General features: G+C 40.6%; 1 protein-coding gene across 12 annotated transcripts; it reads left to right on the top strand.

The window, feature by feature from the left end:
- The first annotated feature begins 53,594 nt into the window (after positions 1 to 53,594).
- ARID5B (AT-rich interaction domain 5B) lies at positions 53,595 to 202,438 on the top strand. 12 transcript variants are annotated; one of them, XM_039481429.1, is made up of 10 exons: positions 53,595 to 53,914; positions 54,276 to 54,530; positions 75,739 to 75,964; positions 119,895 to 120,125; positions 159,177 to 159,289; positions 166,559 to 166,763; positions 169,312 to 169,364; positions 178,922 to 179,019; positions 191,571 to 191,769; positions 196,486 to 202,438. In XM_039481429.1, the coding sequence occupies exons 1-10, from the start codon at positions 53,894 to 53,896 to the stop codon at positions 198,628 to 198,630; spliced, it is 3,546 nt and encodes a 1,181-aa protein (XP_039337363.1). In that variant the 5' UTR covers positions 53,595 to 53,893; the 3' UTR covers positions 198,631 to 202,438. The 12 variants fall into 12 exon arrangements, with proteins under 12 accessions (XP_039337363.1, XP_039337372.1, XP_039337370.1 ...); XM_039481436.1 differs by lacking the exons at positions 53,595 to 53,914; positions 54,276 to 54,530 and adding an exon at positions 55,017 to 55,038; XM_039481434.1 differs by lacking the exons at positions 53,595 to 53,914; positions 54,276 to 54,530 and adding an exon at positions 56,280 to 56,338.
- The last annotated feature ends 36,512 nt before the right edge of the window (positions 202,439 to 238,950 follow it).

Here is a 238,950-nt window from a genome sequence, read left to right as displayed (position 1 = left end):
CAAATACTTTTACTTCAAATAAAATTTTTAACATTAAAATATGTATCTGAATTCTTCTCTCTTGCTGTGAAAAATAGGAAATATTTTTGGAATAGAAAAATAAAATCCAGGTAGTAAGCATAGCTGATCCAATGAGAACCTCTTGACACTCCAGAAATAACCATATGATAACATGGTTGTGGCCAGCCCATTTTATAACAGTTTATTTTTGCTTGTGTTAACAGGGGTGGAAATACATTACACCATGGTTATGGCCATACCATGTTTGTTTAACATGGTTCTTTTTGTTGTGTAGATGGGGCATCAGTGTTACAAATTGACACTGATTGTGATTTTTTTTTAATAGAGTGGTGTAATGTTAGTCAACAAAGGCCTGTTGGCTGAATTCTGCTCTCATTTAAACAGGAGTAAATCCAGAGAATCTCCACTGAGAGTAAATTTGGCCATATATGTTAAAGGGTAAGAAAGTGTTACAGTATGTGTTTCTGAATCCCATCACTCCTGACAGGCAATTCCTTTCCACCCCGTTCCCCTGCTTATTGCTGAAAACACTCAAGTATTGTTACTCTCAGACTCAATTTGTAGAGTGGTCCGTATTCTTGCCTCCCAGATCTCAGTAAGATAGCTGAATACATGTTTCTCCTGTATGTTGTTTGCCAGAGGCACCGTACCGAATGGCCATGAACGAGTGCAGAGAAAATTCCACATGCACTTCGATCTTCCTGGAGGAGCTCAAGACAGCAGCCCCCACAGTGAGGTTCAAGGGATAGAATTAGTTGGAATCAGTTTCAGAACTGCTAAATTTTCATTTCAATGTATATATTCTTTTAAAAAAGAAACAGTAAGAGAAATGATGAAATTAAGCTTGAAGAGAGAGATGCATGGAAACCTCTGGCAAGTATTGCTGGGGGAAGGGAGAAAGTGGGGCGCTGGTTAATTTGAGGTTCAATCCTGTGAGCTGCTGTCTGACAATAACTCAGCAGAAATGGAAATCACTCAGCATCTTACACGAGGTGCTCAGCAGTTTGCCTGATTGGGCCGCTGAAAACTATATATAGTGCAAGTCGTCAACTGCTGTAAATTATCATAGCTCCACCAATGGAACATGACAGTTTTTACACCACCTCATGTTCTGCCCCCATACCAATGCTTCTCCCCTATGTTTGTCACTCCCTAAAAGTGAGTATGGGGGAGATTCTCATTTACCCACACATTCTCCCAGTTAGAATTAAATTAAAATCCTGCTCATCTGAGAGCATGCATGTCAGGTTCTCTTCTAGGAATAAGCTATTCTTTCTTTTTCATACTCTTCTGCTTGAATCCCAAGCTATCAATGCCCTTAAAAGAAAAAGGAGTTTTGCTTTGGGGAAAAAAAGGCTATTCAAATTATTCATGATTTATATCAAGAAGGGACCTTTCTATCTTTCAACAAGCAAAAAAGGGAAGTTTGATCTTCCTCAAAATCATTTATTTGAGAACCTTCTAAATTTCTTTCTAGTAGGTTAACTTTCTTACAAAGCATCAGTATTCGGCAGAATAATGACTATTATATAACTGAAGCACAGTACAATAACCATCGGGCTAATAAATGGTCTCCTGGTTCTATAGAAAATGTAACAAATCGTAAAAGCATTTATTGGAGCTAGGCCAGGCACAAATGACAAAGCAAGTTCAATGCTGCTTTTAGAAATGCATCATGGTCAGAAATACTCTCTGGGGCCAAAACCATTTCTTTGAATGTCAGAGGTAAATTTACTCACCTTAATTTTCAGCCTAGATTTTATGTTGATTCTGAAGCACTGAATAAAGTCAACTCCAGTAGAGCTGCCTGCTACTGCAGCTGTTCCAGATGTAAATGCAAAGAGGGGCATTTAAAAGGATCTGTTCACTTGAATATGTTGTTTTGAAATTATGCAGATTATATTCAAATATGACTTGATACTTCCCTATTATGTGTTTTTAAGGGAATAGAAAGATGCTACGCTATTAAGTGGTTTATTAACATTTCTAATCACAGCTCTTTGACTTAGAAAATAATTGTTCTATTGTGTGCTGAGAAGCTGCCTGTAAACAACTGGCAAAGGGATATACTGCCTTGCGTTCCCCATAGAGAAAATATCAAATTCAATTGATTAATCAAAGGAGACATTCTTTGATGGAAGGGAACCTTTTCAAACTTTATTAAAGATACTGAATAAACCATAAGCAATCAAAGTTCAAAATCTGAAATTCTGCTATGCTCGCAAATACAGTAGCTGCGGTAAACCTTCCACATAACTCACAAGCAAGAGATGAGATGTATGTGATCATTTTTTTTCAGTGCTACACACAATCTTGATTTGACACATGCAATCTTGATTGGGACTTCAAACCAGTGTAACTCTGTTGACTTTATTGGAGTTGCTCTGAATTGCCACTGGAGTGAGTGATGTTAAAATCAAACCCATGGGTTTTTTTATTTTTATATTGTGTTTGGTTATGTTTTTAATCAATAATTCAACAACTGAAGTCCTGTGCTGTCTGGCTCTTGTAGAGTTCTTTTCTATGCTCTTATTGAATCTGGGTAATCTAGCCAGATCCCTGTCCACAAATACATTCAATCCAACCATCCCCTTCTCCAGAATAAAGGAGCGGGAGGCCGGGGAAGGGAACAGTTGAAGATGGAGGGTGATGAGGAAGGAATGTTAGCAGGGAGGAAAGGAGAGATCAAGAGGTGAGTTGAAGTGAGTGGAGAAGAACTTTATTCAGTGAGAAATTCAAAAACCTAATTTCCAGATGCCAGTCTTCACATCCATAGTAAGCGCACATGCAGATGACCAGTTGACATGTAAATGCAGTGGGTGTAACTCATGAATAGATGACTAAATGCAATCACTGTGATTGTGATAGACAGGCTTGGCAGAATTTGATTTTTTTTATAATTTCATTGAATAATATCCAGATTTTAAGAATTTTGAAACTATTACTTTAACTTTTCACAGTTGCAGAAATTCAGGGGGCTGTCAGAAAATAATTATTTAATAAGAGTGAATGGCGAGATTCAAAAAGTTAAAGCTTTATAACCACTAAAACATAAATCATCACCATCACATATCCAGATATACAACATTAATATCCTTGACACAAACTCCAGTTCTCAAGCAGCATTTTTCTTACTTCGCTTATCTGAAAATTTTGATTAGTGTGCATGGAAATATTTTTTTGTTAGTTTGTGCGTGTACTGTGGAATCAACGTTTACCTATTAAAAAGCAAATCCTTCCAAGCCTACAAGTGTAGCAACTGTCTGTAATGCATGTCTGAAAATCTGGGCCTAAATTAACTCTTTTGCAGCTGAGAATGTTCTTATTCGTCATTGGCTGCAGAGGCAGGTCTGGAGGGCGGCAGTGCCTTTCCATCTCTTAGGGATAGAGCAGGGAGGAAGGAGAAACTGTTGCTGCTGCTTGGCTCCCCTGTCTACTCCACAACGGAGAGGGGTAAAGGGCTACTGCAGAGTTTCCTTTTCCCTCTCTCTCCTTCCTTGGAGTATGGAAAGAGCTCCTGTAGATCTCCTCACTCTACCCAAGCAGGGAGAAGAAACAAGCTACTGTTGGCCTCCTTGACCTCTAGTTGCTTTATCACCGTGGTATCTAACCCTGCCCTGGAACATTGGGAGCAGGGGGAGGGCTGGGGTGAAAGAACAAACCCTTTTCTTTGCTGTTTTGCCCTCTGACTGATTCTCATCTATGGTTGGCGGCAGCTCTCTCCACACCGTATCTTCCACTCTTCGTGGTCTCCCTTGGTAGGTGTTTCCTCCTCTGTACTGTGCAGTGGGGAGGGAGAGAAAGGAGGCATGAAGAGTAGCTGACAACAGGAGGAGCAGTGGTGGTGCAGATCAGAGAGGACAATCCCATGCAGCAAACAATCCCCATCCAAGCCTTTGAAGGGGAAGAAGCAGATCTGCTGCTGCAAACCCACCTATCCCTAGGATGGGAAGTGGGGAACAGAGGATATACTGTCTAATATCCTTGGGGACCATTACTTTTTGGGACTAACACTGAGGTAAGTGAGGCTGGGGGAGGGGTTGGGAGTGGGAGAAATCAGGAGTAGCTAAAGATGAGGGTGAAGTAGAAGCTGAAGCCTCTCCTTGAAATGTCAGGTCAGCTCTGCCCTTGGTGATTGGTGCTCTGCTCTCCTCTCTGCCTAGAGCATACGTAGAATAGAGAAAGGAGGACAGATCATAAGACAGGCCCATTGGTGTTACAGGTGCTGTTCCCACCACCTGAACTTGCCTCAGGGAAAAGAGGGTAACCTGGCTACTGGAAACATTCTCTCAATAGCTTGAAATCTTTTGTCGGTATGTGGGACAAAGAGGATAAAATGTAAAAGGGAGAGAGTCAAAAATAAGAGGGCCGGGCTCTGATTCAGCAAAGCCCTTAAGCATTGCTTAACTTTAAACACGTAAAAGCCAAGTTAGCCTTTGCTTAAGTGCTCTGCTGAATCAAGGCCTGAGAGAGCAACAGGGAGCCCCACAGGGATATATGGATGGAGTAAAGATATGAAGGACTCCCTTAATATCCTGAGGGCCTAGAAATCATCTTAGCAGATAAGTGAAAGAGACCCTGACTTTAAGCTCTTGTGTTGTACAAGGTATTACTGTGCTCGAGCAGCACCAACAATATGCTAAGTCTACACACATGAAGCCACAGTCCCTGTCCTGGAGAGCTCATGTGGTGCATATAGGCATTTATGTGTGCCTGATGCACTGGGGTAAATTTCACGCTCTGGAAATATGCACCAGGCCTTCTCTGTCCTCCCAATAGAAAAGCCCCAGTTTTAGTTTCTCTTCATCCCTACAGTGCCCATAGCAAATGAATCACTTAGCACTTTCCAGATTTCTGTTAATGTTTTAAATTTTCTTTTGGTACTTTTAGCTCCTCAGCTTAACTCATGGGGTACCCAGGAGAGACTATTCCATATGTGACTCCTTTGTGTGCTAGCCCCTTGGTGGGTGGGGGTTATATTATCATCTATGGTTGTTTAAATAAAAGATGAGAAAAGCTGCTCAGGCATTTATAGCAGTTAGCATTCCATTAGGATTTTTCAGGCTCCATCCCCTCAGTGTCATCTTTCCCCTCATCTCTCGTTCGTCCTTTTTCTCCATCCTCTTTCTTCTGCTTAATCCCTCCCCTGCTTCTCCATATCCGAGGTCAATGGCCGTTTTTCTCTCTTTCTTTCCCAGGTGTCGTGTTCAGGGGCGGTTCCAGGCCCCAGCACGCCAAGCGCATGCATGGGGCGGCATGCTGCGGGGGGCGCTCTGTCGGTCGCCGGAAGGGCGGCAGGGGGCTCCGGTGGACCTCCCGCAGGCGTCCCTGTGGAGGGTCCGCTGGTCCCGTGGCTACTGTGGAGCATCCGCAGGCACGCCTGTGGGAGGTCCACCGGAGCTGCGGGACTGGCGACCGGCAAAGTGCCCCCCGCGGCATGCCGCCATGCTTGGAGCGGCGAAATGGCTAGAGCCGCCCCTGGTTGTGTTGTTCAGTGTTATATCCTTGGGGGCAACAGTTTTAGGAAGAAATCACTGGAGACACAGAGAGCTGTAAACCTTGAAAGCAGCCAGTTATTGCCACACAATGAACTAACCAAAAACCAGCGGCCAAATACACAACCTTCGGAAGCACAGAGAAGGCCTGGTGGGTATTTCTGGAGCATGGGATTTACCCCAGTGCATTGGGCTCACACGAGGGCCTATGCACCATGCAGATCCCATTTAAAGCACTAAAGGCAAAGGGAGACTGTCCTGCCTCCAGTTAATCCAGAAAGTGAATGTTTCCTCATTAAGGCCAAATTCTGATACACTCGCTCATGGTGGGTGGCACCTTACCCCACACACAGTTTCACGGGAGTACTTCAGGATTAAGGTGCAACCTAACATGCATAAGAATATCAGAATCTGACCATAAGAGAGGTTGTAAAGGCAGTGTATGTATGGCCTTTAGTTTGGTAATTTAACACCACATACTTCCAATCTGTGTTTCAAGCAATTAAGGTTAAACTGCATATAGTCACAACAAACTAAGTGTAAAGCATTGAAAGGACAGGGCATGTAGGCACGGTGGGTGCAATGTTGCATTCCCTTATCTGTGCTCTTGAGATCTTCTGTGAAAAGAAACATACTAAAATATCCTCCCATCTCAAACATCTCTATGTTCCTAGCTTCATCAAGGTCGCAGCTGGAACAAATTAGAAAAGGGAATGATAGCAATAGTAAAAATAATGTTATGTTTTCTTGTCAGATGGGTGTTGTCCTTTTTGTTACAGTCATTCATTTAGAATTTTAATTTCAATAGGGCTTCTGTGATGTGATTTGTTGCCTGCCATACTGTTTACTACTTTCTCATGTTTTCAGTCTCTTTTCAGTTTGTTTGTTTTTTCTTTATAACTTCTCCCCAGTAGTTGAATCGGGACTGGTGCTCATTTTTACATGAAATACACAAACCATGTCTAAAGATTTATTGCTAGTAAATTTTCTATTACTGAAGTTAACAGTATACAAGTGTTGTGGGTGGGGAGGACGACGACAGACTTTATCAGCAGAGACTGAACCAGATGCAATATAAAGAAATAATAAGTGTAACTATAAAGCCTTTGATCTCCGTCGGAATGATAGCTGCATTCAGTGAAGCATAATACGGGTAATAACATTACTTAGCATTTTATAGCAACTTTCATCCCTAGATCAGGTGTGAAAATTCATATGGGAATGTGGCCAGTAAACTATACCTGAGAGAGAGGCCTATCAGTAACCTGTAGGCAGATTCTTAGCTGTGTAAATTGTCCTAGCTCCATAGCAGTAAATGAATCTGTGAAATAGTGTACTGCCTCTTTAAGAGACAGCCTGGCGTGTAATCAAGGTGGCCCTACCCAGCCTTAGGGCTGGGCTGTATAAAGAGGAAGAGGAAAGTGGGGAAACTGAGCAAGGGAGAGGGGGAGTAGAAGTTATGCTGGCTGTAGTAGGTGGTGGTTTTCCTCTCAGGTTCCAGGAGACTAGCCTCATCAGATTCAGAAACTTGGTGTTTTAGCTGTCAGGTATGGGAGCTCTGCACCACGGTCCTGAGCAGAGGACCTCGTGTGACAGATATTGCAATATCTCTGGGGACCATGTTGTATTAAGTGTATGAATGGTTTATGGATCACTGTAGGCCAGGAATTGTATCCAACTCTAGGTGAAGAGGGTTGCCACAGCTCTGCCCAGAACTAAAAATGGGGAGAAGGGGGTCATTAAGGTCAATTGCCCAGGTGGAAAACCCCTCCGGAGAGGTGCTGCCCCCCATGGAGAGACTTGCACATACTGGTTCAAACTGAGTTTTGCAGAGACCAAGGGCTAGTCTACACTTACCAGCCGGGTCGACGCGGTGAGTTCGACTTCTCGGAATTCGAACTATCGCGTCTAATCTGGACGCGATAGTTCGAACTCCGGAAGCACCGCGGTCGACTCTGGTACTCCACCACTGCAAACGGCGGTGGCGGAGTCGACCTTGGAGCCGCGGACTTCGATTCCGCGGCATCTGGACGGGTGAATAGTTCGAACTAGGGTACTTCGAATTCAGCTACGCTATTCATGTAGCTGAACGTGCGTACCCTAGTTCGACCCCCGCCCTTAGTGTAGACCTGCCCCAAGAGACATGGGGCTTTTGGTGTAAAAAGGCTGTGTTTTAGTGGACTTCCTGCTAGTCCAGAAAATGGGCAGGACCCTCTGTCCGGGGGGGCGGCGTACACTTGCAGAAGGGTGGAAAGACTTTAAATTGTAGAGCCCCATAAAACTGAGGAGTGCCCTCTGGTAAGCTTTTAGCACGTGTACACAAACTCTTATTGGTCTTTATATGTCTGTCTATCTTTGTCATGCTTTTGTTCTAAGACCAAAAGCAGTTTGCTTTTGAAGGTTGGTTGATAACTGCTGTACACTGTTCTAGCCCCTGGAGAAGGAGTTAGCTACAGGTGCTGGACCTTGATCAGATGTGCTGGGAAGTCGCAGTGAGATATAAGAGGTCTGCAAGCCTAAGCCCCCTGTTATATAGGGAGAGAGACGTAGGTCTCCAGTCCAAGAGAGGTGGTGGCTGGGAACCATAAAACCTTAAAGGGTGCCTTCAGTGACGACCCAGGACAGGGAGTGTCCACCTGTGAAACTGTGACAGACCTTATGAGCTATTTCTTGTAATTGCTTCTGTCCTGAAGCGTTACTTATTTAAAAAAAAAAAGAGAGAGAGGGGAGTGCTGTTTTGTTAATGTGCATTGGCAGCTGCTTGGCCTGAGCTGTTAAAGTGAATCTATTGATGCCAATCAGGGGAGAGATTAAGGTGGGGTGCTTCTGCAGTACTGCATCAGGCCACAAGGGGGGTGCAAGGACTGCTCAACAGAGTATAGGGCCATTGATATGAACTGGGGATCTGCCCCCTGGTTTGTAGGATTGGTAGGCTAGGCACTTCCTACATTTTTTAAACCTTTTCTGTTTAAAAAATAGTGCTTCCCACTATGATTTCTGTGATTTATTAATCCTGGTTTTTTTTCAGTTTCTGCACATGCACCCCTGTTGTATGCAATGCTGCAAAATGAAAGCACCTTTACCTAAATATTCCATTATAATAAGCTAACACATTAAAACAAAAGAGAGAGCCACTCCATATAACAATTGCTTCACAGGGAGTTACTGACTGATTTATACATGTTAAAACTTGAACATTATCCTCTATGGAGGAAAATGTTCTAAGGACAAATACAAAACAAAAGTGACAGTGAAAAAAAGCTGACAGTAGTGAGAATTTACATCACACTCATTAATTTATTATTGAACTCTTCCCTTTTATCTTCTCTGTGTGTGCAGGTGTTGCATCCCCTCCCTTTTTCTACGCTGGGAAATGTTTTGCAGCTATGACCATCAGTGAGAAATGGGCCAGAACTGTAACCTTAGATCCAAACCCCTGGCTTTATTAGTGTGGAGCATCTCAAAGGGTTTGGGTTTAAATCTCCAGATTCAAAGCCATATCTTTTCTTGATTCTGGATTGGGTCAAAATGGGAAGATGCCTCTTTCTGACCTGGATGTGGCTAAGATCTTGCAAAAATGGCTATTCTTAGGGGATTACAGCCATTTTGGCCAAATCACATGAGAACATCTTACAAGATTTAAGCACAGTCTACCTGCCACTCAAATGCAAGCCCCGATTCAGCCTCAGACAAACAGTGACCTTTAGTCCTAAATCAATTCACATCTGGACCCAGCTCTAAATATGGTCTCCTTGACCTGTTACTAAAATCACTTCATAAAGGGGAGTTTGCACAAAATAGCATTCTCAACCAGCTAGAAAGAAGTTGGCTGATGATGGCGACTATCCAGAGATCATTCTGTCACCTCCTAGAAGATGTGGCTGGGTGGGGAGGGCACCCAGGATAGCTCTTAAGAGCTCAGAAAGTTGTGAGTGTCTTTCCCCAGATGTCTTCATATGGTTTGTGCCCAGCGACCTGCCCCTATGGATTGAACGTCTCAGTGACTGATATGTGCATTTTCTGTCAATCTAAAAGTAGTTTAAAAACTGTCAAGAACAACAGATAAAATGACCTCAAACAAACCCAGATGAAAGTCCTTTGTTTTTATTTTTGGAGCACTTTGCCAGCTTGATTCTTTCATAGCCCAGCATAAATTTCAGAATGTTTTATTTCAATACAAATACATGTATATCAAACCTGGTGCTATATTTTAGTGCTAACACTTTAAGCAAGAACATGAACTGAACAAGTCACAAGTGTCCAGAAAATTACTTTGTTTTTTTCCAAACTTTTAACTCTGTTTTCTCATCTTTATTTAGAATATACTTTTCTCAAATGGATTTACAACACTTATCCCTACTGCACTAGGATTTACAAATAAAGGGCCTGATCCTGGGAAGTGCTGAGTACTCTCAGTTCCCACTGACTACAGCTGGAGTTAAAGATGCTTAGGGCACCTTGCATGAGACGCTTAGTACATAGCAGGATCTGTTTCAAATACTATGTGCTGGGTGGTAATAACATGGAAGTCTCCCTGTTTCTAAGATTAAACTGCCTCTTTGCAACTGCAGCTAGCATTCCAGCCATGTGCACACAGACTGGCTTCCTGGTGCCTCTTGCAACCTGGGACCCTCGGTCCCCATTCCAGACAGGTTGCTCTAGGATTTAATCTTTACATTATAGGTCTATCTGCATCTTTTCTTTGCATTGGTAGATCTTATATCTTAGGTATCAATCCCTGCAACTCTTTGGGGATGGCTCTGTTCAGGTGTCTACCTGAACGCACTGAACTGCATGACCAGAGACTTATTCTGTAAATGAAGCCATCTTCTGAAAAGAATATCTCTGCTGTGGTTATGAAGCCAATTTTTCTCTTTTTACTCTGAACAGTCTCAGAGCTTCCAGGAGAACACCACTCTCTGTGAAACAACTTAGGTAGCTTTTAATAAGTCATAGTACCTTTGTGTTATTGAAATGCAAGTGGATTGTCTAAGTCCTGTAATAACAAGTCTTCAGTTACTCCAGAGGCAGCTGATCCAGAGAAGGCAGGGCAGGCAATGCCTACTCTATTTTTCCAGGGTCTGTGTAAACCTCAAAGAGAAAAGCAAGGAGCCCCATCCCCCAGCATGAAGTGCAATAAATAACATGCCAGTTTATCTATCCATTTGTAGATGTCACCATCCTTCACTAAAAAAGTCTAATAGAGCACGCTCTAGCATTCACCATGAAAGCATTTTCTGAGTCCCTTCACAGTACACTATTGGTCCCCGTAAACTTCCTGTAGTTGTTATTTATACAGCAGTAGTGTCCAGGGGTCCCAAATCAGGTACAAGGTGCCATTTTGCAAGATGCTGTACTGTATTCTGTCCTTACTTGCATTTGAATCAAGACTGTAGGATTCCTGGCTTGAAAACCTTCAAAGATTTTTTTTTTTTTTGCATATTTGCTACATCAGAAATGCAAGTGCAGGGTCAGCTTGCAGCAGGAATGAAAGAGCAGAGATTCCAGGAAGGTAGGAAAGGGGGTGATGGAGTATAGAAATGCAGTAAGCTTCCCCAGGAAAGGTTTGAGCCTTTTCATGATGCAACATAGCAGGTGGACAAAAGAGAAAATGTCAAGGATGAGATAAGGCAAATGGGAAATGGCAAAGCCTCCTGATTCCAGACCATCACTCTCAGAAGTTAAGAAGATAAATGGAAAAGGCTACCACTGATGTTTTAATGATACCAAAAATGAAAGGCCAGATTCTGTCTTTAGTAAATCATAGAACTGGAAGGGACCTTGAGAGGTCATTTAGTCCAGTCCCCTGCATTCGTGGCAGGACTAATTATCTAGACCATTCCTGACAAATGCTTGTCTAACCTGCTCTTAAAAATCCCCAATGATGGAGATTCCACAACCTCCCTAGGCAGTTTATTCCAGTGCTTAACCACCCTGACAGGAAGTTTTTCCTAATGTCCAACCTAAACCTCCCTTGCTGCAATTTAAGCCCATTGCTTCTTGTCCTATCCTCAGCGGTTAAGAAAAACATTTTTTCTTCCTCCTCCTTGTAACAACCTTTTATATACTTGAAAACTGTTATCATGTCCCCTCTGAGTCTTCTCTTTTCCAGACTAAATGAACCCATTTTTTTTAATCTTCCTCCATAGGTCATGTTTTCTAGACCTTTAATCATTTTTTTTTGTTCTTCTCTGGACTCTCTCCAATTTTCCCACGTCCTTCCTGAAATGTTGTGCCCAGAACTGGACACAATGCTCCAGTTGAGGCCTAATCAGGGCGGAGTAGAGCAGAAGAATGACTTCTCATGTCTTGCTTACAACACTCCTGCTAATACATCCCAGAATGATGTTCACTTTTTTTGTAACACTGTTACACTGTTGACTCATATTTAGCTTGTGGTCCACTATGACCCCCAGATCCCTTTCCGCAGTACTCCTCCCTAGGCAGTCATTTCCCATTTTTTATGTGTGCAACTGATCATTCCTTCCTAAATGGAGTGCTTTGCATTTGTCCATATTGAATTTCATCCGATTTACTTCAGTCCATTTCTCCAGTTTTTCCAGATCATTTTGAATTTGAATCCTATCCTCCAAAGCACTTGCAACCCCTCCCAGCTTGGTATCGTCCGCAAACTTTATAAGTGTACTCTGTATGCCATTATCTAAATCATTGATGAAAATATTGAACAGAACTGGACCCAGGACTGATCCCTGGGGGACTCCACTCATTAAACCCTTCCAGCAACACTCTGAACCACTGATTACTCTCTGGGAATGGTTTTCCAACCAGTTTTGCACCCACCTTATAGTAGCTCCATCTAGGTTGCATTTCCCTAGTTTATGTCTGAGACAGTCATGCAGGACAGTATCAAAAGCTTTACTAAAATCAAGATATACCACATCTACCACTTGCCCCCTATCCACAAGGCTTGTTACCTTGTCAAAGAAAGCTATCAGGTTGGTTTGTTGTTTGTTTTTGACAAATCCATGCTGACTGTTACTTATCACCTTATTATCTTCTAGATGTTTGCAAATTGATTGTTTAATTATTTGCTCCATTATTTTTCCGGATATAGAAGTTACGATGACTGGTCTATAATTCCCAGGGTTTGTCCTTATATCCCTTTTTATAGATGGGCACTATATTTGCCCTTTCCCAGTCTTCTGGAATCTCTCCCATCTTCCATGGCTTCCCAAAGATAATCACTAATGGCTCAGATATCTCCTCAGTCAGCTCCTTGAGTATTCTAGGATGCATTTCATCAGGCCCTGGTGACTTGAAGAAATCTAATTTCTCCAAGTAATTTTTAACTTGTTCTTTCCCTATTTTAGCCTCTTCTGATCCTACCCCATTTTCACTGGCATTCACTACGTTAGACGTCCAATCACCACCAACCTTCTTGGTGAAAGAAGTCATTAAGCACCTTTGCCATTTCCACATTTTCTGTTATTATTTTTCCCCCCTGATTGAGTAATGGGCCTACCCTTTTCTTGGTCTTCCTCTTGCTTCTAATATATTTGTAGAATGTTTTCTTGTTACCCTTTATGTCTCTAGCTAGTTTGAACTCGTTTTGTGCCTTGGCCTTTCTAATTTTGTCCCTACATACTTGTGTTATTTGTTTATATTCATCCTTGGTAATTTCACCTAGTTTCTAGTTTTTGTAGGACTCTTTTTTGAGTTTTAGATCATTGAAGATCTCCTGGTTAAGCCATTGTGGTCTCTTGCCATACTTCCTATATTTCCTACGCAATGGGATAGTTTTCTCTTGTGCCCTGAATAATGTCTCTTTGAAAAATTGCCAACTGTCTTCTGTTGTTTTTCCCCTTAGACTTGCTTCTCATGGGATCTTACCTACCAACTCCCTGAGTTTGTTAAAGTCTGCCTTCCTGGAATCCATTCTCTTTATTTTGCTGTTCTCCCTCCTACCATTCCTTAGAATCATGAACTCTGTCATTTCATGATCACTTTCACCCAAGCTGCCTTCCACTTTCAAGTTCTCAACCAGTTCCTCTCTATTTGTCAAAATCAGATCTAGAACAGCCTCTCCCCTGGTAGCTGTCTGCACCTTCTGAAATAAAAAATTGTCTCCAATACATTCCAAGAAGTTATTGGATAATCTGTGCCTTGCTGTATTATTTTCCCAACAGATGTCTGGGTAGTTGAAGTCCCCCATCACCACCAAGTCCTGTGCTTTGGATGATTTTGTTAGCTGTTTTAAAAAAGACTCATCCACCTCTTCTTCCTGGTTAGGTGGTCAGTAGTAGACCCCTAGCATGACATCACCCTTGTTTTTTTACCCCTTTTATCCTTACCCAGAGACTTTCAACAAGTCTGTCTCCTATTTCCATCTCAATCTCAGTCCAAGTATATACATTTTTAATATATAAGGCAACCTTCTCCCTCTTTGCCCTGCCGGTCCTTCCTGAGCAAGCTGTACCCTTCTATACCAATATTCCAGTCATGTGTATTATCCCACCACATCTCTGTGATGCCAACTATGCCATAGTTGTTTATTTACTAGCACTTCGAGTTCTTCCTGCTTATTCCCCATACTTCTTGCATTATATACAGACATCTAAGATACCGATTTGATTCCCCCGCCCCAGTTTGTCTTGTCTCTCCTTTATCCCTGCTATAACAGCCCATGCTCCCCCCAAATTCCAAACTTTCTCCCTGTTCTCCATGTTCTTGACTTACCTGTGAGCTTTGATCACCTGCCCAAATCCAGAGTAACTGCAGTGAGCCCAATTAAATTGAGTAATTTACATCAGTGTACAGAGAGCATATTTTTGTCCTGATGTGTAATGGTGTTAGTCATTTGGATTAGGATTATCCAACCGCAGATAAAAATTCACCAGATTATTTGCCTTGCTATCCGTAATATGTTAATGAAAGTGTTAAGCTGTGACAGAGAGAAGCCAAGCCAGGAACAATAAGTTTGTCTTGGGGAATTCTGGTATTACAAACAAAAGGATACAAAACTGTGTCCAAGGTAAATATTGATATGACTCAAGAGGAACTAGTAAAACTTGTAATGAAGCTGAAAATACCGCATGTGGGAGATGTTTATTATAAAATATGAAACATTGGCGTGCAAATGACTTACAGATTAGAGTTATTTTTATGTTAACCAATTTGGAAGAATGGCATCTTTTGAAAGGAGATGTAAGGCGGGTGCATGTTTTTATGAAACATGGAAAAAGTGTAATGTAATAAAAATGTAAATGAATAAGTAATTATAGGACATTCAGAGTAGCTTTAGACAAATAGATACTCCCAATTCGTCAGTATTCCAGAATCCATCTATTCACTGCTGAACTTACTCTGTACTTGCACTACAGAGTCAAATTTACCCCCTTACTCCATATAGGGTATGACTACACTGGGAGGAGACAGACGTGCTAGCTCTGCTTGAGCTAGCATGCTAAAAATAGAAGTGTGGCTGCCATGACATGGGCGAACTGCCTGAGTACAATCCTGGCCAACCCTCTGGGGTATGTACTGGGACAGCAAGCCCACTGCAGCCACCCTGCTATTTCTAATGCACTAGCTCAAGCAGAACTAGCATGTGTCTGGCTACTCCTGCTGGGGAGCACATTCTCAGCTGCTGTGTAGCCAGATCCATAAAGTCTCATTCGTTGAGAGGCTCAGCAAAAACACAATGACATCCAGAAGGGCATTCCTCAAAGACAAAACTAGGCCAACAGAAGAATGTTGACGCAAATGGAGACTACAAGGAGTAGTTGTCAGTGCTGCCCTGTGAGGTGGCTCTCAGCCAAGATCTACAATGGGCAAGGAAAGAAATAGGAGGAGAGCTATCAAAATAAATCAAGATCAAATAAGACATTAAATAACGTTGTTGTTTTTTCAAATGTGATTGGTTTTATGTTCACTAAACCAATGACTGGTTCTCTTTTAAGAATATATGGGAGAGAGTGTACTAAAAAACAGATACACATAATTCCTGGAAGATTTTTTGTTGTTGTTTATCTTTTTTGCACCGCCTTACTCTTAATGTTGTCTTTACACCAGGTCTGTCACTTTTCTTTTTTTTTTAGGATGTCATTACATGTGTACTGATTTGTAAGTAAGAAATTGCAACAATAAACATTCAGATTGTTACATGGACCATGTTCTTTAAAAATTACATATGAAAATTCCACAACTGTGTAGTTAATTTTCACAGATCAGATCAGATCCTCAGCTGATGTAAATTTGCATAGCTCTATGGGTTCCAATGCATTTGTTTCAATACAGTAGTTCCCCAGTTGAGTGTGTTGCAGGACAAATGACTTGCTGTGTAAGATAATGTTCTTGGAGAACATAATATCTTCTTGGTCCTATAATACTCAGGACGGTCCTAAGCAATAGATAACTAACATGGTAAGCTGGAGTTCTGGAGAAATATAAAACCAAAGAAATTAAAAGAAGGTCCCTTCTTCCCCACCATCTATGAGGGTCTACCAGGAAAATATATTAAAAGCCCTGGATTATTTATTTAAAATCAGATTGTTTCTGCATCCTTTGGCAATGGTTGTGAAGTCACCTTGCAGATGATAGTAGGCATTGAGAAGTCCAGATCCCTTTCAGGAGCTGAAACAAACTGGTCACTGGAATTTTCAGGTTCAGTTCAGTAGCCCCAAGCCAAGATGTTTGAGTACCCTTGGAGTTTATGAACCCTAGCAGGCACAAGAGTCTTCCATTTGAGATTTTTCCTATTCACAAGTTTGTATTTATTTTGAATAGTGGTTTTTGGGTTTTTTTGCCACAAGAATGTGGTGTTAAAAAGACAATACATTGAAGTTGTAAACATTTATGATCCCTTCTTTAAAACATGTCTAAGAATGTTGGCCTTGGTTGGGGATAATTCCCTGAATGTTGTCAAAGTACGAAAACCCACCCCAGGAGGAGAATTCTTGAAGCTGCATGTTTATTTGTGGGGTCTGGCTAATAAACATTGTACAGCATGGTGCTCTGTCTCTGTAGAATGGAGTTTGACTGTACTGTGTACTTTGGAAGTAAACAAGGTTTTTGTTCCCCCAGCCAACTGCCTCTAAGCTTGTATCTCTAGCACCAACTCCTTGCTGTTCACACTTCACTTTTCTTGTGAATCTTTCTCTGTGGGGAAAGTATGTCACCAAAAGGACTGATCTTATGATCCTTAAACCTTTAAAAAATAAAAAGCAGAGTGAATTCTGGATTATCTGTGACACCTTGGAAATTCAGACAATTGTTTCTGATGTGTCACTCTATTTGAAAAGCAATTTATCTTTTCCTTCTGTTCTCTTTTCATTTCTGCTTCAGTTTTTAAAATATGTTTCTAGGCTTGGTGGAGATGGGGGGGATCTGCAGTTCATCCATTCAAAGGCTTAAAAAATGTCCCTTTGTAATGTACAAGAGCCATGTGCTTCTCTTTATTGTGACTGTCTAGCTATAGACTATAAAATGAGGTAGAGATCATATTGATTCATATATTATAAGTGAATTGCTCCACTTTCTCTGTATTACTGAAGTAATGATCAGTCACTTATTTTAAAAGAATTTATAAAAGTAGACCCAACAGAGAAATAACTTGGCAGAAAATAACTCTGCATTTCAGAAGGGTTTGGTTTTACCAAAACCTTCAAGACCTGTGACCCTCTGCCTGCAGGGCATGGTGTAGAGGCCTCTCCTCCTTAGCACCCCCTGCTGACAGCCAGTCCAGCCTTCTGGTGGCCCACTTCCTCTTGCACCTCAGCCCTCCAGCCAGATCACTTTTAATCCTGCCTCTTGTGGGGAAGCCCAAGGTCAATATGCTTGTCTGGCAGCATCACACCAGAGGTTCAGCTCAATATCAGGCTTTTGGAACCTGCCAGCCTTTGGCTCTGAGGTCTTCAAGGCCCCATGCTCTGGGCGCGCGGCAGGGGGGAAGGGGAGGAGAGGGAAACCCAGGCCTGTGCCCTGCTTTGGGTTCCAGCTCAGGGACCTTGTATGAAGCAGATGAGATCTGTTTGTTCAGAACCTCTGCTGTATCCATGGGCTGCTTCCTACAGTGGCCTCAGCTAGGCTTTTCTCACAGTCTCTTTCTAGGCTGACTCTTCTGCAGGATCCAAACTATTTGAGGAACAAAAAAGTTCTGCATCAGGTCTACTTGCCTCAAGGAGACTCTGACGCTTAAGATTCCCTAGTTAGGCTCTAGCTCCAGCTGATCCTTTATTCCAGGCTGCTTCAAGGCAGGCCTTCCTTCATAGGGCTAGCTCGACAGGTTTACTCCCTCTCTCAGTCAGACCTCACTGAGCTGAGCTTCTCATCTTTGATCTCCTCTCTTCATGACTGAGGTGAGGGCCAATTGAACATACAGGCCCTCACTAACCCCTTCATGTCTGGTGGAGGGTTGGAACACCTCACTGGAGCCTGTTCTCTGCTTTCTGTCACACTGAGCCAATCCACTGATTTCAATAGAGTTATAGTTTACAGTAGGGCACACAAAAGGTGACTCAGGCCCTATATATTGTGTTCAGTGATAGATGACTGAAGCATAAAGCACAAGTATTTGAAGGGCAAGTGACATCTGAAAAGCATGAGACATTTAAACAGATTCATACAGAAAAGTAATGAACTTGCAGTTTCAAAGGTTAATTGCTAAAATAGCAGTATTTTAATACCATCTCAACAGCACCTATCACAGATGAATCAGCAATGTGCTATTTTTAGCTCTGCTGTACCAATACCCTTTATAATATTGCTCTGTCCTTCCTATTTATACTTTGTCACATGCCCAACTAGTTGTAGCTTTGCGTTTTTTCCACACAGTTGAATGATGTCATCATGAAGTAGTCATTTGTACTGAACAAAGGCTTGCTTTATAATGGCTGGAGCCAAGCTCGTGGAAGAACACAACAGCAGGCATAGAAGGGGTCAGCCAGGTCCATAGATAAAAATCCCAGTTTTAAGGTAGCTCTGAGAGTGAACATAAGAACTGCCATTCTGGGTCAGACTAATGGTCTATCTTGCCCTGTATCCTTTCTGAGACAGTGGACAGGACCAGAGCTTCAGCAGAGTGTACAAAGCAGGGCAAGTGGAGTTATCCATCCCATCTTCCTCTCCTGGCTTCTGGGAGTCAGAAGGGTCACCCTGAGCATGGGGTTGCATCTCTGCTCATCTTTGCTAATAGCCATTGATGGACCTATTCTCCATGAACTGATCTTGTTCTTTTTCAACCCAATTATAGTTTTGGCCTTCACAACATCCCCTGGCAATGAGTTTCACATGCTAACTGTACATTGTGTAGAAAAAGTACTTCTTTTTATTAGACATAGGTGACCCTTGTTTTTTGTGTTGTGGGGAAGGGTAAATAACACTTCTCTATGCACCATTTCCACACCATTCATGATTTATAGACCTCTGTCCTATCCCCACTTATTTTTCTAAACAGCCCTAATCTTTAATCTGTCCTATTATGGAAGCTATTTCATACCCTTGTTCATCTTTGTTGCCCTTCTGTGAACCTTTTCCAGTTCCACTATATTCTTTTTGAGATGGGGTGACCAGAACTGGACACAGTATTCAAGGTGTGGGTGCACCATGGATTTATATAGTGACATTAGGATATTTTTCTCTCTTATTTTCTATCCCTTTCCTAACTTTTTGTTAGCATTTTTGACTGCTGCTGCACGTTTAGCTGAAGAGGGATAGAATAACCTCAATATCTGGGCAGGCACCGTGATTCCAGTGATGAAGCACCAGCACAGAAGTCATCAAGTGCCACCACTAGAGTGTGATCAGCCCTTTAGCCTTTGTCCCTCCATACTGAGCTTGTTTTGGCCACTACTTTGCTGTGAAGGCCATCATTATGTCTCATTGCTGCCACTGGGCATGGCAGCATGGAATTTTTCTGCAGGGAAGATTTACTGTTGGTGTAAACATGTTGCTTAGATATTGGAAGCCTCCTCAGAAGGAACAGATTCTCCTTCCACACCCCCACCCCACCAGTCTTTCTGCTTACCCTGATTCACCCACACAAATTGCTATTCTATTTTTTCCTGATAATATTCACCCACCCTTCCCACCTTAAATATTTTATTTGAAATAATGGGGTTTTCACAAGTCCACTGCCTGATTCTGGAATGCATAGAAGATTAAGATTTTGCCAGGTGGTAACCTTCTTTACAAAGCCAAAGAGTCTGAGCCCATTAGAGCATGAAGCACTAAAAGATTTACAGATATTTGAAAGAAAGAATTCAGTGCCCTGAACATATAGTTTTTTTGCCTAAGAATTTCAGGCTTGCTGGAATACTACATACTAGGGAGAGAGTTAAATGTATTACTTGATGTTTATCATCATTCAAAAAGGCCACCAACATAGCGACATCAACAGTTGTTTCTTCTGATCAGCTAAATGCATTTTGATCTTTTGGATTTTAATTGCCTGAACCTTCAATCAATATCTAGCCTACTAGTAAAAGTTAATTCTCAAGAAATTCCGTTGGTCCTGCAGCCATGGAGTCCTGCAGTCAAGCCGAGAAGAACATTCACACCTCTGTGTCATAAATGAAAACAAAAGTTTTTACCCCAGTCACACTGTGATTTTATTAGCTAGATAATTCCCTTAGCTGGAGAGTACTCAGTTCTCTGTTTTAACACAACTACTAGCTACCCCATCTTAATGAGCCACACCTCTAAATCTGGAGAAAATTTGCCATGGTGACCCCATAGGGTTGTAGCAGCCACTGTTAGCCTGGGGATTGTCCCTCGCTGTGCTTCAACCTTTTCCCAGAGTTCCAAAGGTTGATTCTGCAAAAGCATACCAGTATTTAATTAAAAACCTGAAACAGAACTAAACTGTGTATATAGCAATTAATAAAATTAGCAACAGATGCTGAAACAACAAAATGCTGACAGCTGTCGCGCGCGCACGCGTGTGTGTGTGCTCGCGTGCGCGATTGGTACAACTTCCAGCCCTAAACTAGATGCCAGGTTAACAGTTGGCATTCTCAGAAACATATGCATCTGATATGTCATTGGCACTGCCTGTTCACCTTTGGACAAACTTTCACATCTTGCAAACACTTCAGAAAGCTTTGGTTAGTGCACAGATTTTATGCCAGGTCTTTGCACGTATTTTGTATGATACCCAACTATAAGCAGCCTCTCTGTGACAGAGTTTTCTCTGCTTGCACCCTCACCCCCAACTTAGTAAACTGTGCACATACCATCTGGTCAGTGTGAAAATCCCCACCCATTTATTTGGATAGTGTACTTACTGTGTGTTGTAAATTCAGCCACAATAACAAGACTTTTTATATGAATGGTATGAAACCTGGACCAGATCCTTAGCTGGTAAAAATCACCGTAGCTCCATTTAAGTTAACGATGCTAGAGCGATTTTATGCCATCTGAGGATTTCACTTAGATTTGTAGCCAGAAAGATACAACTGTGTCATTTATTGCTCATTCATTGTTACTGCTATCTTTCAATAAGACCATAAATTAAGGTTAAACTTGACATTCCTTCCAGAGATAAATGATCGAGAACAATTTTCTTTAAGCAGTGTAATAAAGGAGGAGTCAAAAGTGAGAACCTTTCAGAGACAACCTGAGCTTTTAAAATGATGTGTTTGGCTCTTAGAGTCTTTGGTGATGGTGCATTAGAAATTCCTAGATATACAAATTGAATAAAAACCTTGTGTGTGAATTTGCTACTGTTCTCTTTAACTTTCCCACAAAAGACAGCATGCAGTCAACAAAGGAGCGTTATGTGTCAATAAAAATATACATTGATCATCATCAAAGAAGTTTTGGATGACTGGCCCTAATTTTGCACCTGCAATTCTTTGTGCAAGTTAAGTCACTTAGCAAGCAAAGTGCCTGAGTTGAGTAACCCAGTGACCTATTCTCAGGGCACAAATACTTATCCATTTTTTTTAAATCACATTTGCATTTCTTTGCAACACAAAAATAGGGGCCTGGTTAGGGATGAGTTGAAAATTTGGCCCTATGCAACTATTCAGTATCTGTCTGTCTGCCTGCCTATCTTGGGGTTTTATAAGTCAGTAATGACTTAGCACCTGCCACATAAAATCAGCAGCAAAAACGAAGTCCCTAGTGGACTTCCTAGAGTCTCTGTCCCTTCTCCCTGTGTGGGGGTGAAAACTCTGCTTGGGGTGGAGGGTGGTTTTTTTGGGGGATGAGGGGGTTGGGAATAGAAGGGGTGGTCTTATTGTGAGCATCACTTATGGTGGAAAGCCTTTCTCAAAGAAGAAGTTTGGGCAAAGTTTCCTAATGAGGGCCAGACTCGGGATTTGCCTGCTCTCTTCTGGAAGATTGTTCCATAGTTGCTTGATAGCTGGGGCCAAAGCGTTCTCTGTTACATGCTTTGTCCTGAGCTTAGTGATGCGCATTGTCCCTGAGAAGTACAAGTGTCCTGGGTGGTTCAGAGATCATAATTCAGTCTTTGATGTAGCTGGGATGTGATCCGTTAATAAAAAAGAAGCTACCTGGTCATCCAAGCTGAGTGAGGAGTCAAACAGGACCCCTGGGATTCACACCACTGTGCTGTACACTTTGAAAAGAAAATGGCCACAACCTCAGGGCCAGTTCTTTGAAGAGGTTCTTCATTCTGACCAGTATTGCTTTGATCTTGCTGGGTTCATCTTGAGCCAGCTGCTCTTCATCCAAGAACTGATTTCTTGTAGGCAAGTATGAGTATAAAAGCATCTGCCTTCAACAGCTGGCATGTCATTTCCTGCCAGTACCCTATATCAAACCTACTGCTTGTTTATAAGCAGGGAAATGTTGGTGATAAGTTGGGGCTTCTGAGTCTGGAAGTGCTACAAATTCATAGCCCCTCAGAATGGGAAAAATTCAAATATTCTTCAAGCCCAACCATGCCAGGCAATCAGCTCCCTTCTGCGCCCCGCAGGAGACCAGAAAAGGCAAAGCACACTGTGACAGAGTGTAGAGGAACTGCCTGCTCTGCAGTACACAAAGAGTGAAGTCCATCTTCCCTAGCCTCTATCCCTTTACAGGGAGGCATTCAGGGCAAGGATATAAGCACTTCCACAGCCACTCTGCAGGAGGAGTGTTTGTGGGACAGTGGCTCCCTGCTCAACCATGGGATGAGCCCCAGAATGCAGTGATGCTCCTCCTGTTGATGCTACCTTGTTGTGGGTTGTATTGATAAAGATGCTCTCCTGCTGAACAGATCACGCTGCCCGTTGCTCTGTTTTGTTCTTGCTTCAGCATCCCCCCAGCATGCAGTTGTATATTGCATTTTGGGGGAAGGATTACAGTTGCTGCTCTTAGAAGAAGCAGTACAGAAAGGCCAGGCAAGCATCTTACCACAACTAGAGATCTCATTCGATGCCATTAATGACAATGAAAGTTGCTAATATTTAATTAAAGGAAACATCACTGAATTAATGGGACTGGTGTAAAATAAAACAAAGTTCCTTTCCCTGAGGCACCCATCTGTTAATCTGGTGCTAGGTGGTTAATTGGGATGCCTCAGTTCTAAGCAGCTAAATGTTTTGCCTTGTTTCTTCTAAAATGGAGGAAACAGTAGGAATACCATATCAGGGGATGGACATAGCCTAGTCCAAAGGAATATCCTGGATAATCACCCCTATTTCTCTTGAGCTGCAGTTTTGACACCATGGTGTGTTCTGGGAGGCATTTCTAACTGAAGGAACACCAGCCCTCAGCACATGGCGGAGGAAGCAGGAAAGGGAATGGGGCTGTGGGGTGGTATTGGTGTGGAGGGTTAAAGCACTTCAGCTAGAGCTAGGAGGGCTCCCCCCAAGCTGTGCATGATTTGGTAGCATAGGTTGAACTACAAACTAGATTCAGGAGTCCCAGATTTACAGGTAGCAAGATCCTTAATTTATGTTTTGAGATGTTGCATCTAAAAACGTTCAGTAAAGAAAGACCATGTTCAGTAAGGAAAGACACTATGTATGAGCAAGGAGACAGATAAAATCTTGCCCCCAAAATAAAAGAAAATTAGCAAGCATTTGAGGCCAAATTTCCCCCACCTTGATTCTTCTGCTAGTAAACATCATCCTGGTTATACCTATATTCTTTGTTGTCATAGGTCTGCCTCACAAAACCTTCTTTTAGATGCATTGGTGAATATAACTGTCTTAGGACTTATCTGTATTAGAGATATTTGCACCAGTGTAGCAACATTGGTAGTGTTACTCTGATACAATTTAGAGTCAAAAGAAAGCACCTGGAAATGTCCCTTTAAGAATGGACTGTGCCACCGTACCAGAAATAGCTGAATCTGACGTCCTGATTTAGCATCCAATCAAAATTGTTATTCAACAATTTAAGAAAAGCTGATCTAAGACGGTAGACAACTAAATTGATCGTTCTTAGTCAAGTATTTGAAAAATGTATTCCTGTCGACTGCATTTTCTAGAGCTAGAGGAGCAGAAGGTTTCTGATAGGATTGTGAATACAACATTTAGGTGATGTTAGAGTTTATTGCTTTATCACATAACAGAAAACGGTGTCCAGATTTTCAAAGGGACATTAACCCAGCCTATGTTATAGGCATAATTTTGCCCCTACAAACCTGGAGGCATCTTTTGTTTATTTTGTAAACTAGGCCCAAACAGTGTTTGCCTGAAGTGTAATTTATGACTAAGAAGAATAGCAAGGCTATGATAAGTAACAATCATTGATTACATCATGTCTTTTAGACTGTGAGCTTTTGGAGCAGGAATTGCTGTTTGTTAGATGTTTGTACAGCACCTAGTACAATGGGACCCTGACCTCGCTAACGCCTCTAGATGCTATCACAATATACATGTCAAGAAACGATAAGTGTAGGAAGGTGGAGGCACTAGGGAACTCTTTTATCCTACACTGGACTTACCAGATCAGGGTTAAAAGTTCCAGTTAGTGTCTGAAGTGTGATTTTATTTTCATTTATATAAAAGGATTTTTAAACCCTCAAAAACACTGCATTTTTTAAATAGGTCACAGCACACTGGGTGTTGGCAAGAGCTGCATTTATCACAGGAGAAAGACACGCACCAATAATATAAAACAAATAACAGAAAAATCAAAGTTAGAGAAACCCGTGTTTTTAACTCAGAGTTGATGACTCATATTTTTGTGTCAGGAAAGTGGGCCTTCGTGAAGCTGTAGGTATGATCCAGAGACTCTAGGTAACAAACCCTGCAGTTCAGCAAAACTTCACTATTTCACACCATATAGGCTGGTGCAAAGAGTTTTTGATGTTTTAGTTCATGTAGGTTCAGGGCCCCCTGAATTGTGATTTAATTTTTTTGGGTTCATTTATATTTCAAAAACAAAACAAATTACAGAATTTCATCTAAAACCATAAATCCAGCCCCAGATTCCTCAAAACAAAAGTTAAGCCTTGATCAAACGTTTCTCAAGTCAGCAAACCTTTTGACAAACCCAGAGAACGTTTCCAGTTTAAAAATAAGACCCCAAACCAGGTGAGTTTTGCATGGGTTGGGATTTTGCTACTGAGATTCTCTCTAGTTCTAGCCTAAATCCCTTTACATGCCCTGATTGTGTTTTCACTGGTCATATTTTCTACTGACATTCTAATTCTTCACTGATAACATAGCAAACACATAAAGACAATAAATACAGAACTTTACCTGTATTTATAGAGCACCAAGTAAAAGCAATTTTGTGGTTTATTAAAGTTCTGCTTCTGTCCATTCATATGTATCAATTTGTACAGAGCCCATTATTTTAAAGCATTAAAACAATGTAAACATCCACATTATATACTTTTATAATGCAGAAAGTTAATCCAGAATAAGAAAAAATATTATGACATACATTTTTGTACATTACCAGATAAATAGTGACATGGTTTTTTTGCTGATAGTTAACACCTCACCAACCTAACATGATAGCGGAATTTCACTTGCCCAAGGAAATTGGAAGTATCAGGACACATCCTGATGTTGCCTTAATTTAAAACTGCTGCCAGGACCTGCAAAATGTAGCAGCTGTAAAGCAAATGGTTGAATTAAGATTATACCAAACTCTTAAAGGTCCTGCCGTGTCTGACTGGTGTATATCAAGTAACAAAATAAAATATGATCCTGGTGTAAGAGTATCTGAAAATACCTACATCCTTGTTTATGCCATTCTGCAACAGCAAAGTTAAGGACAGTCTAAGCTTTTTCTTTACGTGCCCTTATTTAAAGCTTTAGCTCAGCTAAGTGGAGACACCTGGTGTTTGTTGTTGCAATTTCACTAATATATCAAAGGTCAGAAAGCAGAAGTGTAATGCTGTCAACTGGGTAACCATGGAAAGAGCACCTCCCAATGTATCTGGGAAAATAATCTACCTATATGGGTCTTCCACAAGCCTAACCTTTGTTCTTGCATTCTTTGTGTAATTAAAAAGGCAATATGACTAGAAAGTGCTTTGACACCCACCAATACAACATGTATTTAATGGGGAAAATGCCTCCTTCTGTCAGGTATTAAGTCAAAGTGTTAACTTTTGTGTAATAACTGTTTTGTAATACTTAATAAGTAGCTTGTGTAACACAGTTCCAAGGTGGGGGGGGGGTGGAAGTTTATACAAAGCCAAAGGAATATTAAAGTTTCACTATAGAAGAAATACTATGGCTGCCAAGGCCTGATTAGTCATAAAATCCATGGCATTATCATCATCCATCACTGCCTGCTTTTAATGACTAAACTAAAAAGAGAGACATCAAAGTTTTAAAGAAGTAAGTTTCTATAAATGCTGGACAAATACTAGATTCCAAAATATTTTGATAAAACCCTAATCCAAAAAATAGAAAAATCATTTGAATGAATCACAAAACATATGTTGTTATGTTTTGCTCTAAAAGCCATGAAGTTTATGCAGAGCTCTATTATGGTAACTGCTTGGCTTTTCATGCATTCCTAAATTACCATGTAATCTAAAACCTTGTTTTCAGCTGCTCTATATTGGAAAGTCCCTTGCAATAATCAGGATGATTACAGGCTAGGGGGAGAACAAAACTTGTTTGTATTATTGCAAAATAAAATTGTAATTTATCAGACATCCTATCTTTTCAAGGGGAAATAATCAAAATCCATTTTTTCCTCCTTCCTGGAAATATTTTAAACAAAGGTTTAATTTTGGCCACTCTACAACTTTAAAACACATGGACACTTGGTGTAAAAAATACATTTCTTTCCTGTAGGGACTTGACTGCAATTGGTGTGCCAAAACTATCTCAAAAAGATTTCATTGTCTTATCTACTTACATCATCTTAATGCAATTTTATTTTACTTTGTCAAAGTCTTATTAATGTAAATGTGTTCTTGATAGCAAACAGAGTTCTTTTTTATGCAAAACAGGATTCAGCTGACTCTAATAAAACAGCTTGCAATCCATTAGACTATAACAGTAATGTACTTATTTTGTTTCCAAATCAAGACTGTGTCAGAAAGCTATATAAGGAGATTTGTCTTGTTTTTCCACAATAATTTCTTGGGTGGGGTTACATTATGATCTTTAAATGAATAGTATCGCTTAGAACAAACACTTCATATATCTTTTATCTTCCCCTGCATACAGTTCTGAGTTTTCTTTGAAAATGCAAAGCTACTTTTCTAGATAAGTCATCAAAATGTTTCCAAAGTATTTTAACTGCCAGATTAACTATATCTTGAACACAAAGATAGATTGCTTACATTCTTTATGCAGAAATCCTGCCAATGTGTGGCAACTAGCAACACATTAATTTATTTTGCAACAATGCAAAAACGTTTTGCTAGGCAAAGCTCAAAAAGGTAAATAGATACTTAAAAAGAAAATAAGGTTACTCATTCTCAAAGGGTAGTCTGTAAACGAAGAACACAGGATTAAATGTACTCTCTCTCTCTTTTTTACATCTCTGTTATAGCTTCTGTTAATGTATTCAGTTAATTAAGGATTGCAGCGACCTTGTGGCAATTTGTGAAATCTAGGAATTTTTTTAATTCTGCCTCCCCCACAGAGTCTAACATAATCTGTTTCACGTCAAAGTCTGTTTATGTCAGCAATGTTCATAGTACGTAACTCTAAAATGTTTTAGTAAATTTATCAGCTGGAAAATATTGCAAACATTTCATTTCCTTTGATACAGACACAAAAACCCCTCTTCCTTCATTGCAAATTCTTGCTCATATGAATCACTCTGAGTAATATTTGCTTTAACTTTTGTGTGGTTCTACAAACAGCCTTTATATGGCCAAACTTCAAAGCTGGTAGAAACAAGGTTTAGAAATGTGATAGGAGTAATCTATTATTAGGCATGAAACATTAAACCACTTTTAGTTATAAACCTTAAAATCTGAATAATCTGGGTTTTTAATTTACTGTTTATTTATTGTTTTCACTTACTTAGGCGTATATCATGGAGGGCTGTTTTGAACAGAAATATTTTCCATAGGAGTATGAACCACAATTGGATTTAATTTCTCCTAATATTTAATTTAGAAAAACTGTACTATTATAACAGGGTTCTCATATGTCAAAGCAGAAATTCTTTGCTTAGTGTTTCTTGCAATGTAAAATTAATCTGTTACCAGCATGCTGACCTGAAAGTCAGGTTTCAGAAAAATAGGCATGGGGTAAAGGAAGGGGATTGGGGAGAGAGAGATAAGATCTTGTTCTTTGAATAGCGGGGGGACACGGGGGAGGAGGGAGGGAAAGAGGAATGTCACAACCCACCACTGACATCAAATAATAGAAAATAAACCAAATGTGAGGAGTTCTGAAAAAAATGTATTAGCTTCATCCATCGCTGCATACATGGCAGGAATGTTAATTGTTAAAATCTGCACTGTAGTATTTCTTATAAGCAAGAGAGTTGTATTTAATGTGAGTTCATGTTTGTCTCTTCTCCACCCCACTTCCCCACCCCCAGTATATTTACAGTGAAAAGAATGTACTAATGTTCAGAAATGAGTCAGATGTCAGAAGCAGATCTTTATAAAATTAGGGAACTTTGAACTGATATGCGCATGTAGGAACAAAACAGCATTGGTAACATTTTGTTCTTGATTAAGTTTGTGCACTAATACAGTAGATTAAAAATAAATCCAACAGTTGAAAACACATTACAGTTCAAACAGAGCAGGTCAGCCAGAAATAAACTATCATTCAAACCCAAAATTTAAAATTCTTGTGAGTCTTGGAAAAACAGGGATACGGCCTGGAAGCAAAGTTGAACAACAGTGGGGCCAGATCTTGCTCCCCCTGGAGCCAATGGGAATTTTGCCATTGATTTCAAAAGGAGCAGGAACAGGCCCATGTCCCCTAATTTTTTGTTTGTTTATTTTGTTGCTTAAAGCCTAGAAATGTCATAATGTTTTCTTAAGTCATATTGTGGTTAGCACAGGTTTCATTTTGTTATGTTTTCTCAGGTTACAGATGCACAGGTTTCATTGAAGTGCCAGCTGAGAGATGTCATGGTTGTATGCTTTTGCATGCGCTGATGCAATATTTAGGGTCCAACTCTCCAAGCCTCCCAACTGGGGCACTCTTGTAGAGGTCAGTTCTGATAGGGATACTATCACAGGGTGGCACTGGCCCTTTAAGAGCAAAGAGGCTAGTTTACCTGTGACTAGTCAGCTGACCCCCAGGTGGGCTTAAAAGAGAGCACCTGGGACCAAAAGGGGGTGAGACCTAGTGAGTTAGGGTTATAGCACTGGCTGAGTTAGTCAGGACAAGAGCAGGTAAGAACTGTTAGAGACCAGGGGAACTGTAGAAGATCCTGAAAGGAAGCTGTAGGTAGCTCCAGGGGGGAAAGGAAGGAAGGAAGGTAGGTAAGCAAGCAAGTGTGGTTTTGTTGGCTGACTTCTGAAAGACAGAGGGCCTGAGCTGAAGAAGGCAGAGAGCAGTGGTGATGTTTAAGTTAGAGAGCTGTAGCCAAGGACCAGAGAGAGTTGCACTGGAGGAGCTTACCTGATGATAACTCCATGCCAGAGAGCTGGCTGTAGGAGAATAGTGAGAGAACTCTGGGTGTGAGGGAGGCTTTCCCAGCAGGAAGGCTATGGGGGTTTTCACTAGGAAGAGTGGGGTTCCACTCTAGTTAGAGGGGCTGCGGGGGCTGTCTTGGCAGAGGGACAAAAGAGGACTGATAAGGCAGAAGACACCAGAGTATGATATGGAAGGGCTTCCAGCAGAGAGGCTGCTGGGAGGTGCCTGCTGGGAAGAGTAGGGTTTTAAGGACTATATCCACTAGGTGTGGGAAATGGACTATGTTTAAGACTTATGTTGAGGTTTATTTAGTCTGCATTTTGATAATAAACTAGCTCCAAGGAGGGGCATTATTAAGGCAAGTAAGCTGTTGTGGAGTTACTGGGAACTTTGAAAGGGGAAACTGAGGCAGGTGCACTGATCCTGCTGCAGGAGAGGTTGCCTTATGTTTGAGATCTTTTGGGAGTGCACCCTCAGCTACACACAAATCCAGTGGTCTCATTTTATATAAGTGAGACTTGGATGATATTCAGCAGCTTTGCTTCCCGTGGTGCTTGGGACTGTTTCTCTTGGGTTTGGTCCCTGAGGGGATTTGTTTCCCCCAGTTTGGCTTTGAATTTTAGGTTTCGAATGCAAAACTCAGTCAAAATGGACAAATTTCCCCTGATGTCACAGTGAAACCTTAGGACAACATCTGTCTCCTAACTGACATCTTGTAAACTTTATGGTGGTTGTAATGGGGTGATTACCTGCACCTGCCCTGCAGGTTTTGAAACAGCCTGGGAGATGGCTGGGGCTGGGGAAGGGACTAAAGCCCTGGTTGATTGGGGGAAGTGGCTGCAGCTGGGGCCACGCCCCAAACAGAGTAACCAGACCTTATAAGAAGGCCAGGGCAGCCAGAAGCTTGGGACTCTCTCTGCTTGTAGAGCAAGAAGGGCCTGGCTGCTCGGGAGCTGAGCAGGGTACTGGGAGTGGAGCAGGGCTGGGGGAAGGCTAGAGGAGCTGGGGAGCTCTGGCCTAGGAAAGCCCCAGGCTGTGGGCCTAGCTGAGGGCCTAAGACCAGTACTGGGGCTGTAGAGGGGCAGCAAGTCCAACCCAACCTTGCCTCTGATAAGTGGCATATACTGCAATCTGCCCCAGGGAGATGGTGACTGGCAGTAGTCTTACACTGAGGTGGGGTTAGTAGGTGGGGGTTCCCCTTGGTGGGGAGATCCAGAGTGTGGGGGTACTGCCAGGGGAGCAGCAACCCAGAGAAAGAGGCACTGGGGTCCTGGGAGGGACACAGTGGCCAGCAGTAAGGCAGATCACCAGCCTGCAGGGGGCACTCCAGGATGCTTGAAGAGATAATTCCCAGAGACAACCAGCAGGAGGCACTACAGGAATGAGTCCACTCCCTTACAGTTGCTTAAGTCCAGGGATGAAACTGGGCCCATATCTGTAGGAAAGATCCATGAAACTTAACAAACTTTCTAACAAACCTAGATGGTGTTAAGTGTGTAACAAAAGCTGAAACCAAGCAACTCTCCTATTATTTCAGATTCTGTTAGGATCATTTCACTCAGCTGTAGTTCACAAACTATCAAAAATCAGTATAGAGGTGAGTGGAAATATCTCTTTGGCTATTTACATTTATGTCTGTGAAACAATTCAAGCCACATCCACATACTTTATTAGCTTTAAAAAGCACCAACTCTTTCCTCCCCCTCCCTACCACCAGACCCAATATTTCTGGTTTGATAGGTTACCCGTTTCAAATGCTGTCACATCACAGAGCTTGTGGTATTGCGTAGGTTTGGACATTCACAGGAAGCATACGTGCACAAAGCTGTGACAGTCACAGCCTAAGAAGTAATAGTTCTAGCAAGCAACTGGAAGGGCTGTTAATATTGTGGGTGGAGGTGAAACATAATTGAAACCGTTTATTTTGGGGCATTGGGGACTGAACAACGTGTCATGGCCTTATAGACTTTTAATTTGAACTACAAATCTGGATAGTTGAAGAAAGGGTAAACATCAAGCACTGCTCACAGTGGTCCATTCCACATTAACATATTGTAGATTTAAAGACCTGTCTTATGGTCTTAAAAACAGAAGAGGCCAAAGATGCCAAACTAGTAGGTGAAGCTAGACTGACTGTGAAGAAGAGTTTAGGGTGTTGCCATCTAGCTATGACATTTTAAAAGGACCTTTTGAAAATCCCAGCCACTGAGTCTATTTGAGTCATTTATAACATTCACTTTAACCAAATTGTTTGTTTGCATTGAATTTTCCCCACCTAGCAGTATTCTCTCAGAGCTGGAATCCCCCATTCAGGGGCCAGATTCTGCCAGCTTCGCAGCTGAGCAGTTAGCTGTGCTATGAATAAGCCTATTGATTTCTATGGATTCTTTGTGAGCATGGTAGTGCTCAGTGCAAGAGTAGCAGAATCTGACCTTTTAATTCTCCCTTTCTTCAAAGGGCCCCAAGTCCCAGTAAATTTCCATTCACTATATACCCCATTTAAACAAATAGCTGAGATGCTCTCAGAGTTGGAACATACGCTGGGATTTTCAAAGGAGTCTAAGGGAGTTAGGTGCCTGGCTCCCATTAAGACTCCCATAGGGACCCTAGCAAATCCCACCATAGTCATCAAAGTACTGAGCCCCTCTGGATTGGAAGGGTGTTTGGAACCTGCTGTGTAGGGCAGATCATGCTCCTTCTATTGTCTGCTTGGTATCTCAGGGGATTGAGGAAGGGCTCTTTTTATTAGCAAAAGATGGGGAAGGGACAGAGAACAAAGGGTAGAGAAAATAAGTTTAAAAAAATAATAAAAAATAGGGCTGGTGGGAGGGAAAGAGGGATTTCTTCTTTTTGGTCTATCACCATTCTTTTCTCCACTCGCTATTCCTTCTGATCCCTCATCTTTGTCCTCCCATTTCCTCCAATCTCCTGTCCTAAGTTCACTGCCATCTTTAAGAGTTAAATAAGCAGTTGTCACTGTTCTCTCTAGCCTACTGGTCAAACACCAGACTATGGTGCTTTGTGTGTGAATCATAGAATATTAGGGTTGGAAGAGACCTCAGGAGGTCATCTAGTCCAACCCCCTGCTCAAAGCAGGACCAACCCCAACTAAATCATCCCAGCCAGGGCTTTGTGTCAAGCCTGACCTTGAAAACCTCTAAGGATAGATATTCCACCACCTCCCTAAGTAACCCATTCCATTGCTTCACCACCCTTCTAGTGAAATAGATTTTCTTAATATCCAACCAAGACTTCCCTCACTGCAACTTGAGACCATTGCTTTTTGTTCTGTCATCTACCACCACTGAGAACAGCTTAGCTCCATCCTCTTTGCCCTGGTTGGCGCTTACAAGCTAGTTAAAGTAGGGGTTGTCTCTTTACTAATGTTGGTACACAGCCAGGGCAGAAAACATTGTTGGTGCGCACACACCCTCAAATGACAGTGCAACAAAAAATAATGGGGCAGCAGTTCAGTGCCCCCTGGAAGAATTGATGTCTAGGGGCCCACCTTGCCTGCCTGCTACCCCTAGAACCAGCCCTGTTTGTATAGCACAATGGGGCACAATCCTAGTAAGCATTACTACAATATAAATTATAATTCAGCTAAAAGGGGGGCAGATGCAATTGTGTTAGGACCTACAGTATAAAATGTCTATCACCCCACTTTTAGAAGAGGCACCCAGAGATTCAGTTCAGTCAGCAGGTATTGCCATGCTGTTGTACATTGCTGCTGATATTCCTAACATTCCTTAAAATGGTGCTTTGGCTATGATGCTTCAACACTGTGCGATAGTATTGCAGTCAAATTGGGGACCCCTTCTAGTTCAGGGTGTCCACAGGCAGGTTGGGTATTGGGCAGCCTGTCTGTGTCTTAGCCCTGGTCTACACTACGAGTTTAGGTCGAATTTAGCAGCGTTAGATTGAGTTAACCCTGCACCCGTCCACACAACAAAGCTATTTTTGTTGACTTAAAGGGCTCTTAAAATCGATTTCTGTACTCCTCCCCAACGAGGGGATTACTGCTGAAATCAACCCTGCTAGGTCAAATTTGGGGTAGTGTGGACGCAAATTGACGATATTGGCCTCTGGGAGCTATCCGGAGTGCTCCATTGTGACTGCTCTGGACAGCACTTTCAACTCAAATGCACTGGCCAGGTAGACAGGAAAAGCCCTGTGAACTTTTGAATTTAATTTCCTGTTTGGCCAGTATAGCGAGCTGATCAGCACAAGTGACCATGGAGTCCCAGAATCGCAAAAGAGCTCCAGCATGGACCGAATGGGAGGTACTGCATCTGATCACTGTATGGGGAGATGAATCCATGCTATCCGAATTCCATCCCAAAAGACAAAAATGACAGAATATTTGAAAAAATCTCCAAGGGCATGAAGGACAGAGGTCATAACAGGGACCCACAGCAGTGCCACGTGAAGCCTATCAAAGAACCAGAGAGGCAAATGTCTGCTCCGGGTCAGAGCCCCAGACATGCCACTCTTATGATGAGCTGCATGCCATTCTAGGGGGTGCTCCTACAACTACTCCACCTCTGTGCTTCCCTCCTCCTCCACCCCTCCTGGGCTACCTTGGCAGTTATCCCCCCCATTTGTGTTCTGTTCATGATCTGTAAGGGGCAGCTGGGGTCATGAGGTGACTGTAGGGTGACCAGACAGCAAGTGTGAAAAATCGGGACAGGGGGTGGGGGGTAATAGGAGCCTATATAAGAAAAAGACCCCAAAATCGGGACTGTCCCTATAAAATCGGGACATCTGGTCACCCTAGGTGACTGTCTTGCTTTAAGGCTGGGTAGATTGTTTTATGGCACATTTGACATAATGTATGGAGCTTTCTAAAAATGTTGTAAACAACAAGGGATTATTAAAAGACACAAATCTTAAATCTTATCTGCACTGGATACCTATTGATTTCTGGGTGGAATTTAAAAGTTGATTTTTAATCTATGATTCTTGAGGTTTTGTCTTGACTAGGGAAAGTGGTTGAGTTTAAACTGGGCTTATAGAACATGTGCTAGCTAAGCATGACCTTTTTCCTTTCCTAGATGCAGGGGAGTACCCTGTCGCTATCATTAGCTGGTCCAAGTTCTAGTCTATCCAAGGCTGCAACTCCACCAGCTAAAATCAAGCTACAAAATGTTTCCCTGTGTTTAGCTGTAGGCTGGCTTTGCTAGCACCTATTAGTTAAATCTGACCTAAACTCAACTGCTTTTTCTAGTCTAGACAAAACCTCAATGTCTTAGGAGCTACATTATTGAGAGATGGCTTTCTCCCTCTGCCCTTCTGCCATAATTCAGCTCAGCTGAGTTCATGCATTCATACTGGACTCTGCTCAGTTTAAAAGAGAGGAGTCTGGCAGGAGAGCAGTCTCCATGAAGGGCTCTCAGCTTTAGAACCTGCTTCCCTGCCTTCATCAGAACCTGCTTGGTATTTTTTCCATTTAATAACCATGTTTATGGCAGGGCCTAAAGGGCCAGCCAAGAATGTGGCCCCATTGTGTTGGACACAGTACAAACAGGAGATGGCCCCTGCCCCTAAAGGCCTTACAATTCCTCAGAAAGATTTGATTTTTTTTAAGTTGAAAAACCAAAACCAACAATGGTTGGTCCAATGCCGGTTTTGACCAAAATGTTTTTTGGTTTTTAATTAAACCTAGACATTTTCTGTGGAAAGCAGACACTCTTTGCAAAATGAAGTGTTTAATCAAAAACAACAGTTTCAACAGAATCTTTTCGACCAGCTTTCTCCTGGAGTAAGGTCTTACACAGTCTGAGTGGGGGGTACCAAAATCTGGGGTTGGGGAAAGATGAGGTTTGTTGGGAGCTAATGTTTGGGGCTCTGTTGCTGTGAGCAAACAATAAGTTTGCTAATGTTTCTGTTTGCCTTATTTTAACTGCTCAGCTGCCCAGGTTAATATGGAGATGTCTTTCTTGTAAACTTTATTAAAAATCTCATAAGTAAACAGTCCTTTGCTTGCAGATAGATTTCAAATCAGTATGAATGTGACAGAGGCATCAGTATCTAGATAACCAGATAATACATTGGCGCCTTTAAAGTTTCTCACCATGTTTGGTTAAAATGACTTTTTTTTTAAAGCTTATTGTTGGATTTTAGCTCTGTGCAGATCTTCCTGTAGCTTTTAGCCACTGTATTTGCACTTTGGCTGTTTAATTATGTGAAACCAACACTACTTAAAGAAATAAATAACATATCAATAAAGTAGTAAATACTTAGATGCAGGCAAATGCCAAAGCCGTTATCTAGCAAGCAACGGCTGTGAGCATTTCCTTTGATTAATCAATAATGTTCTACAATAGGTGAAGGAATGTTGGTCAGGTCTCTGGGGGAATCCCCTATGCTTTTCTAAACAACAAGGTTTGTTATCTTTAAACAGAACTTTTAATCAGAACCTTAATTAAATATAACACTCAAAAGCTCCTCAAGACAAGCCCCACTTCCAAAGTACACTAAACGGTGGTAGTTAAACTATGCCCAACCGAAGGCCCTTATCTACATTTGAAGGTGTTTGCCAGTAGAGAGATACTGGTAGATATATACCAGCAAGCCCTCTCTGCAGAGAGTTATTTTGCCAGTAGCTTAAACCAGTTCTCCAAAGGGAGAAAGCTATACTGCCAAAGGACCTTTTTTGCTGGTCCAACTGCCTCTGCACTAAGGTTTTTGCCTCCTAAGCCATAGAAGAGCTGTAAATGCAACATTTTGCAACCTCTTGGTTTCTAAGTGCTGATGGCAGTTCTGGAGTATATTAGTTTCAAATAAAATAATCCAAAATCTAACTGAATCCAGTCCCACTCGGATAAATGATACAAAGTGAAATCAAATTAAATGTATTATACCGTTCCCATTAGAAAGCAGATTGAAAAAGAGTTGATAGGTGCCAGAAGAACCTTGCTGACTATGAACCTGGCCCAACACACATTAAAATCAGTGGGAATTTTACCATTTACTTCAGTGAGTATGAGAGGCCATCTGTTGGGATAAAGGTCTTACATAATATTTGTGACACCACATCTCAAGATGTATAGTTTGCAAGGACAAATTTGGTCTGGATTAAATTTAACAACAAAGAATTATGAAAATTAATCTTAGACAAATATTTCGCCCTGAAAAGTTGGGTTCATTGATTTATTTTTTTAAAAACAATGAATGCATTGAAATTAATGCAGGTTGTCTATGGAATTTCTTTCCTCCATGAGAAATGGAAGCATATCAGTATTCCAGAAAGTGAGGGCAATTTAAAAAATATTTGGCCAAGCTCAATTCCACTGGCTTTAGAGATTAGGAGAATGTAGTTATACCGGGGATGGTTCTGGTCCACTAGATTGAGTAATGCAGTGTAAAAGGTAAGATACAGATGCCATACTAGAAAGACAACATCATAATAAATTATAATGTATATTTATGTAGTCCAAAACAAGATCATCTTTCTCCGGGACTGGAACATACTCAGAGACAAAACACCTTAACAGAGAACATGCTGATTTGCCATTAAAGTTCATTTTATCTTCACTGGAAGAAAGTTTGTTACCCTTTTTGGCCCAAGAGATTAACCAATATTCAGGGTCTTGCAGGTTGCTCCTGCTAGAAGGAGAAACTGATGATGGAGTCAAGGATTTCTTTAATAAAATCTCTTTTCCTTGTAAATAAATTGCACAATGTCCTGTTTCTCTGAACACAGTAGGGGATGAAGTGACAGGAGGCAGTTTCCTTGCTCATAATTCCAAGCCTGTCTTTCTAGCTAGCACTCTACCCAAAAACCTCTCTGGGCTTTTTTTCAAGGCCACACTACAGATGGTTCTCTTCCTGTCTTTCTTACTGCTTATGAGACAGACACACAGCTCCACCAACTATACCCCTATTTAATTTTTCCTGCATTGAGCCTGAATGGAAGGGGGCTAACAAGCTCATCAGCTTTTGTGAGGTCTATGACTACCCATAGATCAGAGACATGCTTGCAGGGAGCCACCTACCTTCATCCTAACATTTCAAGTATGTCTAGACTAAGATTTTTCCAAAGTGCCTAGTGAGTTGGGTGCCTCAACTGTTAGGTGGTGAACTTGAGATGTTTTAAGAGGGGTTAATTTTCAGACTGAGTACTCAGCACCTTATGAAAATCAGACCCCTTTAAGATATTTCAGGTGAATCACTCAAAAATCACTAGTCATTTTTAAACATTGTGCCCTAAATCTTTCCAATGACTTTTCTTGTGTAGACATTACTGACCCAAAGCTGCCTTTCCACTGCGTTCCCAAAATGAACAACGTTTCTTCTGGTGGGATCTCCTTATTCAACATTGCCCTTTGAGTACCTCCTCTAGCCATTCCTTTTAAATGTATGCACATAGGATTATGCAACTGTATAATTGCAGGATATCCAGGGCAGTTAAAATCAGGTTAGGTATAATCAAGACAAGCCAGAGCAGCCGTCTCTCCAGAAGATTACAAAGAGTCCATCATTCCAAAGGCTTGGCTCCATAGTGGTTAGAGTTCAAAGACCCTTCTGTCCCTAGGAAAGTGCCTAAAGTCTTCTTCAGTAAGAACAGAAATGTGTTACAAAAGAGAAAGCAGAAGATTCTTTCTTCAGTATAAGAGGTTTACATGTCCCATGCAAGCTGTACTTGGAGAGCATAGTATGTTTAGCAGAGCTGGATTTACAAATCAATTTCATTTCACTTCCAGTGGTTTAATTTGACAAGCTTACATGAACCAGTAGAATGGAAAATTATTTCTGCATAGTCTCTGGTATTTATTAGGTAAATGATGTGTTTAAAAATCTATTTAAAATAGCCAGGCATGTCAACCTGGTTCTAACTAAGGTTTAGTGAAAGGCACAGCAATGTCAATCAATCATTCTGCCAACATTTGGGATCATAGTACTCAAGGATAGAAAAGAGCTATTAGATTATCAAGTCTGTTCCCCAGCACATGCAGGATATAACCTGGAGATTTTTTTTGGGGGGGGGAGAGGGGTGAGGCAGGTGCCGAGCTGATATTTTACTTTGTTTTAGTTACCCTTTCATTATTCTGGGCCAGATCCTGAAGTCCTTTTTCAAACAAAACTTCCATAAAGTTCAGTGGTTAGAGCACTATCCTGGGACTGAAGAGGCCTGGGTTCATTTCCATACTCTTAGGGGCTTGGGCAAGACACTTTGCCTCTGTTCCTCATCTGTAAAAGGGGAATAATAGCACTGCCTTACCTCACAGGGGTGTTATTAGGATAAATATGTGAAACACTGAGAGGTACTCGCACGCCAGACAAATGGGGGGTAATGGACGTACCATAGATAGACAGTGACTCTAAAGTTTTTGCTAAGAATAAAAGGAACACATGACCAGATCAGTTGCAACCAACCACAGGGTATTTGTCCAGCAATAACATAGAATTCATTACATCTTTATATTAAACATGATCTCCTGGAGATGGTTTTGAGTACAAGATAAGTATAAATTGAGGGCAGCACAAGAATGTTCTCAGCTGGAAAGTCCTGAACTCTTCCACCTTCCCCATACCTTCTCTTGGGATTTCCCTATGAAAATTGTGATTCCTATTAGGAGTACATGTTTGACTTTTCTTGTTTCGTCTCTCAGCACTGACACTGTATAGTTTAAAAGGGCAGATGGGGGAGGGGGGGTCCCATATGTTCCTATTTTTTATTTAATTAATCTACTAACAGTAAGGTTAGTCATGTGTTTAATATTTAAGTGGTATTTGATTCCAACTGAGTGTCCTTTCTTATGGAAAAAAAATCTTCACCATAACAGCCCATGAGGACTGTAAACAGTAAGACATTTAGGCCTTGTATTTTATTACAAACAGAACGATATTTGACGTATGTCAAACACAGCTCCCCCCCCCACGTCAAACATGGTTGAACACTAGCATCCTGCTGGTATTGACTGGTTCAACCAAGGTCACCTGTTTGTAAGAAAGATGCATCAGACTCTTGATGGACCTACTGTCTACCATACTGTATTACAGTGGGTGTTTGGCTCCACCCATGCCAGGGGGATATCCATTCTCACCATGGCAAAGGGAAAAGCCATGTTTGAAACCCAGTGGCTTTCTAAGTATAGACACAGATTAACTTGGGAAAAACGTGTGTGTTAAATAGAATAATACCTTACATGCATAGCTTATATAGGAGCCTACAGAGATCCAAACCCCTGCATCTACCTTCCTTTGAGAACTGGAACAATCTGTTTGTTAAAGCCCTAATTTTACAACCATTATGCATATTCATGAGAGTAGTCTTACTAAAATCAAATGGACTACTTGAGTGACTAAGTGCTATTTAGTGGGCATAAACTGAGCTGTTCCCTTAGATAGCACTTATGTTGACTATTAAAGCCTCAGACACAGTGTGCCCAAGTACTTGGTTGCGCATATGAACAAATAAAAGCCACAGTAGAGGCTTACAGAAAATATACAGAGTGCACTGGTCAACTCTCAAAGTAGGTGGATATTTGTCATAAATCACAGCTGATTAGTTCTGGTGCTTCCATACAAGGAACTCCTGATAGCTGATACTTGCAATTGGAGTGGTGGTTGTTTGTCCCCCACTGACTGTGGTCCAAAAGAGTTTTCTACAGTGGCCAGCTGGAGAACTCAGTCCTTCAGCTCAAGTAGTAAAGGCTCATGCTTTTAGGACCTGATCCAAAGCCCATTGACATCAATAGGAGGATTTCCATTGATTTCAGTCGACTTTGGACCAGGCTTTAGTACTGCCGGTCAAGTTCAAACCCAACTGGTGGCCAAAGTAGGATCAATTCTACACCCATTGTGCTTGCTGTATAGTATAATCTGTGACACAGAAGCATGTGACTCAAAGTGCCCTGTAAAGCTGTGCAAATGACCACTTTTTCTGTTTATCTACCAAAATGAAAAACCTAAGAAAAAAATGCTTTAGGTCAACATGAAACTCAAATGTTTTGAACTTTGTGGTTAACTAAAAAGGTTGAAAAGTTTCAGCTGACTCAAGAAGAAACAAGGTCGGGGAGGTAATATCTTTTATTGGACCAGCTTCTGGTGGTGAGAGAGATGCTCTGTGTTGCTCAAAAGCTTGTCTCTCTCACCAACAGAAGCTGGTCCAATGAAAGATATTACCTCAGCCACCCTGTCTCTCTAATATCCTGGGACCAACATGGCTCCAGTGACATTCCAAAAAGAAACATTTTGTTCAATTCTGAGTTTATTTTTGTATTAAAATTTAGGGAAATTTAAAAAAAAAGTCTTTCCAAAATGAAAAGTCAAAATATTTCATTTTGTAAATGCTGAAATGAACCACTTTAACACTTCTGATTTTTCTTTCTTTTGCCAACCAAAACAGTTTGTCAAAATCAACACAAACTCACAAATTGTTTCAGTTGACCCAAATCTCAATTTTTTGGCAACAATAATGGTTTTAACACACAAAATGTCACCAGCTCTAGCATCCAACACCATTGCTGAGAACAGGAGATTTGTGAATAGTTTCCATAGGTGAAGCGTTGCACTGTGGAATGATATTGAGGACCAGCTTACATTCTGCAGCTTGCAACATTTGTGTCTCCCTGTTCTCACTGGGAATAAAGCACTGTAGAAGATTGCACCAAATCAGCCAGATCTGAGCTCTTAGGTGTGACAACCATCTATTACAGAGACTGTTTGTAACATCCCTTTTATGTGTAAATGCAAGGTGTTGTACAAGTACTGTATATGAAGACATTGCAAGCAGTGGGTTCTTGCAAGCCTCTGCACAATGGAAATCTTGGTGGAAGCAAGTCTCATTCATACCATCTATACTGGTGCCTGAAAATATGCCTGTTCTCTCTACACGGGTATTTAAATTTCTTTCCAGAACTAGTCCAAGGGGACCCCCCTGCTGAGAACCTTTTTCAGCAACAGGTCCATTTCCTAATGTAATCAGGACTCTACAGGCAGATTCGAAAGCAGGAGTGAATCGCCCGCAATGACCACAATGCCAGATGTGATGAAGTAAGCAAAAATGGAAATTTAAAGGGAGAGTTCTGTCCCAAATGAAGGGGTAAATGAAAATGTCACCAAAGGCACACAAAATGGTGGCAAAACCATTCCAAATTAATAAGGAAATGAGAACTCCCTTCCCAGGGTCTCCATTTGGGGGCCAGTGAGAAAGAGAAAACCCATGCTTGGATCATAACTCCACCAGCAAAGAATCCCATATTTCCCTCCCAGAATTGTTCCAATTTCTAGAACTGTGGCTTTCTACTTAGGGACATCTGATCACCTGTAACTGATGCTTCCCTCTGTGATCAACCTAATTCATAAAAACTGAGTATTCCTTTTGCTCTGAATAAAAACCTCTATGGCTAAAATTAAGTGGAAAGAAGACAATTTGTTTACTTACACTGATTGCAACCTGGCATAGTGAGAATAGCAACTTGTTCTGACCACTGACTTAAGTAAATATGGCATAGGATTCTTATGATATTTACAACTCCAAGCTGTCCCTATGGCAGAGGAATATATATATACACACACTAAAACAGTTTGAGGTAAATTATTTGACAGGAGATGAATGTGAAATGGTTGGTGTGCATATTTCCTGTGCATCATTTAGAAAACGCAATGATATTTAAAGCCATAACAGCCATACTTCCTTTCTGTGAGCTATGAATAAAAAACTTTTTGGTTGCATTTATTATTGTTTCCATTGAAGAGGTTTTAGTCTGGGTTTTGTGAAAGAGCAACTATTTTCAGTAGGGAAATTAGCATGTTTTCTGTAGTTATAGAAACAGAAAAAGCTTTGGATAGCTTATTGGATAAAGTGATGGCTTTGAAATGACAATTCAGCTCATGCAGCTCAAGATAAAATGAACTCAGTGGCCTTCGCTCTGTCTCTTTTTCACAGTCGTCCACACTAATGCCACACATAACAAGGCATAATTTTACATAACTAGCAGTCTGTGCTCTGAGCCGGTATACAAGTCATACCTGATTGAATATCACCGTTTCAGAACTGCTGTCTAATCACATTTTTTCAGGCTGTATGAACAAAATAATGTTAATATAATTACATGAACATAATTATATAACTATTAATGACATTTTAGATAATATTGCTGCTTCTATGAGCTGTTGTGGTATTAATAAGGTATGACAGAAAGTTATTTGATACCATCTGAAACCCCACTTGTATTTTCACGTCTCTCTCGCAAGTAATTTAGGGACTTGATTTTTATGAGTTATGGCTCTGATGTCATTTGTGTTTTTGCCCATAATGGGTCTCTCTGGAGCAACACTCATCAACCCACATTAATAACATCTCAAATGTGTACCTTGGTTAATAGCTGGCCAGGTGGAAACCTCATGAATTTTATTTTAGCTGAGTGATCTTCCTGTGCTATTGTAGGGAACGGGTCTTCATTTAGCATGGGGAGATTACCCCAGCTTAATTTTTGCATAGGGCTAAGTAAACAGTTTGCTAAACTGTTGAGGGTCCAGCCCATATTAAGAATTTCACATATTCAGAATGGTGACATATATCTGTTGTTATGGGCTATGTTAACTTTGAACATTCAACAACTCTGCCAGTCCTAGAAACTTTCATGTACACTGTTATGTTGCCAACTTCTTGTTATTTAAGTTCGAGTGTCACAGTGTTCAGCTCTGGGAGTCATGTAACTATATATGAGACTCTCAGCATTCATGGTTTTTAGAAAAGTAAATTTTTAATCCTCCTGGTTGCAAAGAAAAGCTGGAAAACATGATGCCTAAAGGCTCAAAAACGAGAGGGTAAATAAAAAGAATGCTAAATGTACTTGTCTGTCTTAAAACAATCAATCATATTTGGGGGGAGCCTGACTCATGAATTTTCAGTGCTTGATACTGTGATCTGAAGAATTCCATGACACAGCGCCTGGCCCAAGGCCCAATGAAGTAAATGTGTGGTTTGGATCATGCCCTTCTCTCTGGTCTCATGCGCTCAGGAACTTGATCGTTCCTTGATCTAACAAACTGAGCACTTTCCCCAAAGCTCCTCCACAATTTAAATCCCTGGGAGAGCAATGCTCTAACCAGAAAATAAATAAATGAAATAAAGCAACAAGCCTCCACACATGCAAACATACAAGGCTTAGGATTGTATATCGGCCGGGTTTCATTCTAAGTATAAAAATGGGCTTAGAAGACTTCCATTTAAAATTGTTTCCTGTCTCCTACCATTCCTAACCACAAATATTTTTAATTGTAAGCCATGAAAATGAAGCTATTTAATAAATTTACACTTTAAATGCTTTTTGGTTCAACTTTGACTTTTTAATAAACAGTCTTATTTTGGCTTTTATGTATTCAGTTCCAGCTACTACGCTGTCTGTACCCTATCTTATTTCCTTCATGTAATCTACAGATCTTCCGTTATCATTGCTATGTTTTATGGTTTTGCATTACTTTATTGACTCATTGCACTGTAGTTTCTCTCTCCCTCCCCTCCCCCGACCCTTTGAAAATAGCCTTTTATGAGAAGCTTAAGTAAAAGCCTGGAATGTGCAAAGGAAAATGCAGAAACATTACAACAGTTTGCAAATTTCTTTTGGCCAGAGAAAGTTACAAAATATTCATACAAAGAAATTTAGCCAGTGCCTGCAGGACAAAATCCAACTTCTGATTATACATGGAATTTAAATTCTTGCTATAAACAAACTATTTTAAGTGTATGGAGTTTAGAAAAAAAAGTCTAAATAACTTATGCCAACAGTGCAATGATGAATATATAGTCTCTTGTTACTGGGAATAAATGTTCTATTGCACCATGACAGATGCTATTGATACCACATTTGAAATGTTAAATACATTTTAAACTTAAACAGGATGTCTACAGTCATAAGAACAAATAGAGTTGGTTAAAAAAGACACTGTCACTATCAACTCAGAAAATCGCAACATAAGAATGGCCGTACCGGGTCAGACCAAAGGTCCATCTAGCCCAGTATCCTGTCTACCGACAGTGGCCAATGCCAGGTGCCCAGAGGGAGTGAACCTAACAGGCAATGATCAAGTGATCTCTCTCCTGCCATCTATCTGCATCCTCTGACAAACAGAGGCTAGGGACACCATTCCTTACTCATCCTGGCTAATAGCCATTAATGGACTTCACCACCATGAATTTACCCAGTTCTCTTTTAAATGCTGTTATAGTCCTAGCCTTCACAACCTCCTCAGGTAAGGAGTTCCACAAGTTGACTGTGCGCTGCGTGAAGAGGAACTTCCCTCCCAGTTCCCCTGCTGCTACAGGGTGGGAGTCAACTACCCTGGGTCTCAACTCAACACAGCATCTGTTCCCCAGTATACTGGCACAGCTGTGCTAGTTGCATTTTGGAATGGCAGAGCCAAAACCCTCTCTAGTCCCACTTCAATCCACCCGTTCCTTCCCACCTGTGAAGATCCTCCACCCCGCTCACCTTGCTACTGGTAATGCAGGTACTGATGAGCTGGAAAGGTGTAGCCCCAGTGCCAGCTGAGCCACAATTTGGCCCTAAACAAACTAGAAGAAGATAGACAGACATATATTTTCACCTACTTCTTTCAGTTACAGTTATTTAGGTGTTACTAATAACTATTATTTAAATGAATGGGACTACTTGAGGAGTATCACACATGAGAAGCACTATCTGGCCTGCTAGTAAGTATTGCATTTTCAGAAAAGTGTGCAATTTTTCAAGTTGATGGTATCCCTTTAAGAGGGCCTTCCAAAAACTCAATTTGGCAATGCTCACAACATTTCTGATTTCTAAAAAGACAGCTTTTTAGTCTGCCACAATGAAAAGAAAATGCTAGAGGGATCTATGGGGGAAAATGCTATTGCAAAATAACCTGATACCAGGTATTCACATTTTTCATCCATGAGTGCATGCATTCATGTAAGGTATGACTGTGTATGTTAAATTAGAATACAATGCAGTACATTACACTTTTGGTGTTAAATCTGCCATTAAGGGTCTGCATCCTGAAAGATAAAACTCCTACAACATTTGGGCCAACCCCACATTTGAAAGTGTTTGGAGATGTTATTCTGGATTAACCTTTAATAGAAATGGGATCAGCTGTGAATTTTGGAGCTGAACTTTCCCCAAATCTGGAGATGTTGTAGAGGCTGGTCCTTGGCTTTGATCTTTGGCAGATGCTCCACAGCAAGAGAGGCTTGAAGGAGACTCAATCCAACAGACCGGAATGTAGAACAAGTTTCTAGGCTTACTTAGATAATGCAAAAGAGTCAGAAGAACTCAAACATGGATGGAGAGTTGGGGTTTTCTTGAAGTGCTCACAAATTACTTTGGTTTTTTTTGAAGAAGAAGAAATATTGATGGGAACGAGAAGATCAACCTGCCTGAAGTAAAACAAATAATCAAATAAAAACCTGTTTGTGCCAAATACCTTCTAACAATTGTCCAAGGCTAATTTATCTGTGTGAGACCATAACCCCAATAAATCTTCCAAGGTCAGGGAGACCTAGGGTGAAAATGCAGCAGAAATGCAAGTTTGCTGTGGGCAAAATTAACATACACACCCAGTTTCTCAAAGGTATTTAAAAACAACATCTCTCTCACTTGCATTATCTCCTTCCCCTTTAAAAAATATCCTCACCCCTTTAAGATGGGGACACTCACTAGTAACAAGCACCAGATTCTAGCAGAAAAAGGATCAGCTACATGCAATTCAAATGAAAGTGAGAGGTGTTCTCCCACTTTGTCCACGTAAGGTCCGCATAAGAGATAGCTATATGGAATAGAAATGAAAGCATGAAATGTGCCCATCCAACACTAAAGCTCCCCTCCCACCCTAAATCCCCACTTCTAAGCTTTCCTATCACTTTCCCTATCCACTCAACCCTTCCCCCAAAGAACCTAACAACCTGGGAAAGTGAAAAAGCTCTCCAGTGTGACCTGAAAGTCTTGGTCTCTAGAAAAACAACAGGGGAAGCAAGAACCATGTTCAAGGACCCCTCACTGAAAGTGCCCGGCCTCCAGCCCCCTTCTATTTAAGCCAAAAAGGCTGTTAGCCTGAGCACCAGATGCATGAGATAAGGATAGAGGGGGTCATAGAAATGTGCAGGAACCAAACAATTTAGAGCTTTGTAGGTTAAAACCAACTCTTTGAATTTCCCCAGTGAATGAACTGGAAGCCAGTGCAGCTCAGGGAACAAGTGCAGCATGCTCCCTGGGAGAAGCACCACTGAAGTGACCAGTGTCATTTTGCACCACATGAAGTTTTCAAGTGGTTTCAGGATGCAGCCCCAGGCAGAACTCATTACAACAATCTAGCCTAGCCATGACAATGGCAGGAATCATGTTGGCAAAGTCCATATATAAGAGAAAAGGTTGCAAAGTTCTGGTCAAGTTAATATGGCCACTGCTACTATCTGTGTGGATACTTATTTAGACTCCATTACCTTAGTATCTGAGTTCATCACAATCATTAATTAATGCATCCTCTTAACCCTTCCTGTGAGGAAGGGGAATAGTATCCCCATTTTACCAGTGGCAGAGAGAAATGAAGTGATTTGCCCCAGTCACATTGGAAGTATGTGGCAGGTCTGAGAACTAAACTCCGGTCTCTTGAATCCCATTCCAGTGCATTTGCTCAAAGACCTTCCTTCCTTCCCTGAATCTTTTGGGGGCTGTGGAGAGAGCAAGTTTGGCAAAGGGTCTGCAGTCATCACAGGAGATCCTCCTTACCAGCCGGTAGAGCAAAGGCCAGACTCCTTGCTTTGGAAAGGCCTATTTCAAACAAGGGTTGTGATTATCTTTAAAAGAGAGAATCATTACATTCCAGGGGGCTTCCTTTTGTTTTGTCAAACAGCTGGAGATAAACCTGTGCAGGACAAAGCCTGTCATTTTGGCCCACAGCTCATGTGGCATTTCCTGATGCCTGGGTCAGGGAACGGGAAGGTGATGATTGTGAGTGACAGTCATGCACATGAGTTAGAACGTGGAGTTACAAATCTGTTGAAGTAGTGGGGTAGAGAAACTTTCGGGATGACCATTTGAACACAGAACGGTTTACCAGAGTTCCGGTATGTTAGATCTGTGAGTTTTAAGGTGCGTTTTGCTTTTGTCATCAAATAACTCTGCTTAAAGATGTGCCTACTTGAAATAAATTGATGAGAATATAGTATCTCGTGTCAGTTCATTTCTCTCCCAGACCTATTCCTGGAAACCAAACCTTCCTAACTGATCAGCAGATGGAATGAGGGCATGGCAACACTACGAAAAGCTGGACAGGGAATTAATAATATTGTATCCAACTGAAATTACAGGGGAATTTAGGTACTCATAATACCAACTTGCCCATCTTGGAATCAGTCCAAGACACCTGAGCCAACCAGCTCCTTTTACAAGTACAGCTTTGGGATTTTCAGTGGCTTGATTTAATACCACAAAGGGAATTTACTTAGGCAGTATGCTACATTGGGGGAGTATGAACTGGATGATCTAATAGATGCATAACTGTTGTGATCATATTGGCAACATACCTGGAACACAAAGGCTGCAGCTACCTTTCACATAATATTACACCTTTTAGTTGAAAGTCCAGGCACACACTCCTATTTTTTTTTCTTTTATCTTCTTAGATATGTAGAAATTGCTCCTTATTTTTCATCACCAACAACAACAACCTGCAAATACTCAGCATCATCCATGCCTTACAATTACACATAGAAAGCAGCACTAGAACATCCTCGGTCCTTAGCCCATTTTAGCGTCTTCCTCCATCACTAACTTCTATAGTTTACTGACCACAAGTAGGCAGAACCTCAGTTTTCAAAGAATGGGGCTTCTGACAGAATAGGGCCCTCTAGCACCATGCTAAGGTATTAATTCAGGTCAGAGTTAGATGGATGAGAGCCATGAACAAAAATCACCCCCATCAATTCCTGCAGTATCCTGCAATCCAAAACTGAGATGCTCAGACTTCTAGCTGTTGTCCCAAATAAAACGTTACACTACATTTTATCAAAGCAATGTACTACATGTGGACAACATATGATTTTAAACATGGAACACTTATTTCTAAACCAAATATAATCAAAATCATACATTTGCCCTCACCCAGGCTCTGATCCTGCAAGCACTTAGGCATGTGCTTAACTTGATGCATGTGAATAGTTTCATTGAAGCCAATGGCATCATGACATGGAAGTTTAGCATGTGCATAATTGCTTGCCACATCAGAGCCACTGGGGCAAGTTTTGCCTATGGATGTGCACACGAGGTACTCATGGACTTCATGGGGAGCATCATGTGCACTTTGGAGAGCAGAATTTGCCTCTTAAAAAGCTTTATATTTAAACTTTAAAAAGGCATCCCTGGCCAGGAAACAAAAGCCACACACACAGTATAAAGCAGAAAGACCTCTTCCCCATGCTGGTTAATTCAAAACCAGCCAACTGGAGTTATAGAGAAGTTTATTATTAATACACATCAACAGTGAGCTCAGCTCCCCTACAAAACACAAAGATAAAGACATTCCTGCCCTCCAAAGCTTTCAATTTGAGAAGTGTATTATTTTCTATTATTTGTATGGCAGTGACATGCAAAATCCTCAGTTAGGATCAGAGCCCCATTGTTCTAGGGGCTGTATGAAGATCTAGAAAAAGATATTTTCTGCCCCCCTAAAAGCTTGCAGTGAAAAAGAGTTTAATTAAAAAAATCTTAAGACCCTCTTTTGGCTCGATTAACAGCCGCTAAAAGCTATGTTTCCATGAAGCTGTAAGTGTCTGAAAATAGCAGTTTACTGGATAACCAGGCTGGCTACAACAAATAAGCTTTATAATAAAATGAGATCAAAACCACAAACCAACCAAAACACAGCCCCGCTGCTACACAAACTCTGAGCGCTAGGAGTCGCAAGAAAAGCAATGACCAGAGTACTGTAACCTGTCTGATTTCTTCCCCTGAACCAATAGACTTGTTGCTGCCTCTCATTAGCATAACCCTGGGTTATGTTGGATCATGATGTAAATACTCCTGCCGTAATAATAGTCATTAATAAGGACAGCGGTTTGATTTTTTTTTTGTCTTCCAGGGCTGGAATATAATTGCTGCGGAGAAGGATTGGCTTGTAAAACACATCCTATTATCAGCTGTGATCAAGCTTACAAATTCCCCAGTCCAAGTATCTGCTCAGATTGCCTTTTGGGGGGGGGGGGAGGGGAGAGGGAGAAGCGCTTCAGATCGAAGATCATTACAGAGAAGTATCGCTGGCTGCTGAGGAACAGCTTCTCCGGGTCTGAACAATGGTTTAGCGCCAGCCCCGCACACGCGAAAGGAGCCATGCCAGTAGGATTACAATCACTGCATTACGTCTGCGAAAGGCCCTGGCTACCCCCAATATGTTTTCTCTCTGTATTCCCCCCGATCGGACCCACTGACGTGCCTGCTATATGGATGGAGATTACGGGACAACTTGCTTTCTTTCTGTTCTCATCTCTTGTGTCGCTGGAAAAATAAGCAGCTCCTAGCAGCGAAGAGGGCGGGGGGGGGGGGGCGTAGCCAGCTTGAATCTCCTGGCTTTATCAAGGCATTCACTCACCAATAAAAGAAGGCTGCAATTGCAGATTCAAGCCACATGCGGTAGTGTGTAGCAATTAGTAGATAAACCGCTGACTAAAGTACTAAAACATGAAGTATTATTGAAGTCAAGGTCAAAAATGCTTCAGTTCTCTTGCAAAATAAAAATAAAAAAGTGGGGAGAAAGAAAGGAGGGCGGGACACTTGCACTTTCCAAGGAAGGTGCAATTTCTGCACACTGTACTTTTTATGACAGTGTTTATTACAGATGAAGGTCCCCTAATTGTTTCACTGCTGGTTTTGCAACTAACTTAATCCGCCAGTTCCTTTATGAAGCGGTTCACAGACACACTGAATAACATTCCCCTCTCCCACTATCCTCCCCACTTCTCCAAGAAAGCAGTTAAAAAGCTGACACGGGACTTTTAAATTTTTTTTAGATATATAGGAAAATCAATAATAGAGGCATGATGCTGCAGGTGACTGAATCTCAGACCAGGAAACAGACTAGAAATGGCTGGGAATATAAACACCAAAAACTGCTTATTTCACTGCTCTTTATATTCAGAAAAGCCTGGCTACAGGCTTTGATAGATAAATAAAGCAATTGCTTTCATGATTATAACTGTCCTGAATGGATTGTCTTCCTACACCATTCAATCTGTTTATGAGTATTTACTTTACATTAGTAGAGAGACCCTGCACTGCAGGAGTTTGCTTCTTTTCCCCTGGGTGTCAGTGTCTGAAGCCTTACATCTGCTCTGTGATTGATGGAGCCTTGAATACACGTTATTACTCTTTCACAAGCAGAAATCAAACAGGCTATTAACTACATTACTTCAAAGAACAGTTTCAATACAATCTACTTATCTTAATTGAAACTTTCTTTGTATGGATATTTGCAGAGGAGATAATTTACAGGTGTGTAGCAAGCATCACATTAAGGGAAGGTAAAGTAGAGGTGGATTTATACCATGATTTTTAAGATACACTCTTAAAAGCCATTCACAGAACTGGACGCAAGATTTTATTTGAGGTAGTTTCTTGGGGTGGTGGAGGCTATCATTATGTCTAGGGGTTGGATCTCTGCAGCACGAATCTGGTTACAGGACTGCAGGTTTTCAGAACTATCCAAGGCATTGCACCGCAATTGTTAACATCAGAAAAACCTTATCACGGATTTTTTTTCTCCCTGCAAGGATTACGCAGCATGCAGTACTGTGGAGCTCCTACCTTTAACAGACAGTGATACAGTGTTTCCAATTAGATAAAGTATCTTATAGACACTTGGAGACCACAGCTTCAAACAAAACAGAAGTTGCTCAGCTGTTGTAAAACGTTGTTCATTGGGGGGGGGGGGGAGGTTAATATACAATAGAGGAATGCCCGGAGGCTTTCTATTGAGGTTTCCTGCATAAATGCTGCTGCATTGCTTATACAGGAAACTGACTCAGTCAATCTTAAATATGATCTTGTCAAAATACTGCAACCCAAGTTCTTTAAAACAAGCTTACTTCAACTACACTCGATGCTTACCAGAACAGTGCACAGCCTAATACACGTATCAGTCACCTCTAATGTTAAAGCAATCTTTAAATGTCCTCTAGTCACCTATAGGCATACTATTTAAAGATGGCTAAAGTAGGTTAATTTAATTAAATGTATACTATACTTACAGCACAGTAAAGGAAAGCAACAATGAAGTGTCATTTAATCCAGTAACCCTATATTCTAATTCAGTAACCCCATATTCTCTACACTATAGACTATAACGATCAGATGAAATTTCGAGAAAAGCTCATTAAAGAGTGATGCCCACAGATCATCTAACGTGGCTATGCTGAAGAATGGAAGAGAACAGTGTAAATGGTTATATAGCCTCCTACATCTGGCAGAGTTGTAATATTACTTTAAATTATTAAAATAGTTTTCGACAGCTTTCAGTTCTTTGGCAGGGGCTTTTATTTCTTATTGTAATTTGAGGATCTGCCATTTTCTTTCGTTTCTCTGTGTATAGAAACAAGCTAGATCTTGCTTTTATTACTTCACCATGTTTTTTTAAATGTGGTTTAGATAATGTTAAGTACTCTAATCTCACTGAAATGAGCGCATGCATTATGAAAATGTAAAAAAAAATCTATGCTCTAAGCCTCAAGTCACTGAGAATCCACATTTATCACCCCTAGTTCCCCCCCCCCATACTGTTAACTTCAACCATGTGAATATAATTTTCATTAGAGTAATCCTGTTTCAACTAGACGCTGTGACTAGAGGTGAAATGTTGCGAAAGCGTTAAAAATAGCTTACTAGTAATTTCAACATCCTGTAATTTTATCACAGATCAGGTTTCAACTGTCATACTGTACAGAGCTTATTTCCCATATATTACATGTTTACTTTTTAACATGTCAGACCTACTTTGGTAGGATCGGTGCCAATATAATAACATTAGAAGAGAGAAAGGGAGAATGCACCATTTTACATCAACACTGCGAAAATGCATCTAAAGGCTGCTGGTGAAAACATAGGCTGCTGGATTGGTGCTGGGCTTTGCCATTTGATTTCATTGCTCACTGTGCCTTTTCCTTGTTCTGTCGCTCTTAAGTTTCTCAATGTTTGCATAATAACCCTGCATGCAAACCTCGTAATGCTTCAGGGCTCCAGAACAATAAATATACACGTTTAAAGCCTTTATTGTCTCACGGTTCATGCCCCCGGTTTTAAACAGCTTAATTTCTAGTTGTATTTAACTAGTTTCCAAATGGATTTTTTTTCCCTCTCCTCCCCCTCCTCCCGGTTCCAAACTATTACTGAGGTAGCGCTCTAGCTCTCTCCTGTGTGTGTGTTAAAAGTCAGTATTTCTGCAGCACTTGGTTATATAAACACATTATGATTTGAGATCGCCCTTGGCAGAGATCAGCATTGTAAACACGTACTAATGTATATACATCAAAATTAAAGAATGCACACGCAGATCTGGGAGCAGCCTGAATTCATATTCCGAGAAGACCCACTGCTCCCATTTATTGATTTATCATGCATCGTTTATTGTTCCATTCCCTATATGCAGTAGCTGTCCGTTCAATATTGTTTGCAAAATCCAGTGATTGTGTGTGTGTGTGTGTATGTTCATTAGTCTCGTCTTCTTTTTCCAAAGCGAACAAATGCATTAATATTTATGTGTTTATATAATCGATAACCCACTTTCTTCCCTTTCCCACAGAAAACAGGCATCAAGCAGCTAATGTAACAGATTAAGTTCCTTGAAAATATGGCAGTGAGGGAGCGTAATTTAACTATCAAACAAATCTACATGTCTAATAAAGGCAAATCTGCTAAAGAGAATTAGAAAGACGAGCTGCGCCCCAGAATCTCTGCAGGAAATGTTCTTTATATTAGACATATACAAGTAGGTCCTGTCAGATCCGCAGCTGAACGGGGCAGCTTTTCTGCCTATCAAAAATGAAACGATGACCCTATCCATCATCATTGGGGCTTTGCAGGAATAAATTCAAGTCCTCACACAGGCTCCAGCTTTGCAATATTTTTTTCAGGTTTTAGATCTCAATTTTGCCTTGATCCATCCGCCCTTGTCCTATGCTTTGACTCAGCCCCGTCCCATGTTGCCAATTTGATCAGGCAGCAATCGGGTGAAAAAACTCGTCGTTTCCACACCTCTGGGAAATCGGGGGCTAGGAGAAATATTGGGCTGCTTTTCTGGTCATTTTGGGTGAGCTGGGGAGGCGAGGTTCAGGTTTTATATTGAGGGTTCGGGCTGGCTGCTGGAGGAGAGAGCTTTACCCTGCCAGGACCTGATGCAATCCATTCAAGCCAACAAGTTTGGAGAGAATGTTGAGTTCAATCAATTCAGAACGTCGAGATGGAGCCCAACTCAGTCCAGGTATTCGTCTCTCCTCCGCTTCTCTGCCCTGGCCCCCCAGCCCCCCACCCCCGGCACCCGCCCACAAACTTTCCAGCAAACTTTCCCCCTCTGCACCCCCAAATGGCATTCCCCCCTTTTAAAATTCCTTCAGTGATCATACATAGGCACAGATTATTATTATTATCACAGTGATGATGATTATTTTTCCCGTGGGGGGATTCTTTGCTGGGTACTGTCAGATTCCTTATTTTAGATAATGGTATTCGCACCTTAAGCCTCTGTGTATGTGTACGTGTGTGATCTATATACGATTGTCTCTCTTATTTATTATGATGGTTATATTTATTTTATTGACTTGATTTTTTTTAATTCCCTGCAGTGGGTCGGCTCTCCGTGTGGTTTGCACGGTCCTTACATTTTCTACAAGGCTTTTCAGTTCCACTTTGAAGGCAGACCAAGAATTTTGTCCCTTGGCGACTTTTTCTTTGTAAGATGTAAGCCAGAGGATCCGATTTGCATAGCGGAGCTCCAGCTGTTGTGGGAAGAGAGGACTACCCGGCAACTTTTATCCAGCTCCAAACTTTATTTCCTCCCAGAAGATACTCCCCGGGGCAGAAATAGTGACCATGGCGAGGTGGTAAACATATCTCACTCTGTCTCTCTGTGTGTGCGCGCGTTTGTGTGTATCTGTAGAGACACCCCCCCCCCCCGTAATGTTTATTAAAGGACAGGATTGAAATGTTCCCTTCTGCAGGCAACGTAAGGCTCTTTTAAAGGGGTAGTGCCTTGAGCTGTTTGCCATTGTAAGAGTTTCGATGGCAGCTCTACCGTGAGGGCTGGGGGGGATGCTCTTAAAAGCCACAATCAAATAACGTATGGGGGGGATTTAAGGATTTTTTAAATGATTTTTTCCACTTTTTGCTGCTGCTGTTTGAACGTCACATGCTTTGGTGTTTTGTGTCTCCTTCCCCCGATTTCAGTGGCTGGTTGAGGAGTGGGGGATTTGGTGGATTTAGATATTGTTAACATTTTTTTTTAGCATTTGATATGTTTAAGAGGGCGGAAATTACGAAATGGAGGCTGAGTGAGATCAAAAGCTATTGAGCTGGCAAAGACGTGTTGAATAAAGTGATAAATGACAGGTACTGGAATAATACATTCAAATAACTTGCAGATATGCCTGGGCGTATTTCAAAGCAGTCATGTAACCAGCACAAACACGTTAAGCATTAACAACGATCTCTCTTTTCTGGTGCATTTCACTGGATGTTCTAGTTTAAAATTACTATGAAAAAAGTGGACATTTTCCAGAAAGACCGGCGGGTGCGTGGAAGGGAATGAGTTAAAGGCTAATGCTGAAGTCAAGCTGTTTCGTTTTACAGTCCCCCTGAATTACTTCTAATAGGGAGAACCCATTGTCCATTTCACCCTGGAAAGTTTGATTAGAAGTACCCCAGAAGTGCAAAGCCAAGGTCTGGAGCCCAGATTGCGATTGCGTTTAGAGTGTATTCGTCTAGCTCTGTAATTTCATGTATGACCGCAATTTTGCTGGCTACTCTAGTCAGCTGACTGCACTGTGTTATTGAGGAACTATTTCAGTGTGGTGTACAAACGGCGCTATGTTTATGCGGAGAGATGGCCAGTTCAAAAGCGCTCAGAAATAGCCAGATGTGGCTGCAATAATATTTCAGCTGCCTAAAGTGCAGGCATGGGGGGGGGGGGGAGGAATGACGGGAAGCCTTCCTTATTTCCACTATAAGCCCCTATACAATCTGAGCTGCCAATTCCTTCAACAGTCTATAGTCTGATGGAGTTAATTGTAGTTTTTCTCAAGCTCCCCCCTCCACCCCGAAGTATCGAGTTACCCATTCCTATTACATGCTACTTAATTACTGTAACCTTTCAAACATTCCCTTATAAATTGCTTCTTCTGAGATAAATATGTAGTTCTGCTGTCTTACTTTTTTTTAAATTGCCCATCTTTTCTGATGTCAGTAATTAAGACATTTTGGAGCATGGAGAGGGTATTGAAAAACATTAACAGGTTGACCTCTCTTCTACTGAAAGTGCCTCTGCCCCCTCCCCCTGTCCAACTTTCCTGTGCAGCTGTCTCTCTTCCCCTCCCCCTCACTACTACTTATTATTTGCTTTTCAAATTTATTACTTCAACATGGGCTGTGATCTGGAAAAGGGGAGGATTAAATATCCAGAAAAGACTACAAGTGTAATAGACATTCTGCTAAACCAGACAGGAAATCATTCTGAATTTTATTAGATATTTTGTGGTAACTTCTTTTAAAAATGTATTTGAAACATTTCTTTTAATTCTCAGTTTACCACTTACCTATTTTAATTTCTGTGTTCACAATTTAAATTGAAGACCCTCTTCTTAAGGATAAAAAAAGATGACAGTGAAAGATGGATGCTCTAAAATTGCTGGTGGTGAATATTTAGAAGCCTGTGTGTGTGAGTGTTTTAAATGAAAGAGTTTTGGATGAGAGGGGGTGGGAAATGGGACACAAATCATTTTAATATGCTTTAATGATCAGCTCATGTTACTGTGGTATGAACATCAGAGAAAATTAATCCTACCATTACATGTAAGAATGTTCCTTCTATGCAGTAATTCTCAGCTGCATGTACATTCATAATATTATGCATGATTTGATTTTTAAAAAATGCAAACACTGATAGTAATTAGCTGTATGATTATACTTGTATATTTCATTAGGGCTTTAACTGATGTCATTCTGAATTATTCAACCATATGAAAACAATTTTCAATTGAGATAATGGCATGCCTTTGAATTATGCAAATGATTATTGCATTGTATAGAATAATTATGACAAATGTAAAGCAGGTAGAAAGTTTCCTAATGCAGTACTATTTTACACCCCAGTGATGTCATTTCCCCCCTGGCCTAAGTTAGTCATTCATTAGCAAAGTAGCAGCAGCAGCAAGAAATAGCAACAGCTCACAGAGATACTTCTTTGGCAGAGAGCCTACAGAAACTAGTATTTAGAGCCAGGGCCTAGAGAGGGCAACATAACACTCCCATTAAGAAATGTACTTTGTTTTCACTTACTCCATTAACTTGTTTATATATATTGACATGATTTTTATCATTGATTTTAAATAGTTTTGAATGATAAAAAAAATCTGTTCATAAATGTGCAGCTAAAAGACAAAAGGCTGCATACTGATTGGCAATGTATTACTTAAGGAAACATTTTACATACTGTATTAGTATATAGCACAGTTATTTTAAGTCACTAAACCAGAGTAGTAATTCTTTTTTGTAAATGACAGCAACATCTATTCCTAAAGCACAGGCAGGGCTGTGTTTAGAATAGAGATGTTTTGTAACTCTTTATATGTCTTCTGTGTATGGAAATGCTATTCTTGAAATGCAGGTAATTTATAACTATAGAGAAGACATCCTTCTTGGTTTAAGAAAATGTATGGATTTAAACTCCCTATCTTGCATTAGGAAAACTGGTATAAAGTGAGGTTGCACTTTTATGTGTATTGTAAATCTGCTGTATCAAAGGTTTTCTGTGATGTCAAAGGTCAACAGAGGCACTTGCTGTGAGTAAAATTGTTGATTAGCAGAGCAACTGGTCTGATCTTAAACTGTTGATCAAGCCAGTCAGAGGTATAATTATTGTCAGGAGCAGATGTCCTAACTAGGTTAAGGATTAGTAGCACCAGCCTTTTTGAAATGTGGTGTCTGTACTACTAATGAACAATTTCTTACCATTGTAATATTCAGTCAGTGGCTACTCATAGAGGAAATAGCGAAGTGGGTGTGTAATGATTCTGTTACTCAGAAATTACTGATGGCATATTTTATCTGATTAGCTCAAATATTTGGCAATCAGAGATGGGTGTATACAAAAGGCTTTTTACATCCCATTTATCCATCAGCCATATCTATATTTAACCATCTGTGCTGGTAAAACTGGATTTTGCTAATGCAAGGCTCTATTTTAAGCATGTTTGCAGTTGTCTTGATGCCAATAGAACTACTCATATGCTTATAGTTAAGCATGCTGGATGGGGCAGTAGAGTGCCATCACACAATCAAGCAAACAAAACTCAGCTGACCACAAATTGAATTTTGAATATGTAACAAATGCAGGATCAGTCTCTTCCTTAGGTGCAAGTGTAGGTATTAATGTCACAAAATTAACCTCTGTGGCTACACCCATGAAACCCTATTTAGAGACATGGAAATGAGAACAGAACAGAGCTTGTAGGTCAGGCTTATGCTGATGTTCTCTCTGTGCACTCTTGATGTATGTCAGTGAGAGCAGTAGGAGGGCTGATGTTGGATGAAAGTACCACCCCACCGCTATTTTCTCTCATCACCTGGGCAGGATGGGTGAGGTTTGCCTTCTGTCATAGTATAAGGTGGTGTCCTCCAGCTCTGTCCATGGGGAAAGCTTTCAGGTCTTGGGGGCATTCACAACACTACCTTTTGAGACCCCATAGGGAGTCATGTTGCCAGAAGTTCTGGAAATGCCCCACAGCCAACTTCTCTAGGCCCCATCCAGCAAAGCACTTAAGCACATACTTAACTGAGCACAGGACTAGTCCTTTTGAAGTCAGTTGGACTAATTACATGATGATAGTTCAGCATGTGCTTAAGCGCTTTGCTGGATTGGGGCCTCAAGGACAGTTGAGTGTGTCAAGTGGGAGTTTGTATAAAACAGTGCAGACTGGATCAATGTAGTTTGATGGGGCAGGGGCGGGAAGGTTCCCAATGGATTTGCAGAGAACTGATGCCATGAAAGCATCCTTGACTCTACCCCCTCCAAACCCTTCCTGCCACCAAATCTACAGCCCTGGCTCAAGCTCTCCTAAGCTCAGTCTACACACACACCCCAGCACCATGTAGCTCCAAATAGATGGTGCTCACATGGGTCTGGTGAAACTGGGGATGATGCCACATTGGCTTAATCACACCCCACAAACCCAACAGAATTGTAACTAAAGGTTTCTGCAGATTTTCTGCTCATTTAACCCTCTCCAACAGAAGCCACAGCAGGGACAATTTGGCCCTGTAAAACTATTGACCTTTTTGGAGAGGATATTCTAGAGTAGAATGCTTGTTAACAACTTGTATTTTCATATTTTTAAAGCTGTCAGCATTAATTAACCTATTCTTAAAAAAATATGAAAAGCAGAGCTCATTAAATGTAGGCAGGGTATTTGATAGGGAGTGTACATGCTAAAAATATTAATTTTCTTAGTCTGAAATATCACTCTTTTGAATACATTGTTATTAATTTTACTTCTACTTATATGGTACTGTTCATTATAAACTAATTTAAGTGAATTTATCTAAATCTAGTCTTACTAGAGATCATTGTCTCAGTCTACCTTACCAAATGATGTTCTGATCTTCTACCTTTACGCATGCAAGTAACCCTTACTAACACAAGTAGTCTGTATAAGTAAGAGTTGCTCACATGAGTAAGGGGAGCAATGCCACCACCCCGTTATTACACATCAGACAGTATTTTGCATTTTCAGACTAATTTTTTAAAATTTTATTCTGTTAAAAAAAGGTGTAATTTATAATTAGAAGACTGACTTGTTTTGGAAACCAACAAGTTTCCAAATCTTAATAGGCAGCAGATTTAAAACAAACAAAAGGAAGTATTTTTTCCACACAATGCAAGTCCACCTGTGAAACTCCTTGCCAGAGGATGTTGTGAAGACCAAGACTATAACAGGGTTCAAAAAAGAACTAGATAAGTTCCTGGAGGATAGGTCCATCAATGGCTATTAGCCAAGATGGGCAGGGATGGTGTCCCTAGCATCTGTTTGCTAGATGGTGGGAATGAGTAGATCACTTGAATGGGGATGGATCACTTGATGATTACCTGTTCTGTTCATTCCTCCTAGGGGTCTGGCATTGGCCACTGTGGAAAGACAGGATACTGGGCTAGATGGACCTTTGGTCTGATCCAGTATGGCCATTCTTATGTTCTTACATTCTTAAGTTTATAATTTTTTTATTGAGGGTCAGATTCTTTCACCTTTACAGATGCTGAGCAGTAACATGCTCCTCAAAGAGTCGCCTTGATTTCAATGGGATTACTTAGATGAGTAAGTGCCACTCAAGTGAGTAAGGGTGGCAAAATCTGGGCCTTAAGCAGACGTGATAGCTGATGAATTCCTTCATCAAGTAGTAGCTGAACCGACGAGGGGGGATGCCATTTTAGATTTGGTTTTGGTGAATAGTGAGGACCTTGTTGAGGAAATGGTTGTAGGGGACAACCTTGGCTCGAGTGATCATGAGCTAATTCAGTTCAAAATAAATGGAAGGATAAACAAAATTGCATCTGAGACTAAGGTTTACGATTTCAAAAGGGCTAACTTTACTAAATTAAGGCGACTAGTTAGGGAAATGGATTGGACTAACATATTTAGGGATCTAAAGGCGGAAGAGGCCTGGGATTATTTCAGGTTGAAGTTGCAGGAACTGTCAGAGGCCTGTATCCCTAGAAAGGGAAAACGGTCCTTAGGTAGCAGTTTTAGACCGAGCTGGATGAGCAAGCGTCTCAGAGGGGTGATTAAGAAAAAACAGAAAGCGTACAAGGAGTGGAAGATGGGAGGGATCAGCAAAGAAACCTACCTTATTGAGGTCAGAGGGTGTAGGGATGCAGTGAGAAAGGCCAAAAGCCGGGTAGAGATGGACCTTGCGAAGGGGATTAAAACCAATAGTAAAAGGTTTTTTAGCCATATAAATAGGAAGAAAACCAAGAAAGAAGAAGTGGGACCGCTTAAAACTGTAAACGGAGTGGAGATTAAGGAGAAGCTAAGCATGGCACAATATCTAAGCGAATATTTTGCCTCGGTCTTTAATGAGGCTAATGAAGGGCTTAGGAATAGTGGCAGAGTGACTGATGGGAATGAAGGTGCGGGGTTGGAAATTACAGTATCCGAGGTAGAAGCCAAACTTGAACAGCTTAACGGTAGTAAATCAGGCGGCCTGGATAATCTTCATCCTAGAATATTAAAGGAATTGGCGAGTGAAATTGCAAGCCCGTTAGCGATAATTTTTAACGAATCTCTAAACTCGGGGGTTGTACCATTTGACTGGAGATTAGCTAATATAGTTCCTATTTTCAAGAAGGGGAAAAAAGTGACCCGGGTAACTACAGGCCTGTTAGTTTAACATCTGTAGTATGTAAAGTCATGGAAAAAATATTAAAGGAGAGAGTAGTTACGGACCTTGAGGTCAATGGCAATTGGGACAAATTACAACATGGTTTTATGAAAGGTAGATTGTGCCAAACCAACCTGATCTCCTTCTTTGAGAAAGTAACAGATTTTTTAGACAAGGGAAATGCGGTGGATCTAATATATCTTGATTTCAGTAAGGCGTTTGATACAGTACCGCATGAAGAATTACTGGTTAAATTGGAAAAGATGGGGATTGAAATGAAAATCCAGAGGTGGATAAGGAACTGGTTAAAGGGGAGACTGCAGCGGGTCGTACTGAAAAGTGATCTGTCGGGTTGGAGGGAGGTTACCAGTGGAGTTCCTCAAGGTTCGGTTTTGGGTCCGATCTTATTCAATCTATTTATCACTGACCTTGGAACCAAAAGTAGGAGTGGGCTGATAAAGTTTGCGGATGACACGAAGTTGGGAGGTATTGCCAATTCGGAGAAGGATCGGGATATCCTCCAGGGAGATTTGGATGACCTTGTAAACTGGAGTATTAGTAATAGGATGAAATTCAATAGTGAGAAGTGTAAGGTTATGCGTTTAGGGATGACTAACAGGAATTTTAGTTATCAGCTGGGGACGCACCAGTTGGAAGTAACGGAAGAGGAGAAGGACCTCGGAGTCCTGGTTGATCGCAGGATGGCTATGAGTCGGCAATGTGATGTGGCCGTTAAAAAAGCTAATGCGGTCTTGGGATGCATTAGGCGAGGTATTTCTAGTAGAGATAAGGAGGTGCTAGTCCCGTTATACAAGGCGTTGGTGAGACCTCATTTGGAGTACTGTGTGCAGTTTTGGTCTCCCATGTTTAAGAAGGATGAATTCAAACTGGAACAGGTACAAAGAAGGGTCACTAGAATGATCCGAGGAATGGAAAGCCTGTCGTATGAAAGGAGACTTGAGGAGCTCGGTTTGTTTTCCTTAACCAAAAGAAGGTTGAGAGGAGATATGATTGCTCTCTTTAAATATATCAGAGGGATAAATACCAGGGAGGGAGAGGAATTATTTCAGCTCAGTACTAATGTGGACACGAGAACAAATGGATATAAATTGGCAGTCGGGAAGTTTAGGCTTGAAATTAGATGAAGGTTTCTAACCATCAGGGGAGTGAAATTCTGGAACAGCCTACCGAGGGAAACAGTGGGGGCGAAGGACCTCTCTGGCTTTAAGATTAAGCTTGATAAGTTTATGGAGGGAATGGTTTGATAGGATAACGTGATTTAGTCAATAGGTCAATAACGTGCGACCACTGGTAATTAGTACCGAGGGTCAATGTTGGGATATTGAAAGTCTTTTTCCTGAGTGTCTGGCTGGAGAGTCTTGCCCGCATGCTCGGGGTACAGCTGATCGCCATATTTGGGGTCGGAAAGGAATTTTCCTCCAGGGTAGATTGGCAGTGGCCCTGGAGGTTTTTCGCCTTCTGGGGCAGGGGTCACTTGCTGGAGGATTATCTGCTACTTGAAGTCTTTAAATCAGGATTTGGGGACTTCAACAGCTGAGTCAAGGGAGAGAATTATTTCAGGAGTGGGTGGGTCAGCTTTTGTGGCCTGCATCTTGCGGGAGGTCAGACTAGATGATCATAATGGTCCCTTCTGATCTTAAGTTCTATGATTCTATGATTAAGCAACTGATTGCAGTCTCATACGCATGGTCACGTATTGCCACCTTTCTTGGAAAACCTGCTATGTCGCTTGCATATTTATGGATTTTTTTCAAGATACGTAGGGATCAGTGTTCTCTTAGTTGAAATTAAAACTGAGTCCTTCCTTAGGCTTCAGAGCGGGTATCTTGCACACAGGTCTATCCACATCAATAAAGTCAACAAATATGCAGAGTACAATTATTAAAGGGTGCTTGGCAATTGATGCTATGAGCATGATTTTGAAATGTATTGTTGCTCAAATCAATGCAGTGCTGAAAATCAGGTACACTGTAATAGCAATGTTAGAGATATGACATTCATCATAAAAGATCATGGTTTTGGTAGTTGCATATCCACTCTTTATATTTTTGTTTCTCTCACTACCAGTAACATTGGCAAAGAAAGAAGAGGGAAATGACATTACTCAGTAAAGCCACATGTTGCTAGCCATTAGCCAGCAATCTGGTGTCTATGGTCACTTAAGCAGATTTTTTTCCCCTTACGTTTCATTTCTTAGTGTATTCAGACTGTAAAATGCACCCACTGCGCTCCATAGTTGCTTTTCCCAGCCTGATCAGTGGCACTAAACATTAAACTCTTGTCTTTTGAGAATAATAGGCTTTACATGCTACACCCTCAAGCATGTTGAGATACTGTGCAGGCTGGAAAATAAAAATGTTCTAATTGTGTCTTTTAAATAAGCATAGGAGTGAATTAATTAGACTATATTTTGTCTTTAGTTGCTTAGTTACACAATAGTATTCCTAAGCACAAGTAAGATAAATTGGCTCTTTTTGTGCTGCTTGTCCCTTAATCATAATTACTGTATTGCTCAGGAGAGTAAAGCATACATAGGTTTTGCATTTTTAATAATATTCAAACAATATGCATATGATATAGAAAGTGTTCTGGTTCAAGTTCTTTATGTGCTTTTATTCATGAAAAAGTTCTACTATTATGGGAGCAGTATTTGCAATAGTTGCCCAGAGATGTTGTTCTGGGAAATGCATAATTGAAATATTCTTGAAATGCTTATTCTGGCCCTTTCATTCATATTCAAAATAACAATGCTTCACGTCTTAAAACAATCATACATATTTGATTTAAGAGATTTTTCTTTGTGTTTATGTGTGTGGGTTCACACCCTGTTTTAACCCTGTAGAGACTAGACGTATGTGTGATTGATAGTGTCATATCAAGTTGAGCTTTTTGTTTTGTAGCTAAAATATAGTCAGAAGGTCAGAAGGACATTGGTATTTTACGGCATTTATCCAGTGACATTAATATTTGGCAGTCATTCATGTTTCTATGTGAAGGTGCCAGGGTTATACATAATAGAGTTTGTTTTCATTTTCAAGGTATTTTATTCTGTCTGAACAAACTAGCCTCTTTTGGGGTGTATTGTGATGGGGCTGCCACTGGCGAGCTAAGAACTTTAGTTTCTTTCTCCACTGCACAGTGTTGGTTGTGAATGATGGGCAAATTGATACAGATATTGAACAATGGAAGATTCTGGCAAGAAACCCACTGTACATGCTCAGTAGATGTATGTGAAAATTGGCTCCATTGTTCCGTTGTATGAAAAGCAAGTAAATTATTTACAGATATTTGCTAATTAAAGCACATATTGTTTTACCAGCACAATAGAATACAATACAACAAAAGACAAAAGAATAGGCTTGCATAATTTAAACCTGCTAATGCTATGTACTCTTTGTTTAGAAAAATATAATTATGTAATCTACAAGGAAAGCTTTTCAAACTGTAACAGTCCTAGGCAAAATTAGCAATGAAATGCTTGTCAACTTGCCTAAACTAAAACAGCTACCTGAGATCTATAGGCCATCTGATGAGAAAATATTTTGAGTGAAACCTATTTTCTCGTTGGTCATAACTTATATCTGCACTGGCAGATATAAATTCAATTTGAACCTCTGCTCAGGAAAAAAACAAAAAAACAGGAGTTGCTATAGAAATCAGAAATCTAAGTGTTTGCACTCATCCTTCTGGAAGCCCCCCTTCCCTTCACAGACCAGATTTACTAGGATCCCACAAAGAGCCGGTAACGCTCCATTCCTTACCATTTTATGTGATTTCTTTTACAAATGCTGAATCATGAAGAGGAGATTGTATTAAAAAGATGTATTAATGCCAAGGGAATAGAATCCCACATCGTTTTAATTATGTTACTCTACTCAGATCCCTCATGTTGTGTCTTTGCCTTGTTTATGGACCCCAGTAGGTTAAGAGCTACATGATAGGTCCTAATGCTCCCAGGTTTTGCATTTTTGAATATAATTAAGTTGCAAACAAATATGTAAACTAAACACATGCCAGTATGCAGATTAGAGAAATGGGAGCAACACCAGTCACCTGTATTAAATAAGATCTTTGTTGCCCTTTAAAATAGGCTAAGGATTAAGATTAAAGGTTTTAGTCTAGCTTTTTAAAATTCTCCTGTGTCACTTAATTTCCTGTGCTATATGTATTTACAGTTAGACTTTATATAGTGCTTGAATGAAAAATGGTGGCCATATAAATGTAATTTTGAGATGCATAAGGTGTCGTCACTCCCAGCACACTTGCCTCTTCTGGGAGACTGACAAGTTAGTTGCTTAGTCAAGAAAGCAGTCTGCCCAGATGCCCTTCAAAATGCATGAACATGTGCTGGAATCACTGTGCCAGAGGCAGTGGGAGGGTTGTTTGGGTAGTATGTGCTGAATGAGGAATTTAAGGTGGAAAGTGAAATTGAAAGCATTTTCTGCTTGTTAAAGCACACTACTGGTCAGTCAGTTTATCTCTGGCTCTGCCACTGACTTACCTTGTGACCATGGGCAAATCACATAACTTCTGTGTGCCTCACTAAACACATCTGCAAAATGGGAGGAATGGTACCTACCTCATTTAGTTCCTGTGAGGATTAATTTGTAGCTTGATGCTGTGGAAACGCAAAGTATTTTACTGATTAAATGACAGCCCAAGCCTTCATGTGCTCTAGAGATTTAATGTGGTATCTATTTGGCCACTGTAAGGCAGCTTTGCCCTCTTCTGTGGCCTTCCTAATGCCCAGTGTTCTCTGCTGCTGTTGTCCTTGCATATTTAATGGTAGATGGGATGAGGACACACTTTGGAGCTTCATATTCTGAGATGAGGATTGTTAATTTTGGTCCCTCCAAAAAGCAAAACCTTTCAGTAATAGAACCATAAACTCCACTAGCTGATTTATGGCCTTATTGTCTTAAATAGTATTTGCCTACAATGGCCACAGTAAATAAACTTGAAGGAGGAAAAAGATAGATGCATCCTACATTGGAGAGGTTATTTAAGAATGATTTTCTGGTATAAAAATGTTCCTTGCCCCTTTAATACTAGTGAGGTCATTGAAGGAAGGATGGTTTTATGGTTAAAGTTATTGGCTGGGACTCAGAAGACCTGGGTTTAGCTCTGTCACAGACTTCAGGTGTAACCTTGGGTAAATCATTTAATTTCTCTGTGCCTCAGTTCTCTCTCTGTAAAATGGGGATGATACTTCCCTATCTCACAGGGATGTTGCAAGGATAAGTTCATGATTAATATATGTGAGATGCGCAGACACTATGGTTATTGGGCCCATATGAGTATATATGCAGGGACCTGTAGTAATCTGCTGAGCATTGGTAGCTGAAGTTAAAGCTGCATGCACAAATTTCGAGATTTCCATTTGTTTATAAATTAACTTGATCATTTAAGATAATTTCTCCCCCTCCCCCCTTTTGGACATGCGCTGTGGTCCTAACATCTGCCAAGTGGTCTAAGATGTGCACTCAATTCCAGAGGCAAAAACAACAATTTTGTATAATTTACATGAGGGTCGTGCAATATGAAATTCCCATCTAAATTACAGAAAAATCAAAATTACATGAGGTGTAAATAAAGAGGATAATAGAGCCCTTTATATCAAAATGAAATATACAATTCTATTATCCTTAGTGAATGTAGTCCATAATAGTCTAATTGTGTTTTGTGTTCCTGTGGGTGAATGTGTTTTCAGCAACAATGCACTGGGTTGTAAAATATGCATCCCCAGCTATCTACTGTGGTAAAGGTTTCAATAAAAAGGCTGAAGATGTTTTTCTCATGCAAATTATACTGATCAGATAAATGGCACACAGTGTCTCCTATAATCATCAACAACAGTTTTTACAGTATGTCTCCTGTTTCTCTAGGCCATATATTTGATGTTACTAGATCAGTAATTCAATAGACAGCCGAGCAGGTGTTCAAATCACTCTTGACCTCCAGAATTCTTTAAATGACCCCTGGAAGCACTGGAGTGAAAACATTCTCAGTATGTCAAAGTTTTGAGATATCTTAGTTGCCATAATTTTTTAAAAGCTGCCTTTGCTTCTTTAAAAAAACAACTAGTTATTGGCAGCGAGCGAGAAGTTGTGATGCACTGTGTGCCTGCTTAGAATAAAATTGTACCGTTGCACCAAGCTGCCCTGTGGCGATCTGCCTTCCAAGAGTTAACTTTTCTTTTAAAAAAATAATCTGCTTTAAACTGTTCTAACTACCTGCTCTCTTTCCTTGGATGTAAGCATTCCAACCATCTGCTGAGTCAGGCAATATAGGGTTTTGTGCTTTCAGGAGGCTGTGATGGTTGCTTAGACAATAATGACATATTTAGCATAATGGCTCTCAAAGAGGTACCATCCCTTTTTACTGAACTTTTCCTCTGAAAATGATCATCTGACACCTTCAATTGGGTTAAAAACAGAATACAAGAAGGATAATTTGTATCAGTGTCTTTTCTAACCCTCTCCCCACACCTCAGCTTGATAGTGGCAAATATTACTTCACTCTGGAGTCTTGTAAGATGTATTGCAATTATAGGCTGACTAGATGCCACATTTTATTGGAATAGAAGAAAAAAGTGACTCCTTTTATAGACAGTTATTTCAAGATTTAGATAACTGTGTGGACAAGGGAAACATTCCCATTGGCTGGTCAGTATTCTTAAGGGGGCAGCAGAGATAAATCTAATACCCAAGCAGAGTTGAAATTCACCTCTTTCTATCACAAACCTAATTTCATTGTAGCAGGAAAAATTTGTAAATGTTGCCTTCATTAAAGTCTTACCATGCAATGGAGATCTCATAAATATCTCTCTTCAGAGCATAGTTAATCTCATATGAGTTGAATATTTTTATGCTGTAATCAACTTGGGTGGTTTTTCATGTTTCTATGGAGATATAATTATGGATGACATAAATGGTATACAGCAGATTTCTTTAATCTTCTAAAGGTTTGGTAGTCGTCAGTCACTGCATAGCTGGTTTTTATTTATTTAACATCTCTATTCATTTGTCATCTTGTTTTAAGGGTTTCTTCATAATCAGGGAGTCTTTAGAAAGAGGTATACAACGATGTATGACAAATAGTTAAGAAGGCTTCACTGTGTTAGTGATTCCAGGATTTGTTGGTTTTCTGAGGGAATCCATGCCCTCAGGAGATTAATAATTTGGTTGTGCCTGGTACCTTGAAAAGCCCTGGAGGTGCTGTAATGTCACAAGGGGCACTCTACTATTACTTGCATCATGCTGAAATCAACTCCTTTGAAGAAATAGTCCTGTTTATTTTCATTTTCTTGCGCAAAAGATGTTCCTTCTAGTTTGGATTTTAATGTCACACCAGAGAACAGAAATATGTGTAGTTGGTTTGGGTATTGAAATATTGAAAGGTGCCATGTAAAACCAAAGGCCAAGATTTTAAAAAGTGACTAGTGATTAGGGGAGCCTCCCATTCAGATGCCCAATTTTGGGAAACCTTAAAGCAGCCTGGTTTTTGGTTGGTTGGTTTGGTTTTCTTGTTTTTAGAAAGTAATGAGCACTCATCCTTTGAAAATCAGACCCCTTTAAGCTGTCTCAGACTGAGCACCCAGCATGTGAGGCTCCAAAATCACTAGTCAATTTGTGGAAATGTTCATCAAATCTATTTTGTTTTTTAACGATAAATGTTGATTCTTTAGTATTTAGAACTTGTTATGCTGATTATTATCTGTTTTGCAACTTGAAATCCCCCTAGAGGGTCTGGGTGTTAGATACAGTGAAGTTGTGGCCCACACAGCACTGGGCACACCCAGGGCACAGCATAAGCACTGGCACTTCTCACCAATATGGCTTTTCATTCATAAAACTCAGTGTTTTGCAAAGGTGGAGAAGCATGATTAGTATCCCCAGCTAATAGATGAAGAGACGGAGGCAGTGTGAACTTGGGCAATTGCACTGTCAAAGATAGAGCTGGGACTAGACCCCATGCCTGCTACGCTAGTATCCTATCCAGGGGCCCAAACTGCCTTTTCGGGAAGAAATTCCACATTGGTAATGGACACAAAACAGCTTTCAAAATGTTTACGGGACAAACACATAAGCTGACTTTTGAACCAAATGTGCTTTTTGGAAACTTTAAAGCATATGCGTACCCAAGTCATCGATCTGGGTTGTAAATTTGCTCTTCCCTTAAAATCAGTTTAATCTGCCTGAGAGGAGAGAGACTCTTAATATTTTTCAAATAAATTGACACTGTGTGCATGGAACCATGAGTTGGTTCCCATTGAAGTAACTCCACGTGGGTAAAGGAATCTATCTGCATGGAGTCAATTGCAGGACTCAGGGCTTAAGTTTATTCAGTTAGTTCTATCAGACTGTAACCTGAATTATTTACCACAGTGGAACATATCGATACCACCACTGTGGAGAAACTCAGACTTAAGCACTTTTTCAACCATCTCATCCAGGATAAATATTTCTAAGCACTCTAACTGAAGCTGTGGTTCCAGTCATTCAATTGTGTAGCTCTTACTCACTCTGGTGTGCACTTATTCATTTGATTGAAGTCAGTGAGACTATTTGTATGAGTGAGTAAGTGCTCACCATCATGAGTAAGAGTTACGAAGTCTGGCCCTTAGCTGGCATTGCACGTGTCAGGGCTAACAACATAAGTTTGCAAAGGGACTAATGCAGAGCCTACTGAACTTGATGAAAAAGACTCCTGTGACTTTCAATGACTTTGAATCACAGTGAACAGAGTAAAAGAAAAAAAGAAAGGCCAGCAAGAGGGAGCATGTCTAAATTATGTTTTGATTTAAGAGGCGGTTACACAAAACAGAAAGAGGTACTTGGTGTGTGTTTTAAAGTATGAAATAGCCTGGTATCTTTTGCCATTAACTAGCTGTGCAAATATTACTGTGTTGCTCATTGAACACCCACTGTGTCTCTTGTCAGATTATCCCAAACTGGGAAGGAATCATTCAAATATACAGACGGGGGGTTTTGTATTTTTCAGTTTAAAATTAATTAAAATTTATTTTCCTCATAGAATGTTCTCCTGACAAATGGCCTGGGCTGGCTTTATGGGTGGGTGATGTGGGCAACTGTGCAAGGCACTGTGGTTCAGAGGGCACCATGGTCAAGAGGCAAGGAGCGGGGTAGGCCTTGGTTGCAAGGCCGGAGAAGGGAACTTGGAGCAATGGGGGTGGCAGTGGGCCCTGGGGGCGATCAGGAGATGGCTGGGGAGGCAGCAGGGGCCAAGGTGATGGGGGAAGCAGTGGGGACCAGGGATGATGGGAGAGGGAGCCTGGGGAGGCAGCGGGAGCCAGGGGTGCCAAAATACAAGTTTGCCCAAGGCACTGTTTTTCTAAGGTGGCACTACAAATGATACATCAAGAGAATGCAAAATATTGGTTAAATGCACAACAGAATCCTAGAAGCTATTTTAAATACTTAGAAAAAAATCCAGGAATCTTGTTTTGTTTTTTCCTTACAAGAGTATTGGATTCAAAACCAAAACTGGATCCAGCTGTCTCCTTATCCTTATATTTTAATGGTCAAGATGGGTGTTTGTGTTTTGTTTAATGACCACAAATAGGCTTTGAAGTTAATACCCCCAGTAAGATACACATGGAAAGGTCACACCTCTGGTGATGCTGTTGCGTCAACATGTAGGACTGCAGATACTCGAAAACTCTGCAGTGCTCATGAAGGCCGCCATCACAAAACAGGATTTCTCTACAGTGGTAAAAGTCAGATCTGTAACTCACAGCCAGCACAGCTCTGCCAGTTGAATTGGGATTAGCTGTAGTGTAGACAAGGCTTATTTGTTTTTAACCACCGTGCTTCGTAACCCCATTGCTGTCCCAATGGAGAATTGCATATCTTTTTTGCTTGTTTGTTTCTTGACAAACAGAGAAGGGCTTCAAACACTGAGAGTATCAGAAGACCAAATTTTCCATATATGGATCTGAATTTTCCCTGCTAAAAACTTGTCAGGATATCTTTATTCTAACAGTGCACTGAACAAAATAATTATTCGTCCACAAATGGCCCTTTTCCCTATAAAAATATTTGCAATGAAGTCAGTGAAATGCTGTAGGAAACAATATAGATGTTGTTTCCCTTGGTTTACTTTAAGATTAACTGCTTGGCGAATAAGAATGCACTAAGACAGAGAGTGCCTGAACATAAATTGTTGGTTCATGAGCCCACTTGAAGGGTTGTGTTCCAGTTTAATGTGCTGTTGGATAATGTAGCAACATGGAGGTCTGCATTGGTTTGGATTAGTGCAGGGACAAATTATGCCACCCAGAATAGTTCAAAACTCTCAGATGAGTTCAATGAGAATGTTGCTTGAGTAAAGACTGCAGAATTTAGGTGATTGTGTTATTAATACATAAACACTACGGGACAGATTATAGCTGCTCCAGTGCCTATGCACTGGGTTGCCCCTCCACCTCCAGCACTCCTTCACCAGAGGTACTCAGAATGCTATATCCATAGATCCCCAAGTGTAGTTGTGACGGCATTAGCATTGTAAGGCCTGGTCTACACTAAGAAGGGGGGTCGAACTAGGGTACACAAATTCAGCTACGCGAATAGCGTAGCTGAATTCGAAGTACCCTAGTTCGACCTACTCACCCGTCCAGACGCAGCAGGGTCGAACTCCGTGGCTCCCCCGTTGACTCTGCCACCGCCGTTTGCAGTGGTGGAGTACCGGAGTCTACCGCAGCGCTTCCGGAGTTCGAACTATCACATCTAGATCAGATGCGATAGTTCGAACTCTGAGAAGTTGAACTCACCGCGTCGACCGGGAAGGCAAGTGTAAACCTACCCTCAGAGGAGGTGTGTTTGGGCAGGTTGGGGTCATGGCAAGGCCAGCATCCTATACACAATAGCAAGCGCCAGGAGACCTTTCCTGGAGCAATCACATCACATCTGTTAGGCGGGGTTACCAATGGCTGCTAGTGTTCTGACTCCTCTGGGCACCAGAAACATTCTACCCATTCTGCCTACTTCTGCTATGCTTTCCTCTAGGCCCCCAGCAAATTCTAACTCCAGTATCCTTAACCTGAGACAAAACTCCTATTGAAGTCAGAAGAGGTTTTGAAGGCAATGGGCGTTTCTGCTTCATAGAGATTGTAGAATCAGGGCCTTGAGATGCAATTGGCTGCAATTCTGAACCATTTTCATCTTGTTCCCAACAAATTCAGGAGCATGATGCAATCCCTTTGATACCAATCCCCTAAGGAAGTATTTGGAGGAAACTCAACAAGGAGAACCCGGAGGACTTTTCAAGTCCCTTTGTCCCCTTTCTACTGATTCTATTGTGGGACGGTATGGCCTTGGCTATAGGCCTATGACATTCATAGTGTAGGTCCTGATTCAAGAAGATACTTATGTACATGCTTAACTTTAAGTATGTGAGTAATCTCCTGGAGGCACTTCAGTGGGATTTTTGTGCCTTTCTCCCTTCGGCATTTTTGAAAATCCCATCCTAAGTGTTTAAAATTACATGTGCACTTAGGAACTTTCCTGAATTCATGCCAAAGGCATTCATCATTGGTCTAAATCTGCTCCCACCATAATCAGTTTACTCTTGACTTTGGTGGGAGCAGAGTTAGACCAGCATAGACCATTTTTGAAAATCTCACACTAAATAATTTTATAGTTAATGCTGCAAACAATTATTTTATAGGCAAAAGAAGCTACATGATTTTGGAGCATAAGTCCCCCTGACTTTCAAAGAGATTTTTCTTCCTAAGTCATTTAGGTATGTTTGAAAATTCTACCCAGTGTACTTAGTTGCATTTTGATCTATTTCTCCTCCTCAACCATCTATAAAATGTTTAGAAAATGAGACATCCTTAATTGCATCTGTTACCACAGTAACCAGCTAAATTTTTGTTATGGTTTGTATTCATATACTTAGTTTTATGTGCTAATATGATTCAAAGTGCCTTTCTGTGCATACCTTTTGTATTACATTAGCTGCCACAACAGTATTTATGGTCATAATACTCATTTTGCAAATTGCTAATATGATCACATGACAATTTGTGCAAAGATTCTTTTCCTTGCCATTCACACTGATGTAGGCAAAACTAAGTATAAAATAGTTTGGTCATGGTTGCTGGCAGGGGTGACTCCAGGCACCAGCGCACCAAGCCTTCAATGGCATGCCTGTGGGAGGTCCGCTGGTCCCATGGTTTCGGCGGCAATTGGGTGGCGGGTACGCCGAAGGCGCAGGACCGGTGGACCTCCTGCAGGCATGCCACCGAATCCACATTACCAGCGGACCTCCTGCAGGCGCGTCGCCGAAAGTCGCCTGACTGCCGTGCTTGGGACGGCAAAATACATAGAGCCGCCCCTGGTTGCTGGTGTGTGGTCATTTTGCTGTCACACACAACTTTAAATGTGAAGGCGTAATTTGTGCTCTTTTGTGTTTCCTGATACTTACATATTCCATATTTTTCTGCTTCCTTATCAAATTTCCAGCTAAATCCTGGCACACGACTATATTGCAAAGTGGGTTTGCTGCTGAATTGTTAGTAAAACACACGGGTTGTTTATCAACCAATATTCTTGGATTTATGGTTTCTGAATGTACCGTGTGTGTGAAGGTTGTAGTCTCAAACAGGTTTATTCACCGAAGATGTAACAGTGATTGTACTTTTCTTGTAGTTAATAGATTGTTTGCTTGGCTAACTTTGTATGCCAGCCAAAGTTAGTCATACCAGTTCTTGGAAAGGATATGAAGAAACTGGTAATTGAAATCATAATCATTTGGCCATAAAAGTTATTTTGAAAATAACACTAACCAAAAACATATCTAATCTGGAAGTCAGATTTCTATGAAAGATGCTTCTAAATAGAATGTTTCTAAGTACTCAGTATTAGAAATTGTGATACTTAATTATTCCATTCAACATCCTATACAGAAGACCCCATCCAGAAGCTGTTAAGGCTGTCTTCATGCAGACTCAATTTTTTCACTCTGACATTTAATAATCACCATGTAATAGCTATAAAATGCATAGCAACTACAGATCTTTTATTTCAAGTGAATGGTGTAATGAAATTGGGTGAAACCATCCATTGAAAATGTACTGTGTAGTATGCAGCATTGTTTACAAAGTAATAACATTTGTCATAAGCGGAAAGTTAAAACATTGTCTTGATTGTTTGTTGTTCAATGGAAGTTCATATTCAGCACAGTGATAAAGGAAAAGATTCCATTACTAACATTTACGTAGCATACAAGTATGAGGTTCATTTTTGAGTAAATATTTGTTATTGCACTAAAAGTAATAGAAGATGACTGCTTATAAAACATCTTTGTGTTATACAAGGAAGAGTGAAATATCAGATCTACATTTTACCAAAGCTACTGTGGAGGTTTCATGTTGTGTGTAACTTATCACAAAACTTACCCACACTTCCCACCCACTCCCCCCCCTTCTTTTTTTTTTTTTTTTGATTATTGAGCAGTATTTTATTTCCTGAGGAATGTGTTAAGCAAAAAATACAGAACCAACCATGCATTTCTGTTTATTTAATAACTGCAAGAATTTCTCTCTCTCTCTCTCTTTCTTTCTTTTTTTCTCCATACCTAAATAGTTGTGTTTATTTTGGAGAATAAAAATATTAACCATAATTCTTTCTAAGTGACTATGCTACCCATGTTTTATCTAGAAATGTGTGATGTGAAAGGTGTGGTGTAAGTCAGTTCAAGTTAAAACATCAACTGTTTCAAATATTTAACTTAAAGATCTCAAGTTTATCTTGGTAGGAGTTGGGGTTAGGTTTTTCTTTTTCTGAAGCCTTCCTAAGCCCTGCTTACAGTAGGCAGCTATAAAACATTCTGCTTATTCATCATGACTGAGAAGAGTTGATTGTTTCCTGGAAGGATAAAAATGTAGCAATTAGAGATGTTTAGTTCAAGTATATGTTCAGCAGGCTAAACTAAAGTTAAATTGCGTTTTCATAGAATGTATGTTTAAGAGGAGGGAAAAATAGTTATTTTCTGTTCTTGAAAAAGTTTTAAGAAACATGAGAATATGCGAGTTTCTTTTGGTGGGAAACACATAACATTTATGCAGTATTTCTTTTGGGATTACATCACAGTTTTATTTAATTTTTAGGACAAAAGTTAAATTCAATATTTGTGTATAAGCCAAGGGAAAATGTACCATAAACACAGGAATTTTCTGGTGAGTCAGAGTTCCAAGAATCTAAGATTTACTTAGACCATTTATTTGAGGACTAGCTATAACCATTAGTCATCCAGCCATGAGTTTTTACATTCGCAGCTAATTGCACCTAAAAAGCAAGCTTTCATCCGAGCCTTTGGGATATACAGAATGCACTTTGGCAATCCACATTTAAAATGCATTTTAGGACTACTGCCCTGATGTTCTTGGATATTTTTTATCACATAAATATTTGCTTCAAATAAACAACTAACAGTGACACTAAAATGGCATGCAAATTGCATGAGTTATTGGATATTCTGTATCACAGAAAAAGTAATCTGCCAAGAGCAAGATAAACTTTTCCAATAACATGCCAAAGAGGCAGTGCTACAGACTTATCATTCATCATAAGCCACACATGACACGCTCTGTTCTCGTTTGACTACATCTTGCAGGATGAAGTTATTGCCGTTTCAGAGAAGGTGACTGTGAAGCTCGAAGACTTGGCAAAATGGGCACATTCAGATTTCTCCAAGTGGAAGTGTGGTCTCCGGGCTGACCCAGTCATACCCATGGAACTGGGCAAGAATGGGCAGAAGGAAGCCTTGATGAGATACAGGCAGTCCACACTCAACAGTGGCCTGAACTTCAAAGACATTCTAAAGGAAAAGGCTGATCTTGGTAAATATCGTTTCCTTTTCTAAAATTGCTGTTTGCCTACCTGTGACTGTATTTCTATGGGGAACAAGCCCAATCCTGCAGTGCTTATTCAGACAAAACTGTCATTGACTCTGAGACTGTAAGCACTAAGGCTCAAATCCTGAAGCTGCAAGCAAAGGTAATTTACAAGGGCTTCCCACAGAAACTATGTAGGCATTGGGGTCAAGTATATGCTACACATCATATGGGATTGAATCTGATGCCTTCTCTCTATCTCTCTATGCAATTAGAATCATAGACGAAAGAGAGAGGTCAAAGTCCTGTTAGATCATACTGCCTATGTTCTTGCCAACGTAGGGTTGTTGCCTATCTCTGGTGCTTCTCCAGTCTTTGTCCAATACAGTGTTAATTGTCTTAAGTAATGAGGTTTTCACAACTCCCTTTGGGACACTGTTCCACAGTCTAATACATTTTAGTTTAAAGTTTATCGTAACATTCAGCCTACGTTTTAATTAATCGTACTTACACCCATTTGTACCGTCACTTGGTTTCATGGTGCAGTGGGTCTTTTCTTTCTCACTTTTCCTTCTTTGCAAAAACAGAGAGGCACGGGAACTCATATGGACAGCTTTTCTGCTGCATGGGCTAATGATTTGGATCTTTGCAAGCAGGTTTACAGTTTTTTGGGATGCTTTTTGCTCCCCATATGCACATAAGGTCTCAGTCCCACAAGTTGGTTCATATGGACGGTCTCCTGCACTGCCTGGCTCTCCTTTGACTTCAGTACGTCAATGGGATGTGGATTCAGGATCTGCCCACATGTATCACCTTGCAGAATTGGGGCCTAAGTGGGTACGGAATTTGGGTCTAAAAACACCAACTTTGTAGAAGCTTATATGTGTGAGTGCACATACAACTCCCATTTCCTTTAATGGGACACATTCTTATGCAAGGGCTGTAGGATGACGTCTGAGGCAGCGGGTCTTCTGTTGGTAAACATGTCTACCCCCCATTAGCTTTACTGGGAGATTGGCATACACATTGGCTGACAGGAAAATATATTTCAACGTGTGTTTCAGTGAAATTTATTTCCTGTAGTACTTTTTTTTTTTTTAAAGCTAAGCTTAGATAGCTTCAAGATTAGCACATAAATGGATGAAAGGTAAGAAATCAAAAGTTAAGGCTGATACTCTGCCAACTCCATGTACAGAATTTTTTTCTCATCTTCATGAATTGAAGATCATGGGGATGGGCCAAGTTCTCAGTTGTGTAAGCAGCATAGTTCCCTGGACTACAATGGAGCTATGTCTACCTACACTAGCTGAGGATCTGCCTTATAGAACTTACCTTACAACAGCGTTGAGTCTCTCATTTCCCATATAAGCAAATGGTGAGGTCAGTCTTGTCAGTCTTACTTTAGTTCATCGGCTAGTCAGGATGATGTTTCATAATGATTGAAAGTTGATATTTTTAATCAATATCTACAGTAAAACACTTGCAAAACTTTGTTAGTGGTTTCTTCTTCTTTGTAACTAGATGCGGTAATTAGACAATCTCATATTACATTGGTGTTTTCCTTGTACATTTCCTTGCGTCTGTTTGGTGTATCAAAAGAATCTGAATGCTTCTCATTTGGGTTTTAATGTTCTCTTGTTTTGTTTTTGACAAACAAGCAAACAAATCTTTTGTGCAAAGTTTATAAAACCAGTATTATTGACTCAAGAGCCAAAGAAAATTATTTTGAAACTTAGCACACACAGTTCAGAGCTGCATGTTAAACCTTTGAAAAGAGGGGTTACACTAAAAATGCATATCTGAACTATAACAATGTAATTGTGAAAACTCAACACTGAGAGCATTGCATGTGGCTTTCTTTTAGTTCATGAATCAGGCTGCTTTGCCACTGCCTATACAAAAAAAAAAGTTGACTCAATTTTTTTTTTAAAGTTTCTCTCTGCGACTGGTTATGATTGGTTTGAAACCCACAGGCACAAGAAGACATTTAGCCATTGGGCATGTTGCTTTTGAGGATGGGTCCGACTGCTGAAAGTTAGACAAGAAAACCTGTTACTGCTTGGTTTATTTAAATGTAATATTAACATTAAATGGATTAAATAATGTACAGTAGAACCTCAGAGTTACGAACACTTCGGGAATGAAGGTTGTTCATAACTCTGAACAAAACATGGTGGTTCTTTCTAAAGTTTACAACTGAACATTGGCTTAATACAGCTTTGAAACTTTACTATGCAAAATAAAAATGCTGCTTTTAACTTCTTAATTTGAATGAAACAAGCACAGAAACAGTTTCCTTAGCTTGACCCAAAAAAAATCAACTTTCCCTTTATTTTTCAGTAGTTTAACACAGTATTGTACTGTCTTTCTTCCTTTCCTTTCCTTTCCTTTCCTTTCCTTGTCTCTGCTGCTGCCTGATTGCATATTTCCAGTTCCAAATGAGGTGTATGGTTGACCAGTCAGTTTGTAACTCTAGTGTTCATAACTCTGAGGTTCTACTGTAGTTTTCCTGTTCAGTAAATAATGTGGAGGAACTATGGTTTTCTTGCTAAGGAAACAGCTATGTTTGGCAGTACCAGGGACCTAACCCCGCCATTTGGTTTGACATGGGATCAGGATTTAATCAGTATTAGTTGAAAGGATGCTGGACAAAATTTGCTCTCACCTGCACTGACTGGGCATTCATGGAGAGCATTATGTCATCTAAATATACTCATCGCAATCATAGGTCAGATCAACACAATAAAATTTGTAATGCAGATAAGTCCAGTTAGAGTAGGGAACCTTGAGCTGTTGACCTGCCTGTGCTGTAACTTCTCTTTTGTCAAAATAGCACCTTTAGTAGGCTGTACCTTTTGCTAGTGTACAGTATACGCCCATAGAACTCTTCCAACACTCCGCATCATGCCAACAAAACAGTGAACACTGTGGTGAGGAATTTGCTAGCTGTAATCATGGCTAGTAGGGTTCCAAGCATGGTCTCTCAAATCACTGTGGGCAAGGTTTTTCTTGTCTTAAAACAGTGTTATAAAACTTTTCTATAGATGATGTGGAGCAAATTGTTAGACTGTTTTTTAGGGGACATAGTCTGTAGTCTAGTTCTTAGAAACAAACCCTTGTCTGAACTAGTCAGGACAATGATTCATGAGCTCTGCTAGCAATACCAATGTTTAACGCTGGTTGTAGGCTAGCAAATTTCTGATTCTTTGGTCGGCCTAGATAAACAATGCGATTGCCTGAAACCATTTTCCTTGTGGAAATGCATATTTCCTTTATGAAAAAATCCTATGTAGTTGAATAAAAGTGATTACTTTCCTATAGGATATATTTGACCTTCCTCTAAAATTTAATAGAAAATTATATCCCTGCTAAGGAATTCTAAAGGAAGGCTCAAAAAACCTATATAATTTTCCATTAAATTCAATAGGTTTTAAAGGTAATTTCTTATTGTTTACATCCCTTTTAAATTATGTAGGTCTTTTCCTTAGGAAGTGCATTAAATATATAAAAATCTCATATTTCTGAGGTTAAGTTTTCAGCCTGAAATATGATTCCAAAAATTATATCCCTGCCTTTCAGGGTGTGTATTTTATACATTCTCTCTCATTTTACAAATATGTCAGCATCAAATGTGAGTAATTAATGTCTTAAGTCTATTTATATTTTTTCTGACTATTTATTTCAAATATTGATACAAATAAGGAATAACAACAATGCAGTATATAAAAATAGAATAGTTGAGTAATGTATTATTCATAATAAACATGAGAACCTATTTTTCCAGAAGAATTGGCCTGACAAAATCCTTCATTATGGCTTCTAGTTATTTATTTTTGTCTTTAGAATTATTTAAGAGCTTGGGGTTATTTGTAATAAATGGACTTCAATACCCATATTTGGTAAATCAATTGGAAATAGCCAGATGAGGAGTCATTTCATTTTACTTTTTTTTAAAATTTTTTAATTTTTTTTTAGCAATTAAGCAGTGTAAACACTATCAGTTAAACATGGATAAGTTACAAATTTGTATTCCTTGGGCTATAGTTAAAAAAATTCAAATTATTTTATGTAACACTGCTTCTTACAGAGTTCCTTTAAGTGAAGTATGAAAGCTGCAATGTAAGCTTTATTGGCCTATAAATATGTCATTATAGTTGGACTACATTTATATGCTTTGGATTGTTGTTTAAGCCAAGAAAATATGTCTCTACAGGTTGACTTTTTATTGAAACCCTTTGAGGCATACAACAGAATGTATTTTAGGCTCAGGTTATTAAAACAGCATTTTCATTTTTGCAGCAGACTCATTGTCAATTATGCTGCCACAAACTGTCTGTGGATAGGCAGTTATGAATGGGTTCATCTCTAAGTGTCTTTGGAAAAAGAAATAAAAGATAAAGGAGTCGGAGCTGAAATTGAGAGATGAGACTGAGGGGGAAAATGACTGAATTTTAGTGCTCGGGGGCACCATTGTTTGGGGTTCTACTGTACTGTGGCACTGCCTGTGTTTAGTTGAGAAATGACCTGTTTTCCCACCTCTTCTGCTGTTGCTGATTGGAGCGTGCAGGGTTTTTAGATTTTTGGGGAGTGGGGGTGGAATGGTTTGACTGCTGGCTCAGGGGTGGCTTTATTGACTCTTGTCCTTCTTGGGCTAATAGATCAGTTAGGATAGTTTGATCGATTCTCTTGAGTGTTTCAGGACAAAGCTGTGGGATCTGGGCCCATGCCTGTTATTAAGGTTGTATGCACGGCGTTTGGCTTTTTATCATGCCAAAAATTGTGACTCAGGTTGCCATACTGTGAGCCCCTCAAAGTCTGCATCCAGTGACGTTGTTTGGAGGAGTCGTCAGGTTCTGTTTCTACTGCAACCTGTGCCCATTATTTTGGCTTTTTGGCTTTGAACTCCAAAATAGTGATGTGGAAACTGAACCGAGTTTAGATAATAAACCTCCACTGCCTGTAGATAATACATTCCTGAGGTTAATACATATTTATGTGGAAAATATTAATATCCTTGCTGTTCCTTTAAAAATCCAGGAGCATTGACCACTACTTTAAGTGAGGCTCATCTTTCAGCAGCCCTTCCCTCTGTTGATGGAGGATAAGGGGCAATATCAGATTTCCCCCCACCCCTCTGATTTTCTGTCAATTCTCTGACAATCTTTTCTTGTGAACACTTTGGGTCTGATTACCATGGAGTTATACTGGCTTAAAGCTGGCGTAGCATGGTGGTGAATCACTCGCCTTGCCCTTTACTGACCCATCTTTTAATTTGCATTGGGCCAATGAGTGGCCATGATTCCATGTGAGCTCTCTTACTGCCACATGTGGTAGCTCTGAACATCCTCAGCACCTCACAATGGGTTTGGAAGGAAGAATGGAGCAGCTACCCTGGTGAGGATGCAGACTTCTCAGAATCTGAGTAGTGCCAGGGTGGCATGGAGCACTGCTGTGGTGCCCAGCTCCACCTGGCCTCTGTGTCCTGGTGAGAGCAGGGCCAGGGCATGGTCGTATGCTTTCACTTACCAGTAACTGGAGAACAGCTATGATTTCTCTCAGTGAATATCATGAGTTGATTTTGGATATCGGGACATCTAGACTTCCAGTTCTTGATGATTTTAGAACTGACACCAATTCTTTTGTTTGTCCTTTATCACATTCTTTTGACTTCTGAATCTTCTGGCTTTATTCAATGTGCTAATTTTCTGATCAGCTAAATGTCTCCCATTCAGTATAGTTTTTTTTTTCTCTGTCTTCCCCATGGCTTCCTGTCTCTCTCATTCTTATCAATCACCATCTTGATCTTGGTTAACCTTGTGTGAGCATCCCATCCACAGCACTTCATTTTCCCTGTGATACTCGTTGCCACCTCTGTCCCAGCTCTCCTTATTGTGTCCTCTCTTGGGGATCTAGGTGATCTCTTATTACACTGTTTTAGCTGGCCTTATCAATGCATCTACTCTTCAATGGATAAGGGTGATTACCCTAGCTTGTTTGTGGTCCTCTGAGGAGTTTGATAAAAGAAAGATGTCTCTTTGGGAAGAGGGCTGTCTCCTGATATGCGTTTCTACAGCTTCTAGCACATTTTGAGCACCACTGCATTATAAATAACAATAGCTGCAGGCTAATGTACAGTACCCTAGTGATCGCTATATGGAGCTACTTTAAGGTTAGGCCTTTTTTGGTCATATCTAGGGAATTGACATACAACTTCTAATGTTTAGTATCTTTTACTCCTTTTTAGAATTGGGATTCTAAAGGCACAACATGGAAATTAACTTGACCAAAGTCACACAGCAAGGGCCCAATCCTGCAAGATACTGAGGAAATTCCCACTGAACCCAATGGCTGCTGAGTTCACACAGCATTTAAGACCTATACACAGATTTAACCTTGCAACCTCCTGGGTTCTTATATCTTTTTTGTGTCCACTGGACCAATTTTTTAAACTGCATTTTTGTACTCTTAAGTTAAGATTAACCAGGATCTGTAGACTTGTTGATTTATTTAGAATCCTTGGTGCCCCTGAAATGCCGAGTGGCAGTGCTGTTCTTGGGGTTGGCATATCTTCATAGCTCTGTGGCTATTGCCTTTCTCAGACAATTGCCTCACTCTCCATTAGTGGTCCTTTTCTCCCCCTCACTTTCCCTTTCCCCAGTCTGCTCAGCCACTGGTTTTCCCCTCTGGACTTCCTTCAGCAACAGTCTGAGGACATTGATGGGGTTTTCTGAAGGTTATGTTTGGCCACCTGATCTTTCAATTCCCTGGGTGACTTGGTTGCCCAAGGAATGTTTGGGTGATTTAAGTGCTGTTAATTTCTTCTTTTCTCCCAGGACCACACAATTTGTTACATTTGAAGCTTATGGTGATGCCATGGGCTGGCTACTGAAGCCCTTCTGTTATCATTGGTTTGTCTGGAGCCTCTTTTCTATTTGTGGTCACAAGTTATTGAGAAGAGAGTTTTAACATGACACAACTTACCTTATTAAAGAGGCATTGTCTGGATCTAATCTCCCACTTTGACCTACTTTAACATTGTTATAAACTGGGAGATAAAATCCTCTGAATCCTAACTAGCTTGATTTGGTATTTAATTGCCATTTCTTCACCAAGAAATTTAACCAAACACCAAATAACTACTCTTTTTGTAGACCCTACAGGAATGATGTGTGTTTTTCCTGTGTTGATTCCTCCAGCAACAGTAAACTAACATTATTCTCAGAATGTGCTGATATCAGTTATCATTGTTTCAGCATTTTCAATTTTGTATCAGTATGACAGGGCACTTTGTTAGTGTTGAGTACAGCCATTTTCATTTCAGGTCCATTCCAAACATTAGGGAAAATCAACGTTGCTAAGTGGGAGAAGACAAAGAGACAAATTCTGGTCCCATTGAAGTCAATGAAGTTAAATTCTGGTCCCACTGGGGCCAAACTGCACTCTGTTACACTAGTGTAAACCTGAAACAATGCCAGTTTGCTCCAGTAGTAGGAGTTTTGCCATTGACTTCAATAGGAGCAGGATTAGTCCCAAATCATTACAAGAATTCTCAAACTCTTAAGAAAGTATTACAATAAAACAATAAAAAAAAGCGCCAGCTATTATGTGACCATATCCCTTTAAAAGTGTTAGACAGGCTTTAGTCTGGTTTTTGTTTATTTCTTAGCACCAAGATTGATCTTCCCTGGGCCCGAATATGTTGGCTATCCAGGATTTTTTTTCCCTTATAGTCTTTGCTGGATCTTGCATTTAAATCTTACTAACCAGGAGATTTTGTTCCAGTAACTGAAAACTTGTGTTCTGCCTTCTGATGCAGCACTTGTATGGTTTGAATCTTACCTATTTTAATGTGTGAGTTTCTCTTGGGCTTTTAGGGTGGTTTCTTTCTAGCCAGCCAGTTTCTGGTGATCACTCAGTGCTTAAGGAGCTTGCAAGAGATTTGCTTTGCTCTGTGTCTGATGGGTTCAAATGGTTGTGCATAACAACTAGAGCATCACAGTGCCTCACCCAGACTCTCTGTCTGGGAACCTTTGTCCTTATTCAGGGCCCAGTACCACAGTTGTCACCACTGCTCATATTGTTTCTGGATCCCTCAGGGATGAAATTGGGTCTTCTATTGTTTTGTGTCTCTTTCCTTTGCTTAGTACTATTCAGGGATGTGATCAGCATTCTCTCCTCTAATTCTGGAGTATTGTTTCCAGTTCTGGGCACCACATTTCAGGAAAGATGTGGACAAATTGGAGAAAGTCCAGGGAAGAGCAACAAAAATGATTAAAGGTCTAGAAAACATGACCTATGAGGGAAGATTGAAAAAAATGGGTTTGTTTAGTCTGGGGAAGAGAAGACTCAGAGGAGACATAACAGTTTTCAAGTACATAAAAGGTTGTTACAAGGAGGAGGGAGAAAAATTGTTCTTCTTAACCTCTGAGGATAGGACAAGAAGCAATGGGCTTAAATTGCAGCAATGGGAGGTTTACGTTGGACATTAGGAAAAACTTTCTGTCAGGGTGGTTAAGCACTGGAATAAATTGCCTAGGGAGGTTGTGGAATCTCCATCATTGGAGATTTTTAAGAGCAGGTTAGACAAACATCTGTCAGGGATGGTCTAGATAATACATAGTCCTGCCATGAGTGCAGGGGACTGGACTAGATGACCTCTCGAGGTCTCTTCCAGTCTTATGATTCTATGATTCTCTAGCTGTCATTTGGAACTGCTGGCCCTTATGAATCTAGGGGACACCTTTTCCTGCATTGTATCACTTCCATTCACATAGCCAAGTGTGGCTGACTGCTAACGTCCCTAAAATGAAGACCTATAAAGTAGCATTGTTGTTGATCGGGCCGTGCTAACATCTTTTTCTTTCTGCCTGGCTGTTTTCCTCTGTAGTAATTCTGCTCTGCCAGAGTCCAGAACTTGGAGTCTTGCCGTCATCTTTGACTCCAAACCTCTATTAATCAGGTTATGAAACTGTCTCAGTACAGCTCACAAATCAGTCCAGATTGTGACCTATGCTGCCTTGCTAGGATGCTGAAGCTCTTATGTGCCCTCTGATGACTTTGTTACCAGATCATGTAATTCCTTTTGTGGGGGTAAGGAGAAGAGCCAGACACAGCTTATTCAGAACCTCACCTCCACGTTGCTCTTCAGAATCAAGAGCTATAAATGAATTACTCCTGTGCCCAGAGAACTTCACTGCCCTTTGGTGAGGAAAAGTAGATTGGTTTTAAATGTCTTTTGCTTACATATGTACAATTCTGCCAGGGTGGCCTATCATCTTCAGATCTCCCAAAACGTCTGTGTCTAGCCTCTGTCTGCTCTGCTCTGCTGTTGAAGGACTGTTAATTGTTTCCTAAGATACACTTTGGATTGAAATAATTTACTTGCTTTTCTTCTCACCTGTGGCTCATCACAGATTAGGGACTGAAGGGGTCTGTCATAGGTGGCTTGCCACAGCGTGTGATCGAGACTCATTGAATGTGGAAAACGTAAACAATATCAGGTTGTTAGCCCTTGGCAAGGTGATCTAATTAGATCTTCAAAGTTAAACCCAACATGCTCGCCGTAGCCTCCACACAAGACACTATCATTCCTCCTGAAAAACTGGTGCTCCATGTAGGAGCTTGAACAACCAGTCAACAGAGGTTTACCCCCTCTTTCCCTGCCTCCTCTGGGCACCACCATTTCCTATTTCAGGAAAGGATCAACCAAGCTCCTTGTGTAAAACGAGTTCAGTCTTCAGTCTCTTGTAGAGGGCATAATCTTATTTCATGGATGCTTGGCAACATAAGCCTCCCTTGTTCATGTGCAGTCTGAGGAGGTCACTTGCCAGTACTTGTTTTTTCTTTAGTCTCGTCCTTGCCTCCCCTTTATGGGCCAGTCTGCTCCTAAAGAGAGAGAGAACAGGGATGAAATTTGAGGTACACACCAAGCATGTGATGTTATAAAGCCATCATACATGTGCGAATGTCAGGAGCAAATGCCAGGACAGTGCATAAGGGCTGAACATCATCTTTGCTAAGCACATCTTCACTTAGGCAGGCAGGAAAAGGTGAGTGAGTGGCAGGTGAGAAAAGCAGAAAAAGAACTAAGAATCTCTCTATGGTTGGATAAGCATGTGACAATTGAATCATTTCCCATGACCCCCGACTCGTCCAACTGGAAGGAGGAAAGTCCAGTAGGAACTAGCTAACTGGTGTTAGCCTTTGGGCAGAAATGGGTGGGGGACCCCTCACTCTGCCAATAGCAACTCCTCAATGATAGATTATGTGGTAGCCAGCTGGCAAACCTGCCTCCCCCTTGGATGTGAGGAGCAGAGATCTGCCTTAGTGGGTGCATAGCTCTTATTAATGTTAATGGGAATTATATACACACACCCCTCAAGAGAACAGTGGACTCTGAGCATTTAGCCCTGTTAAATGAAGTCTTAAGACTCCCTTTATTAGTATTGTGACTTCATAATCTCTTTAAATTAATTGGATTATATTTGTCATCGCTTGCTTGATGATGTTTGCAGGAGGTGGAAGTAATTGATAGTTTTGTTTAACCTAGTAGATGGCTAAATCTGAATTGTGTGTGTGTGTTTAAAAATATATAAAATGCCATGGATTCTAATTTCTGGATGGCTTCATTGTTGCATAACCTTTATTTACTTCCTTTAGTGAAAGCTGTACCATGTAAAATGAGTTCCTCCTTAATTTTATTGCTAATGATAATTTGCTAGTAAAAATAAATCCTCAATATTGTGAATGTTCAGCCTGTATCTCTATCTAGCTGACTCTTATTTTGTGAAGGACAAATACTTAATACCATAAAAAAAGCTTCTGTTAGTGATAGATAATGTATATTATTTTAAAAGGAGTGTATTTTAGTAGCTCATGAAAAATAAAGGTGAATTCTCACATCTGTGCAATGTTGCATAATTGATATAAGCCGAAGCTGAAATGGAATATGCTTTTACAAAAGCATACATTTGGCTTTCCTGAACATTTAAATATGTATATCACACCCTCGTTTTAAGATGCTGGTTAATGACTTTATGATCACGTTTGCAGTCAGAGCATTGCATGTGGTTTAAGAAATGTGTCTGGATATGCTTGGTAAGCAGTATTATTCTGACAATGAACTAAAGGCCATCTTCAGTTTGACTGTGCTCTATTTTGTTATGCTGTGAAAGAAAAAGATAATTCAGCAGAGCATTGTGCTGTCGGCTAGAGACACCACATTCCAGAATACAAATATTACTAAGGATAAATGAATCATTAAAAGAACAGTAGTATAAAATATTTGATGAATGAACTCCAGGAATCTGTGTTGGAATATGTTTAGCATTCATGGACAGTACCATAATACATGAACTAATAACATCAGTTCTATGCTCAGATGCTAAAAACATTGATGGGCCCAGAATAATTGTGAATTACGAGTCTATAAATACAGAGAGGGGGATTTGCTGATATCACAATAAACCATGAGAGAGTGGTTAAAGTGGTTTCTAAAAGTTACCAGAACCTTGGGATATATTTATAACCTTATTCACAGTCCTACAGTTTTGGGGGGGGCAGTTCTCTCAACACATGCTCATGAATTCCATTTGTGCCAAGGGACTTTATGCATGTGTATCTAGAGTAGAATAGATCCAGGTGTGTTGTATAACATAAGGATGTTATAACCAATCCAAAATATAATTAAAATAGAAAATGTGACCCTCAGTTCTCCTTTGAGCTCCCTCATGTCCTGTTCTTCTAGTAAAGGGAAATAGGTAGAATGCGACAGTGTGGCTGCTGCTTTCCTTAGCACTCTACCCACCTTTTCACTCTTTGATATTGCAAAACAAAACAGTCAAAACCCAAATGTTCTGGTCCCAGTTTTATCGAAAGTAGAGACTGATGCATTTTATAAGCATGTTTTAAATACTAAGGAATGTAGGAATAACCAGCATTTCTGGTAAAAGGGAGGTTTCATAGCTGTGGTATCAGATTTGTGCATGATAAAAACTATTAATTAATAGATTGAAAATTAGAGCTATTGGGGGCCCAAGTCAGCAAGATACTTAAGCGCACGCCTAACTTTAAGCAGATGAGTAGGTCCAGTGAGGATTCACATATATATATAGAGAGAGAGTTTAGGCACATTCTAAAATACCTTGCTGAACTGAGGCTGCACTAGGTATTGTTTTTGTGCGTAAATATAACAAGTAATCATGTGATTGTAGTATTTTTAATGCAATTGCTTGCTCCTGATGTACGGGTAAAAATCCACCCCAAATTATTTACAGTTGTATGACGTCCCTTCCAAAGTATGTACAAATTCCACCCCAAGCTGATTTGTAGGATTCTTGTTGTCTTGTATGTTTGTATAGCACCCTGTACAAGGCCTCAATCCTGACTGAAATGATAACAACAGTGGGTACAGTGAATCCTATACTGGTATCCTTACTGTCTTTATTAAACAACATACTATCTAAAGAAACCCCCACACCAAAATAGCCCCAAATGTACTGAGTTCAATTTGTGCTCCACCTTCACTAGAAGGCTACCTTTGTTGAATAACCAGTTTTTGCTGGTCCCTGGTGTGTGGGTCCTTGGCTTAAGGCAGATTTCAGAGTATATGCAAACCACTGCAAAAGTTTTCACAATTCAGAAGTTATATGGAAGCACAAATCAGTGCCTCTACCAGATCCATTGTCACTGCAAGACCTCACCTTTCTACACATTCTTTAATGCTACCTGATGCCATGAAGACATGCAGTCCCAGCTTCTTGCTCAAACAGGCATTCCTTCTGCCCACCCCTACTGGCATGTTGATTCACAGTCTCTCTTTTGTTCCCTTGCATACCAGATTGACCCCAAGTTTGGTGTGGGGGTTTCTTTAGATAGTATGTTGTTTAATAAAGATAGTAAGGATACCAGTATAGGATTCACTGTACCCACTGTTGTTATCATTTCAGTCAGGATTGAGGCCTTGTACAGGGTGCTATACAAACATACAAGACAACAAGAATCCTACAAATCAGCTTGGGGTGGAATTTGTACATACTTTGGAAGGGACGTCATACAACTGTAAATAATTTGGGGTGGATTATAGGCTTTATCTCCATTCTGCCTTCGGTTGTGTGTATGATGGGGTGTGCTTCATTCTCCCACACACATGCATGCTCTTTCTTCATGTTTTTTCTGTTTTACTCATTTAAGGCTTGATCCAGCTCCCATTGCCCTCAATGGGAACTGGATCAGTCCCTTAACATGTGTGCTGGGCCTATTGTCTATAACAACTGCTTTAAACAGGGCAGAGGAAGGAAAATATTATTGAATAACCACCCATACATAAATAATGGAGGGAGGCCCATTGCCAGTGACCTTCAGAGAGGCCAGGATACTTATGGAGATGGCTAGTTCTCTGATTTAATCAATTAAATAAAGCTCTATTTGGATTGCTGCAAATTATGCATTATATGCTATAGCTTCCCTTTTTAACGGAGCAAACACAATGGAAAATGTTGGTGCTATTGCGAGGTCATGAGATCATTGGTTCTTTGTTTTTCATTGATTACTAATGACTGTAACTTGATATTTCAAACAAGCTATAGGTGAGCTTCTGCTGGAAACCCACGTGTGCTTATAGTTACAATAGGTATTTTCCATAAAATTATCTTATAACAATGGCCTTCTGTTTTCTTTCATATCCATTATTTTCTAGTAAAAGCTTTCCACAATTAAACTGTTATTCTATAAAGATCAGTTTAAACCCAAAAGAATCTAAAATGTTTTCCCACCACCTTGCTCTCCAACCTTCTGCACATCAGCTTTACAAGCTCCTAGTTATGGATCTGGAATTTCCACATAAGAGATATCCAGAAGTGAACATTGGGGGGGGGGGGGGGGGAAATGCTACCAAAATGATCCCAGATGAGCCTTTTGGAAGTACCAAACAATTACCATGGCCATCCAATTTTTATGCAAATATAGAGGCTTATCCAGTAAAGTGCTAAATGCCTCTTTTGAGGAGGTGGTTTCCCACAACTCTGGTCAATGCAGAATCAGGTCTTCATTTTGAATTTTCTAACTCCTTTAGTGACAGTCAGCTTCCTATATGCAGCAAGCTGCACTTTTCGTAGAATGAAAAAAAGTGGTGCAAAAGTCCCATTGAACTTTGTTCCTGTCCCATAACAATGTAGTTGGGTTAGTATCAAGCATCAACCAAATAATTTTGGTAATTCAAAGCAGAAATTAAAAATAATTAATCTGCCAGTGTGAATATACTTTCATATTTATACTAGTATCTGGCCTCATGAGTTGAATATCTATTCTTTAAATAGCTTCACTGTAGCTCTTGAATATTTTTTCACTAGAAAATTACCAGACAGTCATACACCTTGTTTACATATCCATGTTAAAAGGCAAAAGAATGTAGAGTATTTCAAAACATCAGTACACGCCCCCCCCCCAACTTTTTTTTTTTCAAGAATACTATAATGCAAATGATATTTTGGAAATGCTTTCTTTAATTTATTCCTCTTGTGTAGCTTTTGGGTACATATTTTACTGTCACATGTAGGAAAGGAGGAAATTCTTTCAAAAAAAAGTGTGCAATTCCAGATGCCCAACAATAATGGATACAAGCTTTGGTTTTTTTCTACCACCACATGTTTTTGGCTCTAAAATAATTTTGCCAATGGGCAGAGGATATGTTTCATTATCCATATGGGAGAAATAATGGCTAGTGCATCTGAAGAAAAATTTTGAAATAATGTACTAAACAGGTAGACACTATAAACGGGTGGCTAATGATTAGCTGTTCTCAGTTCTAAGGGACAAAGTATCTTTTTATAGTTTTATGAGCCTTGCCTAGCCTCTCTTTAGGGGGAGTTGTATGTTCAGAATTATATATTTTGAATGTCCAACTATTCAGAATAGCTAAGCTTTACAGATTTAGAAAATCCCTATTTAAAGGCTGTTGGTGAACATAAACCCAGACTCATATTCTTATTGCTATATTTTTTTCATTAAAACGTTGTGAGGTGAACCTAAAGTAGAGGAGAAAATATCCAGTTTTAAAACTGTAATCCAGAATCCATTTGTGTGAGTCACTAAAATAAAATCACTCTGTGGTTTGGCTAAAAAAGGCTTCACTTCCAAAGGGAATGTTCTATTAAAATTTTTAAGCATTTGTCATGTTTCTTCCTGAATTATTTGTATATTGTCCTTGTGCTATTGTAAAGCATCAGGGGTCAGATCCTATAGTTCTTATTCATGCATAAGTCCCATTATTTTAGTGGATTTGTTGACTTGAATTAGGGCTTTAGGATTGGATGCTTACAGATGTTCAGCCAATTGGGTCATACAGTTGGCTAAATACTCTGATCCTTGTAATTTTCAACCCAAAGGAAATCTCTGACTATTCCATGTGACAGAGGAAGGAGACGTACCAACTTTCATTTCAGTAAAACTTGGACATGCTTTTTTTAATAGTGATTCTTAATACAGTTATATGGAGCCCTCAAGCTATGTCATTGGGCCTAGGCCTGCTCCCTTTGAATTCAATAGCAAAACTTTCAGTAACTTTATAACAGGAGCAGGATCAGACCCTGTATATATTAAAGGATGAGTAATCCAAGAAACAAAGGAAAATTGGAGCAATTCTTTCTCCTGCCCTACTACAACACACTTTAACACAAAAGGAAGCACGATTCTAATGTAATCTTATGTACCATTATTTAACTTCCAACCTATTCAGTCCTTCCATTTTTCAAGAGATCAGTGCCCTCTTCCCTATTGTTATTCTTTAACATTTAAAACTAGACTGGAGGAAGCACTTCAAGTGTATTGTGGGATGGCCATTGTCTTTCCATAGCCATGTCGGGACCAAACACGGTGGAACAAATCTATTTTTGCTGTACCAGGGGCTCCTTGTCCCGTCCCCCCGCCATGCCCATGCTACAGAAATAGCCCCTGTGATGCTCCATGCACTGCAGCTCAGAGGCAGGAAAATGGTCATTCAAAGGGCATGGTTGTTGGGATTATGCTCAGTACAAAACTACCAGGGTCAAACCCTACATTGGACCATGTCTGCCATCTCTGCTCTTGCAGTAATTGGACCCAGCTATGTTGATGAGAAGGCTCTGGGGCATGTAATGGGGCTGAGGACTGCTTACTCCACCGTCTCTGCTTCGCTACATTGAAGTAAAGAAAAACTTCTGTTGCTCAATTTTTATTCCATTTTTTTAGGATTTGGCTTTCTGACTCATGTGGAATGGATGTGAATGGTCCACAATTTGGTTCTGTTTGAGATAACATGGAATTCATGTGTACTTGTTATGATGGGTTGCCCCCCCCTTAGGATGCCACCTGATGTACTGAGATACCACTGAGCCCACCTGTTCTGCCAGCCTGGGCACCCTTTCTCCCTGTCTTGCTGAGCCAGACTATTAAGCCTCCTCCAGCACACACACAGGCAGGGCCACACCCAACTGCAGAACGACAGAGACACTGAGATCAGCTCTGAGAAGACTCAGCTTAAGGGACTTTCCCTAGCACTCAGGTGTCCACCTCCCTTGGAGTGCAGACCCAAAGGTATATTATGAAATACTATAGGCTCATCCCAAAGGGGGGCAACCCATCATGCTTGTAATTTATTGGGTTAGGCCTATTTAATATCTCAGGCGTATATTATAGGAGAGCAGAGATGAGCATGACAGGTTTAAAATATAGCCATTGATAGTATGCTCTATGTACATTTAGAGCTATATGAAATATGCAGGAAATGAGGCCAACTTTCTGTGTGTCACAGATATGTCAATAGAAGGGTGTGTGTGAGAGAGAGAGAGTGATGCAGCACGTGTGGACGGGAATACATATGTGTGTTACCAGGTGTCCAACATACTTGCACAAATGCAATGGAGGTATTTTCTCTGGTACAGCAGGCGTTTCATTTGTAGTTCTTTTGCTTTCTTGAGAGATGACACTTATCTGATGAGTCATCCACAAATCTACATATAAATTAATATTATAAATCATTATCTCATTTCTAGCCAGTCAGATCCTTCTTAAGTATCAAAATCATGTGTGTATATGAACAGCACCACTCCTTTGCTTTCTCTTTCAGGATGCAAGAAGAACTTCTCTTTAAAGAGCAGAGACAAAGAACTGCTATTATATATTGCATGTACTTTCCCCTTACATTTTATAACCACACTATGTGGATCAATAATAGATGGTTTTCATATTTTTACCCATAGCATATTTGTTTAGCATTCTCTGTAAAACAAGACACCCTCGCATGCACAATGAAACTGTAGTCTGATTGCCTGAAATGATTTCTAATCCTACCATCACTGTCGTCTTCTGCTGTGTAAATGAAATGTTCCATTCTCACCAAGACTGTCAGACTATTTGATGTATGGTTGTTTTTCTTAAATAAGCATTTTACTTTTCTACTTTCTAGAAAAACAATACAATTAATTCTCTTATTTGAAGAGAGACTGCTATAACAGTGCTTGGAAATTATATTGCCTGAAGTGCCCTGGCCATGTAAATATTTTGAGTGAGCATGTCAAAGGTTGTATAACATACCTGATCAGGCATGTAATAATTCTGAACATGTAAAGTGATGTTTTGGTTCGGCACATACCAAGGTTTTACAAAATGCATGACTAGGCAGGTTACATTTTGAGAAATTTTCTATTCTGTGGTTCTGTTTTCTTCCTTTTCTGAGGTGGTTTTGTCACACAGATTTCTTATGAGATTACTTGCTTACAAACGATGCATGCACACTTATAAGCAATACTTACTCTTGGGTCCGATGCTGCAAGATGCCGAATTCCTCATGTGAGGCGCAGAATGCTACGAAGTTAATGGGAGTTAACTTCACAGGAGGGCCTCAGCCTCATGTAGGATTGGGCCTTTTGTGATTATAAAAAAATGAGGCTGCAATCACATTTTTCTGTGTTGAGTATATGTCAGCAGGGATCCCATTGTAGGTGTGCATGTGCCTCGTGTGTGTGAGATGGAATTCTTTCGAATAGCAGTGTCTGTCAGGGCCAGGCCTTCTGATAGCTCCTGCTCCCATGGGAGAGCGGGGTGGCGGGGAGCAGCCATGACCCTCCCTCAGTTTCCTCTTACCACATGGCAGTGAAATGGAACCCAGCAAGTGTCCAACCTGCTACTCTCTTAAGAGACTTTAAAAACTGTTTTCTTCAACCAAATTTATGACAAAATCTTATCTTCGCACTCCTAAAACATCGAAGAACATTCCAAAAAAATAAAAGAAAAAAGGAAACACTCACGGACCCTTTCCCTATATAGCAGGGTTTGGCACTTTGCACCAACCTTGTGGTGAACTCCAAAACCTGAGCGGGTTCAAATCCTATCCACTGAACCCTCACCAAGGACAGACACAGCTGATGTCCTTTCTGCCCGGGGAGAGCTACAAATGTTCTGTGTGCAAGTCCTTTTCCTCCAGGACTCACAAATCCATCGAGACTCAGTTCAAGCTGCATCTGCTGGAGCAGCCCATGTGGGTAACTTTGGCCCCAGAAGTGATGGCCACTACCAGAGCAAAGCTAGAAAAATCAGTGTTGGCTAGCGCTCCCTCAGACACATATCATACCTTGGGTTTGGGTAGTGGAAAGAAGGCAATGAGGATGCTGACAGAGCTGAAACTGATGACTTCAATGCATACCAGATCAGTCTGTTCCCCAGTGAAACACTAAATGTGTCAGAAGGTCATAGTTCCACCTTACATCATTGAAGAACTGGGATGGTGGGAGGAGCCCACAAATGTGTGTGTAAGGATACCATTTTGTGCCCTTCCACAAGAAGGACTCTTAATTATGGATGTGCCAGGGAAAGATTGGGAAGCTCACCTGGACCACCTATACATGCCAGGGATCTGATCCCCAGAAGACCTAAAGCTCCATGTCAACATTGCAAAGCTCAGAGCCACCCGCTAGCCTGCATGGGCTTCCTATCTGTTCTTCAGAACTCCACAGTGCAGAGCCTGACAGACAACATAGGCATGAGACCCCACTATATGAACAAGCAACAAAATGCATACCCATCTCCCGTCTGTCTGGAAGCCAACCAGTTCTAGTATTGGTACCATTGACACAGGATAACCTCCTCACCTCCCAGCAGTCACCAACAACTTGGCAGACTTCCTGAGCAGGCAATCTGTGGCCCCCCTCACAAGTGGTCATTGTGGAGGTCCTTCATAGAGCTAATATTTCTGCATTGGGGGAGCTCTGGGATAGGTTTTTTTGCCACCAGTGTCAACACCAGGTGACAGAACATCTGTTCTAGAGGGGGCATGAGCCCAGGCTCACTACCAGATATCTTCCTTCTGCAGTGATCCCAAGGCCTCCGCTGAACCTCTTTCCACTAATTCCCCTGATCCCAAGTGTGTTTTACAAATCAGAAGAGACAAAGACTCAGTCATTCTCATAGCTCCGTCCCGGCTGAGGTAGTTCTGGCTGACAGATCTGCTACAGAGGTCCATTCAGCCACCAATCCAACTTCCCAGAGCTGTTCTCATTGCACCATGGTTGATACTCCATCCAGACCCAAAGTCACTGCCACTTATGTGTTGCTATTGGCTTGTTGAGTATCACAGACAAGAATTGCTTCCTGCAGATCCCAGAAATTCTGTCACAGAGCAGGAAAACATCAACCAAATGTATTTATCTAAATGGAAGAGATTTTCAGTACAGGCAGCCTAACATAGCCTGGACCCAGTTCAGGCCTAAGTACTGAAGATCCTCCTCTCTGAAGTAATGAAGATCCTCATTCAGTTCTAGTAAGGTCCACCTTGCAGCAATTTCTCCTTGCCATGCTCTGGTACAATTATGCTGAGTCTTCTTTCATTCGGTGTATCAAAGTTCCTCAAATGCTTATTACCTACTTTCCCAGAGGACCTCAAATCAGAAAACTTTCTCTTGTGTGGGACCTCAACCTAGTCCTGCTAAGACTCATGGAGTCTCCCTTTGAACCTCTCACAGAGCTCTCCTTACACCACCTCACTCTGAAAAAGGTCTTCCTTGTGGCTATCACTTCAACCAGAAGAGTGAGTGACCTTCAGACACTTATGTCTGAGCCCTGCTATACAACATTACATAGAGACAAGGTGGTACTAAGACCTCACCTGAAATTCATCCCCAAGGTGGTCTCAGAACTTCATTTAAATCAATCAACCTACCTACATATCTTCTTCCCAAATCATGCAGCATTAGGATAAAGGAAATTATGTACATTAGATATCTCCAGAACTTTGGCTTGATCCTGTCAATGTAATGAAGCAGTCAGACTGGCAGGGACGTGGAGCAACCCGCTGACCTTTGTAAAACATTGTGCCTTGAACTTAGCTTCTAGGTCAGATGCCAAGTTCAGGGGAAAAGTACTACAATCACTGTATGACTGGTGCAGTGGATACTCCTCATTCCCACCATTCTGAGGGGATGCTGCTTGCCAGTCATCTAAAGTGAGATCCACCCTGACCAATATTCAAAGACAGAATGGTTACTTACCCTACAGCAGCAGTGGTTATTCCAGATGTTGCTGTCAGTTTGGATCCCATGACCTGCCCCCCATCCCTGTAGCTCAGTCTCCTGAGCTTCAGGTTGTAAGGGAGCCGGGGGAAAGCTCAGCCCCTTATACCTCTGCACAAGAGCCTGAGGAGGCACAGGGGGCATGCGCGGCTCCAGTGGACACTGCTGTTAATCTGGACTTGCACACACAAAGTGCAGGCTCACCTCCAGTGAGATCCATGCAGACATCATCTCGAAGAACCACCATTACTGTAGGGTAAGTAATCGTTCTTTTGCATGTGCTAGCCTTTCTGGGCACTGGGGGGTTGCATATTGCATTACTAGTGACCAGAGTCACTAGACTGTCACAAATGCTATTATTTCATAGGATCATTTAAAAACATTTTCTTGTAGAAGACAAGCAGACATCTGATCCAAGGTCTTCCTTTAAAACTATATGAACTAAGGGTCTGTGCCAATGGTGCTTTCGCTTCCTGAAGGCAGCGTCTTAGGAAGGATAGATTGCCACAAGCAACAGTAAGCTTTATCTATCAGTGTATTCCATTTCTTGGCAATGAAAGTTTGAATTAGGTCCTGAATCTGGATTCTGACATACTGGATCATTGTGCACTGCTACTCTGGACCCACAAGCCAACAATGAATGAATAAGTTATGGGCAAAAAGAAAAATCTAAATTGACTGTAAAGTGCATTCAGGTTGAATAATTCCCTGACCTTCAAGATCATTGAATTCTAAAACAGATTTCAATATAGACAAAGGAAATGTTATTTTAGTGTAGATTAAACTTGCATCTAAGATATAGAAGGATTATTGTGTCTGTTTCAGATGTAATTTCATGCCTGAGAATTTACATTGAAGGAAAACTGGTCTGGATCACATTAGTGAGGGCCCTGTTTTGCTGTCAGTTTAATTAAATGGAAACTGCTGGCAAGGAGACCGGAGGAGGTTTATAGAAGCAATACTATTTTGATGTTGAAACAGGAAACTGTCTTCCAGTTTGAAAGGGACACAAAAATGAAACCTGATATTCATTCTTGTTTACAAACTCCCAGCTAGTTTACAATGGCCTTTGGTGATAAATTAACTTAAATTGCAAGTTATAGATAGAGAGCTTTACAATAGCTGAAGACTTCATAGTTATGAAAACTTTGACCTTTGACAGAGAGATTAGAACTTCAGAAGTTTTTTCCAGACAGTACATTGATCTTCAAAAATAGACATTTTCCCCTTTCTATTTTATGTGACTAGATTGACAAGATGTGTAGTGGGTGTTCTGTTTGCTTGTTGCAAGTTTGTTGTCAGGCAAAAAAACAAAAAAACAAAAAACCTTCAAGAACAGTGATTTATCTGTTAACTGTGTTTGGCATGCTGCCTTTTGGCTTTGGTTTTTGAGAGAAACATATTTGGTTACTTTAATAGGCAAAAGCACCGAACTTCACTTGTAGAAAAAAATTGTTTTCTTTTCCCCTTTTCAGTTCTGTTTATTGTATTATGACATTCTGTGTCGTAATTGTACAGTAATTCTAAATTGGAGTGAAGAATAGTGGAGCAGGGCTTTGGACTCCTTCTTCCAGATGAATTATTTGAGAGCTCTTTGTTCCATATGAGTCAGAAAAGTTCCTGAAAATGAATCTTTATGCCTTTTAATAGCCATACTTTGACATAGACTGAGATTACACCAATGCTTTTTCCCCCCTCTAAAATTGTTTTATAAAACTGACTTGAATCTACATCTTTTGGAAATTCTAAGCAGAACTTTTGAACAGAAAAGGTGATCCACAACGGGGGAAAAGATGGGCTGGTGACCTTGATTGCTTCTTTAAGATGTATAAAAAAGGCCTACAAGGTTTTTGAACAAAAAAAAGAAAGGTGTTCCTTATCCCCTCCAATTCTCTGCCCCTTTTTGTTCTTTATTTTGGAAGTTATGGGCTTCTCTACCTTCTCTATGCCAGCTGGAGAGATAATGAAATTATAAGATATTAAAAATTGAGCATTTGAGAAGGGGTTTTTAGTGAGATCATTAAAGATGTTTTTTGTTAATGCCCATTGAATTCTGATGCCTAATGGGCACTCAGGCAAAATAATGTATTTGTTAAAGATTCAACACCCTTCAGTTAAGGTGTCAGAACTACCAGTATGCGTTATCTGAGACCTGCAGGGGTAAAAAAAAGCAAGTAGAAAAATAATTTTTTAAAAAACACAGCAACAACAACAAACTTTCAGCCCTTCTTCATACAACACAGAGAAGCAAAATAAAAGGGCACAAGCACATTTTTAAAAATCCCTTGCGGGTTATCTTTTCAGTGTTGGGGAAAAGTAAAATAAAAAGATTTAAGATGAGATTTGCCAAAGTGCTCAGTGATGGCCTAATTCTGTTCCTATAAAATTCAATAGAAGCTTTACCATTGCCATAAGGGGAATAGATGTCTTACCACTGACTTCCGTGGGAGCAGACGTCAGCCAATGCAAAGTATTTTTGAAAATCCTACTCTGAAAAATCTCCTGGTTAAAGGGCTAGGCTTATTTTCTGTCCTTAACTCTTTAGAGACTATGAACGTGTTTGTGCAAATATGTTTCAGTCATTTCATCAAATGAATTGTTGGATCAAATGACCCTTCCATTCTGGCATTTGACTAAATGACTAGACCCTGGTCAAATGACTTAAAACAATCACCAGTCATTGAGCATAAAGTTGTTGAAGAATATAGAAAATTGCCACATACTAGGTCAGTGGTTCATCAAGTGCTATATCCTGTCTCTGACTGTGGTGCTGAACTGAATAACCCAAGGAACAAGAGTATTACATTTTGTTGCATACTGTCTATTGCAAGATAACATCAGTCATTCAGTAACTGTGAATGCTGTATAGTTTTGAATCACCATGTGCCAATTGTCTGTTCCAGCTTCTTCTGGAAGTAGTTATATCTATTGGTTTTACACTTCTAGCATCCTGAACAGTTCCGTTTTAACAAATCTCAGCAACCAAAGGAAGATTCTTCTTGAACAGCTTCTTCCACTTTCCTGGTCAGTATCAAGCTGGCTACAAAATATTTTCTTTTCCATATCCCTAATGTCATATTCATTTTTATTTATGTTCCTAAGAACCCGAGGAATGTTTCTTAGATTTCCCTGGTCTCTGCCCACTCAAGAAATGAGTTCAGCTAAGTTGCCTCCCTCTTTACTGGCAACCATTATGATTTGATTGATTTCACCATTTTGCTGCAAATCATGTTTTTGATACTGTCTTCCTTTTTTGAGACTAGTATCTCCCCAACTGCTACTTGAAGATCCCAATTACTTCATGTTAAACTGCTGCTGGAAACTAAGCCTAATATAAATGAATATTCTGTGGAAAAAACTACATGAACCCTTTAACCCAGACACAAAAAATTGGTAGCTATACAAAGAAAGGCATTGTAGCAAATAGAGAGCCTGATTCTGTTCCCTTGAAGTCAACTGCAAAACTTTCATTGTTTTTAAGATTGAGCGCAGCCAGTGAAAATAAGTGACTGTAAAAAAAGTGTTTCAGAGATCCCATTCTTCCTGAGTTGCCTTCATTGAGTCATCACCCCACCCTTTTCCATCACTCCAATTTCACTTAATCTCCTCTTCTGCTCCTGGCACTCCACCTCTGTCCGCCTGTGCTGCTGCCGCTGCTACTTTTCACCCTCCATTGCCTTTGTTTTCCGTGTTTGAATGTCTTCCTTAATGCCTCCCCTGCTAGTCTCCACGCAACATCTTTTATCCCTGTCCCAAATTTTTAAAAAAAATCAGAGGTGAAGGGGTTAATGATGAAAGGTTAAATTGATTCTGTCAACCTGAGAATCAATCACTTTTCCGTCTGAGCTGTATTTTGCCCATTATTGGTACAAGTAACACCTACGGTAATTATAAATGACAGACGTCAGCAGAAGGGGAATCTTTTTCCAGTTAGTTTATATGGTGCATTTCACGGCACTTTGTGTATGGCAGTCTCACTGCTTCTGTGATGGTCTGTTACATAACTTCCATGCCCTGCCACTGTGGGGAGCTCACATATGCGCTCTTCCCTGGGCTCTGCAGGAAGGTGTTTTATGAGTAACGCAGCAGTGGAGGTTAGGGTAGTGGTTGGTGCTGTCTTTACTCAGGGCGTCTGCAAGAGCTATGGAAGAATAGGATGCCGGAATTGGCTGAGGAAACCGCCTTCAGTTTGCAAGGGCCAGGGAGCCCCCCTTCACTAACTGAACCCCTGCAGAGAGCCATAGAATAGCTGAAACCTGGGGTCAAGAAGGGCCTTGTTCTTCTCTTCTAGGCCATTTCTCCGGACTAAGGAGCATTGGAGGCCTGGGAAGGGAGCCGGGGAGCCACCTTCATCCCTCCTTCGACCCCCGCATGGTGCTGGGGATCAAGGAGAGCAGGAGGAGGTTCTATATCACCTAACATCACCATATGAGATTGATACTACACAGCATAAATAGTCTGTCTGTGATAAATTGGTAATCTTTTGTGTCACCTTTAAAAAAAGGGGATTTTGTTCTTTAAAAAAAGTCAGCGCATGCTGATTAAAGGGTCCTCTCCCAGAAACTTTTCAAACACTTTTAAAAATCATTAGTGGCTTTCAAAAAAAATAATTTCAAGTTGACTCTGTCCCTTCACGTTTGAGACATTAAACACACATGGTTCAAGCAAGGCCGAGCTGCAGCTGATGGTCAGCATTCGAATGCTGGGTGTTACGTGTCTCAAACTGAGCTTTGCGTTAATGTTGTTTCAAGCACTTTCCTACTTTTGGTTTTGCTTTTTTAGTTTTATTTAAGGGGGGGGGAAGTTGGGGCAAAGAAAAGAGGAAACATAAATAACTGTTGCTCTTTTCCATCATAAGTGTAGTGTCTGATATGAGAGTTGGCCACAAATAAAATAAACTTACCATGATGGTGGTAGGTGCTGCACATGAAGAGACTTAGTACTTGTCTATGCTGCAGCGGTGGGTGTGACCACAGCTCATGTAGACATACCTGAGCTATCTTTAATCTAGCTATCTTGGGGACCACCGAAGCCACAGGAGCATGGATTGCAGCATGAACTAGCTGCCTGAGCATGTTTCCAGGCGGGACTATACTCGAGTGGCTGGCCCATGCTGCAACCCATGCTGCTGTGGCTTTAGTACTATTAGTATCTGAGCTAGCTGAGGTACATATGTGCTCAACCATGTCAGTTTCACCCAGCTCAGCTGGCCAGTGGCACCCTGAGCTAGCCAATCTGCTGGCGTTGACAAAAATGAGGAGCCAGTAGAGTCTTCTGTAAAACCAGCAAGGACAGTCCATGAAAAGAGGGACATTCCCAGTTCTCTTACCTATTTGGTGATAAGACTGTGTTGCTCCTTTGCATTAATGCATAGTGGGGCATAAGTTTAGTGGACGAGAGTCAGAGAAAGGTTGGCCAGGAGGTGCTATATTATTTTTTATTTATTTTTATTTTTTTTGTGGGGTAAGGGGCAGTTTGGTCGCAAAATATTTCACAAGTCTGGGGAAAAAATGCTCAGATTGGCCCTACTTCTGAGGCCAGGAGGGTCTTGACACATATCCCTCCAACACCACAAACTTTACTTTGAATGTCAATAGTGGTGCTAGATATTCTGAGTCTGATCCAAAGACCGCGGAAGGAGTCTTCCCATTGACTTCAATGGGCTTGGATCAGGCACTCTCTAATTCCAAGCCCACCTTCCAAAACTGAGTTACCCTAGTCATGTTGAAAATTCCTGAGCAATTGTAATGCAAACGTATCCATTATAATCTAGAGTTGTATGATTCCTTTATATAGCACAGACCATTGTATTGAAAGTCTACAAGTGAACTGTTAATGGAGAAATTGCCTTTTAATCTTTGGCACTGAAATAGTTTATATTTGTGCTTGATATTTTACCTAGAAAGGAGAAAGCCTTTGCCAACCATAATGTTGCTGAGAATCAATGCCAGTAAAAAGCTTTAGTCCCCAGAAAGCAAAATGAGATTCTCATGTAGCTAGTTTATTTTATTTTTTCTTGTATTTTTTTAGTTCATGACGGTATGTCAAATAAATGTGTTGATTTATGATTACAGGTATCTTTAAGCTATTGGATGCTATAACAAAGCAAATGCCAGCTTATTGTTTCTGGCTCCATACAATTATACAGTCGAGGTTAGGCATGTAATAAAGCTATAACAGAAATATCCATCGTAGTGGATTGAATTTCATGAAGTACGATGTCAGAATATTTCTAGCTTCACTCTTAAAGCCACTGTTTGGTTAGAATATGCCTGCTTGGTTTGGCTTTTGAAGAAAGGACCTTTGCTAAATCCAGCTCTAAGCCTAATATGGAGCCACAGCCCAGTGACAACAAAGGAGGACATTTTGACGGCAAGCAGAATATGATAGAATAGAGTAATTATTTCCACTAGAAAATGAGGATCCTGCATTATTTGTACAATAACACAAAGTCATTATTTGGCTACACCGCTGTAATGAAACAATAAAGATCATATTTAATTTAGGTATCATCGCCCGAGGGACTTCATGTTTTCTTTCAAGTGTTTTGGCTACTAAAACACATTTAAATTGCTAGTAGAGTTTCCCACTATTTTTAGAGCAAGGAATAAATGGATCCTCCCCTCCTCCCCAGCCCACTTACGTGTAGACCTCTGGCATTCCAGAAATCTGACCTTGTTTGTAGGGAATGGCTCATTTTTGTAAAATGTAATATGAAGCACTCTTGTGTTTTGATTCCATGAACTAGAGAATTTAATGTTCCAGCTTGCCATGATAAGGATATGATCTGTTTAAGATAGACCCACTAAAGGAAATTAGCTATTGTACTATTCTTTAACATATTGTTTGTATAACAGTTTACTTAGAATAATTTTGAGTAATCTTGAAGTTCCTTTTAAAAGATTTTTTTTTTTTGGCCAAGATAAAAAGTGAAGCTTTAAGATATTTCTCCTAAAATAAATTTCAGACTGCCTCATTTATAGTCAGCATGCCTTGATTACTTGCAGACATACTGGAAATTTACATGCGCTTTTCTCCATTATAAAACACTGATCTGTTCATATCATTAGTTCCCTCATGACTAGAGTTTGGCAGCAAGCCAAGGCAGTCTAAATCTGTAGCTGTAAATCGTGAGTTGAAATAGCAGAAAGTGGATTTGTAACTTTAAAAGTGTAAACAGTTTGGAAAATGAAGTAATTTTAGAGTATGATTGATTGCCTTGAAATTGTACTTTAAATTAGCCCAGGGTCTCCAACGCAAATATACGCACTAACTGCTTATTATACATTTTCACTATTCTGTGGAATAATAGCATTGTTGGTACGCTTCTAAACAATGTATGCTTCTCCTAGAGTGACCTTTTAGGAAATGAATAGTTTTATTGTATGTCCATTACTTTGCCTGAAACAACATTTCTGAGTTATTAATTTGACTTGTTCTATAAATAAAGGATTCAAAATGCAAAGCAGCTGCATTACACAGTGTACAGTTTATCAAACCTATACTTAAACATCACCATTTGAGATTGATAATGCACAGCATAAATAGTTTTTCTGTGATAAATTAGTAATGTTTTGTGTAGGCTACAGTTACTGAAAATTAGTCCTTGAATATTATAGTAGCAAAAATTATGATTACTTTAGCACAAGTGATTAGTTAACATTATGGGGACTGGCACATCACACCCGCTTCTTTCAAGGGCTCTGGTTCACTTAACTGCATAGTAAGAGTCAGAAATACACTGTCTGGAGAGTTTCTGGATAAAGAAACACAGGGCCATTGCTGTTACTGCTCTTGTATATCCATCTTTTCAGTTCTACCTGGATCTTTTAGGTGTCAATATTCATGTAACTCCTTTCATAAGAAAAGGAACATAACAGAGATTGTGTGTTTGTATACACCTAGCACAATGTGGTCCTAATCCTGATTTGTCACTATCATAAAATAAATATTTGCTACTACTACTTACAATAATAATAATGGACCCAGTTTTGCTGAAGCCAGATTACCAGTTTTCCATGATGTAAATGAGTCGCATAACTCAGCTCTCCAGTCTGAATTACATTAAAGCCTGAAACGTGTAGGTGGGGTGGGCATTGGAACCACCTTGCATTCATGATCTAAACCAGGAGAAGAATTAGCATTGCAACATTCTGGAGGTGGTGTAACCTGTGGTAATGTTCATGAACAAATTGATGATTGTAGGGTGAGCTGAACCTGCACCAGAGGACAAATTGGAAGGAATAGGAAAAGCATGATGGTGAAAAAGGCACATTAAAAAAGAACTTTCAAAGAAAATGTTTAACTCAGGTTCCAAAGATTATTGGGAACATTCTCTGTGCCCATGCATTGGTGTGCTGGGTAGGAAGGGAAGAGGATGATAGAAGAGTCTCCTCATTTCCCTCACTGCTGAGCAGGAACCAGACACCATGCAGACCCACTGATGCCTTGTCTACTAAGCTAGATGACCAGCTGGTGCATCTGCACTCCGTGGTTTCAAGGGCAAGTTCAGGGTGTAGTCAGGGCCCTGGCCCCCAAGTCAATGTGCTAATGTCTGTTAGCAGTTGCTGTCTGAAGCACTTGATTTTGCTTTCCAAAGAGCATTGTACAGCATGCTCCCACCTACCTCTCAGGCCACCACCGCTCACCTAGCTCAGCTCAGCATCCTGCACCTCAAGGTCTTCCGGAGTGGAGAAAGGCCTCAATTTAACCTTTACAGAGCATGTGTGTGTAATTTAAATGCACTTGCAATGTGTGGGCCTGACGGTGGAACCCTCACTCACAATGGTCAGGCAGTGTGTTTCTTATTCACACACGCGCTCCCCAAGGTAGTAAACTAATATGGCAACATAGATGAGTCCCAGAATAGCAACAGTGTCAGCAAGTTTGGAGTCAGTTCCCTGGAGCCTAGACTAAGAGGCATGAGGTCCTGCAGAGCTGAGGCTTCTTCAGGCTGGTCCTGGTTGTTCCCAGTAGGATGATGAGGGTACATTGTCACCCTGAGGAAGCTTTCAATGGACGTTGGGAACCGGACTTCTGTGCAGCCCTCTGAGATCCCAGCTACAGTGAGCATCTCTAGTGTGAGTTATGTCCACACACACTGCATGTTTCTGGGTATATAGTTGTTCCAGGATTAAGTACCGTTGTTTGCAATTGTGGGACCCTTGGACAGCAATGTGTGCTGTAGTGCCTGAGGGACAGTGATGCATTGCTGTCATCCCCCCCATTCAAATACCATGAGTCAGCCTCCCAAAATCATGAGAGTGGCTTAAAACCCAGGAGATTTAGAAATAATAAGAAATGTTGGGGTGTTTTGTGGGGAGGGGAGGCTCTTCAGGTTTTGGCTCCATGAGGTCACATTTTCAATCAGTTCTCCACAACCACCAGGACTAGAAACTTACTTTAAAAAAAAAAAAAGAAAAGAGTGAGAGAGGGAGCGCTGAGACTGTCATGTAATCGCATGATGCCAGTAGGCTGGGGCTTCAAACCCCCTCCCACTGACTACCTAGAGATTCGTCGTAAAATCACAAGAGCTGGCAACATTGAATGTTGAAATAAAGATAGCAGGGCAGCTTTGTCTCAAAATGTCCTTGCTATTTGTCTTACCCGGAATATAATTTTGGTGCAACATTTCCAATAGTCTAAGTGGCAGCTGGGAAGCAGGCAGAGTTGATGTGGATTCTTGTCTATTTGTTTCTTCTAAAACAATGTTTCATGTTATATCTGCTGCAAATGAAATAGATTGCAGTATAACTGTGGAAAATAGCTGCTTATCTTATAAATTCATTAACGTTCATGGTTACATAAAACAGACAAAGAATTTTGTAATGCTCCATTTAAAGCAATAACGAATACGTATCACAATAAGTGCCTACCACTTCTTAAAGCAAACACGTAAAGGAGAAGTTATAGTCGCGGAATCTGAATATGCTTATCTTGTATCACTTTAGTTGTGTGAGGCTTGATTTTTGGGATCCAGTAGAGTGCAAGGTTCAGTTCTTCGGCTCTGTCACACAAATGATAGCCAATCCCTTGAGAGCTACCTATTTGTTCTCATCAGTTGTTTCCTGGCCTCTAATTGGTCCTAGCACATTGGTGGCAGCTTCCCTCACAAAATGTATTTTTCCGTGGTCCCCCCCCCCCCCGTTTTATCTCAAGCATTTGGAGTTACATGTTAAAAGAGGTATAATTTAGAGGTCCGAGTGGGAGTGGGAGCCAGGAACTGTTGAGAGCTAATCTCATCTCTGTCACTGACTCCTTTTGTGGCCTAGGGCAAATTACTCTGACTGAATTATCTTGTGTAAAATTAAGAAAATATTTATCTATGTACCTACTTCACAGGGATGCTCTGAGGATTAGTTAGTGTGTGTTAAGTGGTTTGAAAATAGACAGCACTATGTATTATTATAACGCACTTCAGGTTAATAGATAGTATTTTGGAAGGATTGTCTATTCCTTGGCCTTCCTCTCTGCCAGAGACCAGACCTCACTGTTGGATGAGTTCAACACACATATGGTATGACTTCATGCTCACTTTGCCAATAGACTTGCCCACCAGGCCCTCCTGGGCATATTTCACTAGAGTCTTCCTCCCTGTCTGAAGACTTGGAGGGACTACTTGACTAGAGAAAAAAGTAGGAGGAATCTCACCCTAATGTGCATTCTGACTAACAATTGCTGCCTGCATCCTCCAGGCATAACCAGTCCTGAAATCCTTTTCTCTCTGTGCCTGAGAATATAAAATACATGGAAACCTGTATGTGGGGCCATTCCAGATTGTTTAGATACCACAACCTCTCCTCCAATCCAGGAAATTGTTTCAGGGTGCTCTGCAGAAGAGAGGTAAAACCATAGGCATGGGAAGTAGTGGTGCGGGGGGTGCTGTAGCACCCCCAGGTTTTGCGCCCGGGGTCCAGGCTGCCGGCCTCACTACTGCCTAGAGGCTCTGCTGCTGGCCCAGGTTCCTGCTCAGCAGCATCATCCCAGCCACTGGTCCCACATCCCCCCTCCCAGAGCCATGGCCCTGCTCCTGGCCCCAGCTCTAGGGGGCAGTGAGGGGCACAGACGGGTAAGACGGGTGCAGCTCAGCACCCCCACTCCAAGAAGTGTTCCAGCGCCACTAGGTAACACAGTAACAGTCCTCAGTTAGGATATGAGGCCTGAAAGATCTCTGAAAGGCTTTCCATCTCTTCTGAAGTGAATGGCTAATACCTGTCACCTTGAATCCGTTCTCATTTGAAAGGGGACACCTCTCCTTTCTTAAAGAGCAGGAGAAGAAGTCTGTTCCAGCTCTCCCTGTTCATCCTCCAGTCTATCACTTTCTGATAAGACCCCCACCCCCAAAAAACTGATTTTGGATAGAACAGCAAATTGTATAGTATGTGCCTGATTCAAAGTCTACTGAAGTCCATGGGAGTCTCTGCATTGACTTCAATGGGCTTTCAGTAAGGACATATATCCTTTAACCAGCAGTCTTTACCTCTAGGGCTGACCTAACAGTTTCTTTCTTCACTTGCACATCTTCTCTCACCATGGATTCTTGCATTTCTCTTAAAGATGCCATTAACAATCAGATCAGAAGGGGGCAAGTCCTGGTCTCGTTGAAGTGTGAGAGGTTTGCTAATTTTTTCAATGAGACCAGGACTTGATCCAAGCGGTCTTGTCAGGTGTTTATTTCTCTCCATTTGTGCATCAAAACTTCTCTCAGGGGAATGACTAATGTTCAATAATGTGGGAAAACCTGCACAATGTTTTCCAAGGAAATTTAGAAGGAAGTTTTTTCTAACTTTTAATAAAATTAATAATTTTTTTTACACTTTATCAGATTTCCAGCCAAGTTGTTGATATTTCATTGCCTGCTCATCAGACACTCTGGTTGTGCTTATTCAGCAGAAACATTCCTTAAAAAATGTGGTTGAGGCTCTTCTTTTACCAAAGATGAGCTTTAATGGTCGAGAATAGGCATAGCACAAATCTGCTCGACCTCATCCCCACCTCACTCCCAGCATGCCCCCTGATCCTCCCAATACACCCCCTTTCTTGACAGAGAAAGGAATCCAGATGCAGGAGCTGCCCCTTCCTAACTCTGTGGGTGGATGCCTGGAGAGTTCCTTTCCCCAAAGAAATGAGAATGTGTCCCAGAGTGACTTACCACAAATCACACAGGGAGTCTTCAGCCCAGCTGAGAATCAAACCCAGGTCTCCTGAATCCCAGTCCAGTACCTTCCCCCTTCCCTCATCTCTTTCCTGGAGATCCCTTAGTTTTCAGTATTCAGTGTTATCTAAGAGAGAGCAGATGTTAGTTATCTTTTTCCTCTGTTCCTCCTTTTTATTGTTTTCCTTCAAGATAAGGCATTCCTTGGGACATGAGGTCAGACTAGATGATCACAATGGTTCCTTCTGGCCCTATGATCTATGAATTTATGTTCCGCTTCCATCTCATCTTCATTTTCACTCAGTCATGGAGAAGGAGGAGAGATGCTCCCAGGTGGTAGTGGGTAACAGACACTTGCTACATAGAGATTGGTTGATGGACAGAACAGATTAAAGAAAATAATTAACAAGTGGAAATGTGTGATTATTCTTATTTTAAAAACAATCACATTTTCCCAGCATTAAATGCATTTTTCACTATGGGCTCTAAGAACAGAAATGTGTAATTACGCTGCAAAGGATAACATGAGTTTATCTGTAAAATATTTTTAACAGAGTTTTTGCTTCCTGGCTTGCTTTTTTTTTCTTTTCTTTGATTGGCTTCCAAAAAAAGTTATTAAAATGTTGCAAAACAAATATAAAAGAATACTGGAGCTTCTTAAGGCTGGTTCTTTTGTTCTTATCTGGCAGTTGACAAATTGTCTTGTGCTCTATCTTACCTGTTCTAGTGTGAAAGGTTAACAGAGAAAATGGCTGCAAATAAATTGCTACTGAATGTTGTTGAAGATTAAGCATACTGCGTCTCTATTAAGGATCTCTTTTAAAGCTCTCTATTCATACTCCTCCCTGCATGTCTCTCTAACACTTGTCTGTTACATTATGTTTGGCGCACAAGGAAACATTAAATAGAAAAGAAACGCCTGACTGTGGTGTTACTAGACCCTATTATCCCTCTGTCACAAGTCCACATGAGAAGGGTACAATATTGGTCCATATTGATGAAGATTGCTGAAGGTTTTACTAACCACCTTCATAGAAAATTGCTAGAAACAAATGAAATTGAAAATAATATTTTTGCAGCTTTGAAAATCTTACGTAAATCAATGTAATGAGACACACTCAGTAAAATGTAATTATTCTCACTTCTCCATGTGTCAGAGAAATCACTCTAGTGAGCTCGTTATTTTTATACAGAGCCAGATATTGCCTGTGTGTTGTAAATTGTAAATGGTGTAAAAGGCAGTTTTTATGTATATAAATAAATTATAGAATTAACAGGGTTGTAATTTCATTAAGGGTTTCAAAGAGGGCATAAATGTCAAGAGCAAAGCTTAACTGTTTAAATCACTGGACTGTTTCCACCCTCCACCCTTCATTACGTGTTTCTGAGAGTGGCAGCTACTGTACTTGCTGTTTCAAGGGGGCCAAAGTTCCTCTGACTTTTCAGAATGATAGCGAAAGGGCTCTTGCATGAAAAACAAAGACAAGGCTTTTGACTCATACTTTTGGGGGTATTGGAAAATGAAGGCACTTCATTATGCCTTATAGGAAAAGGTGGTGATAACAGTCCCTTTTAACTAATGGTGCATAAATGTCTCTCTCTTTGTGTGTGTGCGCGCAATGGGGAGAAAGACAGACTGTTTCAGGCTGGCAGAATAAGGGCAACATAACCTATTTAATGGAGGGTTGGGACCTCTAAATGGAATTTGGTGGGACTGGTAGTAGGTCTTCATCTTCTCAGTTTCCTCAGGTCAGACATCAAAGGCAGGGTACATGAGGACACCCAGAAGTGGCAGAAATTTGTTGTTACTGATCAAATAACTGGCTTAGGAGGTTCTGTAGAAACATTTTGATTTTGGCTTTAGGGAAAGGTATACATGTGCCCTTTCCTCAGCTTGAGGTAGGTAGCTAAAACCGTAGCAACTAGTGAAACAGTGTGAAGTGCATGCCACAGCACTGGGCATGCTCAGAATGCCTCGACACTGAAGGACAAATGGTTTGAAAACATTAGGTTTTCCATTTTCCTCCCAAAGCCCTGCTACTAAGCCACCTGACACTGAGTTAGAGCCTCAAAATTAAAGTTGCTTTGTCAGGACAGGACAACGAAGATGCTATGTTGCATCCTGGATGGAAGGAGACCAAAACATACTTTTTTTTTTTTTTTAAAGTATAATGTCTGGCCCCGGTCTTGAAAACCGTTAAGCATCAGCACAACTTTAAGCACATGAGTAGTCCCATCAAGTCAATGGAACTATTAACATGAGTAAAGTTACTCACCTGCTAAAGTGTTTGCAGAATCAGGGCCTGCATTTAACTGCGCTTCACTGGTGCGTTGGATGGTGTTCAGTGACTGTTGAAAATGGTGCAGTTAAACTGCACTTTGTGAATTGCATTTAACTACAAAGTGCTGGTTCAGTTATGTCTGTGTGAATGATAACACTTATTATCTGGCTGTTCACTGTGCAGATCCCATGGCGGGAAAAAAATGAAATGGTGTTTGAATTCAGTTAAAGCAAAATATATTATTTTTCCTTCATTATTAAAAGAGATTTTTACTATTTGTTTGCTAAAACTGAAGCAGCTGCCATATTTGGGCATTAGATTGTTTAAAAGCAAATACAGAAAAATAGATATTTAGATTACAGGCCATTTAGATTACTGTCAGACTGTTTGATGTCACTTGATTCCTCTTCTTAGCCTCGTCATATTCCCAAATTATATTTTACCCCCTTTTTTATTCATTCTTTTCATTATCAGTGTAATTGAAGTGTCTTATCAGTAACCAAGACAACCAGGATAAACATTTATTTCAAAGCTGATGTACATACAACTCGAATGTTCCATATTACAGAACATTCAATGTGCTAAAGAGAACAGCGAGCCTTTGCTTGGGTCTGTTTTCACTCTCCCTTTCCACCATCTACATTCTCTTTAGAGGTCTAATTAAGGCAGATGACAAAACCTTTTGTATCACAGTGTGTGATTCCCTGAAATGATCCATCATCTTGAGGATTTGGGTTGACCCATTCCCAACACTAGTCCTATAGCTTTAAAAATAGAGAGCGAACAAATCTTTAGTTTCACTTTTGTTTGGGTTGGGTCGTACCACTCTAATCTCTTGGGGGGTGATAGGAGAGCACATCAGAGCCCATTTCTGAATTTGGCTGTACCCTTTGCAAGAGCTAAATTTTCTGAAAAATATCAGACGAGAGAAGGAAGATAGTGTGGAGGAGAACACCAAGAAGACACAAAATATAATTCTGTAAAGTGAAGGTGAGATAGGACACAGAAAATAATTTTCAAACAGACTTTTTTTTTCCTTAAGAAAGAAAACTGTGGTTCTCAGTGTGTGATTTGTGAGCTTCGAGGGAGTCGCTAGCAATTGTCTGATATAGAAAGTGTGGAGAGTCTTGAGCCAGCTCTTATTTTCTCAACCTAATTTGCCTGTGGAATAGGCAAGAACAACCTCATAGAGTTGTTTGGTTATGTCCAAGGGGAATTTTGCCAATTTCTTTGGTCTTTCTTGGAAGCATGTTAGCGAATGGTGGATAGTGCATTGGACTAGGAATTGGGAAAAACTGGGGTGAAAATCTTGGCCCCATTCAAGTCAATGGCAAAACATCCATTAACTAGTTTTTTTTCCTTGAATTCTCTTACTGGCTCTGTCATTTACTAGAATTTGTGACCTTGGATACATTTTATTTAAGCCCTCTCTCAGTTTCTCTATCTATATAATGGGGATAATGGGATTTACTCATCTTTGTAAAGCACTTTGAGGGCTATGAATGAAAAGTTTATATAAGAGCTGAATATTATGCTTGTCAGCAACTCCTCTTCAAATGCTAGAAGCACCTCATAACCTGCTTCCCAAGATATACAAAAGATTTGTGGGGGAAGGACAGGGCAGGAGCTCAGGAGCTGAGGTTTTGATTAGCTTAATATTAGTTCATGGTATAAAAAATGATGAGACTGCATGGTTGGAAACTTGTATAGATAATTCTCTTTTTCAGTATTAAATCTCTTTCATCTTCTACAAAAATTGAATTTATTATTTGAATTCAAAATGATTTAACAAGATAAATATTATGGAAGGTTTGATTATGTGGTCCCCTGTCAGTCGTTGATCAACATACTCAGTTTTGACTCTGTTAAGTAGGACTAGAACAGATCAGATCCAAATCACTAGCTGTAAGATAATGTTCTTCAGCCCTAGGCTTTAAGTACATATTAAATAGTTCTGGGGGTTTTATATGACTGCATTGCCGTGGGATTGAACAGTAGTTTCAGTCTCCAGTAGATTTGTAAGTGTTTTCTTTCTTTCAGATGTTAAACTAATTTTAGGAACTCTCTGAACTGGTGATGTTCTTACAGAAAACAGAAGGGTTATGGAAATGACATAAGACTCTGTGAATTAGTCCCCTGTTCTCCTTATGGGGGGAAAAACATCTGACACATCCAGAAAGATTTTTGTCTGCATTTCATTCTGTATATTGGCCATGTATCTTTTCTATTTGAAGTTATCGATTTAAAAATAAAATAGGACAGCTAAATATCCATGGAAAATGATTGTAAGGGATAACTTGTTAATGTTGCCATTATCTAGTAAACACATTAATAATCACGTTATTCCATATACTATAATACATTGCCTTTGTTCTTGATTGTATTAGCATTCAAACAGAGGGGAGTTGCATAAAACAGGGACATGTAAACATGGGTGGCTTTTCTTCCTAAAAGTCCTGTCAACAAAGCAGTATCCCTGTTGTGTGGGTAATTTACCCAAATTTATTTAATTCTGAAAACAAAGATTTGCAGGTTCATCTAGCAGGGTTAACTAATTATTTTATTTGCATTTCTTCATGAATTAAATACAATAATTCAAACATTAATATTTAAAAAGTGTTGTAATTAATTACCTAACCAAGGCATACTAAGTAGTTTTACAAGAACAAATGAAGACAGCAGAAATGAAATGTTAGGCTGGAAATTAAGAGTTCTCTTCAACGTGCTCCCTCTTCTCTGGGAGTGGGTGGGAGGGGGAGATCACCGGTATGCTATAGAATGCAGAAGATGCTCCGCCCTCATAGCATAGCTGATTGAAGCCCGTGGTGATGAAGTTGAAGTCACAGCTATTTCTTGGGACAAAGGGAAATGGTCCCTATTGCACCCATTCACTTCATGACTACCAGAAAGGACAGCAGTGTGTGCTGATTAATTCTCCCAACCCAGCCAACAATAACTCGCCTGCAAGGGCTCTTTGGTGAAGAGAAATGTCCTATGCCCCACTGGACTACTCAGAGATTTAGCATGTTATTGATATTGAAACTGCATCAGTTGCACACACCTGACAATGGACAAGGAAGTTGTGACTGGATGGTGGTAGAAGGGGCTGGTGAGGAATGGTGGTCCTTATTCACCTGGTGAGTCTGTTTAAAACTCTGCACACCAGGTACCGACTTTCTTCTCCCTCCCTTCTCACAGTTCTACTGTTTTTAATAATTATGTGTATAGTTGTTTATCCCAGTTGGACAGCTGTGTTACGGCTCTTGGATTTTATTGTTTTATTGTTCACGGTGTATGTTTGTTTTTACTTCCTTTATGGTCTACAGTCATTGATTTTTGTTGAAACAGCCACACGTGTCTCCATTTCTCGTACACGTGTGATTTTACAGAGGGGTAAAGATAGGAGGATAGAGTCCTTCTTTCAAGGGTGGCAGTTCTATGGTTCATTAGCACTTCTGGGATAAAGCTTTATCATCTTCTCAGATGGTAGGTGCAGGTAAGATAGCCACTTCCTGCACAAATATGGGCCTTCGCCTTTGCATAAGGGGTCAGGCTGGCTACTGTGTCACCTACTGACAGTGCCAGAAAGGAGAATCAGGTGGATGGATGCATCCACTTTGCAGGTCCAGGTGCCCCAGGTGGGGACCTGTCATTTTAACTGGCCTTGGTGATAGCTAATGACTTTGAGCTAAGACTCCAGTCTCACTGTAGGGATGCAGGCTGGGATTTTGAAAGGCGCCTAACTAGGGTGACCAGAGGTCCCGATTTTATAAAAAGTCACAATTTTTGGGTCTTTCTTGTATAGGCTCCTATCACCCCCCACTCCCTGTCCCAATTTGTCACACTTGCTGTCTGGTCACCCTACACTCAACTCCCATTGAAAGCCCTAGTCCCAGTCATTGACATGGCTAGCACTGTCCATTCTTTATCATTAAAAGTCTCTGACTTTTTCATCCATTACTGATTCTCTGCTTCTTGTTGGCAACGTAGCCAAAACAATGTATGCAGAAAATGGTAAATAAATTAAGATAGGCATGTCATCCATGAGGCCTTCTTCGTAACAATCTGCAGCGAAAGAAAGCAGCTGTGTTAGTGCTCTTCATAGTTTCCTTTGCAGATTATTCAGGAAAAAAAGTTTGATGGTCAAAGCCTGGCATCTTTCTTTATTTTTGCTGTGCTTTCAAAATAACTGCCTTGTTCTCTTTGCAACCCATACACCAATGCATCGTCCCACTTTATTTAGTTCCTCTTATACTTTCATTGCTTATCTTATGAAGATCTGTGTTAACATTTATCAAAACAAATGGCAAGCCTGGGACCTTTTAGTAGTTTTTTAGTTAATAAAACCAATCTTCTAGTTCTGTTATGTTAAAAGTACATTATCTTTTTATTACAGACTCTACAGCTCTGTCTGTTTTCCTTCTTGGCAATTTCATGACTGCTTCAGTTGATTGCTGTGTAGAGAATTACAAAATCATTAAGGGTGGGGCTTTACCAGCTGACTTACAGTACAAACCATTTCTCAAAATAACCACAACAGTACAATACTGATGTGTAATTTACGTCACAGTATGTTTTTATGAAATAGTTTGTGGCATATTCATTTAGATTTAGGACTGAATCTCTCTGTCTCTTTTTAATCAAGCTTTTTACTTTTTAATATTTTCCACTCCTTGCCTTGGCTTGCCTCCAATTTAACAGCTTCAGTGAGAAAAAAATAACTGATCTTTTTTTCAGCAGTTTAACTGTGAGTGTATTTTCCTCTTTGATGTATACATTTGTGCTAACTTAACTGCCTTGGGGGAGATATTTAGATTTGTGGTAGGATACATTGCACAAAGCTGGAACAGAGAATTGATAAAGTTGATGCACAAGTTTGGAATTTTAAATACTACCAGCCAATTCAAGCTATTGAGTCTTATGCACTAGCATATTTCCCTTTTACAAACGTCTTTCTGTATAATGTCTTGTAATTAGAACAGGAAATCATTGAGTAACTGTAAGATGACTAAGAGCACTTAGACTGAAAGGAAAATTACCTTCCGAGAAATTATATTCACAATTTTTTTTTGCTTCACATTACAGTGTTGGTAATGATAGTAACAGATGTATGTACTCTTATCTGTATCATTGTTCTGCTTATGTTTTCTGGAATAAAAATCCATTTTCAGTAATATCAGAAATGAATGGACAGAAAATGAGAAATGTCTTATGAAAAATATTCTGTGTCACAACAGAGTAGCAATTAAATTGAAACTTCAATAGAATTATCAATAACAGTGAAATCTGGAGTTGTGCCATGTACATAAAGTTGGTGCTCAGCCTTTGCTTGGTTGCTAGGAGCACAATGAAAGTATAAAGCTTAGAGAAAGGAATGTCTAATATAATAAAGTAACAGAAGATAGCATAAATCATTGTGAGAGCAGTGAATATTGACATTATTTTGCTTAAATTGGGTTGAAACTAGACATTTAGTCCTATGAGAAGAGCAAATTCATTTTCTTTTGAAAAATAACTACATCTACTCGGGGAGGAAATGGAGAATTTGTGTTTCTAACATAGGCCTAATACATATTTGGAATCTTTTAAGCAAAAATCTTTAAATGTTTGTTTCTATTGGCATCAAAATGCATTCACACTAATACGATTAAAAGAACTAAAGGGCAAAATACTTGGCAGATTTTGCAGTTGAGGCAATTAGGTGCAGGAAGGAACATGCATACTTTTTCCATCAAGCTCTATAAAATCCTGGTGTGAAGGTCTTTCTAAAGAAAGAAAAAAGCTTACTGATGTTAGAAGTAGATTATGGTGGTTAGCAATAACCATTATAGTCTGATGTTTCCGAAACAAGCAAACAAAAAGCAAGTTTCTGTATATCTCTTTTCTTTCTGTAAGTAATTTTTGATCTGAAAGATCAAAAATGGCTGTACTCATTTGGAAAGTCAATGCTGCATAGATTCATTGTGTTTGGTGTTCCCTGAAGTTCTTACAAAGACAACTTGAACAACATGCAATTCAACATGAATGCCAGACCATGCCAAAGCTGCCCCACCACTTCAAAGAAACTATATGGATTAAATCTATACATATATAGTTAGTATTAGTATTTGCAAAGCATGGGTGGAACTGCACATTGTAATTACCATTTCTCTTCAGAAATCTGTTTTTAACTTGAAATATATAAATAAATGAAAATTTGACATTGAAAGAGGTTATTAAATATGTAATTATGATGTAAGCATAGGATTAGAGTAATTTCAGTTAAGCCTTACAAGCAATGTACTGTAGGTATAATCTTTTACTATGTACAGTTCTCGTTATTGAAACTAAAATTAGCTTCAGTAATTTAACGTCTTCTGTTCAATAAGATCTTAATGAAATATTTTTTAAATAAAATTATTTTTCCATATTTTAAGGGTAAGTGATTATCACAGTTTAAATATCAGTTTATAGGAGCAAACTCATTCTGATTATTTTATACAGACAAGTACAGCCAAATACACTAATGCAATCAGATGACACCTACAAGATTTTGTTAGAAGAAAACTCCTTTTTTTTTTCCTCAGGGGCCTATTTTGTTAGGGTTAGAGCTACTTTGATTTTCTTTTCTCCTGTGGGTGTGGTTGAAAGAAAATCTTTGTTCTAGGAACACTGTTTGTCTTTCGCTAAACAAATGTGCAGTTTATCCATTCTTTATTCATTCTTAGATTTATCTGTTGAACCTGTTGTGAATAGGGAAGGAAAAAATGCATTACAAAGCATTCTTGGCGACAGTTATTGCATGGTTTGCTTTCCATACAAGTTTGTTTATGCGCTTACGAATTGCATAAGAAGCAAAAAAAATAGCTAAAGCGACAAATATGTACTATAACAGCTCTGTAAATGGTGATTTGGCTTTAATTGATGGTATCAGCTTGAGTTAAAATGTCATTCATCAAGCCCAGAATAGCATACAGAATTCTGTGTAGTGACTTATCATACATTTTAGTGGAAACAAATGGTTTGCTACAAAGACTTATGGGAGGCATATTTATATACACCTTGTTACAAAGGCTGACCACATCCTGGCATAAGAAAAGTGCAGTCTGATCAACAGGTTCAATTCACCAATATTTCTATGAAGAGATAGAGCAGCAGTAGCAGGCCTACATTAAACTTTCATTATACCTCAAGGATAGATCATGTGTTTGCTGTCCCTTGAAGACTCTGGCCCCTGATACTGATTTAGGGGCTCTTAGGAATGAAGAGAAAAGACACATACAGCAAGGTGCTATTTTCAGTCATGTTGTTGCATAGGCTCACGGGATAAATAAAAAGATAATGACCACATCCTGACTGACCAAAAGGTGTAAGTCTACCTTTCTTAGAACAGTCATTCAGATGGTGTGTACCAAAAGGTATTACCCATGCATGTAGAAAAAGGAATGGCTTTGGTTTCCTCTGTTGACTCGGGGAGAGGAAAAGGCTCAGTGCTTAGAAAAGTGATTGTTTTCAAGAACTGTTGTAAAACTACTACTTTCAGCTTAACATTTAATGTTGATTTTTCAAATAATGCTTTCATCTATAACAGTAGAGTTTTGGAGAAAGTCTAAAGTATGTTAGTATATATTTTTCCATATAACCACTCAAAACACTCATTTCATACTTTTAAAGAAGTTCTGTATTCTGCTTTACAATCTTAATCAAAATTAGCATTACCTGTAGACATGAAGAATAAAATCCTCTCACTGGGAGTTTTACCTTTTGATTTCAGTGGGACCAGGATTTCACCTACTGTTCTTTCCAACATTTGAAGTATACTCTTAACCTTTTTTCTTCTTAAGTGATGTGGGTACTGGTAGCGTGATTAAATATTTAATTATCTGGTCAGTAACAGAAATAGCGGCTAGGTTACTCAGTAACGAAGCGGTAGACTAGAAAGTGTAAACTACAAACTATAGCTCATCTCAGTAGATATGCATAGAAAGATAGATCCCGCTAATTAACGTGAGGACCTTCGTGAACATGAACAGAAGTACAGCTGGGTAGCGGCCTTCTTTCTGTTGCTTCACATGTTCTATCATTTGCTGTTACATTTCGCACTGGTTACCAGATGATCAAATGTTATTGTGATATTTCTGAATCAGCTACCTTGATGCTTAATGTTGTTTAAAACATAACAGAATAGAAAACGCTCTATTTTGGATGTTTTCCATTTTGGATCTGCAATTAAGAAGCTATGGAGAAGTTCATTTGACTGCATTGTACTATACATGTGTTTTGTTGAGCTACTACCTTTACAGTTCATGTGAGGAAAGTTATTTCCATCTGGTGGGATTGCTTAGGATCATAGGCATTGCCAGACTGGATCAGACCAATGGCCTGTCTAGTCCAGTATCTTGTCACTGACGGTGGCCAATACTAGATATTTCAAAGGAGGGTGCAAGAAGATCCATAGTGATCAATTAATTGCCTTTAAAAAGACTTTAAATGGTGTAAGGACTAGTTTAATAAGACTATATTAGGAATTTAGTACAAATGGTTATGAAATATCTCTATTAAAGCATTTACAACAAACTACATGAAATGTGAGATCACTTTCAGAATAGCTAAGGGCAGATTTTGCCACCCTCACTTAAGCCGAGTAGTATCTTACTCCAGTGGTGTAAGGTCAGACTAATTGTGAATAACAGTATTAGAGTCCGGACCTAAATCTGTAAGAAAAAAAGGTGTCTGAATGTATCATTGTCTGTATTATTTTTGGCCCTCTCTGTTTTTGAAAAATACTTTCCTACAGAAGATAGAACTTTGAAGAGCAGAGACCTAATCTTGCTCCCATTTAAATCAATGAGACTTTTGCCATTGACTTCAATGCGAGCTGGATTGTGCCCCAGAAGTGACTGGTACATTCCCTTATTTGTTTTGGGGGGGGTTGCATTACCCCTCGTGTAATATTAAATGTAATTTATATATTTTTCTTCCAGGTGAGGATGACGAAGATTCAAATCTGCTAATCCTCAGTTATCCACAGTACTGTCGATATCGTTCCATGCTAAAGCGTGTTCAAGATAAGCCATCTTCAATACTAACAGACCAGTTCGTTTTAGCCCTTGGTGGCATTGCAGTAATCAGCAAGAACCCCCAAATCCTTTACTGTCGGGATACGTTTGATCACCCGACTCTTATAGAAAATGAAAGCGTATGTGATGAGTTTGGTAAGTCATTTTGCAGCTACCTACTTTGTATGACAAGAAAAAGCATTTCCCCCCATTTAAGAGTTTACGTTTCCAAGTGAAAAATGATAATAGAGCGAATTCTTTAAAGAAGAGCAATGCTGTTTACATTTGAAGTGCTAAGTACCGAATGTGCTGCTCACTATTTCTGAGATGGAAGGCTCTGGTAATGGGCTTTTATCTACTTGCAGTCTCCATATTACAACTTCTATTTATCACACCCAAGGTTGATGTTATTAGGGTGGAGTACATAGCACAATTATTCAGTGTAAATTAAAGGGACACTTGTTAGGATTTGAAATTACCTACCTTGACAGTTAACCTATACTTTAGCTTTCCCTTCAGGACTCTAGTTTTATGGAATTTTTTTTTTTAAAGGAATCATTGCTGCAACATGCTAAGTAATGCAAAATAGAGAAGACTTTCTGGGTGTCCCATTGTAAACCAGCTGTTGCATATCTCTTATCACAGTGCTCATAATAATAATAATGCCTACCCATGCTACAGCTCTTTAAGTTTACAGAATGCTTTACAGACATTAATTAATCCTCACACCAGCCCCGGAGGTAGTCAACTGTATTATTATCATCAGGGGCGGCTCTAGACATTTCGCCGCCCCAAGCAGGGTGGCATGCCGGTCACCGGTCCCGCGGCTCCGGTGGACCTCCCGCAGACGTGCCTGCGGATGCTCCACCGAAGCCGCGCGGGACCAGCGGACCCTCTGCAGGCACGCCTGTGGGAGGTCCACCGGAGCCGCCTGCTGCCCTCCCGGCGACCGGCAGAGCGCCCCCCGCGGCATGCCACCCCAAGCACGCGCTTGGCGTGCTGGGGCCTGGAGATGCCTCTGATTATCATCTCTGTTTTACAGGGGGAGACCAAGTAACTTGCCCGAGGTTTGTAGTCACATTGTTGCTTTCACTGTTCTATATGAAAGAAAAAGGTTAGGATTAGAACTCAGGAGCACCTGACTTCTAACTAGGTGCTCAAACCCATGGCCCACACTATTTGTTTCTAACAGAGCATAGAAGAAATAGCAATCATACACTATGTATTGGTGCAAATCTAGACTGACGGTCATGGTAACTTCAATGGGCGTGTTGCCAAAGCTAAGAGTTTGATTCTAAAAATGCTAAATCCTTCCTGTGCGTTGTTCCCTTGATTCAGTTGGAGCAGAAGATACTCAGCAGTTCCTAGGAGGCACTCAGAACTTTGCAAGTTCAAGCCATAAGGAAGGTCTGTAAGATCTGGCCCATTCAGCCTGCCAGATGACTAACACTTTTGTCAGATTAACCAAAGTGCCAGAGGATGCACAGCTGAATTTGTGGCAGAGTACATGCTCTATGTACATGCTGGGTAACTTCAGTAACTGGTCCAGGCTTATTTCCAGAACAGCTTACCTGTGGTGTGAGAATCAAATTTTATTAGCCATATCACCAGATGGATGAATACTGCAGCGGATGGCAAAAAGTATTATTTATAGCATTAAGCATCTATACCTTTGACACATGAAATTCATAAATCTCTGCAAGATAGCATCTGTTTCTTTTAGAAAGACAATTTATGTTTATCCATTTAGGTCATAATCATGTTTTTCAGGAAATCTCAATAGGGAGAAAATTTCCCTGTTTGGTTTCCCAGCACTTACCAGCTAGAGCCTTCTTCCTTTTAAAGTTGACATTGTTACTCTGAAGCTGCAAACCCACCTCAGTGACTGGAATTGGGTGTTTCATATATGCTGTGCAGAACTGCTTTATTATAAGACAAAGGATGCCCACTTGTAGGGCCTGATCCTGCAGTCATTAACTCATGGGAGAAATTCTTTCTTCCGTGAATGGCAGCACTGAAGTTTGTGATTACATGAGTAAGGGATTGGGTCCTACATGTCATTCACTTGCAATAAAATGTCATAGAGTTTTATTAAACTATTGAACTGAGATATTGGTTGGTATTGGGGAAAAATATAATGAATTAAATATCTTAAAAATCTTGTCCAATGGCACAATAGTGTCATCTTCATTTTTATTTATATTGAGATATCTAGAAAGGAATATAAAGTTTGGGTTTAACTGACGATCCTTCTTACATTAGGAAGGTTATTTTAGGCTTTATGGAGTTTGATGCATGCCATCTTTTTTCTGCACTGTATTTTAATCAGGGTCATTCCTTGATTACAGCTTTGTTGAAATACTTGGACCTATAATGTAAGTATATCATGGAATATTAGTAATAGGTGAGTCAAAGAGAACTGGAGGGAAACAGGAACCACATTCGGTGTACTACAGCTAGTGCCTTTGTTCAGCCTCTGAAAGTTATGCCATTCTCTTGACCTTTGCAAGACAATTATCTGATTATCAAACCAGAGCCAAAGAAATCTTTCTCCCCCCAATTCATTATGTATATTTGAAATTCAGTTTAATTTAACCAGCAGGTTTTTTTAAATAACTAAAAGAAAAAGTGGCAGTCTCTGTAAATATATTTACAAAACTAATGATGTGGTAAAATTTGCAAGACCTGCTGTGTTCGGATGTTGCAAAGTGGGCTACATAGAATTCTGTGTCTGTGTTGTAAAACGTATAGTCTCAGTTAGATTATCTTGATTGCATGCAGTACACAAAGTGCCTTTTTTTTTCCTGGCAGGACAATAAAATGTGCAACACTTTGTTATACAAACTGTTTACACTGATATCATGTAGATTGATGTCACATGTGTAAAGTAATGACTGCTAAATCTAAACAGAGGCTGTGTGGTACTGTAGATAAATGGATTACTCTAAGCTAAGGCACTGGTATTTATCAGTCAAATCTGAGGAGGAGACTAGATTATATAAATGTGAATAAAATTCTTAAAAGGTGTTTGTTAAAAAAATCCAGACACATTTAATTTGACAGCCTTGGATGTTTCTTACACTGGGAAAGATAATGTGGGGGAAAGGCTGCAAAAGGCCAAGGAAGAGATACAAATGTATATTTCTCCCATTCCTAAAATATCTATATTAATTACAAAGGAAATGAAAATCTTTAAGAGGGTATTTTACAGCTCCTTAGGAGAACACTCTTACCGATTCTGATTTCTGATGTGGGTGCAAGAGCTACTTTACTTATTGTGCTACTCAGTAAAATCTTGCACTTATTCCGGGAACTGCAACACCTTGTGTTAGATACAGTGTCTGTAACAAGTGAGATACCAAAACCACCTAGACAAAGAACTCCATTCACCATAGCATAGGAGCTGCTGTACATGTTAGACCATTTTAATAGAGAGAAATGTTCTTCCATAAAGCTTTCTCCCAGTTTTTATTATGCATTTTTAGCAAGAACATTTTGTTCTGCTATGTATGACCTTTTTTCCTATCCTTTTTTTCTGTTCAGTGAAGGGGAAAAAAAACAGCAACACAGGAGAAAAAAAATCTTGTCTCCATGTTCTTTATGAAAAAAAGAAAGGTGGGAAATTGTTCTGTAAGTGGCAAAGGCAGCTAGACTGTGTCTGTCAATCATCACAGACATGGGTGGAAGAAGAATATCTGCGCACGATTTTAGACCCAGATCCTGTGAGGAATTCCACATGGGTGGGCCCCTACATTCACACAGAGCTTCCTGCAGGATTGCCACCAGGGTATGGCCTCAGGTTAATTAAGATAAATTACTGCAATGAATGCCCGCAGGCATTGCAAGCTGAGTCTGGGTATAAGCACATCCCTTTCTTCTTCTCCATATCTTTTTCCAAAGACAAATAGTAAGTCTACACTATTATTAAACACCTGTGGCTGGCACATTGGGATCAGGCTGCGGGGCTGTAAAACTGTGGTGTAGATGTTAGGGTTGGGCTGGAATTTGGGCTATGGAACCCTCCCCCATTTCCAGGTCCCAAAGACTGGGCTACATCCTGAGCCCTGGGAGTCCTCCCCTCTCACGGGGTCCCAGAGCCAAAGCTCCAGCCCGAGCCCAAACATCTACATGGCAGCTTTACAGCCCTGTAGCCCGAGCCCCACGACCCTGGGTCAGCTGATGCCAGTGTTTAATTGCAGTGTAGATATACCCTACCAAGGCCCCTCTTAGCCAACTGGCTTCACAGTCTGATTGCTGATGCATGTATAAGGGGCACAGCTCTCCAGTGTGGAGACTGGACCCACTCATATCCAGCCCTTAATTTCTCTTAAATTTACCAGGGAAAAGATTGCTGTGATAAGGAAGCCTGGAAGTTTCACCCTTGCTGGTGGTAAATTCTTACTAACTTATCTAACTGTCTTGAAGGATCTCCCTCTCAAAAGCAAACAGGCTTAAAAGTTAAAAGAACAGGCATACTTGTGGCACCTTAGAGACTCCAGGCTTAAAAGCTGTGAGCTTGCATGTGTACAGGAAACAGAAGGCATCAAACTGAGTTCACATCTCTTGATACCCAAAGTAAATGGAAACAGCCGTGGTTAAACAGCATGTCTTCTCCACCCCAAGGAAGATCAGTTAGATACCCTTGCAGACAAGCTTCATCCATACAGAAAATGAGCTGCAATAGTGGTTACAAACAAAAGAACTGAGAAATTTTGAACTTGGGCAAAAAGGCAGAAGCACCATTGTCCAGTATGGGGCACAAACAAGAGGCATGATCCCTATCTGTGACTACTTTTAGGTCCGCTATGGTTCTAGATGGCCAACAGAAAGGTTGGTCTGAAAACAGGCATTCACACAGCCAGTCAGAAGGCAGGCCAGTGTCAGAATCCCTGCTACATCCTCCCTCGTCCCCATTCTTCCATAAGGGGCAAATAGCCCAGAGAAAAAGGATCAAGGGCGACTGGTTCTCCATCTTGATCCCATTGTATTTTCATGCATGCGTGCTTAGACTGCATACACATATTCACATCCCTCTAAACGCCCACATCAACTGGTATGTAAAAAAACTCCCTGAAAAGATTACTTATGGGCCAGCGAGTAATTTCTCTTAAACAGAAAACCATCAGTAAAGTACACACTGCATATGATTCATTTTTTTGGTTGCTATTATTGAGTAACTTTTGTAAAGGCCATGTCATTTAGTTTTAGTGCTAGGCAGAAGAGAAATGAACAAAAAAGTAAGGGCCCCTATTAATTTTCCTTATAAATTCCAGTGGACTAGCCATAGGTAAAACTGTCTGTACAGACTTCAACGGCTGCTATTTTGAAAATGGGAGTTGCGGGTCAGTGTGCAGAAATGTGTGGTGAAAACGTGCACCTAGAGTTGCACATGCACTTATTACAATTGTCTGTGCACATCAGGTAAGGATAGGCTTCATTCTCCTATCATGCCAGGTTCATACCTGGAGCTACTGCTGATACACAGTGATGACAGTGAGAGGAGGATCAGGCCTTGTCTGTGCAGATGGGTAGATGTCTAATTACCTGTTTGTGTGCTACTGTCACATTTGTATGGGTGGTTGTAGTAGATGTGCACACAATGTGCACATTTGCATGCAAAAAGAAGCCTCTCACTTCTGGAAACTTTGTCTTCAAATGTCTCTTCTGTTGCTTGTAATGAACAAGATATCAAATTGGCTTCAGGTACAAGCAGCAAACAGCAAGCAAGAAAATAAGAATGTTTGGGCCCAGGCCTTAAAGGCCAGAGGATCAGATGCTTAGATCAGTACAGCTCCATGGACCTCACCAGCTGAGAAGCTGGTGCAGAATGTTTCATCACAACAGTGTGGTGGATAATAACATACAGTATTATGGCTATTAGAGTTAACAGGGAGACTTTTCTTGATTTTGTGAGTGTGCTTACTCTAAATATAAGCAGAGTGTGAGAGAAAGCTGGATAACATATTTCGTCTTTATTTTTCAAATATGCTTGGTAAATTGTAAATCATTCTGGATTACTTTTATAGCACGTTGGGCCCAATATACCATTAAAAAAGCTGTTTGGTCCCTGGGCTACAATAAACACCTGTTCACCCTCCCCCCCCCCCAAGAAAGTTAAAAGTTTTATTAGTGTCTGTAAAGGACATTCTTTTACTAAACAGTTCATACCAAAAAGTGAAAGAGCTGTATGTAGTTATACTATTAATACCAATTTTTCCCCTGAAAAATGAAACTGATTCCTTTTAAATACAAAGAGCAATGCACAGAAAAAACCAGTTAATTGGAAAATGACGCATACAGTCATTACAGTACCCATTTCCCTCCCTCCCTCCTTAAAAACCAACAGTATATCAATTCCATTAGGAATAATAATCTCCTTAAAAGAATCCACATCTCTCCCTAAAACAATGTGGAAAGCAGACTCTCTCGCTTCCTAGGTTAGCAAAATTAGGATCACGGTATAAGGCATTATGATCACCCTCCTGGGCTTATGGGGTAACGGAAGGATGCCCTGTGGCCTAAAACATAATGGTATCTAGCTGGTCTTCTTTGGCCAGGTAAGTTGTGGCTGAGATGAGGGCTCCAGGATTGGGCTATAAAGTAGAGAGGTCTGTGGGGGTTAGCTAATGTTCCATAAAGATTGAGCAGGATAAAAGCAGACTGCTGTAGAAATTGCAGTGGTGCCATTAGTACTAGTATAACTGAAGTTTTGTCATTGCTTTCAATATATGTCTCCACGTCCAGAGTTTTGTGACTCATAGATGAAATCAACTGTTTAGAAAAAACTGGCATATAAAATTACTTAAAAAATATGCACAAGTTCCAGTGCAATAAAATATAGAGAACTTTCATGTTGGTGACACTTCTTTATTCCTGTAACTCAAAAGCGGCTTCCTTTTTAACCTAACCGTAGTATGTAGGTCTCAATTTGGACTAAAACATTTTTTATAAAGTAAAATACTGAAGTTACTGGCATTTGGCTACTTTACATGCACTGTAACTTATTTCAATGGAAGGACTAGAGCTAAGATTTCTTGATGCCCAGGAGTGTATTTTAATCTCAGGGCTATCCTTCCTCCTATCATAAAAAAAGCTATTCCCGCCTCAGGAAAGGTATCTGGGGGTCTTTTCCCTTCTTTTTGTGGTCCCCACTCTGTATTTATCTCTTACATCTAAATTGATTTTGTTGTTCTCAATATTAATCAGTAATTGCTTTCTATGGATCATTAATAGAGCTTGATGCATGTTATTCTTGCTTCAGTCTGGATATAGTCTGTATCAGTGAGTAACAGCTCTCCTGAATGGTCAACATTCATTATCCGGAAGATTTGTCTAGGGAAGGATGCTTTACCACACCAACATTTGGACTCAATCAAAAGAGTTCTACTGAAGCTTAATTAACTGGCGTTAACTGTGATCGAAAGCAAGCGTTTCCTCAACGTGCCCCAAATTCTGTGCCTTTTGGGGATTGTATCCAGCACCAGAATGTGTTGGTAGATTTGACAAGTTCAACAGATGGCATCTTCTTTCGTGCTTAAGTGCTCCCCAGACTCTTCTATGTTGCATTATTTTACTCTTTTAAAAGAAGTGCTTCAGTGTTCTGTTGTTCTCTTTTAAAAAATGTACTTGCCCACACCCATGGATAACCCTCTTATAATATACCAGTGTGAGTGCCTGGTGTAGGGAGACAAGGTGGGTGAGGTAATACCTTTCAGTTTTCTCCATGCATCCAGGGAAGGGGAAAATATAATGGTCTTGATTCTGATCTTACACCAGTTTTATGCTAGTGTAACTTTTTATTTACTTGAGTGGAGCTATTCCTGATTTTCCACAGTGTCGAGGCCTGATATACACCCCCTGAAGGTAGAAGTAGTCTTTCCATTGACTTTAGGCATCCAGTGAGATCGGAATCAGGCCCAATATCTTTGCTGTGTAATCACAGGGGATCTAGGCTGTGGAAAGCCCACACCCAGGAGTCTATCCATCCTATGCACCACACAGGTCCCTGTCAGAAAAGGGCAGCTGATGATACGGCCAGTGGGCTTGAACCCACTGGTCTAAAAGGTGTACATTGGGGAGAACAGTAGGCCATTTCTGCCTATGTCCTGCTCATGCCCTGTAATAGTGGGTGTAACCTGGCCTGCTGGAATTGAAGCTTCTGGTCTGTTCCTATGACTTGTATAACAGGAATTAGTGTAAACCTAACAGCTCATGTGCTTAAAGATATGCATATGTGTAAATGCTTTGTTGGAGTGGGACCAGAGTGCTCAGCAACTTGCCAGATTGAGCATGCAACCCCCTAAGAAGAAAATTCATTTTGTTTTCAAGGCATGTAGTGAGAAAAACTTACTCCATGGATTTTGAAAAATATATTCTTTAATGTTATTTAGAATCTTTTTAGTTTTTTCCACCACCATTTTTAATGTTCCCAGGGTATGCTGTCCATACTTTTAACACAAGTATGGTACTACAGAGAGAAAGTTGCTAGTATCCCAGTGGTAAGGCTAGAACATTTTAGCATTTATATGTGTTCTTAAAAATCTGATACGAGTATATGAAAGTCTTTGTATTAGCATGGATGCTGGGACCTCCTCAGATGCAGCTTTACAGTTGCATCTTCAGCAGTCTGAAAAATATGCAAATCTTTTCCATGGCTCTGGGTAGAGTGGCTTAGCTAAATATTGTAATTTTTAACTTTCTCAAAACAAAAAACAGGACGTAGCTAGAGGAGTAGTAATGATTAATGCATAACAGAGTTATATCGTGTGTGTCTGTGTGTGTGTGTGTGTATAAATTTCTCATCTCTGCAAACATAAGCCTTTGGTTTTAAAGAGAAAATCTGGAAATGTTTTGAATTCTTGGTCAGATCTTTTTTTAAAAAAATTTGTTAATCCAACTGTAGAGTAAGTTATTAATGATCCCCAGATGTTGTTTATAATGATTGATTTTTCAGTTGTGAAATAATACTTCCAGTTTTTTAAACAAGTGATATTTCCTTGTATGCTCTGCAGCATTTGAATAAAATATCTGAAGGCAGAGCTGTTTATATGCCCAGCCTAATTGCTTCTGTTAAGTGATTTCTTCATTCTTAACAGTTTTAGCTCTAATTGCTTTTTTTCCCACATCTAAAAATAAATATTTGCAAATTTTGCATTATGTCACTCATTGTAAAGGGTAAAATATTTGTATACTTGAAGCAAAAAGCACTGATAATGGGGCTATTCCGTCTCACAGTGGTGTAAATCTGGAATAACTCCATCCACTTCAGTGGATGTTACACAAGATTTACACCAGATTATCTGAAAGCAGAATCGTTAGCAGTGAGTTAAGTGAAGTATGTAATGTGTTGTAAAGTGAGATAAACTTGGACTAGATGACTTCTCAAGGTCTTTTCCAGCTCTACATTTCTATTATTTTGTGATCCATATAAACTCAAAAGAAGCAAAATATGTTTCTTTCCTTTTTTTTCTAAGTACATTTTTCAATAGCAACAATATTTTTGAGCTATACACATACTCCATAAATTCATTTTTACTGAACAAAACCAGAATCTAAAATGTCCTTGCTAGAGAATATCTACTGTAGTCACTTTTTACAGAGCAATTAATTTGTTTAGGTTTATATGCTCACGCCCTTCCCCTCCCCAGTAAAGCCTATTGGAGGGGTGAATGCTATGTGAAATCTCATTGGCTTTTTTTTTAAGCTCTTCAACCAGTATTCAGGGTACAGTAGGCAGCACTGTACATCCTCAACCTCTGCCTCATTCCCTGGGCATCCAGTATCTAGTAAATGTGCATTGAGGTATGCACACTTTATAATATGTGTGCATCAGTCCACGGCATGAAAGCTAGCATAATCCAAAGCACACTTGTAAACTGTGCATTGAATGAGACAGAGCTCTGTAAGAGCCTTTGCCCATTCAGTGCTCACCTGTGTGTTGTCAGTCAAGCAGGGCTCCTCATTCAGTGCTTTACAGGAACCATTCCCTCAATCTCTTGTCAGTTTGAAAGGTAAAACTATGCAGCTTCTGAGGTGTGGAGAAGAAGGGCTCCCTCCTATGGATCGTTTAAGGAGGTTGCATGTGAGCTTCCTCCCCCACCCCCCATCTTTCTTTCTTGCGAATAACAAACAAACAAACAAACAAAAAACCCACCATGTATGTGCTTAGAAATTCCATTTAAAAATACTATAGTGAAGAAGCATTAAGGTTGCTGTGTTAAGCACTTAAAAATCAAGAAACTCCCAACTTAAAGTTTCACATGCAACCTTAACTCTGCCTTGCCTGTGTATGCATTACAATTAGACTGATTACATGATCACATGCTGTAACATAACATGATATGTTTTATTTTGCAAAGGTTTTACTAAGGAAGTCTGTGGCTCAGCAGCATAAGAATTTAGGTCTCTGTAGTTTCAGTCCAATGCCTTAACCATAAAACCATCATTCTTCTCTCTTTTTTTAGGGAATACATGATAGTGTGATGTGGTTTAAAAGCATTATCTGCTTAGATTTAGGACAATGATAATGTCAGAAATAGTTCCAGGAAAGAAAGATTAGTGGGAAGAGTACTGGTGAGGTGCACAAATGTGTGTGATGTATGTAATTTATCACATAAGTATTATGTGTACCCATGTATTGGTTTCTATTAATTAAGTGGGTTTAGATACAATTTTTAAAATTACTGATTCTCATATTTGATTTTCAGTGTGTTGCTGCTTTTGTGATTCAACTAACAAAACCATATTAAGAGCCACGTTTTCAGGGTAGTAAAACAGAGACTGTGTTAAGCTCATGGTGAATGTGAAAACAAAGTCATTTGGATATGTTGGCAGTTTTGGAACCATCTTTTTTATATGTATTCTTTAGAGCATCCTTGTTTAATGTTTCTCCAATTTCAGTCTCTCTTGGACCACCATGCATGCCAGAGCTCTTGAGCTTTGTCTTGGAAGAGTTTTCAATCAATCAGAATTCCAAATTTACATTGTTACATTCCCTCAGGTGTTCAAGCCTTGGAATCAGTCATTATAGTGAATAGAAGAGAACTTTGCAGCCAGTCTCAGTGCCAACATTCCAAAGGCCAGTACAATGGAAACGAGACGTGGTTTATGTCAGAATATGGTCACATTCTTCTGATTAAACCCACTCAAAAAAAGACAACATTGTAATATTTTCCAATGACTGTTTATCATGAATTACGTCAGCCTTAGTTTAAATTGCTATTATTTCTTCTTAATGTTTCGTGGTGCCTGCATAATTTACAGCATTGGCAGCTGTGGGGCTATGAAATAAGCTTTCACAATCACCACACAATAGTAAAGAACATGAAGTTTTTGTTGTTAATTATTATGGGACTCCTTTAACTTTTTACAAAGTGACATAAAATATTGTTGAGGTACTTATGGTTAAAGCTACTTTTACATGGATCTATTTTGCTTCTGGCTAGTTTCTTAACTAAAGCAGTCATTTGTGGTTATTATGCCTTGGGAGATATTATGTCAGAACTGGTTTAAAAGAATTATTATGTATCACATGTCATACATTACATGTCAGCACTTGAGGCTCTTTTTCAATAAAAACAAATGTAACTTTAGTTAATGCTGTTTTACGTATAGGCCATTTGTAAACTTACTTGTTAATTTGAAGGCACTAAAAAAGCTTTGTTTCTTCTGGAGTGCACTTGAATAATTTCATTTTGGCTTCAGATGGAAATTCCAAAATATTTGTCATTAGTTTAATCAGACTGCAGTAATGTGTCTAAGAGCAAATAGTTTTCCTAATACCAAGGTTAATGTACACATTTCAAGGAGTTGGAATTGATACCTTCTTTAAGTCTTTTTTAGCATAGGGCTTTCTGGGCTGCCTAATGGTACTGCTAATAGGAGCAGCCAAGGCTACTGAGTTGCTTAATGGTGATGCTTCAGTTTTTTAAGCCTTGTTATTGTGTAACTTGAAAAAGTAGCTCATACAGTCTAGCTAATCTTTGGGTGAAGGGTGGTATAAATTAAAGTTTGTAGGCAGGTCTTGATTTTCCTTAAAGCTACATTTCAAAAATGGAAAATGTAAACTTATACAAAGCAACCTTTGAATTAATATGTCATTCCCTGTAGTTCCAAATACTATACATATTTTCCAGTGCTTACTTATTTAAAGCAAGAAATGAAGCAGCCAGGGTGTGCCGGCAAGTTCACAAAGAATGAAAACACACGAATGACTCATGTGAACATTTTCTGATTTTTCTTACCTGTAATTAGTTAGTTACTGTTAGCCAAAATAATTTGCATGATTTTCCCCACTATCTTTGTTTGAGGACCATAAAAATGATCAAAGCCTCTATTTGTCTCACTTGCGGTAACATTTAACTCCTTGGTGCTAGTGGTTTTGGTGACTCTATTGTTGGCAATGGATGTCCTGCTGGGGGAAAAAATCAGTCTCTGTCCCAACACAAATGGTCAAGCTGAAGACTTCAGCAAAGCAAACATAATTTAAAAGAGAGAGAGAGAGAGAGAGCATTTCATGTATTGTTACTTAAAATTCAACAGGGAAAACTGACTCTTATGAAACTTGGATAAATTTACATGTATCCTGATAGATTTTCAAAATTGGACAACATGCTTGAGTGCTCTGGAAATGAGCCTGCAATGCAGATTTAGAATTCTTTAGTTTTTTTAATCAAAGGCATTTCACAAGCCACTTGTGAGTGGAAAGGGAATCTAGCATTACATAAGAATGTAGCAAATTTTTCTGTTTAATGAGTGAATATTAGGTATTTATAAAGCAGATAAAAGATGGTAAAGCAGGAGACAGACCTAAAGTTTCAGAGATTTTAATAAAGACTGAAGTTAGTAGTGAAAAGGTCAAAGTGCCATTTGCTGAGCCCCTCATTTTGGCATGGTATCAAAGCTTGCAAAACTGACTGTGTGACTGTGATGCGTGTTAATGAACAGTTGTGGCACTTAACTGAGATCATGGGTTGGTCACATGAATATATATAAAAGAGATATGAGATTTTTTTTTTAATTTTCTGTATTGTGGCTGTTGGAAGGACAAAACAATTAAAAGAAACATTTGAATACCACACTGTTAAGCCACATAGCTGGACTGTAAAGAAAACTAGTTTTGAATAATTGAATACTGATGATAGTTAAATATAGTTATTCAAAATTGTTTTTAGCTACAGATGTTACGCCATTTTAGAAACTTAGACTAAATAATGTCAGATCTTGTTTGCTTTTTTAGTATGTTATTCATTTATTGGGAAATTCAAAATGCAAAACAGCTGGGAAAAGAGCTTGGTGTTCGCAAAGTAATCTTTAAAATGTGTACATTTCAGACCCACTCTTATATGGCTGTTTAGAAATGCCTGAGTTGTATATTATAGTTCATAAAGTTCTGTAAACATACTCTAACATGTATATGACAGAGAAACATGAAATAGGAACATGGGATAATTTTGAAATCAAAATCAATTTATTATAGTCTTTATAAAACAGCAAATGGCTCTCAATTCAAATAATATGTAATCTTCAGTAACATGCATTGAAATTATCTATACTGCATATAAAATATCTGAAGAAAAATGTTCATTCATGTTTAATTCTGTCTGTGATACTTATGTCAAAATGAAGGAGTTAATTTATCTAAGAGTCTCAATGCATGAGTTAGAGCTGTACAAAACCAATCATGTAGAAATAATAGACTACCACTGGAAGTGCTGTACTATTGCAGTTTTAATAGCTCCTCAGTTCTGCTCAACAATTAGTCCATACATTTTATAGCTGGGCCTTTAAGAAACTGGCGTACTCAGCAAAATCACAGTAATTGGGAGATGATGCAATGTAGAGACAAGTCAAAGGAAAAAAATTAATAGCAAATTTCAGTAGTTTATATTTTAAATATGCCAGCAATATTAAGAGAGGAAGAAAATTAATAGCAAATTGGAGTAGTTTTTATATTTTAAAATATCCTAGTTATATGATCTGGAGAGAGACTGAGATTTCTGCAGCTGTTTTAAATGTCACGTTGACATGATTGTAGTTTTTAAAGGATTTGCAAAATACCCATGTACCACTTGAAAAAATTGTGATCTGCTCTGCTGTCTGATATTAGGCACTAGGATATAAGGACGTGATCCTCAGTCTACTGAGTTCAACGGGAGTCTTTACACTGTCATCAGTGGGCTTTGGATCAGGCCCTTAGTCTCCAAACTCACTCGTTACAAACCTGATCAGAGAGCAGTATGGAGAACGTCGGCATTATGACTGGTTCATAATTCAAGCAAAAAACAAAAGAACCCTTCAACAACCTATTTTTTATTCCCCGGACGTTACCTGAGCATTTCTGACCACAACCTCTTCCCAGTAATAGTCAGTGGATACACTATTCCTTCTCATATTTGGATTCTATGGATGAGTAGTGAATATATTTTACTAACTAGACAAAAATCAAAAAGTAATGACCTTTTGCAGAAAGAATAAGGTGTTTGGCTTCTCTGAGCTTTATAATAGGCATTAGAACTTTTACAGTGAAACTTTAAGGGCTGTCTGTACACTAAGGACCAAATGCCAATGAAACAATGGAAGTTTTGACATTGACTTCAATGGAAGCATGATTTTTTGACCTTTAATATGTGTAACTTTACCGTAGTCCTTTAATTAATTCAAACATCCTGCCTGTGAGTCAGAGCAGTTACGTTGGTCCTTATTGTTGTGAATGGGACTTAGGGATAATGATGGATAACCAACTGTGTGATGCAGGAGCTAAGACAGCAAACATGATCCTTAGATGTATAAGCAGGAGAATATCGAATAGAAACAGAGCCGGTGGTATTAGCACTGTATATAGTGTTAGAGAAATGGCTACTGGAACACTGTGTGCTGTTCTGGTTCCACACTAAAACTGATGTTGAAAAATTCAAAAGGGTTAAGACAAGAACTACAAGAATGATTTAATGTCTGGAAAACTTGCCTTAAACTGAGACACTAAAGAAGCTCAATGTATTAGTTTATCCAAGACAGGGCCGGCTCTAACTTTTTTGCCGCCCCAAGCAAAAAAGAAGAGTGCCGCCCCACCGTACCCCCCCCCTCGCGAGCGCCGTGCCACTGAACCCCCCCCAGCGCCACACTGCCTGAAGCCCCGCCCCGAGCGCTGCGCAAGCCCCCACACTCCCAGCGCTGCGCAAGCCCCTGCCCCCCCCGCACCGTGCGGCCCGAAGCCCTGCCCCTCGTCCGAGCGCTGTGCAAGCCCACACCCCCCACAGCGTTGCGCTGCCCAAAGCCCCGCCCCTGAGCGCCATGCCAAGCCCCTGCCCCCCAAGCACTGAGCCACCCGAAGCCCTGCCCCCCCCAGCGCCGCGCCGCCAAAACAAAGAAAAACCCCTCCAGTGCTGCCCCGAAAAACCAAAAAAACAAAACAAAACCGAGTGCCGCTCCACCCCAAGGTGCCACCCCAAGCACGTGCTTGGTAGGCTGGTGCCTGGAGCCGGCCCTGATCCAAGAGAATGTTAAGAGGTTAATTGCATGCACAGTCTATAAGTAACAACATGAGGAGAAGACTTCTGATAGTAGGGGGCTCTTTAGTTTAACAGGCAAAGGCATAACAAGATCTAGTGGCTGAAGCTAGACAAATTCAGGTGTGGTTCAATGTTTGGTGGAGTTTGGAGAATTTACTGAGCTTTGCCCGTCTTCAGACATATACACATACCTTTCAATTTGTACTAGCGATCTGTACATTTGAAGCATAGTTGTTGGGTTTTAATTTCACAGATAGTGCCCAATACATTAGCCCTACATAGGAAGTGTTGTAACTGCCCTATTGTGTTTTAGTTGTGGCAGGATTTGAAAATCTAACTTGATAGCATCTCATTTAAATATGTTAACTAATAACATGCTCCAAAATCACATACAGACTTAATGTGACTCTTTATACATCCTTTAGGCATATCTCTAGTTACCTGAACTTTTTGCATAATAGTTTGAAAGACTGTATTAATTAAAAAGTCTGTTAGTAACACCTGAGTACAAGAAGAGAAGGAATTTGATTTTAAACAGGTGGCTTCAGCCCACAGAAAGGGTAAGAAGGAAACTGAAAGGGGCAATTGTAATAACCTTGTCAATTAGGATGACATACACAAACAACAGCTGGTGTCCCAATGACCGGGGTACTGCTATAAGGAAGCTCTCAGCATTGTTGGAGCCCAAAGTGGGTTTCATTTCAGACTTGCTATTACAAAGGCTACAGTGAAAGAAGCAGGGAAGGTTGGAATAAAATAAAAGTTCATATAACAGTGAAAACTATTCCTTACTATAATGTGATCTGTGTACTTTAAGTAGGTATTGCTGGTTTTGCTTCTCATTTCAATGGTAAAATTAAGCACAACATGGAATGTACGTCATGATCTTGTGGCCCTAACTGTACTGGCTCTATTAAAATATACCAAGACAGGCCCATGGCCTATTTTATAATAGTTATGGGTGAAAAATCAAAGTCTGAAAAGCAGAAAGAATATCTTCCCTCAACCTTTTGTAGCAGAATAACACATTCAAGTATCAGCAATGTAGTTACCCTTATTAGATTGTATCAAAATGGACTACAATCATTTGACTGATTTACCAAAAATTATAGCTCTTTAAGGTTTTTGGGTGATGGTAATTATGAAACACTTTCTGTAATTATGTTGGATGTCTGTTGTGTATGTTTAGTTATGACAGAACTGAAAAACCTACCTAGCTGCAAATCTTTTCAGTTGTTTAGTTTAGAAGTTAGAGTCAATTTATGGAAGTCTGTGTTTACTGTCTTTCGAGCTTGATCATGACATTGGAATGTTTTTTTGGAAAAAAAAACTCTATAAAATGAAATCTGCATTTACTGGTAAGAAGCACAGAGCACTTGGCATCAGCAATGAGGCTACAGTATCTCTTTGAAGTGAAGCAAATAAGAATACTTGCTGGTTCCATTTTGGGTTTAGAAGATAATTGGCTGATATGTTCAGCAAGTTCTAAAATTAACTGTAATAACAGAGGAGCCCAAAGTCATCAGTGGCTTAAAAAATGAAAATATGAAATGCACATGTCAGAGGAAAAGTATGGAAAATTGTAAACAAAGTTACAATAAGCAAAAAGATTAACAAGACATGAAGTAATTTATCTGTTGACTAAGGCTTCATCTGTTAGAATGAGGTTATTAATTGTTTGGGTTTGTTTGTTTCTGCGACGTGTACTGTGTGTGAATAATTCTCAAGACTCATCCAGCCCCTGACACACTGCAGCCCATCAACATTGTATCTGGAGTTGCCTGATATAAGGAAATGTCCTATTTTAGGTATGGTGGTGATTTCAATTTTAAAGAATTTTTAAGTGCTCAGTCAATTAATACCTCATGCATATTTTCAACAATAGCTGCCTAGCAACCAGCAAAAAATATTCTGGAGAGCAAGAGAGGCTGAGATGAATGAATAGAAATGTGAGCTCCCATTTCAGGTGAGTTAAGGAAAGGCATTAAGGCTGTGCTGTATATTTGGCTCCAAAAGTTAATATTCATGGAAATGGGGAGGTCTTGAGATAACAAATATCCAATTTGTCTTTTCATCCAAATAAAAAGACAGCCTAAACAAGATATAGGATTTCATCTACACACCATGAAATGAGTCCTGAGTCTGTTAGTAAACTAAACAAAAGACCTCATCAGTTGTGGGAGGGAGGCATTGTAGCACCCTATCTGCCACATCCCACCTGCAGCTGGACAGCCTTCAACACTTCAAAATTCTGGTGGTTTCGGGGGGCTCTTTAGACCCAAGTCTAAACACATAAATAAACCCTCACTATGAGACTTTGACCTTTCCTACCATTCTCCTTCCATTTTCTGATTCTCCACTTAGCGGTAGGTATTTTTTCCTCCTCTGTTTTGATTCTGACATGAGTTTAGCTACTCCTATTTCATGAGCCTTGAAAGTTGAGCTGCTTGGGAATTTCCCACCAAAATGCTTTTATGGAAAATGCTATTTCCACAAAAACAAATTTTTCCAGAGGGCATTTGTTTTGCTGAAATGCTTCTATTTTCCATCAGTGAAACTGAAATGAAACATTTTATTTGGGATTGGGTTGGCCCAAATCAAAATATTTTAGTTTGTCCAACTGCATTGAAAAGTTTCATGTTCAGTCATTTCAACAATAATCTGTGTTCACCTGGCTGCTGTGGGGCCTCATGGGAGCTGTAATTCAGGTGCCTCATGCCTCTGTGGGCTGGTTTGCCTGGCTAGACTACATCTTCTGTGATATTCCACAATCTCCCCCGTTGGTGAACTGACATGGTACATCACGAGAGAGTTAGTTTGGCAAAGGAGCCCTACCCACAGAGGAGACCTGGCGCATGAGGTACTCAAATAACAACTCCCACAAGGCACAGTGGCGGCTCAGGGGAATACAAACTATGGCTGAATCAAATTGAAATGAAATATTTCATTTTGGAAATGTTCCAAACCAATATTTATCAGAACTGTCTGTTCCATAAAAACAAATTAATATTTTGACTTTTTGTCCTGATGTGGGATGAAACAAATTTCAAAATGCTGGAATTGGACAGAAATTCTGAGTTTTGACAAGCTCTTCTTCAAAGGTAAAGGTTAATGATGAGATTCTGATATCAGATTCTCTCATGTAAATCAAAAGGTGCTCCACAGGAGTCTATGAAGTAATTCTGGATTTACACCAATGTAATTTAGATCAAAATGTGACATTAAAGCTACCTAGGTCTGATCCTGCTCCCACAGATGTCAATGCAAAAGTGACATTGATTTCAGTGGTGTAGAATCAGACCCTATGTCCTCTGAAAGCTGAGTCTCAGCTTTTGGCAAGAATTGTGGCTATTTGCATTGTGGTAGTGCTCCTGGGGCCCATATAAAACATTGGTTTACTAGATTTAGTGGTTTGAGAGATTAGCTGCTAAAATGTTGTAATCAAAGTATGTGGGGGAAGCAAGATTGTAATCAAAATACTATGATTTTTAAGTTTGGTGTTTTGTGACTTGGCAGGGCCAGAAATAAATCGTTTATATCTTGGAGATCTGAGAATCCCACACTTTCCAATGGTAAAATACATTTATTTCTGGGCTTAATGGTTGATGAGATATTGGATGTAAATATGTCAGTGATACTATAGATCAATACAGGTTTTTTGGCACTGCTCCATGACTAAATATAACAATCCTGAGCCAGTGTGATTAATGTTCATTTCCAGGTTTAGTAGAAGATTCCAAGATAATTCCATAGGCAAATGCAGTACCCGAAGTCGCTGTTTTGGACCTTATCTTTGCATACTCTATAACTTCCTTTGTTACATTTTTTCTATTTGCAGTAACCGTCTAGCAACCGTCCAAAGGTTTGTTGGTACAGACAACTGTTAACCTAGGCATCTCATCAATTCATGTTGATTCATGCTGAAGCATAAATCAATCAATCAATCATTTTTTTACACCCAAACTATTTCACACATTCCTTTTGTCTTTGTAAACTGCCTTGCTTCATTTTTACCTAAAGGTGGTGTATAACAAATATTTGCATTTCCAACATCACTAATTGTCAGCAACTCAATATGGTATAGTACCATGCTGACTCTCCTGTAATATTGTCAGTTGAGCGGTATTTATCTGTAATATACTCATGGAGGGTTTGGAGTGTGAATTTTGGAGGGGGGAGATCTCTGTTTTTAAAGGCTGCACTTCTGAGATTTAACATTCTCTCTAATTTTTAGTAAAGATCTATTTCTTTTTTTCCTTCTAACTCCTATACATTTCTACCAGGCTATTGTTTAATTTCAAGATGGTGTCTTTGGTAGAAAGATAATCAAATATAATGTCTTCCACAACCGTTTCCTATGCATGACTGCATAAAGCTTGTGTAATAGTTTATTATTGTAAAATTAGTATAGCATAGAATAGAACAAACCGGGATCATAGCCAGATGAAATAGACAATGAATAGTTATATAAGATTTTGAAGCATATGTCGTAGAACACAAGCGCACTGTATTTTCTTCTCAATTGTCTGCTGTTTGTTAATGTTTCCCTTTCAACATGATTACATCTCAGTTTAATAGCACTTGCCATTTCAGGGTTTACAGTGCCAGCATTGACATAGTTATATCCCCTCCGTGCTACAAGTACTGCATGTATATATTAAAACTGAGCTAGGTCTGGTTAGCTAGTGGGTTCTTCAAGAGACATGCACTTATAAAGTTAAGTGATGTATGTAATTGTTAATTTTGTGTTAACAAGTTTGAAAAGTGTATTTCACCAATAATTATAATGCTTAGTTCTATGAAAAGTGTGACATTTTAATTTTTGTCAAATGATTTCCTACCTCTACTCTCTGGGTTTTCATGGCAGGATATTATTTGTAATCAAGGTAAAAGCATTATTTATTAAAGTTCTAAAATATTATATTACTGCAAGTTTCTAAACCAGTATCTCCTGGTTTAGAAAAGCATTTTATTGATTTTTTTTAAATGTATATTTGAATTTAAACTTCAGGTCCACGTTATGGATTCCATATTATTTTAGAAGCAGATATGTTTTAGTTCTGCTAAGACTTAAAGTTGCTTTATAAGAAACAGTGAATCTTATACATCTAAGCTAACATCATCACTGAAGTTTAGAACTGTGCACATTTGGAGTCTCATCTTTCCAGAATTTTTTTGGTCTCGCCAAGCCTGAAGAAGAAGCTTCAGAATGACAGAACACTGTTGTTACTCACTGTGGCTATATCTACACTAGAAACACTACAGAGGCGCAGCTGCAGCAGTGCAACCCATAACATTGTAGTGTAGACACTTACCACAGCGATGGAAGTGGTTCGTCTGTCACTGTAGTAAATCTACCTCTTTGAGAGGCACTACCTAGGTCCGTGGAAGAATTCTTCCATGGACCTAGCAGTGTCTACACCGGGGCTTAGGCTGGCTTAACTACATCACACAGAGTTTGAATTTTTTCACAGCTCTGGGTACGTCTACACTATGGGATTATTCCGAATTTACATAAACCGGTTTAGCAAAACAGATTGTATAAAATCGAGTGCGCGCGGCCACACTAAACACATTAAATCGGTGGTGTGCGTCCACGGTCCGAGGCTAGCGTCAATTTCTGGAGCATTGCACTGTGGGTAGCTATTCCGTAGCTATCCCATAGTTCCCGCAGCCTCCCCCACCCCTTGGAATTTCTGGGTTGAGATCCCAGTGCCTGATGGGGCAAAAATCATTGTCGCGGGTGGTTCTGGGTAAATGTCGTCAGTCAGTCCTTCCTCTGGGAAAGCAACGGCAGACAAGCATTTCACGCCTTTTTTCCCTGGATTGCCCTGGCAGATGCCATAGCATGGCAACCATGGAGCCTGTTTTGCCTTTTGTGACTGTCACCGTATGTGTACTAGATGCCGCTGACAGAGGCGATTCAGCAGTGCTACACAGAAGCATGCTTTTGCTTTTGCATGACAGCAGAGATGGTTACCAGCCATACTGTACCATCTACCATACCATAAATTGGTAATAAGATGATCATGGTTACCAGTCCTTTTGCACTGCACCATTTGCTGCTGTCATAAGTGCCCCTGGCTGAGATCAGCCAGGGGCGCAAAAGCCAAATTTGGGAATGACTCCCTGAGTCAATCCCTCCTTTTTGGTATCTAAAAATAGAATCAGTCCTGCCTAGAATATGGGCAAGTGTACTAGAGAACCACTGTATCAGAGAACCAGAGAGCACAGCCGCTCCGTGTCAGATCCCGCAGAAATTATGAGCTGTGTGCTATTCACAGGGGGTGCTCCTGCAACAACCCCACCTGTTGATTCCATTCTTCCCCAGCCTTCCTGGGCTACCGTAGCAGTGTCCCCACACTTGTGTGATGATGTAATAAAGAATGCAGGAATAAGACACAGTGACTTGTTAGTGAGAAATGAGTGGAAGGCAGCCTCTAGCTGCTATGATAGTCCAGACAGGACATTAAGCAGTGTGGGGGAGAGGAGCCCAGCATCCCGCTGCTAGTCCAGGGGCAATTGAATCTTTTCTTTACACATGAAGGGTGGGGGCTAATAGAGCTCAACCCCCTGTTGCTATGATGAAGACGGTTACCAGCCATACTGCACCATCTACCAGGAAAAATTAGGAGCAGGCACCCTTGATCGACCTGACGGATGCTAGTTAGCATGGTTACCAGCCCTTTTGCACTGCCCCATGTGCCAATAGGCTGATGATGAGGACGGGTACCAGTCATTTTGCACCATCAGCCACCCATGGCGGGGGGGAGCAAGGATGTTGGTGTTCAGTGCTGCAGCATCGCATCTATCTGCAGCATTCAGTAAAGATAGGGTGACATGTAAAAGAGTCAAGAGAGGATTGTTTTCCCTTTCACTTCTGGGGGTGGGTGGGGGGGTGTGTAAATTGCCGAGCTATGCCCTGACCCACCGCGGACACTGTGTTTGACCCTAGAAGCATTTGGAGCTCAGCCAAGAATGCAAATGCTTTTCGGAGACTGCAGGAACTGTGGGATAGCTTGAGTCCTCCAGTCCATGAGCATCCATTTGATTCTTTGGCTTTCCGTTACGCTTGTCACGCAGCAGTGCGCTGAGTCCCTGCTATGGCGTCTGTGTGGAGATTTTTTAAAAATGATTTTGAATTTCGTCTTCTGTAACGGAGCGCTGATAGAACAGATTTGCCTGCCCTTACTGCGATCACATCCGCATGGTCCATGCGGGAGCTCTTTCTTTATTTTGATTTAGGACTGCATCGCCACCCATGCTGATCGGAGCTCTACATTGGGCAAACAGGAAATATTCAAAAGTTTGCGGGGCTTTTCCTGTCTACCTGGCCACTGCATCCGAGTTCAGATTCCTGTCCAGAGCGGTCAGTGGTGCACTGTGGGATACCGCCCGGAGGCCAATACCGTCGATTTGCGGCCACACTAATCCTAATCCGATATGGTAATACCGATAATAGCGCTACTCCTCTCGTTAGGGAGGAGTACAGAAACCGGTTTAAAGAGCCCTTTATATCGATATAAAGGGCCTCTTAGTGTGGACGGGTGTGGCGTTAAATCGGTTTTACGCTCCTTAAACCGGTTTAAACGCGTAGTGTAGACCAGGCCTCTGAGTGATCTAGTTAAGCCAACCTCACTTTGTAGTGTAGATCAGCCCTGAACAAAGGTTTGGGGTATAGCTGATTTCATTTTGACTTCACAGCAAAGTAAAATCATCCCATTCACCAGTAGAGAGGAAGGTACTAGAGAGAGAAGAGTGGGATGAATACAAAACAAAATAAGAATATGAATGGAATAAAACAATTAGTGTCTGATACAAAGCCCATTGACATCAGTGGTCATAGGATCTACCATATACTACATTTGAACAGACACAAAGTTGAAAATGGGTGTTCATTACTATGTTTTGGTACTTGAATTTGGATGAATGAAAGAGGAGGAGGAACTACTCATTTATTGTTTACTTTGGCTGGCATTTTCAAAGGTGCCTAAGGGAGGTAGGATCCCAAATCCGATTGAAATTCTATGGGATTTGCGTGAAGAGTTTCCTCAAGTGCCTCTGAAAATCTAATCTAATCATTATAAATTATTTGGAATTTCTATTTTAAACATTCCTACTCTGTGGTAGGCTAGTTGAGTACACTGTGGCTTCAAACAAAAATGGCCAGGTGGAAGACCTATTCAGAAATGAGAGCGTAAGCTTGAAATCTTAGATAAATATTAGGACTAATATACTTGCCACAGTAAATAATAGGGCTGTAACTAACTTCCCCAACACTTTTGATTGACAGCATCCTCAAAGTAGTTTGCTCATGGGAAGCAGAACCCTGAGATAAAGTTTCAGCCTGAATTTATGTATATTTGGGAGGGGAGCAGGGTACATTCCTACCAAGAAGAAAATCCTGGTTGTCTGAAATAACGTTGTGTGATGAATCAGTAAAGTTTTATTGTTCATATCCTCAGAGGTCAGTAATACTGACGTTTGGAATGCAAACCAGACAGATAGCATATGTAAATACTGTATGTGCCTCTCCTCTGGCTACAGCTGTGGTCAGTGACAGCTATAATTCACTTTGCACTAGAGAAATAATAGTTTCTCTCTAACTTCTTCATTTAGAATGTTGATTTAAAAGGAAACATGGTTACATTTTTGAAATCCTTAGCCACAGTGAAGACTTCCAGAGATTTGATAGCCATTCAGAATGTAACATTATGTCTAGATTTAATGTGTCTTGAGTAAATATTGACCAGTATTGACCTTTGCTTTGCCTCAGTCAATATTTACCTCTTGAGTTGATGAATCTTGATATTCATCTCAGCAGAAGTCCATATCTTCTTAATACAATACATGGAAATCTGGTAGAAGTGCTCATTTCTTATGGATTGGCTCGAGCTGTTTGAAGCTAGTGAAAAGTAGCTACATAGACACTGCTGGTGTTTATTCTCTCTAAGCTGTGACTTTTGTCATGTCTCCTAAGCTAAGCAGCATCAGGCTATATAAGCACTTGGATGGGAGACTTTGTGGGAAAATCCAGATACATAGTCAGTTAATTTGTGGGTATTGTGTTTCCTTCTGCCAGAACAGAATCATTGCCCCAGGATGGTGTTAAAACACTGTGCTGAGGTCCTTCCAGATGATATGTAAACACGAGGTCCTCACGCATTGTGGTCATTAAAAATCCCATGGCATCTTTCACAAGGCATGGGGTATTAACCCTTGTGTCTGGCCAAACTGCAATTTAGAATAAGGTAATTATACACATATTATTGCAGTAATACTTAGGAGCCTTGGTGGAAATTGAGGCCCCTAGGAATTACCCACTATTGTGTAAATACATGGTAAGAGACCAGCTTTACCCTGAGGAGCCTGGATCCTTTAGTCAACTCCACTGAGGCTCTGCAAAGTGTGCAGAGCTCCACCTGTGACCCATACAGAATTCATTTATGATCAGGGCCTGGATACATACCTGAATTCCCACTCTAGTTTCAGGCATGTAATTTTGCCTGTGCTAACGTGGTTGTGTAGTGTTGCTGTGTGCTGTTCAACAAATTCCCCATTTTACCTCAGAGGTGGCTGCACTTTATTGATGAAAAAGGTGATTCCTATACCTATAATCTGTATGCTGAGAGAGATTAAAAATGGAAAAACACTGCAATCCATTTGGAAAGAATGTGCTATATAAATATCAGATTATGCAAATCTAAACTATTCATCTTTCAAATGTTCATTTTGCCTTTTCCCTGATTATACTTTTTGAATTGCCATATGTACTACTTGTGGCATTTCTGTCTTGTCAAACTAAAAAGAGAAATCCTTATAATTAACTGTTTATGGATTTCCATTCCCAGATAGATCTATATTTATCTTTTTTTAAATGTGTAAACATTGAGTAATATTGTAGGTGGATTTTAAGTCCTTTTAAAAAAAATTCCTCAAACTTGTTTTTTATAAACATTATAAGTCACTAACAAGGGCATATGTTTGAGAGAAAGGAATTAGGAAAGAAGAGGATTTTAAAGTTGCACAATTGCATTGGGAAAAAAACAGAACAAGCAAATCATGTATTTCTAAAGATCACACTGTTGTTTAATGTTATAGCAACATTCTTTCAGGAATGCTGATGATACACAGGAAATAAGTGAATAATTCTAATTGCAAAACTCTGTTGGTTTGTTATATTTCAAATGTTAAGATATAATCAGCCCTGGAGTTGTGTTAAGAATAACAGGACATTTAAAAAAAAACTGACTGAAGCAATAGTGATTTATCAAAGTAGCACTCAAATTAAATAAAGATTTGGCAGGATAGGCTGGAAAGTGCATTTATGTTTTCATGTACTCTTTTTTTTCCTGATGTACCCTTATTGGCTTGTTTTAATACCGGTGTTATTTACATTTCAGGGATGGGCCTGTTATGCAGGAAATTGTCCAAACCCCTACAGCTGTATTTTACATTGAAACGTTTTTTTTTTTTAATGAAGTGATTGTGCAGACTTAATTTGGTAATCTATTATTAAATTTATAGTTTCAGGCTGTATATGGTATTTTTGCTTTGTATAGAATGAAAATGGGTACATATGAAGATATATACCATATATACACCTGGTTTTGTATATTAAATCTTTACATATGTTGTCCATTTTCAGAACAAACTGATTCTTTTGCAAACTCAACTTCTCTTCTATGTTAGGGAATTCTACAGACTCATGTGTTCCCTAGGTTCATATAATAGCTGAACCAGGTTATAAACCAGTCTATTTTTAGTTATGAATGAACTATGGTATATAGAATGCAATAGGTACTGTAATTTCTATTCAGAGGTTCTAGCTCATAACATCACTGTGCCATACACTGCAATTATAGTGGTAAACATAATCCAGGCATCATGTTTCAAACAAAGAATTGTAATTTCCACAAAGTTAGAACTTCCCCTCATTCTCTATAAGAAATATTATCTGTACAGTGAATCACGTAATATTAAATTAGGATAAGTTCTGTGATCTTTATTCTTGACAATGTTCATCCCTGCATATTTTTAACATGATTGTACAATTTGTGTATATTTCCCTCTCTCTTGCTGCTATTCTGCATGACATTCATGTAACACTAGAGGGCAACTGAGAGTTTTCTTTAAACTAACAAAGCTGGAGATGGTTTTAATATCAACTAAGTGTTTAAACTCAGTGAGGATTTATTTCCCTGTCTGCAAATTTCTACATATGTAACCTCTGAGTTTCCATTGACAGCAAATAATAATCCAAATAAAGTTCTTCTGAGGGAAAATATAGACAGAGTGGTTGAGAAGGCTGCTTTTGCCCAAATAAGGATTTTTTGGAGACCCCATGTGTTAGATAATGATCAACCGACAGTTGGTCATGAGTTAATAATGCTGGATGCTGAAATATGCATACTATGTGGTATAAAACCGTTCTGTAGATGGAGACAAACATGGCTATAGTTAGACATCAGAAACACATGGAAATGTGTAAACTGTTTAATAGTGTTTCTGTTTAATCCACCCAGATAATTTCCTAAGAATCAACACGGACAGCAAAAGAACATTACACAACCGTCTTCACAGTTAATGTTAAAACTTGCTCTATGTTACTAAAATGTAAAGAATAATATAATTTCACTGGATATAGATTTTTATTTAAGTGCTTAAGAATCGCACAAAGATGGGCCTGATTCTGATCTTATTTACACCTGTGTAAATTGGGAATAATTAAACTGAACTCAGTGGGTTTACACTAGTGTAAATGAGATTACCATCAAGGCTGTTATATTTAAAACCACAAACCTCTCAGGTATTATGGTGAGGTCTATGGTTACTATTTCCATTCTTGCACTCCCTGAAAAAGCTCCAGCTGGTGGAAAATACAGTTTCCCATTTGCTGAGTAACTCAGGTCACTGTGGACACATCACCCCAGTGCTCTCCCTGCTCCAAGTCTGAATCCTCAGGAATGCAGACCCACATCAAGGTCTCTGTTATGCTATTCAAAGGCTCAAAGCTCTAGCTACCTGAAAGATAATTTCTCATTCTGTGATCACGGCCTCTCATGACAGCTGTACTACAGGGGCTCGATGAAACTGCCGAGGGAGGCTTATGAGAGTGGGACGCAAACTGTAACAGGAGCTGGACCTGGACTATTGAAATCATTCCTGCAAGACATAAGAATGACTGTGGTCCTCTCTGCTTTCTGAACTGAAAATACAAAACTAATTTCTTTGACGTGGCTCTCTCTCAATAGATATATCAACTATGCGCACACAAAGTGCGCAGACTCACTCATTCACTTACCCACATACACACAAACAAAACTCCTATAAACTAATGAAGATCCATCTCCTACTGGATGGGACGATACAAAGAGAGGGTGAGGGATTGTTATTTCTAACTCAGAATACTTGTTAGGTGTAGGGATACTATAGGACAGTGTTTCTCAGCCTTTCCAAATTCCTGTACCCCTTTCAGGAGTCTGATTCGTCTTGTATACCCCAAGTTTCACCTCACTTAAAAACTACTTGTTTACAAAATCAGATATAAAAATACAAAAGGGTCACAGCACACTATTACTGAAAAATTGCTGACTTTCTAATTTGTACCATATAATTATAAAATAAATCAGTTGGGATATAAATACCGTACTTATATTTCAGCGTATAGTATATAGAGCAGTATAAACAAGTCATTGTCTGTATGAAATTTTAGTTTGTACTGACTTAGATAGTGCTTTTATGCAGCCTGTCGTAAAGCTAGGCAAATATCTAGATGAGTTGATGTACCCCCAGGGTTACACATACCCCTGGTTGAGAACCACTGCTATCGTAAGAGGGTCATATACATACCTAGATATAGAAAGATTACTGGAAAGAAATGTGGGTCTGGAAAATTGCTGAAAAGAAGGCGGAATGTTGGTGCCACCAACATTAACTAACTCACATAAATAGACACATTTTTTAGAACTTGGCTCGTAAAGCAGCTAGAGAAAAATTGTGATCGTTGTGGCCCCAAAATATTTTTTCAGTTGATCACAATGTTGCACAGTGGAGATTCTGAGCACCTAGAGTAGAATGTTCACCAGTAACCCAATGACTTCAATAGAGGCAGGGTTAAGCCAAGGCTGAGCACTTTGGAAAATCCCACCCTTGCTGTCTGGGTGCATTTTCCACCTGATTTCCTTTCGCCCTATTCATTCTAATGGAAGTTACATGTAGATCTCAAGAACGGAGTACACACCATAGTTCCTGCTAATCTTGCTCCTTGCGTCCTTATCCAATGTGAGTGTCTCTAACAAATTATAATGACATCCCAGTGCAGTGGTAGAGTGCTGAGAAAAGGAAAGGGTGAAACTGAACCCATAGCACTCTTATGTTTAAAGTAAAGCAGTTTTACTTGCCACAGTGATGTGATACAAATGGGTAATGCAATAATGGGCTTAAATAACTTATTTGTCATTTCCACATGCAAACAGTAAGGTGTTCATGGCTTCATAGCTCTGACTATCAATCCCAAAAGCAAGGTTCCTGGAAGCATTCCTTTTTACTCCTCTTGTGTGAATCTCTGTGTATCTATTTAGGGTCTTGTACAATGCCCATTTCTTACCTGTCTGTCAGCTCATCCAATCTGTCTAATCTTTCTATCTGTGTGGGAATGATTGGGTATGTAGCTATCTTATTATCAAGGTATGTAGGTCATGTCTTCATTGAGTAGTGCTGACTCTGCTAGAGAGCACTTTAATGAATGCTAGTTTTTGTCAGGGATAGAAGGAAATGCTGCCAGGAAAACCTCCTTAACATGTGCTGTATGTTCTTGTTTGCCTTTTATTTTGTAAAGGTTCCTAATGAGAAGTTAGTTGCTATTGGTACATTGTGTGTTTTGCCCAGTTTGGATGAGATTAGTTGATTTACATGGGTTTGCAGTGCACTGCCACTTGTCGCTGCTGTGTTTGCAGTCCTTTTGTCTTGGCTATTACATAATCAGTTGTTCCTGTTCACCCTTTTGCCCTGGTTTTTAACACGGAATATTCTAAAGAGTCAGATTTTCTCTTGCAAGTGCTGTGATCTGCATACAGTCTTGTCTGATACCAAGTTCAGAGTCCACTGTAATTGGAGGCAACATACAGAAGTGTCCATTGAAGTTTGTGGGTGTGGAGGCTAAAAGTCAGTTTCACATTGGGGGAAAGAAAAACTTTAATGAACAAGGGTCAGATACTCTACCACAGTCCAGACATGTCCTACTTTATAATTAAGTCTGATAGCTGCTTCTTCGTGGGCTAAATCCTGCTCCCCTTCCTCACAAATGTAATCCTATTGGACTGGATATAGGATTCAATTCAGCAAGGCTGTTCAACATGTGCTTAACTTTAAGCATGGTGACTAGTCTCACTGAAGTCCAATAGAACTGCCTACATGCTAGTTAGGTGTGTGCTTCAGTGCTTTGTTGAATCAGGGCCTTAACCTTTAATGTCCATCTTCTTGTGAATATTCCAAAAACTCACCCTTTTCTTAAATGCTAACATAGCAAAAAGTAAGCAAGAAGCCTTTATAGCAAAAGTTTTGAACTCTAGCCATATAGCAGAGAAGAAAATTAGTCCAAGCGCCTGATCCTGCATGGTTCAGTGCCTTCAATTTGTATTGTGTTCAGTGGAATTTGAAAACATTCAGTCTTCTGCAAAATCAGGCCCTTAATTATCTAGTATGATATGTGCAATACATCCAGTGTTTCTATTTTTAACAAAATAATTAAAATAGTCATCCACACAATGTTGGTCTTTGCTTTTTTTTAAGTGGTAGTCTGGGGAGGGGAAAAGGGAAACCCAGATTCAATCTGCAACAAGTCAAATGTCTCCATATTAATCCCCACAAAAAAGTGTCTGTTCCACTTATTTCCAAATGAGGAATGTTTTCTTTAGAGAGGCAGCAAATTGATTTTCCCCACATTGAGAATAGAATATCTCATTTCCAAAACAAAACCTTTAGAAATGGTTACACAAGTACACTCTGTATACTTATGAGTTAGAAAATTGTTCAGATGTTTAGTGCCTCTCTCAAGGATATCGAGTCCACAATAGTTTTCAGATTTATTCTGACATGTTCCATTATAAATCCACAGTGTATATAAATTACAGAAAAGAATGAGCAAGTCCTTGGATTAGAAAAACATGAAAATAATACTTTAGTATTAAAATTTTTTGGAAACTCAGAATATCTGTCTATCTTGAGTCTGTGTGTGTGTGTGTGTGTGTGTGTACAGATACATACACAAATATTGACTAGTGTTTATAGCAATAGCAGTTAAATCCTGTTATAAACGGAAATATTGTTCTGAAGGTTGTGTAGAAGGGTTAATATTAATCTCTATATTGAAAAAGGTAGGAGCCTAGTCTGGCTCCCACTGAAATCAGTATGAGTTTGCTATTGATTTCCATGGGGGAGGCCCTGTATCTTGGTTTATAGAAAAGTTTCCCCAAATTAAAATGACTGAGATTTTTCTAAACTAGGGTCTGACTTTCCCCCTTAGCCTAACATTTGAGCTTTTGCCTTGCATTGTCCACTTTCATTTCACCCTCATCTGCACAACGCCGTGCTGTGTGGCGACTACTCGCCCTCTCCTCATGGCATGGGCTCAGCTCATCAGAAGCACAATCTGTGTGCAGTGAGTGCTGCTTCCAAGAGGCAGGAGCTAATACATGGACTTTTCAAAAATTAAATGCAAAACCTGTAACTTGGGATGTGGAACAGGGACTGGGGATGAGGCGAGAGATATAAAAAAAGAAGGCCAAGAAGAGGAAGAAGTCAAGGAGGCAGCTATGAGTCCAAAATAACATCGGACATATTCTAATCATAGCTTTTGAGACTTCACATAAATACAGCAATATGTTCATTCTTATCTTCCAGATACTGTAGGATGCTAGAGGCTCCCTTGTATGAGGGGTGAATGGTAGGGATCCTTCTTTAGTAAGGTGGTTGGCTTTCTAGTAATTATGTTTTAAAAGGTGCAACATGTAATAATAATCTTTCACTAAGAGCTACGTTTTGCCAGGCTACTCTGTGTGTGACTGCCCCCTTCAGGCATGCTTGATCCACTCTGGGGGTTTCTGGGATTCAAGACTTGAGTGCATCTGCACCACTCTTTGCAAGGTTCAGTTTTAAATCACCCCTTCAGTCCCATGCCAGATGTCCAAATCTTCATCCTCCCCTTATTTGACTGTGGCCCTCAATATTATTACAAAGTCACTTGGTTTCTATATTGGTATGGCTAATCATCTTTGCTGTAGGCAAAAGTACCGTTGCTTCTCCTCCATCCCAATCCTTCCAAAAAACAATAACAAGGAAATAAATTCCGCCAGCTGCAAGAAGCAGTATGGCACTACATGTTAGAAGCAGAAATGCAGAACAGCTACCCCAGCACATTCCTCTTTTAAGGAAATGGTGATAGGCTTTTTTGTTCTTTTAAAGTGTTTCTGAGGAACAGTTAAAACGTAGAGGCCAGGATGAGAAGTCATATCAGGAAATAGTTATGCAGATCAGAGAGCCCTGAAAAAATCTGGGACTTTGATCATGGGCATTACAATTGCTTAGACATTTGCTAGAATAAGTAATGTAGAGTGATCAAGAAAGGGTACGTGTTTTAGGCATTACTACAGGACTGTTTACTTACATGGTTTGTTGAGCAGCCAGCAAAGTCCAAGGTTATTTTGGACTTAGCATGCGTAAGTGATCCAGGTATGACAAATGAGGTAATACATTCCACTCTCATTAAAGACTCTTGGCTGCAACACCAGTTTTGACACAATGCCAGTGTTGCTGGATCTCAACTGAGCAAAAGCCGCTTTCTCTCACCCTCCCTATAACAACATGTCTTTTATGTCAGTCAAAATACATGAATCCAGAGAACAGTATTATCACAAGGATTCAACTAGTTGGACTTGTTATTATAATCAATGTCCAAAAATATTTTAAACTGTAACACTATCCTACAAAACCCAGTCAGGCCAACACCAAGGCTGGCATGCTGCCATCCCTTTGTCTGTACCTACACTCCAGCACGGCTGTACCCACACGGTGCCATGAGATCTCTCCAGTATCTTGGGGATGTGCTGTGAGGAAAGGAAAGATTGAGAGCTTAGATGTGTACTAGTTGGTTTGTATAAGGATCAGAATTTTAACAGTATATAAATGTAGTACATAATCGTATCATAGCTCTGTTGCCTCAGTATATAGCGAGAAACAGTCCTTTGGTGCATAGCATTTACTGAATACATTATAATAGTTCCAAAGTTCAAAATGCCATTTAATAATTCTTAAAATCCATGTCCAGTACTTTCCCTTATGTGCAAACACGCATGGGGAGGAACAAATTAAGGCAGTGAAGCCCACAGCTCTGTGAGGTCTGAACCTGATGCTTTCTTCTTTTGGTCTGATGAACTTGCAGTGTTACAGAGGGTTGAGCCAATGGAGGTAGGGGATCTGTGGCTCTGCCTCTGACCCTGCAGATTCCTGGCCAGACATGCAAAGAGACTTTCCCTCTGCAGTCCCCATCAGCTATTACAGTACGGCAGGGCCAGGAAGTGTGTTGTCATTGGTTGTTGGCCCAATCTGTGGCCTTCTGGGCAGGGGGGAGTAAAGGTCTCAGGGCACACAGCATGATCATGCTGCTTTGATCAGCCTTAACTTGATGCCCCCCTGTTTCTATGGTTCTCTTGAGAACATGCTGCTAAGTGTGGCTTCGATTACACCCTTACCAGGTCTCCTTTTTCTGACTAGTGGGAGGGAGAGAGGTAGCCATGTGGAGGGAGCAGCCTGTAGAACTATCCTCCTTTTGAAGGCTCCACCATATATATTTTTCTACCATTTTGCTCACCTATGCACTGCACCCTCATAAGGATGTGGAAGGAGGCAGAGCACGGGGCCATATATATTTCACTCACGGTAACAGGAACTTTGGAGCTTTGATGTGTATCATGACAGTCTCTGGCAGTTCTATTAAAAGTCAGCTTTGGGCCTAACAGACCATGGGCCAAATTTTTAGGTGAAGTCAATGAAGCTATGCCAGTTTACACCAACAGATAATTTGGCTCTCTTTTCTTGTGCCACATATAATATGGGGCATTTGTAGTCTGTCTATGTAACAAAAACTCTTGTGGCATTTGTAGTGATTTATTTTCTAAAGCTATATAATGTTCAGCCAAAGTCTGGAAGGAGGTGGGCTAGCTAGAAGAACAGAATGGTTTAATCTTATTTTCAAGATACCAAGAGCTAGTTAGTCGTGATAAGGACTAACTCCTAATTTTCTTTTTAAAACATGTTTTGTGTGCATTTTGGACAGAGGAAGAAGTGACAGAAATTTATGAACATAATGTTTCCTTTTGCACTGATAAACTTACCAAGAGCTGGATTGTGCAATGTTTCTTTTGTTTGATTGTCATTATGGAAGGAGATTGCCAGTGCAGCACAAAAAGTGGATGGGTATGGCTCAGGAAGGTGGGGGATGTGACTATAGAGAGCCTCTCCTCAGGAGCCTCTACTGGCAGGACCCCAGTAGAGACTCTGGTGGGAATGAAAGCCATCTCCCTTCCTAACATTAACTCCAAAGGAAGGAGAAAACGATAACTCCACCTAGCCTCCGTGGAGATGAATGTCCCCTGGAGTGCATTCCCTCTCCCCTCAATGGCAAGGAGATAAGTAGTCTACATTCTCTGCTTCCCCACCCCAGCATCAGTGAATGACTTGCTATCTTTTTGTTTCCTGCCATGTGGCAAAATTTTTGATCACGTGATCTTCCCATAGACACTGACCTCTGATATCAAACTGTGTGAAATACTCTCTTGCAATCTGTGTGTATGATTTTTACTGTGCTGCCAAATCTCATCCCACCTCACACACAGGAAGAAAAGTGTTCCCATCTCTAAGCAGATCCCTATAAATAATTTCTCTTGAGAATTTACAGCCAAAGTGGTAATAAGCTGTTTTCCTGTATGGGAAGAGTTGTCAAGGGATGGTTGTCATCCTGGCTTGTGTAACTGTTGACATTCATGCTATTTCCATTTCATTCTCTTTCATCTAATCAAGAATACAGGACTTTACTACCAGGAAGTAGTGACCTGAAAAACAAGATCATTCATACAATACATATACCATTTACTTTGTCAGTAATTTTTTATACTTCCCTTTTATTGTTTTACTATTACAAGTATTTGTGTTTGAATTAGACCTTTCTTCATCTGCACCTCTTGCTTGATTCTGCAGTGTAGTCATAATCCTGTGTCCATGGCATCAGACTTCTGGCCAGTGTTATGACTTCATTGCATGACCAAGTAGGAAGAGCAGATGGGTTGTGAGGGAGAAAAATCAGATTTTACGAAACAATGGTCTGGTTCTCCACTCAGTTAATGAAATCACACTATTGCAAAATGGCATAACAGAGTGATGAACTAGGCCCCCTTTCTCTCTGTTAATTTAGCAAAAGTGGCCAGCAAAATTATTAAATGCATCTGGAAGTATAGATCTAAGGTGTTAAGACTCTTGCCATGTGTCCTTTACTTCATCTGTGTGGCCATTGCCCATTAGCACACCAGTGAAATCTATGGAATGTTAGCTCATACCTGCTACATTTTGCAGCACAGTTGTGTGTGTTTTACCTGGACATACCTGAAATGTCTGGCAGACCTTGGCAGTTGAAGTAGCATTCTCCAGTGCAGTCTTTCCCTGCTCTGTTTTAGATTGCTGTCTGAGTCACAATTGTAACTGTGAAGATAACTTCTTTTTATATATACATGTTTTGTGAGTGAATTTAATCCTCTTGCTGAACTACTAAACTTGAAATAAACTTTAATCTTGAAGACTTTTAAGCACATGAGTAATCTCAGTTATCTCACTGACTTCAGTGAGGGCACTCACATGCATAAAAGAAAGGCATATGCTTAAGTATCTTGTTGAATTAAGGCCTAGACAAGCAGGTTTGAACCTTTCATATTGTGAGCAGGTGCTGTGCAAGTTTTACCGCACAGCACCATCAATGCACATGCATCCTGAACTTCAGCACATCTATTATCCTAATGCCTGACCCTGTGGAGCAGAGATCTCCAGTGCTATGGAATTGTTCCAAACTGTGTGGTAACTTATTGATGGGGACGAGAATGACCTGATGGAATACATTTTATTTGTAACTGAAGATTGAATTGGATTCCAAGTGTGCAGAAGCTAAGGGCTTTAAGAAAGAATCTGCCTAGGTCCCAATCTGAAAATTTCACAACTTAGTACAGTGACGTTCAGAGCTGAAACGGAAGCCCTTGAATTTGGGCTGTGTGTTCAGGGTTCATTGTGGTGTGCACTTCCTGAGAGATTCCAAGCACCTTTCAGCCCTTAAGATATATTACACCATGCTGATGTATGTGTGCTGCACTCTGCCAAGGGTTCCAGTGGCATTTCAGTGGCTGGGTTTGCTTCCTTCCCTTAGCTAAAGGAGGAGAGAATAAAACACTGCCAGGTAGATAAAGAGGAATATGTTGTCAAGTTTACAGCAAAAATGGCTTTTATTTAAACTGATAGTATTTCAAGCCTCCCAGATTCATTTTTGGACAGAGGGCAGGTCACATTGACTAGAATGGTGACAAATAAGTGCCATCAGTTTTCTTTAACTATTTGTTCAAAGTTTCACTTTCATTTGTTTTGCTCGTGTTGACTTTCTGTGACCACTCAAGTTATCAGATCTCACTGGCATAAATGTTTGCTGAAAGTAAATTTCAAAACCATGTGCGCGAGTATTCCCAGAAACCAAATTTTCCATTCACATATATATGTGAGTATTCATGCCAAAATTTCTCATCCAGTCAGGGATCAGGAAAAAAAATTGTGTGAATTATCTGATCAGTCACAACCAGCCAACACATCTTGAATATTCAATTCTCTCTGAAAACTGTTCATAATCAAACTGCAGAGTACCTTTAAAAACTGCAGTAGAAATAACTATGAATAAACAACTTCAAGGAAATAGCAGTTTGCTCATGAACATGCCACTAGCCGAAAAGGAGGCTAAATTAGTCAAATACATGATTTGTTATGAATTATTCGCTCAGCTTCAGTCAGTTATCACTGCTCAAGAGCACAAAATGGATATAGTTGAAATTTAAACAGTGTTAGAACAATATCTTTATCTGTAATGGGTTAGGGAGCAAATGTTAATGTATATGTTTCAAGTGTGATTGAAAATATTTCAAATATTTTCTTTTATGGAGTGGATCTTAGAGGCAAATGCCTTCTCCTAAGCCATCAGAATGAAAGGCTGTCAGTATTAATTTATATAAACGCTTTTCCGTTACTTGTGAATTTGAATTAGATGTAAAATGCTAGTATGTCATATGTGAGGTAGTTCTAGAGCATTCTAGAAAGAGCCATTTTTCTGCTGCAACTCCATAGCAACTGAAATGATGCAAAAAACCTGATTTTATAACAGTTTTGGTTCACTCCTGCCATTTAATGTTCCAGTTCAAACTGTATTTATATGCAAGCTCAGTATACCTGGAATTTTAGTAAAAATGCTTTTTTTTTCTGCTTTTAAAGCTTTTAACAAAACATTAGGAGTGCTTTTAGTATGAAACAAAAGCACAGTGCCAAAACTCAGGGTAAAAAATGTCTTGGAAAGACATCAAGCCTTGAACTAGTCCTGCTTGTTTCTTTCTAAAAAGAAAAATAAATAAATAAATAAAAATAAAGTGGTTCAAATAAAAGTATATTGGTCTAAAATTCATCCCTGTAACTCGAATTACTTCGATAGAATTGTGCCAGGGATTAATTTGGTCCATTAATTCTACAGTGGTCATTAACATTTGAGTACTTTTGCCAAGTTGTTATAAATTGAAGAAACTTTTTTTTTTTTACACAGTGTCTTTTAAACAAGATATTAACACCTTGTCTCAATGCTATGTGTAGCTTAGGATTTGTGGAACTCAATATGACGTCCCAACAGTGTACAAGAAGTCAGGATCAGCAAAACAATTAAGATGAAAACATAAGCCACAGTTATAAACAAGGTGGAATAGTAAGGCACTAACTGGCAGCCTGGCAGCAAAAGCTGAAGTCCAGCGAGTTCATCCCACACTCTGTGCTAGTCACTCATCTGTGTTTATATGAGTAATGGAGCAGCTGGGGGGGAGGGGATTTGTAAGCACAGAGCAAATACTCTTAGTGCTCATTTTGTGTAAGACTGACATCCACACCAAGTCAAGACTTCCAGGGATGTAGTGTTCAGTCACATGCTGTAGCATTTATGAGTACAGATATAAATCTGACAGATGTTTGTCGACTGGAATGGGTAATAATTTCTTTATCTTCTTGTTTGATTTTGCATGTTAGCCTCAGAGGACAATTTCAGCCTTGCTTTCTTTGGTACTTTTCAATAAGCAGAACGTGCTTCAGAGGATCTTTTACAGTGTGTCAGTACTGAAACAAAAAAGGATGTTTTTTGGACTTCTTGTTTTAAATTTAGAACTGCTATCTTTTGTTTTTTTCTAAACAGACCAAAAATGACACTGTTGTTCAAAGTGCAAAATCAAAGTAGCACTCTTTATTGTGTTTACAAACTGGTTAGAATGTAAAATGTCCTGAAATCACTGGCTTACTGTGTAACAAATGTAAGATTAGAAACAATTAGAAGACACACAAGAGGTTTGTGGTGTTTAGATTTCTGACATTGTTATAATCATCCCTTGAAGTAATGAAAACAATGGTTACCTAGAAATTAAAGGTTTAAAGCAAATTATCTTCTCCAGTATAGTCATTAGTTAGTTAGTTATCATTTTTAATGTTGCTGGAGTTGTCTGGTGACTTAGACTGATCTAAATTTTAAAGCATATGCAGGACATTTTCAATATTGAACGAAGCATCTGCTTTGCCTTTTATTTCTGTATGTGGGTTATAAGTGATCTCGTGCTATAACAATTGGAAGAGAAGTTTGATATTTTTTCTCTTGTATGACCTATATACTAGTTTTCTAAATATAGCTCGGAATGGCCAGGCTTTATTCAGTATGGTATTTCACAGCTATTTTACCAAAACATCTTAAGTATTGGATAAAACTGGAAGTCATTCATTTTAATTTAGATGTATTGTATCTAACAATTATGTTTTATGAAACCATCAATCAATTATGTTAATACTTTTGTACTTCTAGAAATAGTTTGGGGGGTTTTCTTAATGAAAGAACTTTGATAGGAATAATATATTGTATTAAAACTCGTTATATTTGTTGGGAATTTTAAGATTTCAAAGCTCTTCTGAAGGACCGATATTTTCAAATATTTAAAACACCACTTAGTACTTACACTTCGGATAAAATAGATGCATCATGCTGATTAATGCAAAGTTCTGTATCAATGTTCTATTTTGGTCTTTTGATACCATGCAGAAATACTTGCACTTTCTGGACGTGTTCTTTGGAGCCAAATGCTTGACTTTATATTAATTAGATATGTTAAAATATAATATATACATGGTGGGAGATATGATATAGAAATGTACAGTACAGTATATCAAGATGTAACCCATAGAAGATGAAAACCTCATAATGAGCCTTTTCTATAGATAGATGTGTACATATCTGTGACTGATTTTATTGTAATGATTTATTATGCTTTCAGCTGTTAAAAATCCTGTATAAGAGAATATGCTCAAATTGTTCTCAATTAATTTTCAGCACCAAATCTTAAAGGCAGACCACGCAAAAAGAAGCCATGCCCACAGAGAAGAGATTCATTAAATGGGGTTAAAGATTCCAACAATAATTCTGAAAGCAAAGCTGTTGCCAAGGTAAATCATTTAGCAGTATTCTCTTACCTACACTTTTTTTTTAAGATACAGTCCTCTTTGTTGTCTAATAGACTGTCTCAAATTTAAAGTATATTTTTTTCATGTAAATAAGTGCAGATTCTTTTCAAGAAGTTGTATTTTTTACTTTAGACTGCCTCTACTTTAGAAGTTACTAACAGCAATAATCACCCAGAACCTAATCACTCAAAATCTAAGGCTATGGGCTGGCTGGGAAAAGGGCAGTAATTACGCTTTTATGGCATCTAGTGCTAGTTTTCACATTCTGTGACATACAAAATAGTTTGTGACAGTATCTTCATCTTAAAAATAAACCAGTAGGGCCATTCTCACCATTACAGTGTAATTCTAAATATACATTTGAAGATAAACAGAGTCTGAAATGAGAGCTGCCTCTAAATAATGATTTCCAAGAAGCAAAAAAAGTACAATAGAGGAGGAATGTTAAGGTTCTGATTTAAAAGGAAGGCTAGGAAGAAAATTCCAAATGAAAGCTAAAAGTCTGGACTGGATCTTTAACACATGCTATTGTGCCTAGACATTCCAGGGGTCTTTGAATAGTATATGTTCTTACACAGTGTACTATATGGGCTGGGGTACCTAGCTACACATCATGAGTGAAGGTTGTACTGTCAGTCTGTAATTTTAGGCTTAACTCTTAGGCTTTTGTGGGTTTCAGTCCATCTGCTAACATTATTTTAAAACTAATTTTCTATAGATTAATTTACTTTGTATTTTGTTCGGTGTTTGTGTGGTTTAAATATGAGTTTGGTTTTCTCTTAAAAAAATAAATAATTTGCACTAAAGGCTCCTTCAAGACATTAATGGCAAATTAAATTTGAGAGCAAATTGTCAGGGCCAAGCTGTAAGATGCAAAGACAGAAAGTTAGAGAGGGACATACCAATAGGCTCCTACCTATTGCCGCACAAATTCTGTCACCATGGTACTCTAAATATTGAACAAGTAGTTGTGCCTAGATTTAATTTCCATGCCAACTCCTTGAATTTTACATTTCTGCAAATTCTATGGATGTGCATCTGAAAGGAATTCCCACTGTAGTGAATATCTCTTTGAGAAATACAGTGAACCTCTACAGAGCCATCCAAATTCTTTTTTGTTTCACATGTTTCATGTCCTGGGGAGATTACGGGGTTAAAGAGGTCAACTGAAAGTGATATATTCTCTGTTACCCATAGGAGGGTAAATCCTACTCCCCAGCTTTCAGTTATGTTAAAATCATGGTGACAGCAAAGAAATCCAAAGTTAATGATGAAACTCTGTCCTTAAGTCAGCATTACTCTCCTTTGTGTGCCCTGTTATGCCCAGACATCAATTAAAAGGAACTGGATCTTGATGTTTTGACTTTCAGGACCCTTAAAAATATTCTAGGACTTTGTCAGAACTTTGTAGCTTTAGCTATATACACATTTGCAAAGCCTGCAATGCAAATATTCCAATTTGGCTAACTTCCCCATGCTTTGCGGGTTACAGCACTGTACTACAAAGCACATTGTGGAGTGCATTTTCTAAGCACAACAGAATGTAGCACCATACAAGTAATTATGGTCTATACTGTATACAATGTGTATACAGTATAAAACCCACCGTATCTGATTCTCTCTATTCTATCTGATTATCACTATTCTATCCATGTAGACGCTTTTATTCATCAAACATAAGAATATTTCATATAAGAAGAAATATCTACCTGTTTATCTAGCCATACTGTGCTCGTCACTGTGCAGACATTAGTAACATTCATTATCCTGTCCAATTGTATTTCATTATAAATAATATAAGTGTTAATGATATAGGCCCTGATGCTGAAAATCTTACACTTGCCTGTAGTCCCACTGACTTCACTGGGACTCTTCACATGAATATGTGTTGCAGGACTGAGTGTATATTTTATTCAACACTGGATGCGTGCCCAGCAAATCAGAGTGACTCAAACACATGCTTATTGAACTTTAAGCTGTTTGAGTCTTTGCCCAGCACTTTGTGTCGTCTTTGTGGAGAGGGTTGAAACCATCCCAGTTTCTCACCATTTCTGTCGGATGCTTGGTTAACACAGATGTCACATTTGGATCTAGGTTGGGTTCCCCTGAAGATTTCCCCCCCTTCTGTCCTAGGAAATTGGCCCATATCTAACTGTAGCTGTCAACAGGTCCACCTAAACCAGTGTTGAAAATGGTTTAACTGCTAGTGTGGATGGGAAAAAAACACTTTCAGTGTCAGTCACAATATTGGTTTTGGTAATGATGTTGGAAATGGTTTTGTCTCATCTACACTTACCTGTAACTAGTAGTTGCACCCTTTTCTACACTGAGGCAGGGCATCCCATTGTTGACTGCTTCCTAGGGAAGACGGCTTTTGCAGAGGGAGGCAGTGGCCTGTCAGCTCTTTTGTATCTGGAGCCCCACAGGTGAGGTAAATGGGAAAAGTGCTGGGATTTTGAACATTGAGGTTTTGATCCTGTCAGGATTATGTACAAGACCAGCTCAGACCACATAGTAATAACCACTTGCTAAACTTCATGTTCTTAGCTGTCACTGAGTGATTAAAAAGCTTGCAAAGCCATTACGGCTCTAGTTTTCATTAAGCCTGTTTATCTTAACTATGAGCAAACAAGAGTGTGGACTTTTTCTATTACTTGACACACAAAGGCATTTGATTTGGTTTCAGTTCTGAATAAATTCCAGTTCAGGCAGCCTTTTAAAAACTGAATTACAGCACTATATCAACAGTCCATGGTTTGAGAGTTCTGTACTGGGAAACCACACCTCCACCAGGCAATGTGCCTGCTCTTGCATTTGATCAAGATTTCATCCCAGGTGGGAAGAAATATCTCAAACTCTCTCTTTTATGAACAGTGGCCTAAACTCTCCCAAGAATCCTGAGGCTTTAATATTTCATATGTTATACTTGCTGGACAGATTTCCACAATTTTGGGGTATAGTTCAAACCTAACCACATCTGAAACTAAACCAGCCTGTTTTCTTGGCGTTGTGCTGCCATAGAAGTTCCCATTCAATGTCTATAAAAATGGGTTATAAGATTTGTTAAAATGGTCTGATCTGCCAGTTCCAAGACGTGGAAGGATTAATTTGTTAAATTGTTCCCTAAATTAATGTACTTATTACAACATCCCCTAGTGCAAATACTGAAATCAATTTCTCACTTCTTTTGTGTGGCAAGGGCTGGGAAATATGTTTATGTTACCAGCACGTACTCTTCCTAAAGTCACAGGTGGTCTGGCACACTATCAGACCTGAAGAGTTATTCTTAGATCTCCAACGTTATCTAATTAAAATACTTTAATCTGGTTCTTTAGGGAACTGTGAGATCCATATGTGGACTCTATCAGAACAAAATGAGTGTAAGATTTTATCCATGAGCATTGTCCCCATTGTCAATAATTGGAAGATCTCCTTGCCATGAGTGATATATCCAGTGCTAGAGCATATAATAAAGACATGGATAGACATTTCCAGAGTTGTCATAGAAACACATCCCCATTCCTTATACCCACTTTCTCTATTCTCAGCCTCGTCCTGTTGGCAGTGGACTGTCATTTTTGCCACAGGGGAATCAAGCTTTATTTTGGGTTGGGATTTTTCAAAGAGGCCTATGGGAATTAGGCACCCAATTCCAATTGAAAGTCTCTTTGAAAATCCCAGTCTTCACTATAAAATTGAATGATCAGGGAAGGAGTTTAGAGTTCTCTGAACACACTCAAAAGCTAAATGATTTTCCCAGGGCCAAGCATTATCAATCATGCAAATGAACTACTGTTAGCTGGTTCAACTGGGTTGGGATAACTTTCCCAGGGATCTGGAAAGTAACTGATAGTTTACTGCATCCAGGTGGAGTCTGGTCTCAAATATAGTGAAGGGGATACATCAAAGTAAGTGTGTGAGGATTCCACCTTCACTCACCTTCTATAAATGTGGTATGAGGAAATGTCTCAGATTTTTTAGAAAGAGATATGGGGAGACTGTCTAGGGTGGCTATAATGAAAAGAAGTTAAACTCCTACAGAAGAAATGTATAACTTTGGTTTTATAACGGAATCAGTAAGGTCCACTGAGAAGAATGCTGCAGAGAATGTGGCCAAGTAGGGTTTTCCCTCCCTATTTGTAGTCCTTGTTCATCTCTTTATGCCTTCTGAGAAGTTTTTTTAAAAAAAGTAGCCAACACTTGCAAACACCTACTAAATTGGATCCAAGATTGTGTTTAGAAAACTGGTTTTCTACCTTTTTTCATTTGCGGATCCCTAAAAATTTTGGATGGAGGTATACGGACCCCTTTGGAAATCTTAGACATAGTCTGGGGAGCCCCAGAGGTCGGTGGGCCACAGGTTGAGAACCTTTGGTTTAAAGGGATAAGAATTTGGGGTCAGTTTCTGATCTTGGTTATGACAGTGTAAACATGGCATAACTCCATTGACTTTAGTGGAGTTATGCTGGATTTATACCAGTTTAATCAAGAACAGAATTTGGCTCTGTGGGTCAATTCATATTGCCTGTCACATGGAGGTGAAGTTCCAGAAACTAGGCTTGTGCCTGGAACATTGAGATTATGAAGCACTGCAGCCTTTCTTAAGGGATCATCAAATCTGAGACTGCTCATGTGCCCTTCCTTGGCATTTTTTGGCTCCTTTGAGTTCTGCAGACACTTTGACCTCCCTGCTCTGTGTAGTGAGGTGGAGGAAGCTGTGTATTACATAAAGATTCCCCACTTCCAATTTATTTTTTTCATCCTATTTTCTTTATCCCCGCTTGTTTACTAGAGAATAACTTCCCTTACCATTAATTTGCTTTTGTGTGAATAAGGCTTCTTCTGACTTATAATTGATGTGTAAGCCATCATTGCTTGCTTGTATCACCCTATTTTAAAATAAAACATATTGAAAATGGGCCGATGGACTTTTTTCTAGCAAGTGTGTTTTGAAAATTAAAAATGCTCCCAGTCTGAGAATGTTTATTCCAAGTTTTATCCTGCAACAAATTTATGGCTCAATTTAAAAACCCTAGAAATTATTGAAATTATTATACTGGAAGCTCTAACTTAGCCTGCTGCATAGCACTGATAATGATAATGTAATATCAGCTTTGTATGGGGGTGCCTTTAAATAATTTTCCAGGTAACCCCAGAGTAAAAAAAAAAAACCCCAGGGAATTAGCATTCCAAACAAAAAAAAAAAATAAGGGCCTAATCTAAAGCCCATTGAAGTTAATGAAAAGACTTCCATTAGTTTCACTGTGTTCTCAGTGGGGCTTTGATCTTTACAGACGTCTCATCAGTAACGGTAAATATGACTAAAAGGCAAAACACAATATATTTCATCATAGGAAGAATATTTCCTAACATCAGACCAGAGAATATTGAGCGATACTGGGAAAGCACCTGGATGGATGGATGGATGGATGGATGGATGGATGGATAAAATAAATAAATAAATTGTCTAAGGAAAACCCCATTTTCTAATCCCAATGATTCTTTGTTGTGGAGACGTAAGGCTCCAAAAGGCTATTCCCTTGAGTTTGCACAGAGAGGTTTCTCCAAGAAGACAGGGACCATGTTGGGGAAACTGCCACCTTTTCCTTCCTTCATGCTCCCAGTTCAGCCATCCTCAGCCCACATAAGAAGAAGAAAGCATCCTGCCCTCAATCATTGTTTTAATGCTTTGGAAAAGAGACCTGCCTGTGCTTTTTAAAAAATGGTAGAAAAATGCAGAAGTGTTTGTAGGATAACTTCATTTGACATAACTAAAACGTTTGATCATTTGACTCTTCTCTGGTTTATTTTCTGTTTCTACATGGCACTTGCCTAACAATCTTCAGCTTCAAAGCCCTTATTCCCAAAACAGAAGACGTGTGTGTAAATTTCCCATTTTACAAGAGGGGAAACTGAGTCACAATAAGATTAAATAACTTATCCCTGGCAACTCACAGCAACAGAGTGAATCAGTGCCAGTTAACCAGTAAAATCCAAGGGTTCCTGACTCTCAGTCCAATGTTTGTCCTACTAGTCCATGCTGTTCCCTCCAGGCACTGAAATGAAATAATTTGTTTATAATATCCCTTATCCCTTTCTGAAGACACAAGGAAGAGTTCCACCCGGGTTATGGAAACATCGGAAAGTCTCTTGTAATGCATACTCCGTAGAAGAAAACTGTTTCCACAATAAATCATGTAACCATCATCACCCCCTCTAGCAGAGTATTCTTTTATTACCAGTATTCACTGGAAAAGTATTGGTCACACATTATAAAATAACCCCGGTTGGCTAACTTCCAAAACTAGTTTTTAATGTTCATTGTACTCTTCATTATCTAGAGACATAAACTATTAGCGGGTTGAAATTTAATTCATCAGCTGCAATATCATATCTGTATAAGGACTGCAGGATTAGGCTAATTCTTCTCTTGTTTTTCTTGTTTCCAATACTGGAAAATAAACATGGTTCCATATTGTTTACTCCCTTATTGGCACACTAATATCATTGGCTGTATCAGCAGGAAAATGGGCAGTTGTGGGAGTTATGTGTGTCTGAAGGCTGCTGATGGTATACATGGGAAAAGGGAGAAAATGGCTCACATTAAATGGCCCCCTGATTCAACAAAGTATTTAATTTTGAGCACATTCTTAAGCCCTGTTGCCTTAGGTCCAAAATCATATAGACCTGCCATTGCTGCGGAATGGGACTTTTGACTGGGTAAGGCCTGTAGGATTTGGCCTAATATTTTGATGGGCCAGAAAAAAAGTTGTGGCCTTTATGAGCGTGATGCTGTCAGGTGCTAGGCATTCCTGTGCAGTACTGAGACCCGCACCTCCCCCTGAAATCAATGAGAGTTGAGGGTGCTCACTATCTCCCAGGAGTGCACAGCATCAAGCCCTAAAGGAGGGTTGGTTATTCATCTTGCTGTTGTTTGATTGTCTGTGAGGGCTGGCAGCTCTCTGTGGAATAGTGATGGATGGTAATAAAAATACAGATCTGGAGAGAACATTGCTGCTGGGTTACAACAGTTTTTTAAATATGTGGCCATTTTTAAATGTTGTGACTAAGATTCAGAGCAAGGCAATAGCTCTATAAATAGCTTCCCCCTGCCACCCTCAAGTCAGTTGTGTGGTTTGGCCTTCCTATTACAGAACACACTTGTTAAGCGAGCAGTTTGTTCATCTTTTAAATGCAAATTAAAGGTCAGCCAATGACCCAGATCTGATCTGACATCTTTTCGTTTTCCAGGTAAAATGTGAGGCTAAGTCAGCTTTGCCCAAATCCAAAAGTAACAACAGCAACTGTAAAAAAGGCTCAAGTGAAGATAAATCAAAGGTTGCTGTGGGTGAAGAGTGTAGAGCTGATGAGCAGGCTTTCCTTGTGGCACTTTATAAATACATGAAAGAAAGGAAAACACCCATTGAACGAATACCCTATTTAGGTTTTAAGCAGAGTAAGTATAATTTTTATTAAATTTTGTTGACGTTTTAGAACTGTTTGGCTTCTTTGTAGAAAACAGTCATACACTGAGACTATTTTAAAACCTTTTTGGTTTTGTGACTGTGTTTATATTTACACATTTTTCCACTCCAGACATTTTACTGTCTCTTACTTCTAGATTTGCATCTCTTCCTTCTGGGGCAGTTGCTGCAGGATATTTATAGGTTTAAATCCACTGATTATGACTAGAAATAGGCATGCTGAAAACTCTCTAGTTTTCTGTTTTGTAAATCTGCAGTATCTGTAATGCCTTTCTTCTGAGTTAATAATGTGACGTACCTTTATTGTGCCCAGATGTTCTTTATGAAAAGACAGATATTAAAGGGAGACATTTAAAGGAGGTCAAGAAAGGCACAAAAGGGATCATAATTTTAAGCCTAAAAATTTGTTTATAGGCAATAAATTACTGACTTCAGAGACTATAAAAATAGTCTGTATCTGTTTAATACAGAATACAATGTTTAGAATTGCTTTGGCATGTACAGTTTTTAGTGACACAATTTGTAAAACAATTGTAGGTGGAGAAGATGCAGTTGTAACTACATTCTGCATAAATATTGCATAGTAAGTAGGGCTGTTTCAGAGTTTACAACAAAAGCTATACCTGAGATGTGTGTGTGTATCTAAATATAAATGTGTGTATGTGTATCTACATGTGTGTACATATATATATATATACACACACACACACACACACATTATATATACAGTACGTATGTATATATAGACTGAATGGTACTTAAATTACTTTAAAGGGAGAAATCCATGGTTTGAAATATTATTTACTCAAATTTATCTCCAAAGATTAAAACCATGTGTTATTTTGATGAAGAATGTCAAACCTGTATGTTTTACATAACAATTTACATACCTAATAGCAATTGGCACTGATTGCAACAGACCTCTAGCAGCCATTATAAACTTATATAACTCTGAGTGATTACAATGTTTTGGCTGCTTGAAATAGAAGTAAAATTAATGTACTATGAACAGCTTTGTTGCATTATGCATTGATTCAGATTAAATCAAGGCCTAAGCAAACCTCTCGATAGCTTTGAAATAGCGCAGGGTTCAATGAGACTTTCTGAGCATTTTATGTGGAAGAGTGCCTTTTTATTTTCATTTTATCCTACATGCCCCAAACCAGGAGATACTGTCAGTTCAAATGATAAGAGGGGCCATTATTTCCAAAATACCCAGGTCTGTGGTAGGATCATACAATAATATTTAGCTGAACTGCATAGGGTTGCTTGACATACATTATTACAGTGGATGGGCCTAGTCCTGCAAGCACTTAAGCACATGAGTAAATGTACTCCTGTGAGTAAATTTACTCATGTGTGTAAGTGTTTGCAGGACTGGGCTCTATATTTGTCTGACATGATATGTGTAAATATTGCCAATATAAATAGGTTAGAGGGGAGAACCAGTATGTACACTACAACAGAGAATTCCCCTGTGAGTGAACAAATTCTGTCCTCTTTGATCTGCTGCGTTATTGATGACTCTGGCTTGAAATATTTATATGAATGCCACTGGGAGTCACCATGTGTTGCTGAAATCCTGTATAGGTCTTTAATACAGGATCACCATCAGTTACCCTTCTATCAATTAAAAACACATAAATAAATGAAAGAACTAACACATCACATTATGGCCCTGCTCAGCTCGGGACAGGTGGGAGGCAGTCATGTGGAAGGAGGCATTATGCAGGAGGGAGTGCAAAGAAGGGTGGTTCTTGCTAGGCCGTATTGAAGGTGTTTCCTTTGTCCCCTCTCACCACTTCCACCACCTCCACCACCATGTAGCCCTGTCAGTGCTTGATAGTGCACAAAAGGCAAGGCAGGGCCACCACAACTCTGAAGTAATAAATATAGTGATAATTCTATCTTGTCTCCACCTTTGAGCTTGCCAGCACTTGCAACCAAATTATGGCTGTCTGTTGTACATGTGTGCTGATGTGCTAGGACAAATACGATGGCTGTGCATTCTCCCTCCATTAGTGCATTCTCACACGGCCCTACGGTTTATTGATTATGGAGGCCCTTATCTGAGCTACAGTAGATATAAGATAGCGTTGTTTAGTGAATGGTTGCTCTATATCACGTGGGCTGCAGCTCTTACTGATAACTCAAACTGTTTTAAAAAAATAATAGTCTTTGTGCTAGTTTTTACTGTCAGAGTTATGGAAACTTGTAAAATGCAGCTATTATACTGTGTTTCTTATTAGAAAAGTAGAATAAACCCCATAACTCTGTCTAAATGTAATTTTCACTCCTAAATGTGTTCCTTCACATGTAATTTTTTCAAATATATAGTTAGGAGTAACATTTACTCTTCAAATTACGTAAATACCTTTTGTAAATTGTTTCTCAAAAGCTTTTTCAGGGTTTGTGAACATTTTTTTCTATTTTTCTTTAAAATAATTGTTTAATTTACATTTCTTTGAAATAAGTTGGTTAATGGAATGCTTATCTAAATACTTATTGTCCCTCTAACAGTTAACCTTTGGACTATGTTTCAAGCTGCTCAAAAACTGGGAGGATATGAAACAGTAAGTGTTTAAGTAACTTAAATGGAATAATTGTGCAATCTAACTTTCCCCTGTTAGAAAAAAAATGTAAAAGCAAACAATCATTTACTGCATTTTAGAATAGCTGTACACATTGTGGGTTTATTGGGCCATTTTTGGAAATGGTCCCAATTAGTTCCAGGTTTGGCAAAATTGTAAACTTGTCGTAAAAGCTACAAGTGGAAAACATATGTAACTCTTCCCTGTCAAGGAAATTAGTTGGGTCTGTAATTTTTTCCCATGTTGAGAAAGGGCTATTATTGTACAACAAGCCAAGATTGCATAAAAGAAATTTCACTTGGCAACATCTCTGACATCTGTTCATGTCTAATATGGGAAATGTATTAAAGGCTTTCAAAAGTAATCAGTATTGCCATTAAGGGATAGTATGTTGCAGTATCTTCTCCTTTTTGCTAGTGTAAAAGACCTTTATTAGACAAGGGTCAGTACCACATAAACAGGAAGTTATCAAAGTAATTCAGAAAAGTCTCTGACACTTTTTATCAGCTAACCATATCTGACAAGAGCAGTTTATTTTTAGCTCGCAGGAAAATTTGATGGCCATGGATTTTAGAGCATGTATTTTGAACTAATAAAATATTAGAGCAACAAACTTAGATTAAAATCTTGAAATGAGAAGAAAGAGCTGCATTAATACCGCACATAGAGATGACATCTGTAATAAAAACCAATTGACATAGGAAGATGTCGTCATTGGAAATATTTTCTTTGCACACAATGATCTGATTAAGTTGTGCAGTTCCTGCTGCAGTTGGTTGGGGGAAATTATTTTTGCTTTGTTTACGAAGTAATCTGGGATGTATCTGTACTGTTGAGAAATGACAAGAGAAACAAAATCAAGAAATTCAAACTGATTTGAGCCAAAATGTAATAAACACTCTTTCTTTCCACACAATAAAGCATATTGTTCTATTAATTAATATCATCGCTATACTGGGGTGGGTGTGGTGGAGATTTTGTGAAACCAAGCATCTAGTGTTCATAATAGAAATGTCTGATTTGGCTTTTATGATTTAGCTGCCTTTCATTAATCTACATGTAACATCTTTATTAAATACACCCAGATGTGTGTATGTTCCTGTGTATGTATATGTATATATATGTGTGTGTGTGTGTATATATATGCAGAAATAGCTACCATAGATATACATCTACAGTAATTATGAGCTATGAGTAATTGCACCAAGTTGTAAAATGCGCTGAAAGTAAGGACTGAAAACTTGAACCTGATCCAGAACACAAGAGAAGGCAGCGAAGGGATTTGAATATGAGAGTGACGTGTTCAGAATGCTCAGGGAGGCAGATAATTTTCACAGCAATGGTTTGGATATATTTGCAGGGAATGAGGTTAGAAGCAGGGAAGGCCAGTGTGGAGGAGTTTGCAGTAGGATAAGCAAGACACAAATCTGGGTTTTAGTGCCAGAATGAGAGAGTAAAGGATGGATTTAGGCATGTTAAACAAGGTGGACTTGCAGGATTTGGGGAAATTCTGAATGTGTGGAGCGGAAGGAAGGCGTTGACTAGGACACCAAGATTGTGAGCCTGGGTGACAGGTAAAATAAATAGTGAGATTATCATCAGTAATGGAACGGGGCAAGGGGAATGAGGGGAAATATGAGGCATATCACTGTTCAATATAAATTAGTGGCAGTACATCCCTCTCTCAAACCTCTTGTCCTTTTTCATTAATAGATGTCTTCAAATGATGGGGGCATTCCTTATTTCCAGGAGAACAGGCTCATTGGGATTATTCAACTGAAACTTAAACGGTGGTGTGTGCTGATCACAAAAGATGTGTAAGCAGAAAAGTAGGGTAGTTAGGAACTGGATGTGCAAAATGAATATAATTTTTACACCAGTTTGATATTCTGATATTTGATTTAGCTCTGGCATAATCTAGAATAACTCCCATTGAAGCCAGTGGGCCTGATCCACTCTTTTTGAAATCAGTGAGACTTATACTTTCTTATAGCAGAACTAAAGAACTGTCTTGCTCTGTGACAGATGAGGATGGTTTGGGTATAAATTAAATTTTGTATGTAGTGGGTGATGCTGCTTTAGCTGCATTTCCTACTACACCTTTTCCTCTGTCCAAACCCTCAGCGTCTACAGTACACTCATAATCCTGAATGCTAAATTGGAGACTGTTAGAGTGTTTTGTCACTTTCAGTCATTTTCTGACCCATTCATACCCTTACTCATCACCATGGAATTTAGCAAAGTGTAATTAATTGTGCTGTTGTGTGCATTGATGAGAGATAAAAAAGGCCCCATGGGGCTAGAATGGGATGGATGGAAATATTTATTCCAGAATCATGGATAGACCTATTCATTCTCAAGTGTAAAATCTCAAGCAAATTAGTGATAGTGTAATTTATTAAGGACCAGATTCTGCCACCTGTGTGCACACAGAGTATTCTAGTATGCAAATAGTCCTATCAGTGCCCATGGAGTTATCTGCATGGCAGGGACCTATTCAATTTAAAGAGTGGCAGAATTTGTCCTTAAATAAAGTATAAGTAGATCTAAATTAAATCTATCCTGTATTCTGATTATTATGTAGTCCACTTGAATTTGTTTATTTTTGTTTGTCACCTTTAAATGTTCCCAAACTTCTGGTGTGAGTTTGAGATAGTGGGATTATTTCAGGCTAGCCATTTACAGCTCCAGTTTTGGCACAATCACACACACAGGAAGAAATCTATGACCCAAATGGTATTAAGCATGTGCTCCCTCCCTGTAGTCAATGGGAGCTCTGAGTGTTCAACACTTTCTGAAAATCAGGCCAAATGGAGCCTTCAGAGTAAATGACTGTAGAGGTTGGATGAAAGAATTATTCTCCATGGCTTTCTGTGCTGCAAGTAGCTTCTGTTCACCTTTCTGTTTGGGGGCAATAAGAGCTAGCAATACTCCAACTGGAAACTTTCTTTTGCCTAGAAATAGGGGTTTTCTTGTCATAAAGAAAAGAACACTTAGAAATATATAGCTATAGAACATGGGCGTGGTTTAAGGTAGCATGCATTTTACAAACAGAAAGCAAATATGGGTGTAATTAAAATTACCCTTTTGCATTTACAATGGCAAGTTGCCTGACTGCTGTTGACTAGAATGTGCAGATACTTTTTAATTGAAATAGCTGTAAAGTTTACATTCTTACATTCAGTGGAATAATTAAAGCTGGCAGATTTTATGTTCCCCACCCCACCCTCCCTATCTCAGCATGCAAACTCTTTTAAAGAGTCCTAAAAGTGGTTACACACATTTATTGGTAAAGCAGAGATAGTATAATGGGCTGAAGTTAACTGATGTGGTTCGGCTCTCACATTCACTTAACATCAGTGTAAGCCCATTGAGCCTGATTCTGATCTCACACTAGTGTAAAACCAGCATAGCACCAGGTATTTTGCTAGTATCATCAGGTCATTATCAGTCCCAATGTGTCGTTTATGTTTGTGCTTCTGCTAAAGATTCTCAGTTTCTTATTTGTAGTGAAGGGTCAGAATATTTTTGTAATATCACAGTCACAGAATTACCAGTGCCATATAACTCTCACTGGCTCATAGTGCAGGCTAAATAAAAAACAAAGGCTTGGCTGGTTCCTCACAAAATGGAGCCATCTCTTTTGAAACCCATGGGGGATCCACTTCCCTTCAAGCAAGCATTTAGGTTAGCTGCTGAAATCGACATCTACCATAGTAATACAGTAAAAGCTGTGTTATCTGGCACTTTACCAAATGGAAAGCTCTAGAAACCAGCATTTCTGATATCTCATAAAAAGTCCGGTTGGAGCAGGGCTGGCAGACTTTCTACCTGGCTCCTCATGGCTCCCCAGAAGTGGCGACAAGTCCCTGCTGCTGCTAGGCAGGGGAATGGCCACGGTGGTTCCGTGTGCTGCCCCCACCTCGAGCGCTGGCATGAGGCTCCACCTAGGAGCTGAGGAACATGTTGCTGCTTGCGGGGAGCCGCCTGAGGTGAGTGCCACCTGGATCTGGCACCCCGAAACCCCTCCTGCACCCCAACCCTGAGCCCCCTCTTGCACCCGAACTCCCTCCCTTCATTGGTAAGTATAACTCTTAGTTAATCAGAATTTTTGACTAACTGGTACCCCCCATTCCTCCAACATGCTCAGTAACAAAGCTTTTACTGGAATACAGTACTTTGCATAGTGCTTCCCACCTTAAGACCTTATAGCACTTTACAAACATAAATGAATTAAAGCCTCACAACACCCCTGAGAGAGAGATAAAATTATTCAGTTTCTAGTGAATTAAATGTCACTGCAGCTGTACTACGTTGAACTGGGATCTTGTCACTCTTCCTAAGATAATCAGGGTCAGGCTGGAGCAGTTCTTAGATGGGAGACATCCAGGGAAATTGAAGTGTTGACTGAGCTATTTTTGGTGAATCAGGAAGTGACACCTTTTTCTCTGAGTCAGCATTAGAGCATTACATCAGCATATTTAAAGGAGACACCGTGGTGCTGGATGTACTAACATACAGATGGGACGTAGGCACCTAAATTGCTTTTGAAAATGGGACCTACCCTAAGTAGCCTGGGAGCTTCTGAAAATGTTACCCAAGATCCTAAGGCATCAGTCACTGGTATTCTGGCTAAAATCCAATGTACATAATTAATTATTATGTTCTGAATTAGCTGTGATACTCTTCTTTACTCTGTGCCCTAACTGTTCGCATAGTATTGCTATATGCTATTGAACCATTGCCACCTTTCACCCCAAAGATGCCTATACAGCAGTGGGATGCAAAGCCATATATATATAGATAGATAGATATAGATATAGATAGATATATAGATATATATAATGTATATGTTTTGTGCAAAATCAGTATCTAAAGGCCTTTGAGATACTGCTTGGAGGAAAGGTGCCATACAAACATGAGGTCAGCATCATGGCCATTAAATCATTGTTAGGTATGCAGCATGAAATAAACAAATGCTAAACTTTGTGAGAGAGCGAGAGCTGGTGATGGGGATTATTGTGCAAAAGACTTTTTAAATGTTTTAAAGCAGAAGCATCTGTTAAAAGCTTTTCTATAAGCAGTCCTCTCCTTTTATTTATATATATAAATTTATATATATATATATATATAATGTTGTTGCTTTTAATTTTGTCAGCCTATGGCTGACATAGTAATGTGTAACTGATCATTGCCTGCCTTTGTTCTTATGATATCTGAATCTGACTTCACGCATCTGCATAGACCCATCTCTTTTTTTTTATTTTAAATTCTGTTGGCCAGGAATTATGTCATGGAGTTTTGAAAAGCTACAGGTCCTGGAATGGAGCACAAGAACTAGCATTATTTAATTATGTTTCATAGTAAATGTATTCAAACATACTGCCTTTGTGTTAGGTAGCTAACAGTAGGTATTGAAGGTAGGATACTGCAAAGAGTTCATTTTCTCTACTGCCCTAGGATTTCCTAAATGTTTTCTACAATTACCATGGAGATTTGGTCTGAGGTGCCTGAAAAGTAGCCCTCTGTGTGTTCAGTCCTGTAAGATGCTCAGCATGGAAGGTATACACAATAGACTCAGCATCTTTCAGAACACGCTTACATCTTTGCACATGCACAACCTTGCATGCATAGATCAGGCCATTTATGTAAGAAACTCAAGCATTCAAAAAGAGGAGAGACAGAATATATGTTGGAAATTAGTTTTTTAACTTAAACATGTAGAGGCACATTATAATGAATAGAGCCACATTGTTGTAAATGAGCTTGGAATGGTAGAATGGAGCAAATGTCTGGAGAGTTTTGAAAAGCACTTGGGAACTAAATATAGCGCTGGTGAGAAAAGCCACTGCAGGTGAAGGTGAGGGTGACATGTGATGCAACTTCCTTGAAATGTAGAGTAGGGATTTGGGATTCCAAGCATTCTGGCCTTAGGAGCAAAGTTTATCAAGAACACTGACAGAAGCATAGAGAAAGTACAAACAAGAAATTTCACCCACCAGGGTAGTTTCAGCCTTTGAAGCATTCAGTATTAGAGTAGGCCTGTACAAATGGCACTCAGGAAAGTTAAGCCAAATTAACGAAAGATGTGAATTTAATGCACGAGTTAAAGCCCATCAAACCCCCATGTGGACACTCTCATCCAGTAGCCTTAGTTAGCTTTCACGAATCCCCTTCAAAAACTGTCACCACTTCCCTTCAGAATGAGAGCATCCACATGGGTTTAATATGCTTTAACTAATGCCCTAATGTAGATATGCCCTTACTCAAGAATACATTTAACATTTTTTCCAAGTCAGGACACTATTTGTATTGACCTAGCTTAACTAATCATTGTGTAGAATATACTGTAGCTGGATAACGACAGTACCAAACAGCGCTTTTCCCATGTTACGTTAGGATGTCCATCACTGAAGGCAGATGCGAGTGACTTCAATTAAAGGAGAAGGACCAAAGGAAGCTTTGATGTTGACCTGGTCAATATTAATGTTAAATTTGAATTATCATTATTGAATTGTTAAATTTTAATTATCATTACCCTGAATGACAGTAGCTATAGCTTCTGTTTTGTAAAGTTTTCACAATATAGTATTTTGTTCAGGTTGGTTAAGGAAATTATAGTAACATTTTTGGGCCTTTTTGAAATGTATTAATCATAAAAACTAGACTTTCAAGCACAAGATGTACTCAGTACCATGCTGTGTTCACTACATCAGCATGTTAAATTTAGCCCTGGCATAAGAAGGCCCAACCCCATTGATTTCAGCGGCGTACTGACCCTTACAGCAGGTTGAATTTGTAGTAGAAATAAATAATTTAATGAACATATTATGTAAATAATATTTTTATTAGTATACATGAGACAGAAATCTATAAAGCATATTCTACTAATTTAAAGAAATTGTTACATTTCAGTTTTAGGGTTAAATTTTCAAAGGTGACAAAGTGATTTAAGAGCCTAATTACCATTGTCTTCCAATGAGACTTATGCTCCTAAGTGCCCAAATCACTTTTGTAAATGGAACTTGGGCTTCTAAGTCATGTACGCATTTTTGAAAATGGAACCTGTAATCTTTTTGTTGCTGACTCTTACCTTCTGCTTTAACATATAACTTATAAATAGTGTAAATATTCTCAGCCAAACAAGCATTGCCCCCACCCCACACACACACACCCCAATCCTTTGATTCAGCTCAGCTGTGCTAGACTCAGGACAGACGCTGGGGCTGCTGGAGGCCTATCGGCTGCTCTAATTTACAGCCACCTGCAACAACCTCTATGGTGCCACTGCAGTACCCTGGGATCACCGTCCTCCAACTCGCCCACAGCACACTCCTATGCTAAGCAGGGCCGGCTCCAGACTCCAGCGCGCCAAGCGCGTGCTTGGGGCGGCGTTCCACGGGAGGGCGGCAGGCGGCTCCGGTGGACATCCTGCAGGCGTGCCTGCGGAGGGTCCGCTGGTCCCGCGGCTTCGGTGGAGCATCCGCAGGCACGTCTGCAGGAGGTTCACCAGAGCCGCGGGACCGGCGACCGGCAGAGCGCCCCCCGCGGCGTGCCGCCCTGCTTGGGGCGGCACAATTCCTAGAGCCGCCCCTGTGCTAAGGGAATTAGAAAAGGGCCAGCAACACTATCCAGAGATTCCTCTATAGCAGGAGAATCCAGAGCTAGCAGCTTGGCTGGATTTAAGGTGGTTTTGTGCTGCTCAAGTGGTGCAAAACAGCTTTATCAGAGCCAAGCATTTGCCCCATCAAGTCAGATCCTGCTCTTATTGAAGCCAATGGCAAAACTCCTGTTGAGTCCACTGGAAGTAAGAGCAAGCCCTTGACAAAGAGTTAATTGCGGAAGAAGAATCCATTCATGCTCACGTGCTCACATCACTATGGGGTTAAACTCATGACTTCAGCATTTTGAGCTGTGAGTTTAACCCCATGGTGATGACAGACAGTAGTGATAAATAGATACTATGGTGGTGAGCTGATGTAAGAATCTGAACAAAGTACACTTGGGACCAAACTGTGACCTCAGTTGAGGGTATGACTCCTATTTAAATCATCCACTTAGCCAAAATTTGTCCCTTAATTGCGATATATCACCTTTTATTCCCCTCTTCCTTGCAGGCTTTGTGTGAGTTAAGGAAGAAGGAAATGAAAAGAGTGAATGCAGTCATTTCTTTATGTAAAACAAAAAGGTTGGATGAAGATTGCAGCTAAATATTGAATTTTCCCCAATAGATGCATTAAATACTTTCACAGAAGTTTCCGCGACAAGCTTAAGCTACTGATGAATAAAGTACCATAGCATTTTAATTTTACCTGCGGCTAGAAGTAGGTGACGGTTATTTCTAATGAGAACTAGACAAATGATAAATGTCAGAAACCTTCACAGAAATTATAACATTACAAATAACATATCTCCAGCTATCCTTTTGCTTTCAGAGCATATTTTGCAAAGGAAGGGTTTTCCTTTTATGCAAAGCAGAAGAAGGCACCGTTTAGCCTGTAATATTTAACTACCATATGAATCTCTTCTTCTTTAGATTAAAATTATAGGCCCCAGATTGCAAGTTATGATATTTGTTTTCTTCTGATTGCTGCCTTTAGCTCCTAAGTGAACTCTATTGACAGCTCTGTGGGTAACTTTGAAGAAGCCTCTGGGTCTGAATATATTAAGCTCCACAGCATTCCAAAGCAAATGACAAAATTCCCCCACAATTGTCTCAATCTTTTCCCCACAATTTCCCACTGGCCCTCTTTATGAGCTGCATGCAGAAGAGAGTGATCTATTATGTTTGTCCTATTCCTGTTTTTCTTCCTGTTTTAAATATAGCAGAATATATAAAATAACAAAGTGGTATTCAGAAACAATTCTTTTGCCAGGTCTTCCATCTGTTATTCTGCAGAATCCTAATTTTTGTACAAAAAACAAAAGCATGGAATGCAACTCAATATGTTACAAGATGTTTATTTTCATCGACTTAGTCCAATAAAATACATAGCTCAAATATTAATATTGGAGTAAGTTGAGATTTCATTACCATTTGATCTATATATTTTACTGACATAAATGGATAAAAATAAACAGCTTGTAACATATAGAGTTACAGCCTATGCTTTTGTGGATTTAGGGAGTCTGTGGTGGATTTGGATTTTGCAACAGATTTATTTTCTCTAATTCAGTTAAAATAACTACATAATCATTATTTGTGGTTAGTTCTAGCTTCATTTTCATAATGTACCACGGGATTTGTCTGCATAACTTCTGATGGTAATGACCCTATATTGATTGAGATTCTTTATTGCAAGACTGAATTGCAAGTGATTTGACAATGAACTAGGGGTAAAACTCCATTTTAGAAAAAAGAAAACAGATTAATATAATGTAATCTTACTAAAAAAGCATAGGAACACTATACATTCTACAAGGGCTTTTATGGTATTTGTATTGCATGCTGTTCTAAGTACCACACATGTATTTGTGAACTCAAATGCTATAGAATCTGTAAAGATGCAAGATTAAATTTTCCATTGCCATTTTTACAGATAACAGCCCGTCGACAATGGAAACATATTTATGATGAATTAGGTGGTAACCCTGGAAGCACAAGTGCTGCTACATGTACTCGCAGACATTATGAAAGGTAAGATAACTAATATGAAATGCTTGTTTAATAAAGAAAAAATTAATTTGGAGAGCCTTCAAACCATTTTGTAAAGAATTTTAGAGAGAGGGAGAGAGAGAGAGCGCTCTCTTAAAGGCATAGTAAATATCCCTTCAACAATATAGTCCTATAATCCACTGTAATTTAAACCAGAGTGTCTATGTCTCCAATGGCAAAACAAACAAAACACACATCTGATTGCTTTTTGCTTCATACCTACATTTTACCATAGCATTTCTAGTAGAGAAGCTGCAAAATTGAACACAACATATTAAAGAGAAAATACTAAATGACAACTAAATAGTCTACCATTTGTATTCAAAAATTTTCAGGAATACAAATTAGGCGAGTTGTCAAGATCCAAAATAATGGGGTGGCTCGCATTGTTGGATGCTGTTAATATTGCAGGTCATGCAAAGCATTGCATTTCTATTCCTCGATACTTTCTTCTCTCCTCCCTGCACAGAAGCTGCTGCCAACACTCTTGTTTTTCTCTGCAGCCAGTGTTGCTGGTTAGAATTGCAGATTTCTTGTTCTTCCAATATAGATGACAACTTCCAGGGTTTAGGAAGCCAACACACATTAAATAAAACACTGTAGCTAGAATTTTTTGAAAGGCGTTCTTTTTTATACAGTTACTATTACTCAAGTGTGTGTGTGTATTCAAGTTCAAATAAGGGAAATCTGACCTCATGTTCCAGGTTATAAAGTGGCTGCCTATGGAGGTCAGGAGGAAAGCATTTGGTTTTGCCCATGCAAAGCTTTGCACAATTAAGCTATATGAGCGTGAGTTCTGCACCTTCCTATAGAGTATTAGATATTCGACATACTGCTGGATACAAACCATAACTGATGAGGGGAATTGCTAATCTTAAACTCCAACATCAGTACCCCCAACATAAGACCCTATGGTCTATTATGAAGAAGCTACTTCATAACCATCACAAAAGTTAGAGTTAGAAACTTTCTGGAGTCCGACCCAAACAGGCAGGATCAACAGGGTAAGATGTTTTGCTTGGCTATCAGTGCACAGGGGCAAATTCTGATTGACACACTTTGTAGTGTAACCTCATCTGAGTGCCCAAGAAGTCACATGAGTAAATCTCTATGCATCAAGAGAAGAATATATTCTAGGGCTGTATGTGTAAAATAATAAACCACTAACATGAAAGGGGAATGAACAAATGTTTTCTATGCCTAATTGACTGATCAGATTGTGTGCTAATCAGAACTGACATTAGGCTCCGCCTCGCCATTACTGCACCCTCAACAGGCTCCTTGTCTTTCTGTTGTGTCTGGGCCAGCTGATCTATTCAAATCCAGCAGGCTGGGACTCCCCTCACCAGATGTATTTTATAGCATATTGTTTATTTGACAGGGAATCCCGAGAAGCACATGAGATTTAAATGTTACAGTTGGGCTGGGCCCAGAAGACATAGAGGCCTACCGGGCTTTAGTATGAAATTGTAAAAGTGGAAAGGAGAGGCTTGCTAAGAGAGAGTCCATTGTAGTTGTGGAGAGATGAATGAGCCAGACACAAATGTGAGGCCAGGAATACCCCTTTCTTTCCTTCCCCTTTCATGTTAGTAGTTTATTATTTTGCATGTAAAACCATATATTCTGCTCTTGATACACAGAGATGCTTTTCATGTGACATCTTGAGTACTTCAATGAGGATATGCTGCAAAATACGTCAGTCCATGTGTATTTCAACCCAGTGCACTAATAGCCAAGTGAACTAGATTCCTGACACTCCTTGGATTCACAAGCATTCACTAGGCTACCAAAGGACAAATATACTTCCCCCTGAGACATCTCAATGAGTTATTATTAGAAGAAAATACTTTTTTTTGGTTTATCATTGAAGTGGGCCTTAAGTGGAACTCCTACGGTCCAAACGCCTTCATATTTCAGGTGGCTTGGTTTTGAATGCCCGAATTCAAATTCTTTCTTATAGTTGTGGTTCTGGGTTAAACCTGAAACCAGAAAAGGCCTGTTTTCTAGTTCAAGTGCATGCCATCAAAAGATGGCATTTGGTGTTGAAATCTTGTCCGATTTGGCACCATTAAATCTGAAGCCTAGTCTTCATTTAGCCTCAGGCATGAAACTGAAATTCTATCCTTTACCAAATCTTGATTCGAAAAGAGAAGGCCTGGGCTAATCTCTGGATTTAGAGTATTAGCTACTTTTTTCACCAGAGAAAAAGGGTATTAATCTTGAAAAAGACAAAGTTGCCTGGGTTTGTTTCAGTTGGTAAGTCTGACTACAGCAGCTGAAAATGTAATGCTCATTTATAGCCAAAGTGCTCTGATGACATTTAATCTAAAACTAGTGCTGCACTACAGAAATAGATCAGAATTTCTGATTCAGGACACATGTACACTTTTTAAATTAAAGGTGAGCTGTAAAGATAACTGGAAATTGAGTTAAGCCTGGAAGTAGCACTCAATGACCCCACTATTCAGGCTGTGTGGGACATTCAGCAGAAAAATGTACAGGTTTATAATTTACTTTTCTACTCTCTGAAATCTGCTGCCTTTCCCTGTTTACTAGAGACAGAATGCATGATTCCCTGACTTCTCTGATACCACTGTTGTTTGGTTTAGCCTTGCTGTTCTTTAAAACTGGAAATCACTGGCAGTCGTGTTGTCTTAACTAGTTTTTCCTAAGATGAAAAAGTTAGTACTAGTTTACACACTGGCTTAAAAATATTGAAAATGCTTGGTTTGAATGACCTTTGAGTGACAGCATTAGTAAGCAGTGGAGTGAAATTGGGACTGGTGACTGGGAATGGTGCTCCCATTCCCGCAGCTCCCATTGGCCGGGAACAGTGAATCGCGGCCACCGGGAGATATGGGGGGCATCAGCAAACTGTCTCACGGCCCGCAATCACATACCCTGATGGGCTGCAGGTTGCCCACCACTGTTCTAAAGAGAAGAGCTGAATCTTCTGATCACTCTGAGGAGGAGAGTTGTCTTTCAGTAGGTGCTTAAAACTAACAATGCATAGGCAGAGGGCCAAAACATCACCTGAAACCCAATGGCATTCAGGACGATATCACCTCATCTAAAGTCAGAGTTATGAGGGGTCACAGCTGCAGAATTTAGTCTGAATTAGGATGCATGGATGCCAGCTCGCAGAACTTTGAGAGTGTGTGTGTGTAGCCAACAGCTTGGAATGAACAGATCTCTAATGCTGTTACCTCAGCATTGCACATAGTAATCACTGTGACTAAGATAGCTTGCTTTTAACACTGAGTCTGTCTGCTTTGTTTTTCTGGAAGAGGAAGAAAGATTTAGTATGCACTATCAAGTGATTCGTTTTTCATGTAATGTGCTTCATGTTTCCAGTAAATGTTTTCATTTTAAAACAAGGCAAGGTTGCCAGTGTTTCAGTACGTGTTATTTGTGTATTAGTTAGGCTACTTTTGGTTTATTAATGAGTGTCATAATGAAAGTGCAGGTTGCTAAATAGAATCAATGGATGTTTTTATTTAAAGCCTTGCAGGAATCATATAATGCCAATGAATGCATTATTGTCGCTGTAGGCCTGACTGGTCTGAACCTGCCTCTGATTGGTTTAAATCAAATAGGCCCAAGCACTTCATAAAAATGTCTTTGTCAGCTTAGTTTTGCTTTCAAACCTATTCATCTCTGTCAGTTTTTAATATTAGTACCAGGCTCTTGGCCATAGTCCATTAGTATTGTTCTTAATTGCTCATGTTACAGATGATGATTACCAATATAAAAAGCATTAATGTTTTCCCATTGTGGGGCTGTTACTATGTAGATGACTTGAACTGTACAGAGCTTACAAGTTGTTGTTATTTTGGTCATTACTTTTTTTCTTGAATTCTTTAATGCAGTTACTTTGGGTGATAACAGAAAGACGCTCAGTCTGAGTGTGTTATTAACACTATCTGGTTCAAATTGAGCCTTTCTTCCCCAACCTACACAACTTTACACTTCTCACAGTTCACTGTCAGGATCTGTATCTTTGATCATTGGTACACGCAACAATCGGAAATGGCTACTTTTCTTCAAAGCAATATTCTTCACAGTGTGTTCTAGGATATTAGTAATAACGCAGATGCGGTTTCCACACCTAGGGTTTGGGGTTTCTTTTGCTTTCGCACAAAATGAACGATTGACAGCTTTCATTGTCCTGGGTAAACAAGAGGCTCCGTTTCTACAATGCTTGTGACGTTGCATCAGGGATTTTTCATAAGGGTTACAAGAAAAGCACTTTGTGATATATTTAAAAGCCCAAAACAAAAGGTAATAGAAAAGTAAAATATGAGCAATAAAATGGAAGGGCCTTGTTCTGACTGCCAGCCCTTATGTTTTCCCCAGAGCAGTCTCTACACAGAGCATTCACACATACAACTTGGGACATGCTGCAGTTGGTATTTGTAATATGATACTTCTGCCTGACATGCTTTGATGAGCAGTGAAATAGTTAACAATGTTGACGTTGCAAGTATTTCATTGGCATCTGAATTAGCACCCTTTGAAATGAATGGGGCAATTCATACCTCAGAGTCATTGTTTCAGACTTTCTGCAGACTCAGGTATCAGCTACGGTCGCTTCACATTTGGAAAGTTTTCTGCACAACCATAACAGTTAGTGACAGCTTTTTTTAAAGAAATGAACGCTGAAACACTGGAGAACAACTGACAGGTGTGTTCGTACCCCTTTGGGTAGTTCTTCTTGACTCACCAGGGAAGGTGTGCCCCATACTTTGAGAAACAGTCTGTTAGTTTATCTGGTTTTTAAAACTCTACTTGTCTCTATAACATCTGAGATCTGCAGCACATACTAAGTATATATCCTTATGCACAACAAAAATATCTAGGTGATAAAAGAAGTTTGCAAAAGCTAAGTAGGAGAGCCCCATTCTACTGATTTTTCCATGTATGTTTCTCTCTCCCCACTCCCCTCAGTATACATATACAATGGTGGGTTCTAAATTAGCTATTACCAACCAAAGAAAGAGATCTTGGAGTCACCACGGATAGTTCTCCAAAAACTCCCACTCAATATGCAGCAGTGGTCAAAAAGGCTATGGGCCACTACCAGAGAGAGGATACTGGGCAAGATGGACTATGATCTGACCCAGTCTGGCAGCTCTTATATAAAATTTAAAAAAAAAAACCCAAAAAACTCCCTCATCATTGTTTTATGAAAACATAAACCAAGTCAAAATAAGGCCCTTAAAAGGTTTCTCTTTAACAGCTATAAAGACTTTCTACCCTAAGGATACTGTGAAGTAATTCAATATGCAAGAGTCTAGCATTCCCTCACAAATACTGTTTGGTTTTCTTAAAGCATTTAGATAACTTTGCAAAGTGTGGGCATTTCAGCAGTGTTCTGTAAGAAACAGCAGCCAGTCTCCTAGATAGAAAAATAGGAGCCTATTATAACATCTATATAAAAATGCTTAGGGTTGTCTTTAATACAAGTTGTAATTAATAAAAGGTTTTGGTTTACACTGAGTGTGAAAACATCCTCAGGCAAAAATTAATTAAGTGTTATGTCATTCTGTAAACTACAGCTAGTTCTTTGTTTGACCCAAACCCCTTGCCAAACAGCAGTTTTTCTTTGTCATACTAGCTTTGTTGTTTTGTTTTGCTTTTCACCCTGCTTTTTATCCCTAACTGTTCATAGCTTCTAAGAAAACTTTGCAAGTTGCGAATTGTATCAATAGTTTTCCATCAAGCATGAATTTAAATTTGAGGATAGATTAGGTGTGTTTAGCCCTTTTTCTTTTTTGATAAATAACAAGAGGTTTCTACTTATGATTTTCTGTCCTCGGGGCTTTATCATTAAGATTAAATAACTGTACTCTCAAGCATGACACTGAACAAACATCTTTTCAATTATGTGAGTAACAGATGCTTTAACAAAGGAACTATTGAAAATTCAGAAAGCATAGTTCCCCCTCTCCCCCACACAAAATTTTTTAAAAATAAAGTATCAGATGACAGAAGAATGTAATTGTTTACCATTAAAACAGATTCTTAGCTGCCCGTTCAAAATATCTCAGAACATTGTGTTTTTGCAGAACTTACTCAAGACTTGTTTTGCAGTTTTAGAGACTTACTGGCCAGCACTGAAGTCAATAGGCATAGTTTACATGTAAATGTATTTTGATAGTAGGACATTCTTTTCCAGTGCTTAAGGACAAATTGTCTTTGTCACTTGCATGGTGAGGAGGGATCACAAAGACCTGTTCTCCCAATCCCTTGGGCACCCCAGACAAGGGTGAGGGCCAACTGCAGTCCCTATACAGAAACAACTCCCTCTGAGTGCCACCCCTCTTCTACACCCGACTTTGCTGTGGACTGAGCACAATGGGGGGTGGGAGGGGAAGGCTGCACATTGCAAAGCTGTCCCCTGCAAAGCTCCTTGCACTTTTGTGGGTAGGCATTGCTCAGGAAGGGCTGATGGGTGAGCAATTGTGTGGATCCACTACTACTACTACTGCATTTGGTGGAGAAGATGGTGTTTGCAACAGAGGCAAAGACTAAAGAAGCTTCTCTGGAGTGGCCTGGAGGATTCTCTCCCCACAGCATCTCTGGACCAGTGCCCATCCCCTGCATCCAGCCCATCTACTTGGGCTGGTCATTGGGGACAGGATTTGGTCCTTTATCTTTCCCTATTGCTTTATAGGATGGAGAGTTCCTAAGCTTTCATCCTCAGACTGCTCAGCTAAATCAACAGCTGTGTTTGTAATATCACTAATTTCCAGTTTATTTAAAGCAAAGTGTTTTTGAACTCTTACACACAGGCAGTTCCCACCTCTCCATGGTGTGAGAGCGCTCAAGTACCCAGCAGAACTCCCAGTGGGCTGTAAGGCGAGTTGTTGATGAAAAGATGAAAGATCCATTTCTGTACGGCAGGAAAGTTCTCTGGGAACAAAACTGAACTCAAACAAATTTTGTCTGTACTGATAAAATACATGCCTGTTCCGTACTTCAGACAAATGCAAATGATGCGATTGCTATTGTATTCTGCACAAAAGAGTGCAACGCTTGCTTTCGGAACCCCTGCACAGTACAAATGAAATCAGCCTTTTGGAATACATTATTGGTTCCCCCAGCACACTTCATTTTCCTCTTTCGGATTCAGAGATCAGGCCTCTGGTTTTGAACTTCTCTTCTGCCCCTTCCTCTACTGCACGTTAGTAGCTGTGGTGTTGGTCCAGTTTTCCTACCCATTCAAATAGCTGAGCACTATATCCCATGACAAAGCCTCTAGTGGAAGTGGTGGCATGATATGCCTTTAGTGATAGTGCTGCTTCTAAAATCAGGCCATATGGCTTTGAGAAATTATGGGTTTTCATTTCAACAGCAGCGTATTAAAAAAGCAAGAAACACGTCCCATTGAGATTACAGTGGCTCATTCCTGCTCCCCTTCAAGTAAATGGAAGTTTTGCCATGAACTTCCTAGGGAACAAAATCAGGCCAGGGTGATTCAGAGGCTGTAATATAAATTTTGGCATTTCTATTATGCCTAATGTACTGAATTTATTGTAGAGAACCATGAGTGGGTAAGACTCACTCCTCCCATTTTTAATCTACCTTCTGAACTCCAGTCTCAGGTTCTTGCCCGAGAGGCGTCAGGTGGCCCTACCCAGCTGCTATTGTTTATGTGATGGGGCTGTTATTTTAGGAACATAGCAATTGCTACATTGAATCAAACAGGTGGTCCAGTTTATCTGGTCTCTAAGCATGGCTAGGATCAGGTGCTTCAGAGGAAGACGCAAGAAGCTCCATAGTGGACAATGATGGAAATAGAAGTTTCTTCCAAACCGCTGCCAGTGTGAGTTTCTTTATTCCTTGAATGAAATACAAGGGTTTATATCCCTTCTCTGTCTTTTTAAATCTTATCTGCTGAAACTGTGGACATTGCCACTATCCATATAGATGGCTAATCCTTTTTGAATCATACTAAGCTCTTGGCCTCAATGATATTCAGTGGCAATGAGTTCCACAGGTTAATTATGCATTGTGTAAAAAAAAAATTGTTTCATTTATCAGACTGACATATTCTGCCTTTCAATTTCAGTCAGTCTTCTGAACCCTTAGCTGAGAATGGAAAAAACATGGTCACCAGACCTTTAAATCATCCCTAAAAAAATCCAAAGTTTCCATTTTGCATTGTGTTGAGTCTGGAGCACTAAAGAAGAGAATAGGATATGAAAGGGGGAGACATTGGGGAATTTCTGTACTGCCATTCACAAAGAAGGAAATGAAAGAATTAAACACAGGCATGAGCTATGTTAAAAGAGTGAAAGGGTTTAGACTTCAGCATCCAAGCTGCCTTTGTGCCCATAACTCACCTTATGGAGCCTGTGGACAGAGCATCATGTACTGTACATATGGTCACTTCCTAATCCGCGAGCCCTATAGTACCCCAGCACAGTGGGGAGAGTTAAAGAAAGAATTGGCAGCCTTAACTTCTAATTTCCCTCCTCTTCCTGGGTTTGTCAGACCCTTTACATTATTCTAAACATTTTATTAATTATTATTGCTATTCCTATAAATAGACACTCTCTCATGTCCTACAAAGCAGAGTTTAGCTAAAAAGCTCATTCATTCTGTGTGTGCATTAATCAATACATGAAACATTAGTGGTTACTGGTTCAGATTAAATTTTTCGTTGTTTTTTCCTGTAGCTGGAAAAAATGTTGATTTATAAAGATTAAGGGCTTTTTCTTTCTTTTTTCTTTTTATGAAATGCCAGTGATGAAGACATGTTTGTTATACTGTGAAATACATTTCTCTGATGTGAATTTTGCTTTTTGTTGGGAAAAAGATGCAGTCCCTGGAGGATTTTAGAATTTATAAATATAAAATTATCTGCCTCTGTGTTTCTTTTCGGGTTTTTTTTTAGTTGGCAGAAAGCCAGATTACTTACATTACTGTAATAGATTTGCTGACCTCTGACATCTGCTGCAGAGCAGTACATTGAATTTTTCATAATATCAGATGATGCAGATCTAAAAACTTGGTACACTCTGCACCATTATTTAATTCAAGACTCAGTAAAGCAGAATATTTTTAGACTAGCAGTTTATACGTGATTAAACTTAATATTGCTGATTGTAATAAATCAGGATTAGTATAGCACTGATTTGTTAATCTAACTTGTATTGATTTTAAGTTGTCTTTATTTTTTTTTTAAAGTCTCGGTTTTCACAGTGACTGAATTTAATAAGAAGCTCTGTGATAGCAAAGACTCCCCTACTGTTTCTGCTCTTGGCTGGAAAATGTTATTCTTGTATTATTCCAAGGGAAAAAAAACTCATGCTGCTAAAAATCTGCTGCCTTTGGAAAGATTTTTTTAATACACTCCTGCTTACATATTCTATTTATGTTAATTGCCTTATAAATAATACATTTTATTAATCTTAATATTGGAATCTTGATCATGATAAAGGCCCTTTTATTTGGGCTGTTTGCAGTCTTTAGGAGTAAATATTCTTTAGACCACAAAATATTCTTTTAATTTTTCTTATGAATACACTGGTACTTTCCCCTAGCCCTGCCATGTGAGAAACAGCTACATTTCAAAGCAGCTGAAAATTTAGCTGTTATTTTCAAAGTTTAATGCATTCTAGGTAGCCATCTTTTTAATATGTCTTTACCTTTACGTGCTTAAAGATTGATTAAATCTTAGCTGTGCTGCAAGTATTTGACAAAAATCTTGAGCTAGTTCCAGGCATGTTGCATTCTGCTAAACTATTTGTATAATAGATAACCACATTTTTCCTGTGTTGGGCAACGTTGACCTTAAATTGGATAAGTACAGTGTATTTTAATGGTATATTAGCTGGTTGTTTAAATGTTCTGAAAGCCGTATTAGCTTTATTACTCTTGTACTATAAAAACTTCTAATAATCAAATGATAAGATCATATCCTGTGGGTAATCGTGTTGTACCATGACAGGATAACTGAAAAAACATTCAGTGAAAATTGAAACAAACGGAAATCTCTATATGAAGCAGCAATTGTTCATGGTGTTAGGCTTCTCTAGAGCCTCACAGTGCATATTCATGTATGCTTCCTTTTTGCTTTGTGTCTGTGTGTATATATGTATGCGTGCCCTTAAAAATTATCTCTGTGCAGTAGAGAAACAGCAGCACATTGGGCCTTATTTAAAAAAAAAAGGGGGGGGGGACCTCTAGAACAAGCCATCCTTGTGTTTTGATTCAGTTTTACCTTAGTCATGCCTCTTTCCCGCTACAAGAAACATTTAATTCCAGATTTCCTGCTGCTGGCTCTAGGCCTTTGACCAGCTACGTGAAATGTATTTTTTACTGCTGTCTTAGTGCCAACTGCTGAACTCAGTGAAAAAGAACTGAAATGAAAATGTTGTACTCCCACATGATCTCTTAAGATTAGAAAAGGAAATTTAAGCTGTGGTTCCTAATTAGCACCAAACCTATTGAGTCTTGGTGCTCTATATGGCAACAAAGAGGAGGAACCTTTGTCAGAAAGTGCCATAAAAGACTCAATGGAAAGAATGCTAACAGTGATTAATCTTGTCAGGCCCATCCTTATTCCGATTTCTGCCTTAACCAGAAGGTTAATCACATAGTATCTTATTAAAAGGACCACTAGTGGTACAATATCATCTTTGTCTCATTTAGAGCTATGAACAGCTATTGAAACATTTACTGATGGTATATGTAGATTGCAAATGGACGACATGTTCCCATGGAAACAAAACAAAGTCAAACAATCCTATCACAGTGCGAACAATTATAGCAATAAAATGTGTTTTTATTAAAAGTGACTTTAAATATTTAACACATGGCAGCAAGATATAAATATTGCCCAGTATGAAACCAAAACTTGTCTCTCTAGTAAAGTCCCAAATACTGCATGCAGCAGAGGGAGATATTAAGTGTTTCATGAATATTTGTGCTTTACAAATGAAATTTACCAGCCTCAAGTATGAACAAGATTATTTTTTCTTATTCTGCTTAGTTATGCTTTTTATTATATAAACATTAACTGTAATATTACAGTGGGAAGCAGGTATTTGGCAACTATATATTATTTTGCTAAGGCTGCATAGAAGGAGCAGTTTCCAGTTTTAGCAGCTGTAACATGTTTAAACTCAGTTTGTAATGGGATCTGAAGATGAATATTCCCTGTGGGCTCTGCTTAGCTTCATTACTGGAGCACTGCCAAATTCAGGGCTAGAAAATATTATTCACGCCTCTTTGCACATACCATGTCAGAGCATGCTCAGTTACTAAATTTTGTTTCTAATATGGCATAAATTAGGTTTATATTTTAACAAATTATGTTGTATTTTATTAAAATGTGAAACATTAAGATCACAAACAATCTAATTTCTGCTCTCTTAAGCCCAGACTGTGTTTCAGCATCTAAGTATTTAAATCAAAATTGCATGGTTAGAAACTGATTGTAGGATAACAAACATATATCTGAACCAAAGAGTTTTCTGCCTTGGAGTCTTAGATTAAAGATAATTAAGGATTCCCGGCATTTGTACAGATTTATGTTGTTTATAAGCAAAGTACATTTTCTTCATTGAGTCAACTTGTCTTTTTTTAAACAAATTATGTTTGCTGTATTAAAGTTCATATTTTTAAAGTCTGAGTCTTGTATTAATCCCACAGTGAGTCATTAATCATACCACATGCATTATAAAAACTTTAATCACTGAAGTTGAAACTGAGATTGTAATGCAATCCATCCCTTTTAATTACATCAGTTATTTTTCGTTTTAGATCAAGAGCTACATTGCGAAAGGAAAACAGATTAAAACTCAAACTGTTTGAGGTTTTTCTTTTTTAAAAAGTGAATTCTCACACTTTAATTGCAGAACTTTCTTCAACAAAGTTCTTTATTTTTTAAATCCTTGTGATTTTCTTTGCCACGCTCTCCCTGCCACTGTTCTTCTAGCAGCAACCCCCACCTCTCTTGCCCTTTGACAGAAGAGCAAAGGAACATCCTCCAGAACAGGGACTTCATGGATTTGCCAGAAAAGGCAGCTCTGTGCTAGTCAAATTGTTCTACACTCTCCATTGGAGGTTGGGTGAAATAATGTCTCCTCTGCTCTCTACAAAGTTTTCAGTCTAAACGCAAATTTACAGCTTTTATGTTCACCACCAGGACGGAAATATATTAGGTTGCCTGAGCTCTGTACCATTTTACTGGCATTCACTCTACAGGTTTAGGAGTAGGCCACCAAAAGAAAGATATGATTGACTTTGAAACCCGTTGAAAACACTGTGGGACAGATCCTCAGCTCCATAACCAACATGCTCTGTGGGCATCAGTGGAATGTTACTGATTGGCACCAGCTGATAATCTTGCCAAATACGTTGCTTTATCATATGTGGGATAAATATTGAGGGCAAGGTTACAGAATTGTGTTTATGCTGTAGAAAAATTAGGTTTATTAAATAAACTGCTCAGAGCCGCTACATTTTTTCTTTACTAGAACTGCAAAAACTGATCAATTATTTGTTCCTTAATCCTTTAGATTAATCCTGCCATATGAAAGATTTATTAAAGGAGAGGAAGATAAGCCATTGCCTCCAGTGAAACCTCGAAAACAGGATAACAGTTCCCAGGAGAGCGAAACTAAAACAAAAGTGTCTGGAACAAAACGCATCAAAAATGAAAACCAAAAGAGCAAGAAAGAAAAAGATAATGCACAGAAACCCCAAGATGCATCTGAGGTTAGTTAATTTCCTGCTTTTTAACTTTTCAATTAACAGTGTACTGCTTTAATAATATAAAACCCAATGATAAAATAAATAATTTAAACCTGACAATTCCGAAATTAGTTGGCCTTCCCTTGCTTAGTAGCTGAAATCCAATTGTGATGGCATTCTGAGTGTTATGATTGTGCTGGGCTATAAACAGCAACCAGCAAGTTCCATGTTGCATAGAAATGATGGCAAAATACCAAGACTGGATGTAGGAAATACAGTTTCTGTTCACTGTATTATACAGTGGTCACCATTAAAAAGTCAACACTAGTCAACAGGAAACCACGCAGTTTCCACAGTGATTTCCTACTCTAAATAAAGGGTAGGGGGAACTGCAATACCTCTGATAACATTGTGGGAACTGTTGGCAAATGCAGACTTTTTAATGGCAATCTCTGTAATGGCACTTCCACACTTATGGATGTGTTCACAGTTCCATCAAAAACTATTTTTTCCTGGATTATTAACAAGACTAAATATCTCCTTTGGGTTGAAATCTAAAATTCAAGGGTCACAGCCCTTGACAGATTTCCCAGTGAAGTAAATGGGAGTTTTGCCATAGTCCCCTGTCCTGCAAGCTCTCTCCTACACCTATGCAGAGCCCTATTCACTTAAATGGGGCTCTATGGAGTAGCTTACAGGACCAGAGCCTGCAACAGGCCAGCCCCCAGGAGTCAGTAGAACACACTTTCATCTGTTTTAAGTCATGTACATAAGAGTTTTTAGTATTGCACATGGTGAGTGGGATTTTCAAAAGTATGCAAGTGACATAGAAGCACAAGTCCCATTGACTGTCACTGAGACTTGTGCCATGACATCTCTTAGGCCTGGTATACACTGGGGGGGGGGGGTCGAACTAAGGTACGCGACTTCAGCTATGCAAATAGCATAGCTGAAGTCGAACTACCTTAGTTCGAACTGCCTACCTGTCCAGACGCCGTGGGATCGAAGTCCGCGGCTCCCCCGTCGACTCCGCCACCGCCGTTCGCGGTGGTGGAGTTCCGGAGTCGACGGGAGCGCGTTCGGAGTTCGAACTATCGCGTCTAGATTAGACACGATAGTTCGAACTCCGAGAAGTCGAACTCTCCGCCTCGACCCGGCGAGTAAGTATAGACCTACCCTTAGACACTTTTGAAAATCCTACTCCCTCTCTCTCGTACAATATTGTACACCCTATGCCATTGACCTAATCAAGCTGTTGTTGTCTATGGCATTCAAAATATACTGTGTCCCCCTTTATTTGGAAATCACAATTGCTACATTTGGAGCCATTACAACCCTTCTTGGAAATAAGTATTTAAAGAATTTTTAAGACATGCATTGTCCCCTCAATGCAATTGCTGTCTGGCATGTACAGATGTACAGGATTTAGACCAGTCTGAAAATCTAGTTTGACAAGACTACCAAAAATCCTCCTTTCTATGGCTTAAAAATAGCAAAGCAGCTAAATACGTACATGGCTGAGGCCTTGTGTGCTAAGTTTCAAGTACAGTGTTTTTTTCTAATCATGTCAAAAAAACCCAAAAGTCAGGTTTACAATGGACCCATAAGAGACTGCCTGATTCAGAATATGTGTTTTATACTGACTTGATCAACAGAGCCTTTAAAGTTGACACTTCATAGAGAGAGCAAGAAACATTGTAAAAATCTCCACTACTAATTACAAATATATAAAGAAAAGAGCACACAAAAACCTGCTTAAGTAACTGCAAGGTTGCGACACAAATTGCCAAAAGCAAGGAAATGCGAAGTTAAGGCTAGCATTCCTTTCCTCAGTCATCCCTTTGTGCCTGGTTATTTATTGCCCTGGTCTCAGATCAGTGAGTTATGTTACATACCATATGTACTGCAGCAGCTAAGCACAACATAACGAGCCAGGGATGGAGTGTCAGACTTAACTTTGAATTTCCTTGCTTTTGTTGTTTTGTATCTCAAACTTCCTGCTGCTTAAACTGCAGTTATTTTTGTATGTGAGTTTCAGGAAGAGTTCTTAGCAGTGTTTATCGGAAATGTGTAAGAATTAGAGCCACAGACACTGTAATGCACAATGATAGTGGTTTCCTACGGTAAAATTTTAACCTCCTGTATCAGAATTATTCTCTGCTGTCTGACTGTAACTTGGATATTTTTAATACTAAGGGCCAAATCCTGTCCCTCTTTCTGAGGCAATGGCTATGTTACTGGGCCAAGTTATCCACAGGATGGCTGGGCCCAGTGCGTAACTTGGAGTGGAAGGTATACGCACCTGTTCTATGGGTGGGTGTTCAGTGATGGCAATAGCTCATGGAATTGAACTCCCCTAAAGAAGCTCTATTCAGATCTGGAACGCCAAGCCTGTACAGCCCATTTAGCCTTCCTAGTTGTCAATAAACCATCCATCCACCTTGAGCGATGCAGGGGGAACTCTTCCTCCCCTGAAAACGTTACCCAAGGACCAGCCGCTATACATGGCCTTCTGGGTTGATGACATAATGGACTGTACCCCTGGGGTTGGTGCAGGGTCAGGACAGCTGCACAAGCACTATGTAACCACCTAAATTGTGGGGCTTTCAAGCATAGAAGTATCCACAGCTGCAGCGCTCATCTGTGCTTTGCATCTAGTGAGGGCTCCATGCCATGGGCTCCCAGATTATGCCCCTACAGTGTTCATGAGAGAGAGGAGCTCAGTTGTATGTTCGGCTCCTGAGGAGCTACATTTGAGTGTGATAGGATTAGAGTCCAGGCTGGGATGGGAGGACTGGGCAAGAGCTGGGGTGAGAATATGTACACCATCTCTCTCTCTGTCCCCAGCAACATTAATCAGAACATATAGTACAGCTGAAGGGTATATTGGTTCCAGTGAACCCACCTGTGGGGGCAGTCACAGCCAGGAAAGGCCTTGATAGCGTGTCTGCAAAGGAACCTCACTGCTAGGCAGTCAGAGGTCATTGGAGCTTGAACAGGTGCAGAAGCACACAGCCTCTGACTAGATGGCTCTGGCCATCTGAAAATCCTCAAGGATCCAACACATCTGGGGTTTGGGGGTCAAACCCCACCGCCAAGGAAGCTGGCTTTCCATGGAATGGGATGGTCTGTGCCAGGATTAGTTATAAAAGTAAAGAAAAGATGTAAGAATACAGTCCTTCCTAATACACATTCACCACTCACCTGGATATAAACATGAACAGGGATGTCACTGGGAGACTAGAGTCTTTAGCTGATTACTTAGTTTTGGACTCCTTTATTCTATTGGAGTCCTAATGACATTGCTCAATGTAATGAAATAGAAAAAAATGTTATTAGCTTACACTGTGCATGTCTTTCAAATAGCTAAAACTTCATTCAAACCATTGCTTAACAAAAACAAAGAGCAGAATGTACAATTATTACATTTGATTTGCCTTTCCCCCCTGCTTTGCTCATCTGTCTGGTATTTTCCTGTAATTGTATAATCTCAGGAGACCAGTGATAGTACTTTGTGAAGGACTAATGATGGTATTTGAACTGGAAAAGGCAGCTATTAGTTTTTTTAAAAAAACAGTACTTATGAAGACTAACAGACACTGTAACTAATAGGAAAACCCAACACAGAGGAATATTTAAAAGCAGCTGTGAAGAAATAAATCTTTAAGATGGTTGTGATTCATTACATACTTTTATATCCCTCCCTGACATGATAGACCATAATACAGCATTTGGATAATAACTTTCTTGATGCCTCTTATCTTTACAACTAAGAAAGTAAGGGGAAAAATAATAATAATAATAATAATAATAATAAAAGGCTCTCACAATGTTGCTGTTTTCTGACTCTCTTCTACCAAGGCATGTCAGAGGAGAATGACAGCAATTTTGAAAAGGGTTGTCAGTCAGCTGTATCACAGATGGAACGTTATAATGACCTCCAGGGTCACAGTTCATTCGTTCTACATAATGGAATGAATAGTGTGAATTGTGCACACAAGCTTTATTAATGGAGAAGCATAAAGAGCAGCAGTCTCATTGACTATACCTTATAAAAGCTATATTTATAATGGCGCGCATACACACTCACTGAATGTTGACAACTTCATTTTAATCCATTAATAAAAAAAGCATGCCCCAGTTAAGCTATACCAGTGATTTCTCAGTCTATAGCATTGACTTCTAGTATTCTATTTCTAGAATTTTTAACATTTTAAAGTAGAACCAAATGTAGCTCATCTGTTCTACAATCACTGAATTTCAAGATAGCCAAACTGGAGGGATTATATCTACAGTATAGACACAATAATAAAAGCCAACTTGGACTGGTCTATAATTTTCATATGTGGGACTGAATAATGAGAATATTTTATATTCTCAATTGTGTTGTGAAAAGTGCAATTATCTACCGTATTTAGGAAATTGATTCAGAAGGAAGACAACCTTAGTATTAAACTATCTGGTCAAACCATCAGATGATCCAATTATTTATAGTCTGGTTACAAGCCTTTGCTATTTTAATTGTGTCATTAATGTGGGTATGGGTATATTTCCCAGTATTTTGGGGACTTAGATTGCTTTGTTTAAAATCTGATACATGGTATTAAAGCTTTCAGATTTCAACAAGATGATTGACAAGAATATTTCCAAAAGAAGCTTCTGTGTACTGTATTTGCTTTTATAGGTAATCTGCCAACACGCACTGCATTCTTATTACTGTCTATTGAAACATTTTATTAGGTTTCATCAGAACAAGAGAAGGATCAAGACTCTTCAGACCAGAAAAGTTTATCTGAGCATCCTGCAGTGGAGGAGACGAAGAAGCCCATTGAAGGGCCCCAGCCTCTTCTGCCAGAGGCAACAGGGCCAGTATCTCTGGAAAAGATAGATTTGATGGAAAGCAGCTCCAACAGTGAAAATCCCAAGGAGGAAGTACAGCACTCAGTCTCTTTTTCAAGTGCTTCAGTGCCTCCTGAAGAGGATGCCATATTGGAGCCAACAGTCGTCAAACACTTGCACACCCCAACAGATGCCCTTGATGACACAAAGCAAGAACAAAGAGGACACAGTTTTACAGGCAGTTTAGAAAGTGAACCCCAAGAACTGCCTTTTAATAATTTCCCTGCAAGTCAAAACGACATGGAAGACGATAAATTGCCAGAGATGGCTGATTATATTGCAAACTGCACAGTGAAACTGGATCAGTTAGGTAATGAAGACATACACAACGCACTAAAGCAAACGCCCAAAGTTCTTGTGGTACAGAATTTTGACATGTTCAAAGAAAAGGAACTGCCAGGTTCCATTAACGATGATCCCAGTTTTAGTTACACACCACTAATCTATTCAAAGGGTAATCCAGGCATCATGTCACCACTGGCAAAGAAAAAACTTCTATCACAGGTCAGTGGGGCAACTCTGTCATGTAGTTATCCTTATGGGTCACCTCCACCTTTGATTAGCAAAAAGAAATTAAACAGCAGAGATGAACTGTCTGCAAGCATATCTCAGGCTCCCCATGCCCCCAATTCTGATTCTGTGGCAGTTAATAGACCATCTGTAATACAACATGTGCAGAGTTTTAAAACCAAGAATTCAGAGGAAAGGAAATCTATTAATGAAGCTTTTAAGCCTGACACGTTAAGTAAACCAGATCCCAAGCGTTGTGATTTTTCAAAACATCACCTTAACTCTCTTGCTGAATCTTATGTACTGAAGCCAGATATCCAGGACTGCAAAGATAAAATGAATGAGAAAAGGGCACTGCAGCATTCCCATGTGCCCAGTTTCTTGGCAGACTTTTACTCATCTCCTCATCTGCACAGCCTTTATAGGCACACAGAACACCACCTTAATAATGAACAGACATCAAAGTACCTCCCTCGAGACATGTTCAGAGATTCAGAAAATATTTCTACTTTTACTCAACACAAACACCAAGAAAAACTTAATTTAAATTATCACCCATCTTTGCATCAGCAAGAAAAAAAGACTGCAGTGGAAGCCTCTTCAGATGATCAGCCTACGGATTTGAGTCTTCCAAAGAGCGTGCACAAACAGACTGCAAAGACTCCAGGGTCCAGTCTCCCACATTCATCAATGGTGCCACAAGAAAGCAAAAGTATTTCCCAGTTCCATACATCAGGCGGCCAGGGGGTGAGCATAGACTGTAATCCCAAAGCTTGCCGTGTTTCTCCAATGACCATGTCAGCACCTAAAAAACATAGTGAATCCCTTCACAGGTCCGGAAAACAGCAGAATCAGAGACTTGAGAATTTAAGAAAGATGGAAGGAATGGTCCATCCAATTATAAGCCGCAAAAGTAGCCCCCAAAACATTGGGGCAGCTCGGCCTTTGAAACGGAACCTAGAGGATTTGGACAAAGTCATTTCTGAAAAAAAAATCCGAGCTGTCTCTCCTCTGCACTTACCAAAGGAGGTACCTGCAAAGGAAAAGGTTCCCGACCGAGAGGGCGAAGGCAGCAAATTAGTTCATGGTCTACATTCTGGCAACACGTTGGAAAGCCACAAATTTCCCCTCTCAACTCCTATCTTCACAGGCTTGTACCCAGGAACTCTGTGTGCGGGGTTGAACAATCGCATCCCAGCTGGATACTCTCATCCTTTGCAGTACTTGAAAAATCAGACTGTGCTTTCTCCACTAATGCAGCCTTTGGCTCTTCATTCCTTCATGGTGCAAAGACAATTTCTTACATCCCCTGCAAATTCTCAGCAACTCTATAGACACTTAGCTGCAGCAACACCTGTAGGAAGTTCATACGGTGACCTTTTGCACAATAGCATTTATCCTTTAGCTGCTATAAATCCTCAAGCTGCCTTTCCACCTTCCCAGCTGTCTTCTGTACATCCGAGCACAAAACTGTAAATCCTTTTTTTTTAAAAAGTATCTGAGAAAAAATGTTGTTAGCTACATTCCTTTCCCTGTGATAATGTCTTGCAGAATTAGAAATCAATATTTTTGTTAACCAGTAAGTAGTCTCATCCCATGTAGCTGAATGCTTCAAATCTGACTGAGACAAAACTACTTTACAGTTTGTAATTCCAGCTCCCACACCTACTGCCCAAATCATTTCATTTTGCATATTAGTTTTTTGAAAGGTCTTACATATGTCGAGAGCAAAGATCAGAGCAAACCAATGGAACTTTAGGGACAGATCCTGATCTCTTTGAAGCTAGTGGAAAAACTTGCTTTTTTTTTTCTTTCAGGGAGTGGAGGATTAGGGTCCTTAGATAGTTCCATTCAGTCAAGGACTCAAGATGAATCTGAAAAAGAGGCGGAGGCAGGGAATACATACAATCAATAGATGTGCTTTTGGGGTAACTTTCCTGATTTTTCAAAGGTTCAATCAATGCAATGTATAGTAAAACTGCAATAGATTCTTCATTTTAACACTATTAGAACAGAAAGGTAAACACTGTTTAATTTGACTGTACATATCCGCTTTGAGAACTATCAGTGTCACATTTGGTCACATAATTTATATAGTTTCATTTTTCCAGTATATCCTGTGCTCTTTTTTTTTTTAAATTAAACAGTATCATTTTATCTGCAACTTATTTTAAAGGCTGTGGCTGTCCTAATTGTGTGTGTGTGTGTGTGTCTGTGTATGTGTTTGTAATTTTTCCAGTTCTTATACTTTTGAGCAGCTTTTTTGGTGGTGACATTATTGTTTACAAACTGAAGCAATTGGTTCAGGCTATAAACATACTGTAGATTATACAACAATGCAATTGATGCAAACAAAGTTCTTTTTTTCTATGGTCTGTTCCTGATAGGTGCTGAGCACCTGTCACTCCCACTGGTGTTGTCACAATGGCTCATACACTGCTTTACTGGCCACAGAAGCTTTTGGTCTGTGAATTTGTTAACAATTGTACTTACCTTATCTAGGCTGTGAAACCCTCCTGCATACCAGAGAAATAAAGAACAAAATCTTACTGGCAACAAGCTGCTGAATAACAATAGAGTCCAGAAGACGGATTTGTGGGTTGTAAGAATATGTCAAGAATGTCAAAAATTAGAACAGGAGCCAATCTTTATTTTTTAATCAAAAGGTTTTAAGAGTCCTGTGCCTCGAAATAGGGATGGGCTGGGGGCAGGCACCTCCCCCCACAAAGAAGAATACCACTAAATAGTAGCCCAAGGTTCAGTAGTCTGAATAGTGGGTGAAGCAGTGATGCTCACTTATCCAGCTCCTTCTTCCTAGTTCACATCAAGTGAAACTCACCCCAGCTAGCACAAAGCCTACGCATCAGGTAAACCCTATTCAGAGAGCTAGGTTCTCAGCTGGCAAAAATCTGCATGGCTCCACTGAAGTCAAAGGAGCTGTGGTGGGACTTAAAGCCTGCACACCTTTTGTGATAGCCCTCTGCACTCATGCTGAACAACCAACCCCAGTCATTGGGAATAATTTGTAAGTATAAAAAGCCCATGAGTGCAGGTTTTGAGTTTCCATAATGAAAGAACCTTCCAAAGCAAATGGTCACTTGAGAGCCATCACCACTCTGCAGCTAAATATAGACATTGAGACAGAGGTTAAACTTGGAAGTATTTTACAATGTGAAAATGGGTTATGATTTAAACCATCTCAGTTATTATTCAAATGCAGCATGATCAAAACTGTTACAAATACAAATGGAAACACCTTGCATGCCACTATTAGAACCTCCCAGGATATAATGCCAACTACAATATATGATGGAACATATTTAATATACAAAGGTGGAAACCAGAATTATGAAGTCATCTACTGTTAAAGATCCACTTTCTTCAATTAAATACTTTATATTTCTGTGGCAAAACAAGATTTAATTGATCAGTAAACAGACTAGTAGAATCTAGAACATAAATGTGCCAATGCAGATTATTCTGCTATTCCACATACTGTACAGAAAACAAAAATCACAAGCTCATTTGGTCACAGGCCATAGTATAGAAGGCATCACTAGTGAAGTTGCATGAGGCCTAAATCATGTAAGAATCAAGGGGTGGGAGGAAATGTGTAAACCTACAGCAAACACAAATATGTATGTGCCTGCCCTTTAATCAGAAAATTGAACATTTCTCTTACTGGTTTATGATATTCTGTACATCCTGGATTCATGCATTTGTTTACAACAAGTTTCTTCTTTCACTTTTGATGACGTGTTGGAATTTGATCACAGCATTTTAAAACAATGTTAACACAGTGCAGAGTTGGGGAGGAGGGATTTTTTCCTTCATTTATTCCATGAGGAGACTCGCTGTTTCAGTCTGAGGAAGCTCATAATATACTGGGCAAAACTTCAGGACAAATAAAAAGAAATGGTGGCATAACTCCCCAACAGAAGTAGTACATTATTTGTTTAAAAACTCTTACCAGAAATCTGGGAAATCTTTCAGAAAGACCATTGAATTCTCCATTGGCTGAGAACTACTTTTTTTAAAAAAATGTCTTAAATGGGGCTTTGTTTGCATTGTTTGAGTTCAAGGGGCCTTATTATTGAATGAAATTGCACAAGCCTTTCTTTGTGCAATCAAAACCATTGTTATTGGTAGGGTTGTAAGGGAAACTGTGGAATTTAATTGGCAATAGAGTCATAAATATATTTACCAAGAACCAGTGCCAAGAAATGTTGCAATTCAAATGCACTATGTTCAAGATTCATTACAGATTCTGAAGGTTGTGAGATTCAATTAACTATAAAAGCCCAACAAAAACAATATTCGTGTAACTTCTGGTTACAGACTGAGTTTGACTTTAGGAAACAGAAATTAAAACAGAACCTAACTGACTTTCGCAACAAAATATGTTTCTAGTAAGGGTCAAAATCTGTCATGATTGCATTTTGCAATAGATCTGTCTTATTTATTTAGTTACTGGACAAGATAAGGTCCCATTTGTATCATGGCATACAAAGTAGTTTGTTGCAACTAAGTATTTACTTTACAACTTATTGAATTGGTGCATGAGTCCTTAAGTACTGTATCTTACTATGTTGATGCGTCTAATGGAAGTTTCTGTGAGGTCACTAAAACATTTTGTGCAGTGTGCCTTCAAAGAGAACGGTTCATTTCTTTAAATCATTGTTCCACATAGTCACTTTTTTTTTTCTTGTGGTGGTGGTGGTCAGTCAGGTCACAGCTGATCTTCTTTTACCATTGTCATGATCTTAATGAGAAATGGGAATTATTTCACTTATGTGAGGCCGACAACATTGAAACTATTATCATGAGCACTTACTAGGTGTTTGCTGTAAATGTGTTTGATATTTCACTTGTTCCCCTCTCCCCCAGTTTTAAATATGTTCTAATAATGGCAGCATAATCTACTAGCTGTTTATACTTTTTTAACTTTCATTTGTTGTAAATATTGTATACTTTTTGTGATTCAAGTTATGTAGCCTATATGCTCTGTAAGGTGATTATCTGTATATAGCAAAATGGCCCAGTAATATTATATAGTATCCCATTTAAAAGGTTATTGAGTAACCTTTGCATTAGTTTAAACACTACCAGAAATAAAGCTGAGCCAACTATAAACACTCAATTTTTGTATGTTTTCCAAATTGTACTTATTAATGCTTTTGATACTGTATTATGTGCCAATAGTTTCCCAATCACATAGCAGGCAAAAGATATTTTGTACTTTTTGATCCACTGTAATATTTAATAAAAAATGCTACTATCTGTTCCCGTTTGTGTTTGAGTACTAATTCTGTAAACAGCTCTTATCACAAGGGATTACATATTATCCCAGCCAACCTTTCAACCCTTTTATATTGGCTTCTCTCGAGAAAATATCCCCTCCCGCTAATGATTAGATTAAAGAACTGGAAGTTTACAGTTTACTGAATGAGGTAGAGACAGGTATCTTCAATGTTCCTCCATGGCTGCACTTCTCTCTCATTAAAGTGGGGCTATGGCCAGAAGACTGCCAGTAAAAATAGTCCTTCACTGGATAACATTCAGGCTCAGTCAGTGACTTCCATAATACATTTATTCCATTTGCATTTCAGAAGGAGATTTTTCTAACTGCTAGCACTGCAGATTCAGGGTGGCATCTGAAAATCAATCTCTCTCTTCTTTCTGGCTCAACCAACAATAAAGATTCTGGAGTCAGATGTTAGCTAGCAATTTAGCTGATGACAGTAAACAACCTCTAACTAAAACTCACATTAGTTATATTCCCAGCTGGTTCCAAAAATCATGGTGGCCCTTTAAGAAAACTGCCTTTCAATAAAATATGCCAGTACCCTGTTACATTCCCAACCTGTCTAGCTGGAGAACATCAATTAATACTGTGTATTTTCAGCATGTATTTACATTGCAGTCATACACCAGACCTCAGCATTAAGGGCAAATTCACCACAATGCTTAGGGCCAGTGTATAGTCCCAATTAATGGCTTAAGTGATTCTATGGGCCCTCAGAACTAGGCTGCATGTCATCCTATGCATAGACAACATTGAAACCTCCCCCACACCCATAAATTCCCAGCACCAAGCAAATGTGAACGTGACCTCATCAGAATTCCCAAGAGCCAATGCCTCTTTATGCTAGGGCTTCCCTACAGTATGATAGGGTAAAGCTATTGGCAATTATGATGATGACGCATTGCACTCACATGCCATCTTCCAGGTGAGGAGCACAAAGCATGCTGCAAACACTGAGTTAGTGTACTGACAGTCTGAACAAAATAAGCTCCCACCCAAAGGAACTAGTTCCGTGTACAGCACAGAAAGTGAGAGAATGGTATCTCATCAATCATCAGTACAACAGAACAAATACTGATTACACCGATAGCAGCACCAGATGAGGCTGCCAGACATACCTCACGGTTAAAGGAAAATAATCAAAAACATTAGGGAAATGAGAGACAATACCAGAAAGGCTGAGGGTCTAGATGATCAGTGCAGTTGCACTGAACTCAATGGAGCTATCCTAGTAGCTACTAAGTGAGGGTCTGGCTCAAGGCATCAGTTCCTAGGGAGCGGTAACAGCTGACATCAATACGGAGAAATGTTTTATATGCGTATTTTACATATGGGTGAGCTGGACTGAGCTGCAAAGGTGCAGCACTAAAGGGGCATCTGCATTTCCTGGGCTTATGTAAATACTGCAGGTCAGCCCTCTGGCCTGCCTGCAGATTTAAGGCATTTCCATCCCTCCTCTCCCCACCCACACAAGGCCAACTCAGGCCTCCTGCACGGAGGGAGTGAATTTCACTCGTGTACAGCACCTGGCAAATTGCTTAAATATTAAGGAATGACACAGACACAAAGACGGATTAGCTATGTAGCTGGAGAAACTGAGGCACAGTGGGCATAATGTCTGGGATTGTCAAAGCTGCCTAAACGCATTAGGCATCCAAATCCCATTAACTTCCTTAGGTGCTATTGAAAATGCCAGTCTAGGTGATTGGTCCCAGAGCATATAGTAAATCCGCTGTAGTGCTGGGACCACAAGGCAGGCCTCCCAGTCGTGTTTTAGCTCGATGCCCATCACCTCCCCTGGGGCGGAATGAGACCATGGGGTAGTTTGACCAGCTACATGTCAAATGTTAAAATGGAATGTATGTGGATACTGTAGTATAGCGCCCCCCCCCCACACTGTGGAGCACAGAGAAATAGTGGAGGGGGGAGCAGCGGGGCCTGGGCCAGCCCCCATGGAGGAGGTGGAGGTGGGAGTGTGACCCAGGCTCACCCACCCCCTGACCAACTACACCCCAATCCCATTCAGCCACCCCCATCATTCTCTGGCCCTCCCCAGGCCAGCTCCACTGGCCTGCCACGCCCCCCCCGCCACATACACACATCATGTGCCCCCCCCAGCTCAATTCTGCCTCTGGCCCTCAGCTCCTCCCCCATCCCCAGTGCTGCAGTTTGAATTTCTGCCACTATGGTGCCAAGGCAGTGCTGACACTAGTAGAACCCTTTTTTAATCAGTAAACTATGCAGGCTGGATTCAGAAGGCTGAGGGAGCCAACAGGACCAAGTATATGAGCAGTACTAAAGGCGTGTCTCCATACAGTGTTGAACTTTTATATCAACATCGTTAAACCAGTGCAAAAGGATGTGTGGCCAGTTTACGTGGTTTAAGCGGAATGTTAATAAACCACCCTTCAAATGCAATCAGCGCACCCATGCAGGGGCAACACTGCTTCCAGTAAACTGGCACATGCTTGTGTGCAGCCAAGGCATGTGTTTACGTAGGGCTTACAAATTAAATGATGTCGTTTAGTTTGAAAAACAAAATCTTTTCTTTGTAAGTGATGCAAAACCATTTATATTTATGGTCAACCTGAAGGCAGCATGTTTTGTCGTTTGAGCAGACTGGGCAGCAGGAGATTTCAGCACGAAGTTGGACTCCGCCACTCACTTGTTGCATTATCACGGGCCAGCCCCTTCACCATGCTGTGCTTCAGTTTCCCCAGCTGTAACTAATGGGTAATTGCTTTGTGAATCTAAACATGGAAGGTGCTATTGAACACCAGAGGATTATTATTAGGGTGCTTCAATTCTTCTTTTTGGGGTCAGTACTTTTTTGTAGAATGTGCTTAATTTTGTTCTGGGTTGCTGTAATGACAGGGTTAAAATTTAGCAGGAGATTAGGAAAAAAAAAAAAGAGCAAGAGGAACTATTCAAAGTTCCTGCACAACGTTTCCATACCGCAGCTAACAGTGAACAATTACAAAAGCAGGCACAGGTTCTGGTTTGCTCCTTTTCGTTTTTCCCCTTTAAGTTGCTTCATTCTGCTGACAGAATAACCCAACCCTTTGGAAGTTAAATCTGAGCATGTCTCCACTGTAACTGTCACTGGGCTGGGCTGTTGGCAGACTGAACGGGCCCCTTTGGTGCTACCACTTCGCCTTCAGTGGCAGACAGGAGGCGCTATGGCTAGGGCTGGTTATTCAACACGAAAAAGTTTTTAAAAGCTGTTACAAACTTCAAGGGCACAGCACTTTTTCTCCCCTTTACTCAGTGCCAAGTTTTCAGGTGGTTGCTTAGTGTTAGCTCCCCAGGTGCCTACACAGGATTGTCTAACTCAAGCACATTTCCCTAAGGACATATGATCACAGGGTAGCAGTTTCAAAAATACCTACGTGATCTAGGAGCCAGGGGTGGCTCCAGGCACCAGCGCTCCAAGCGCGTGCCTGGGGCAGCAAGCCATGGGGGGTGGGCCTTGCTAGGTCCCATTTTCAAATCTAAATTATGCACTTAGGCCCAGCTCCTTAAAGGTACCAGGGCACTTACCTCTCAGTGAGCCTTAAGCACATAAACTTTGAGCAGCTGAGCCATTGGAGCTCCATTCCCATTGACTTTCAATGGGCGTTAGGTACCTAACTGCTTTTGAAAACGCCCTTACGCACCTATCTGCATCTTTAGGCACCTAAATGCCTTTAAAAACCTGTGCCTAAGGGATTTTTCACATTGAAATCAATCGGACGTAGGCTCTTAAGGCCCATTTTCAAAAGTGACTTAGGCACAGAGCCTCAAAGGTGTGTAGCACCTAAAGCACTTGGGTGCTTTTGAAAATGTTACCATGCTTTTCAAAAATGTGGGCCCAACGTCAGGCTTCTGAATACATCTTTAGACTCCTAAGTACAGTGGCTTGCTTTTCAGATGTACTGCTTTCACCGCATTAGTGGGAGTTCTGGGTACTCAGCACTTTGGCAAATGAGGTCGAACATATTTAGAACTGGAGCTTACCTCTGGAGGTTGGAGCCTAGGGTTAGACTCTCATTTTTGAAACTCTTGGCCTACAAGTCTAACTGCCCTGGCCTGTGATTGCCTGGCCCAGTTAGGGACATCCATGTTGCAACAGGATTTTCCAGTTAATGCAGACATGACAGCACAGTGTGACTATCTAGGGACTTTGTCTATGTACAGCTTAAGAATTCTGTTTCATCTACTGAACTCTCTGTATGTAGCTTTATCAGACTGCAAACTCCATTATGAATGTGGGTTTGTTTGCCTTTTCTCTTGTACTTTTGCCTCCATAATTGGCCCAAGGTTAGCAAGTGTTGTTAATATTGGTGGTGGGCCTCTGTTCAAACACAAACACCCAAGCCAGAAAGCAGGCACCTACTCAGAAGAACTGGTTTATGAGGGGAGTGGTCACCTGGCAATGAAGTCACCTGATCTGGATCTGTGCACAGCTGTTGAGGCTGATCAGGAGGTCACATGGCAGAGGAGACTGGAAGGTTATAAAAAGGCTTGGCATGTTTAGCCATTTTCAGCAGCCCCACCAGAGAGCAGTTGTGGGGAAGGATGCTGTCTACCCAATCTCTCTCTCTCTCACACACACACACACTAGAATGAGGGGCATTTCATTCAGGGAGGTGGTTGTTTTCTAGATGATCTGGGCTTTCTGTTTTATATCTTACATAAAGAGTAATTGTGTTAGAAACCTTATTATTGTCTATTCAGTGCGTCAGTGACCAGTGCACATTCATGATCCCCCTGCAGCCTGGCACTAGGGAAGTTTCCAGAGGTACGAATGCTCTGCCATAGACTGGTCCTGCAGAGTTCTACCCCAGGATCCAGTACCACCACCATGCCAAGTATGGGATGAGATCCTGGGATAGGAGGATCTTATACCACTAGCTGCAGTTTCCATCATAGGCCCAAGTACTGCCTGGAATAGCATCAGAGTCTATTTCTAAGAGCTCTCAGGTCTTCCTTTTTAACAAAGCGTCTGGTAGTTTGTGCCTATGGTCATTGCAATAGTATCCAAAAAATGTGTGAGACCGCTACTGGTAAGACCATGCTATGCCCGGTCATTTTCTCTCATGCAATCTTTGTTGTCCTTTAGTTACTTTAAGAAACTACTAGCTAATTCCCAGTGTTTCTTAGAGTGTGAGGACCCTCAAGCCTCTTTCAGGGAAGCTTCAAGCAAGCAAAATGCAAAGAAAGGAAAAGAGTAAATGAAAAGGTGAGTTTTTAAAAATTTCCTTTGTTGAAGGCAGGGTTGGCAATTTCCAGGAAAAACTAGTTTAGGATAGGGCATCGGTAAATACCAGCTTAAACCTGGTTTAAACTGGGAAAAGTATTTGCATCAGTGTCCAGCAATTGCAGCAAGCATAGAATAAATCTTTTCAAACTTTGGATATATCCATTCGAAACTGAGGAATAGCCTTGATCTATCCACTACATCAGCGTTGGTCTTCTGCTACAGACTGCTGCGTGGCCAGATGGACCTGGACTGGTAGTCTGCAACTCCACAGGCTTTTATTGCTTAATGCTTCGAGCCTACAGCTTTGCATTATTGTCATTTTCCTATAATCAAATGTTTCCAACTTTTGTTTATATAATGTTGAACACTGAAATATGAGTCATGACATGTATAACTTCCTTGAGAAAATACTGCACCAAAATGTATCTTCAGTATTATAATTACATATACTCATATTATGCTCACTATTGTTTTACTTTGTATTTGTACAACCCTAAATTAAGCTCTGGCTTTATGTAACCACAGTATGTAAATGAATATGTTAATAAAACAAAGTGTAATGTGGTGTCCATTAACAAAACAGTTTTTAAAATGGAAAATGCCTTATACTGGGCCAGTAAAAACCACCTCCAGTAAATTCCAGGCCATCCCTGGCTGAAGGCCCTTTTCCGCCCCTTTCCATGCTCCACTTTTAACTTTGCATAGTGGGGAGGAGCTGAGACCCTTTACAGTGTTGGGGGAGAGTTCTTAGCTTTTGGGAAACTGAGTCAGATGTGTCAAAGAATGGGATGCTGGGGGGGAAGAGACAATAACAGCACTTGTATTAGGAGCCAGTCAATGTCACTATGTGTAGCCTTGATATTGTCCCTCTGCTCTGAAGAGCACCTTAGGTGCTGAGTTTTTAAGAATAATGAGGATGCTACCCAAATGATGAGAACAAACTCTCCCTACTATTTTCTAATATATTCCTGGGTCTGTGACTATGCAGATCCACTGAGACTGAAGAATCTGCTGCAGAGTAGCTTTGCCCCCATTCTGTAGCTGAGGCAAAGATACCTTCCCCCATACCTTAGAGCTGGCTCAAAATGAATGCCAGTGAAAATTAGGCCTATGATATCATAATACCTAACTTTTATATGCATTCCCCTAGTGCTTGTTTTCTCCTAGCTCTGTTTATCCTGTATTAATGGAAGTGTTTTTAATGTTAAATTGTTACATACTCCATCTAGTGTTTTACCTGAGGAATGAGACTTTGAAATGTGGTAGGAAAGCCCCTGTATGGGGAGCTCAATGCCATTTTAGCCAGTGACCCTTGGAGATATATATATAGATATTTTGGCTGAATAATTTGACCATTCTTTCTTGCATATAAAAGGACTGGGCCTGTAACTGCTTTGGCTGATGATCTTTTTATAGCCATCTTGGAAAAGAATTAGCCACTTCAGAAGTTAATTGGAAATTAACTTAAACACTGCTCCCTGCAGTAAAGTTTTTTAAAACTGGTTCAGAAGAACAAGGACAATCCCAGACTTCACTCAGGATCAGGCCTATTGTGCTAGGTGCAGTACAGACGCACAAAAAGACGGTCCCTGTCCCAAATAGTTTACAATCTAGTCAAAATACACTAAAACAGAGCTGCAGTAACAAGCCCTGCATTTACCACTTAGCTATCAAAAGCATTTCATTCAGCTGAGCTGAAGTGCCTTTTAAGCAAGCTGCCTGGCCTCTGTGAAGGTTGAAGTCCTCTGCCTGCCATCTCCACCTGATGCACCTCCTGGAGATTATCAAAGGGGAGTTTGTTTGTTAGCTGCAGAAGCCAGAGAAGGGCTAATACTCCAGCCCTGTGACACCTCAGCAGTAGTACACGTCCCATCAGCTTTCCCAGCCAACCCTGCTGCAGGTTCTCTTCAGGCACTTGGCTGCAGCAACACCCATGAGATGTGTTCTTCCACATAATGCCCAATCTCCTATGGGCTCACAAGCCTAAGGCCTATGGGAGGGATGCCCCTGAAAGCCTCATGAGACTCGTTGGTAGATAGATGCACTTCCCTTACCATGTGCACCCGGTGGTGATGGGATCCCCTCTGAAGGGTTGAGAAACCCAAGAAGTTCAGCTTGAAGACTTCACATTGGGCTGGCAGTGTGGTCCAGATAATAGGGCACTAGACTGGGAGTCAAGAGACCTGTCTCTGCTGATGACATTGCTGTGTGACTTTGTCCAAGTCACCTTGCCTCTGGGCTTTGATTTCTCTATCTATGGAATGGTGATGATACTTAATCTCCTGTGTAGACTCTGAGATCTATGGGTGAAAAGTACGTAAGAGGTAGGTGACAATACAACAATACTAGTGCTAAAAAATTAATGAAGCAACCACCAAACCACCTTTGTTTTTCCCACACAGAGAAAGTAAGAAAAATATAACATTTGTTATTCATCCATAACAGTTTCATTTTATCAATGACTGCAAAACTAGAATATCTTCCTCTTAATCACACAGCAGCTGGGCTGCTTTCCAGCTGCTTTTATGGCCATATACACAAGAATTTTACAAATCCTCGATTAGACAATTAGCAGACTCAAGCCAATCATTCTTCTGTCTTTACAAAGGGTCCCATCCTGCAAGGTACTGCCAAGGTACTGTCAGCTCTCAGATCCTTGCACCCACGTACAGTGCTCAGGGTCTGATTGCATGTGCCAGCCAGCTAGCTCAGTGCCCTTAGATGCTGCCTTGCATGGGTCCCCAGACGTAGCTCATCCACCCACAGCCTGAAGTCTGAGCATTAGCTTGAAAAAAGTAAAAGTCCATGTGGTGACAAATCACATGTGGCATCAGAGATGTCGATGTATGAAACAAATGATGATATTCTGTGGTGCACATCTGAGAATGTGTGCAAAGGGAAGAAGCCAGGCTCTCTGTGGGGCTCAGCTACTTGGGTGCCTTTTTGGAAAAGTGCACATCTTATTCTGCTTTTCTAAGGTTTACTTAAAACTAATGTTCTTAAAGTAATATCCTCTCAGAGCACTTATATGACCCTGCAAAATTAACAGCATTTTATGTTGGAATTTATGTAGGGCCTTATAAATACTAATGAATTAATCCTCCCTATAAGGTAGAGGGAGACAACTATCTCTATTTACAGCTAGGGAAACTGAGGCTGAGAGGTGACCTGACTAGCCCCAATTCACCCAGCATATCAAAGGCAGACCTGGGCTGAGACCTCAAGACCTTCTGACTAGTGAGCTCATGTTCATTTCTCCACTGCCTCCAGTCCTCCGACTCATGGAGCACCCCTCTGGGAGAATCTTTGGAAATTGTTCCCACTTTTCTTTGAAATTCCTCAAATACCACAGAAGGCAGTGAGGCGTCTCTGACTAATCTAAGTCACTTGGCAGTGATGGTCTGAAACTAATCCCACCCATCTAATGCATTTTGGACTGATATTTATACAGTGAGACCTGATGTCTGGTATCAAGTCAATAAAAGGGATGATGTTCAGTAATTTAAGGGCCAAATTTATTCTGTCTAAAAATAGCAAGGTTGGGAATTCAAAATATTTTTTATTACTCTATCCCCGTGAGATGGAAAAGCAAACAATACCACCTATTATTTAGGGCCTCCAGTGTTTAGTGTTCTGCTGCCACAGCAATAACGAAGAGTGATTAACAAACCTAGTCCCTGAGAAGCATGGACACTAATGTTGCTAGTGCATCAGTAAGAATGTAAATTAAACAGAGTGAGGATGAGTTGGGCGCCGTAAATAACACAAGAAGGGAAATGATTAAAGTTTGCAACTGGGAGAAGAGGCCACAGGTGGAAGGAAGTGTTTTTATTTTCCTAAATGAATATGAAAAAAGGAGAATTAAAAGAAATCAAAGTCAGCACAGCTCCAACAGAATTGCATCATCTTTACGTCATCTGAGTATCTTGCCCTAAAACTATAAAAAAAAACCCTTCTTGGCTGTGTAAGGAAAGCAAGCTGTGTTGAAACACCAATTTAGCTTAAACATTTCTTTTGGCTAAGAATGCAGCTCAGTTATGTATTTCAGACTCTGACATGAAGAAAGGAGGCCTGTTTGGCGCACATACTGATACACCACTAAGGGTATGTCTACACTATAAGAGTAGTTCGATTCAACTTAAGTTGAATTTGTGGAATCGACCTTACAAAGTCGAATTTGTGTGTCCACACTGACAGTAATTCGACTTTGTGAGTCCACACTAATGGGGCAAGTGTCGTCTTTGGAAGCGGTGCACTGTGGGCAGCTATCCCACAGTTCCCGCGGTCCCCGCTGCCCATTGGAATGCTGGGTAGAGCCCCCAATGCCTGCTGGGGGAAAAAAATGTGTCGAGGGTGGTTTTTGGGTAACTGTCATCATTGAACCATCACTCCCGCCCTCCCTCCCTGAAAGTGCCGGCAGGCAATCTGTTCGCGCACTTTTCTGGTCAGTGACAGCGCAGACGCCACAGCACTGCGAACATGGAGCCCGCTGCACTTATGGCCGTTGTCAACTCCTCACACCTTATCGTCCACCTCTTCCACAGTGAGCTGCTGAGAAAGCGGGCTACTTTTCAATGGTGCTGCAAGCACTGGTGGACCATAGGGGACATTTTACCAACATCAACGATGGGTGGCCGGGCAAGGTTCATGACGCGCATGTTTTCAGGAACTCTGGTCTGTTTAGACGCCTGCAGGAAGGTAGTTTCTTCCCGGACCACAAAATAACTGTTGGGGATGTGCAGATGCCTATAGTGATCCTCGGGGACCCAGCCTCCCGCTAATGCCCTGGCTCATGAAGCCCTATACATGCGCCTTGGACAGTGACAAGGAACTCTTCAACTACCGGCTGAGCAAGTGCAGAATGGTGGTGGAGTGTGCTTTCGGACGTCTCAAGGGGAGATGGCGAAGCTTACTGACTGCCTCGGATTTCAGCGAAACCAATATCCCCATTGTTATTGCAGCTTGCTGTGTGCTCCACAATCTCTGTGAGAGCAATGGGGAGACCTTTATGGCGGGATGGGAGGTTGAGGCAAATCGCCTGGCTGCTGATTAAGCCCAGCCTGACACCCGTGCGATTAGAAGAGCCCAGCGGGAAGCGCTGTGCATCCGGGAGGCTTTGAAACCTAGGTTCCTCAGCGAGCAGCGTGACCTGTGACTGTTCAGTTTCTTTACAGAGAAGCTGAACCTGCCCCTATTTCTTTACCCAGTTACTGTTGACTATCCTCTGCAGTTACATACCCCGTTCACCCCGCTTCCCCCACTTCCAACACACGTGTAAAAATAAAATACATGTTCCATTGTTACTTAACAAAGGTTTCTTTATTAATGACTTTGCGTTAAAGGGTTGAAACTGGGACGCAGACTGTGCTGGGTAGGGTGTGCGGTGATGTAAAGACTGCCTCTAAACTCGAGGAATGACAGGCTCCTGCTCCTAGAGCGGTCCGCAGTGCCGGACTGGTTGTTTCAATGGAGCCTGCCATCCCTCCTTTTTGGGACTCTGTGTGCGGGGGCTATGTGACCTTGTGGCGGAGGAGGACGGATACAGATTCCTCTGCTGCGTGACTCTGCGGTCCAGGACAGGGACCGCTGCATAAGATCTGTAACCGCCCTCCCCCGCTACAAAGTCACGAACCCCCTCCACCCACACAGAACCTGGAAACCACCTCCCATATTGACCAGGGTGCCTACTGACTGCACTCTGTGTGTGACCTGCTGCTGATTCTGCCCCCGTGTCTGTACCCTGGTAAAGGTGACTGTCCTATGCAATTACCAACCCCCTTCCTCACCCCTCCCTTCAAACACAGTCTTCTGTAAAAAAACATGAGGGAAACAGTAATTAACAGCAAAGTATTTTTAATAATTAACTAGACAGTTAGGGGATGAAACTGGGATTGGGACTTGGGTGAGTCAGCAAGGGAAGGACTTCTCAAAATTTAGGGTATGAGAGCTTTTGGGTACTTGAGCACTCTGCTGGGGTGCAGTGGCAGTTTTCACAGCCCCTGGCGCCCCTCCTTCTGGTTATTTTGGGTGAGGGGGGTATGGGACTTTGTGGCGGGGGAGGGCGGTTGCAGATACACTGCAGGGGGGCTCTGTCCTCCTGCCTGCGGTCTTGCAGATCATCCACAAGGCGCCGGAGCGTGTCCGTTTGCTCCCTCATTAGTCCAAGCAGCGTTTGAGTCGCCTGCTTCTCTTCCTCACGCCACCTCTCCTCCCGTTCGCTGTGTGAGTGCTGGTACAGAGAGAGGGTCTCCCTCCACTGGCTCTGCTGGTCCGCCTCGGCTCGGGAGCAGCCCATAAGTTCAGCGAACATCTCGTCCCGTGTCTTTTTCTTTCGCCGCCTAGTCTTTGCCAGCCTCTGTGAGGGAGATGCTGTGGCAGGTCTGGAGACAGTCGAAGCTGTGTGATGGGAAAAAGGGAGTGAATTCCTTGCAAAGATACATCTCTAGTCTGTCTCTGTGAACAAGACCATGCACAACACCTGTCTCGTGTGCACTCCTGCTCCAGGCAATCCAGAAAGCATAAACTCTGTCCCTGTTCCACCCCATCGTAGTGTCCCCCGACCCTTGGATTTCTGGGTTGAGATCCCAGTGCCCGATGGGCCAAAAATCATTGTCGCGGGTGGTTCTGGGTAAATGTCGTCAGCCATTCCTTCCTCTGGGAAAGCAACGGCAGACAATCATTTCGAGCCCGTTTTCCCTGGATTACCCTGGCAGACGCCATAGCGTGGCAACCATGGAGCCTGTTTTGCCTTTTGTCACTGTCACCGTATGTGTACTAGATGCCGCGGACAGAGGCGATTCAGCAGCGCTACACAGCAGCATTCCTTTGCTTTTGCATGACAGCAGAGATGGTTATCAGCCATATTGTACCATCTACCATACCATTGTAAATTGGCAATGTGATGGCGGTTACCAGTCCTACTGCATACCTTCTGCTGCTGTCATAGGTACCCCTGGCTGAGATCAGCCGGGGGCGCAAAAGACAAAACTGGGAATGACTCCCTGAGTCAATCTCTCCTTTATGATATCTAAAAATAGAATCAGTCCTGCCTAGAATATGGGGCAAGTGTACTAGGGTTCCAGTGTATCAGAGAACTAGAGAGCACAGCCGCTCTGTGTCAGATCATGCAGGAATGATGAGCTGCATGCCATTCACAGGGGGTGCCCCTGCAACAACCCCACCTGTTGCTTCCCTTCTCCCCCAGCCTTCCTGGTCTCCATTGTAGTGTCCCCCCATTTGTGTGCTGAAGTAATAAAGAATGCAGGAATAAGAAACAGTGACTTGTTAGTGAAATGAAATGAGGGGAAGACAGCCTCCAGCTGCTATGATAGTCCAGACAGGACATTAAGCAGTGTGGGGGAGAGGAGACCAGCATCCTGCTGCTATGACAGTCTGGGCAGTACAGAATCTTTTCTTTACACATGAAGGGCGGGGGCTGATAGAGCTCAGCCCCCTGTTGCTATGATGAAGACGGTTAGCAGGCCGTCTACTTACGGGCTGATGACGAGGATGGATAGCAGTCCTTCTGCACTACACCATCTGCCACAAGGCTGATTATGAGGACGAATACCACTCATATTGTACCATCAGCCACCGATGAGGCAGGGGGAGAGGATGCTACAGTACAGTGCCACAGCATCGCGTCTACCAGCAGCATTCAGTACACATAGGGTGACATTTAAAAGAGTCAAGAGACGATTTTTTTTCCTTTTCCTTCTGGGGGTGGGGGGTGGGGGTACATTGACGAGCTATGCCCTGAACCACCGCGGACAATGTGTTTGACCGTACAGGTATTGGGAGCTCAGCCAAGAATGCAAATGCTTTTCGGAGACTGCAGGAACTGTGGGATAGCTTGCGTCCTCAGTCCCCCCTCCCTCCCTCCATGAGCGTCCATTTGAGTCTTTGGCTTTCCGTTACGCTTGTCACACAGCAGCGTGCTGAGTCTCTGCTACGCCGTCTGTCTTGAGATTTTTTAAAAATACTTTAGACCAGGCGTAACATTACAGTAATTCCCCTAATTAGATGCAGGAGTCGCCGAGGGTCACTGAAGGAGCTAGAGAGCGCATGCTGCGTGAAAGCCAGCACAAACCAGGGGCCTATGCTGCCATGCTCGTGGAGGCAATGCTCCCAGAATACCTCATGAAAGCCTGGCGCGGAAAAGTGTGCTACCACGGAGCACCCAGTAAGGCAGCTCTCCCCAGGAATCTCCTGCGGAGGCTTTTCAATTACCTCCAGGAGAGCTTCATGGAGATCTCCCAGGAGGATTTCTGTTCTATCCCCATATATATAGGCCTCCTTTTCACATAGTTCAGATTCCTGTTACATTAATAATAAAAGTTTACATGTTTAAAGCACTTACCGACTGATCCTTCCCCTGATTCAGGGTCCGAGGTAACTGCTGGGGAGGGTTGGTAGGGGATCTCCGTGAGGGTGATGAAGAGATCCTGGCTGTCGGGGAAACCAGCGTTGTAAGCGCTGTCGCCTGCCTCGTCCTCCACAAACCATTCCTCATCTTCCCCGTCCGCGAACATCGCCAAGGAACTGGCCGTCGACACTATCCCATCGTCGGAGTCCACGGTCACTGGTGGGGCAGTTGTGGCAGACCCACCAAGAATGGCATGCAGTGCCTCGTAGAAGCGGCATGTCTGGGGCTGGGCTCCGGAGCGTCCGTTTGCCGCTTTGGTCTTCTGGTAGCCTTGTCTCAGGTCCTTGATTTTCACGCGGCGCTGCGTTGCATCCCGGCTGTATCCTCTGTCTCTCATGGCTTTGGAGACCTTCTCGTAGGTCTTTGCATTTCGTTTTTTGGAGCGCAGCTCCGAAAGCACAGACTCCTCACCCCACACACCGATCAGATCCAAGACTTCCCGGTCAGTCCATGCTGGGGCCCTCTTTCTATTCAGAGATTGCATGGACTCCTCTGCTGGAGAGCTCTGCATCGTTGCCAGTGCTGCTGAGCTCGCCCCGATGTCCAACCAGGAAATGAGATTCAAACTGGCCAGACAGGAAAAGGAATTCAAATTTTCCCAGGGCTTTTCCTGTGTGGCTGGTCAGAACATCCAAGCTCGGACTGCTGTCCAGAGCGTCAACAGAGTGGTGCACTGTGGGATAACTCCCAGAGCTACTAAGGTCGATTTCTGTCCACACCTAGCCTAATTCGACATAGCCATGTTGAATTTGGCACTACTCCCCTCGTTGGGGAGGAGTACAGAATTCGAACTAAAGAGCCCTCTAGGACGAACTAATTAGCTTCCTGGTGTGGATGGGTGCACGGTTAAGTCGAATTAAGGCTGCTAAATTCAACATAAACGCCTAGTGTAGACCAGGCCTAAGAAAGGAAACCACAAAGCTACATTAATGCTTTACAGGACTGATATTAGGCACAGGCACTGCCACCTACTTAATCAACTTTCTTCTTACTGTGTCTCTTTATATCTTCGCTCCCCTTCTATGGACAACAGACAGATTCTTCTCCCTCTTTGAGTTCCTTGTGGCTCCATCCAGTTCTCGCTACCACTAGCACTTTCCCTTCCCACTTCTCTGTGCAAGCCTCCCACCAAGTCACTCCTTTCCAGTGCCGTCACCTTCCCCATTCCTGTAAAGTAGAGAGGTACCATTATCCCCATTTGGGGGATGGAGAACTGAGGCACAAGGAGTAAGATCATCACAGGTATTCAGGCAGCTAACAACCAGATTTGCAGGTGCCAAAATACCTTTAGAAGTCTGGGATTAAGTAACTTGGAACTCCGTGGTGGAGTTTGAAATTGAACCTATGACTTCTGAGCCCCAGCCTAGTGCCCGAACCATCCTTCTGCTCTGCTTTCCATACTCAATACTTGGTGAGAAAACATTTACAAAGTTACCCATTCCTTTCTCCTCTTGGATCGTTCCTCATCAGGGTAAGAAAACTAGTCAACTGGGAGACAGGCTAGTCCTTGCTTACAGATAGCGCCCCCCCAACCTGAAGCAAATACTCACCAGCAACTATACACCACACAACAAAAACACCAACCCAGGAACCAAACCCTGCAACAAACCCCAGTGCCACTTCTGTCCACATACCTATTCAAGGAACACCATCATAAGACCTAACCACATCAGCCACACCATAAGGGGCTCGTTTACCTGCACATCTACCAATGTGATATATGCCATCATGTGCCAGCAATGCCCCTCTGCCATGTACATTGGCCAAACCGGACAGTCTCTGTGCAAAAGAATAAATGGACACAAATCTGACATCAGGACTCATAACATTCAAAAACCAGTAAGAGAATACTTCAACTCCCTGGTCACTCAATAACAGACTTAAACGTGGCAATTCTTCAACCAAAAAAAAACTTCAAAAACAGACTCCAACGTGAAACTGCAGAACCAGAATTAATTTGCACACTGGACACCATCAGATAAGGCCTGAATAAAGACTGGGAGTGGTTGGGTCATTACAAAACCTAAACCTAATTTCCCCAATACTAATTTCCCCCTATTGTTATTCACACCTTCTTGTCAACTGTTTGGCAGAATAAAGTTATTTTTCCTCCCTTGGTATCCTACTGTTAATTGAATTGTCTCCTTAGACTGACCTCACACTTGGTAAAGCAACTCCCATCTTTTCATGTATTTATACCTGCTCCTGTATTTTCCATTCCATAGATCTGAAGAAGTGGGTTCTAGTCCACGAAAATTTATGCCCAAATAAATGTGTTAGTCTCTAAGGTGCCACAAGGACGCCACATCATTTTTGCTGATACAGACTAACATGGCTACTGCACTGAAACTAGTCAACTTAGTTATGGTTAATGCATGAAAGGGCCTGGCAGCTGAAATAACTTGGCAGAGAAGTAGAACTCTAGTAAACACCCAAACACAGTGCACTTCAATGAAGTTTAGCAATCTACAAACATTAATGAGACACTGTGAGGCACAGCAGCCAGCATTATAGCACTGTTCCTGTGCTGTAGATGGGGAAACTGAGGCACGGGTGCATTAGGTGACTTGCCTATAGTCAAACAGCATCTCGTATATGGAAATGGAATGTGAACAATGGAGTTCCTGTCTCTCGTCATAGACCTTATTTCACTGGACAATACTGCCTCAAACGTTCTTACTCAAACGTACAAGAGTGAGGGATGGGGGAAGTCAATGTGAGTAAATTGGGACTGGCCATTCTTTGTCGAGTGAAGCATTCTTTATTCCACTAGGGGATTACAAACACAGTGGTGTAAGGAAACACAATCATGTACTTGACAGTGACATTTTGGAGTACAACCCAACAATGAATGAGCAGTTCATTAAAGCGAGAGGCTCTGCACCATTAACCAGGATGCGCAAGAGTCGGACCAGACTAGTAACAGACCAGATTAGTGCTTAGATTGTTGTTCCTCCCAAAGGCAGGAAGGCTCTTAACGTCTGCAGTAGTTGCATTGTGTGGGAAGATGTCTTTTGTCTGCAGTGCAGCGCTCCATCAGCTCAGAATTGCAGTTTTGCTGCTTTGTGTTAACCCTCACCACATCCCACTCCTTCCCGTCTGGCCAACTCGTTTGTCTCACCAGTTCTAAATGCTCCAGGGCAGGGACTTCCACTTGCTATTTATCTGTACAGCACCTAGCACAATGGGGACCTGGCCCGATTAAGGCCACTAGGTGCTCTTGCAATATTTAACTATTAGAAGTTATCCCTGGTCATGGAGAATTCTGGCCCTCATAAACCCAGCAACTGCTATCCCCCGCAGCTGCTGCTCCCTGCAGGTAGAGGAGAGCACAGTGTGTTCCTTCTTCTTTGTGCCTGTTCACCAACTCAGCTGTGCTGTACACAGCCTCTCAGGCCTGAACATGGATCCTTCCTCCTCCCCCTGTCCTAGGGCTGGAGTGAACACCCTTCCACATCTATCTCCTGTCAGAGGGCAGGAGGGAACACCCTCCACCAGCAGTGAGCTCTGGCATGGGGTTAGGAGAACTCCTTTTGCCCCCAGCTATTTCTGGCCACAGGGACAGAAAATAAATAAGTGAATTAATTTGTTACTTGCAACTCTAATAGCAGGACTAGTGCTGCTCTGAGGGCTGATCCTACACCAGTGGCATCAGCAGGAGTCCTGCTGTTGACTTTGCCAGAGGCAAGATTCGGCTGCTCCTTGCCCTTGCAGATCTAGCATGGGGAATGGGGTGCTCAGCACTAGCTCCACCTAATGCCATGAAATCAGCAGCCTCGCACCTATAACCATATGGGGTGACAGACAGTACACACTGATTACAGTTTTGGGGGCTTCTTTGACTTGCAAAAAAGCTGCTTTTTCAAATGTCCGCAGAGCTGTAAAATGAGAAATAAAGCCATTTGTTTCTAATTATAGTTGGCAGGCACTCACACACACACACACACAGAGAGCTGAGGACTTCAGCAGGTGATTTTTTTTGCTCGTGATTAAAACACTTGACCTCATAAGTAAGAGGCAAGGGTTTCAATACACCCCCTTTCCCCCATTCCAAGAAGGCAAGGAACAAACAGCACAAACAGATTTTGTAAATCTTCTGCTTAGATTTACAAAATAATTGGTTACAAAACAAGAGGCAGAATATTTAGTGGATGACTTAGGCTTGCCTAGGGCTGGCCAAACAAGGCCAATGCCTTGTTTTAAAATGTATAATATGTATTCCAGTCTAATACAAACAAAAGACCCATATTGTCCACTGAATTCACAATGACCCATGTAACTGAGACCCAGTCATTACCTAGAAAACCAAAGTACCTTCCACTGGTTTGTGTCAGGTCTATTGGCCATCATCCAATGTTAATAGAACAGTTATGATGTGATTACAATGTCAGATGATGCATGTGAGTCATTTGTATTGCAATATTCTCTCTACAAGGGAGGTTTAATGCTCATCAGAACACAAAGACACACACACAAACCCACATGGTTATTACTGGGCTGCTGTTTCACCACTGGTTCTTTCAATTGAATTTAGGTCTTTGTGAAAGGCACCAGATTTCCCTCACTATACCCTCTATGGAACACACATAATGTACTGCGGTAAGCTTCCCCACTGCTAGACTTCAGCGCTCACGGATACGGGCTGGTTTTTGAGGCAAGAGGCTAGTCTGCCTCATATTCCTTGGCCTCTCTGTAGAGCATGGCACCAAGGCTGCCAATGTGGGAGGAGAGCTGGGGAACAGCTGCTCAAGGGACCGAGTCCCACATTGAGAACCACATAGGTAGGCCCGGGCGCTCTGTGGAGCCACCGACTTCATGAAATTGACATGCATGGAGCAAGCTGCAAGCATAAGTCATAAGGCTAAGCTTGGCCCAGGTGAGTAGTGCCTAGAGGTCTTTACCACCTCCTAGCCTATGTGAAATGAGTTGGAGGTTCAGTTCAGTTCAGTTAACAGGGGACAGGTATCACCAAAATCAATACTTTTCTTGCTTAATGCATGTAACAAAAAAATCTGCAAACAACAAGGCCCAGATACTCAGCTGGTCTAAATTAGCATGGCCTCATTGAGGTCAGTAGTAGTGGATACACAGCGGTCTTGTGATCAATGATCCTATGTCAATTTACACCTGCTGAGGGTCTGGTCCCAAATTAAAGCTAGGTAAGCCAATTGCCATTTATATATCAAATTTCAGACCAGTTTTAAATTAAACAAATTAGCAAGTCTCCTACCGCCAAAGAAAGTAGCCTAAAGAAACACTGTTGGTGCATATCATCCATTTCCATTGGTAGTTCTGAATTTAGAGGAAAAATGTTTTTCATTATGAAGAATATTTTGTTCTAGTTAAATGTATATAGATAGATAGATAGTAGGGCTGTCAAGCAATTAAAAAAATTGATCGCAATTAAGCGCGCTATTAAAAAAATTGTGATTAATTGCCCTGTTAGACTATAATAGAATACCATTTATTTAAATATTTTTGGATGTTTTCTACTTTTCAAATATATTATTTCAATTATAACGCAGAATACAAAGTGTACAGTGCTCACTTTATATTTATTTTTATTACAAATATTTGCACTGTAAAACACAAAAGAAATAGTATTTTTCAATTCACTTAATACAAGTACTATAGTGCAATCTCTTTATCATGAAAATTGAACTTACAAATGTAGAATTATGTACAAAAAATAACTGCATTCAAAAATAAAACAATATACAACTTTAGAGACTATAAGTCCACTCAGTCCTATTTCTTGTTCAGCCAATCGCTCAGACAAACAAGTTTGTTTACCTTTACAGGAGATAATGCTGCCCACTTCTTGTTCACAATATCACCTGAAAGTGAGAACAGTGTTTGCATGGCACTGTTGTAGCTGGCATCGCAAGATATTTACATGCCAGATGCACTTAAGATTAATATGCCCCTTCATGCTTCAACTACCATTCCAGAGGACATGAGTCCATGCTGATAACGGGTTCTGCTAGATAACAGTCCAAAGCAGTGTAGACCGATGCATGTTCATTTTCAAGAGTGTTGCTCTTTTAAGACTTCTGAAAGCATGCTCCATACCCCGTCCCTCTCAGATTTTGGAAGACACTTCAGAGTCTTAAACCTTGGGTCAAGTGCTGTAGCTATCTTTAGAACTCTCACATTGGTACCTTCTTTGCATTTTGTCAAATCTGCAGCAAGAGCGTTCTTAAAATGAACAACATGTGCTGAGTCATCATCCGAGACTGCTACAACATGAAATATATGGCAGAATGTGATAAAATAGAGCCAGAGACATACAATCTCCCCCAAGGAGTTCAGTCAGAAATATAATTAACGCATTCATTTTTTAAAGAGCATTATCAGCATGGAAGCATGTCCTCTGGAATGGTGGCCGAAGCATGAAGGGGCATATGAATGTTTAGCATATCTGATATGTAAATACCTTACAATGTCCGCTACAAAAGTCCCACGTGAACGCCTGTTCTCACTTTCTGGTGGCATTGTAAATGTAAGTGGGGGAATGGTCCTGCTATTGTGGGAAACTTTCCTGGCTTCTGCACTACCTCAGTGAAATGGGCTAGCGGAAGGATCTGAGTCCTTGCTCCCACTTCCTTTACCCAGAGGCATAGGCGCTGACTTTACCCAGCGCCGGTGGGTACTCGCGCCCCCGTTCCCCAGCCCTGCCTCCAGCCCCGCCCCAACTCCACCCCAAATCCCCAGCCCTGCCTCCTGCCCCGGGTGTGCCGCATTTCCCCTCAATCTCCCTCCCTCCCAGGCTTGCTGTGAATCAGCAGTTTCTGTGGCCAGCCTGGGAGGGAGGGGGGAGAAGCGGAGCGGCGGTGCAGTTGGGGGAGGAGGTGGAGTGTTGATGAGCTGGGGGGGGAGGGCCACAGGAAAGGAAGTTACCCGGGGGGGTGCAGAGGAACTGCTCCCTGCCCCAGCTCACCTCCGCCTGCTCCCCCGAGCGTGCCGCCGCTCCACTTCTCCCCCTCCCTCCCAGGTTTGTCGCAGAAACAGCTGATTCGCGGCAAGCCTGGGAGGGAGTGAGAGAATGGGGAGAAGAGGAGCGGCGGTGCAGTCAGGAGAGGAGGTGGAGCGGCGATGAGCTGGGGGGACAGGGCCGCAGGAAAGGAAGTAACCCGGGGTGGGTGCAGAGGAACCGCTCCCTGCCCCAGCTTGCGTTCACCTGCTCCCCCAAGCACGCCGCTGCTCCGCTTCTCCCCCTCCCTCCCAGGCTTGTCACAGAAACAGCTGATTCGCGGCAAGCCTGGGAGGGAGGGAGCGGGGAGAAGCAGAGCGGCAGTGGCGTGCTCAGGGGAGGAGGTAGAGCAGAGGTGAGTGGGGCGGGGGTGTGTGGCAGGGAGCCACCAATTTTTCCCAATGGGTGCTCCAGCCCCGGCACCTGTGCCTCCCTGCCCTCGAGGACTCCCCTTCCACTCTCCTGTCTGGCAGAGTTCTTGTAACCCCAACAAGGCTGGCCCCAGGATTCCTGGGGGGCTCAACCCCCAACCCTGCTGTGGTCACCTAGCACAGGGGCTAGGGTGTCCCCACTCCGGGGTATTCTCTCTGCACTGGGCACTTCCCTGACCCACTGATTATTACATATGATTTAAAGCAAATACAATTTATTTAATCAGCAATTAGTTTAAGAAGGAATAAGGAAAAATGGGAAAGGTCGAAGGAAAACACATCACCCCTCTGTGTGGCAGGGAACATCACAAACAGTGTCTCTGGAATGTCAGGGCAGTTCACAGTCTGTTCCTTGTAGGTCCCAGGCCTCCTTCTCAGGCCCTGGCTGTGCTGCAGGGACGCTGCGAGTTGGACACTTGCTCTGGTGGTGGCCACACACCTCCAGGCTTTGGGTGGTGGGACCCTTCTTCTCAGCGTCAGCCCCCTGTCGGGTTAAGATCCCCCTCTCAGTTTGGCCTGCAAGGGCCCTTGGCTGGGGGTGTCTTTCTGCGCTGGGACCTTTGCCCAGGGTCCCCCCTTGGCTCTCCCCAGCTGCTCACCCCACCTGAGTCCGGACTGTTCAAGCCCCAGCTCCACCATTCTGTCTCAGCTCCAGCTTCACTCTGCCTCAGCACTGCTGCTGCTGCTGCTCTGCCTCCAGCTCCCTGGGCTGCTTCTCTGGCCCCTCTGGCTCTGGTTGCTGCAGCTCTGCTCCCAGCACAGGGTCTGCTCTCTCTGGACTGTGCCTCTGGCCCCCCTGGATCTGGCACAGCTCTGCTCCCCAGCTCAGCTTGGGCCCCTGCTTTCTCCTTAGTTCAGCCTTACTCTGTCTGACCCAGGCAATTCCAGCTCACATGGAGGATGGGACCCATCCTGGCCTCCTGACCCCCTGATTAACCTGCCCTCCCTGTCAACCAGGCTGACCTGGAGCGTTGGCCTCTCCCCATTGCCCCTGGGGACTGTCAGTCTCAGGGTCCTGATTACCCATCGACCCTTCCACTTTTGGTCCTGGGAGCTAGCCAACCAAAACACCCCCACTAAGTGTTAGTAAGGGGACAATAGTCCCCTTACATAAATAAGAAGTGGGCAGCATTATCTCCTGTAAATGTAAACAAACTTGTTTATCTTAGCGATTGGCTGAACAAGAAGTAGGACTGAGTGGACATGTAGGCTCTAAAGTTTTACATTGTTTTTTTTTTTAGTGTAGTTATGTAACAAACAAAAAAAATCTACATTTATAAGTTGCATTTTCACAATAAAGAGTACTTGTATGAGGCAGATTGAAAAATACTATTTCTTTTGTTTATCATTTTTGCAGTGCAAATATTTGTAATCAGAAATAATAGTATAAAGTGTGCACTGTACACTCTGTATTCTGTGTTGTAATTTGAAAATGTAGAAAAATATCCAAAAATATTTCATAAATTTCAGTTGGTATTCTATTGATTAACTGTGCGATTCAAACTGTGATTAATTGCAATTATTTTTTTGAGTTAATTGCACGAGTTAACTGCAATTAATCGACAGCCCTAACAGATAGACATACTCCATCTGTGTTGGGCCTGAGTAATTGGACTATGTACAGCAGTAGAGGGAATGCAGAGCTGTTGGACAAGTGAAATGCAGCTCCCCCAAATGAAAGCCAGTGAATGGGCTGCTGTGCAGCATGCCCTGCAGCTATGATGGAAGAACAGCCTCTGTTCTCTCCACCTACTGCCACCATTGGAGCCGCTAGACCTTGTCTACCCTCATAATGGCTTCTGAGTTGGCCTATCTGGGGCTTGTATGGGGGCCCTCCCCGCTGCACAGAATGAGTCCACAGACACCTCTTTTTGGCTGCTCTATCTGCAGTCCCCTCAATGGTCTTCGGCAGCACAAGGGGTCTTGGCCTGCCCCCTGTAAAGGTGAATGTGGCGGACTTGCTTTGGATCTTGTGCCGGGTGGTTGAAGATATTTTCCTTTCACTCAGGCATGTGGAAAATAAGAATTTCAGGCATAGTCAGATCTTCAGTTGGCATATACTGGGGTAGCTCCACTGCAGTAAATGAGCTTGGGCTGATATATAGAGGATGAAGATCAGGCCCTTAATTTAAAGGAATTGTGCAAGTCTAACACTGACTTTGCCCAGCTGCAAGGTCAGCCCAAAGCTGAGGCTAATCATTCCAAAGCTATTTTTTGCAAAAGTCAAGAGGTTAACCTGGCAGCCCCAACAGGCTTTGGCACCCATAAGCCCTTTTCCTCTGGAAGCCTGTGACGGCAGGTGACTAGTGACCCAAAACCAGCTTCTTTAAAACAAAGTATTATTCATTCCTTCACCTGAAGGCACATAGCACTCAGAACAAAACAACAGGCCCATATGCATATTCCCCTTGACCTAAATCTTAATCTTTCCTTGCAAGCTTTGGTGAGTTCTAGTCAGCCCATTACCTATGTGTTGGGAGAGAGCACCTGCTCTGCTGCAGCATGCTCTCTGGGTCTCCTTGCATCCCCGCCAGTGCACATTTACACGCTCTGGGGAGCCCCCAGCAACTCACTCAACCATCACCCACTTCTTCCCTAGGCCAACAGCACTTTAGGTTTTAGTATCTCCTTTGATGCTGGGCTCTGGGACAGGAAAAGTAAACCTTGTTCTACTAGTTGAAGCCAAGTAGGAATTATTCCCCAGTCAATAGCTTCCCCACTGTTTCTTCAAGGACCTATGGACTACACTTTATCCTTGCCAGTTTCATTTCCTGTTTGCGCCCCCTCCCCATAGCCTCCTTTTGATTTAATTCTATGCAGGCCGGCAGGATAATTTCACAGGTAAACTGAAGTGCACTGGGTATCGTTGTGCTGAAGCTTTCGCATGATGGTTCAGCTGCCCTTGCTATTTAGAGGCATTTCTCTAGGGCTAGATCTATTGCTTTTGATCTCTCCTGTAACCATATGTCCCACAAATTATGCTGTCGCTAATTAGACACCTTTGATGTCTCCAAAGTTACCGGAATTCTCAGCTCTAATTTATCTATTCCCTCTTCTTGTTCTTCATTTTGGGTAAAACTAACAGCAGCTCTCTGAAATCTCTTTCTATCTGGGGTCATTATACTCAAACACCTTTGTCAGCTGGTCCAGTGTTTCAGGCATTATTCCTGGCAACAGCGTCTCTCTCACTCATCCTTTCCCCCAATGAGATAGTAAAAAAGCTTTACCTTCATTTTTTTCATCTTTATCCCCATGATCTTGTTTCCCACTCCTCCATGCTTGTGCAAGGTTTCTGTGTGTCTGGAAATCCATTGTTAGCATTCCTAACAATGACAAGGTGTGACTCCTTCCATGCTGCCTATTTGCTCTCTCTCTAGGTCATGCTTTGTTTTCCTGATGACCATTCTCCCCTGGCTGTGGCTTTCATTAGATTGACTAGTTCCACCATGTTTCTCGTACCACCTATTTACAGAGGTGCTGGAACTGCAGCTAGCATTCAAGCCACGTGCAGACAGATTGACTTCCTCCTGACGCCTGTGCCTCCTCCCAACTCTTCTCTCTTGCAACCTGTGTTCCTGTCTCCAAGTTCCATGCAGGTTGCTACAGAGTAGAAGTGAAAGAAATTTTTGCTGATTTGCACACTGCTTACTTTTCCTGAATGCAGGGAAATATTTTTCTACACAGATCATTTAAAATAAACAGTGCCATGATAAAAAGATGACATTCAGAGCAGGAACAACTTGAGGGTGAGATTCACCACTGTGTCGTGGACCAGCACAAGGTCTATGCACCGTTTGTGACCCAGATATGCTTCATTTTGAGACTTTAAGTGATGCAGGGGCCTCATGCCAGCCTTCTGCACTGGGTGGATTTCCCCAGGGGCATCTCGCCAGCACATATTTGCTTCCGTGCCACCTTTTGGGGCTGATTTAAGTGCAGCAAGATTGATTATTACAGTCACTGTATAAAGATTCCTTTTCTAGCAAGGAAGCCAGTCAGTGCTTTTCAAGGCAACGAGAGGCATTTATGAGCACTCACCTAGCCTGAACCCTGCACTGTCTATGATGTAATACAACGGTTCTCAACCTCTTGCTTTCTGAGGCCCCTGCAACATGCTATAAAAACTCCACGGCCCAGCTGGGTCACAACTGTTTTTCTGCATATAAAAGCCAGGGCTGGCATTAAGGAGTAGCAAGTAGGGCAATTGCCTGGGGCCCCACATCACTGGGGGCCCCACAATGCTAAGTTGCTCAGGCTTCAACTTCAGCCCCAAGTGGTAGGGTTCAGGGCCCCAGGCTGCAGTCCGGTACAGTGGGGCTTCAGCTGCCTTTCCTGGGCTGTAGAGAGTCTAACACCGGCCATGCCTGGCAGACCACCTGAAACCTGCTTGCTGCCTCCTCCCCCCAGGGTGCCCCGGCCCCCGGTTGAAAACCAGTGCTGTAATACATGTAATAGTAAGGTCCCTAGCCCTGAAGAAGTCACAGTTTAATTGATACTGATATTACAATGAATAAGGGCAATGTGTGTGTCTGGGGGAAGGGGGAATTAACGTGGTGACAAAATATTGTGTGTAGTGAAGAATTATTGGAAAGCTGTTTGTCAGAGAGAGAGTGTATGCATGCACATGCTGTTTTTAGGCTGCCATCACTTCACTGCAGTAAATACCAATCCCGGTCCCTCCTCAGGCCGTCTGCACTGCCTCCCCAGATCACAGAGAGAAGGCACCCCCCCCCCAGGGCTAGGGGCTGCAGCCTCTCCCCCTCACTCACCATAGCTGTGCTTGGTATCTACACCAAACCCAATCTGGATCTTGCCAAAACTATTCACGGCCATCACCACATGGGGCAGCCGGGGTAGGGGTTCAGGGGGCAAGGTTCTGCCAGCCAGACATACAGTGGGTGTAGAGAGGGCACAGATTGGTGGCAGCAGCAGCAGTATCTCTCGGGGGAGGGGAGAAAAGTTTCTGGATGGATACAGCAGGCGCTGGGAGCGGCTGTTCCTGTACGCCCCAGGGAGGCATCATGGTGGCAGCAGCTGCTCACTCACATGTGGGCCACTTCTGGGTTTATATCCAACACCAAGATGTCCAATGTCATTCTCCCTGCCTGACTGCATACATATCATAGCCAAGGGAAGCCCCACTTTGCCTTGGCCAGGGGGGCTCTGGTTTCAAGGGTGCATATGCTATGTGGCTTCGGCTGGCTAGCAAAGGAGGATTTGGTCCAGGTGTGCACGTGCCTCTGTGTCTGCCACCAGGAAAGGCCACCAGGTAGCAGCAACATGGACTGTCTGAATTGCCCAGATTGGCCACAAGAAACAATTTGTACCCCCAATACTTGCCTGTCGCCAAGGGCATTTCAAAAGTAGCCCAGCAAGGGGGAAATTGCCAAGGTTTTAATTGAATTCTTGGATGTTTGCTTGATTTTGGTCAGCCACTGGGAGTGCCACAATGGAGCTGAGTGGTGGAAAACTAGGCCAAATGCAGTGAATTTTCAGACGGCACACGAAGGAGGTAAATGAGTGGCTAAGTGCCCTATGAGAGATTGGGCTGTTCTAGGCCTTGAAGGCGGAGTGAAAAAGGGACAATCATGAATGGGAGGTGACAAAGGGAAGATGAAGGCAGATGAAACTAGCAGAGCAAAGGAGGAGTATTAGGAGACAAACGATGGAATATAGGCAGATGTATCAACAAGCTTGCCAAAGCTGGTTAATGTGATAGAATGTGTTCATGAGAACTGTTGGTATATTTTTACCCTGCCATGAGTTGCTCAATGGCATAGGAATGTAAAATCAGCCCAATGCATTTTTTTAAATATAGATCAAATTTTCCTTACACTGATTGACTGAATCACTCATTCAAATCATGATATTAACTTAATGCATATGGAGACAGGGTTATTATGTGACCTAATTTACATGTACTGTAGAGTTAGTTCAACTTTTAGCTCCAATGTTTGCTATTTTGGTTGTGTTAATGAAAGCACAAGAATGTGTTTCAATCACATACTATTCAGCTGGCAGCTAACCAAAGGAAATAGTAATGCTCTTGATGGCACTTTTTAAAATAGCAGAGAAACCATCTCAGACAGAAATTAACTATCCTGCAAGATTTTGTGGTCCATAACGTTCTTCCCCAGGCTCCAAGACTTTAAAGTAAGATGAAAGTAATACTTTCCATAAAAAGTAGTTAAACTAACATACAAATTTTTCTAGTTGTAATTTTGAGTGTTGTACCAAAACAGAGTAGTTATATAAGCAGTAAATTATACATTAAAGAAGGCTGATAGACACCAAATTACAGAGCTACAGTATAAGAGTTCAGTTACATAGATAACAACAGCTATTAACATTTTTTGTTAAAGATTACCTGCAAAGCAGGAAAAATTCTGTGTGCCGTTTTTTCATTCCATCTGATGTATAGCGAGAACATGAAATAAATTAAACCTTCTCTTCCTTTCATCCCTTCTCCCCCAAAAAAGTACATATATATGTAGAACAGCTGGAGATGCTGCTTGGTTTTTACTTTAATTGCAAGTATCAAGTCTTGTCTTCTCTGTTTTTGCTGCAGACCTTAGCAGGTCTTTCCTTAGAAGACCAGAAAAGTGGAGTGGAAGTTGTCAGTCCTCAGCTAAAAGGGTGGTGAGTTGAATCTTTCACTAGAAATGTTTTTCTCTCAACAGTTTGTTAGGTGTTTGAGTTAAGCCAGTAAACAAAACCAAAACAAAAGTACTAAGCATCCTGCATAAATATTGTCAAGTATCAGAGGGGTAGCCATGTTAGACTGGAGCTGTAAAAAGCGACAAAGAGTCCTGTGTCATGAGTCTGATGAAGTGGGTATTCACCCACGAAAGCTTATTCTCCAATACTTCTGTTAGTCTATAAGGTGCCACAGGACTCTTTGTCACTTTTTGCATAAATATTGTTTCTCTTCTCAATTGCTCAGGTTTTATTCCCTTGTTGATGTCATAATCTTACTTATTTTCCAGACATCTATAGCCTTGGAGGGAAAGCAGCCTAGACAAGATTTGAAATTCTAATGTAAAAAACAATCACTACCGAGTGGCAAATGTTGATATTTTAAAATAGTGCCTATGGTATGTTTCCAAGAGTATATATTGCTAGTAGTTGCACAACTACCTTTAGGGATACATTACAAGCAAGGAAGTGAGAACAATACTATACAACATGGCAGAATGTGTCATTTTTAATCCTTAGAGCGGTGAGAACAACTATAGATGTCCCCATGTTCTAGTCCTTCTACTGCCCAGAAAGAGGGTGACCTCTATGCCCACTCCTGCTCCTCCCTCAGATCACTAGCGATCTCTATATAGAGAGCTTAAACCATTTCAGTTTCCAGCAGCAAATGCATTGGAAAAGTTTTGGCGAGTCAGCCATGAATCCTTAGCTGACTGCACTCTACTATCTCCTGCTTAGTTTTCATTCCCAGCAGTAGCCAGGAAGGTAACAGACTCTGATCCAGAGCCCACTGAAAACAATGGGAGTCTCTCCACTGACTGTGATAGGCTTTGGATCAGACCTGCGATGAGGCAGTGCAGTCCACCCATAATTGCAGAGTAGTTTGAAGAAGAAGAGATAGCACACACCCATCTCAGCATGGGATGGAACAAGTGAAAGAAATCCAAAAAGATCTGCCAGAGTTGAAAGTTGAAGACTGGGGATCACACCTTTAACTGGAAGTTGTCAGTCAATGACACTCATGCAGTAGATCTGCAGCAGGCCCGTATGACTTAACACACACATTTTAAAAAAACAACATTTAAAAAGCTGTACTGTAATATGTAAGAAGCTTCTGTTCTTTTTTTTAATCTAAGTCAGTGTGAACTCAATGCCACTAACTTCAATGGGTGCTACCTGAGGTCAGCACCTTGTGCTGGTGCTCATCCCCCTGCACAGAAGGTCCTGACTGTGAAAGATATCAATAGGTTTTTAAAATGTGCTGCACAGATTTCTTGGGAAGAAAAGTGTATTTTGGTTTTTAATGCAGAATAGTAATTCCCAGAGATTCCAGATCTAAAACTGCATTTATTTATTTATTTTATTTGCTTCTCTAAGGATCGGTTCCACAGCAGTGTTACTTTTCACAGACTGAGATGTCATTAGCGCATGTTCATCTGTACTGAAGTGTTTAGCCACAAGAGATGGAAGTAGAAATGCAGCGATGTGTTTTTGAAGCCTTCTCAAATGTTTATATGACTTGCCAAGCGTCTGGTTGTTCTCCAATGTAAAGCATGTCACTCTTTCAGCAATTATTTTCTTTAAAAGGCACATTAACATCCCCAAATTTCAAGTGAAGAGCTATGACCATATGTCTCAGCTCAACTGATGGTGGACATGCACAGTTCCGTTCATCATCTGCACAGTAAAATGAACATGGCCAAAAGTTTCAGGTGTGCATCTCAACTTCTCCAAAATCCATGGATAGCCGGATGCAGCATTTTTGTTTAGAGCACTACAGAGATGATTGCTTAGAATTAAGTTGGTATCAAGACCTGAACTGGATTTAGGGGTTTTGTTCTAGCTGATCTCCATAGGCCTGTTGAGGTCTCTTTTGTAGATTGGAGGCATCAATTTTCAGAAGTGATTAATGATTTTGGATGCCTCTGTTTTTGGGAGCCCAATCTCAGACAGCTGAGAGGGTTCTGTTTTTCCATGGTGGGTATTCAGCAACTTCTGAAAATCAGGCTGCTTTAAGATACCTTAATGTTGGACATCGCAAAAATGACGCAAGCAATCATGGTTTGCATTTGTATTTCCCCCTTGACTTAGCCCTAAACTCACATCACTTTAAACTCTGAGAAATTAATCTAGAGGCTAGATAAAGCTACAGAAATGGCAGGGCTTTTGATTTTCAGGGCGGGGGGAAGGCCTCATTCTGGTTTTGGGTTTTCCAAGTCAATAGCTGGCGAGGTTTGTGCCTGGGATCTACAGTTCCAAATAGCCAAAGTTGAGGCCTGCTGATGGGGAGGCCTTTGATAAAAGATTCTGGGTTTGTCTAATTTTTGCATAATGATGAACATGAAATCTGTCCTCTTGTGTACAGCGCTTCAAATATAAGGACTATAAACATTTGTTTCTAATCTTATCTGGCACGCACTCACATTGTGCAGCGTTAAAGTCTACATACTCCGCTTCCATGGGAACAGCCTGAAATGTTTTTGTTCCCTTTCTGAAGAGCAGACACATAGAACCAGTTGGCCACAAGATGGCGCTGTGTACATCGTCCTTCCTTGAACAAACAAAAAGCCTTTGGAAAAATATTTCATGAAGTGTTTTCTAAAACACTTCATATTTTAATTCTTTCAAGAAAGCATCACACAATAGCCAAATTTAAAGAGCAAGCACTGTTGAGTGCCACTATAGCTAAGGGTCTGTCTGCTTTTCCATTATAAACTCTTTGTTGAAGGATTTTATAACTTGATTACATAAATATGCTCTCAGTTGAATAATAAGTGGGGAGGAAAGAATTAGTGAAAGCAGATCAGCCAATTTGCTTCAATTTACTTTTTAAGAAAGCAAGAAGTCAACAATATTAGATAGAGCAATGGTTAGAAAGGATTAAGTTTTCCCACACAGTCCGGTATAGCGATTCAGTCAAGTGCTATCCCACAGCTGGGTCTCCCCAAAATAATTTTTACCAATTATAAATTGTGAGATGTTTTTTCTTTAGCAAACACATTGAGAGCAGCAAATCCATTTAATGTGTGGACAAAATCAGATCAGATCTGATCTGCAAAGCTAGTCTAAATGGCCACCACCACCAGCACCACCCTCTCCACATGTGGCTGTCTAAAAGTCCAAAGTCCCATCCACTTCAGTGGTAGAGGAATGGAGCTCTAAGGTAGGAGTGTGGGATCAGGGTGTTGTACAAACCTACTCAATAAAAGGATATTAAATGTTTCTCAGTAGTGGACTTTGTTTTTGGAAACTAAGAATGATGGAGTGAGATACACACAGATGATCACTTTTCGTTTTACTACACCCACACATGCAAAAGCAGTTCAAGTTCTATATAGCATTCCTAGCATTTACCTGAACCCTATGGCCCCGATGTGCACCACCATAAAATGAGTCTTGAAGTCACTGGACTGGCAATTCTTGCATTTTCCTCTGACACTTTGGCTTCTGTTCACTGTAGGAGGCAGAAGTTATTCAGATAAAACTGAACTATTGGTCCTACTTTCTAGTGGCTTCAACTTGAGTTTTTGTTTTGTTTTCTATTTATTGACAGTTGATAGTTCTACTCTGAAACAGCATCTGTTTTTCATTTAGAGCCAGCTTTTAGCTACTTTTACAACTGGATTAGTCGAGATGTAAGGAGGTCAAATAATTTTGAGTCCATACATTGTTTCCCTAAGTAGCACTTACTGATTAAGACAGAGCTTACCCAAAAATTCTATCACATGCTCTGAAGCACTGAAATGCATGCACCCTGGGGAAAGTGAAGAGGACTCTTCCATAGGGTTTGGGGAGATGATCTTCAAGATATCTATAAGAGTTTTGCCTAGAGACTGCAAGGTTTGGTTCTACAAGTGGAAGTGGCTGAATAGATTTTGAACCTAAATCTCTATGCTTTATGTGCGTAAGGCGTTCCACGATGCCAGTCACCATAGTATCTTAGGTGTTGCTCTGCTCAGTGTTGCAAAGCCTAAGTTTTATTTTCAAAAGTGACTTAAGTGCCTACATCACCTAGGCCTTGCAACACTCAGCAGAATGATGCCTAAATATCTTTACAAATTTAGGCCCTATTTCCTGTTAAACTTTACTTTTTAATCTCACCTTATTTTGGAGCCTAATGCTAACTAAATGAGGCTACGCAGAAAGAAGAATGAAGCAGCTTAGAATACTTCCAGATGCAGCAAAGTAATGTCCTGGATTTACATAAACAAAAATGTTTTTAAGTCATGGTAATTCTTTATGATTGTGTGGCAGCCAATAACCCTTTTAAAAGTTTCTTTCCCCCTGTAACTCCCAAATGGAGAATTAAACTTCTGTAGTTGGGGCAGCTAAAAAGTGTGGAGTTTCTTGAGAAATTATTCCTTGCCAGAAACGATACATTCTGATGTAAGTTTCCCTGCAACATTTTATAAGACTTCTCTCTGCAGGGATTTCAACTTTCAGCAGATGCCACTGCAGGATTGCTTGAGGATTCTCAGAAACCCCAAGTCCTGGTTGTACTATGAGGAAGATATGTTTATTATTTGATGAAAGAAACAAGCTAATTAACTCTTTGAACTACAATAAACATTCACACTAATTACATTTAGGCCTTGTTAGTATTTACTGGCCAAAAAAGTTAGGCTTTTGACAAATAAATATTTAACTGAAGAGCCCTATTTCTGTCTGTCAGCCCTGTCCTGTTTCTTAATATGAAATTGACTAAGAACGATACCGAGAATTACAAAGCTGATGGCTAGAAATATGGAGATAAAATTTCAGGCTTTTGGAGCTTAATACTTGCCAGTAAATCTTGACCTTAATTTTGACAGGCTTTTACCACTAAATATCAGTTTACATGGGAAGCCCTACTTATGGTTAAGGAACCGTGTGTTAACCTGATCCCCAGATGGATCTAAGTGTACCATATTAATAATCAATGCATCTTTAATTTTAAAAGCATGATTATTAATCGTGTTTTCTTTTAATTCATGATCTACAGCTAATCATATGAATTGTAAATAGCCCATTTCAGCATCAATAGTGAGATCTCTCCTGCCATGGGAATTTTTAAAGTGACATTTAAATTCCTCCCTTCCCTATGGCTTTTATTTAAATATGTATTTTGACTTAGTATTTACCAATACCTTACCTTTATACTATTACATGATTACAGGTCCATTAACTAATCACATTTGACACCTTGTTTATTGAGTAGAACTACTATTTTACATCTCTTGCATGGAAAAAAAATATTGTAACAAACTCTGATGACCTTCTAAGTTGTCATTGTCTAATCACTCCCAGTTTGAGCAGACCCAAGCAATAGGACTTAACTGTGCTCTGATTTTTAAAAGCGGTCTCTGCTTCCAAAGACACAATTTTGCACCTACCGTTAATAGTACATGCAACTGCCAGTACTTAAAAATCGAAATGCTAGAGGTCTGTGGTATCACTTGTGCCCACAATTAATTCTGAGAGCAAAATTAGACCTGTAAAAAGGGGACAGTGAGGCCATTTTGAGACTCAGGGTCCATACCGCTATTATCCATTAGCCTCCAGTACAGGGGTGGGCAAACTTTTTGTCCAGAGGGCAACAGCTGGGTATAGAAAGTATATGGTGGGCCATGAATGCTCATGAAATTGGAGTTGGGGTATGGGAGGAGGTGAAAACTCTGGTTGGAGGTGCGGGCTCTGGGGCAGGGCCAGAACTGAGGAGTTCAGGGTGCAGGAGGGGGCTGTCGGCTGGGGCAAGGGAGTTGGGTGTGGTGGGGTGAGGGCTCTGGCTGGGGGTGCAGGCTCTGGCATGGGGCTGGGGATGAGGTGTTTGGGGTGCAGGAGGGTGCTCCGGGCTGGGATTGAGGGGTTCAGCAGGTGGGAGGGGGATCAGGGCTAGGGCAGGGGGTTGGGGCATGGGGAGAGGCTCAGGAGTGCAGGCTCTGGGGGGCAGAGGCTCCTGGAAGCAGCGGCATGTCCCTTCTCTGGCTCCTACATGGAGGTGAGGCCAGGCAGCTCTGCACACTGCCCTGTCCGCAGGCACCGCCCCTGCAGCTCTCATTGGCTGAAGTTGCTGGCCAATGGGGGCTGCAGGGGTGGCACTTGGGGCAGGGGCAGCATGCAGAGCAGAGACCCTGGCTGTCCCTACACATAGGAGCTGGAGAGGGGCATGCCGCTGCTTCCAGGAGCTGTGTGGAGCGGCCCCCGGCCCTGCTCTCTGGCTGGAGTGCCAGAGTGGGGAAAGCCCCAGGCCCCACTCCCCAGTGGGAGCTCAAGAGCCATATTAAAATGGCTAGCAGGCTGGATCTGGCCCACAGGCCTGTTTGCCCACCCCTGCTCCAGCATGACGTGCACTTAGTCATATTTCTCTTAAAGGTAAATGTTGTTGTCAGACAAATTGTGTAGCCTTTCAGAGACGGATGACCAGCACTGTCAGCTACAATGGGCCAAGTTAGACTTAATAATAATAGCCAAAGTGTAAAGGGAATGGATCAAGGATAGATGTGCTTGTCACAGAAGAGGGTGGTGAGGTTGATCGACAGTTGTCTTCAGACTCTTGCCTCCACTTACTGTGTCCTACAGAGAAATAAGAGTTATTTCAAGTCCTCCTACCTACTAGAATGGAGTCTAGCAGAGAGGGGTATAATATAAAAAATCAAAAACAATGACACCAGCTGCATTAAACTTTTCACATGGCCTGTACAAGATGTACTTGATGATTTTCTAAATACCTGTCTACTTTACACTAATATCTTAGAGTTAATTTGGCAACTTTTTCAGCTTTCCAGAACTAAATCAGACATGCTGTCACTCAGTTCTTGGTGCTTAGCTTTTGGAAGATTTTATGTTTGTTAATAATTGAATAAGAAGAATTTGCACCAATTTTACTGCAGAGCTTTTCTTGGGCTTCCTCCCCTCCCAATTGTGATTTTGTGGACCATCTTCTTTCCTGCTCACCATCACCTAACATCCCTGTGGCAACTAAACCAGTTACCATGGAAAAGTAATACCAATATATTCACAGGATTTTTAGTTGTCTTTTAAAGCACTTTAGCAGGTGGAAGTAAGGAGCAAATACCCTATGACTAGCTAGCTCTCTGCAGACCATCACAACACCAAGGATCAGAGTTTGGAAACCTCTTGTTATGGGACATCAATATGGCCTTCATTATGCTGATGAAGGAGCAATACCTCATCTAATGGCTAACCCACTTTATGTTTTATAAGAGATAAGGGAGTAGTGTGCAAATATTTTAAATCCCTTCCTAATTTAGTTCATTATAGTAGATGGATCAAAGTACTCAGCTGTCCAGTATTTTCACACTTCTTTATTCCCATTCTAATTAATCCTTATGCCACAGATTAGATTTGAATAGTTTTTAGGACCTACTTGTGGTGGATGCACAAAACTGTCGTTACCAATTTTGCAGCCAGCAGGAACTCATGTTTTAATCCTGTACTCCAATCCTACTTTAAATTAATTTGAGACCTGACTCCTGTTGTCAGGGTCCAGAACTGGGGGTCTTCAATTGCATGAAGTAATGCAAAGGTAAAGTGCCACAACACTGAGTCCAATATAGCAAGATGGGCAATGAGCTAGTTTCAGGACGGAAAGCAGTTTCTATATGGTAAGTTTTTCAAGGCAGGGACTGTCTCTTGCTATGCATTTGTACAGCATGTACCACAATGATGCTCCCCTATACAAATAATCCTTGATGAGCTACTGGTTCAGACTTTATTTTTTCCCCCAAACAAAGAGTTTGGTCCTATTACAAGAGTCTAGAAGTCCTTCATGAATATTGTGTACAGTAGAACCTCAGCGTTACGAACACCGCAGGAATGGAGGTTATTCGGAACTCTGAACAAAAAGCTATGGTGGTTCTTTCAGAAGTTTATACAACTGAACATTGACTTAATACAGCTTTGAAACTTTTATTATGCAGAAGAAAAATGCTGCTTTTAAACATCTTAATTTAAATGAAACAAGTATAGAAACAGTTTCCTTACCTTGTCAAATCTTTTTTTTAAAACTTTCCCTGTATACTTTTCAGTAGTTTACGTTTAACGCAGTACTGTACTGAATTTGTTTGGGTTTTTTTTTGGTCTCTGCTGCTGCCTGATTGCGTACTTCCAGTTCCAAATGAGGTGTGTGGTTGACCAGTCATGAATTGACTCTGGTGTTTGTAACTCTGAGGTTCTATTGTATTGCTTTTGCTTGATCATGAGAAGCTGGCTCCTCACTTGTGCCCCAGATGAACTACAAATAGGAACAGATGACCTATAACTCCAATTGGCTACTGTTGCTTTCTGACTATCAAAGTACCAGTTGTATACAGAGCCTACTGAGGCTAGTTCAAAGCTAAGAGTACTGATTTCCTCATCTTACTTGTTCTTCTCCACAGCTCCAAGACATTCCATGCCAATGAATCATACTTAATGGAAACCTCAAGTAAGGCCAGGAAAACAATTTCCCATGCTCACCAGGGACATAACTCCTTGTAGCAATATCTTCAGCAACATTTTAACCCTCTGAAGCAGCACACAAAAAATAGTTTGCATAGAACTGATACTTTTCAATTTAAAAAAGAAACTCCTGCAAAGGCAGTGTTTAGCATCTCCAGATAAACAAAATTAACAAGCAAAGGAAGAGAAGATACCAGACCTCCACAAATAAGGGGAAAAAAAACAAACGGTTACTAATCTTTCCATAACTGTTGTTTTTCAAGATGTATTGCTCATGTCCATTCT

Source organism: Mauremys reevesii, linkage group 7, assembly GCF_016161935.1.
Source record: "Mauremys reevesii isolate NIE-2019 linkage group 7, ASM1616193v1, whole genome shotgun sequence".
Lineage (NCBI taxonomy): Eukaryota > Metazoa > Chordata > Testudines > Geoemydidae > Mauremys > Mauremys reevesii.
This window is presented reverse-complemented; position numbering and strand designations above follow the sequence as displayed.

What these genes read in the sequence shown, in the direction of transcription:
- ARID5B (XM_039481429.1), top strand. Translation starts at nt 53,894, where the DNA reads ATGGAGCCCAACTCAGTCCAG. An exon ending in AACTGGGAGGATATGAAACA is followed by an intron (nt 169,365 to 178,921) that starts GTAAGTGTTTAA and finishes CCATTTTTACAG; the next exon opens with ATAACAGCCCGTCGACAATG. An exon ending in ACTCGCAGACATTATGAAAG is followed by an intron (nt 179,020 to 191,570) that starts GTAAGATAACTA and finishes TTAATCCTTTAG; the next exon opens with ATTAATCCTGCCATATGAAA.